The sequence below is a fragment of the Lutra lutra genome, chromosome 3 (assembly GCF_902655055.1).
Source record: "Lutra lutra chromosome 3, mLutLut1.2, whole genome shotgun sequence".
Taxonomy (NCBI): Eukaryota; Metazoa; Chordata; class Mammalia; order Carnivora; family Mustelidae; genus Lutra; species Lutra lutra.
Window position 1 is genome coordinate 18,973,831 of NC_062280.1, and position 251,147 is coordinate 19,224,977.

Genomic DNA, 251,147 nt, shown 5'->3' on the forward strand with positions numbered 1-251,147 from the left:
GGAGAAAGCTGAATCTCCACCTTCCTTCAAAGAGGTGATCGCTTATAATGCGCTGTGGGGGTAGGGGGAGACATTTGGCCAAATATTCTTCAAATACAAATGATCATTTCCTATTTCCTCTTAGAAAATTGCCACATCTCGCTCATCTTCTTCACTGGAATTCTTGGTAATTGGAAGAAATATGGACTCTGTCATTACTCTGAACACAGAGCAGTCACACAGCTCTCCTGGCCAATAGCAAGTCCTTTCATAATCCTTCGGCGGGTACTTTCCACCAGCCCTGCACAGCTAGGGTTTCACTCCTGGCACTTGTTCATCATTCCACTTTCTCAAAGTGAATGAGTGAGCAAATGGCAATCAATGTTCCCAATAAAAGTTTTAGGAGATAATTACAGTGATGGGAAATGTAGTCATTACAATAGTCATGCTGGGTTTGTTGTGATGCTACAAATCACACCAAGTCTTCTGATTTCATGTAAATTGCAGGTACCTTTACTCCTGTAGGAATCTCTATTAATAGATAATATCATTATGCTAATAGCTGCTTAAAGTATAATTTAAGAATTTCAAGTGATCTAAGCCAGATATTTTAAAACACTATAATAACCTAACAGATATGAGCCAAAAAATAAATTTTATCACATTTAAGGAAATTATTTTTAAAGAGAGACATCTGCATTTTATCCATAAAAAAATATATAAAGTTATACTACTTGAAGCTAAGTGATGGAATGTATGTGTATTTTTTTTCAATTATTCAACAAAACATGAAGTCTAAATGTTCTGCTACCTGAGCTTCCATTTATCGCTAATCTGTGATGGTTTATACACACACACTACACTTATGGAATATGCATAGTATTCTGCCATTTATTCCTTTATTCAACAAATATTTATTAAGCACTTACCTTATGCCCAACACTATGCTAGGCACTTAGCATCCAAGAAAAGAATAGAACATATTTACAGCCCAGAAGGGGCAACTTATATTCAAACATGTATGTATTGAAACAGGTGCCAAATAGAGTCAGGAACAAGGTACTGCAATGCTATAAAGATGTTCTTAACTTGATCATGGAGGGCCTCCCAGAGGAGGTGATTTTTAAGGCAGGTCTTAGAAAAGTCAAGAGTTTTGCAGACAAATTCAAACAGTAGAGGGATAATCCAAGAACAGAAGAAAAGACTGCCCAAGGATACAGAGGCCCAAAAGGGAACAGTGTGATCTGGGAGTTTTAAAGGCTAGAGTTCAAGGCCCATTAGGGAAGGGTCAAGAGAAGGCTGAAAAGGGCTTAGTGTATCATACCAGGCCACTGGAGCAAAGAAGGGTAGATAGATTATCTTTGACTTGCTCTTTAGAAAAAGAGAATCTATGCCGCTAAGACACCATTTGTGTATTTCATCTATTACAATTAACTGTATAGTGACCATGTTTTCCAAATCATGACATGGGGTAGACTATTAGAAAATTAGATTCTTCTTAGAAATTCAGGAAATTCTCCCCTCCCTCTCACCCATTCACTTTGCTAACTCAGACTCATCCTTTAGGCTTCAACTTTAGCATTATTTCATTAAGAAGTACTCCTTGACCCCTCCAATTATTCAATGACCCCACATCTGTGCCTAGCCACATTGGGAACATGTTGTAACCTGTACGGGGTCATGTGCAGGCTGCTGAAAAGTACCCTCACCTTTCCTCCACTCCTTATACACTCAAGTGAAAACATACATACACATACATACACATAAAGTGTTGAAATTCTCAACACTTCCTAGGGGCTTCGTAAGTGTTATCTGGGAGACTCAGTTAATTATCTGGCTTACAGTTTAATGGGAAATAATTTATTCAATTAACTCTAGCTTCACCGTTCTCACTTAAAATCAGGCATAGAGGAACTCTATTTGGAGTGGTGGAAGAGGGGCGTTGAGGAGGTAGGGAGAAAAGGGCTAGAAGGAAAGACTAGAGCAGAGGTCCTTAGTAGAGGAACAGTGAGAGGAAACAATGGGAGCCCCAGGAATGGAGAACTGTCCAGAGGAAAGAGGTGAAAGTTATTGAGAACTATCTATGGGATGGCCCAGAGCTTCAAGTTCTACATGTAGAAATTTCTAGAGATATCCAGTAGCCTCACAAAATAGAAGCCGCAGGAGAATTTCCTGTCTTGATCTGGTCTTCTCAGCTCATAAGGAAGTAGTACACTGTTCTAATATTATCATGTTTCTGCCACCTACATCACCCTTCAACTGTTCCACCACTACTAAAGCAGTCCACCACTACTAAAATCTGCAGCACTCCCGCTGAGCAGTTTGCAAATGTCTGAAGTCCCACTCAATCAGGACATCACCAGCCATCCATATTTAGGGATTTTAATCTTTCCACATAAATCACTCCCTCTGGCTCCTTAATCATGGGTGACAACTTGCAGTGCCTGCATCTCATGCTCTGATTTCCCTGAAAGGTCTTGCAAGCTAAGCAGGGTTAAGCTGAGTCAGTAAGTTGGGTGGAAGACGTATGAACCACACAGGAAATGCACAAAATGAGTCAACAGGCAGCACATGTCTCTCTGAACCTCCGCTTCTCACTGCCCGGAAGAGGGACTCCCCAGGTCTAGAACCCCGCTGCTTTCTGAGCGAGGAGCCAGCCCACAACCATCACAGTGCCCTCTGCTCACCTGTGGAAGCAGGAAGTTAGGCTAGGATCCCCAAAGGCCCTTTCAGCTTTAGTATGTTCTGTGCTTATGCTCCTGGCTTCCTTTAAGAGGCAGAGTGCCTGAATCAGAGTTCCATCAGAACCAACTGAGCTGGTATGGCAGGAGGACTTTCAATCACACTGGGAGGAATTTGGGGCTTTATCAAGACTCCTGGGCCATAGCTGATGCAAATGAATCTGTGTTCCAGCCCTTCATAATTTTGAATTTAACCTACTATAGCCCCATACTTCCTTATCTATTAAACAGGCTTCTTGGTGATAAACTCTGATCCTTTGCCTCTGATTGTGATGTTAAGATCCATGCAGTTCTGTGCATTTGCTTGATCTCCTGATACAAGACAAGAGAGAGGTCTCTAAGTACCAATTCTTATAATAGTAAGTAACCCTTTTCCCCTCAGTGCCTGCTCATAGCACTCTTCTGAGCACCCTATTCAGAATAACTCATTTCAAACTTCTCAACAGCTCTACAGGGAGATGAGAAATTGAGGCACAGAGAGGTTAAGGAAGTTGCCTGAGGTCACAGAGAGCAAGAGGCAATACGGGTAGTCGGATCTGAGAGCCCATGGTCACCTCACTGTTCTACCTAGACTCTTTGCTGTTATTGAAGTTTCTGCCTCTTAAAGAAAATTGGGAGGAAAAGAAAAAGAAAATTGGGAGCATAACAAGAGCTCACAAGGAAGTAATATACATACATACATACATACATGCATACATAAGACTCTGGAAGATGATAATCTCCAAAGCAGGAGCAAAAGTCACTGGATCTTCCTGAAAGGAGCATGGGGCAATGAGAATGATTCACTGGGGAGATGGAGATGAGTATTTACTAATGGATCCACCAGCCCACTTCAAGGTGTGGAGAAGACAGTTGGTTAAAACCAAAGAACACTGGGCGAATAGTGATGCCATCAAGAGCGGTTGAAGTGACGATCATGAATGTAAGCCAGTTGAGGGATGAAGTGAGAGAAGTGGCACAAAAAGAAAGCAGAGAGATCAAGGACGTGGGTGTTCCTCACCACGAATTAGTTCACTCAATCCTCACAACCATATTGGTCTTCCAAATCATTTCCTTTTCAAGATGAAGTTGAGTCTTGGGGAAATTAAGTAAATTGTCCAAGGCCGGTGAGCTGTTAATGGCAGTGCCTCGTGAATGGGCAGGTAGCCAGGCAGCTTGATCCAGAGGCTGAGCTCCTAGTCACTAGACCATTGCCTTTACCCCCCTCACCCCACCCCATCTCTTCACCCCCCAGGGAGGATGGGTAGACGGTAGAAAGACTCCAGATACAAGAAACAGCAGAGTTAACTTCGGAACAGGGCTTGGAAGGGCAGGGAGGGGCTGCAGAGCACACCAGTTTGGTTAGTCTCTAAAAAGAAAACTGGAGGTTTTTTCCCCTCGAAGATAACTGGGGGCGAGTAAAATGGAGTGAGCTTACAGGGCATTCTAGCAAGGAAGGAGAGGCTAGTTCATGTTGCTTAGGTCTCATTTTCTCAGCAAATTGGAGCAAAGGTCAGCTGCCAAGGTATCTAACCCTAGAGGTGTTGGTTTGGAGCTGTAGCTTAAGGACCTGGCATGTCTGAATTAGCTGTTCTGCTGGACCCCCTGCCAGTGAAAGCAAGCAATGCTCAGCAGCTCTGGGGGCTCTTTCTGAGCTTGTGGTGTCCTTACGTGAAACCATGTGCCCTGATTTTGTGATTTTCTCCTGCGACGGCTAGAAGTACAGGAGTAGAATTCAAGAAAGGGGTACGGGTCTTTTCCTCAGTTTGGGGGGCTGCTTGCAAACTCATGAATGCCCCGACTCTTAAAATCACCCAATTTCTTCTAAAAGGGAAAAGTCTGAAGGCTGGTAATCCACATAGTGAAAGACCAAGGCACACTAACCCTAAAGCATAGCCAGGTGGCTAATTGCGTATACACCGACATCAAGCTCGAGTTCAGCTCTCACTGGTGCTCTTGGTAGCTGGTGACCTTGGATAACTCCCTTAACTTCTCTCTGCCTCCTTTTCTTAATCTGCAAAAAAAAAAAAAAAAAAAAAAAAAAAAAGAGTATCACTTTGTAAGGTTGTTGTGATGATTAAATAATATAAAGCACTTAGGACAATATCTAAGACATCCTAAGTGCTCAATAAATGTTAACTGTTATTAAGGCTCAAACAAGGACTCCACTGATAGCTGTAGTTGCTCAGTGTCTGCACGGATCAGCATTCACTCCTAGAAGCATGGCATCTCATGCATATACATGTATGCACTAAATCATGCAAGACTAGGATCTCCCAGTCATCAGCGGTGGCTTTAAATTGTCCAGCTGTGCTGACTGGTTCTTGTTTTCAAATATGAGCAAAGTGGTGGCATAATGGACTATGAGTTTGCTCCTAGGGAAAGTCGCCAACTGTTCCCTATTTAATGCCAATAAGACCTTGACCTTTCCTGCTTTCTATGTCAGCCTTCCTCCCATAAAGCAAACCCAGACCACAAGTCTAGCCAGAGAGTCGATATTAAATTAAACTTAGAATTTTAAAACATTGCCCAGGTCTTTCTCAACAATTACAATCCTTTTTAAGCATGAGATTTTCAGTATGGGCTCTCAAAGAGTTGCAGAATAGAACTAGTATTGTTAATCCTTCTTCCAAATCTCTATAGTCTATTCAGCGTCATTCCTTTTTATATTCTCTCAGGTGTGAGTAATACTGGTTGCCTGGGATTGGGTTCTTATTCTGCATAACAAAGAGATTTTCTTGATAATGTGATCCGAATACAAATGCCTCATGCACTTAGATGTGTTAACTGACTACATTCTAAACTCCCTAAGAATTTCCTTCGCATGAAAGAGAAACAGTTTTTGCCCTTTTCTGGAAAATAGAAGGAATAAAATACAGAAGCTTGATGACTACAAATATCAGGGGCATTTCTTCCTCTGAATTTCTGACACTGACTTGTGGTCTCTCCAAGGCCTGGTCTCTCACTGCCCGACCTCCTGTTAATACTCTCTTTCACTTCATTTGGGCAGGAATACCTTGCACGTCTCCTGCCATTCCTAGCAAGTTCATAGAAATAGAGAAGTGACCCCATACAAACTCTTCGATTGACTAAAGAGACTTTTTTGCTGAATTAATCCATGCAGAGCAAAAGATGAGACAGGTAGCTGAATAAGGACATCAGCTGATGTGAGACAATAGGGAGGAAGAGAACCTGAGGTCATATGATGACTCATCCAAGGGGACAGCTGGAACTCAACTCCTGCTCATTCTTAGCCACATACTCAGGTAAGGCCCTGTGTTGCTAAATGTTCCGATTTTTAGGAGGAAGATGGATTTTTTAATGTGAAAGCTCCCAGCTTTTCCATGCTGACAACCAATTCTAAACATTATGATTCTCATACAAAACAGGCCCCATATAACCCATCTGAGGGACAGACTCAGTCCAGAACCAACAGCATGCAATATCTTAGTTAAAGAAAATTCCTGAGAAAGTATGATGAATAAGTCAGACTCCTCTTTATCCATCCTTTATACACCAGACCAACATTCAAGCAGCTGTGACCGCAACCTATAGTCCTATCCCCTGTCTCTTCCTATTGCCAGTCACAGCTGGGCTGGCTCTCATGGCAAGACTCAATTCCTAAAGTCAGTACGGAATGACACAAACCACACATTCACACAGCCCACTGGGCCTTTTGATGGTGTCCTACAAAAACTGAAATGATGGTAATTGGTAGACCAGATGTCCAGGTTAAATGTTGTGACAAACCTTTTTAAAGGCCTGAATGATTTCATGATTCTACTGTAGCCCCAGCAAAGTCGCCTAAAGAAATGACATGGGGAATCAAGTGTCATGCTTCGGATGTCAGCTGATTGTCTGCAGTGAGAGAGGCAGAAAGGGTGGGAAGGCCTATTCCATTTTTTCCCAACTCCATTATCTCCACATTAGCTGGCATACAGCAAAGATTCCCACTTTCTGATGAAGCTCAAAACATGCCCCTGAAAAGAAAAAAAAAGGGGGGGAGCTTGTTTTATTTTTAGCAGAATTGATAAATTTTCCTATGGCACAAAACTCTGTCTTCATTCACCCCACGGAGGCTAGGTAAGGCTCTGTACTCTTTCTAAAACAAAACACTACCGAATTCTCTGAAAATGGGTCTGGTGTCCTATCAACCTTTCTATCCCCAGCACCTGGCACAATGCCAGTCCCAGAACAGAGACTCAACAAATATTTATTTAATGAATTAATTAATGACGGAATGAGGGAGCTCAAACCAAGTCTCAAACGGCCTTGCTTTATAGTGATGCTGTGGGAAGGGAAGAAAAAAAAGAAAGAGGACGAAGATCAGCATCTTTAAATGCAACATGCAGTGCTTTGTCTTGGTTTTTAAAATACTTTAGAGAATTGTGTGGTAATTTATCTAATCCACCCTGTCAGGGAGAATCTGAAGACACGGTCTCTGCCTCCCTGCTAAGTCTTAGCGTGTGCTGATTTCAGGCGGCTCCAGAAGTGAAGCTAAAACAATCAATTGCACTATTAAATAAACACTTTATGTTCCCTTGAAAACCTTTAACGAGAGCCTCAGTGTCAGAGGAAAAGATGCTGAAGCATCAGAACTATGAAAGAGACATTAAATTTCTTTCCGCCTGCAGCCCTGTGGATGCCAGTGTCTGCCATCAACCCTGCAAAGTTCACAGTTCTTTAACATGACACTGAGCTTGACAGAGAAATTGCAGGTACTTGAGTATGTATCTGCATTGCAACAGATGTCAGCATCACGTTTAGAAGGAAATTGAATTACAGATGAAAAGAGCTTGAGAGATGAGAGCATCTGTTACAGGAATCTGGAATTTAGAGAATACATTTGAAAAATATGTTTCCTCCACTTCCGAAGGAACTAAAATTTTTCATGATTCTCATTGCTGTTCCCTCACTCTCTCTTTCTCTCTTTCTGTCTCTCTCCTTTGCTCCTTCCCTCTCTGCCTTTTAGAAGGAATGAAAGGAGATTGAAGTTTTTCTACACTGTCAAGATGAAGAAGAGTGTTAGAAAACACTTCAGAGGGCACCTGGGTGGCTCAGTTGGTTAAGCGACTGCCTTCAGCTCAGGTCATGATCCTGGAGTCCTGGGATCGAGTCCGGCTTCAGGCTCCCAGCTCCACGGGGAGTCTGCTTCTCCCTCTGACCTCCTCCTCACTCAAGCTCTCTCTCAAATAAACAAAATATTTTTTTAAAAGAAAACATTTCAGAGAATAACGTGTGGTTTTTATTACTAGTAGAATGCCAATTAGAAATGTTAGAATAGTCTAAAGATTCTTTTCAAATAAGCCTAATATCCTTGCCCAAATAAAAGGCATCATCCCGTCTGGGGAAATTTAGAAGTGACCTACCATGCTTGGTCAGCAGCACAAAACACTTAGAACCTGCATGTGACCATTTTTGCTGTCTTTGTCTGTGCATTTTGTTTTATTTAATGTGAAAAGTGACCATTCGATCTAGGTATTTATTATTATTTCATCCAACACAGAAGTCTTTCTTTGAGCAAAGACTTCTCAGAGGATAATTCATGGCTCTAAGTAAAACTTCTGGATAAATATGACCCTTAAACTACATCTAGGACACAGCCCAGTCCTTACCAATCATATTCTGACTATGACTTGACTCACACCTGACAGACCTGTTCCAGCTGCGTGAGCCACAGGCTCCAGGGAGATCACGGAAAGCACACCCTCATTTTCACACAGGTCTAGACAGCAGCTTCCAGGCTCTCACACCCTTCAGTTTCCCCCAGTCTCATCTCCAGCTGTGAGAGGTGGATGATTTGCAGATTCTAATCGGTGGGACAGTGATAATCTGTGACTTCTTAGGATCACCCTGGAGACCAGCTCACACCTAGACCGGGACAACTGTGTGTATGTGTCCCTCTACCTGCAGTCAGAATTTAGTCCAGGCTGCCCAACATCCCCAACCTCCTTGTGAGCCTCAGTTAACCCCTCAATGTCCTCTAAAATCTAGTTGAGATTTAAGGTCCTTCCACCTTGCCCTCAGCATAGTTCCCAAACGGTGCTGATTCAAGCTGTCCAGCAATCAAAGGTAGGTGAAAGGAGAGTAGAGGAAAGTGGAGGGCTTTACCCCAAAACAGAAAGCAAATAAGTAAGGATAGACTGTGTACCTAGGAGGCAGGACAGCCGCAGAACCAGGCATGACTGTTCAAATATGGCTGGGCAGAGAGCTTTTTAAATGACCTAATGGAGATCATTGGAAATGAGAGCTAGGATCAATTATCCATAAAAATAAAATTGATACTACCTTTTACAGGATTTTTAAAGAGCCTTCAGTATTACCCCTTGCCCCTTGAGCAGTGACTCTCCACTTGGGAGGGGCGACTCTGTGTGTCAACGGGCTGGAATCAGGATTCTGGTGGTGTTTTTGTGTGACACTTTCTACACCTTTACGCTAATCATGATGAATGCCACGGCTTGGGCACATCTGGCCAAAGTCAGGAGTGTGAGGCAGCCACATCTGGAGTCTGGCGTTATTTCATCTCTAATTTAATAGCTGACTTCCTAGTTCTGAAGCTGACAAAGGACTTGAGCGTAGAAAAATGAAAGGATGATCACTAAACTTTGTTGGCTTCCAAGCACTCGCTCTTGCCTTGGGGAAATTTATATCCTATTCCACTAAAGACACTGCTCAAGTGACAGTCATAACTCAATAATGGGTCTCACAAGATCTTCCACAGATTGACATTCTTACTGATATTCCTTTAACCTATGGTTTTGACCAAACCTACACGGCAGAAATTTCCCCGTTATGCCACAGCCCCAAGGTCATCCATTCACCAAGGAAAACAATATCCATTCCCACTTTTGAACTTCACGATTCAGTTTTATTTTCTTTGTCTTCATCAGCCTTGTTGATCCTCTCACTTCCTTGCACTGTCCTGAGATCATCATTTTTTAAAAATTTTGTTCATTTAGTGAGTTAGTTTGCATTTTTGTAATTTTTTATTAGGACCATCTCAAGGGGTCTCTGCTAAAATTTTTCTTAGAGCTGCTGCCAGTGGGAATACTTTCTCTTCACCATCTCGTTTTATTTTTGTTTTGTTTTGTTTAAGATTTTATTTATTTATTTGACAGACAGAGATCACAAGTAGGCAGAGAGGCAGGCAGAGAGAGAGGGGGAAGCAGGTTCCCTGCTGAGCAGAGAGCCCCATGCGGGGCTCAATCCCAGGACCGTGAGATCACGACTTGAGCCTAAAGCAGAGGCTTTAACTCACTGAGCCACCCAGGTGCCCCCACCATCTCATTTTTGAATAACATTATCTCTGAGGCTTATCTTTATCTTCTTCACATAGAAACCCCTCACTTTAAGACTCTATTCTCAGAGTTCACAATTTAACTTCACAATCTTGGCACAGAGCTTGAGGGACCAAAGAAATTTACTGTAAGTTGGGGCCTCTTTATTTATCTTTGAAAAATAAATGTGACTGTATTAACATAACTGATTTTGAAAATATAAAATAAAATGCTTTGTAACCTCTCCATGTACCATAATCTTAAATAAATGAATTTAGCTTGTGCTTCAATGGAGGACACCAAGGGTGATTATTCAACCATAGAAGTCGCTGGATAATAGAAGATATTCCCAGACAACCGGAGGCTCTCAAGAAATCGTATTCCACTTGGAAACATCTCATGAGCTCCTACTGTGTGCAAAGTGTGAGGCAAGGTGCCAAAGGGATGAAAGACATTCCTTGCCCTCCTTGCTGCCCGTCATCTGGGAGAAAAAGAAGACCCATGGACATCCCAATAGTAGAGCCAGGGCCAGAGGAAATTGGAGGTTAAGTACAAGGCAAGTCCTGAAAAAGCAAATTTTAGAGCAGAATATTAGTGTCCAGTTGTGTCTGCTCTAAATCTTGCCCCCAAAACCAGTAGGTTTTGGAGCTTCCTGTCCCAGCAGGTCTGCAGCCAGGAGAGGTGATCTTATGGTTGGGGAAGACCATTACAGTTGTCTATACTATTTCTAGCTGAAGAAATGCAGGTGAGTATGCTCCTACTGGCCACCTCCACACAATACAAATATAAAAGGTAAGCCTCCAAAGGGACATATTAGTCCCAGTGTCACTGGCCAAGTCAGCGAGCGTGAAGCCACAGCCAAGTTCTGAGAGCAAGTGTCGGGAGGGACGGTCCGCAGATGGCACAGCCCATTCCGGCACATCCTCTAATGTCCAGAAGCCCCGATCACCTGCTCATCGGATCCCCTTCAGTCACTCTTCAGACACAGCAACCTCTCCCGCAGCATTTCCAACAATCCACTTCCGACTACCTTTTTATGACTTTACAACACAGTTTTTCCTCGAATTTTATAGCATTTCATTAAAGCCGCCAGAAGGTGATACTGCCCCTTTTCTAGGAGTGAAATAAATTCAAGTTTTATCGCTTCTGGAAATGCCCGAGCAGCTGTCAGGACATTTGATAGATATTCTCAATTACAGGACTTGTGGAGCATTTTACACTTACATCTGCACTGAAGCCCAATATAGTAGATGCTCGGCTTGCCTCCCTCTCTTTTATCTTGTGCATCTTTTTCCTTTTAATGACCAATTTGTTATTTTTTCCCTTTCATTTCTCCTTACCTCTTTTCTTCTGCATTTTGTTTCTCTTTTTGCTGTTTGGTTTAGAGAATGATGCATTTCTTGTACAAATTTCCATTCTTCGTGGAAGAAACGGGAAGGGGGAGAAACAAAGCTCTCACCGGGATCTATAGAAGAAAAAAGTAGATTAAAATTTTAAAGCAAATCAATTCCACGGGGAATTGACTGTTAATACAAGGTACACTTTGCACATGCAGTATTTATTAATGCGACATGACGTATACCAAGTTTTGTCCAAATGGGGTAGAGGCTTCGGATTGTGTGACTTTTTGCACTAATAAGGCTGTTCAATGGTGTTTTTCTTCGATATCAGCATATAGACTATGATAGAGAAATTAACAGTGACAACTTCATGGATTATTCAAAACTGCTGAACTATGCTCCAAATGGATTCTAAATACATTTAAAAAGCCAGTGTGTAACACAGACCATCCAGTAAATGTGCAGACGGGCTGTGGCTATGGTGATAAAACTTATTTCACTGACTTTGCATGTGTCAGCTCATGGACAGAGCAGAAACCTCAAAAAGCAAATGGGTGAGCAACATGTCTTTTTTGTATATACAAATGCTTTCCCTTAAATAACATTTAAAAATATTGAGATACTTTCACCAACACTACTGAGCATAACTTCCCCAGCAATCCTGGAAGGTAGACAAGATGAGTGTTATTATCCCCACCTTAGAGATCAGGAAAGTGGAACTCACAAACGACCAGTGTTCTTTCTGCCCAAGGTCAAAAGCAGTCTAAACTCCAATCCAGCTCTTCTAAATCCCAGTGTTTTTTCTCTATTGTTGCTCTCCACACTATTTGACACTCTCAACAAGAAATAATTAATTCCTCGGTTTCTGGATAGAGCCCCCTAGTAATACCTTATAGAAGAACACATTAGCCTGTCTGAATTTTCCCTGTCATTCTTTACACCATTATCCTTTTTAATTTTTTATAGCCCAAATTATTCTCCGAAATTATATTCCTTATTTACTCACCCATTTATCTGTTTCAGTTACCAAATGCTGTATAACAAACCACCCCAAAACTTAATGGCTTAACAAAACAACAACTTATTATTTCTCACAAGTCTGTGGCTGACTGGGCTCAGTTAGGTGGTTTCTCTGCCAGAAATGATGTAGCTGAGGTCACTTATGTGGTTTCGATGAGCTGCAAGCTTGGTTAGGGCTGAAATGTCCAAGACAGACCCTCATCGTCCAGGCACTTCCTCCATGTGGCTTTTCAGTATTTAGCCATCAAGTCCAAACTTCTTTATAGCAGAGCAGCTGACTTCCAGAAAGGACCATTCCAAGAGCTGAAGCCCCAGTATGCAAGCACTTAAAGCTTCTGCCTACATCCTGCTCATGTCTCATTGGCTATAACAGATCACATGATCAAATCCAGAATGTGGAAAAGGACTACCCAAGGATGTGAGGTGTGAATGTCATGAGGTGTGAATAATCAGGGGCCAAAAATGAAACAATGTACTCTGGTATTTTGAAAGGAAGCTACTAAAATGTCAACTCTATGAAGGTGGATACTTTGTCATGTCTACTGCTATAACCCTAGCATTTGAACAGTTCCTAGCAAATAACAGATGCTCACAAGTATAAATGTTTGCTAAATAAATGACTAAATGTATGAGACAAACCCTATGAATTAGGATGGATTTTATTAATTTTATCTCTTTTTATTTTTAATGGTTATCTCCTTTTATTGAAACAAACGTTCATTGGTCTAAACCCCTTATGCCTCCTTCCAGTCATTATTCCTCTTAAACTATTAACCTGACTTTTAACACGATGAATTAGTTTTGCCTCTTTCTTAAATTTTATATAAATGGAATCGCACAGTATATATTCTTTTGTGTCTGGCATCTTTCATCACCATTGTTTGTGAGATTAATCCTTGTTGCTCTGTGAAGCTGTAGATTCTCATTCTCGTTGTCGTATACTATTCCATAGTCTGAATACCCTATCATGTATTTACCCACCTCACAGTGAATGGACATTCAATTGTTTCCAAGCTGAAGACATTATAAAGAGTGTTATGAATATTTATCTTCATGATTTGGAGTGAAAGTATGCATTTCTCCTGGGTATGTTATCTGTAACTGGAAAGACTGAATCATAGGATAAACATCTATTCAGTGTTAGAAGATACTCCCCAACCCTTTAACCAAAGGGTTGTCATACGCTCCAATATATGGGTGTTGAAGGGATTCTGCATTCTCACCAACACTGAAAATTATCCTTCTTGTTCATTTCAGCTTTCTGGAGACAAGGAGAGGTGTCGCATTGTGCTTTTAATGTACTTACCCCTGGCAATGGACAAAGGCAGTTTAGTCGTTTGCTCTGGCTATTGTAATGTATTGCCACACTCTTGGTGGCTTAAAACAACATCACTTTCTTCATTAACAGTTCTGCAGGCAAGTCTGAAATCAAGGATCAGCTCAGCTGTACTCACCCTGGAGGCTCTATGAAAAACCTGTTCCTTGATTCTTTCAACTTCTGGTGTCTGTTGGTTTTCCTTGGCTTGTGGCTCCATCAGTCCAACCTCTGCTCTGACTGATGTCACCTTTTCTGTGTGTGTATCTGTGTCAAAACCCCCCCTGTGTCCCTCTTACAAGAACACGTGTGACTGCACATAGGACTCATCCAGGTATCTTTTGCTATGCAAGGTAATATTCATAGGTTCTGGGGCTTACAGAGTAAAATATATCTTGCGGGGCCTACAGGTGGGCCTCTTTCAATTTCTATGTCCTCCTTCATGAAACACCTGTGCCTTTAGTCACTTTTCTGTTGGGTGGTCTGCCCTGTTCTTACGGACTTCTTTATTTTTCTGAAAACAAACGCTTGGTCAGAAAGCCATGTTGCGGATTTTTCCCTCACTTTGTGACTTGCCTTTTCACTCTTCTAATAGTGTCTAGTTCTTACTTTAATGTGGTCCAGTTAATCTTTTTTTTTTTTTTTTTTTTTTTTTTTTAAGAGAGAGATAGAGTGTGTGAGTGCAAACTGGGGTTGGGGGAGAGGGGAAGAGGAAAGGGGCAAAGGGAGAGAAAGAAAGAGAATCCCAAACAGACTCCATGCCCAGTGTGTAGCCCAACATAGGGCTCAGTCCCACAACCCTGAGATCATGACCTGAGCCAAAATCAAGAGTTGAACACTTAACTAACTGAGCCACTAGACACCCCATAATTAATCTTATTTTTTTAGCAGATTACTAAATAGGTTCATAGAAGCCCAGTGACTTCTTCAGGATGTGCATCTACCTAGAGCAGAAGCCTCAACCTCGTGCGATGTTACCAAAGTTCATTAATGGATGAAATGGGGTTGTTTAGTGTTATAAAATCACAGGACATTTCTAAATGTTCCCTTTGGCATTTACTATTCTTCAGTTTCTTGAAATTATAAACTTTTTATTAAACTTAAAAAATTTTAGTTTCTCAAAATTCCACCTGGCTGCTTTAGAAATATTGACAAACTGATCCTAAAATTCATGTGGGAATTCAAGAAACCCAGAATACCGAACAATTTTGCTAAAGAGAAACAGAGTAGGGCACCTGGGTAGTTCAGTGGGTAGCTCAGCTCTGGGTTTTGGCTCAGCTCATGATCTCGGGGCCATGGGATTGAGCTACATCAAGCTCCAAGGTCAGTATGGAATCTGCTTGAGATTCTCTCCCTCCCTCTCTGTCAGCCCTTCTCCCCCCTCACCACCCGCACACATACTCTCTCTCTCTCTCTCAAATAAATAAATCTTAAAAAAAAAAAAGGAAAAGAAAAGAAAAACAAAGTAGGAGGACTCATACTTCCTGATTTCAAAAACTTACTACAAAGTTACAGTGAATAAGACAGTGTGGTGTTAGCATAAGGATAAATCAACAGAATAAATTGCAGAGTCCAGAAATAAACCCACATGTCTCAGTCAATTGATTTTCAACAAAGGTACTAAGATCATTCAGTGAAGAAAGATTTAGAAAGCAGTGCTAGGACACTAAAAACCATTGAATTGTACACTTTACAAAATGGGGAGATGGACACACACATTCTTTCTTCTGTTTCTATGGTAAACCCTCTTTAACTCAAATTCTACTCATTTGTAATAAATTCAGCAAAACATTCACTGACACAAAAGTTTTATCACATAAGCGAATAGTGTAAACATAAAATTTTATGAGAAATGCTAAAGGGAATTCATTGTACTTTTTTCTTTAAATGCAACTTTTGTCTGCTTCTGTAGTTTTACTTACCAGGTTGCATTATAACTGCCTAACTATGAAGTTCTTATCTAGACCAAAGTCCCGTCATAAAGAACCCAGAGCTTCCTTATTTTTATATTTCCAGTGCCTGGTGCAGTAACTCGCATATAATATGCATTCATCCAATAAATATTTATCAAAGGTCCACTGTTTCAAAGTATAGTACTCTGTTTCTGAATCCATTTACCTAAATCAGCTAGTATGCACATCAAAAATTGTCCCTCTGAGTTGCTTTTTAAAAATAACTTTATTAGGGAAATGTTTGCTAGCTTTCTCCTACTTATGTTTTTGTAAGTTGTTAAACTTTACATCTGCACTTCTTTACAAAATGTAGTATAATTTAGATTTTTCACTAATTCAGTCCTTTTGAAAAATTAATCTGACCTAGTGAAGCTTCACTATGTTAATCCAGCATTTATGTTTTCAATGTTGAGTTTAAATATACACATTCTTAAATGCAGACTCCTCATCTCCCATAAATTCACCATGGAATTGGTCATCATAATCCAAGAAAAGTGAGGAATTGGAAGTAATTATAAATAAGCTTTTGCGTATATTCACATTAAGACTAATGTGGCATTTATTTGGGGTGGAGCATACATAGGTATTTGTTAGAATATCTTCCGTATTTCCTATACTTTTTTAAATTTTTCAAAACTGAAAAAGGAGGATGAAACATTTGGAAGCTGCCTTGAAGGCTGTTGAGTGGGAAGCTGTTCTGGACCCAGCAGTTAGGATGATCTGGCAGTAGGCAAGAAAGCCAAGGAGAACCAGGTCAAACATACAGAAAGAAAGTCAGTGTAAGATGCGGATGAGCAGGCTAGAGCAGCAAAGGCCAGCACTGGACTCATCTTTTAACTTCGTAGTAATGTCGTAGTAAGCTGGCGGTGGACCAGTGTGTTGTTTTGTTTTGTTAATGGTTGGTTGGTTTTTATATCTGTTAAATACCCAGAAAACACCCTTCAAGTCACAGTCTTACATCCATTCTCTTTAAAAGGACAGACATGCTCATAAATGATGAGCTTTCTATATCAAGCTAGGATCCAGTGCTTCCCTAGCCTTATTTGTATTTGTGCCTTCTTAAACTTCTCTGACAATGGTTTCTAAATTATCTGTCCCAAGAAAAAAACAAAGATAGATGGATAAATAGAAATTTTTACAATACCCAGGGTGACAACAAACAGAGAGAGAGAGAGAGAGAGAAAGTCCTCCCTGATGATGATTAGCTTTATTCTGTACATGAGATTGTGTTACCCTTGTCTTGGCATGCAAAGGTTACTCTTCTTCATAAGTTTTATCCCACCCATGGACCAATCTAATTATAGCAAATAATTTCGTCAATTCACAAATCTGCTTTTCTCCAACCTGCCCATTATTTTCTATATTTCAGCAATAAGCTAGCACAAAAATTGCATGTTTCATTACCAATGCAACATGTCTCTAAAAATGATGCATCCCTAAGTCAATTTCTTCCCACCGTGCATCAAGAGTGCTATATTCCTCAGTCTTCCACACCATAAAATCTCTATTCAATAAAGAGTGGTTAATTTTTGATCAGGGAAGTGGGGGGTTGTAATATTTTTACAACACTGACAATATTACAAAAACAGAGAAGCAGTATTTTATTTGTCCGTATGTGATGGTAGAAAAAGCACCAGATTGGGAGTCAGGGAATCTAGAGACCTATTAGTTGTGAGACCTTGGGCAGGTCCCTTTATCTTTCTGGGGTTCAGGTTCACCATCTATAAAAATATCACTCATCTTCTAAGGTTATTTTGGGGCTCAAATAAAATAAGTCAAGATATTTGAAAATTGTAAAGCACTATACAAACATGGAATGTGATGATGATGATGATGATTTAAAATAACACACAGCTTTTTAAAGGTTTAGCTTCTACACCATTGGCATGTGACTCTACATTCCTGAAGAAAAAGCCCAGATTGAATCTACCTGCCATATGTGCCCCCATTTTTACTATTTAGCCCCAAACAAATCTTCCTGCTATCTCCTTGTGTGGGTTGTTTTTTTGTTTTGGGGGGTTTTTTTTGGTTGGTTTTTTGTTTGTTTGTTTTGTTTTGTTTTGTTTTAGACGTTGTTTTTTTGTGGTTTGGGGTTTGTTTTGCTTTGTCTTGTTTTGTTTTGTTTTGTTTTGTTTTGCTGATATCTGAGTTATTGATTTCGTAGCTTTCTTCCATAAGGGGAAGTGAAAATTTTCATAGGTAGAAATTCATCTCCATACATGCTGTCATTCCATCACTTCACTACACTGAGGGAGACAGCTTACAGAACCCTAAACCTCTCTTTAAAGACCCCAGTGATATATGAACATTCATTTCCAAGCGCTCCCTCTAGAGTCGTTCTGATCCGGGCAGCTCTGGGACTGTTTGAACGTGGTCTATATGAAGTCGTTTCTCAGACACTTCTTCTCACTGTCATGTCGCCAACAGGCTGAATCAACCACATGCCGTAATGAAAACATCCTGTATTTATAGGAGTATTTCTCCAAGGAACATCCTTCAGCAGGGATGCCTGAAAGAGTTCTAGGAATTGAAGGACATATTTCAGACATGTCCAACCTGTCTCGAAACCCCTATAAAAATGGTCAGGATACCGAATTGTGCCTTTCCCCGCCTCGTGCTGTAAAATGAAATGAGAGAGTTGTTTGGCTTTATGGCTCTCCATGTCATTGTGTCTTTTTGCTATTACACGGGTGTAAAAAAATAAATAAAAATAAGCTATATTAAGCATTATGCCATGTTGCCATCTCACCAAGCAGCTACATAACTTCAACTATGATTTTGTTTTATCTTAAAGAATTTTTTTAAACATCAGTCTGTGCAAAGTCGTCTACAAACATATAATTTTTAGATTTCCCCCTACCTCAGACAAAGCTCTTGGCATCCAGAAATACTGGAAGGAGAGAAAAAACGATGTGAAGGATTTATACCAAACCAAAGTTTACATTTTTCCCTTCCTTAAAGTGAAAGGGAGTTAGCCTACATTTACTTTAAGATCCTTGTACTGCTTTAATTCTTGAAATACATAAACAAAAAGCAAACTAAACAGTTAATTATTGCAGGATAGAAGATAAAATAGATACTTTTCAAAAGTTTTTCCATGGATAGCCTTTATTTAAAGTGACCTAAGAGCAGAAAGGCTCCCAGAATTTCTGGGACAAGTGGTTGTTGATTATTTCCTAGGATATGGGTGGGAGAGGAGTTGGAGATGAATTCTCCCAGAGGAAGGTGTTTGCACACCAAAGGCCCTGTAATGGGTATTCATTTCAGAAAGGTAGATAAGATATCAAACCCCACTTGGAGACTGGTGAAAGTAGATCTAATCCATTGATCAGGGATCTTTTCTCAGGTGTTGGTACTGACCCAAATAGCATAATTTTCAACCATCCTCTTTTCTGTCCTAGCCAGATTTAGAGAACTGCTCATAATTCTGGAGTTCTTTGCTTGAAACACAAGTTTAAAGAGGTGAAGTAAATAAAGGTAAAAAGTATTCTTGATCACTATTTAATACCAGGAAGACTGAACATAACCACTATGCTTTGAACATCTGTGGGCAGGAACCGGAAAGATGCATGCATTTCCTTAATCCAGTGTGGCCAAAAACGGTTCTCCGTTCTTTCCATAACCCTTGTCCCTTCCTACCTGCACCCCAAGATGTGACCTCAGCAAAGTTACTCAAAGTGATATCGCTTCTTACAATGTGGTCTCTATAAGCAAAAGGATGTTCTACTCTGAGGAATTATGGCGTAGGGAACAGCTATGCCTATATTATGCAGGACCTTGAGAACCTACCATTCCAATGATCCTCCATCATTGTCCTCTAAAGGTGGAGACAGGAGCAAGAGTTTTACCAGCCTTAGCCATCCTAGTACCAGGAAAATGGAGCTAAAACAGTGATGGAATAGGGGGAGATGACTGGAAAGAATGAGAGAGAGAGAAAGGGAGAGAGAAAGGAAGGAACGAAGGAATGAAAGAAGGAAGGGAGGGAGGGAGGGGAGAAGGAAGGGAGGAAGGAAGGAAGGAAGAAAGGGAAAGGAAAGGAAGACAAGGCAAGGCAAGGCAAGGCAAGACTGCTGTTATACCCACTAAAGACTGATTCAGTAGACCTAAAAGGCAACCCACTGGAGGAAATTTTATACCTCACTTTGGACTTTGTGCGTGTTCGTGATGATCATCTTAGGCTGAGCTCTTTTAAGTAATATACCCTTTCTCAAGCCCTCTTAGATGCTGTAGGGTTATAAGATCCTTATTGCAACATACAAGTTCCAGGAGAAGAAAGCAAAACCCAGAAAAGCTATGTAATTTGCACAAGGACACAAAGCTAGCAAGCAGAAGAATTAGGATTCCAGCCCAGGGCTGCCTGACACCAAAGTCTATGTCTTAGTCACCACACAGCATACCTTCTCACTAATGGCGATCTTCTTGCTATGCCTCCTCTGACCCACTAATATACATAAGTTACATAAAAATTCTACTTTCATCACTCTCTTTAAAATAGCTATTTGTTTTGATGATATGTTTATTCACATATTTCTATGTGCACCGCAGTATTTGAAATAACTTTTTCCACTGTTCATTTCACATTTATTCAACACATAGCTCCTAAGTTCCTAAGCTAAGCCAGGCATTGTGCTGGTGCTTTAGGAAGTCACAGTCCACTGGAAGAGATCACATTAAAATGAAAATAAGTGCTTGGTTTCCCATGGTACAGTAAGGCGTCACCAAGAGATTAGAGCTTACTTATTGAGCTGCAATCCAAAACCACATTATTGGGCTATAATTTCCTATTTGATTGACAAGAAAGGACTGAGCAACTGGCCCAAGGTCAAGCAGCTAGTCAGCAGCAGTTCATTTCACTTACTTTATTGTCTCTGACATACCATGTTTTCATGATTCACCCTCGCTTAATAGCCTTATGTAATGTTCAACACATATTTTATGTTTTGCAGACATTTTTTAAATTTAAGACCAAAGAAGCAAAAGCGACAAAAGCTAACATTGGGCTGGATCACATTTTGACTGCCAGCTTTAAGGACAGCAGAGAGCTACAAGGCTTGGCTTCCCCCCAAGCATATTTCCAGGCTATGGAAGCAGTTAATTCTGCCCTAAATGCATGCTGTGTCCTCATCTCCTCAGTAGCCCTCTATCTGGGCTAAGACTTAATTGGTTTGGGTTGGGTAATTCATAGTGCCTCATTAGGGCATCAAAACACATACTAGGCTCTCTAGTAATTTTCTCCCCTGAAAGAACATTGATTGGCTCCTTCATTGGGAAAGGAATTAGCTAAAGGACTCTAGGGTTTGTGCAAAGAGATTAAGTCCACAATGGATCATTTCAAAGTGTGTTTTACAATCAGATTTCTTTGAGTCTTATCTGTGTGATCAAATTTCTCTTCTCTTGCTAAAATCTCCTGCACACCTACCCAATAACAAGTGAATGTTAGTTACCTTGAAGAAATTACTCTAAGGATTTTAAAGTTTTCACTGGCCAGTCTTCCAGTTTTCCTTTGTCTGAGTTGAACATTGTTAATGCACTGATAGGAAAACCACTGAAAGATGGCTCTTCTTACTCTGCCTCCTTCTCTCCCTATAACAGACTCAGTCAGTGCCCTGTCCATAGTCATTCACCTCTATATCAATGCTAACTGTGCATACCTACAATTCTTTACTTACATTTTCTGGCTTCAACAGATGGGTCAGCACTCCTGTGGAGCAAATCAATGCATTGGGATGTTGGTGCCCCTAGAACCAACCAAGGACAGAGGGTATTTGGTGGATAAATATCCCAGCTTCCTGGGCAGAATAAGCTCCAGTTGCCTAAAGTGATGACTGGCCTAAGAACACACCCTTATTGGCCTCTTTCCTTCCCTGTCTTACTTCCTCACTCCACTATCAGTGTTTCCTGGGATCATCTCCCCAAAATTTCACTTCCACTTGACTCCTTGCCTCAGGGTCTATTTCTGAAAAACCGAATGGAAAACACTTTGAAAGTCCAGTCTTCGAAAGTCTTTGAATTTCACCATCTGACATTTAAAACTTGAGGTTATTGAAACAACTTTCCTGCTGTGGTAGGGGCAGAGCTTTCTCAATCAGCTCTGTGTTCACCAGATAATCCAAACATATCTTGGTGGGCAAACTCCTCAGGATCCTGTCTTCATTAAGGTTCAAGAAACTTCCTGGAAAATAACTTAATCTAAAAGACGAGAGAAATGAGACCTACCAAACTGGCCCAAAACCTGAGATCACTATTGGTGGGAAGACACAATGTGGGTTGGCCAGTTTTGAGCAGCATGTGAATAAACCTTCTATGTTTCCTACTCAGGATATCCTTGCTCCAGACCCACGATCTTCTGAAGGCCCTCCAGTAGAAAATGGTAGGGGCAAGGGGGGAGAGTAATGAAAAAGAAGTAAACAGAACTAGAATAAATGAAATCGTTGCTTTCCTTAATAGTTTCTGAGGGAGATCAAAACAGAAACTTGCTCTGTTTTTTGTTATTGTATCCTATTTTTGCCCTCAGATCAGTATGTCATGGGGAAGCATTAGTAAAACTTTGATCGGCAACTCATAAATACAACTTCCCTGACAACAGCCAGCCTTGGTGCAGCCAAGACATCCAATTCCTAAAAACCTACACACTCTTCTCTCAAGATAATATTCTGGGACTTTCCTACCGGAAAACAAAGTAAAGCCATTCCCTCCCTCCAATCATACAAAATATGCATTAGGCATATTGCCATCGACAGTCTTGAGAGGGCTGACACGCTGGCTTTCTTTGTTATCCCTTGCTTTCTTATAAAATTGGTATGATCCCTAGTATCAGCATGAACAAAATTGTGAATGGGACCTACTCATGGGATTATGGATTCTGAATCCTCCGGGAGTGTCCCATAATGCCCCTGTCAGTTGGTTTTGCCCTTGGGTATCTAATTTAACTGACAAATCTGAAGAATCACGTGGAGGCAGCCACCTCCCCAGCAACTTCACAGATGGGAACCCTGCAGTGAGTAAGTTATTCCAGCAAGTTTGACATTAGCTTATGTTGAACATTCTCCTGACAGGTCTGCTCATTTCTTAACAGCATAAAACAGCTCACTGTTATTAGCCACGAGTCTCCCTTGACTTGATAAATACTATGGCCCCATTTTTGGCTCTTTTTATGGACGTCCTAAAGGCATCTGAATATGGCATTTTACATTTGGCAGACACTGATCAACAACAATTTTTTCTAATTAGTCTTGGAAGCTTCAGCCTTAAATGCACAGGGTCAAATACTCCAACAAGTGAAGGATATCAAGCTCTATGGACAAGTGCACTTTTGAGGGTGAATGGAGGTAGGGAGGGCATTTATACTGCCTGGGCACATGTGGGTACATTTTGCAAAATCAACTTAGCTGCAAATTTTACCTGAAATCAAATCATGTCTTGGCATTATGCCTAGCAGGCATTATATAGTTGTTAGCTTCAATCACAAGAACAATTACTTCAAGTTATGATGCAGACCAGTTTTAAAAGTCCTCAGGCCGGCAAAGTCTTCCCAGGATGCAGCTAGCTAAAAAAAAAAATAAATCAGTAGATGAAAGAAGTGCAGTACTTGACACTTTCAGCTTTTATTAATGTTTTGTCAGTCAATTGGCAACAGGCACAGAGCCCTGGCACTACACCAAATGCCATGTGTATAGTGCCGGGAGAGTACAAATGAATGAGGAAGACATGACCTATGGGCTCAAAAAACATGAAGTCTACACAGAGAGTCAGACCATACTGACTGAGCACTCTCATAACTGGAGAGAAAATACAGAACTATAGGTGAAGATGAGATCATGATTGCAAAGAACATAGTCCCATGCCAAGGAAGCCTGCAGTAAAGACTAAGTGAAGAGTAGCTATTATTATTATTTTACTAGAAAGCTTAATTCCATTAATACTGAGAAGGAACAAACTCAGGTTGGAGGAAAATGAATTCTGCATCAGATTATGAAGGATTGGGAAGTCAGGTTGGAGTAGAGAAAACTTGGGATCCATTCCCACCGGAGAGAGATGCTTAAACCACAAAACAGTTGCCAAAGTGGGTCAAATTCATACAAGGGGCAGAAGGTCTGAGTTACCTCAAATATTCCAACAAGGAGAGGTGAAAATGGGAAGTTAGCATTCTTTTTAGTGGGTGGGCATTCTCTTTAGTGACTTAGAAGAGTTTAGATCTAATAGAGTCAAAAAATAATGATCTTCCACAGACTTTTTAAGCAGACCAGTCACACAATTTTCAGGGCCCAATGCAAAACAAAACTTTGGCGCCCCTTGTTCAAAATTATTAAGAAATTCAAGACCATGAGGGCAGCTGGCTGGCTCAGTCAGGCCAGAACCTCTTGATTTCAGCTCAGGTCATGGTCTCTGGGTCCTGTGATCGAGCCCTGTGCCAGGCTTCATACTCAGTAGGGAGTCTGCTTGAAAATTCTCTCCATCTCCCTCTGCCTCTCCCTCACCTCTCTCTCTCTCTCAAATAAATAAATAAATCTTAAAAAGAAGAAGAGGAAGAAGAAGAATTATTTTAAGACCATGACAGAAGAGTATTAAACCAAGTACGGGAACTTTCTGAGTCAAGAGCCCCGTGTGAATACACAGGTCAAATGCCTGTGAAATCTGCCTTATCATTCAAGGTATGATGGTGAAAATACTTCCCAAAGACTACGATTCTAGCCTCTGTTCATGAGATGCTTGGAGGAGGAAAATACTTGAGGTAGAGAGCCCCACAAAGTGATTAGCAAATCACATAATTTGCCAAGAGACATTGCAGAGAAAAGTTTGGGAGAAGTTGACAACAAAAAGATGTAAGGCATAAAGGACAAGGAGAGGTTGAGGTTAAAATCACCTCAAGTTAAGTAGGAGGATTAGAATAAGGGAAAATATGGTAGGGATGCTTTTAACTGACCAACTCATTTTATTAACCTATGGTGTTATTCCCTCTGTAAAATGTGCTGACCAATGTCCCAGCACACTGCATGCTAACTCGAGATGGAAGCTCCAGAAGGGCAAAGGTTTTTGTCAGTTTTGTTCACTCCTATATTCCCAGATAACTGACATATAATAGTCAGTGCCTGGCATATAACAGACACTAAACAAATGCTGAATGAATGAATGAACCTGTGCTAGTAGATACCTAAGACATTGTGATTCTACTATGAGTTAACTCCTTTATCCTTATGCAAGGACAGTTACTTCCCCAAACCTATTAATGCCATTTGTATTTGCTATTATAATCATGCGATTTCATCAATTACAGAAAGCAGTGAAGTGTGTATGAGAAGAGAGTTGTTTTTACAAAAACAACGTTTTTAAATCCTTAGAAAGACTCAGTAAAGGCTGGCTGTTGGGAGAAATTGTATCAATTAGATGTGGAAAACAGAACCATGAAAGAAGAGGGGAAAATACATAAAATTCTAGAAATCTTGCTTCCAGTGCTTTGCAAGTGGCTCTGCATTCTCACTCCACTTTAAACAGATGAAAACAGGAAACTGTAGCCTATTATGGATATGCTAAATGCAAGAAACACCATGCAGATGTCATGTAGCAAACTCAGGCTGAAGATAAGGTCTCAGCCCTACACCGAAAGACAGGTGAAGACTGTAACATATACGCCAAAGGTTTGCACTATGTCTTTATCATTTTTTTGTAATTTCTACTTTAACTGAGGTTTTTTCGTTTGTCATTTATTGTTACCATTTATTGAGTATCTACTATGTGCTGGACATAGTAATACCTGCTCTATTCACATTATATGTGGTGCAGCCCAGGTAGTAGTACCCTTAGTCCCATTTTATAGACAAAGAATCTAACACTTAGTTGTTTTAGTTAAGTTTTTACTCACCTCAAGGCTACACAGAAAGGGCCAGAGCTGGATATAAACCCAAGATCTTCTGGCTCCAAATCCCAGCATCTTCCTACCATATCACAATTAAGTGATTTGCTCAAAGTAACTGAGATCTTCCTACTATAAACCTAATTTACTTTCCATTATATTAAGTTAACTGAATATTTTAATGAGCTGACCAACCACCAGGTCTGATTGCATCAGATAAGAATAAACCAAAATAAAATTGAATAAATAAGTGAATACATAAGCAAACTAACCTAAGGGAGATAAACTAAAATGTCAGCATATTATGCCAATGGCCTAATTATAGATTATAATTATATGTTACATAATTATAGTTACAGATAATAGATTTTATTTATAATTTAATTTCTTTATTATTTTACATTTATATTTAACATATATTTTAATTTCTACTGACCCAATTATTTGCATTCCCTATCCTGGGAAGTCCCTTCCTGATATCAAGCTACCTGGCTGGTGAATTTTAATCAGAATGCTGATTGGTGAGCCTAGAGTAAAAATTGCTTTGGGAGGATGTTTTAGGCAAACTCTAGAAAAGCCTGATGAAATATCTCTATTCCATAACCAAATACACTGCTTTGATGACCAGATAATGAAAACCCCAATTCAGTATCCTTTTACATCAAAAGTACGAGTTCCTTCGGAGTGGAGAATGTGGTATAGAACAAAATTGATAAGTTATACGTGATAGGCAAAATGTCCCCAAAGACATCCAAGCTCTCCTCCCTGGAACCTGTGAATATGTTTCTTTGCATGACAAGAAGGGCTTCACAGATGTAATTAAGGTCGTGGACAGGGATTATCCAGGTGAGCCCAATCTAATCACATAAACTCTTAGAAGCAATGAATTGTATTTTCTATCACACACCCGTTTATATTTTCCACATCTCTGCTGAACATTTATTTCTTATATAATTAGGGGAAATGTTGTGAATTCAGAAGAAAAGAAAAAAAAAAAGGGAGATAGAAAATATCTTCCCAAACTAAAGCACCTGAGAATGAATAGGCTGGTTAGAGGGAGGCGTAGGACACGTCAGAACTTTTATTTATCAAGACTATTTAGGTTGCAGGTGACAGAAGACAGATTGGGTCACATGCCCATCCCTGGACAAACTATAGTTTCAGGAGTGTGGTGCACCAACTCTGGGTGGAGAAGCCACCAAATTCACATGGGGTGTGGGAGAAGAAGACATGCAAAGAAGGAGTTAAGAAAGACTTACTCTTCAAACGGTGTCCACAACCCTAATAGAAAAAGAGGCAAGGTCAGGTGCATGGGGGGAGGGTCCTAACGAATGGTAGGAAGAGGAACAAAGGTCATGACGAGTTCAGTGTTCAACACATTCAAGTCTTCATGTCAGAAATTGTCTCCAGTGTAGACGTTCAAAAGGCAACTGGAAATGGGTTACCAGAGAAGTACTGAGATTCACAAGTCATCTGCACTGACGCTTACAGTTTTGTGAAGACCCTTTCTACATCGAGGACAAAGATCCACCTCAGATATCTTTAAACCAAGCAACTGAACAAGTCCAGGGTAAAATGCAGAGGATCCACTGGATCTGGATGGTGATAGGTTGTCTGTCTCGCTCCCTCTTCTCAGTTCTACTTTGTCTGTGCGGATGTCATTCCCAGATACGCCCTTCCCGCAGGCTGTCCGAGCAGTCTTCCACCCCATTCATGACACCGTGCAGAGCACTGCCCTCACAAGAGGCCCAGAGAAGGGCCTGGTGCTCTTTGGACTACCTTCGTGTCACATCTGGAAACAATCTCTGTAGCAAGAGAGGAAAAAACACATGGATGGGCCAGCCCTGGATCATATGTCCAAGCCTAGAGCCAACAGGAGGGGCCAGCAGAGTTATGCCGACTGAAAGTGACAGAGGAGCATAAAAAGTCCTTCTCCCTTTCCTTTTTCTTTTGACTTCATCCCTGTTTCAACCCAGTATGTCAACTGAGGTGCCCTCTACCTCCCGCTGCACACTTCATGAATGCTCACTCGCGTACTCGCCCAAATTAGATTTGTACATCCATCTCCTTGTCATCACAACATAGGGAGTTGGTTCCACGTCCTGGGCCCCAGTTTGACACCAGTTCTTCCCTGGTGAAAATCCTAATGCAGCCGGTGTTCCTCCAAATGTGGGCAAAACATATTATGTTCCTTTGATCAAAATTATGCAAAGAACCAGATGTTCACTTTTCGTTATCTTACAGATAACAGTCGGTGTTTGAATGACCTTACCTGGTCTTTCACTGTCCTTGTCCTTTGAATTCTGTTTTGGGTCATGTGTTCCCACACACAACTATGTTATTTTTCTCAGATTATTTTCTTAGATTGAACTCAAACCTATTAACATAGTGTTTCAGTTTTCTATTGCTACAGTAACAAATTGCCATTTTGTGTCTTCCATGGGTCAGAAGTCTGGCTAGAGCAGGGCTCAAGGGTTTTTCTCTGTTCCAGGTCTCACAAGACCAAATCAAGAGCTGCATTCCTTTCTGGAGATCTGAGGAAAAATCTAATTCCAAGCTTTTTCAGTTGTCAGAATTTCATTTCTTGCAGTTATAGGATTGAGGTCCTTGCTTGCTTGCTGGCTGTCAGCCAAGGGGCTGCCCTTAGCTCTTCAAGATCTCTCTTCAGTCCTTGCAGGTGGCTCCCTGTGCTCAGAGCAGGTAACAGTGCTTCAAACCCTTCTCACACTTGGACTCTCTTAGATTCCTTCTCCTACGTCTTATTCCACTGCCTGTCTTTGACTCCAACCAGAGTTCTCTGTTTCGTAGGACCCACCTGGATTATCCGCATCCATAATCCTAATTGCAGATACGAAGCATCTCTTGCCATACAAGGAAACATTCACAGGCTCCAGGGAGCTGGGTTTGGACATTTTGGAGGGCCATTTTGCCTATCACGTATAGCTTATAAATTTTGCTCCATAACACTTCTTCCACTCCAAAGGAACTCATACCTTTTGATGTAAAAGGATACTGAATGTGCGGATTCCATTATCCAGTCATCAGAGTGGTGTATTCCATTGTGAGGTAGGGATAATTCATCTGACTTTTCAGAGTTTACATGAAATATCTTCCCAAGGCAATTTTTACTCTATGCTCACCAATCAGCATTCTGATTATAATTCAGCTCCCAGGTAACTAGATATCATGAAGGAACTTCTCAAGATAGAGAATGCAAATAATTAAGTCGATAGAAATTCAAATAAATAAATATAAGTATAAAATGATATGTAAATGTAAATTAGAAATATATATATATATTAAGTTTAAATAAAAGGATGACACTCTGATATCAACTGGAATTGGTAATATCTGTCAACAACTAAAAGAACGGTCATGTCTAGGAGGACTTAAAACTCCCAGCATTCTCATTCTGATACAATGGCTTCACTGAGGCCATCCTGTGAGAGATGGGTCACCAGAGCCATACAGCAGCCTCATCATCTCTCTCTTCACCCAATCACCACTGAAGAGAGATACTAGAAAATAATTTTTACACAGATGCTGACTGACATCAGCATAGAAACTTCTTCAAGAATAAGTAGGGGTGGGGGCACCTAAATAGCTCAGTTGTTTAAGCATCTGTCTCTTGATTTTGGCTGAAGTCATGATCTTAGGGTCATGGGATAGAGCCCTGTGTGGGGCTCCACACTCAGTGCAGAGTCTGCTTGAGATTCTTTCTCTCTCCCTCTCCCTCTGCCCCTCCACCATGCTCTCTCTCTCTCAAATAAATTAGTCTTTGGTGGGGGGGGAATAGTAGGTAGGGATAAAGAGAGGGGTAATGGATGTCCCAACCACAGAGGAACGAGCCATTCTGTAAGAGGTGCTACTTTCCTAGCCTGCCTCTCTTAGCATCTTGACTGCAATTGTTAGTGAGATTCACTTGGCATCTCAGATTTCTGGAGATGTTCTTCATCAATGGCTTTGCAAACATAACTAAAGAATTCCACACAGCAGAATGGAAACCAAACCCACACACCTACATACACATGTACATGCATATACATGTATATGCATACACATACACTTGTATGTGTGTGTGCGTGTGTGTGCGTGTGTGTGTGTGTGTGTGTGTGTGATTCCATGTGGACTTGGTATAAATTTACAATCCCTCAGGTCTCCATTGCATCTCATGCTATCTGCATGGCCAAAGGGTCTGCATCAGTTCTAAACCTGGCCCCCTTTTTTATCCATATTATCTTGGTTTTCAAGCAACCATGCTTTTATATTATCATTTGACAGTACAGTGGCAAAAAGATTTTCCCTTCTTCTCTTCTAGGTTCTTTGGCTGGTGTAATAAGTAAATTGACATAAGACAAATCAATAGGAGAAAAATAAATTTAATTTCATACATACAAAATCCCCCGAAGATATGAGACTCAATGGTAGTCAGAGAACTGAGGCTTAAGAGGTCATCTTGAGCTAGGCGATGGGAAGGGGAGCGAGCCTTCCAGATGTGTGCTGGGGCTGAGGGGGCAATTCACAGAAAGATGACAAGAGCTGATATCTGCTAATCAGATGTTTGCCCTGCCATGCGAACAAGCCCTTCAGATAGAAAAAAGTTCTCTCTCTTTAGAAATAGCTCTCTTTCTGAGCCAGCCCCCCTGTCCAAGTTCATTAAGGCAGTTAAGGGATAGGTAAAAGTTTTTCCTGAGTCTGATGCCTCCGGACTGCCTTCAGCTCAAAGTAATCCAAATGCTAAAGTGGTCCATTGTGGGGGCAGCATACTCTGTTCCCCTTCAACACCAAATACGACTTTTCCTTATGGATCACAACTCGACTTACAGCATGAGTGTGCCCCACCCGCATGCTTCATCAGCTCCCATCCAAATTCTTGCGACAGGACTTTTTTTATTACTGTGTTACTCTCTTCAATATTGTTTTTTACTTTCTCTGTACTTGTGTGTTTATTGTTATTTATTACTGTATTACTTTTATCATTTGGCAAGAATTTGTGCACCCTCTGTAGACTCTTAAATCACCAGTTGAGGAAGAGAACCAGCAGGTTGAAGAGGAAAGAAGAGGCCCTCGCCAAACTCCAAATGCAGCCAGACACCATGAATATATCATAAAACAGGTTGACTGCCTAGGACTTTCATAAAGCTTGATTTTCATTAGATTCCCCTCCAACTTTTTCATAATCTAGGCTTCCTGCCCTGTGTTAATTATATCTCTGACCCAAAACCAACAAACTAAGAGGCTGCATGTTGTGATGGAAAGTGTGCTGGACCAGGCGCCAAAAACTGTGAATTTAGGGCCAATTCTGGAGCTAACCAGCTGTGTGACCTTGAACAAGTCACTTCATCTCTCAGAACTGTTGTCCCCTCACTTCTTTAAAGAATAGTAAATGAAATTATGTCTATAATTTCTTCTCAAAGTTATGTCATTCTTTGATTCCAGTTTTCTTTATTCGTACCATTAATACACTGTATAGAACAACATTGTCTACAACTCTTATACACCAGCCTAAGTTTTTATTACAATTTTTTGCCTAACATAAATTATGATTCATGAGCTATCTAACACTAAAAATGAACCCGACATGCAATTTCAAAAACAATTTTGTTAAATTTATTTGAGGTACGATTCAGTGAATGAGGTATCTGACGTGCCACAGTGAAAATAAACCTTGGTTAAAACCCAGCAAATAAAAACCAGATCTGAAAAGCCGGAGCTAATACTGGCTGGGGTCCATCATCTTTAGGAGAACAGAGGGACTTAGAACATAGCATTTGCCTAAGAACTGGGCAGAAAATCCTGAGCAAGAGGGCAGGGGGTGGTAAATTGGTGGGAAAATTAAAGATACATTTTCCCCAGCTGTTGGAATTTTCACGCTGTTGAGTTTTGAGGTTATAGTGTGTAACGCAAATATGAAACATCACTGGGAGGAAGGGAACTCATTTAATATTATGTTAGTTGTAGAATTATAACTAGGTGTAAAGCAAAGAAAGTAGTTATCTATTATTCATTCCTTCTGAATAGACATTTCCTGTCTGTGAATACAAAGCATGACTAGAATTCACTTGCTGAAACTCAGAGATGCTACAAGAGAACATTTCATTTTCATTTGATCTGACCTTGTGTATGATAATGGGGCTCCTTTAAAACACTGACGCTTGTCTGTTCTCCTTGGATTGCACCAGGGAGAATTATTCCTACCCCTGGCCTCCCAAGAGAGGAAATCAAACTTAGAGGGTGTCATGCCATTGCTGTCTGTTTAGGCAATCTGGAAGAGATCTGGCCACAAAACCCAGTCAAGTTAGTTATCCGCGTACTCTATGTGACTGCCTATATCATAAGAAGAATTTCTCTCACTGACATCTGAGCCCACCAACTGGGAACTGGCATGTCAGACTGACCAGAAATTAGCATACCTTGCTCTATCCACACATCTCTAGCTGCTGAGGGAACCTGAGAAGGTGGCTTATCTTTAGAGCGGTGGTAGAAGAGTCCCGGTGAGAGACATTGTTTAGGACACAGGTGTATGTGACAGAAACGTACTGGACATCAGTGCCCCCAGCCATAGATGGATCAGACACACCTGAGTCCCAGGTCACATGCTGAATCAAGTGTCCTGTCTCCTCCCCAAGGCCTTGAACTGAACCAAAGCCTAAACCCCAAGCTGCAAAGAACCTCAATAAACAGAGATAAGACTCCCCTTGGTTTTCTTTTTTTTTTGTTTTCTCCAATTATCTTACGCAATAAATCAACTTTAAAATTCAGTCCATTTTGACCTAGAATCTAATCTACTCATTTTCTAAAAAATTCTAAAATCAAAACATAATCTCATTGAATTGAAGTGTCATCCAGTTCAGCCCCTCCGTAAATTGACGGCTAGATGGGTGGATAGATGAGTGGGTGGGAGGATGCATGGATGGATGGGTAAATGAAATGGATGAATTACCTTTCCTGGACTCCAGTCACGGGCTCCAACCTCTAAAACTACAGAATGTACATCTTCGTGTAGATAACCCCTTGCTAAAATCCTGCACTGATTAAAAAGTGAATGTAAATTTTCTCTGATGAGCTTTTTATCATGTTCAGAAGAAGAAGTCTGATATAAAGTAGTAAAACAAGAATAAACAAACCTATAATTTGGAGTAGCAGCTCTGGGGACAATAACAAGGTTTTCCAATCTCCCAGATCATAATTAACAGTGTAAAGAATTAAAGGGAAGTTCAGGAAGGAGTGCTTAAACCTTTTTGTAAATTTAAAAACAAGTAATGATCTCCATTGCTGTTCTCCAGGTTTATTCAAATTTGGACAATTAGGACAATTAAACATAAAACAGAGACAGTTCTAAAGAAGGAGCTGCAACAAAGCAGAATAATTGCTGGTACGGGCTATCAAATTTACATAAAAAAAGATTAAAAAGCTGATTTACATTTAAAAAACAAGATCAGGCAACATCTAAAATAGATAACACAACCCACTGAGAAAAGCTCTTTTCATCAATAAAGGAGAAGCAAAGGTGATTATACATAACAAAACTAATCTTCTATATTGCTTTAATCACCTAAAACCACTTTAACTGTTTATTTGGGAACTGTTATGTGAGAAAAAAAAATATTGCATGTAAAAGTGTTTAATTTCCAGGTTGCAGTAAAACATAGACACCGTCAGAATCCTGGCCACACACCCCTGTTTATCACCTGCTCTCTTCTCTAGATCCTGTCTTCTCTTGGTTATCACAGTTTTCACCAATTACAAACCTGCCCTACCCATTGCAGGACTTGAAAATCTGCCATGTAATTGGTTTAACAGATGCTTCCAGAACAGGAGTTCTGTTTATTGTTACAATATCCCACGAACAAAGTAGATTGTAAAGCCTTTTCCTTCCTGGACTGAGCATCTACGTGGCATTTTGAACTTTTTTTCAAATCAAAGAATATAATTACCTGAATTGCAATATGTGCATGACCAGATCCTTTGTTGATATTTGTTATTATGCAGGGTTGTTTTTTTTTTTCCCCAAGAACAGTTATTTATTCATGGGTTCAGTACTTTCATGATTTGAACTTAAAGAATCAAAAACACTTCACAAAATCAGGGGCTCAACTGCCGTTAATATATAGTGATGTTCTTCCAGCTTTTCGTGAAATCTCTCTAGCAGTTAAGAAGAAAATTGCAGTTATCCCAATCCCAATTACAACTTAGGCTAGGAAAAACAGACAGAAGCTGGAAATAGGGATAAATTGATAAATTCCATTTCAGTTCCTTTATAAAGAAGTAATGAAATACTGATGATACCAGGAGATTTTAAGATATCAAATGATGGGGTTCAGGGCATATTACCCCAAAATATGGCTCCTCTGTATATTGACCATCTTGAGCTAAAGGAGTCAGAGAAACTGAAGGGTAGGAAGGACTCTCTGCCCTCCCCCTTCTACCTGCAGCAGGTTATAGGACCCTCAGTTGAGAGACGCCCTCCCTGTCCCCAGAGGAAAGGAGCAGCCTTGTCTCAAAGAAGAGCAAGCAATCTGAACAAACAACAGAGGGGCTTGCTAAGTTTCCCTCAGGCTGCTGCCTTTAGCTCACACCCCTTTGTCCTATCACATTTTCCCACAACTTTTTTTTTCAATTTATTTATGTATTTGTTTGACAGAGATCACAAGTAGGCAGAGAGGCAGGCAAAGAAAGAGTGGGGGAGGGGGAAGGAGGCTCCCCGCTGAGCAAAGAGCCCGATGTGGGGCTCTATCCCAGGACCCTGGAACCATGACCTGAGCTGAAGGCAGAGGAGGCCCCAACCCACTGAGCCACCCAGGCGCCCCTCCCCACAACTTTTAATTCCATTATCCAACCTAATATGAAAACAATCTGGCCCAACTTCTTCTGCACGTCTTCCTTTCCGTATGAAGTCTCCCATATCACATAAAACTCACATTAAAATATTAAGTGAATGTGTATGCTTTTCCCTTGTTCCTCTCTCTGCTGTTACAGAGGCCCCAGCTGAAAACCTAGAAAGGTAGGAGGAAAACCTATTTTTCCTCCCTATACAACAAACCACAGATCAAACAACAGGAATGAAAGCAAAATTGAAATTTAAGACAAGAAAGAAGATAGATTTGATTTTAATCAATTTTACAAGTTCTCCCAAAACTCTACAAAAATGCTCAAATCCCTATAGTCCCTGTAGCAAGTGCCTACTGTATGCTATCTACGATTGCATGTGTTTGTGAATCAAATAGCCAGTATTTGTATGTTATAAAAGACTTCAAATATCTAGCCATGCTGGGCATCACTTTTTTTTCTTATCAAATGAATCCGATTTCCCACGCATTTCTATTATAAATAGGAAATGAGATCCCACAGGAAACAAAGGAAGAGAGATTATGGCAAAAAGAAGAAGAAGAAGAAGAAGAAGAAGAAGAAGAAGAAGAAGAAGAAGAAGAAGAAGAAGAAGAAGAAGAAGAAGAAGAAGAAGAAGAAGAAGAAATGATAAGAAATGATAAGAAATGATATGATAAGAAGGGGGTCAGCATTATAGCCTCTTCTGAACTGTGGTCCCCAGGGTGCTGAATTCCCCCAAAACAGAAAACACCACATACTTTAATGTGGAACGGCATCAGTTAACACCTCCCCTTATCTGGTCTATATATTTGTAACTTCCTACATCTGATTTATTTAAAAATAACAACTATAAAAAGTATCACAAAAGGTAGAGGACAAAATAAAATTTAAGACAAGCGTCAATCCTCACTCATAAAGAATGAAACAGTAGCATAACAAGAACTCCCTTAATAATAGGGTTCCAAAACCTTAAACCTCTACTGATACTTGCGCTTGTACTAATGTGTTTCTTTCCCTGGGAATGGTCCTAAAGTACTTCCTAGGGATGAGAGAAACCTAGGATTGGATCCAAGAGAGAGAGTGAGCTAAAATGAGGCTATAGCTTCAGTTTTGCCACTAATGTTCTCTAGGACTTGGGGTTAGAGGCTGAAGCTCAGGGCATCTAAGCTCACCCTTCAGGAAAAGGGCCTTGCTGACCTTCCTGCCAAGCTCCAAGAGAAATGAAAAGATGAACTAGAAACTGCAAGTCACCCTGGATCCCTTGGACAGAAGTTCTATAAATATTTATTACTGTTGTCAATTCACAGTAAAACATGCTCAGCCCCGGACACGACTATTTCAACTATACACACAATGCTACCAGGAAGAGAAGACAAAAGCTTGCTTTCACTAAGTACCATATAAACAGGAATCGGTCAGCACTCACCCACGTCATATTTTTATACGTCCACGCTATGCTCAAATATGGAATATATAGAAGATACAGCCTGTACTTTAAGAAGCAGGCAAGGTAAAAAGGAAGACAGGGTGAAAACATACAGAATCATAAAACATATAACAAGAAATGCTATAAACAGAAGAACAAACAACGTGGATGGCTCTCACAGGCATAATGATGAGCGAAGGAGGCCAGATTACATACTGCATGATTCCATTTTATATGAAGTTCAAAAACGCATGCAACTAGTCTATAATTAGAGGTGAGAATTGTGGCTACCTCTTACTGGCGGGTGGATGCTAATGGACTGAGAAGGAGCATGGGGTGCTGGAAATGTTCTAAATCTTGATCCAAGTGGTGGTTTCTGGGGAAAATACAATATGTGAGAATTCATCAACCTGCACACTTAAGATGTGTGTGCCTTTTATGTATGTACATTATACCACATAATTTTTTTTTAATTTTTAAATAAAGAAGGGCTATTGGAGCCATAAGTTTGAGTCTAGCTCTGTGGAATTATTATGCATGAATGTCAGCGAGACATAAGAGTGACTGGAGTGGCCAGAGAGGGTCAGGGTCCCTCAGAGGTTGTTTTAGGTTTCTGTATGGTGAGGGGCTTGATTCGGCAAAAAAGAAGGGAGAGGCATTCCCCAAAAGAAATAGCAAGATGTTCCCAAACAGTCCAAGGCTACGAGGTTTGCAAGTCATCACAAACACCACAGACCCAGGACTATAAGCAAAGGCTCAAGGATGAGAGATCTGACAAAAACTCTCCACAGAACGAATGGCAAACAGTTTTTATGACTCAAGAATTTGGGTGACTTAAGCTGCCCGGAGACAGTTTAGGGTCAGAATATTTAAAGTCTTCTCACGCTGGTAAAAGTCAGAACTCCCACAACTCTTCCCGCCACAGACGTCTCGGATGCAGTCATCAAGATGGCGTCTGTTTATTCCAAGAGCATCCGAGAAGCAGCCACTGCCAAATCACTTCGTGCACGGAAGAGGAAGAACACCTTTCTCTCTCCGCCTCTCACACTTCCCATCCTTTCAGCAAAAAAATCAGAGGAAAGGCTAGGCTTCCTGAGGCACAGCCTGAGATGGGAATTCAGGGGTGCATGATGTACGGAGGACATATCCAAAAGTAAAGAGCTGTCAGAAGGTAAGGGGAGCCAGCTGGGGAAGGAGGCCATCAAGAGGGGAGGAAGGGAGGTGCACTGGCCACGACGCTGCCCTTAAGAGGAGGAGTTTTGCCTTCTGTGTCCTCCTGTCAATCATTTACTACAGGATGGGTGGAGAGGACAGTAGCCTCCAGTTAAAGAGGTTCCTGTTGGCCCACAGCAGTTTTCAGAGAAAGGGAATCTGGGGATAATATGCCAGCCATGTGGAAGGAGGTAGGCTGGGCAGTGGCCAGTATAGACACTACCGGAGCCCCGCGCCCATCTTTAACCGATGAGCCACCCAGGCATCCCCGTGTGCCCATCTTTAAATTAGCAAGTCATGTCAACTATCAGACCAGCCATGACACTGTCCTCGTGGCCTGCACGGTCAACTTCTCAGAAACTTGTTTGTTTTTCCTACAAAAGAAATCTCATCTTTATATCAAAGATGCAGACTGGTTTTTGCGATACTTCATATCTCCGGTGTTAACATCAGTAGTAAAACAAAGTGATGATCATTAGGACTAGGCTGTGGTAATAGGTTCAAGTTTGCTTTCAGAAATGAATTCCCTTCTGATCCCAGGAAATTTGGGAGGAAGAGAGAAACAGAATCAAAGTTCGGGAGGGGGACAGAAAGTGTCTTCTCTCAAGCTATAAATCATAGAAATTGAATTAGATCATCTCAAATTGAGGGACAAAAAGCCAGTTATAGATCCATTTCACGACACTGGCTGACATGGATTCCATTTGTGACTCACTGAGTAGCATTACTTATTCTGAGTGCTCCTCTGACAATGCAAGCACTTAGCATGAAGACATGTGCAACGTTACTGGAGGACAGCGGGAGGAGCACAATCCCACAGTTTGCCTAGAAAGCAAACTGAGCGTCAGGCATATGCATTTCTGAAGGGTACTCTCAGTGTCTCTGTGAAAATCTGCTTTTTGCATAGCTCAGAATTCATAAGATCCTATTCTCTTTCCAGACACAGTCAACACAATCAAACCATTTTAATCTCAACCCTAGGGCAATAGATCAAAACTAGAAACTAATTAAGTATACGGTAACTGGATCAGTCAGGGCTACAGCGAGGTTCCCTAAGGAGATGTTCATGAAGAGTTTATTTGTGGGTATGGGTAGGGTTAAAAGAAACCCACAGGGATAGTGAAGCATCCTGGGGTCTATCAACAACAGGGCTGCTACCAGCCCTAAGTGAGAGGGGGAGGGAGCTGCCCAGTGGGGCTGGCTCTGAGAGAGGATGGACACCTTCTAGGACAGGGCTGGCCAAATGAATACCCCAACCACTCAATTCTCCTGCCTTCTGATTACCTGTCAATGCCACACTTGTCCCAATCCATCCAGAAGCCACAGAACCCAGCCAGGTCTGCCCAATATAGTCCACAAAGGGCAAGAGCAGTTTGGAGAAAAGAGTAGAGAGCAGCTCTTGGACAGCAAGCGGATAATACACAACTCTCCTACACATGGAGCTGATACCTTTATAAACAGGTTGGAAGTTACAGTTTGAAGGAAAAAAAAAAAGTCATTCCCTTCAATGTATTCCTTCTGGGAAGTGCTTCATGTATTATTGATAATAACAACTGCCATATGCCAGGCACTGTACCAGATGCTCTACTGTTAGTTATTTTATGTTATTTAACCCTCATCATAACTCCGTGTGATGGAAAAGATTAGCTTCATTTTGCAAATGATCAACTTGAGGCTGATGGGGGCCAAGTACCCGGCTTCCCAGGGAGGAAGCACAGGAGTCCAGGAGAGACCGGGACCCCCTGATGTCCAAGCCCTCAGGCAGTCTGCTCTCCTTCCCTGTAGCAAACATGCTGCCAGGGCTGAAAACCCTTCAGAAATCCTCCTCTGAGTTGCTTTCAGAGTGCTTTTAAAGCCTTACCCCCAGACCCCGAATCAGTCCCATTACTTTATAGTCACACATTTTTAACAACAGAAGATGGTAATGACTCATCGTCATCACGTTCACCAGATGTAAGGCCAGATGATGCTTGACTATTTCTAAAAGTCAACTCAGATTCACCCTCAAAGGACAGAGGATATTAAAAGTAAGGATTGAAAAACAATTCCAAGAAAGAAGGCGCAAAAACAACATCTGTAAGGCTGGACATCCCGATTCGGAACTCGAGGCCTTTAAAACCAGCGGTGGTTTTCCCACAGAAGAATTCTAGGCCTCCAAAAGGGGCCCACTCCCTGTTTAGAGGAGCAGGGAAATTGGAAACAACCGAGATCTCCTGAAATAGGACAACAAGTAATTAAATGTGTTTGTGCACTGCCTAATCTCTCTCTGCCTCACCCCACCCTTCAGATGGAAGTCAACAAGGGACAGGAACTGGTTACCTTGTCCAACGACTCTACCCAGCTATGGGCACTGAGCCTGGCACATGGTAGACCCTCAGTAGATATCCATTGAATGAATGAATGAATGAATGAGTGAGTGAATGAATGAATGAATGAGTGAAAGAATGAATGGAATTCATCTTCCTTCCTAGAGCATGACCTTTGTGGAAATATCCCATGCCCTTTGGTGTCATTCTGGATGAAGAAAAATGGATAATGATGAACGCAAAGTGCTTTGTTCCCTTCCATACGAGATGAGCAAATCATCCTCAGAATTATCTATGGGAAAGTAAGAAACAAATAACTCCCTCCTCATCGCATCCTCGACACTACACCCCCACGCCAGCTTCCCTCTCTCCCTTACACCCTCAAGTGTCAAAACAATCACCAGTTCTGTTTGGCAGACATCAACCATCCTTTTCTTGCGAGGCTATCCAAAAAACTAATGAGTATTATTACCGTCTCCTCCACGGCCATATAATCGGCTAATACTAAAAGTGCTAAGAGAGATGGCGTTTTGCTGGTTCACATCTAAAATTTAGACAATCAACCATGAATGCCTCAGGCTGATCACATGCTGGGAGAAGCAATAATAATACGTCTGGCCAGATTTCCCTGCCAACTGGAAGGCCCAGGTTGGGGAGCAGATGTGCAGTGGAGGTGATACATTTGGTTTTCAGTGGGGAGGGTCTGTGGGTCTCATCTGTCTTCCGCACCCCTACTGGTCAGCTCAGAGCTCAGCACTAATGCCAGCTGCTTAAGGACCTGCTCTCGTGGGTATTCTCCAGCTGCAGGGAAGGAAGCACACCCTACGGAGGAGACAGCCCCACGCTGTTCTGTGACCCGAGTGGCACGCTAGATTTTGCTCAGAGGCTCCTTTCCGCTGTAGAGTCAACCCTTCCTCTCCCCACAGCCTGAGTTTGGTGGCATTCTCTTAGGCAGTTCCAGCACCCCGCCCCCCACTATGCTAAGGAAGTCTAGCTCCTGCATATGGAATCAGCCTGCGGATTCCATGTCGGCTAGAAACCACGGGTGACCAGCTGCAGAATCAATAGGCCTCTGTCACTGCCACGTGAGGGAGACCCCGAGCTTATCAGCAGCATCATGATAAGTACCTATTTGCCTGACATGTCCTCAGTCAATAACTCTGTTATTGTTTGCATTATCTGACTATAAGTTTGGTCAATAGACCCAGCTAATGGGTAACCCGAGCCAGGATTGCATTTCATTTTTTTTTTCCTTAAGTTTAACTCTCTGTGTGCAAGGTAGGAACTGCTAGCAGCTCTACTTTGCTGTCTCTGAGTTTTGCAGCATCTCGCCAAGCTAGAAGCTGTCTGAGACAAGGAAACTCACGGTGCCCAGGGTTAACCCAAATTAAATAAACCCTGTCTTTCTTTGCTAGTATTTTTATTAGGTTTTCACAAGGATTGGCAGGTGGTTTTCTGTATGTGTGTGTTTCCTTAATGCACTGGAGAGAAGAGAATAAACTTGCTAGCAGGTGGGTTAAAATGCACCATGCAAATGGTGTTCGCTGGGTGGAGAGTGGGTATGGGTCTAGAGAGGTTTTGAATCCCTCTCTAAGACATATACAGTAACACCACAAGAAAAAGAACTACTCTTGAACTGTGTCACAAGTTGGCCCCATGCAACATACTGGAAGGGCCGGGCCATTGTCCTATGAATTACTGGCAGATGGCCCAGCACGTGGCCATGGCTTTAGCTGGCCTCCTCGCCCTTCTTGGGATTGCACGCGGCTCTTGGATGAGATCAGACCCAAAAGGTATGGCTAATGATAAAAAAAGAAATAAAACAAAGTGTGCCATGCACAGAATGCTTTGATTTTCTTGTCACATTAAAAATATTTACTGGTTTCTCCAGTCCAGATTTAGTGGCAACCCCAAGTACGGAGGGAATAAACAAATTACTCACTTACCAGAATGAGTCTGGTAGTATCCTCACCTGTTTCATCATTCTGCCTTTTAGCTCCTTTTTTTTTTTTTTAAAGATTGATTCTAACTAGTCATTCATATATAACTGCATTGATAATGGGGTAGAAATCTACAGATCAGAGGCAGCTTTCTTTTTTAATAAATGAACTTTAAAAGCGTGCTCTAGGAGTTTGAAGTTGCAATCTGGGTTCCCTGGTTCGCGAGCTCCTGGCGCCCCAGAGCCAGCCCTAGAGCACATCCAGTCTGGCCCCTGAGTTTACAGCTGAGGTCAGATAGGTGGATGACTGCTCAAGTCAAACACTGCATCATCCCAGCCCTGGATCTTAACTCCTTGCCTTCAGCAACCCTGCTCCGCAGGCCTCCCACACACCTTCTGACTTTGCCAGCCTTATTTCTCCACTTCTGTTCCCTCATCTGTTCGTTTCTTTGCTGTTCATTACTGAGCACATGGAGAGAAGGGGCAGCTGCTCAGCGTGAGGCAAACCCTTGCCTTCTTTCTTCAACCCTAACTGTGTCATTCGGACCACATTTGTAGTTTGTAAGGGAGAGGAAAACAGAAGGAGGGGGCTGGAAAACAGGACAGTGCCAGAGAGTGAAGGATGACATAGGGAATGTGAGGGGGGCGGTTCCTGTCTGTCTACTCAGACATAGGAGATGTGAATAAATGCCTGCCCCAAAGCTCCCCTTCCCTCCTACTCTGACTATTAACTTAACCTAAAGTCCTAACAAGAATTGATCCAGCTAACAAATAGATCCAAAGGGGCTAACGGGGTTGATATGGGTGTACCATGGGAAATAACGAGTCATGGAAAATTATGAATGAAAAACATGCATAATCAGTGTACATGACCTAGACGTGAAGGGGTGGGTAATGATCCCAAGACACTGGCTCCTTTGTTTCACACCATGACTGATGGAGTTCTGCATATGCGATCCCAAATATACATCTCAGTCTACTGATACCTTTAAGCTCCAGGCGTTTGAGATGCAGCAGGTGTAGGAAGGACTCTCTGACCTCCTTATCCCCCTGAAGCGGGTCATACATAAGAGGCTCGTGTGAGAGGTGCCCTCCCTATAAGAGAAAGAAAGGACATCTTTATCTCCCAAGACGGAGGGACGCTGAAAGGGACCCAAACCAACAGATCTTGCTACACTTCCCCTGCTTCACTGCTTTGAGCTCCTACTCTTTGCCCTGTCATATCTTCCCATGGCTCTCCAACATCGTGTAGAAACACTCAGTGTGAACATTTCTTCAGGCCTTTGTTTCCCGATGAAGGCTCCCATGTCACATAAAATTGGTATTAAATAAATGTGTATGCTTTTCTCCCGTTTATCTGTCTTTGTCAGTTTAATCTTCAGACCCAGCAAGAGACCCTGTGAGAGGGGAGGAAGCCACTTTCCCTTCCCCTACATGACATTTGTCACCGGAACGCATATGCTTCAGACCAGGCCATGGGACCCAGACCAGGGTTCTAGCAATCCACACTGATGGGCTTGACAGAATCCGAGTTACTTCATTAACCTTCTTGTCTTTGGGGTAAAACACACGTGACACACACGTGTGTCCTGCTGTTTTTCTTTCAGGCACGTGACCCAATCTTTACACTAGGGGAGGGAGGCCTGGGGAGAGAAGGTTGTTGAGAGGTACCACATGATCCCCCATGAACCTCAGAGAGAGCTCAAGGGAAAAGGAGGGACCAGCGAGGTTTGTGTGGAACCCTCCCGCACGTGGCATGCTGAGTTGGTGACGGACTCGGTTCCCCAGCCTAAATGCAGCCTGCTCCTTCCCCGCCACATAGACATGCTTTGCTTTGCTGCCGACTCCACAGTCTACAGCCCCAAACTCTAACCAGGTGGCCCCATTCATGAACTGGTAGGTTCTAGTTCATGATTTGCCCTTTCCAACACAGAGTCCTGATATGGGACTGACTCTAGGCTTCCCAAGTCCTGGCCAGCAGGTAACGGGATGCTGTAGAATTTAAGTTCGTTTAAGGAAGCCCGTCCTCTGCACTATAAACTGAAACAGAGCCACTCAGCCTCTCCAGTCATCTTCCCACATGTGTTTCTTGCACACAGAATTACGTGGGAAGGTCAAAGTCCGAGTCGACCCGCTCTACCTCCGATCTCTTGCTTGTGTCGCTCGTAGGCGAGTGCCTGACTCTGGTGTATTTGCCTTTTCCTACTGACACGTTTCCCAGCTCTCTTGCTGCCACATTACTTGAACCAGGTCAACTCTGGGAGGAGAGGTTTGCTTTTCCTTCCTGTAACCTCCGGACTGATTTAATTAAGCATCTCTTCCAGCCCCGATTTATAGGCTGCAAAGTGTTCTCACAGCAGCCCCTCGATGTGCTGTGTTTTTCAATGAGCAGAAATGCAGTAAGTCAAATAGAAACAGCATTCTGAGTGTCTGCTGCCACCCCGAGAGCAGTTCCGACAAGCGCATTCGTCTCGAATGTTTAACAGCAAAGGCTTCGATAAACGCGCCGGGGTTTCCCTTGGTAACTTAGCACAGCTCTTCCAGTCGGCTGAGAGGGTCACTAAATCCACCCACCACCACCACCCCAGGGCTCCTGGGGAAGGCGAAGCTTTCTCCCCGCCTCCTGCTGTGAGGAAATAACCTTCATACCTTATTTTATAAATTACACAATTTTTGTCAAGGTTAAAACTAAAAATAAGAAAACCCTAACCTGTAAGGGTGGGAGGGCTGAGGAAAGTAAAGGGGCAAACAGAAAGGATGTCAACAGCGTACCTCTCCAGAGTGGGTCCCTAGTGACCTTGGGTTCTCCCAACAGACCCCAGATATCCTCCCCCAGCTGGACAATCCTGACCCCCAACCTGCCACCAGGAAAAGAAGGAAACCAAATTTCCCATAGGAAATGCCCTCTCCTAGTCTCTCAAAAGCTTCAACCTCAAAATGAAATCTGACAAAAGAAATAACTTAGGTGAACTGCAGCTCTGAGGGTTTTGCGTTGTTCAAATCGAAGGCTCTGTCTGCAGTACCATTAGGCCCCGGCGCAATGATCTTCTGAAGCCGGAGGCAGAAATAAAGTTTCCCTCCCTTCAGCTCTTCTCACTGGCTGGGCTGTATTATCTGGAGATAATGAATGGACTGTGGGAAACCGAAGGACGCAGGGACACGCAGGAGCCCTGGTGTCCACAGAAAGCAGGCCAGTAAGTAATATGCATGAATGAAGTCAGATCAGTAAGAAGTTGCATGTGATCTCTCCAAATTTTTTAATGTTAGCAGCTCATTCAATTAAACACACACACTGCTATTCCTTTGATGTTTACTGAGCACTATGTCCCAGGCATTTATAAAATCCACGATAAAGTATACCCTCACTACAGCCCTGTGAGCTAGACGCTGTCCATGGGTGGGGAAAAGGGGGTCTCTAAGAGGCAGAACCGACAGGGGCCGGTAGCTGACACCCCATTTTACCCACCACCCCAGACTGCCCCGCGAGGGTTCCCAGAGAAGCTGGGGTTCCCTGAGGTTAAAGAATGTGGCCAGGGTCATAAAAGTGCAGGGCGATTTTTTAAACAGAAATCATCAAGCTACAGAACCAGGAGAGAATGTGAAAGAGACCCACTGGAAAAGAAAAAAGAAACACAGGAAAAAAGGTATCTGCCCTTTTAAGACAAAAACAGCCTGTCTTAATGGTTGCCTAGACCAGAAGATAAAGATGTTTTATTGAAAAAATGGTGACTGTTCCAGCATAAATAATGCTGTCTCTCTTATTTATTATTCCTTGTGTTCGAAACCAAACGGTGGAAAACCCTCCAGTTATCTAGGAGGTTCAAGTTCAGGCACCATTGTGTGATTAGTGTGGGCAATGCTGCCCTCTCATGGCCAACTTCTCAATAACATGATTCTATGAATAAACTCGGGACGTTTTCTTGTTATTTTCCCACAGTACCTTGAAGAATTTTGCATCCACTTAGCATCGCATATGTGCATAGAATATATGATTTACACAACACAATACCCTCTGCACATTTTTATATCTATATCTGGAATTGTTTTATAGGGCACCAGAGGAAACGAATGGAAAATAAAATCATGGTGCTAGGTCTTCAGAATTCAGTTCCTCAGGGAGAAATGTTTTTTTCATAACAGAAAACTTAGAACTCCAGAACAGAAAATTTGTTGAATGTCTCTACTCCAAACACGATCTGATGGAAATGACTCTCCCTGTCTATGCTAAGAAGTAGGATTTGTTATATTTGAAGAAAACAAATCAGTTCATGAATATATTTTTAGAGAAAAACAACTGTTCGTGGTTGTGTGTAGAAAATAACCTTCTAGTTTCCTACAGGAACAGACCACCTGTAATTACAGAGAAACTGCAGCTCAGGAGGAGACCATCAGATTTACCACGGGTAGACACTGCAAGGTAATTTCCTTAGGCCTGAGCAACAACTCCCAGAACTACTGACCAGAAGCCTGCCTGTCCCATGAACCCCTGTCCCATGACAGGGCACCCTTACGTGGGAGCCATGGTGTGGAAAGTGAGTAGGCAGTAGCCCGAGGAGAGGAAATGTCTTTAATGGAAACAAAGTTAGGAAGTAGTTTGTAAAGAGGAAGAAATTGGGCCACCATCAGGTTCCCTCTTGAGGAATATTTCCAAGTTGAAAGGAAAATTATCACCCACCAGATCAACTGTTATTCCTGGTGGAACTATGAATCTAAAAACATTTGAGGCTAAATATTAAGTACACTAAGGATACACGGAGGCCTGCAAGGCACACATTACTTGCTAAAATAACAGTGTGGACAGCACTGCATTTGTTTTTAATCAAGATTTTTTCCATAGAAATCCCAGTTTGGGTTTTTCAGTACAATCAGAAGACCAGACACCAATGGGCCCACTTTTCCACTACAACTGAGGTGGGTTGTCCCCTTTAGAGGGGAGCATGTGTCCCATGATTTGCCACAGTCCCCACCACTCCCAAATGCATACCTAGTCCATTTTATTGATTTATAATACTTGTCTGTGCTTTGCACTCCTTCCCGTTAGAGGTACCTTTTTGCTCTAGTTCAGAGAATTGTGATGCACATGTTTATCCTCCAGCAGCCACACACCTCAGCACACTTAAGTGGCCTTCCACCTTGCAGGAGGGGAGGGCAAAGTTTATGACGTCTCATTCTAGATTGCTCTCTTTTCATTTCAGTTACACTTTCCCTCCACTGTCACCCTTTATCACAACTTCCCAGAGGGAGTTTAGGCATTATCTGAGTTACCGGTTACCCCTAAAGCACCTAAAGTTTTGGTAAAGAAAGTTTTTTATATAAATCTATATTTAAAATAATTAAAACAGGCTAATGGAAAGCACATTGGATTAGGAAGCAGAAAACCTGGGATCTTATTCAAACCTCTTCCCCTGATAAACTTGGTGGCATTAATTTATCCACTTAAACCCTCTTTATCTTTTAATACTTTATAAATAAGAGATGATAATCCTTGTTCCTCCTACCTTGCCTGGATTTTGCAACAATAACCATAAATCAGGAGACATCTGAGTCTACAGAAGAAATGCACCCTATAAAGACCAAGACGGCATGACCATGATGCAGCAGTAGATAGCAAGGAAATATTAAAGTGTTATTCGGAGTGGACTGTCTGAAAAAGGAAGCTACGTAATCATATCTTTGGAGATATACCTCAAAATGCTAATCCTCGTTCTATCTAAGTACTGGGATTTGGGATGGTTTCCCCCCTTTGGCTTATCACAACTTTTGACTGCCTTTATAATGAACATGTGTAGCTGTGTAATAAAAAAATATAACAAATAATAACAAAAAAGGGGTTGGGAGAAAGGAACTAAAACTTCTTACACTTTTAATTTTAATAGACTTGAATAATCATTGATTTCTTCTAGAACCATTTTTGAATTTCTTTTTTTACAGTTCATATATGTTTTATGTTAGAAACCTAAACATTAAAAACTCCTGGGAAGTATTCTCAAACGTACCGCCAACCAGCAAGCGGACCAGACTAGCCGAAGTGACATTTCATTAGCCTTCTATGCCTTCCCCGTCCTCGCATTCATCTGATCAGAAACATCAGGCAGACTGATTCAAGCACCACCAGAAACTTAATCTCTGATTCCCCCTTTTATTACAGACAAGGAGCATGTACACATCTGTGCCTGTCTTCTGCATCAGCAGCGTGGGCACTTTCATTTTTAATATCCTCTAATAATTTTGCCCTTTGTAGAGAAACTGACACTACACTTACAGATTAAAGAGCAGCATAAACCAGTGGTTCTTAACTGAGGGTGATAGGGCACGCTCCCTGCTCCCTCCAGCAGGGGACATCTGGCCATATCTGGACACATCCTTGAATGTCACACTGGAAGAGGCACGCTACTGGCATCTAGTGGGTAGAGACCAGGGATGCCTCCAGATATCCCACGGTGCCCAGGAAAGACCCCACAGCACAGGATTTGTGCTGGGGTTGAGAAGTCTTGCTTAAGTAAAAAAGCTTAAGTTCACTTTTAAGTGCCATGCAAGTCTTTCTGGAGTTACAAGGATGGTCATCAACCTTGTGCCTAGTAATTAAGGTGGGAGAGGCACATCTAGCCAATTTACATTACCTGGTCATTTGGTATTTCACAAACTATTTGCTAGTCCTTTTCATAATAGCAACTGCTCACCATCGAATGAGATTATTTCTTCTTAAAATACCATGTATTTGAGGGGCACCTGCGTGGCTCAGTGGGTTAAAGCCTCTGCCTTCGGCTCAGGGTCATGATCCCAGGGTCCTGGGATCGAGTCCCACATTGGGGGGGTCTCTGCTCCGCAGGGAGCCTGCTTCCTCCTCTCTCTCTGCCTGCCTCTCTGCCTACTTGTGATCTCTGTCTGTCAAATAAATAAATAAAATCTTTAAAAAAAATAACATGTATTTGAATTCCATGGACAGTGACACCACAGAAAAAAAAAAATCCGGGAAAGAGTCATAAAAAGCTTGATTTGTCACTGTTTACATTTCTCTTTGCCCAGGAAGATGAGAGAGAGAATGAGCTAAATGCTTTGCTGGAATAAAATAAAACCCACACCCACAACATCAGATAATGCTGTGACAAGACATCACTCCCTTGAAATTCAGAAAGAAACATCTCACCAAGAAATGTAGAAGCTCAGGGTTGCATAAATAAAAGGAATTTTAAAAAAAAAATCTTATTCTAAAAAACAGTGTCCTTAACAAAGGAACATCAAATCTACACAAGAGTTTTTAAAACACTCAGGTTGAAGTAGAACAAAAGCAAGAAAATATATTTAGACACAAATGCTGTAACAGTTTTCCTTTGAAAATCACTCTCCAAAAATTTCTCTAATTAGGCAAATAAAGGGGGTTAAATGCATTCTCAGATTTGTTTATTAGTGTAGATTATTGTCTCTTTTTTGTTTGCAAACAGTACAAGACAAAACAACATTTCATCAGTCGAGAATTTTATTCAGGATAAAAATTAGCAAGTTATGGGGGGGTGAAAATTTTACTCACTTTTAAAAGCACTATTACCACCTACAGATAAGTTATGAAATAAGAACTAGAAAAAGAAAGAGAGGAGACTCATGGAGACCTTGCCTTTATTGTCTTTGAGCTGAATCCTTGCTATTCATTATTAATGTGTTCTGTTCCTAATAGTCATTATAATCATTATAATTTATTTGCCTGATTATTCCCTTTTTGACCCTTAGGTCATGAAGCATCTTATTTATAATTCTGGTTCAAGAGGAAATGGAAGACAGGGAAGAACACAAAATAGCCTCATTGCTTCATTGATTAACAAGGAGTTGGACCCCCAAACCCTTGACCTCACTCTTTGGATTTGGTACAACAGAGAGAGGGAGCAGCACATTCAAGGGAGGGCCAGGCAGAATGCTAGCCAAGTATGTGGCACTGGCTCTCATGTAGCTTAGATACCAGATACCGAGAAAGAAAATAGAGATGAAGATTGATGAAAGCCTAATAAAATCTATTTCAAACCACTTCCGGGTAGATCAGAGAGACCTAGGAAGAATCCAAAAGGGGCACAAGTGACAGCTGAAGTCAGCATCTCTCTTGGCAGGTCCCATTGCTTTACTTTGATTGGCACCCAGCTCAAGAGTACCTCGCACTGGTTCAGGGCATTCAGCCTGCAGAGCTGCTTCTCCCAGTCTTCAAAGCCATCTCAGCGGCTCCCTTCGTCCCCTCTGGCCCAGGCAAAGAGGTCAAAACAGACACAGACAAAATATGCAAGGAGGAGGGGGTGAGGAAGAGGGAATGACTAGGAAGCACTCACGAAAACATGCATGGGACAAAAACAAACCCCTACTTCTAGACAGATTCTATTTTACTTCTTAATAAACAACTTGAAATATGATACAATAGTAGCTCATTTTTACTGTTTACTATGTGCCAAGTTCTTTCTAAGCACTTAGCATATAATAACTCCTTTATCTCCACATCAGCTCTCTGTAGTTTGCACACCCTCACCCACTTTACAGATTGAGAAAGTGAGGCATAGATCCCTCGTGACAAGCCAATAAATGACAAACCTGGAAAAGGAATCTGGGTAGTCTGATTTAGGAGCCCATGCCCATCCTTCACTGTCTTTCAGAGGCACTCACTCACCCATTACCTATCCTGGATGGCTATTGCTACAATCTGTATTGCACAGAGAGACTGAAAAGCAGAAAGACTATGTGAGCATCCCACAAATCATGATGCAGTGAGAATCCAAGCGTCTCATGCCCCTATTATGTTTTTCTGCAGGACTGATCATTTTAACCAAACAATTTGATGAAAACACCCCTAGCAGTAAGTCCAGGTCAAAAATACATTAACACTATAAATAAATAAAAAACAAAACATAAATGAAGCTATTATACTCTTTGCACCAGCTAGATTGTTCTCTCTTCTATGTACACGAATGCCTGAAATTGCAACTACAAGCCCCTCGAGGGTAGGAACATTTATTTTGTTTATAAACATCCTACCACTACCACGCTGATGTGAAGTGTGCTTGGTAATTACCAGGATAATGAGCCAATCAATCTATCCATCAATCAATCCGCACTTACTTGTTGAATGCCTACTCTGAGGTGCATCAGGAGATGAAAGGTCATAAGAGAATAGATCAATCCTAACTTCCATTTTATGGCAAATGGCATAAAAATGCTTTTTTTAAATATTTTATTTATTTGTTTGACAGACAGAGATCACAAGTAGGCAGAGAGGCAGGCAGAGAGAGAGGAGGAAGCAGGCTCCCTGAGGAGCAGAAAACCCAATGCGGGGCTTGATCCCAGGACCCTGGGATCATGACCTGAGCTGAAGGCAGAGGCTTTAACCCACTGAGCCACCCAGGTGCCCCAAATACTTTTAAAATCAGGAATAGAAGCATACTGCCCTTCTTCCTTATCAAAAGAACTCAACTCTACTTGGGGTGGCATAGTACCTGGTTAAAAGCCAGCGCCTCTCCTAGATTCCCTTATGGATGGAGGCAACCATGGAAATCGGAGCTGGCTAATTGTTAATGAAAACAAAAATCACAGGGCAGACCTTCTCTGCCCTTCACTTTGCACTTCCTCCTTCTTTACTTGCCTGTGAGCGCAGACATAATGTGGGGAGGGGGAGCCAAACTGAGGAGTGACAGGAAGGAGCCCAGGTCCTTCGTGATTTCATCAGACACCAGCATCTGCTCTGGACCATCCGCCCAGATTCTGTGTCATGTGAGGAAAACACCAGCATTTCTAGTCTAAGCCGGAGAAACCAGGTTTCTCCTCCATGAAGGCAAACAAAACCCTAACTAATGGGTCTGTCCTTTCTCTCCCCTTACAGGTTTTGAGGAGCAGATGTCTTCAGATTCTATCTATATGGTCACATGCAGACATACTAGAAAAAGGGAAAGAAAGGCCAAAAGAGCTACAATGAAGCATTATTTATTGCACCTTATGTAACTTTTACAGGTTTGATTATTTTTGGAAAATATTTGGAAGGAGAAACTATATGTTTGTTATAACATTTTTCCCTGCAGTGTCCCCCCATCTATTTTTTACACCTCATTTTTACGAAATCACTGTTGATGATATTCTCCTCTTAAAGTCTTTTTTTTTTTTTTTCCAGAGAGAGAAAACATGAGTATGGAGGAGGGGCAGAAGGAGAGGGAGAGAAAAGAATCTGAAGCAGACTCCCTGCGGAGCACAGAGCCCAACACAGGGCTCCGTCTTACCACCCTGAGATCATGACCAGAGCAAAAAATTAAGAGTCAGATGCTTAACTGACCAAGCCATCCAGGCACCCTCCTCTTAAAGTCTTTTTCTTTTTCTTTATTTTTTTAATATTTTATTTATTTATTTGACAGAGAGAAAGAGCACGGGCGGTGGGTGCCGGGGGTGCGGGTTGGAGTGGCAGAAGGAGAAGCAGACTCCCTGCTGAGCAGGGAGCCCAATGTGGGACTCCATCCCAGGACCTTGGGATCATGACCTGAGCTGAAGGCAGACACTTAACCCACTGAGCCCCCCAGGCTCCCCTTACTTCTTTTTAATATGAGACTTTTGAATGATCTCCTACTTAAATTTTCCATTTGATTTTAATTTCCATTTCTTGCTCCAAAACGAAACCCTAACAGGACATAGGATCTTCTAGACCATAATGAGTTTGAAACATTAGTTTATTCTTCAAGTTGAAATCTTTATCACTCCTGAATCATAGTTGTTCCACTAAAAAGTCTTCATATAACTTCTAAGGAGATTAAAATGACTGCTCAACTATGGTGAGTGCTATGAAGTGTGTAAGCCTGACAATTCACAGACTTGTACCCCTGGGGCTAATAATACATTATATGTTAATAAAAATTTTTAAAACATTAAAAAAATTAAAAACAGCATCTCGGGGCACCTGGGTGGCTCAGTGGGTTAAGCCTCTGCCTTCAGCTCAGGTCATGATCTCAGGGTCCTGGGATGGAGTCCCGAATCAGGCTCTCTGCTCAGCAGGGAGCCTGCTCCCCCCTCTCTCTCTGCCCGCCTCTCTGCCTACTTGTGATCACTCTCTCTCTGCCGAATAAATAAAGAAAATCTTAAAAAAAAAAATGACTGCTCAAAAGTATTGCTGAAGGAGTCAACATGCTCCTTCAGATGTTCAAATAGTGCTCTGGTCACTGCTTAGCCTTAGACTCCAGTCACAAAGAAAAAATATTTAAGCTCAGTAAATTTTAAAAACATTATATATACTTTTAACCGCACAGAAGTTTAAAAAAAAAATTTAGAAAGTTAAATATGGTTTAAAAAAAAAAAACTTTACAGGGGCACCTGGATGATGTAGTCATTGGGAGTCTGACTCTTGATTTCGCCTCAGGTCATGAACTCAGGGTCTCTCTCTCTCTCCCCCTCTCCCTCTGTCCCTCCCCTGCCCTCTCCCTTTCTCTCTCTTAAATAAATAAAATCTTTAATAAATAAAATTTTAGAAAACTTTACAAAGTTAATATGTCAATATATCATCAGATAGAATCTAGAGTGACAGTTGTATATCTCAAGTAAAAATACCTCTCACTGTGTTTAATTGCCTCATTGTGGAGAGAAAAATTGGCTTGGGATTAGGAATATATCCAGAATGACTGCTTTATTTACCTCAGACATCAGTCCTCTTCGCCTTTTAGTTAGTGTATAAACCTAACTTTGAACTTGGTCACAGGAAAAAAATAGCCCAAAATAAACTTACTGAATGAAGAGCCAAAGTCAGAAAAACTTACCTGGCCTTTATTCAAGTTATAAAAACTCATAAATAACTAGGAGATGAAGTTTGGGGCTGATGAATTGCTCAGTGGCATGGGAAATTTATTTTCTATGACAGTCTCTGGTTTGCAGATGCCTACATTTCGTATATCTCCTAAGTACAAATGACTGCACCAGTCAGGTGTCTGCAAACCCCCCTTTCCTCTACCCTGTGTTCTTAAGGATTTCTTTCTCCTTCTGTCTCTCCTCTCCCTTCTCCTCCCCAACTACAACCCCTGTGCTATTTTAGGACAAATCTGGGAGCAGGGGGCAGTCAAGGAGAAAACAAAGAAAATGCGAGGGAGGACAAAAAAGTAAGCCTTCATCACTCACTTCTTCTGTCCCTTATAACTTTTTACACGGCCTGCCATGGGAAGAGGAGTGGAGGGAGGGGAGAGAAGCCTCCTACCAAACATACAAGGTCCTTTGTCGTCTGGCTCTAAATTGTCTAATGTAATGTAATGTAATTGCCTAAATGGACTAATTCCTAGAGGAACCCTGCCCAGCTGAGCATCAGCATCAGCCCAGTGTGGGCTAGGAGACCCCTTGTCCTCCTAGGCTGTGCATTCTTTTTCTGTGCTCTTCCCCCATTTAATACCTTTTTACAGTGAGCAGCTTGAGAGTGGAAGACATCTTTCATCTGTATTTCCAGGACCTAGCAGGCTTGCTCAGTGACTGGCTCAAAAAACCAAGTGGTGCTTTAAAAATAGTTGTTGTAAGACACACAGACCAGTGGAACAGAGTAGAGAGCCCAGATATGGACCCTCAGTGCTATGGTCAAATAATCTTTGACAAAGCAGGAAAAAATACAAAGGTGGAAAAAAGTCTCTTCAATAAATGGTGCTGGAAAAATAAATAAATAAATAAATAAATAAATGGTGCTGGGAAAATTGGACATCTATGTATAGAAGAATGAAACTCGACCATTCTTTTACACCATACACAAATATACACTCAAAATGGATAAAAGACCTCAATGTGAGGCAGGACTCTATCAAAATCCGAGAGAAGAACAGAGGCAGTAACCTCTTTGACATTGGCCACAGCAACTTCTTTCAAGACATGTCTCCAAAGGCAAAGGAAACAAAAGCTAAAATGGACTTTTGGGACTTCATCAAGATCAGAAGGAAACAGTCAACAAAACAAAGAGGCAACCCACAGAATGGGAGAAGATATTAGCAAATGACAGTACAGGCAAAGGGCTGATATCCAAGTTCTATAAAGAACTCCTCAAACTCAACACACACAAAACAGATAATCATGTCAAAAAATAGGCAGAAGACATGAACAGACACTTCCCCAAAGAAGACCTACAAATGGCTAACAGACACATGAAAAAATGTTCATCATCACTAGCCATTGGGGAGATTCAAATCAAAACCACATTGAAATACCATCTTACACCAGTTAGAATGGCCAAAATTAACAAGACAGTAAACAATGTGTGTTGGAGAGGATGTGGAGAAGGGGAGCCCTCTTACACTGTTGGTGGGAATGCAAATTGGTGCAGCCACTGTGGAAAACAGTGTGGAGATTCCTTAAAAAATTAAAAATAGAGCTACCCTATGACCCTGAAATTGCAATACTGGGTATTTACCCCAAGATACAGATGTAGTGAAAAGAAGGGCCATCTGTACCCCAATGTTCATAGCAGCAATGGCCACAGTCGCCAAACTGTGGAAAGAACCAAAATGCCCTTCAACAGACAAATAGATAAAGAAGATATGGTCCATATATACAATGGAGTATTATGCCTCCATCAGAAAGTATGAATACCCAACTTTTGTATCAGCATGGATGGGACTGAAGGAGACTATGCTGAGTCAAATAAACCAAGCAGAGAAAGTCCATTATCATATGGTTTCACTTACTTGTGTAGCATAAGGAATAACACAGAGGATACTGGGAGCTGGAGAAGAGAAGTGAGTTGGGGGAAATCAGAGGGGAAGATGAACCATGAGAGACTGTGGACTCTGAAAAACAAACTGAGGGTTTTGGAGGGGCGTGGGGTGGTGGGTTGGGTGAGACAGGTGGTGGGTATTAAGGAGGGCATGTATTACATGGACCAGTGGGATGTGGTACATAAACAATGAATTTTGGAACACTGAAAAAAAAAATAAAATTAAATTAAGTTAAAAAAAAATAGTTGTTGCAGCCTGAATGCATGGCCCCAAGACTTTTCTAACTGCCTCATCCCAAAACCCTGTTCTGGCCTTCACCCTACTGTCCCTCCATTGAAGTAACACTTAAAAGTAACTCCTACTCACGGAAGAGGGAAGGTGAGGTGAATTGACCTGCTTTCTTGAAATGGAAATGAAGTTACTTAGGTCCTTTCACTAGGATAAGACCCAGAATTATCAATTATGTGAACCTTGGTCTCTAAATAGAAAAAAAAAAGAAGAAAAAAAAAAAGACTTTCCTTAAATGGGTGGGGTTTTTAAGAGAACAAAGGTGAAGATATGGTTATAGATAAAAACAGTCAACATGCAATTAGCCTTTATTCTTTGGGATGCTACTGTAAATATGCTACCTCTATTGTAGTCTTTAATACTTCCATTAACTCTATGAGGTCTTGATGCTCTCCCTCAGATAGAACTCAGGTACCCTTTCTCTAATCCATTAATATCCACTCAACAAAGTATTACAAGGCATTTAAAAAAAAAAAAGTGTGTGTGGGTAGCTCAGTCAGTTGAGTTGCCTTCAGCTTGGGATCCTGGGATCAAGCCCTACAGCAGTCTTCAGCAGATAGCCTGCTTCTCCCTCTCATTCTGCCACTCCCCTGCTTGTGCTCGCTGGCTCTCTCTCAAATAAATAAAGTCTTTTAAAAAATGTGTGTGTGTGTGTGTGTGTGTGTGTGTGTGTGTGTGTGTGTGTAATCTTAAAAAAAGAAAAACTCATAGAGAATAACAGATTAGTGGTCATCAGAGTCAAAGAGTAGGGGGATGGCAGAAGTAGGCAAAGGGGGTCAAAAAGTAAAAACTTCCAGTTGTAAGATACGTAAGTCCTGGGGGTATAATGTACATCGTGGGGACTACTGTACTGTATATTCGAAAGTTTCTGAGTGACTAGATCTTAAAAGTCCTCGTCACAAGAAAAGAATATTGTAACTGTGTGAGGTAATGGATGTCACCAAACATACTGTGGTGACCACTTCCCAATATACGCACATATCAAATCATCATGGTGACCACCTGAAACTTAGACAAGGTTATGTGTCAATTATATCTCAATAAAGCCTGCGGAGGGGAAGTGGAGCAGCTTCCAAAAGAAAAACAAATAAGTGTGACAGGTAGGTGGGAAAACAGAGCAATGGGAATTCATTAGTAAGAACAATAAGATCAACATTGTATGCCTCTATAACCTCCAGCCATACAAACATGTAATAAGGTCTGAAAGGGAATCCCCAAAAATGAGAGCAGTGTGACCGGAATGGTGAGTCATATCTTTTTTATATATGTTATTACTATTGACAAAAGCTTATAATATAGTTTAAAATGTACTTTTAATGAATTGGACATATGCTTCAATGCATATCAAGGCCAACACATATGGGACTCTCTTAGAGAATTTTTTTTTCCTTTCTTCGCTTGTGGTTTTTTTGTTTTTTGTTTGTTTGTTTTTTGTTTTTGTTTTTGTTTTTGTTTTTGAAAGTAGACTCCACACCCGGCATGGGGCTCAAACTCACAACCGTGAGGTTGAAAGTCAAGCACTTCACTGACTAAGCCAGCCAGGTGCTCCTCTCAGAGAATTCTTGACTTTCCTTTTGCCTTTTATTTTTAGTCTCTCCCTTTTCCCCCAAATCCCTAAGCACAGTGCTCACTTCAGACGTTGAGAAGAGTAGAGGAAGGGAAGACGGAGAATTGACTTTTGTTGAGTTGGGTAGGAAGACTGGAGGCTGGGGTGGTATTTTGGCCTCAACCTCCATCTATCTCTCCATCAGCCCCTCCCAGTTGACTAGGGACAATGGATGTTAGCTCCATTTTAGGTAAAATGGTACATAAATACAACTTCAAACCCTTTTTCCAACCAAACCAACACCCCTAAGCCTGCCTATAAGAAAATTCTGGAGTCACCAGCAGCAGAGTGTCTACTGTATAGCAGGCCTCAGGAGGCTCTTCCTTCTGGGAACAGAGAGAGAGCCTCGGGCCAAAAGCAACCAGACTGGCAGTAAGAGAGGAAATAAAAAAGATCCTGACAAAAAATCAGAGAGAGGTGACTCTAAAAATGATGAGGGTAAAGAGCTATCTCAACTCAGAGGTTTGGGCAGGCCGGTTTGGGCTGCCCCTCCCCGCCATAACTCCTGGCCCTCGAATCCCAGACCACCCGCCCATGGAAATACTCACCCTAAACTGTCCTGTCAAATAGGGATCCTACCCTGCCAATCTTTAAGGGCTCAAAAATGTGAGAATCCCCTACCCTACAACCGGGCTGGAAAGGAGGTAGAGGGCGGGTCAGGCCAAGGCTGCCAGGGGAGGTACCGTTCCCAGCTCTCTGAGCCAGAGCAAACTTTCACAGAGAGTTTTAATTGTTAGCGTCATGGCTTCGTTTTCTTGCCATATTCTCTTTCCCAGCACATAATTGCTTAAACAGGACTTTGTTTTTTTAATTCAGATTTTAAAAATAGATAAATTAAAACGTCACAGATAGAGTTAAATCCTCCCAAAACTCCTCCCCTGATTTCATTTTCTGTCCTTCGTTCTTCAGGGGTGATCACTGCCCTGAGTTTGGTGCTTCTCGTTCCATGCAGGATAATATGTATCTATCAGTTACATAGAGTTCTTTGGGGGGTTTTAAAAAGATTTTATTTATTTATCTCAGAGAGAGAACAAGTTGGGGGAGGGGCAGAGGGAGAGAGAGAAAAACAGGCTTCCCACTGAGCAGGAAGCCCAGTGCAGGGGCTGGATCCCAGGACCCTGAGATCATGATCTGCGCCAAAGGCAGACGCTCAACCAACTGAGCCATGCAGGTGCTCCAGTAACATATAGTTTTGTTTGCATATTTTCAAACTGTACATAAATGGTACCCCGGACTTGCATCTCTTTTACTCTGATCTTGCTCAACATTGTTTTTGAGATTTATTCATATTAACATGGCTATAATATATTTATTTGTAAAGATTTTATTTATTTCTTTGACAGAGATCACAAGTAGGCAGAGAGGCAGGACTGGGGTGGGGAAGCAGGCTCTCTGCTGAGCAGGGAGCCCAATGCAGGTCTCGATCCCAGGACCCCAAGATCATGACATGAGCCAAAGGCAGAGGCTTAACCCACTGAGCCACCCAGGCACCCCTGAATTTATTTTTAATAGTAGTAACTCTATGATATGAATATATCACATTACTATTATTATAGTAGAGCTGACTGTTGAATCACACAGGGGAGCTGATGTCCTGCATAGTTGAAAATCTGCATCTACATCTGACTCCTTAAAAACTTAACTGTTAATCTCCTACCATTGAGCAGAAGACTTAACCTAACATAAACAGTAGATTAACACATATTTTGTGTCTGTATTATATACTGTATTCTTACACTAAAGTAAGCTAGAGAAAAAAAATGTTACTAAGAAAATCATAAGGAAGAGAAAATATAGTTACAGTACAGTCCTGTACTGTATTAATTGAAAAAAAGTCTGCATGTAAGTGGACCTGCACTGTCCAAACCATCTTTTTCAAGGGTCAACTGTACTCTATTCCTGTTGTTATTCATTGTAGTATTTAATTGCACTATTCAATTATATAAAGATATCATAATTTGTTCCTCAGTTCTTCTCAGAGTGGAATAGCAGGGTGGTAGAGTCGAATATGGTAATGTCAATTAAAGTGGTTGAACCAGTGTATACCTCTGCTAGCTATGGTTGAGAGTTCCAGATGTGTCACGTCCTCAGACATACTTGATATTATCAAACTCTTTGAGTTTTGCCCCTGAAATGGAAATGATATGTAATCTCATTTTTGGCATGATCTTTATTCACAAATTGAAAAAGCGTTTCTGGTTTTTTGTTTTGTTTTGTTTTTTTCAAAATACTCTTTTAGGTCAATGGTTCTCAAAGTGTGTTCTGGGAACCCTGGAAGGTCCCTGGGACTCCTTCAGGCAGCCATCGAAGTTACAACTATTTCCTAAGAGCACCAAGAGGTTACCTGCCTTGCTCGTTCTCGTTCTCTGAGAAATGTGCGGTGGAATTCTCCAGAAGTTCCGCGACGTGCGAAGATGCAGCAGACTGTGGGATCACCCAGCTGTCCTCTATTAGAAAGACATTAAGGAGACTGGCAAAAGTGTAAAGCAATGCCATTCTTCCGAGTACCTTTGTCTTGAAAAAAATTATTTCTCATTTTAAAAAATAACATATAATGGGTTTGTTATCGTTTTTACATGAATTAATAAATATCTTAACTATTTTGGTTTTAATGTCCAATGTGTTAAGTATTACTAGATATACATATAAACAAAAGCTCTTTGAAGTCCTCCATAATGTCTCAGAGTAAACGGGCCCACCCCCGCCCAAGACCAAGAAGTTTGGAAGGCACTGGTAGAGAGTACACAGTTTTGTTGTCACTTCCCACTTAAACTAATGCCAGCTGACTTTTAGAGGATGCTTCCTGCCCTGGGCCATCATGCTGAGTTTTCCTTTCACCCTCTTGATACTCCTATAAAGCAGGTACTGTGGTTGGCCCAGGAAGAGAGAGTGAGCTGAGGCTGAGGGTAATGGGGGGGCGGGGGGCGCGTGCCTGAGGTCAGGCACTGGGTTGAAGCCCAGCCCTGTTTCCCCAGAGATCTCCTGCCCTTCACCAGCAGAGGCTCTGTCCTCTCGTTTCACACCCCCCCCCAGCTATCTTCTCTTAGTCATTCTCTGAGTCAGCCCCCTTGAAACTATCTATTCATCTTTGCATCATCTTCTCTTTTCCCTTGAAATGATCTGAATTCCCTTCCCAAGGCAGCAGAGGGGCAGGGCCTCTGAAGCCAGCTTCCTACAGCTGGAGCTGCATGCAGTAAGTGTGGCCAGCCCCCAAAGCAGGAGTCAAAGGACCTGCACGGGATGCAGGCCTGGAAACAGACCCTCCAAAAGGGCAGTGCAGAAAGACACAATATTTGCCAGACGGGGTCTGGAACGCAAGATTGCCAAGGTCTAGGAATAAAAAGGTAAAACCTTTTCCTCTGGATTTCTTTGCCTCAAGGACCATAGGTGGAGAGGAAGTATTAAATCAGACTTCTGCCTCTTACTCATATCCATCTCTTAATCCCTCTTCCTACTCACTGATTTTCTCCATTCAGCAAAGACAGTGGTGTGATGAGTGGGGTGTGATGGGGTAATAATGATAGCTAACATTTATTGGTGCAGAAGGACGCAGGTGCCTGGAAATGGGGCTGGAGAAGAAAATGAGAGCCAGCTCTTGAAGGGTTGAGATTTTACACAAAAGGTTTAATCAAGGGAGCAACCTGCTCAGCTTTGCTATTTACTAAGATCCTCTGACTGCAAAGTGGAGAATGGATTGCAAAAGAGCAAAGATGAGGCAGAGAATAATGGCGTCTAGAATCCACATAGAACTAGTAGGGATGGATGCAGTCAAGTGATGGAGAGGCCGGAAGCAAAGATATGAATGGCTTCAAGCAAAGATATGAATGCCATAGCCTCCTAACTGCACTGCTTATCACCAGGCTGTTTTTTCCTTGCAATTAACCCTGAACATCACCACCAGATTAACTTCCCTTAAATATCCACTTATCACATTGAGGAGTACTAGACAGCTTACTGATCAAGTGCATTTTCTCCGGAGCCAAACAACCTGGGTTCGAATCCTACCACAGCCACTTTCCTGTGCCTGGTTTCCTCATTTAGAAAAATGAGACACTGAAAAGAGTGTTTATATCACAGGTTGCTATAAGTCAGTATACACAAGAGCACTTACACCACTATCTGAATATAGTAATTGTTCAATAAAAAATGTTATAATTACTATTATAGCATTTGTATCCTCAAAAGCCTTCAACAGAAAACGTTCTATTTCCAGGTTGCCTGTGTGGTTCAGTCAGTTAAGTGTCCGGCTCTTGATTTCAGCTCAGGTCATGATCTCAGGATCATAAGGTTGAGCCCCCCTCCCCCACCCTTTGGGCTCTGCCAGTGGAGTCTCCTTGAGATTCTCTTTCCCTCTCTCTCTGCCCCTCCACCACGACCCTGGTTTGCATGCACTTACTCTCAGAAAGGAAAGAAGGAAGGAAAAGAATAGAATAGAAAGAAAGACTTCCTATTTCCATTTGCTAAAATTCCAAGCCCTGCCTCTCCAGAGCCTTCATAATCCAGGCTCACCATATTACCCAGCCCCATTAGATTCTATTCCCCAAGTATGTCCGTAAAACACCGGATACAGCACTTTTGTGCCTTGGTCACATTGTTTCCCTCATTTCAAATGCCTTTCATTTCCCCATCTACCCTCCCCAATCCTTCTGTCCCTTAAATCCTCATCACCACTTCTAGAAAAATGACTCCAAATGCAGTGATGGGTAACCACACCTGTGTAATCATTTCCCCCCAAGCAGGACAGCATGTCATTCCTCCCAGGAGGCTATCACCCCAAATAACTCACAAAGCCACTCACGCTCATACTTGTCACTGCTTTCTAAATGCTAAGTACTCACAGAAGGCCCAGAGCATAAACTTGTCTTTCCCATGCTTCGTGGAGCACTATGGATGCCCTCAGAAGCCCATAAATAAGAAATAACTTTGGTATGAGTTAAGTTTTCATCAGGACCATCAGCTATGAAATATTTAAAGGCTCTCTTGGGTTATTAAACCAAAGCAATGTTGTGTGTTAAAGAGATAAGAACAAAAATATATGAATTAATTGACCAAAATATATTTTAAGGGAAGCAAAGTCTTACCCTCAGCAGGACTTCATAAAGCACAAGTGACCTTCTATACTTCATGTCTTTCATTTTTATGCCTTTATTGAGATATGACTGACCAATAAGAAACTGCACAATATTAAAGTGCACAGTTTGATAAATCTCATGTTCTTTTAATCACAAAGCTTTGTAACAATCAGCATTTGTATTAGACTACTTAAAATTCTCTTATATTTTCAAACATGATCGTGTAATGATAAAACCCAAGTTTTATCATTGAGAAAACTTTTTGTACAGTGAGACTTTCTGCACCTGTAAGTTACTAGAAATCCCCCTCGGCTGGGAAAATGTGTTCCAGAATGAGAAACTCAAGACACCGAAAGGATTTCTTTTCCATTGACAAATTAGAGCTTTGCATTTTCAAACCAGGACATTGGAGGCACTTGATTTGTTCTTGGCTGGAAATAAAAGATTTCCTCTAAATTGGGGCCCTTGTTAACTATAATCTCTCTATAGATTGTACTCGGTTCAATAGAAGGAGTTTATTGAGAGAGAGGAGAACTTCTCTCGCTGTTCTCAGAGGGATTCAGAGTGAGAGAGTGCCAACCAGCAGACCCTGGCAAATGTTTACTTTCATTGATTCACTTATTCAACCAGCATTTACCCAGCCCTTGCTTTTTGCTGGGCTGGGTAGCCCTGCCCATCAATCCCTTAAAACTATTTTGAGACATAAGATACAAATGGTCAGTCCCTGCCGCAAGCAACTGCGAACGGCAGGAAGCCAGCATGGGAAGGAGGCTGGCAGGCAGGAACCCAGTGTACCCCATATGCACTCTCCCCGCTGCCATGACACCCTGGTTTATATGGTTTGGTTCCTGACTCAATTTCCCAGATTCTTAACTTCTGTTTTTTCCCTGGAATATTCTTTCTGGAACTAAAATACTTCCCTGAACTCTAGCCTGCTTAGGTAAACTCCAAGTGTCAAGGACTTCCTTCAAAAAAACAAAAACAAACACACACACACACACACCAAACAAAACAAAACAAAACAAAACAAAACAAAACAAAACTGGCTGGCTCTTATTTCCCGATCCCTTAGCTGCGGGTTAATGTCCAGTTGCGAATGGACTCGTCCTCCAACCTGGCCTGACCACTGAGTCACCTTGGGCACTTGTCAAAATTATAGATTCTTGGGCTCCAATCCAAACGTATTTGAATCAGAAATTCTGGGCAAAGGGAGTCTTCCCAGAGGAGGAAGACAAGGCTCAGAGAGAGTAAATTATAGACCAAAATCCATACATGTGAGGGCAGAGCCAGGATTCCCACCTTTCTTGATGTTCTAACTCGAGACAGGAGAGAGTGTGAGCCGTGTTGGCTGCAGCCCCAACCCCTGTCTTCAACCACAGCCTCCTTATTCCACTTCCTGGAGTCACACGTGTCCGTCTCTTTGGAACATAATCCTGGGTCCCAAACTCAAAAGTACGGTCGACCCGTGGGCACCGGGGAGGAGTAAAGTGGCCTGTGGCCGAGCATGCGCAGTGTCGGGGGAAGGCGGAAACGCCATTGAGTTCCTCCCACGTCCGAGGGGGCCGCCCCGCCTCACCCCTCCGCGGTCTCCGGGTGAGACTGTGGGCCCACCTTTCCTGCAAGCTCCGGATTTTCAAGTGAAATTTCAAAACGCCGCTCCCGTGACGACATTACACTCGTCCAGCACTCCACCTCTGAGACTGGAGAGAGAAAATCTGCGGTTGGCCTAGAAGAAGCAAATTGCCAGGCTGTGGACTGCGGCGGAGCGGCGGGCTGGGCCGCGTGGCAGGGAGCTACAGACCGTCTCTAGGAACGAAGGGTCTCGGCCCTATAACCAGAAGGAACTGAATTCTGCCCTCATCCAGCCATGTGAGCTCGGAAGGGGATCCCAAGTTCAGGAAAGCACGCACCCAGCCGGCATGTTGCTGTACCTTTGTGAGATCCCAGCAGAGGACCCAGCAAAGCCTCGTCCTGACTCCCAACGGCCATAAACTGGAAGATAGTAAATGTGTGCTATTTTAAGCGACTAAAGTTGCGGTCATTCTTACACAGCGATGGAAAACCAATACACCCTCCGAGGTGTGCTCCTCGCAGGCAGTGCTTCAAGCTGCAGAGCTCCTTCTCCCCATCTGCCACCAGCATTCCCATCCCTACCCAGCCTGATCTCAGCTGACTGCCAAGAGAGAAGTGAATCTGGCCAACAGATTTACCATTTACGACTTACCTCCCCCTGCTAGGGAGTCTTTGCATTTCGAAAGAGAGGGCTCGGAGTGGTGCTGGCTAAATCAACTATACGACTGACTCGAAATGATGGAATTTCAGAAAAATCACTGCAGAAAAGTAAAAGAAATTTGGTGCCTGGAGATTGTCCCAGTGGGCCTAAGGCCATACCATAGTCTTTACCTAGGAATAAGCCTGGTCAGAAACATTCTACACTTGGAACAGGAGCCAGGAGCCACATTGCCACTTATTAAGAAGACTTACTAGGGAAAGCCTTCATTTTCTTCTCTGTCAGACAGGGGTGGACCACCCCTGTCGCCTCAAAAGGTTGTTGTGAGGATCATGCCCTTTGATATGTGCATGTAAGGTAATGGAAAATATAAACCGGTCTCTGCCCCCCAGGGACTGGCACAGAGCTCCCAAACCCTTGTAATTTCCTGGGTGTTAAGAACATCTTTTGTTCTCATAAAATGAAATCTTGGTGGGCTTCTGGATGTCTCCTGGATGAAGGATGGTCACAGGGAAGACAAGCCATGATTAGAAATTTGGAATTTCAGCTCCACACTTTCACCCTCCATTCTTTGAAACTGGGAGAAGAGCAAGAAATGGAGTCAATCACGATCCTGTCTCATAAAGTTGTCCTAAAATCCCAATTTTAGGGTTTGGGGAGCTTCCAGGCTGATGAACTCATCCATGTCCTAGAGGGTGACACACCCCAACTCCCTGGGAACAGAAACCCCTGCCCTTGGGACCTTCCCGACCTCACCCTATGTATCTTTTCACCCTGCTCTTCATCTGTTTCCTTCATCACATCCTTGCATAAACTGGGAAGTGTGTTTCCCTGAGTTCTGTGAAGCGTTCTAGCAAACTAATTGAACCTGAGGAGGGGGGTCATGAGAACATGCACTTTCTAGCCAATCGGGTAGACTTTGTGGGCAGCCAGGGGACCTATGATCTTTATCTGATGTGGGGCCCTCTCCTGACTGAGCCTTGACCTGTGAGATCAGTCCCTGATTCTAGGTAGGCAACGTCAGAGAATTTCTGCTGAGATCACACATCTGGTGACCAGAAGTGTCAGAAGCGTCCAAATGGGATAGCCATGTGAGACTAAAGGAAAACACAGGGAGGAAAAGACTGTGTTTTTCTCCTCAGTGTGAGAGCACTCTGAGTAAAGAAATATAGCCACAAAAACAAAATGAAGTGATAAAGCAATCACAGGTCACTTAAGCCAAAAAGATCCCAGGGCACACGTTCTGATCTCAGCCCTGCAGCTTTAGTACTGACCTTGCCTGCGTCTGTTGTCAGACCTCTGTCTCCTTGCTACCTCTCAGTATCAGCCAGAGGCTGACATTTACTTCTCAGCTTCCATGTATCTGACAAAAGCCAGGGAGGGACCAAGATGATCCTCCTCTCACATCTCAGCATGTAATTAACCAGGGAGGAAGAGGCCTCCAGGAAGGTCACACAGATGTCTGGGGAGTCCCCTGACACCAGACCAAAAACAGCCCGTCAAAGTCCCCAGCCTCCGAAAATGAAACCACCCCTAGAGAGACCCACAGCCCGAGTCCTTCAAACCCAAGCAGTCAGGCCCCGGAGAGTTCTAGAACTCTTTCTCATCAGCAGAGATCCACTGCATCCAAGTCCACATTTCAAACGGCAGGAGCAAGCAACCACTTCTCGCATTAGGCAAAGTGTTTTATTGTACTCAAATGGATAAGAAAAAAGAGTGGGAAGGAAGGAAAGAGGATGGCTTATCCTCTTTGTAGTCAAATAAACAGAGAAAACACAGGAGAAGCAATAAGCCATTCCTGTTTTAAAGCCAGGGGTAGACGTCAAGGATCACATGACTGCTTGGAAAAGAGAAAAAACTCTCATTCCTCAACTAAATTATTAAATTATAGAATTTAATAAGGATAATAACATAATAGGAAATAAAAACGGCCGCTACAATATTAAACATTTGCTGAATTCCCCACATGCCTGCCACTGTGTGAAATGCTCTCCATGCGTGCTCTCAATCCTCGTGACAGCCCCGAAGGAAAGCTACCACTAGTGCCCCAAGTTCACCTCTGAAGAAACCAAAGCTTGGTGAACTTTGGCAATTTATACAAGGTCATACAACTAGCAATGATAGAGCTGGCCCCCCAAGCTGGCAAGGTCTGCCTCCAGGGCCTGTGCTTGTCCCCATTGTGCCATCTTGTCCCTCAAAATGGAAGTGTACAGCTGTGCTCCCACTTCCCCAGAAGAGCCAAGGATACTGACCACAAACATGCCCTTGCTTCTGCCACCATTGTTCTTCCAGGAGCCTTGTCAGATGTGCCTGAAGAAAGGATTCTCTCCCCAGTTCCTCAAACCTCACCATGACCCCCCCCTTCAGAGAAAAGATAATAAGCCCCACACAATAGCTGTTAATATTAACATTAGCATCAACACCATGGGTACTTTTCCTTCTCCAGAAATAAAGCATACCATTCTCAGAAAGTGGGAATCTTCTTTATTGGAGACAATCTAGATAATTCAATTTCCCCTGCAGCTTGGTGCCAAACAAACAAATGGATATAGTCTTGGAATCCAAGGAAGAAATTGTTGACTTTGCCCAGAATATTTTTCCCTGCATGGCCTGGACTTGACCCAAAAGAAATACCCTTTTATATTGTTGAGTTACTTTGCAAGACAAGATGGGATTTTGATTGCCATCTTCTTTAAGGACTTAAAATTAGTAAGTAAGAGAGAGACTTGGGAGCTAATATGCTTATGATAGCACTGAAGAAAGAAAAATAGGTTAAAAATTATGAAGTGTTTGCAACCTGAAATGAATAGTGCTTTTTGGAGAATGTAAAGTTTAAGCAGAAATGAGAGCAAAAGCTGTAGGAGCCATGGTGGCCTCTGCATGGCTAAGTAGATGACTATCAGATAGACATCTGGTAACTGAAAAAGGTCAGTGTTAGCTTTGATGTTGCTTTCTCAGCATTGTTCTTCCACAGGGAACAGATCTAGTCTTTCGTACTGCTGGGAGTTTCCAGGCTTACAGTGTAGAGGTCTATCTAATTATAAAGAGAAACGGAAGAAGCCAAGGAGGGAAGACCAGAAGGAAGACTGACAGAAATAGGAAGAAAGGGGAAAAAAGTGGAAAAACAAAAACGCAGACTCCAAGTTAAACCCAGCAGGTAGGAGTCAAATCTTCATAACAGCAACAAAAATTTCATGAAAGCAAGATATTAAAAAACATAAAAATGAAAAATATCCGAGAGCATAGAGGAATTCTTGGTATCAGAATCTGACTTGTAATTCAGAGGACAATAATAGTGATGTTTAAGGTCACAGGAAGGAGTAGAAGAGTAGGGTAACACAAAATATTATTTTGAATGATATTTGTACTATCTAGGTAAACTAAATAACACTTTTCCAATTTCTAGTTTTCATAGCAGTAGCTGTCATTTGTTGAGTGCCTTGTGTACCTGTCTCTGTGCTAAACACTATTTATAATACTCTATTTGACTTAATCTTCCCAACAGGTATACCAGATAACTATAATTATGCTCATTCATACATGAGAAAATTGAAAATGAGAGTAAGTTACTCAAAGATACACAGGTAGTAAGAGGAAGAGCAACTCATGAATGCCAGCCCTGTGTGGCTAGCTAGACTCTTCTCAAACCCGCCCGGTCACAAACATCACCATTGCCACCACCAGCATGCAAACACCTGTTGAGCAGTTTCTACCGAATATCACTTCTAATCCCCACCAGAACCCCTTGAGGTGGTAACTCTTGTTAATCTTGTTTTACAGAAAGGGAAACTGAGGCTCAAAGTGGTTAAAAAATGCCTAAGTTCACCTAGCTAGTAAGATGGTAGAGTTGGGATATGAACTCAGACAAGCTGACTTCATATGCCAAACCACTGCACACTTCAGTATTCCATACATTTCAGAAATATGATACTTTAAAACATTCCTGTGCAAATAACATGGAACTAGCTTTTTCAATGAATGTGAATGAACAGCTTGCTCTAGAGTGTACTCTGAACATGAGAATTCGCATCGAAGTCAGCTCAAACTCAGTTACAGGTCATTTAATGCAGAGATCTCTTGGTTGTGTTTGTTTCCACATTCAAATTTTGGTGAAAAAAATTACTGCAATGTCTTACTCATGATAAATCACACCAATAGTCTATTGGAGTAAGAAATCAAGAAAGAGCTGATGTTGAGTTTTACTATCTTCCTAAAGCAACAGTGAATTAACTAAAAGAAATATACTAAACAGAAAACAGTAAAGGAGGTACCTGGAAACCATTCCCCTACAGGCTTTGAGGTGGATATGTATTTATGGATACAAACAACCTGGGCCAGTATGTCTCACTAACTGATTGGGACTTCAGGTATATTTGTCTAGCAACAAACAGGAAAAATCACAAACTTTGAAGAGCTTAGCTGCTCTCTCCTTTTCCACTCGATTTCTGCACTTACGCTTTCATAATACGTTGGCTACATTACAGTATTTATCAAACAACCCAAAGGTCCTCTAGAAAGGCCACATTTTATGAAACATGAATTAGTCAGGATGAGCCAGGCTGTGCTACATTAAAACATGAGTCAGTGACTTACTCAACGGAGTTTAATTTCTTGTTCATGCAGAGCACCATGTCAATTGAGCAACTCCCCAGGAGCATCTGTCCTTCATTTGGAGATATCAGTCATCCTAGACAGTCACCCAGGCTGCTTCCATGGAATGGCTTCAGTATCTCAGCACCTGGCTTTCAACCTCATAACAGCAGAGGGAGGGGACGAGAGGGAGCTGGAGGATCACACCGAGGCTCTTAAATGCTTTTGTTTAGCATTGCACAATGCTACTCCACTGCCAGTTCATCAGTCAGCATGGCCCTCATGGGAAAGAGGGGCCAGAAGTACAGGGAAGCACATGCAAGCACATGTGAGGAAGAAATATCTGACACAGAGCATTATATACACATTTCCCTATTGCTACCACCACCACCACTACCATGATTACTACTCCCATTTATTTATCATAACCAAAGTTTGTTTTATTCATTTTTTTAAAGAACAAACTTTGGGTCTCATTAATCAATTCCACTGCGATTATTTTGCTTCATTGATTTTGCTTTTATATGCAATCTTCTGCAAACTCATCCACTCTTTAGGATTTATATTTGCTGTGTTTTTTGTATCTTCTTAAGTGGGGTACTTTATGTTCAAGCTTTCTTGTTTTCTAATCGCCTGTAGGCTATAAATTTCCCTCTGAATGCCACTTTGGCTGCTTTCTGTGGTTTTGATACATACTACTATCATTGTGGTTTCATTCTGAGTATATTGCATTTCACCCTGATTCCCTCTTCATCCCAAAAATGAATTATTTAGGAATGTGCTTTGTTAATTCCCAAATGTATAGATTTTGAATGACTTTCTTGTTGTTAATTTACAAATACATGACATTATAATTAAATAACATGATACTACCTATATGATAACAACAACAATGAAAAAAAAAAAAACACTTAACAAGTCATTTCTTCTGTAGCCTGTTAGTGCTACATTTATCTCGTTCTCTAAAGCAAGGTAAAGAATTACTTTGGGAGCTTTCACCAAAAAAATCGTATAGCCAAATGCTTCTTCAAACTACTACTCATTCAGAATCTCCCAGGGCAAGTCTAGGCATTGTATTTTTACCTGCCCTTTCACAAACACCACTGGTTTAAAACCTCTGCTCCTACTATTTTGTAGATCTGGAGTTTGAGGAGTTGAGAGATTAGAAAAAGATAGCAAGAGGAGCAGATTGCGTTGTAGCAGAGTGGAAGAATTCTTCTTGGTCGTAGTAAGTAACTGTTCATCACTGCATTTCCCTTATCATTGCATGCACAGCTCCTAGCACAGGAAGGGCACTAATAAATGTGGATGACTAGATTAATCAAGTTACCTACACAACTAGGAGCATTACACAATGACAGCTCAAGGTCTGTATTATAGAAATAAAGCCTTATTTCATCTTCTGAGTCATCAATCACTAGAAAGATGTGACAAGGTTTACATTACTTTTGTATATTCTCCCCATACACAAAGTTGAGGACATAGTAAACATTTCATAAATATGTCTTAAATGTGTATACCATTTTTTACTGCTGCTGGAACAAATTGTCACAAACTCAGTGGCTTAAAACAACACAAATTTATTATCTTGGAGTTCTGGAAGTCGGAAGTTCAAAATGGGTCTCATGGGGCTAAGGAAGGTGTTGGCAGGGCTGCATTCCCTCCTGGAGGCTATAGAAGAGATTCTGTTTTTCTTGCCTGTTCCAGCTGCTAGAGGCTGTACTTTCCTTAACTGTGAGTCCCTTCCATCTTCAAAGTCATCAAAGGCTGGTCTTTCTCCCAGTGCCATTTCTCTGTTTCTGATTTTTTTGCCTCTGCCTTGCTCCCTTAAGGAATCTTGTGATTACATCTGGCCTGCCAAATAATCCAGGATAATCTCATTCTTTTAAGGCCAGCTGATTAGCAACTTCAATTCCAACTGCAACCTTAAATCCTTTTGCCATGTAATATAACATATACACTGTTTCTGGTGATTAGGACATGCAAACCTTGGGGGGGGGGCATTATTTTGTCTACCACAACATGTAAAACAAAACAAACAAAAAAAAACCAGGAAGAACAAAGTAAGAAATAACAGTGAATGGACAAAATAAAGTGGTAACATTAATACCAATAATAATAGTAATTAGTAATAAGATTCTGGAACAAAGTAAAAAAAGTTCTCTATTCAATGCTATAAGCCAGTTTCAAGTGAATAAGTGCACACACATGCACACACACTCCCCAAAACACTAATATCCTGGTTAATTGATTCCACGCCATTTACTAATTAGACAAACTAAACTAGAAAGGAATGACATTTTGTTACATACAGAACTTTTGTAGAAGTTCTTGGGTGCCTGGGTGGCTCAGTCTGCTAAGTATCTGCCTTCGGCTCAGGTTATGATCCCAAGATCCTGGGCCTGAGTCCTGAATTGGGCTTCCTGCTCAGACAGGAGTCTGCTTCTCCCTCTGCCCCACCCCCTTCTGTGAGCTCGTGCGAGTGCGCTCTCTCTGTCTCTCTCTCTCTCACAAAAAGAAATAAAACCTTTTTTTTTTTTTTTTCAAATAGGCAGAGAGAGGGGTGCGGGGGGGAAGCAGGCTCCCCGTCTAGCAGAGAGCCCGATGCGGGGCTCAATCCCAGGACTCTGGGATCACGACCTGAGTGGAAGGCAGAGGCTCAACCCACTGAGCCACCCAGGCGCCCCATAAAACCTTTTTTTTTAAAAGTTCTCAAATTCCTTTCTTTCTGAAAAAAGATTATTTTCTTGTCCATTCCAGTTTATCTCTAATATTTCTGGAAAATTTCTAGGAGGATGGATAAAAGTCTCCCCTTAACCTTAACTTTAACCTTAACCCATCACTGTCCAAGGATGGTTAGTGACGGTCCCAGGGCACTCACAAAATGGAGCACCACTGGCCTGAATTAGAAGGTGAGGCTAGTTGATATCACCCCCTTATGCAGAGAGGTAGAGAAATCATTCTGTATGGTTACCAACCAGGCTGCTGGAGGAAATTTTATGGTTAAAACTCCATGGAAACCAGTTGTTTGGACAGTGATATTCCCCAGAGATTTTAGAATCAACTTTTTCATCATTTGAAACCTACATATTGGGAAATCTCTCCAAACTATTGCACAAAAAGAACAATCACACTGAATCAATACTGCATGAAAAGCTCTAAGAGCATAAAATAAATTCTTCATTGCCATGCCTTGTAAAGAGGCCTCTGAATGTGATTTTAACAATTCTTCCTGCCTGGGAACCTCTGTTATTTTCCTGTTCCATGGAGTAGGTAGAATATCAGTATTCTTTTTACATGTTTGGGAAATTTTTAAAAAGGTTTTGGGTTATTGTTTCTGCTGTTTTGTTTTCATTACTGTCAGTAGTCCCTTTTTTCATTTGAGTTGGCAGTGTGGCTTCCTTTAGCAGCTTCCTTCCCCTTCTCATTTGTGGAAATAGTAACTAGGATACCAAGCTAGTTAGAATTGTAAGTAAAATGAGGTTAAACAGGCTCCTAACAAAGCTCTCTCTTGCAAGTGCATGAGATTTCAGCGCAAACCAGAGTGACATCGCACATAGGGCGGGGGGGGGGGGGGGGGGGCGGTACGCAGTCCAGCTGGAATTTGTAACTCTTTGACATCTATTTGGCTACTCAGAAGCTATTTTTACCTCTTTTCTATTTTTGCTCTGAATAGGTTAGTGTGAAATAGTTATGTTTTGGCAAGATGAAATACTGCTATATTTTTCAGTGTGCCAAAGCCTTGAAACAGGATAAAAGTCCCTCAGTTCTGGGACAGGGAGTTGGGAGAGGGAGGCCATCCGCCTTTCAGTGTTTATGACAACTTGATATAAAACCAGGACTGCAGTCTAAATGCCCATTAATAGAATAGGCAAGCGTGACTCTTCTGTATAATGATGAAGATACAAACTGTGTATATCATAACCACATACACTGACTGGAAAGTGTGTCCATTGTCATATTGTTTAGTTAGGGGAGGAGGGAGCATGCTGATAGAAGAAAGTTTCCCTCTTTGTCCCTTAGCAGCCAGTCCTGAGGTAGATTTCATAAGGCCCCTCAGGAGATGCTAGAAGGTGGCCCTCCATACCATCCCACTCAGTAATGCTTTCTTATGTTGGCTGTCCCTCTTTCCCAGATTCACCCCCTCAGTCCTTAACCCTGCTCCCTGCCATCACCTCCCCGAGCCACTGCACAATAACCTGTGTCTCAGGTTTTGCTTTTGAGAGAAGCCAGGTTTAAAAAAAAAAAAAAAGAAAGAAATGCCTTCAAATTAGAAGGTGATGTGTAGAGCAGCTGTATTCATCTTGCAACCCTGAGGGGAAGACCAAGAGAATGGCCAAGAAGTTGATGCACACAGAAGCATGGCATCGCTGGACTATAGAACTACTGTGTACCTCTAGACATCTTGTTTCATGAAAAGAACAAATCTCTATTAAGTCACTCACAGTTGGGGTTTCTGTTATCTGCAGCTGAAGGTACTTTAAATGATATTCATGGTCAGTCAACGTCCTTCTTGGGAACGCTCTATTTAGAGTTAAAGACAAGGGAAAAGCCCTCTGTGTGGGGAAGCGTGGAGTTGGGAGCCAGGCAGCCTCTGGTGACCAGACTTCCAACTTGTGGAGAATGCTGGTCTGTGAGAAGCCGAGAGAAAGACAGAGACATTGAGTCCTGTGGTTTAAATTCTTCTGCCAGTGAATTCCTCTTTTTGCCAAAAATGGTTGATGTAGAGTTTCTATCGCTTGGAAACAGAAGTTCTACCTAATTGAAGTATGAGCTCATTCTTGTTTCACAAATAAAAGGAGGGGGGAGTGTATTCTATGAGTGTGTGTTCATCTAAGCCTGCAAAAAGGGTGTATAGATGTACTCACAGCGACCAGTAATCATTTCTCTGGGAGAGTTAGAACAGAAGTGAATAAGGGAATATGTTACCATTTTTACTTTATAAACTGCTCAGTGTTTAAACTTGCTATTACCAGATTGTATCATTTGTGCAACTTTAAAAGATTAAAAACTTCAGAAACTGTGAGCTAATAAGTATGTGTTGGTTTGCACTGTTAAATTTGTGATATAGGATAATTAGAAACTAATAGACATGATTCATTACAAACCTGAGAACCACTGCTTACAAATGACCCAGCAAACCTCAGACAGACAAACACAGATTCTAATACCACATAAAACTTGCAACAATGTGCCCAGTGAGGAACTGATGCTGGGAAGTTGTCTCCAATCCACCTGTGATCATAGCCCTCAATGCCACGCGAATACATAATTTCCATTATTTCTCCCCAAATAAGTCCACAATGTAAATCTAAAAACAACAACAACATAAAACAGCATTTTGCTAAACATGTAAGAGAAAGTTCATCTTCTCACCCCTTTCCAGCCCAAGGTATTTCTAGACAGAAAAATCTACAGCTGGGGCATCTGGGTGGCTTAGTCCATTGAGCATCTGCCTTCTGCTCAGGTCATGATCTCAGGGTCCTAGGATTGGAACCTGGAGTCGGGCTCCCTGTTCAGTGGGGAGTCTGCTTATCCCTCTGCCTGCTCATGCTTTCTCATTCATTCTCTCTCTCTCTCTCTCTCAAATAAATAAAAATTTAAAAAGAAAAATTTAGAGCTACCAACTCCATGAGTCTGTGCAAGTAGCCTGGAGTGCTACCAGAGGTGGGAAGTATGCTGGGCCAAGCTAAGCGCCCAGGCTGGTGGGATGCAGCCAGGATCAGAACGGACGGGGTCATGGGAAACCGAAACAGCTGGCTCAGCCACAAGCCACTTGGTAAATGGACCAAAGCACAGAACTGTAAGGACACGACATTCTCAGGGTGGAGATGGAGCACAGACAGCTAAGAGAAAGGCAGGGGACAGTTCTGAGCAATTCCAGCAGGACCCCAAATGTCAGCCAGAGGATGCCAGGAAGAGGACACAGGGAGAGGACCAGCAAGATCTTGTGTGAGGCCAGGGTGCTGGAGATAGCATTTGAGGAGAGGTGAGACCCAGAATTCCAGTCAGGGGGACTGAGGCAGAAATTCAGGGGTATGAATGGCAAGAGCTACACATGCGTACTTACTCTATGCTGAGTGCTCTGAACTCCTATCTCACTTAATTGTCCCAAAAATCCTGTGAGGAGGGAATGTTATTATCTCCATTTTTCAGGTGAAGAAATAAGGTAGACAGAAATTGTGATTTGCTCAAAGTCACACAGCTAGTCTACTAGTCAGCTCAGGCTACTGTAGCGAATACCACAGACTGGGTGATTTAAAAAGCAAAATTTATTTTCTCAGCATTCTGGAGGCTCAAAGACCAAGATCATGGTGCTTGGCAGGGTTGGTTTCTGGTGAAGCCTCTCTTTCTGACTTGCAGATGGCTGCCTTGCTGTCCTCACACAGCCTTTCTTTTGTGTAGAGAATGGAAGATCTCTGGCTTCCCTTTCTCTTGGTACAAGGAGACGAGTGCTATGAGATTAGGGACCACCCTTATAACCTCTCTTAACCTTAGTGACTTTCTTAAAGGCCCTATCTCCCAATGCAGTCACATGGGGAGTTAAGGCTTCAACAGATGAATTGAGAGGGGGGAAAGAGGGGACACACTCAGTCTATAAGAGCTAGTTAGTAGCAAACAGTGTGACTCCAGAGCCTAAGTCTCTTTGCATGTGTGTACTTTTACATTTTATCAAGGTACAATTTATATATTATAGTTCAGTGACTCTTGAATAAATGCATACATGCATGTGCCCCACGTTCTTAGTGAGAAAAATACAGCACTTGTGACCATCGCACTCTCCCCTATAATCCGCTGACGGGACATGCTGCCGCTGGTGGGAGTCACGGCAGCCAGGAGTCACTCCTGGCACTGCAGACGCAAGATTTGCTCCCAGTGAGACTCAATTCCGATCCCCCCATCTCTCTCTCTCTCAATCTCACACACACACACACACACACACACACACACAACCCGCTCCTTGCCTGGGCGGAGCTCCCTTTCCCAGGGGATTTCGCTCCCTCCCTCTCTGCCTAAGGCAGTGTCTCTGGCATCTTGTCTTGGGCTCCAGCTTTCAGCTGACAGACCCATAGTGGTTTCCCACCATAGGACCCTCATGCCTCCACGTCTTTAGTGAAAAAGCACCCACCCCACACACACACACCACTGACCTGCAGCTTGGAAGTAGTAGCGGTGACTTCCAGCTGTTCCCATTCTTTGGGTTATCTCACCATCCATCGTCTGGCTTCTCAGCTCTTCTGTCTCTGTATAAACACTGACCTGCATTAAATTCCCTGTTTCAAATGCTCAGCATGGTTTCTCTTTTCCTGGTTACACTTTTATAGTACAATGATCCGCTCCCGACTTGTCAGGGCCAACCCAGCCCCTGGGGTGGTTCTAGGCATTCGTGGGAGCCTGGGCTCAGAGGCTGGAGGCTGAAGGACCCCCCCCCCCACCAACACAGATTCCCCCAAGAGGTTACCAGAGGCTGAATTTACATTTGTTCTGCACCTGTTGACAATCCTCTCGGGCCACCTTGTGAGCAAATGAGCACTTTCCTCCAATTCATTCATTGCTCAGGGCTTGCCTGTTTTTCAGGTGGACCTCTGCCAGCTGTCAAGACTAGAGTGTCTTTATCACCTGGTTCTTCAGCTATCGTTGTGACACTAAGCTACTAATTGGATTTGCCTGACTGCCACTTATTTTCCCAAAAATCATGCTTGTCTGTATGAAGTGGTTGGGAAGAAAGGAGTGACTAAGGAGAGCAAGACGGGACACTGGAATGAGAGGGGTCTTCAACAGCCTGTGGGTATCCCCTGGGATGCTGTCTACCAGCTTAGGGAGTGGGAGTAGGAGCCCACACAGAGGCTTAAAGAGACCTATTCCCGGTCACTCTTGTTTCGGTTACAGCAGCCGCTGGCTGATATAAAATCCATATGGAGAAGATACCCAGGACGATAGCAGAAGGACCTCCATCTTTAGTTTGGCTGCAAAACTAAGGCTTGTCTTCCAAAAGCCTTTGGCTTTAGGAAGGAGAACCAGGAGGCAGGCTGCACCCCAGCTGGCTCACCGCCCCGTATCCCGGGACTTCTCCATAACGGTAACAACTGTGAGTCAAGTTTCCTTTGCTGGGCCCACACCACCTAAGTGACAGGCTGTGGGCCTGTCCTGATTGCAGGAGCAGAAGCCCTGCTGTCGGGGTGGGGGGGCGGTCAAAGTAAAGCAGACAGTCCCCACTTCTCCTTCACTCTGCGTGATAAATCACTTCACGCGGGAGAAACGTTGTGAAACAACCTGGCAGCTCATGGGAGAGATGTAACCCAAAAAAAGAAAGCAACGAAGAAAGAATCCTGTTAGTCACAGAGCTTTTCATCTGAACCAGGGAACAGACTCTGGCTTTCTGCGGGAATAATAAAATCACGGCTCTGCACTGTGTTAGCTCCTCCAACAAAGGCAGCTCCGGAGAATGTAACCCTTCAGGGCTTCTGAGTTAGATTAGTTTTCACTGGGTGAAGGCATACGTGAAAAGGAGAGAACCAGTGCCCTTAAGGAAATCAAAGACGGACATAAGCTTGCTATTCAAACGAGGAAAACACAGGCTGTGGGGCGGCTCCCCTCTGGTCCGTTCAACACCTGGTGAGCAAACGGCAAGGTCTCCGCCCCAGCTGGAATTTTCCCACAGTGCACCGGCAAGTTCAGAGGCTCAGGAGAACGCCAGCACTGTCTTCTGGACCCTGGAAAACAGGGTGAGAGGGGAGGCCTGCAGGAGATAGTCCATTCCAAAGGAAAATCACAGAAGTTAAAAGTTTTTATAAGAGAAAAAAAAAACCTCCAAGCAGGCGGCTGGAGCTATTTTAGGGGTAAAGAAATACTCTTTGTGGGGAAATGTTTAGAAACACACACACGTACACTTACACACACACATACACACAGAATGTATGATATCATATCTTAGGAACAAAATGCTCTCTCCACAATAAAAAAGCCGGTACAGAACTGATTCTTTTAACATCGTGTAAGCCCAATGCATGCAACGTTTGAGGTAAAGAAATTGGGGCTTGGTAACTCTATCTTAACCATTCTTCACCTTCTCATTCCTATCTGGCCAAGCTCCTGCCTTCAGGGCCCTCTTCCTCCAAAGGCATCCAGGACTCTCAGGATTCTCTGAGAAGACAGTTCCTCTAAATTATTCATAGTACAGTGCTACTTACTTCCACCCTTCCCTTCCCAGAAGTATTTGCTACATAAGAATCAGTGAAAATGAGCAATGCTTGAAAGAATAATCACTCCTGGCAAAATTTCAAGCACTCTTAGAGATTTCACTGGGGGTGGAGAGAGTAGAGTCTCTTCTCTCAGCCTAAGTAACACGATGTATAAAAATATACTATAAACTTGGCCTCTTTTAGAGCATTAATTCACATTGTATGGATGTGAGAACATTATTTTTGAAATGCTGGCTTTCAAGATTTGAGATCACAACTTTCAATCAAAATAGCCACGTAGCTAAAAAAGGTCAGCAAGTAAATATTGATGGACTTATTTCCAAATTGTGTCCTCCTCGTATTTGAACTTTTATATCTATAAAGGTATGAGAAAGCTATTTACAATAAACAAGACTTTCTAAAATCCTGTTTGATCTTGCTTCTTTTCTAGCCATGCACCAAAAAAACCTTGGAAATGCTTTCTCCAAATTCATACTCTGGTCCTGGTAAGGATAAAACACAATAAATGATCTATGTCCATAGTTACTATGATAAGGGGTTCCTACTATACAAATGACATTCTCATTCCTGACCAGGGCAGACTATATTACCAGACAGATACAATAATCCTTCTCAATCACATGCCCTTTTTTGTTGTGACTTGGCCACTCCTCCTTCCCGTCAGTAGTTGGAGTCCTCTCCCCTTGAATCTGGGCTGCTTTTGTGACTTGCTCTGACCAACAGAATCTGGTAGGAGGGACTCGGTGTGATTTCTAGGCTTAGAACTTGAGAAGACTTAGAATTTCCATTTCACCCTCTTGCAACTCCAAGCCTCCAAGTAAGGAAGTTCAGGCTGTACTGCTAGAAAGAGTCTCCTAGAGAAGCTCCAAGGTACCCAGCCCTGGATGTGTGAGTGAAGCCATGTTGCATCCTCCAGCCTTAGTCATGACTGGCCCGCATATGGAGAAGAGAGGCAAGCCTTCTGCCCTGGGTCCTGCTCGAATTGCAGACCTACAAAATCACAAGCAAATGAATGCTTTAAGCTTGCTTTTGGGCTAGCGTTTTACATAGCAGTAGATAACCAAAACACCGAACCTCTTACAAAAATGACAAAATTGTGTATACTTATCCAGATCTGACATATCAAAGATGAGATACTTGACCTCAGAAAGCATAATCTGTCTCAGTACAAACATGTAAATGATCAAAGTCCAAATTATGCTCCAAATCAGAGGCTGCTCCCCAAATATTCACACTCCCCTTTTAGGGTAGTGTTTCTCAAAGTGTGGTCCTGGACCAGCACTATCAACAACACATGGGAGCTTGCTAGAAATGCAAATTCTTGCCTCTTCCTGAATGAGAAACTTGTGCTTCAACAAGTCTTGCAGGTGATTCTGATGCATTTAGAACTGCTGTCCTATAGCAATAACACTTGTGATACGTAGCAGGTATATCAGGCCACCTGGATAAAGATTAAGTACAATGGCTGGGTAAAGCCACTAAGTTTTGGTCAATAAGAAATAAGCAAAAATGGGGAAAGGAGTATTCCCTTGTCTGTCTCTCACCTTCATGCTGGCTGGAATTCAAATGTGATGGCTGGAGCCCCTGAAACTGTCCTAGACCATGAGATGTTCCTAGGGAATGAAATCATGCACCGCAGAGCTACAAGATGGAAGGAGCCAGGGTCCTGAATCTATGGAGCCACAATAGCTCTGGACTGATGCTCTGACTTCCTCAACATGACAAGGGAATTCTTATTTCGCTTATGCCTCTGTTTCTTAAACTTTCTGTCCCTTCCAACTAATACACCATCCTAATAAAATAGTCCTTCCTCCCCTCACCTACAAGAGATATTCTTTACTATAAAAATATTTTATCTTCCTTGTTTGTGATAAGCTATCTTTCAGATTATTTCTTTAGTTGTTTATTAACTGTCTCCCTATTTTACCAGAAGTCAAATTATTCAATCCTTAACATTTAGCACACTTTTACCTTCACAATAGAGACTTGGTGAATATTTATTGAAACAAATGGACAGATGGAAGGATGGATGTAGGCAAACCAAATTTGTCCAGTTTTTCAGCACTAATAAACTGACCAAGCCTTAAAAAAGTCTTTCTTTTTTTTTTTGAATATTGAACATCCAGGGGTGTGTTGGTGACTAAGTTGATTAAGCATCTGCCTTTGGATCAGGCCATGATCCCGGGGGCTTGGGATTGAGCCCAATTCAGGCTCCACAGTCAGTGGGGAGTCTGTTTCTCCCTCTTCCTCTGACCCTCCCCCTGCTTGTGCTGTTTCTCCCTGAAATAAATATAAAATCTTTAATAATAATAATACATTAAGGAAGTAATTAATTAATAGTGAATACCCAGCAAAATGATTCCCCCAACATCCCACTTCTTTTCCACATTTTAATGCAAAGGAAATAATAATAACAGTCAACAATTTTGTAAACCCTCCAATGTGCCAAAGGCAAATTCCAATAGAGGAGCAATTTACAGTATACTTGACCAATATTCCTCAAAACTGTCAAGGTCATCAAAAACAAGAAATCCAGGGAGATTGTTACAGCAAAGAGAGCCTAAGAAGACACAAATATTGGATGTAATATAGTATCCTGCATGGATCCTAAAATAGAAAAGGACATTAGGTAAACACTATGGAAATCTGAATAAGCTACAGACTTTAGTTAATAGTAATGTATCAGTATTGGTTCATTGATTGTAACTAATGTGCCTACTAGTGTACAATGTTAATAACGGGAAACTGAGCTAGAGGTAGGGCGAGGGGAGGATATGTAAGTGTATATATTCTTGTACGGTCGGCTTGCTTTTTCTGTGAATCTAAAACTGAGCTACAAAAATAAAGCCTACTAATAAAAGAAATCTGCCAAACACTTACAAATATTAACTCCTGTTACACATACTAATTCTCATAAAGACTAAAATAGGTATTATGGTAAAACCTATTTTACAGATACAAGAGTATACTAAGTTCAGTTTCCCCCACACCTTGAGGCTTAACCTGTATGTTTCTTCTGGACCACAATTTACTTGATTTAGTCATTTTAATAATGCATATTGACTAACGTGTGTCACCCAGGGACTGAGCTTAGGTGCTTCTATGAAAAGAGTCAACATCGGGAAGGCAGAAAGGGTCTCGTTCCTGCCTACTGAAATTCAAAGGGTGCAGGTAAACTTTGTAAAGAGCATACAATTCTAGAATGTGTTATATTTACATGTTGACACCACATACACTCTTCCAACAGCTAGAAACAACTGAGCTTGTCATCTAATTATCAAGAATAATTATTTAATATGAAGCCACCAGATAGCACAGGTTAAGAACACATAAATCATACATTGTAACTTAGAAAGCTGATTTGAGAGTGGATTTGTGTCTTGTCCCAAGTATTGAAATAGCTAGGGCTCTCTCTCCAAGGACAAACCCTGGTCTGCACTGAAAGGACACCTCAAATAAGAAAAAATATCTATGTCATTGCATTCCTTTCTAAAGATAATCAATATAAACTTCCCTAATTACTATTTTGGCTAGCAGAACCTTAGAATTTCATTACTGGCTACTCTACTGACCAAAACAAAGATTGAGGCTGGTCAGATTGGAATTCCTGGCCAATGCAGTTGGACCGTGAAATGTTATCAGTGCTCACGATAATAATAGGGTACACCCAGACAGAACTAAGCTTTGTTGAAACATTTGCTTACAAAGTTCATTGCCTATGGGATTTAACTTCCTTACTCTGAACGGTAATCATAGGTAGTGTCCAATCTGAATTTCCCCCTGAAACAATACCCAGGGGAGGACTTTGCATGTGTGATTTCATTGCTTCTCACGATACCTTCAGCCACCTCAGTCTGTTTATCAGGAAACAAGTTCAGCTGAGGCATCGGCTCCTTCACAAAGTCTTTCTTGACCTGCTCAGTGCAGACCATTTCCATACACTCCAGTGGCACCTTGTGCTGATATCGGTCATGGGATCCATCACAATTCAGTGCACTTCAACAAGTGTTGAGGGGATGCCTCTCAGGCGCCGTTCCAGGCCCTTGGGAATCATCAGTGAACAAATTAAATGTGTCTGCCCTTGTGAGAAATCTAATAAACAATGCACCATAATCAATAAGTAAGTTTTATTGTACGTTATTCTGTTAAGTGCTATGGGAAAAGAAAACATCGAATGTGTTAAGGGAGGTGGGGTGGGCTGGGGTACCAAGGGAGGTTCAGGTTGCTGTATTAATTCAGGTGGCCAAAGGTAGACTTCTGTGAGAACCCGAGCAAAACCTGAAGGAGGTGAGGGGGTTAAGTCTGTGGATCCTGGAGGCAGTTTCCATGCAGAGGAAAGAGAGGGCAAAGAGAGCATGCCTGGTGAGACTAAGAACCAGCCAGGAGGCTAGTGAGTCTGAAGGAAGTGTCCAGAAGGGAGTAGGGGGAAAGTGGGGGGGTGGTGAGGCAGGGAGCATCAGTTACAGAGGGTCAGGGGAGGAGGGCACTGCAAAGACTTTGGCTTTCACTTGTGAGTGAAACTGCAGCTTATGCTTGGTTTCAGGTAGAGGAGGGACAAGAGCTGACTTAGTTTAGCATGATTCATTCAGGCCACTGTGTTGACGACAGACCTGTAACGGGGCCAAGACAAAAGCAGAAAAACCTGTTGGAGGTGATTATAGGTGAAAGATGATGATGCCTTAGGCTGGAGAAGCAGTGGTGGAGAAAGGCATGTGAGAGCCGGGTTCTGGATTTGAAATCTTGGTGGGACTGGATATGGGACGTAACAAGCAACAGACAAAGATGACTCCAGGAATTTTGTCCTGAGCAACTCCTACAATGGACTTAGCCATGAACTAGTGTGGGAAAGACTATGGAAGAAGCAAGTTAGGATATGGTGTGCAGGAATTGAAGAAAGAGTATGAATTTGGTTGTTGCCTGAGAATGCTCTGTGGACGCTTCCTGGAAAGACAGAAGAAGCTCAAGGGGAGGGTATGGCAGTGGTTTGCAAGAAAATCTGGGATTGTGCGGAGGATTCATTTCTAATTTCTAACACTTGACATCACAGAAAACGTTGTGAGAAAAAACACGGAGATCCACGTCTCTGAGTCAGAAAGTGATTCTGATGAATTAGACTCTGAGCATGCAATGGTTCCTTTGCATCTATATGGCCTGAGGATGAAATATGATTTTTTAAAGTCTGTCCAAATCACTCTAAAATTTTTCAATAAATAAAAAATAATTATGATAAATCATCATGTAATGGTTTAGTTGATGTTTTTTTTCTTTGTGACACAAAACTATCTTTTAATTGGATACAATAAATATGGTGATAAAAATATCTAATACTAGGGGCACCTGGGTGGCTCAGTGGGTTAAAGCCTCTGCCTTCGGCTCAGGTCATGATCCCAGGGTCCTGGGATCGAGCCCCGCATCAGGCTCTCTGCTCAGCGGGGAGCCTGCTTCCTGCTCTCTCTCTCTCTGCCTGCCTCTCCGCCTACTGTGATCTCTGTCTGTCAAATAAATAAATAAAATCTTTAAAAATATATATCTAATACTAATCTCTTACAGTGAGTCAGGGACACCGCTGAGATACAGGGTTGGTTTGTTTGTTTGTTTGTTTGTTTTTCCCATTCCACCTCATGACAATCCAGCAAAGTAGTTCCATCCCCCACCCTAGTCTTCATAGAGGAAGCTCCAAATGGTGAAGAAAACCAATGTGTTTCCTGCACGCCTCGTACAATCTCTGTACTCTGCCATTGTTTTGGGGTTTTTTTCCCCAAGACAAAATTCTCTGCTTCTGGTTTAATAAGTTCCTCCCCTTTAAGAATTTTAAGAATGCAATCTTTAGCCCAGGTCTTCTTGCCTACCCCCTGTGTTGAGTTTGGTTCACTCTGTTCAAGGCAATGAACAGGCACGGAAGGAGGTGCCGTAAGTAAGACTCCGTCCCGGCCCGAGGTGCTTGGAGTCGTTTGGTTAGGCAAATTAATACCTGAATGGGTACTCTACCTCCTTACACACAAGAGGCGCTCTGCCTGCGTGAGTGCAGCAAGCTCTGACGAGCCCTTGTGGAAAGAAAATGTGTTTTTAAAAATCCTTTGGCTGTGTGCTGTGTTATGGGTAATTCCGGTAAACACTCGTGAGCTGCAGCAAACCGCTTAAGGAGTGTTTTGATTATAAGTCTTTTCACACCTTGCGTCATGTAAGCCTAAAGTGCAAACACTATCTGTTTAATCTTGGACCAACAATGACAGATGAGGTTATATAAAAGTGAAACCAGGATATTGTACGTCGATTAGAGTTCAATTAAAAAAAAAAAAAGTCCTGAAAATGATTCAGGCCTGTCTTCCTGGAAGAAGCAGAAGAAACGGACACACGAGTACAAAAGTATTCTACTGGCTTGTTTCAAAACCACAGTGACAAAAACTGTTTAGTGTTGTGCCATAGAACAGATGTTGGGAATATTATAGGGTGTCACATGGTACCATATTAGACAATAACATTTACAGATCCCTTAGATGAAATCTACACAAGGTAAGTTTACTGACCGGGAGGGCCAAAAAAAAAAAAAAAAAAAAAAAAAAGGATGGGATCCATCCTGGAAGAAAATCAGTCTAAGGAGGAAGACTCCATGATCCTAGAATAAGATGTCACCCCGTCAAGAGCCAGGGCTAGGAGCATGCCAAATTCTAGTAAATTCAATTCCATATAGCCCTCCTTTGTAGTTTGAGAAGAGATTACTAAGGGACCTCTTATTTTAAGAGGATCTCAGAACTGTGAAGATGCGTTCCAACCCAATAGATTAAGATGAAACAAAGTTGTTTTTCTGATCTGCAAATGTAGGACCCTAATGATATAACATCTGCTTGTGCTGAGGAGGCACGCTTGTCTTCCTGAAAGTTCTGTTGGCAGGAAGTTATTTCCCGGAAGAAGCAATGTTGTAGTTAATGCAGCATACAGAACAATACAGTAAATTGTCATCGATAAGTCCCTTACCAAAAAAAAAAAAAAAAAAAAAGTATGTCAAATACTAAAATATAACAATCTGGCTTACAGGACCAGATTCCTTACTAAGAAAAGTCTACACGGAGAAGGGACACTGGGAATAATGACATCGACATTTTTAAGTGTTCTTAGGCTCATTTGAGCCTGGTGACATGCACAGGTAAAAAGATTTATTCTGTCCTTCCCTATCATCCTTACACACCCAAACAAGAAAACTCCTGCTAAATTCCTTGTAGAAGGGGAGAGAGTGGAGAGGGGTTTCGAGCGTGGGTGGGAGGAGCTTTTGAAAATACACAGCACTCCTCCCCCCCACTCCATCTTTGGATGTTATTGGTAGAAATGTGTTTTGTGAAAAAAAGAAAACTTGAAAACCACTCATTAAGTCCCTAATTGCACAAGTCAAATACCTTGATATGGCGAGTTTTAGGAGACACAGTGACTCCTGTCTTTGGAGCTAGCCAGGTTTTGACAGCCCTTCACCGTGCAGAGATGGGATGCTTCTCAGGGTGTGGTTAAACCTCCATATCCTGCTCCTGAATTCAGGTAGTCATAGCTCCTGTTAGGGCAGGAGTCAGCTGTGCTCTTTTCCAGTGCACCAGGACAACGTTCATGATTAAATCACAACTAGCAGATACCAGAAGCGTTTTTTCAAGATACATATGAACTTCAACGTTAAAACTGACAGAGTTACTGACTACTTCATCATTTTTGCTCATATATTGAAAAGAAATGTCACTATTCCAGGGAAGAAATGTGCTCTGGCACTTCTGAAATGCATCGTATGATAAATTGTATTTTGCTTTATCGCTGTAAAGCTCCACTTGTGAAGCCTTCAGTGACATTTAGTATGGATGTTTTTGTCTCCTTTTAATAAGCTTTGGGTAGCATGAGCATAAAGCCTGAAGGGAAAGAGGCAAGAACCTAATGAGCCAGTTAAAAAAGGCAAGAGAATCCCTATGTTTTTATATTACTATTACTAATGCCTTAAGTATTTGACTATTAACATGAGGGCCGTGCAGTCAAAAATGCAGCATTTGGACAGGACTGCAAAAAAAAGTAATCTTGTTAGCCTTAGAAAGTCAAAAGTCTTCACCTCAGGGTTGCTAATGCCGCTTTCCCATGGTTTCTTGGAAAACACAACTGTTTTCTTTGGACTCTTTCCAGGTGCTTTATCGAGGGGAAAGCTGGATGAAGAGAAGGATATTGTAAATAACTTTGCCACCTAAGGACAAGGAGCGCTGACCTCAATATGCTTCTGTTCTTTCTACATAAAATTCTCCAAGTATGAGCAGAAGGCAGCATCACTGGAGGTTAGCATGGGTCAATTGCTGATTGTCCTAGGACAATTCTCAAATGCTTTCATCCTAGAGCTTTACTTTAACACCCTAAATCAGTCCTTCTAAAACTGTGGCAAAGGACCACATTTTTTAAAACTTCCAATCCAACGCAGATGTTTGCAAAATACAGTAAAAACGAATCTCTAGGAAAAAAAATTTTTAAAAACAAAGAATACAAAATAGAACCCTCACATTTCGTACTATTGGTGTTTCAACAGACATAAAATACTCTGTTGAATTAATCGATTTTAATTAATGAATAATTAATGAATGAATTATTATTAATTAATTAACTTATTAAAGCTTATAAATGTTTGCTCTCAATTTCTGTACTGAGCTTGTGGCAGACAGGTACCAGAAATTCCCAATTACAGTTTCAGAAGAACTGCCTAACCACACACATAAGGCAAACATGGGACACACACACGTCACAGAGGCACAAGCACACAACACACCGTGTAGGTAAGCTTCTACCCACTTAAAAAATAATATAAATTTGCATTAAATTATTACATTGCATAGTGTTTGAAAGAACTCACTTTGTACCAAAAAAGCTGATGAGGAAACAGCAGTCTCTTAGCCCACCACTCCAAACCTTCTAGTGTCTACCCAGACAGGTGGTTATTTAACAGTCAGACCTGTCACCAAGCTATCACCATCCGTTCCTCCTCCTCTGCCAGACTAACCTTCCTCCTGACACTCTCTCCCTCCTTCCTCACAGTTGCTGCTATAGGGATTCCTTTTGGCTCTCTTCTCTGCAAGGGTTCCCTTTTAGATAGAGTATATTCTTGTTCAAAATCTATGCTGCTCCTGCAATGAATGGATGGATGGTACTTCTTTACCCTCCTGACAGCCCACGCCATGACTTGTGATGTTCCACCCTATGGAAGGAGTTTACATTTCTGCCACGTTAAACTCAGAAGTCACCATGTCACTTGCCAATCTGTGTGTCACCCCAAGGTAGAAGCATAAGAGACAGGTGAGATCTGTTATCTCTCTTTCTCTCTCTCTTTGCCTCTGCCACAAGGCTAGCCAATAATGTCCCGGGTAGAGAGTCACAACAGAACTACATGGTGAACACTTGGGTGAGTAAACATTAAACCTTTACTGTAAACCGTGGAAATTTTCATGTTGGTTTTGACTACATCATACCCTAAGCTGACAGATACATGCTTATTTCCTGGATCTTCGTTCTTGGTTTACTCCCTCATTTTGGTAATGCATACCTTCTCATAGTTTCCTGAGGAAACGTTCATGACAGGCAAAAATCTAGCATGTCTAAAAATAAACATGCATACTGCATTTGAAATAATTTTCCCTCACGATCAGAACGCACTAACACATTGCCTTCAAGCTTCCAGTGATGCTGTTGAGAGTTCCAGTGTCCTTCTCATTCCATGTCCTCTGTATATACCTTCAGCCCCTCCCAGAGGCATTTACTTTCTTTTTGTTTTTATACACGGTATTCTAAAATTGTATGGTCATACACTTGGACATGGGCTCTTTTCAAGAGATTTGAATATCTCCTTCAATCTTAATGCTCATGTTTTTCAAATCCAGGAAAGTATCTTTGATCATTTTTCCCTTAATACCACGGTTTATCCCCCCCTTTTTAAAAAGAAGAATCTAGTTTTATCAAAGTTATACATGTTTATAGTTTGAATACCACAGCCTTCTCACTGAATATTTACCCTACCCTACAGATAGCCACTGTGAGTTTTTTTTTGGCTGGTTCTTCAGACTGACCTCCTTATCTCTACACATGTTTTATTGTGGCCACTAGATACTTCTGCTTTAGGCATTACTTATTGACTTTGTATTATGGAAATGAGGGTTTATTTTCCTCCCTCTCTGCATGCCTACCATACACATGGTCTTTCATTATGGATCATAATTTTTTTTAAGATTTATTTATTTGAAAGAGAGAGATGTGCAGGGGGAGGGGCAGGAAAAGGGACAAGCAGACCCCATGCCCAGCACAGAGCCCAACAGGGGGCTTGATCCCATGACCCTGAGACCACGACTTAAGCCGAAATCAAGAGTCGGTTGCTCAACCATCTGAGCCACCCAGCCACCACTATCATAATTTTACTTAGGTTAATAATTGGTAGTTGCATTTTTAGAGCCTTGTATTCTACTCTATTTGAGCCATATAATAGACTATAATTAATTTTCCCCTCTTACCTAACCTTTTTTTTCTGGAGCTAATAATTGTATTGTTCTTTTCACTTATGTGATTGTCTAAGCGCATGTCACTAATTCAAAACTCTCCACCACTTTAACTCTCATCTCAATATTGTCAGACTTATCAGGCTTTCCGGTTGGTTGGTTTTAGTTGGTTGAATAGTTTGCTGGTTTCTCTCTTTCATGCTGATCAAGTACCCCCAAATGGAAGTCCCTTCTCTGCACTTCTCAAGATACAGAAGGACAGAATATACTTTAGTTAGCAGTTTGTTAGCTGGATTGATAACTTACATTTTTTTTTAATTTTTTTAAAAGATTTTATTTATTTATTTGACAGACAGAGATCACAAGTAGGCAGAGAGGCAGGCAGAGAGAGAGGAGGAAGCACCTTCCCCGCTGAGCAGAGAGCCCAATGTGGGACTCGATCCCAGGACCCTGAGATCATGACCTGAGCCGAAGGCAGCGGCTTAACCCACTGAGCCACCCAGGCACCCTATAACTTACATTTTATAATGTACATTTTAAGGCCTCCTCTTTTCCTGGGCTCTGTAGATGGGATGCATCAGGTATGACCGCCAGTTCCTGACCCCTTCTGGGTTTCTATGGGACAAGTTACTTTATTCTTGTTGCCATCCCTTCTCCCTCCTGCAGACACTCAGGTATCCGCTTCTTCCTTCTTCCGTCTGTTACTTTTCTTCCATCTATCACATCTTGTGCTGAATTTTCTGAACTGCTATGGTTTCCTTTCCTGTTCTTTTTGTCCTTAGGGAGCTGAATTAATTTCTTATTGTCAGTGTAACAAATTACCACAAACTTACTGGTTTAAAACACGAATTTATTATCTTAGAGTTCCAAAGGTCTGAAGTCTAAAATCAGTCTTGGTGGGCTAGAATCAAGGTGTTGGCAGAGCTGCACTCCTTCTGGACACTCTAGGGGAGGATCTGTTTCCTTGCCTTTTCTAGTACCTAGAGACTTCTGTATTCCTTGGCGAATGACCTCATCATCTATCTTCAAAACAGAGCATCTCTCGATATGTTTTTTTCTTTCTCTCTGACTTGAATTCTCTTGCCTTCTTTTTTGCTTTATAAGGATCTTTGTGATTACACTCAAATAATTCAAAAATAATCTCCCCATCTCAAAATCCTTAACTTTGTTACATCTGCAAAGTTCTTTTTGCCAGGTAAGCTAGCATATTCATAGGTTTTGGGAATTAGGACATGAGTGTCTGGGGGCAGGGTGGCATTATTCTGTCTGTACCATAAGGGTTCATACTTTTCTTACTCCTGTACTATGGAGAGTCGGGAAAGAATAGACCAAAAAGTGTGTATTTAATCATCTTGTTTGATCAGGAGCCCAGTAGCATGTGTCCCAGTTCATATCTCTAAAGCTCTTTTCCTATCTACTTCTGAAATAGTAAGTAAGGAGAGCATATAATAGAAATAACCAATTATCACTAAAGCCCTCAAGCTATATACAAGATTAGGACCTGCCTGAGAATGTTTTCATAAACACTGAGTGCCACTGGTTGGGAGAGGAGCCAGCAGAGTGGAAATGAGAAGAAAATGAATAAAAAGTGATAACCAGAACAAAGGGGAGGGGGGGAAAAAGGCTTGCAGAGGAGGTATGCATGTTAAGATTATGAAATATGGCTGTCACTCAGTAATACAGGTGTTACCCATGGCCTAGTAGACACAGATTTGAAATGGGAATAGGAAGATAACATTACATATGGGGGAAAAAAAAAAGGAAGCTAAATTTAGAATTGGAAGCTCTAAATTCAAATCCATCTTCAAATTTACAGTTTTATCTTGTGTCTTGTGCAAGTCAATTAGGTATCTTGAATACATGGTCAAGGAAACTGAAACCCAGAAAAGTTATCTCAGTTTTAAATTAGCACATAGATATCAAAGACCCTAGGGAGACATCACATAGCAGTTGAATAATAGTTGAATCTGAGGCAGAAAGAAGAGCCAAATGACAACTAGTGTTATGGCGTAGGCAATGATAACATGGAAACCCAACAGCTGAAATACAGACTAAAAGAAAATTATCTTTTCCATTTCAGGCTAGACAGACAACCTTGGCCATAAGAAAATACACCTTAATGCATGGATATAATAGTCTATGGAAAAAAAAACACTTTTATTCATTCACTCAAAACAATTGCTCCAATATGAAAAACATCATGCTAGGCATATCTCAGTGAATAAGGTGGGTGTAATCTCTCCCCTCATAGAGATTACAGTCTAGCAGGAGACTAGACAATTAAATCACAACCAGTAAATGTGATAGGCACTTTGATGGAAACAAAAACAGAGGCCCCTAAACTGGACCTGGGTGTTGGGGGTGGGGGTAGAACAGTTAGGGAGGGCTTAGAGCTAATGATATACCCTTCAAAGCTCAGCTGAAGAGTAGGAGCTAGTGAAGTAGGGAGGGAAGGGAATGATTTGGCAGTGTGTCAAGGAGCCTATTCCTTGCCGAGGAAGCATGGTATCTTGGAAGATAGTTGGCCTGATTCTACACACACACACACACACACACACACACACACACACACACACACACATTTTATTTACTTGACAGAGACAGAGAGCACAAATAGGGGAGCTGCAGGCAGAGGCAGAGGGAGAAGCAGGGGAGCCTGATGTGGGGCTCAACCCCAGGACCCTGGGATCATGACCTGAGCCGAAGGCAGACCCTTAACCAACTGGGCCAACCAGGCACCCCTAGTTGCCCTGATTCTTGTGTTATATAGGAAAATGTCAATAGGCAGATGACAGAAAAAAAAAAAGAGTTTGTGTTCCTATAGGGCTTTCAGAATGGTAGACTTATGCTGATGAAATCATAATTACTCTGTTTTCCTTTCAGTGCAAAGCTCCTCCTCACTGTTCCCTCTACAACCAGGCAGGGGAGCACTGTGGTTGAGAGTAAAGCTCTGGAACCTGACTTCCTGGGTTCCCTTTCTGACCTTGCCATTTCCTAGCTCTAGGACCTCAGAGACATTTCTTTGCCTTTCTGTGTTTCAGCTTACTCATCTATAAAATACTTTTTTTTTTAAAGATTTTATTTATTTATTTGACAGCAGAGATCACAAGTAGACAGAGAAGCAGGCAGAGAGAGAGAAAGGGAAGCAGGCTCTTTGCTGAGCAGAGAGCCCAATGTAGGGCTCAATCCCAGGACCCTGGGATCATGACCCAAGCTGAAGGCAGAGGCTTTTTTAACCCACTGAGCCACCCAGGCGCCCCTATAAAATGTTTTTAATGTTAATACTTCCCCCCATTGGTTTATTGTGAGGATTAAATTAATTAATACAGCAAAAGTGCTTAGAACAGTGCTTGGCAAAAAGTAAGCACTCAACAAATCACCTGTTACCACTACTGATTTCAATCATCAACCACTGGCCCTTTTGTAATTTCTAGAAGGATAAGAGGCCATCTGATTGTTTATGTAGCACTGCACTCAGTCACAGGAAGTTGAGAATATCGCAGCACTGGTAGCTTACCATTTAGTCCTCAAAATAGAAATTAAAAGTAACCAGAATCTTGCTGGCCAGTTCCTCAGTTCTGACTCTGGGACATGGGAAAATCAGAAAGCTTCAAAGGGGTCCTCACCTCCTTCAGGTTATGTAGAACCAAGACAGAGATGGCAGAGAGCATGGCCATGCTGAAATCAAGCCCCACGAGAAGGCAGTACCTGGGTGGAACCCTCACGATTCAGACTGCAGTATAGAAACTCAGTATCTTTGGATGCATCCAGAGGTGATCAGACTGAAGGGGATCTGTTCTGCTAACCAAATACCAGAAGATTAATACTGAATCTAGAATTTCAACTACATTCGGTCAACAAATATTTGAATGCCAGCTATGTACAAGACACTGTTCTAGAGGTTAAGGACACAGCAATGAAAAAAAAAGAGACAAAAGTCCCTGCCCTGGAGGGATCAGATGGGCAATAAACACAATAAGTGAGTTAAGTGTATAAGTGTATAGCATGCCACAGAATGATAGGTGTCACGGAGAAAAATTAAGTGGGAAAGGGAGATAGGGGGAGCAAAAGAGCAAAGGAAGGTGGAGTGGAAGGTGAATGATTTTCATCAGGGTAGTAAGAGAAGACCTCACAGAAATGGAGACATCTGAGCAAAAACCTGGGGAGATAAGGAAGACATGAAAATGCCTGGAAGGAGCATTTCAAGCACAAGAAACAGCAAGTGCACAATCCCCAAGGAGAAAGCAGGGCCAAGATATTTGAGGAACAGCAAGGTGGCCAACATGACCAAACAAAGAAAATTAAGAGGAAGAATAACAGGAAGTGAGAGAAAAGAGGTAATGGGAATTGTAGGCTAATTGCAAGAATCATGGCTTTCGCTCTGAGTGAGATGCGGACCTGCTGGATAGTTCCGGACAGCGATAGCATGGTTACTTCATGTTTTAAAAGGATCACTCTGGCTGCTTTGTTGAATACAGAATGAGATTAAGGATAGCTGATACAAATCCTAGTCAAAGGTGACGGTGGCGTTATCAGAGGAGATAGGGAGTGTGCTCATATATTTTGAAGGGAGAGCAACACATTTGATGACAGGTTGGACATGGGGTATAAAAGTTGCTGAGTCAACCTCTGCCGTGAGTATGACAGAGCTGCTGTTAACGGAGATAGAGAAGGTTGTAAGGAGAGAAGGTTTTTGAGGGGAGAGGAGATCCAGGGTTAAGTTTTGTTAGAATGGAAATGGAGAGCTCCATTAAACATCCAAGTAGAAATGCTCAGGTACTTGGTTGTACAAGTCTGGGTCTGAAACGAGGGAGTTGTGAGCTTACTTATATCTACCGTCATAAGACTGAAAGAGATCACTAAGGGAGAGGTTACAAGAACAGAAGTCATCCCAGGGCCCTGGATGGCTCAGTTGGTTGTGTCTGCCTTCACCTCTGGTCATGATCTCAGGGTCCTGCCATCGAGTCCTAAGTCCGGCTCCCTGCTCAGGGGGGAGCCTGCTTCTCCCTCTGCTCCTCCCAGCTGCTTGTGCTCTCCCTCTCTTGCTTTCTATCTCAAAAAATAAAATCTTTTTTAAAAAGAACAAAAGAAGTCCAAGGACAATGTCCTGAGACATTCCAACATTAAGAGGTCAGTGAGCAAAGAAAACTGAGAACAGTGACCATTAGTGTAGGACAAAAACCAGGAGAACACAGTGTCCCGGAAGCCAAGTGAAGAAAGTGTTACAGGGAGGAGGGAAGCATCAACTGTGTCAGATGCTGCTGATCAGTCAAGTGGGATGAGGACTAAAAACAGGTCATTGGATTAAGTAACATGGAGAGCAGTAGGGTGGAATGCTGGGGGTAAGAGCTAGTTGCAGCAGATTTAACAGAAAGTAAGAGAAAAGGAATTGGGACAGTGAATATAGAACTCTTTCAAGGGTATTTGCTGTAGAGAGAGCAAAAGGAAAGAAGAAAGAAAGAAAGAAAAAGAAAAATGAGACAGTAGTTGGAGAGGGAAGTGGAAATCAAGAATTGTTTTTTGTTGTTTTGTTAAGATTAATTTTAAGAAGCAATGTATTAATTTACACGGAGAACTGTTACTTATAAACAGACCGGGAATAATTGTAACAGTTCAGTGCTTTCTCTTCTCTGTTGGAAAACTATCTGGAAAGTACAATGAGAAGCACAAAATGACTTCCTGAGCATTGATAAATTTCGCTGATTCCAACTACAAAAAGCCTCAAGCATCCCTCTACACTTTGCAGGAGAGGAACTCAGTAGATCATATGCTAGCATCCACTGGGCAAGGGACCTCTCCCTTGACCAGTGCTGGAGAAATTCTAACCATGCTTTCATTATTTTATTCAAGAAATATTACTAAGCATCTATTATATGCCAGTTACTAGGGATGCAAGTTCAACAAAACAAAACTTTGCCATTAGGGAGCTCATGGTTCAATGAAGGATGAAGACAAGCAAATGAGTAGTTACAATATAATCAGTATTAAAAGAGTTACATGTACCTATAAAGGTCAAAAAATTAACTCAGTAGTTAACTATTTAGTAGTGGGGATATTGGGTCATTTATTTTTTTTTCTTTTTGGTGTTATAAATAGAGAGATGTTAATGATTTCAATTATTTCCTGATCCAGAAATATTTACTGGTACCTATTACATTAAGTTTAAGATTATAAGGTAATTATGAAATAAGAAGAAAGCCTTTTATACACCTCTTCATTTTAACTGAAAAAGCAACCAAGAAAATAAATCTGAACAGTATGAACCATCTAAGATCAAAAACAGGCAAGTTGGAAATTCAACAAATACGTATTGAGCACAGGGTATATGTTAGGGCATGGTTCTAACGCTTTACATACATCAGTGAACAAAATGAAAATATTACTTTTTAAAACTTGTATTTTAGCAGAGAAGCCAGTCAACAATGAACATAAAAAGTAGTAAAATACTATGTTTGAAGGTAATAAGTGCCACAGAAAAAAATACTAACAGGATATGGAGATTCCAGAAAAATAGGCTGGATATGGGGGTGTAGTTGAGGCAGGTGAAAAGTTGCAATTTTAAATAGTATGGTCAAAAAAAAAAAAAAAACAACCCACAAGGAGATGCCCTTTTTCATCTATAAATGAGCAATCAGAGTAAATAAAGATGGACTGAGGTGGGTACTTTGATACCTTGCTTAAAGGAATGTAAATTGCTATAACTCTTTTGATTAGCAATTTGATAATCAAAGACTAGGAATGCTCATGATCTTTGCCCCAGTAATTTTACTTCCACTCTGAGGAAGTATCTCTAAATAAAACTTCATGTATAAAGCAAAAAATAGATACATAGATAGATAGATAAAGAGAGAAAGAAAGAGAGGGAGGGAGGGATGGAGGGAGAAAAGTCAGTGAGAAACTGCTTTCTCCCTCAGCAGATTTGAAGTGAGGGAGTTAACTCTCTCCATATTTGGAAAAAGAACATTTTAGGCACTGAAACAGCCCCAAGGTGCTAAGGCAGAAGTATGGCTGGTGTATGACCAGGCAAGAAGTAAGGAAACTTCTTCAGAAGACATTGCAGTAATCTAGGCAAGAAATGAAGGTATTATAGATTTGGCTCACTCACAGTGAAGGTGGTAAGCAGTCAGATTTGGATAGATTTTGCAGGTATAGCCAATACATTTTCCTAAAGGAATAGATGTGAGGTGTGAGAGAAAGGAAAGCACTAAGAATCATGCCAAGATTTTTAACTTCAGCTATTAGGGTGGGAAAAGCAGGGAGTAAAAATGTGAAGGGGAAATTCAATTTAGATTTGGATATTTTGAGTTTGAGGTGTCTATCAACCCAGTTTAAAATAATAACCAAGTCAAGTTGTGCGTAGGCTCTTGTTTATATGAGCCTGGGGTCCCTACTGACTTGTGGGGAAGGTATAATTGTGAAAGTTGTCAGCATATACCTAGTATTTACAACCGTGAGACTGGATGAGAGCACAATGGAGTGGACAAAAAGAAATGTCAGAAAAGGAGAGGTTGAGGATTTTCGTATCCTTTAGACAGGAGCAATGTTTTATTCACTACTCTGCCCTCAGTTCCTAAGAGTGCATGGCACAAAGTAGGTGTTTAACCGATACTTTTAGAATAAATGAAATAGTTCACCATGGCCTTGGGGTTAGGTAGGAAAGCAAATTAAGTCATGAGAGGTGATGAACTAGAATAGGCAGGGTTCATGAAACGACTTTGTAGTGAGAGTGATAATTAGGTTCAACAGCAAAGGCAAGAGAGAAAAATAACAGGAAAAGGAAGCCGTGGTTAGAGAGAAGCTCTTAGATATCACTTTCTCCTTGAATCTTTTTATAATCAACTTATGAGGCCTTCGCCCTTTTCTGGAGCTGTCTCAGGGCACAAAACTTCTCCTCTTTTCCCACTATCGATCATATTTTCCAGGGGTATGATTGAGTCAAAAATAAAGGCAGCTTCCAAGTCATAGAGACACAAAAAAAAGCATGCTGAAAGTTTGACATTTCTCCTTCATTTTCGTGGTTCATAGAGATGCTAGAAAAGACTAGATGAAACTGAGAGACTCAATTTCAAGTCGGGAGTATATCCAAAATGTTTAGTAAAATAACTTGCACTTGGATGAATGGATGATTGAATGAATGAATGAATGAACAAACTTAGGTGAAAACAGGGGCCAAAAGAGCAGAACTCAAGGAGAATATAGGGTTTATAACTCTTGGTGGCCCATAGGTCTGACCACAGGGCACAAGGGAATAAGGGAAGTGGGCCTGCAGTCAGAACGCACCTAGGAAGTTAGCAAAGTAAGATATGAAGAGATAGGGCCTAACTGAAGGTCATCGTGAACAGACAGGAAGAATGTGAAGAAACTTTGAAATAAAAAATTACCAGTTTGATTGGTGATAAAAATAGGCTATGAGTAAGTAATTCCAAGAATTGGGTATTATCTATAGGGTAAGAAGAGAAAGATGATAAGCTCAATTTTGAAAACATATTTGACACAGGGTAAGATGTGCAAGTAAAAGCTAGTAATACGTAACCTTTTAATCAACTTATTTTACATGCCAAACATTGTTCCAAGAACACATTCCATCAATGGTCTCATTTAATTATCATAATAACACAAGGATGTAGGTGCTATTATCATCTCTATTTTGCAGATGGAAAAACTGAAGGACAAGAATGAACAATTTGCCCAGTGTCACATAGTTAGTAAGTGGCTGAACCAGGACTTGAACACCAAGATGTTAAGGAACTTTGCCCAGGACCAGACATATTCATTATTTATTCAATAAATAACAAGTATCGCTACATTCTAGAAATTGTTGCTGGTGCTAGGAATGGGAAAGGAGGAGGAAGAGCTGGTGGTGAACAAGACAGACATAATCACTACCAGCACAGATAAGTATGTACGGTGAGTTAGAAAAGAAAGTGAGAAGTTACAGTTTGGCATGGGGAGTGGGTAGCAAAAAAAGAATTCCAGAGGAAGGGAACAACATCATTAAGTACCTTGAGATGAGAGCCTGCAGTAGGGAAAAGAGAGAGAGAGAGAGAGAGAGAGAGAGAGAAGAGCCTCGAAAAAATAAAAAGACTAATATGGCTGGAGTGCTGAGAGCTAGGATAGTTGGGAAAGCTGGAGAGAATGAGAAGCCCATATGGTAGAGGGTCTGGTGTCCATGATAAGGACCTTAGACTGTTTTCAGTAAGCAAAGGGAAGTCATTAAGAATTCAAGTAGAGTAGTGACTTGGTCAGATTTATATTTAAAAGAAAAAAAAATTGACTCTGGCTACAGCATGGCAAATGGATTGGAATAAGCCAAAAGCAGTTCTGTTGGACCTAGATGGTAATCATTGCAGGACTTCAAACAATGAAGGTTGATTATGCTAGAGAATGAAAAGTAGCCACAGGAAAGGAGAGGTCGCAAATCAAATTTTTTTAAATTTTTAAAAGATTTTATTTATTTATTTTAGAGTGAGAGAGGGTGTGGGGGCTGTGGAGGGTGGGGCAGAGGGAGAGAAAACAAGTAGACTCAGCACTGAGCACAGAGCTTAATACGAGATTTGATTCCCATTGACTCTGAGACCATGACCTGAGCCAAAATCAAGAGTCGGATGCTTAATCGACTGAGCCACACAGGCACCCCACAAATCCAATTTTTTAAGGCAGACAAGTGTAGGTGATTCGAGTGTGTCAGAAGTATCTTTAGTTTCTGGCTTGAACTGAGTAGATGGATAGGATGCCCCTTACTGATCCAAGGGCTGTGAGACGATTTTGGAGGGAATATGATATATAGGTTGAGTCTGACATGGCCCAGTCATCCAGATGAACGTGTCACAAAGCCAGTTAGAAATATGAATTCAGAGCTCAAGAGCAAGATCCAGGCTTGAGGTATGAGTTGGACAGTCTTTGTCAGAGGTACGTACCTGAAGCTGCTGGAGGAGGGTGAGACCACAGAGAAAAGTGTACAGGAGGGCTGGGTTATCCAAATACTTGGATAAATATTGGGTTATCCAATATTTGGCTAACAGAGAAGCTGCTTGTTAAAGAACAATCAGAGAAATGAGAAGAAAACTTTGAAATACGAGCAGAAGGAAGAGAATGCTTACATGAGGGTGTGGTCAATAGTTTCCAACGCTAGAACGAGGTCTTGGAAGAGGAGGACTGAAACTTCAGAACTGCTTCAGGTGAGTGGAAGGAACAGAAGCCAGACTGGGGGGGGGGGGGGCTGAGGAATGGGACACGTGACAATGTCCAGTGGGTAAGACACAACTGCAGTCCCAGCTGGAGAAAGATTTAAGGAGAGAAATATTTTTATATAAAGGAGACACTTAAGCCTGTTCAAGTAATAGAAAAGCCAGGAGTGAAGGAAGGGTTAAAGGTAACAGAGGGAAAGAGGGATCCTCTCCAGCCCATAGTCCCTGGGAAAGCAGGAGATCTAGAGCACCAGGAAGCTTTGTGACAGGAAGCCCGTAGGGGGTGGGGCTCAGTCAGATCTGACTCGGTCCCCTCGGCTTCCTAAAGATAGATTCGCTTTAAATGACAGAAGAACTGTAAGACAGGAGAGCCCGGGGAGAGGACTGCAGAGTTCAGTAAAAAGAAGAGTCAGAAACGTGGCCTCAGTTGAGCGACCTCTGAGAGAGCAGTTTCAGAGTCAAAGGAACGTTAGTCACGCCGTCGGGTTTACCCAGCGGGTGAAGGAAAGGGCACCGTGGCTGTAAACCACTGCGGTAAGAAACGGCGGTGAAAAGACAGCGACCCGGGACGTTGCCCTGAAAAAAAAAAAAAAAAAAAGGCGGGCAGGTGGGGGGCGGGGTTCATACTTCGGAGTGTCCCAGAGCAACCTCGGTCAGGACAGGGGTCATTGCTCGGGGATCCCCAGGGACCGAACAGGTCATCACGGCCTGGCTGCTGGGCTGCGCCCCGCGAGGTGCCACAAGTCCCGGGGCCTACGTCCCCCGAGGTCGAACACTGGGACAGACGGCCGCCAGGTATCTCCGCGGACTGAGGCCGCGGGCCGGGCAAACCCTTCCCACCCGGGCGCCACAACGCCCGCGCAGCGCAGGGGCCCCGGATCCCGGCACGCGGCCCAGGCCCCAGGCTGCGGGGCGTTTGCAGAGCCTCCGCCACCCTCCCTCCCGGCTCGCCCGGCTCGGGCTCTCAGCCGCGTCCCACACCTGGCGGCGCGTCGGCCACATCCCCGCAGCGTTTTGAAAGTTCCCGGGGCCGGCAGCGCTCAGGGGCCGGGGCTCAGGCCCCCGCCGCCGCCCTAGAGCCCGCCGCTTACTGCCACAGGGGCAGACAGGCGCGGGGCTTTCCACCGAACAGTCGACACGCGTCAGGAATTCCCCACAGAGCCACACACAAGCCGTCTTCCTCCTGCAAATTGCCGCCGCCGGGTTTTATCCGCCAAAACCGCGAGGTGGGGCTCAGACCACTCCTCCCCCGCCCGTCCCTTCCCACCTTAGCCACCACCCAACTCCAGGCGGAACGCCTTCGCCTCGGCCGAAGGACCCCGAAGGCCTTCGGCAAGTTCCGCCTCCAGCGCGGGGGGCGGGGCCGCTCGAGCTCCTCCGGGCCGAGCTCGGCTGTTTCCGTGCGCGGCCGCTGCGCACTCGGCACTGGGCGGCGCTGGCTGGCTCCCTGGCTGCGGCTCCTCAGTCGGCGGCGGCTGCTGCTGCCTGTGGCCCGGGCGGCTGGGAGAAGCGGAGTGTTGGTGAGTGACGCGGCGGAGGTGTAGTTTGACGCGGTGTGTTACGTGGGGGAGAGAATAAAACTCCAGCGAGATCCGGGCCGCGAACGAAAGCAGTGACGGAGGAGCTTGTACCACCGGTAAGAGGAGCAGGAGGAGGAGGCAGGAGCCGGAGAGAGCCGGGGGGACGGAGGGGGGACGGGGAGGCGCCGGACACCCGCGCTCGGGGCCTTCCCCTCGCAGGAGGGGCCGCGGTAAAGATGGAGCCTCCGCCCGAGCCCCACAACATCGCCGCCGCTCGCAGCGAACAAAGAATAATGGCGGCGGACTGGAGCCAGCGGCGGCCGGGGCGGCGGCAGCGACTCTGCCTGCAGCCAGCGGCGGCGCTCATGGCGGGGGGCGGCGGGCGGCAGGCGGCGGGCGGGGTGGGAGCCGGCGGCCGGGGGTGTGTGCGGGCGGCCGGCCGCGGCGAGCTGGCGCCCGCGTTCCCGCCGCCGCCGCCGGGCCGGGCCGGGCGCGGAGCCGGGAGCCGGGAGCCGCCCCGGGGGAGGCCGCCCGCCGCCCGCCAGGCCCGGCGCTGCCCCCCGCGCCGCCCGTCCGCTCGCCCGGCCCCCGCCGCCCGCCTCGCCCCCGGCCTGGCCCGGCCTGGCCCGACGGTCCGCCGGGCAGCGCCGCCGGGGTGCCCGCGGGGGGTGGAGGAGGAAGAAGGCGACAGTTGAGGGCAGAGGAGGTGAAGGTGCCTGCCTTCCCGGTAGCCTCGGTGTCTGCCATGCCCGCTTCGCGAGGGGAAGCGCTGCAACGTCTGACCTACTCTTCTCTCCACTCTCTTTGTGCAATAAAGTTCGAAACCAAAGGTTTCCTCTCGTACTGTATTTTATTCGTGCCCTTTCCCCCCCGCTCCCACCCCACTGGGGAGACACTGTTTTCTGTTCTTTTCTGCTTAGTTGACGGGATGAGAGCCGTGCTTTTAAATATAATTTTTGACTCTATCCCTCACTCTTTTTAAGTCAGTAGTCATGGAAATGCATTCTTTGGGGAGGAAGGGGGGTGCTGAGAAAAACATATTTGTAAAACTTTTTAAAAAAGCTGTTGGGATCCTGTAAAAGGGAAGCTGGTGTTTGAAAACAGTTTCGGTTTTAACCCTTTTCAATAAGGTAATAATCCTTGAGAGCTATCATTCTGAAACACTTCTTTGAAACGAATCTTAGCCGACTCACTTTTGTTTTACATCACTTTTGGGGTTAGGGGTAACCGAGTTTGGGTCCTCTGGATCTCCCACCCCCTACCACGGTTCCCACGTTTCTGTCTAAACTTAAATAAGAGATTGATTAATCCTAATTCTAAAAATAGGCATTTAGAAGTATCCAGTGTTTGCCTTCCAGGCAAGAAGTAACTCCGGCGGGGACGGACAATAGTTTAAGCCACAAGGCTTATTTTTTTCTTTGCCTGTTGGGGAAAAGGAACGGCAGAGAAGTCACCGACACATTAAAGATTAAAAGACAGTTTTGAAAGGACCTGGAATATGACCTATTTAAGTTTGTGATAGCTTCCTAAGAAGTTAGAATTTTATCCTAGCCTTAGCTTGCATCAGTTCAGCCTTCTAAAGGGTTGGTGTAAAAGCTACTTTGGTTGTCAGCTATTGAAATCTTTTTACACTCACGGCTCATTTCCTGCTTTAAAAGTAAAGCCAAAACGGTTATTTTAGGTGGTGCAAAAGATGAACAAGTTATTTGTTTTAAGAATACTTGTTTTAAGAATACTCTCGTAGTAGGATAGCATCGTGTTTGATACATACAAGGTTTCTTCTTAAGAATAAATACTGATTGATAATAGAAGCCCTGTCTTTTGGTTTTTCTGTATCCAAGTCACTTTTTCAAAATCTACTTTGCTCTGTTGTAAGTCATTAAAAACAACAACAACAACAAAAAACATGTTAACAATATGTTATTGCTGAGAAAATTAAGATGCAGTTAAGAGTGTTTACATAAGGATTGGGGAGGTGATTTTATTTACCAACACTGAAGTAGTTACAGTATCGATGATGCCATAGATTACTGTTTTTCCTTTGATTTTCTGCAGGCCAGCATCAGTTGAGTAGAATGTTTTTCCCTTATACAGACTATGCCAGTGACTCTTTTTTTATGAATTTAAAGGGAAAGAAATTTTTTTCGGATGGATTTTTTCTTGTCTTATCCAAAAGGTTTTTTAAATTTTGTTTTAGTCATAGATTCATAATCTGTAATTCTTAGCAGTTCCAAGTGGAATGTTTCAGACTTTTATATTCATTAATTTTTGAATGTTCACTTGGAGCATGGTTATAAGTTATACTTATGTCACTTCTCAGGGAATCACTAAAAATTACAGTTAAATCTGTACTCTTTTTTTTTTTTAAGTGGTTACATCTATTCAGAAAGTGAATAAAAAGATCTTTGACTCAGACGGACTGAAAAATGTTAAAGGGCCACTTCTTGTGGAATTTAAAATTCTGGTGATACCCCTTTTTGAATGATTTCCCCCCCCATGTAAGAACCTAAGGAAATTTAGAAACCTGATTCATAAAATGGTACCTTCCTTTTCCTGCTTTTGAAATTAATTTTCTTGATTCTATCTGACTAATAGAAATTTTCATTTTTATAGACAAGTAGCTTTATTTTATAATCTCTCATCCTAAGACATTGGGTTTTACTTTTTGGATATAATGTGGTTATAATAAAACCAAATATGCCCCACTTCACCTTATTTTAAAAGTTTTAGTCATTTTTTTCCACAGTAGAAAAAATTGTAACATAATGGCTTTCAGTGTATCGCTGAAATTTATAATTCAGTTTATTCCATAAAATAATTTAGCAGATATGGTTATATAGACTTGTTTATAACAGCCTGTATCAGTCTTTTACAAGCACATGTTGCTTGATGTACAGTGTTGCTTCCAGTGATGGCTTCTTTATTGAATATTTTGGCCTCTAATCTGAATTTAAGAATATACTAGATAATCTAGGAATGGAAAAAATGCAAGGTTTTTTTTTTTCCTTACTCATGTGTGAACTCATCTTTACTGCAGAATCACTTGAGACAGTAGTTGGTGGTAATTCAAATATTTAGTTGCCTGCGACAGAGAATGTAGTTAGTGGAAAGAACATTGGGTTTGGACTCACAGGCCTGGGTTTCATTCCTTCTGTTGCCACTGCTATTATGCGCCTACCCTCAAGAAATTTTGTGACCTGTGGGAGTTTCTTAATCTTTCAATTTTGGTTTCCTTATCTGTTAAATTAGAATACCACCTACTTTATAGGGCTGTGAGATAATTATAAAGTACCTCCTTAGGGACTGAATGATAACTATTCATTTTAAAGCTTTTTTAACTTCCTGGCTGTGGGACCTTAAGTAAATTTCTTCTCTGTTCCTCAATTTCCTTGGTCACAAATATACTGTACCTACCTCATAGAAATGTAGGTGTTATATAAGTTAATACGTATTAAATGCCTAGCATTTCACAAGTGTTCAACAAACATTTCCTATAATTTTAAAATTATTCATTATTACTACATTTAATACACCCAGCCAGAAACTGCAACAAATCCAGAGATGAATTACACTGTTTTATCTCTACCCTCAAGGAACTTTTGGGGACACGATGACTAATGAGGCAGAATATATGTCATAAGAAAGCAATCAAAGGAGAGATACCGTTGGTGAAATAATGGAAGAAAGGAAGATTATATATTTGTATTTCCAATTTTATTTTTTTAATAAGTAATTCATTCAGGAAGTCCATAACTCAAAGCATATAAAATGTAATACAGCAGATTGTCATGTGATATACCCTCGTGCTCATTCCCATTGCCCAAGTGTTACCAATTTCTTCTTTGTCCTTTCAGAGGTAATTCTATCCATATAAAAGCAAATACTCTGTATTCCCCACCTTGTGCCCACACTTTTTTTTTGTTTTTGTTTTTGTTTTAAACAAATGATAGTATACTATATACACTGTTCTACATCTTCCCTTTTTTTCACCTAAAATGGCTTGGCCATTGGTTTATATCAGTGCATAAAGAGCTTCACTTTTTTTTAATGAGGCATCTTATTGTATGGATATACCTGTATTTAGTAACCAGTTAGTAAGTTGATTTTATTTTTAGGTCTTGTATGACCTTTTAAACTAAGGGCTTCTGTCATTATGCCTTTATTTCTTTTGAATGAGAAATACCAGTTTCTGACAGGAAATGGTTACTTGAACTGCCTTTCTACCTTTTTAGCTCTAGTTTTTAAAAGTTTTAGTGAAATGATTCAGATGTGCATAAAAAGGCAAGTGTGTAAGAGTTAATTCACAAACTGTGTTGTCTGAATTTAACTCTTTTGTTAAGATTCTTGTACCTTGAACAGACTTCCATTATTGCAGCCAAAAAAGTGTCTATCGTTTTTTTTCTAAATGAGAAAGAACATCTCATGTAGTCCAGTCTTTTTTTTTTTTTTTTTTAAGCAGACTATTCTCATGCAGTATTACTGCCCAGCAGTGCTGATTAGGATGCAGCTTTTTCCCTGTGTTTTTTTTTTTTTTCCCTTCTCATGATGATTTCCCAGTATTTCTTAGTGTAATTATCAGTGAGTTTTATATTTGATACTTAGGTAAATAGCAATAAATAATAGCTAATAATATATAAATAGCAAGAAATAAATGAGTTTCACCTATATGCTTGAGTACTTAGACTTTATTGCTTAGCTGATTGTGTGTGTGGGTGGGTGTGTGTAAGTCCCTGGTCAACCAATTGGACAAAGTAATAGTTCAACTAGAACACAAAACAAGTTTCAGTACCTTTCTCTTTCTTTTTGGCTCTTAAGTAGCATTTAACTAAAGTACATTTTACATGCAGTTAGTATATTTATCTTTAAAATACAAATTCTGTAAGTGTTTTAAGTTGATTAAACTTAGAAAATGATAACTAATAATCCAGCAGTAGGGACATACATAAGTCTCTTATCTCTCAAAAAAAAGCCATTAAATGAAACTCTTGTGGTATATTTCATTTTCTGTATGCTCAAGCTGACAGTTACATGTGTGAAAGTTCTTAGTGTAAGAATATTGCCTTACTAATATTTTCATGATTTACAGTATTTTATATAAAATATTGACATATTTGGTTTTTACCTGCTCAGGGACTAAAATGTTTACAAAGCAATCATCTTTACAGATCTGAGGGGATGGAGATCCATAATTGAAATCTGTAAAGGCAGAGGATTTTCATTCTAGAACGTATCTGTGGGAACCAGGGACTTAAATGATTTCTCACAGTATCCTGGAATCAGTAAATTGTCTTCTGTGGTAGAGGTAAAGATCATGAACTAAAGGGACAAACTGATAATGTGAAAATGACTGTTTTCCTCTGCCAATTTTATATGCTCAATCATGATAGAAGAGCTTAATCCTAGTCAGCCTCTGAAGCTATAAGAAGAAAGATGGTTTTAAACTTATTCTATATTGATAGCTATAAATATTGGTTTTTGAGACATGTTTGAAACCTGGATAAAGAGTAGCTGTTGGATTTTCTTACTCAGAATGCTTCTCTCCCCTTAATAAATATATATACTCTTTGTTTTGCATTCTTAGCTCTGCCAGATATGGCCCTATTGAGATGTATTTTGTTATATTTTACCTAGAGTCTTGCTCACCTGTCTTCTAGGTTATCAAAAAGAAGGGGGTGAGGCAAGTCTTTCGTATTCTGGTGTTTATTCCAACAGATAAGTGAAAGACACTATTTTACACCTCCAAAGCTAAAAAAAATTAGCTTTAATATATAATCAGTTCTTGGGGCTTAGTGACATGAATTTCAACTTAAAAAGTGGCACTCCTTGATAAACTTTTAATTGCCTGAGTTGCTTTTTCTTATGGTAGAGTTGAAATAATAAAGGAGTTTACTGTGAATGAGATGGGCTGTCTGAACAAAAATGAAAAGCAGTTTTCTGGGGTTTCTGGGTGGTTCAATGGGTTAAAGCCTCTGCCTTTGGCTCAGGTCATAATTCCAGAGTCCTGGGATCGAGCCCCACATTGGGCTCTCTGCTCAGCACGGAGCCGGCTTCCTCCTCTCTCTCTGTGCCTGCTTCTCTGCCTACTTGTGATCTCTGTCTGTCAAATAAATAAAATCTTAAAAAAAGAGAGAGAGAGGAAAGCAGTTTTCTTTCTGCTGTTGAATTAAATTAGAAAATTATGATCTCTGAATAATCTAATAAACAGCACGGTTTAGAGAGTAAGAGATCTGAGGGATTGATGGTGAGTTTTTTGCCAAAAGGCTAGAAGTAAAGACTGATACTTTGTTATAGAAGAGAGAATTAAGTAGAAACTTAAAATTGCTAAAAATGACCTTGGTGTAGTAGTAAAGGATAGATCTGAAAGTTGATGGTAATAGGAAATTTTTTTCCCAAAGGTTAGTGAATCTTCTCTGAAACTAAGATTTCTCTCTTCAATTTTAATAGTATTTCTAATGAGCTGGTTGTCTGGGTTTCTGGCTATAATTATATGATGGTATAGATGTAACTAAAAATGCTTGTAATTTAGCCAAAGCTGAATAACCATTATTTCTGAGGGTTGTTATCCCTGTTTCTGTATTTGATTGGCAAATAGGAGACTCAGAAATGCCTTATCACTGAAGTGAAAATTGCTATTTGTTCCGAACTATTTGTACTCCTAAAGGAGTATCATTCCCTTGGAAGTATCAGTAGCAGCTTTGTTTGCTATGACCAGTAATACTAATGCTTTGGTTTAATTTACTGTCATTTATCAGTCTAGTCATTTATTTGGTGAACATTTATTGACCAGTGACATTATACTAAGCGAAATAATTGTAAGAAAATTTATTCAGGTAAGGATTTTTATAGATATTAAACGAAGTGTTGTGCTAGTTGCTTGTAAACAGTGAAACCTGAGTATGTCGCTTCTGCCCTCAGGGAACCTACATACCTTCTAGTGGAGAGGACAAAAGGAGTGTAAGGAAGAAGGATGTATGCATGGCACAGTGTCAGTTCTTCACTACTGTCTTGAAGGGCTCTAGAGTTCAGAAGAGAAGGAATTTAGTGAGGAAGTTTTATGAGAAAGAATATAAATTGAATACTAAAGAACTTGGTTGGGTAGTGATAAAAGGGAGTATCTTCTAGATAGTAGCAAGGACAACAAAGATGAAGACATGGAAGTAGAGTGAGGTAAAGATCAAGATACAGCAACTTGCAGTGAAACATTTTAATTTGAAGTACCATATTTTGAGATTTGTTATGAACAGTTTATTATGATGTCTTTATGGGTATTACTCATAAACTCTACTACACTGGGGAATTCAAACTTAACACACTTTTGCCATTGAGGGAGTAGTAACTCCCTTCATTTTTTACATTTTACATTTTACATTTTTTACAGATGACTAAATTGAGCACTGGAGAGCTTAAATGATATATTTGCTGGTAGAGCCTTTTCTCTGAGCAAGACATAATAGTAAGCATAGTCTTCATCACTGTTTTTCTTTTCTTTTTTTTTTTTTTAAAGATTTATTTATTTATTTGACAGAGATCACAAGTAGGCAGAGAGGCAGGCAGAGAGAGAGGAAGGGAAGCAGGCTCCCTGCTGAGCAGAGAGCCCGACGCGGGACTCGATCCCAGGACCCTGAGATCATGAACTGAGCCGAAGGCAGCAGCTTAACCCACTGAGCCACCCAGGCGCCCTTCATCACTGTTTTTCTAGCATTATCTCTTCTGAAGAAAGTTTTCATGTTTCTGGCTTTATTGATGATTACTAGGATTTCTGTTCCTAAACAGTAATTGTTTAGGTTTATAAAATTTCACTTGGAAGGAGTATTCCAGCCAAGGTATTAAAAAAAATACATTGGTTTCATTATCTTACTAATTAGATCTACATCAATAGGAGAGATGCATGACTGGCTCAGTCGGTAGTTTGTTGACTCCTGATCAAAGGGTCATGAGTTCAAGCCCCACATTGGCCATGGAGCTTACAATCAATCAGTCAATAAATACATACATAAATACATACATACATTTTCTTAAAAGATCTGCTTTAGTAGATAGATTACGATAAATAGCCAGCCCATGCTTTATTTTTTCCATAATTCATTGTATATCTTTCATTTCGAACTGGGATTTTATGGTTTTAAATCATTGTTATTAAATACTTGTTTGAAGGGAATTGGTAGGCAACCTGGTTAAAATTAGTTTATACTTGCCCAGCTCTGTGTGTGTGTGTGCGTGTGTATCTTTTTATAGAACACATATTTTATCTCTTGTTAGCTTGAAAGCTCTTTGAGAGAAAATTTCTTGTCTGTTTTAAACTCTAGTCCCCGTAGTTTTTGGCAGAACACTTATTATGTAATAGGCACAGAAAATGTATTTTTTTAATGAATGATTCCTTCTTGGGAGGGTCACAGCTTTGAAAGGCAGGATTAAAAACAGTCCCCTGTAGGGATGCAACAAGTAAAGGAAGCAGACATACATGCTTTAGACAGTTAAAACTAACTGAAATTACAGATTTTTTTTTTTAATTTTATTTATTTACTTGACAGATCGAGATCATAAGTAGGCAGAGAGGCAGGCAGAGAGAGAGCAGGGAAGCAGGCTCATTGCTGAGCAGAGAGCCCGATGCGGGGCTCGATTCCAGGACCCTGGGAGCATGACCTGAGTTGAAGGCAGAGGGTTAACCCACTGAGCCACCCAGGTGCCCCCAGATTTATTTTTTAAAAGCCAAGGAAATTAGGCTCATTTTTCCATAGCTTAAAAAGAAGCTTTTCTACTTAAAGTTTTCATTAAACTCTGATGCTTTACCAATCCTTCTTGCCTCTGAGACATGAGAAATGGCATGAGAGTGTATTATTAATCAAAACGACCTTACCAGAAATCACTACCAGGTTGGGTAAAAAAAAAAAATAGTACATCACTGATTGGACTTGTTTTTGATTCTTTCAGGAATAAAGATACCTAAACTTGAAGTGAATATTTTATCAAAACTATACATAAAGTCTATGCTATTGTCTGCATGTAATTTATCAGCTTTGTAGCTTTACCGTGGCTAATTTTTAAATGTAGTCCAATATATTCTTGGTGCCTTAGGTGCTTGGGCTTTTTCTAGCAAGCAAAACATAATAAAAATGCTTAGCCAAAAAAAAAGGCTTAACATGTGGCTTAATTATCCATGCCATACCATTGCCAAATACAAAGAATTCTTCGCATTTTATAATACTGGAGGTTACGTGGTATACCTCTGCAGTCTTACAGACTCCTTGCAAATCTCTTAACATGTCTAATTCTCCATCTGTGAAGTGAGAGCTAAAACTGGGATTCCTGTTTTATAACTCCTCCTGTAACACGTGCTGTCTCACTTCAGGAAAAGTGAATTGTCACTCTTCCATGTCTAATTTGTAAATAATTCACCAAGAATAGCATTTTAAAATATAGTTCAAAACAGACCTGTCAAAATAATGAATGTTAACTTTATAAACACCCTTGGATATTCATTTTCCATTTGAATTTAGTGATTTTCACATAGTTCCTCTGGTTTTATTGAGCAAATGGAATAGTAGGCTTTAAATATTTAACTTCAAGGCATAACTTTTGTGGGTCCTTACAGTTTTAGCATTGAGCTAGTTTATGAATCAGAACTTAAAATATGAAGACAGTTTCACTCTTTAGTCAACACAGAAATTTCTTTTCTATAAGTAACTGCTCGTAGGAGGTGTATAATCCTTTTTTTTTTTTTTTTAAATCTCCAAAAAAATCGGTTTAGTAGAACTTCATATAGGAAGTTTATGTAGGATCACATCTTTGAAATGCTTAAGGTGTGAAAAGCTGTAAACATAGTATTGGATGAGAAAGAAAGGAAATTGGGAAGGAGATGGGATAAAATGTTATTATCTAAAATAATGCACAGTCATGGTTGCTGCCTTGCTAAGCAACACTCTCTTGGTGACCAGATACATGAAGGCTTGTTTGAGAGCTGTGAGTAGTCAGTCTTCCTTGAAGGCAAACAAGGCAAATACTTTTGCTAGTACTTAGAAAATAATGACTTTGATTTGAGAAAGCACTAAAGCTTTTCTCTTGAAAGTTACTATAGAATTAGTCACATGTTATAGGATGGCTGTCATCATGCAGTACATTTCTATAAATCACATAATGTTTTTCTAATTCACTTCTATAAATCACATAATATTTTTCTAATTCACTTCTGTTAAAATATTTCTTTGAGAACAGTGTCTTTTTTTCTGATTTTTTAGCTATTATTTTAATTTTTTAAATTAACATATAATGTATTCTTTGCCCCAGGGGCACAGGTCTGTGAATCATCAGATTTACACATTTCATAGCACTCACCATAGCACATACCCTCCGTAATGTCCATAACCCAGCCACCCTATCCCTACCTCCTCACCCCCCAGCAACCCTCAGTTTGTTTTGTGAGATTAAGAGTCTCTTATGGTTTGTCTCCCTCTTTCTTGTAGCACATGCTACATATTTAAAAATAATTTATTAAAAATAGCATCCAAATACTGTGGTGATTACAGAAGTGCAATAAATTATAAAATATGAATATTGAACTTAAAGTAGTTTCTCTCAGTTCAATCCAGTGAATAAGTCAGGGAATTAACTTTATTAAATGACATTGAAAAGTTTCCCTGTTACTGTATGTTGCCTTTTGTGGTAGTAGTGGTTGGGTGATACCAATATTTACTATTAATACAAAGAATTTATTAAAATATATACACAAATTTTCAGGCTTTTATTTTTCTCTTGTAAATGTTTAAATCTCATCAAGTTGAAATCACGCAATTAACTTCAAGTACAACTTTTCTTGCCTTTAATATCTAGACTAGAGGCGGAAATATGGATTTATTCTCCTAATTAAGGGAGAAAGACTTTGGTAGGAGCACAGAGTAAACTTTCTGAAAACTCTGTCAGAATTTACTTAGTTTAATAAAGACACCAGTTTATTTTAGTTTATCACATTTCCTGTCCATACTCTTTCTTAAAAATGTATTTAACTTCATTTTGATAGTGTGTGATTTATTCTAATTTAATAAAATTTTAGAATTGAAGTTGGTATCTGTGTTGTGGGGTGTGTGTGTGTAATGTACATGTACGCATACCTATATGTTATGTATGTACATGCAACATTGAATCAGCTGTTTTCCTTTCAGGTTTCAGTGAAGATATGCTAAATTTATTACCACAAGACTATTTATTATTAGCATCAGAAACCCGTAGCATTGCTAAATTTCCAGTATTGATTGCATACACCTCAGTTGCTCTAGATTAAGCATATGATAAGTGACAACTATTTCCAAGTTAACAACCCCCAAAAATGTACAGGGGTGGGGGGGGGATAGAGGGAAAAAGGCAGTGCAACATAGTTACTGATTCTTGGAAAGCCAAAGTCTGTTGTGTAATGCCTGGACATTTTGTTACTTTATTTAGTAAACTAATCATAACACTTTAGAAAATTAATCAAGTCCTGTTGGAGTTGTTGAGAATGTGTTAGCAATGTTTGGAGTCAGTTATAGTATTCTAAAAACTAAATAAGAGGTACAAAATATGTACAAGATACTCTGTACCACCCATGGCTGTTTCTAGGTATACTTCTGTAAAATATTTTTAGTACAGTATTTGACTATGACAACAACATAGTCATATAGTTTTAAAATCATGTGCCCAAATGTTCCTTTTGCTATGGTTACCCTAGAGACCTTAGATTTCTGCTTATGTGATTTCCTTAAATCCCTGGACTTTTGAGTTTAGGAGGAGTCAGCCACTTGCTAGGGTGCAGGGGGAGGTTTTTTTCTCATTAATAATGAAGGTCATTTACATTTTTAACAATCACAGTATTCATATGTTCCATTAGTTATGGATGCATTATTATTCAGTCAAAATTCATAGTTCATTTCTCTGAATATGGTAGTTATCCATCTCATCCTAAACTGGATTGAATTGGTTATAGATTTTAAGGGATTAAAAAGTAAACTGGGTTGGGGGGGTAGATGGGTTTATTTTTTATAAACTTGAATAGAATGCTTAGGATCCTATGGACTGGGGCACTTCCTAAAAGTTAGAATATTTCAGGAGGAAAGAACAAGGTAAAGATCTACAGCATTCGTTTCTTTTGTTTAATGATTTCTAGAGAAAGTGAGAATATGGGCTTGCTTTCTTGTTGATGAGCTTTGGTTAACTTGGTAGAGGCAGGTAGGTATGGAAATAGTACTTCCAGAAATTGTCCATGATTTGGTATAGTTCTGTATAGGTGTTGAGTAGGTGAATTAAAATGCTACTTTAGCAACGAGATTTTCACTTGTTAGCTTTAAAAATATTGAAAATCCCTCCAGCATCCTTCTCAGCTTGCTTTTTATTTATTTATATGTATGTTTGTTTATTTTAGAGAGTGAGAGAGGGGGAGGAGGGGTAGAGGGAGAGAGAATTTTTATTTTTTTATTTTATTTAATTTATTTATTTATTTTTTGACAGACAGAGACCTCAAGTAGGCAGAGAGGCGGGCAGAGAGAGAGGGGAAAGCAGGCTCCCTGCTGAGCAGACAGCCCAATTCGGGGCTCAATCCCAGGACCCTCAGATCATGACCTGAGCTGAAGGCAGAGGCTTTAACCCACTGAGCCACCCAGGCGCCCCGCGAGAGAGAATCTTATGCAGGCTCCACACCCCACATGGTGCCTATTGTGGGGCTTGATCTCACAACCCTGAGATCATGACCTAAGCCAAAGTCAAGTCAGACACATAATTGACTATGCCACCCAGGTGCCCTTCAGCTTTATTTTTTACGTAATACCTCTCACCATCTGATTTATTACATACTTTACCTACTTTCTCTTCCCTGCTCCACACATGAGAATGTAAGTTGCACAAAGTTTTAAAAATTTATATTGTATATTTCTTTTTCCCCAGTAATTTGACAGTGCCTGAAATATAAGTCCTCAGATATGATAACCTAATACAAGTATTAGGTTAAAACTGAAGATATTGTTGGTTTTATTTAAAGTTACTAATGGTGAATTCTCTCAGGATATGTTGCTATATAGAGTAAAAGTAAAATTCATTGCTATATGAAAGTTCTAAACACAGTTACTTTAAAGAGACATTATTTTCAATTTTCATTTTGTCCTAGTAGGCAGTTGCTGATTGCTTTTTGAGTGACTTTTCTGTTATCATTTGTCCTCTCTCCTTCCTTCTATATAGAATCTGGCACTAGCCACTGAATCACTCATTTCTGTAAAGGCATACTAATGTAAGCCTTTGCTCATACCATTTTTCTTATCAGAGAAGTTACCCTCCTTCCCCAGATTTATGGTGCTGTGACCATTCGCAGTGCTTCTTTGGAATTCCCCCATTCTCTTAACTATTGCAGAACCTTTTCTATTCTTTTAAATGTCATGGAAGCACTCATTTGACACTTTACTGAGAGGTTTATCTAAACTACATGCTAAGGTTTTAAATACTGGCTTTACTGTGTAAAGGATACTAAAGTGGTACAGTCTTAGGTAAGTTTCTTGAAGCTTTCTAAGATGGGAAGGAAAAACTTTGTCCTTTTTGTAAATTAACAAAAGGAGACTGTAAAACTATTTAATAACGAACAATAGTTGTGACCAGATCAATGTAATGAGTAAAAGAGTTGCTCTCCAACATGTGAGAGAATCTTTATTGACTAGTAGTCTGGTCTTGCAGCATTTTTTAAAGGTACTGCTAATTATGTCAAGTTGTATTGCATTCTCATGATTTTATAAATCAGTGAGTGGTGATAGCTCTGTATTAATCCAAGATCAAGAGGCTAGATGACCTATTCTTAGTGAATCTGTCCTCTTTTACTGTCTACATATATTACTATAGAGTAAAAGGAAATACTTCATTTATTATATATACTATTTTATTAAGTGGCCTGTATAATTATGTTTGTGTACATACATCTTGTGTCATTTCCTAGGATCAGAGCATTTAAAATTGGATGAGCTCTTTAATTCATCTTCCTAGTTTTTACAGATGAGGAAATCAAAAGCACAAGAAGTTTAATTTTTCCAATGATCACTTGGTGACAGATCCAGCTTTCTACCAAGTGTTAGGCTCTCTTTCCCACTACTCACAGCAGCATTGTTTATTTCTCTCAATAACACTAAGAACCACTTCACTTTTTATTTTTCATATTACGAGGGACAACTCTAAAGAGCATTACATAGCAAAATGACACATATCTTTGTGAATTGGTTTAAACATTTTTGTTTCCTTTACACATGATACTGTTTTGAAATTTATTATAAATGTATGGTTTCCAGAAGATTATGTTAATTTTTAGGGGATAAATCTTGAAAATTCCCAAATCTTAAATATCCCAAATTTTGTAACTCTGAATTATTGGAAAAACAAGAATCCCCAAACTCAAGCTAATACTAGATTTTCAGTGATTTCTAAGTTCCGATCTGTTTCTAATATTCCAGGCCCAGTATTTATAGAACATTCTTTCTGAGTTTTTATGTACCTGATCTTTTACTTATTTTATAGTAGTATTCAGTCTTTTTTAATTTTTGTATTCCTGAAAAGCATTCATGTGTGTAATGAATTACGAATCTCCTTTCTTGCGACACCCGGGTGGGTCAGTCGGTTAGGCATCTGCCTTAGACTTGGGTTGTGATCCCAGGGTCCTGGGATCAAGTTCTGCATCCATCTCATTACTAGGCATGAGCTTGCTTCTCTGTCTGCCTGCTGCTCCCCTTGCTTGTGCTGTCTCTCTCTGACAAATAAAATAAATCTTAAAAAAGAAAAAAAAAACCTCCTTTCTTCAGACAACTTTGGAAATCCACATATTGGCTGTAGTAATTGATCGTGTGTCTGGATACTATACTTCTGGCTAGACTGCTCCTTGGTTGATAGAAAAATTGAAGACTGTAGATGTGATACTGTAGTATCTCTTCCCTCACCACCTGAAGATAGAAAAGAACAAAAGTTTTCGAGGTCCAAAAAGAATACACCCACTTTAAATATCAGTTTAGTCTAGTTGTGAGGCCATTTCAGTACCTTTGTGGTAAAGGCCAAAAGAATAATGTCTATGTTAGTTCAGTCAGTGAGTTGTTTATCTGAAACAAATTTTTATTCCTTAAATATATCTCACCTGCACTTTGAGAATTTTCTGATGAGAGACAGTATTTGTACTGTTGCTTTGGATGTTGATACCTATTTGAGCTAAGAGTTATAAAAATTAAGAATGCTGTACCCTTCTCTAAAAAAAGATTAATAGTCTGCCTGAATGAAAGAAATGATAATAATACCCTGGCAGTTTATATGAGAGAATCATATCCGTTGGGAATATCACTCTTTTTGTTTTGGGTTTGTTTTTTGTTTTTGTTTTTTTTTTTTTTTAAAGAAATTTTACCAAGTTGGGGAGTGAAGAAGAATGCAAATCACATTCCTGTTTTGAATGTGTCCTTGTAGCTATAATTATTTATGTTAACTAGTGGTTTTGTGTCTTTATTATAATAACGTCACATTTATTTTCTGCAACAAAAAATTATAATGATGTCCTATACCTTAAGTGTCAGGAAAAAAGTTAGTCCTAATTCTTGTATAATAAACAAAAACAAAAGAAATATGATCTGTGCCATAGATTGCTTTTAATCAAATGGGGAAGTTAAAAATATATGGATGACAGCACAGGTTTAAAAAAAAAAAAAAAACAAAACATGGCCTGAAATAGTCTTTCAAAAATGGTTGGTGCATACTCTCTACAAAGGATATATTATGATGATAAATTTGTATTTGTCTTCATTCTCATTAAAATCATGGCATAAGGAGAGGATGAAAAAAAGTTTATGGAATTCTGACCTTATTTAGCTTGACTCAGTTCAAGCTTGACTCTTGTCCTCAAATGGATTCACTGCTTGTTCCTGAGATTAGGTTTTAATGTTTTCACATGCCATTTTCTTGCAGACCAAAAGCATGAACAACATTTAGGATACATAAACCATTTTGTTGTTGATGTTGTTTTGTTATTTTGATGTCTTTCTTAAATTTTTTAGTTTAAAAGAGCACAGATTATAAGTATATAATTCCAGTTATCACAATTAAAATTATTTGATAATTTTTTATCTTTGGAATTGTGGCGTATTTTGGATATTTTTTATTCTTTGGAAATGTGGGGTAAACAATTTAGGCAAGATAAAAATAAAAATTGTTTCATATAAAAATATCTAGGATTTAAAATTTTTTTTTCAACAGGTATCTCAAAATCATGATTGAAATACAGTTTTTGGTTCATAGTTTTCAAAATGTTATTCATGACTTCTGGTATTAAAATCTTAAATTGTACAAGTAATCCTGAAACGATGCTGATGGAAAGAAAATAAAGACTAAAATATGTAAAAAGTAAAAGGTGAAAGTCATCATCCTTTCCAATTCTACAACATCTTCCTCTCCTCAGAGCTATCACTTACAATTTAGTATATAACTTACAATACCTTTTTTGATGCACATACATGGGAAGCGTTTTATAACAATTTGTTTTTACTTTTTTTCTTTTAACATAAATAGAATTCTCTTTTTTACAGTATGCTCTGTGACTTGCCCTTCTCAGTTTGTCTTGGAAAACTTTATATGTTATTACATTACAGCTAGATTTTTCTCTCTTTCATTGCTATGACTTCTTGGAAGGTCCTTCGAATGATGGATACTTGTTTCCAGTTTTTCACTATTATAAAAAAATTCTACAATGAATATCCTTGCATACATCTTTGTGAACTAGTCAGTAATGGAGTTTCTTATTGACTAGTAGTTTCTCTGTATTCTAGGTGTTACTGTGTCGATTATACGTGGCAGGTATTTTCTCCCTGTGCACTTGTCTTGGTGTCTTTTGTCATTTGAATGTTTTAAATAATTATGTAGTCAGGTCTGTTGATCTTTTCATTTGTCATTTCTTTTATGGATTCTGTATTTCTAAATTATTTATACTTCTTTCCACAGAGATATTTTTACTTTCATTTTTACCTGTCACTTGTAAAACTTTTTATAGAACCCTGTGAATGATGGAAAATATATTAGTATGTGATATGTTCGATGGCGTGTAGTAATGATATAAGGATCAGTTGCAATTTTGATGATCAGTTTTAGAGTTATAAAATAAATGTAATAAATTCTGGAAAAGTATTGGGGTTTTGTGTTATTTATGGAATTGCTATAGGTAGTCATCACTATTAATAAATTCATTTTTGACAGGTAATATGCCAGGCACTAAATGATAACAGTAGAACACAAGTGAGAAGTAATCCCTTTTTCTTGTGACTCCTTTAGACATGATTATCACCAGAAGTTTATTTATTTCTATTATCAGAAATATCTGCAGGTAGCTGCTGCTGCTTTGAATTGTTCTCCGCTAACTCTTGCAGCCATTCAGTGCCAGATTACCCAACAAATATACTTACCAAAGCAGGGTCCCAAAGGAAAAGAGAGCAGCATTGATTAACTTGCTCAAAATTTTATTTCATGTTTGTGTGCATGTGTAGTGTTGCACACGGTATATAGGTGAGGAGTCGGAATGCTAAGATCTGCAGTGTTTGGGGTCTCTGATTTGGCTTTGTGTCTTTTTATCTCACCTTTCTGTCTTCATACCCCACAACCTGGGCTGCTTTTGTCCCACCACCAGTAATTATCTTGGAAGTAGCTTATACTTTTATGTTTCTGCCCTATAATAGAAGGGAATGCCCTCATATGAAGTACCATGAAGCCAGTATCTCATAGACCCTGATAGCAGCTCACTTCTACTCTCTACCTTCTCTCCATACCTGATGAGTACAATTTGAAAAAAAAAAAAGAATTTTACTGGCACCCTCTTCTCCTTGTTAATAGGGGAGATTCATGAAAGGGAGGAATTCCTTCTTTCTAGATGGAATAACAAGGGAAAAGAGAGGGGTTTTTTGGGGGGGGTTTGAAGGGGTTAGAATTTTACAGCTCAGCAGACTTGGATAAGTTTACAGTAATTGAGCTAGATTATTTTTTAACTAGATTTCTGAGTGCATTTTCTAACCTGACCACACATATACCTATTTATAACCTGAAATTTGCCTTTAAAGTCACAAAAGCACAAAGCACTGTAGTGCTTGTAACACTCTTCCATATTATTGTAGGTAACTAAATGACCATGGAATCTGGAGCAGAGAACCAGCAGAGTGGAGATGCAGCTGTAACAGAAGCTGAAAGCCAGCAAATGACAGTTCAAGCCCAGCCACAGATTGCCACATTAGCCCAGGTATAAAATACATGGAGAGATTCCAAGTTATGTCTCTTCCAAGAGAAATATGTTTTAGACAAGAGGATTTAGTTTTTATTGCAGAGATAGACATAGAACTGAGCAGAGACATTCTTAGAATACTGAAGTTCCTATTTACTAAGTATTAGCGTAATTTTAGAAATGATTCAGTAACGGAACAGAAAAATGTATTGTTAAAACATTATTGGTAGTGACCTGATTCAGAATAATGACATTTTAACTAATGGGTAGAGATTGTCTCTCCTAAACGAGGGAAGAAAACCTGATATGGTAACTGCTTTTTTTTTTATCACACAGATTTATTTTGAGGCATGGGAATTAAGATAATCTGAGAGGCTAAGTTTTCTATGTGCTTAAACTAAAAAATAGGGTAAGCAGATAAATTGACACACAAGTAAATTTCAAGGGTGATAAGTTTTGTTTCCTATATCTTTTAAATATAATTTGTGATTCCTTTATTTTGTCTTTGTCTTAAACATTCTACCTCTAGAGTTATATTCTTTCATTCTTATTTTTTAATCTGATTTATTTTTCCTCAAATATTTTATTAACCATTAATTGCATACATAAGAAATAAGTTAATATAAGAACATTATGTAACCTTATGCCTTATATAAGAAAGGTAGTTATAGATATATAGATAAATAACAGACATAAACCTGCTAGGTAAAGGAGTATGATACTGTCTCTTTCTGGTAAAGGCTCCCAGGAGAAAATAATCCTAGCAGAGGCTCTACAGTGTTGAGCTTCAGCTTCCTGAAGAATTTAAAAGCCCTCCTAAGGAAGTCCCTGAGCAAAAATGAGTCTTGGCTAATAGGGGGCTAACCACAAATGGTTACTACACTGAATTAAATTATGGCCCAAATACTGGATCTCCAGCAGGAATATAGTCAGAAGAAGTGGGCTGCTCTGTGTTTTCTTCTGAGAGTATTAGGGTCTACCTCCAACCCTCAGGAGTAAGGCAAAGCAGAAAATATCTGGGGATAAAGTAAATACTTGGATAAGGCAGATGGAGGAATGAAGGAGAAAGAGCCAGGACTTCCTCAGTACATGGTCAAGGCAAACATGCACAGATCAGAATCTGGGCTCACCCAAGCATTTGACCCTGCGGTAAAAATAAGGTACAATCCCAGAAAGGATCTTGGTGATGACAGCCCTCCAAATAACTGTCTCTTGGGGAGCACTTTTCTGTCTGATCCGGTTGTCCTCTTAAGTCTGCTATACAATACAGCCCTGGAAATTCCTTTCCCCCTGCTCTCTATTATTGAATTTGTGTTCTTGGTATAATAAAGCATGTTTTCCAGTAGTTTCTTGAGCAAGTTTGGGTAAAAAATTCTTGGTAAGAATATCATTTTTCTTGGGGCATCTGGGTGGCTCAGTTAAGCATCCAACTCTTGGTTTCTGCTCAGGTCATGATCTCCCAATCCTGGGATGGAGTCCCATGACAGGCTACATGCTCAGTGAGGAGTCTGCTTCAGATTCTTTCTCCTTCTCCCTCCACCCCTCTCCACCTGCGTGCACTCTCTCTCAAATCAATAAATAAAATATTTTTTAAAAAATGATTTTTCTTCCAAAGTTTGAAAGTTTCTTTCAAAGTTTGAACAGTCACCATGTGGTGTTGCTCTTGGAAAAGACTAAGTCCATTTATTTTCCCTCTCTGGTATCTTATTTCTCTTTGTTCACAGTGCTTCACTATTTCATTATTAGGGTCTTGGTTTGAATAGTTTTTATCCATTGTGCCGTATATTTTCATTGGACCCTTTTTAGTGGAAGCTCATGTCTTCAATTTTGGGCAATTTCTTTAAATTATTTGGTTGAAGATTTTTCTCTTTCTCCTTTTTTCCTTGTGGTCTATACCTATAGGACTGTTTCTCTGATTTTCTCATCTTTTCTCTATTGCTTTCTCTTTGTCTTTTTGCTCTGCTTTCTGGGAGACTTTTTCAGTTTGATGTTCCAACCCATTTGTTGAACGTTTTATTTCTGCTGTCATGTTTCCAAGAGTTCCTTTTGTTCTCTGAATAGTCTTTTTGTGTTTTAATAGCATCCTGTTTATGTTTAACAAAGGGAATATTTTCTATCGTCTCTGAGAATATTAATTAGGTTTTAAGTTTTCTTCTCCCACATAGATTTTCCTCTGTATAGCTTTTTGCCCTTCAATTTGTTTTGGTCTCCATCTTTCATATTAGAAGCTTTCCTCAAATATTTTATAATTGTGGTTGTCTGCTCAAGTTTAAAGTAGGGGACCAGAAAGACTATCGGAAGCTCTAAGTGTGTTGGGGGCCTAACAATTATGAGTTGTTGTGAGCTTCACTATAGAGTGTTTATGGCCTTCCCAATGTCAGTATCTTTTAAGTCTTTGTTCAGCCCCTTGTCACTAATTAGGTTCCTCCGGGAAGGCTTTATTGATCCCTTGCTTATAGGGTAAAGACCAGGGAGCTAAGAGAAAGTAGACTGGAGGTTAGTAACCCAACCTTCAGCAGTGTCTGTTGTAGGCAGTCAGGAGATCCACTACCCAGAAATTCTCCATTTTTCTGTCAGCATGGGGTAGATTAATTACTCTTCCACAGAGAGTGTGGGGAGGGGATCCAGTTGCTTCTCAAAGAGCTTTCAATCAGCTTTCCTTATTTTCAGCTTCTCCCTTTACTCCACCTTCCAGGATGACTTAGATCCTGAGCCTCGTAAGGATTTTATGGTTCAAATCAGGCTTTCCCTGTTTCTACGTCATGAGTTGGCCTTCTGAGGTCTCCCAAGTTCATTACCATTCATCCATCTTCTTTCCAGCCTCCAAAACTCTTACTGTTATCTCCTATCCCATTCTTTGCTCATGTAATTGTGCCTGTAAAAACAAAATCAATTTTATGAAGTTTAACTGAAGATTCAGGAAGGAACAAAATAATATACACATGTTTAATTTATCATCCTTATCAGGCAGTCCTTTAGCATTTACTTTGAAGAGCAGAATGACATGATATTTGAGGTTTAAAAAAGCTGGTTTTCTATTCCTATTTGTGTAGTTTTTGTTCTTTTTATTCCTAATTACAGAGTTTTTTCACTTGGTCATCCTAGTCCTTAACACATACATGATGCATTTTTGTCATAATTTCCTTTCATAATTCTGATACCTGGTATTTTTTTGTTGTCAGTATTTAGTAATAGAAAAAGATAATAAAATTGCCAAATCCAAGACTGTAGTGATTTGAACAGTGAACAGGAAAAAATTCAGCCCAGCTTGCAAAGGAAGAAAACCAATCTAAAACAATAATGAGATGCTTTATTTTACTTTTGGAATTTACACAGTTTTGTTTTGTTTTGTTTTTTTAAGTGTGGGGCTTGAACTCTCGACCCTGAGATCAACACCTGAACTGAGATTAAGAATCAGATGCTTAACCAACTAAGCCACCCAGGCACCCCTACAGAGATTTTTTTTTTAAGTAGGAAGAAAAAAGAACAATATTGGTTTTGACTATGAGAATGTAAACTTCTATGGATTTAACTAAGGAGTTGGGTAAAAGGATGATCATTGCGGCTTCCTTGTAACAGGCAAATTTGAAAACCTAAATATCCAATAATAAGGAATTTATTAAACAAAGTTATTTTTATTGTACAGCCCTAAAACCACTAAATAAAATTATTAATGGTATGAAAAGATATTTATAATGGATTTGAAAGATTAAATTAGGTTCCATGATTGTGTGTTATAAAAATTGAATGTGTGTACACACTTTTAAAAGCACCTACATCTTCAGCAAAAATATTAACAGCGGGCGCCTGGGTGGCTCAGTGGGTTAAGCCGCTGCCTTCGGCTCAGGTCATGATCTCAGGGTCCTGGGATCAAGGCCCGCATCGGGCTCTCTGCTCAGCAGGGAGCCTGCTTCCCTCTCTCTCTCTCTCTGCCTGCCTCTCCATCTACTTGTGATCTCTCTCTGTCAAATAAATAAATAAAATCTTAAAAAAAAAAATATTAACAGCAATTAGCTCTGAGTGGTAGGAACATAAGGGATTTTTATCTTGTATATCTGTATTGTTTACGAAGTTATAATGAGAAGAACTGTTCTGTAGAGTGATCCGGGTAGAGAAGAGATCTTAACTAGCTCCTTGAGTTAGCTTGTTATATTTATTCTGTAAAATAGAGAAGAGGATATAATAATTGCTCCAGATATCATAAGAGCCTTTGTTTGGAACTAAGAAGAAATATTCTGAGTAACTTCGAGTTGTGGTTCTCAAATTTCAGTATAGGGGGAAGTGTCCTTAGGTCCTCCAAGAGTCTGACTTTATAAATAGGCACATGTTGTAACTCTGTTGGAGGTAGTCCATGGACCACATTTTGAGAACCAGGTAAAACCAAACAAAATTTATAGTGGCCAGAGAGAAAATGATTATATTAAGGAGGGACGTCCTAACTGCCCAAAGATGGATACTCATAGTTTTAACTTCTCATTTCATTAGGGATCTTTCCTGCCCAAGCTTCTCCTTACTTCTTATGTTCTCTGTTTCAGTTGATAGCATAGTTTATCAATTCTTACCCAAGCATGATATATGTGGGTCATCCTGGATTCCTCTCTCACCTCCTTCAAGCAGTCATTCATGAAGCTCTTTCTAGTCTGCCTCCTGAATTTTCCTTAAATCAGTTCTCTTATTCTCCTCTGTACCACAGCTAGTACTTTACTTCTGGCTTTATCATCTCACCTAACTACTATATAACCTTTCTCAATCTCCTCCCCTCCACTTTGTTCTTTCTCTGAAATAAATGTTTTTCATACTGCCACTGAAGTGATATATCTAAATTTCAATCCTCACCATGTGATATTCCAGAGTTTGAAAGCTGTTCAGTGCCTTTCCCAATCTCCTCAAGATATAGTGCAACTTTTTTAATGGAATATATATGGTTTTTCATGACGAGCTCATTTAGCCCCTGCCTGTTTGTGTTACAATTTTATCTTGCCCTGGTTCCTACATTCATACAGTAACGTACTTACACGGTCCAGTAGTACTAACTGTCATTTATCCCTTCTTCCTCAAAATTCTGTGCCTCTCCCCTGGGAGTCAAAATATGCCTAATTTGTAATCTTTATTTCAAATTTGCATTCTTCCCTTTTTAGGGGAGGTGGGATAGCTTTCCTCAGTGTGTGTATTTTTCTCTTGGCAAGCCTCATTACTTCACTGGATTTTATTTATTTGTGTTCTTTTCCCCCTGCCTTCATACATGTACCCCAGTAATTTCCTTCATGTTTGTAGTTTCAGTTTTAACATTGCTGTTAGCACATGGGTCCACAATTACTGTTTACCAAATGAGCAAAAATTATTGAACCTCTGAATGTGTTCAAGCATAGGAACAAGAAATACTATCTGATAGATATAGATATGACATAAGAGCTCTTTGGACCTGGATATTGATTCATTAAAATTGCTTTCTTTGTGCCTCAGGAGAAAATTAATATCTCTTTTTTTTTTTTTTTTTTTAAAGATTTTATTTATTTATTTGACAGAGAGAGATCACAAGCAGGCAGAGAGGCAGGTAGAGAGAGAGGAGGAAGCAGGCTCCCTGCTGAGCAGAGAGCCCGATGTGGGGCTCGATCCCAGGACCAGAGATCATGACCTGAGCCGAAGGCAGCGGCTTAACCCACTGAGCCACCCAGGCGCCCCGAAAATTAATATCTCTTAAATTCACTCAGTTCTGTTCTTTTATTCCTTTAAGAGGAAAATAAATCCTTAAAATATCAACTATCATATCAGTTTGATTTAGGAAGGGTAGAAATTTTCAGTTTATAATACATATTAATACTTTCTCACTAATAAAAGGCATACTTGCAGTTAGTTTAAAGGAGAAGACTATGCTGTACATTTTTAGATGTATATTTGTTCTAGACTTCGCTAAGTTTTGCCCAAGTCTGAGAGCAGTTGTATTTTAGAATATGAGTTATTTAACACAAAATATTCTGAAGACTTTTATGTTTCTTCAAAGCTAGCATAGCTCTTGACCTTGGGTAAGTTACTTAATCTCTTGAGTAGTTGATATTTCTGGCTCTAAAATGGAGATAATCCTTATTATCCAGTCATGATTTCTTCGAAGAGCAAAATGAGAAACTGGACATGAAAGCAGGTAGGAAAATTTAAAGCACCATACAATTAAAGTGTATTTAGTATTCAGAGGAAGTCTGTTTTACAAATTTTAAATATTACCAAAAAAACCTAAATTGTAAATATTACATTAAAATAGTTTTTTGTCATGTGGAAGCATTTGGAAGGGAGGGGGCATGTACAGTTGTGTTTTTTGTTTTTTTGTTTTTTTAATATTAAATGTAATCAGTTTCTTTCACACCAGTGAAATACTTGGCTAGCAGAAGTCATCTTTTTCCTGCTAAAAAAGTTGCTTCATACTGAACGTGACTACTCTCAAGGAGGTATCTGTGATGATAATTTTTTTCCATGTTCAACACCATAGGTATCTATGCCAGCAGCTCATGCAACATCATCTGCTCCCACCGTAACTTTAGTACAACTGCCCAATGGGCAGACAGTTCAAGTCCATGGCGTTATTCAGGCGGCCCAGCCATCAGTTATTCAGTCTCCACAAGTCCAGACAGTTCAGGTATGTGTATAAAAAAGTTCTGCATCTACTTTCATAACTGTCGTTTATAGCCATATCTCTCTCCTTTCATTAGTTATGGAAATAGGAACATACCTAGTTCAGAGCTTATTTTATTTACGGTAAAGGAATATGCTGCGTCTGTATAGTCACCTTATGTATAGGAACATATATACGCACAAGAACAGACATAAAAAAAGACTTTTTCTTAAGCTACAGAAGAAAAAGACTTGATTGGGGAAAATTTTAAAGTATGTGGGGTAAAGTGGAAACGTTTGGGAAAGACCAAGGCTGATATACCTTAGTTCAGGAAAATTGAGATAACAAAAATAACTTTGTATTTATTTTCTAAACATGCAATTGGAAAAAATAAGCCCTTGTCAAAATTAATAACCTTACCTAAGATACTAACTTGAATTTAGAGATCATAGAAAGCATTATAAAACCAGCTATGTCTTGGGGTGTAAGTTAGAGTATATAATTTTGAAATAATGATATATTCAGGGATTACACTGCGCATGTTATCTAATTCTTTGGAGAGATTGTTCCTTTGGATTGAATCCAGGGGGAATAAAAGCACACAGAGCTCTGAATGAAGGTGACTACTCTACTGAACTGTAGGAAACCTCGAGTAGTAGACATCTTTGCAGTGAGCTTATTGAAAGAAAAAAAAAGACTTGAACGTTCATTCAAGTAGGCCATAACCCCAGCCTCCCATTTCATATTTTTTGCTTCACAGTCTTCCTGTAAGGACTTAAAAAGACTTTTCTCCGGAACTCAGGTGAGTCCTAGGTCCTAGATTTGGAAAGAACTATTTTTAGAAAGGAAGGTGAGAAATTATTCTTTATGTTGTTATCCTTCTATAAACATGCAATTTAAGGTTTGCATAAAGATCTTAGAGATCATCTAGGTTTAGGCCGGACTTGTTACCTGCCCAGCCCTTAGTGTATGCTTACTTTCCCTGTCTGTCTTTTCTCCTCTCCTCCAAATGGTAGTCCAGCATTACTTGAACACTAGGGAAATGGAACCCCTGTCTCCCGAGGTAACCAATTTATAAAGAGGGGTAATTGCTGAACTGTTCTTCCCTGTGGTGAGCCAGAATATACCTTTCTAAAACTTCTACCTAGTGGTCCCAGTTCCATACTCAGAAACTAATTAAGCAAATTTAATTCTTTCTCTTTTGGACCACTTCTTTTCCCTTGTCTCTTATACCCTTCCTACTTTAAAAAAACAAAATGTCCAGACTAAACAAATGGCTATTTTTCCTCAGTCATTTATTATACGGTGTAGCTTTTATTGCTCTTTACTGTCCTTGCTGTCGTCCTGTGGATGAGAGCTGTTGTGTTTTCCTCGAGTATGGTAGCCAGACTGATTGGTATTTGTAGATGGGACAAGCGCTTCCTTTGCCCTGGAAGCATTGTTAATGTCCTCAAACAGTATATTCGATTTAGTCAGCCGTATTATATTATTGAGTCCTTGAGCCACCATTACCCACCTCTACTTATGCTTTTGGTTCTCTTGGACACTTACATGGAAGAAAAAAAAAAAGAATGTTTTCATGTAAAAATATCAGCATGTGTGAATTTACATACTGAAAGATACTTGGAATGGAATTTGTTACCAAGATGGAGACAGTGTCGTCCCGGTGGAAACTAAAGAATTAGACATTTCTGTGAAATCACACTAACTGACCAGTAGTCTCCGATCCTTTGCTTCAGTTTTTATTTCATTGAGTGCTACATTAGTATTCTCCCTACGATGCCCTTACTAATTCCCCACTCATTTTCTTCTTGGTAATAGTGGAAAGAACCTGACCTGCTAATCAGGAGACCTAGATTCCAGATCACATTAATCCTTCCTTTCTCTTTTTCACTTATGAGTAGGAGGCCTTTCTATAAAGAACACACCAAAATTTTCAAAGCTTGTTAAGATTATAATTTTACATCATAATATGTGATATTTGTCAATTATATTTTTAATTTTAATCTTTACTTTGTGACAATAATAATTTGGACCTGGGGAGTGTATGGCTATTAACTTTGTAGAAATATTTATTCATCTTCTCAAGAGCACATTTTTCCATCAAGGTGAGCTATATTTATAACTGAAAGCCTGAATTCTACAAATAGAGACACAATTTTTTTTACTTTATTTTTTTCTTTAAAGGGCCTAAATCATGAAGAATATATTAAACTTTATGGGTCATTTCAGCTGGTTAACAGGGATTAGTATTTTGGTAACTAGGAAGTAGTTTACATCTCAGAAGAGATGTGTTTAAACAAAGAGAGAAATGACCCTGCGAACTTCTACATGGGAAAATATGAGTATTCTAGAAAATCATTTTCAAAAAATACAAGACACATTTCTCTTGATGTGAGAATAAGATATAAGGATCTGTTTCTGTTTTTAATCTAAGAATATTAGAAATTACACTGTACTAGTATTTCATATATGGCTTGACATTAGTGCCCTAACTTTATCCTTATGTGTATCAAGTCTCACAGATTATATGAGAATCCCTGTAAAAATAGTGGGAGTTACATGAATGTATAGAAGTTAACAGTGGCATCTTCACTTTTAATTTGTTAGCTTTAAATGCATTTTTAATAAAGTGCAGTTTAAACGTGTCAGGATTATGGATTATGTTACCTTAAATTATTACAGTCATTCCTTCAACGAATTTTTATTGATCACATGCTATGTGCCAGTCACTGTTCTAGGTGCTATGAAAGACAGCAGTGAACAAATAATACTTCTCTATTCTCATGAAGATCACATTTGAGCGAAGAGAAACAATGAAAAAATAAAATATGTCAGGTGAGGATAAGTGCTGGGAAGATGATGAAAGCAGGGGAAGGGATAGAGAATGTGGAGGGAAGGGGGTTCTGTTTTATGTAGGGTGGTCAGGGAACACAGTGAACAAAAACCAGAAGGCAGTGCAGGAGGCTAAGCCATGCAAACAGTAAAGCAAGTCCCAAAGGCTTAGAAGTAAGAATATGCTTCATATATCAAGGTATAGTAAAGGGATGTGGTTCAAATAGAATGAGCAAGAGGGAGAGTGGTTGGATGAAACGTTTGATAGAATCTTTATAATACTTTTTAATATAATGGGAACAATAATAACTTTTTGTGCAAAAATAGGATCAGTGGTTATTATTGCAGCAAAGTATTTAAGAGTGGTCTAACATGAGGCTGAGTTACTTGTTTGTGTTTTACATGAAACAAGTGTTCCAAAGTTTCTGGTCTTTTTAATGATCGTGAGTAAGGATTTGGATGGGATATGTTATCTAACAGATACTTTTGAAAGAAGAAATCCCTTTCAACTATCCTGGGAAAAAGTGACATTTTAACAATGCAAGAGGATAACTAACTGCTTTTTGAAAGAAAGTTGTGCTGTAGAGAGAGCATTTTGAAAGAAGTTCGGAAATGTTTTCATACCTTTTTTTTTTTAAACTGCAGTTAGTATAAATTTGTCAGCTCAAAACTCAAATATATATATAAGAAACTCTAGAAATAGAATTCTTTAAACTATTTGTAAGTCTTCTAGAATTTCAGTAGGTTTTGTACTTGTTAAAATATAAAACTGTAACACCTATTATTATTAGCATACAATTATTAAAAGCCAGGGAGATGAAAATACACTAGGTAAATCTCATCAAAAGTTTGTATAATTGGTAGATGAGAATGAAAAACGATGTATTTCGTAAGCTCAGTCAAAAATGCACTTACTTTTATGTCTACTTCTCGTGAGTTCCCTTTTTCAACAATAGCAAATGCTAAATCAGGTTTTAAAAAGCCCAAGCTTAGAAGCAGAGGCACTGTTATAAAATATTAAGTGATTTTTTAATGAAGCATATTAAATCACATCGTTCTTGCTCTATAAAAATGGGATGATTTACGTTTTAAGAAATTTACAAATGTTTTGATACTTATACTCCTCTCTTTAAAAACTGTTTTATTATAAAAATAACAGTTAAAATTTACAGAGGGAATATATATGTTTATGTAATGTTTTCCTGTTTATAAGGAAGATCTGCAGGTGAAAAGAATTTGGAAATCATTATTCTAGATGTTTATTAAAGTGTTCTTGATCCAGGGAGTAAATAACTATACCTAAACCATAAGTCTGAGTTTCAGAGGGACCGTGTGTAACTTAAGAAAGCATCTAATTTGGTTTTAGTCACTGTATATTTAATTTTGAAATTTCAAATAACTTCAAAATGGGAAGATTGTCCTCCTTACAAATAGGAGGTACGGGTTTTTAACAAACTAAAAGTTGAGAAATAAAGATCTAAAACTTTACATCTACAAGTTGTGATTTGGCTTTTGAAAATGTCTCAACTTCTAAGTGGTAAGGTTAAAGACCTATTCAAGGAGCTAAGGAGAGGGTTAATGAAAGAGGTGACAGGAGGTAAGGGACCAGAGGAAGGGCCTCTACCAGTGGAATGTGGTGGTAGTTTGTGATACCTATGGTTGGGATATCCATTTTTATATGGGCATTTCTAATAACTGTTAATTATATTTTAAATTATAATTAATAGTTATTTATAAAAAGGATTTTTTTTTTTTAAGATTTTATTTATTTGACAGACAGAGATCACAAGTAGGCAGAGAGACGGGCGGAGAGAGAGAGAGGAGGAAGCAGGCTCCCTGCTGAGCAGAGAGGCCGATGCGGGGCTCTATCCCAGGACACTGGGATCATGTCCTGAGCCGAAGACAGAGGCTTTAACCCACTGAGCCACCCAGGCGCCCCTATAAAAAGGATTTTTTGACATGATTTTTATTAGTCTCAGAAATGTGGATACAGTGTGTGCTTTGGATTTTGTTTTTGTTTTTGTTTGTTTTGGTAGGCAGTCCATAGGAAGTAGCTTCATAGCTTGTAAATTCTCTCTGGATAATATTCCCAAAGAGGAAGTGTTATATTTGTTATGTGTTACTGAATAATTCTGAATTCCCTTTACATGAAAATAGATGTAATTACTACATAGTGACAAGTTAATTCCTTCTATCTGAAATCACAAAATCTTTTAGATGAGAGAAAAGGAGGCTTTTTTCCTGCTAAGAGCAATAGATCCACTGAGTTTGGAAAAAGAAACAATCAAAGGCCATATATTAAAATGCAACTTTAACTTATTTCATTTCAAAACTTCCCTGTGGGTAGTTTATATAGAATGTTTTAAAATTATTATTTTAATGACTTTCAACTTGGGAGATTATGCCTACATCACTATCTGTCCTTAAAAAAAGGTTGTAAGAATGAGGGTCATGCAAAGAAGGCAGAAAACAGTAGAGGAACTGAGGTTCTGAGATGTACTATGAAGGTAGACACTTGTCACAGTACTGTCCACTTTGTTCAGTCTTGTTATTCCTTGAAATTCTGACACTCTTCTAAGGTCTTCATAGCTCCTCATCTGCTGTACCTCGGAGATTAGTGGGAATTGTTCTCTGTGCTCCTTTGGCAGTAAGGGTAGCATTATTACTCCGCACAGAATCACAGACTAAATTCAGACTCACACATCTTTTTATCTGTCTTTCCTGGATTCATTAAGTGTTGCCTGTTAATGTGTAGGTCGTTAAGAGTGTAGTTCTTAAACTTTAAAGTGTTTGGGTGGGGCACGTTACTTGATTGTAGGTAAATTCTGTGAGGCATGACTAGATTTACCAATTTCATTTTAAAGTGAGTGCCTTTTTACAAAGTGCCCTGTCAAAATGAGTCCTTACTCTCCAGAACTCATAAACTCAGACCACATATGAGTCCGTGTGGGATTCCTCAGGTTCCTCTGAATATGTTTTTTCTTGTTACCATTGCCCTAAATTTTGACACAGAGCTGAACCACACAGACTCTTTAGCCTTCACTAAATCTAATTATTCTCTCTGTGACGGCATCATGCACATCTAGTTAGAAAAGAGCAGAAGACTCCTGCTGATTAGACTAGAGAAGCTTCATGGTATATATTCTGATATATATGCCTGGGTGAGTGAACTTCTAGTCTAAAACATCTCTGGATTGTTGCTTCTGACAAAACTGGTTTGAGATTGGAACCAACAGGATTTTGGTACTGGTAAGGATATCTAAAATTGAGATGCCAACTATTGACAGTGGCTCCACTACTTCCTAGCTTTGTGACTTGGGTGAGTTACTTAACCTCTTTGTGCCTTAGTTCTTCCCATCTACAAAATGGATATAGTAATTGTACTTGTTTAGTACCTGATATTACTGTATTAGTATCAAATAATGTAATGTGTGTATGTGCTTTAGCATAGTATCTGGCACATAGTAAGTTCTCAATAAATGCTAGTTGCTATTATTAATATTATCCCATGTAAAATCTTTGTTCAGCTTATCTTTTACTTTTCAGTCCAGGGATACTTTTCCAGAAATGCAGTTCTTTACCTTGAGTTTTTGCTTAATAAAAATTGTCGAATGCCAATTTTGAAAATCTATATGTAAGCTAACTTGCTAGGGACAGCCATCTGGAACATGGTGGGGGATCACCAATCCTTATTTATACAGTTGTAAGTATATTCATAAGTGTTTAAAGGAAAATATTTGTATAGTCACTATGTAGACTTATGATTAAATATTTGCTCATTTATTCCTCCATCATGTCAGAAACCTTATTTTACTTGGTAGTTTTGTTCTAACAATTTTAAGAAAACAACTGACAGTAATATTGATGCATTCAAGATTGGTTACATGAGGTTCTGAAAGAGGTGAAACTGAACTTGGATAGCACAACAGCTTGGTTTTGACAAAAAAAATTTAGGCACTGTGACTTCTGTAGTATAAGTAAAGGGGAAAGGAATGTGACAGCTATGGTTGTCTCCCATAAAAATTGACTTTTTTCTACTGGCATGTGTAAGGTGTATATATGTCCTTTTATATTTAACTTTTTCTTAGAATTCATAAAAATTTTATGGGAACTAAACTCGATTATCAAGATAAAGTTCTTCTTTATTTTCAGATTTCAACTATTGCAGAAAGCGAAGATTCACAGGAGTCAGTGGATAGTGTAACTGATTCCCAAAAACGAAGAGAAATTCTTTCAAGGAGGCCTTCCTACAGGTATGGAATTTGATTGTTTAAAGAATTTAGAATCAAAGATGTCAGTAAGCCTTAGGTACTTTCAGGTGAAAAGATGTTAGAAGATCGGGCCACCTGGGTGGCTTTGTTGGTTAAGCCTCTGCCTTCGGCTCAGGTCATGATCCCAGGGTCCTGGGATTGAGCCCCACGTCAGGCTCCCTGCTTAGCCGGGAGCCGGCTTCTCCTTCTGCCTGCCACTCCCCCTGCTTGTGCGCTCTAGCGCGCTCGCTCTCACTCACTCGCTCGCGCTCTCTTGACAAATTCTAAAAAGAAAAAAATAGAAAAGATGTCAGAAGACCAATTAGGTGCTCAATTCGGGACCACAGAATTTACTTCTCTTCATCTTGAGGTATTTCTCTCTCTCAAGTTGAAGTTTATTGTACAGAATAAGAGAACTTTTTATTCTGAACAGTCCTGGATCAACAGTGATTTTTTTTTCTGCTGTTTTTATAGACTATGCCAGCCACTGCTTTTTTGTTTAAAAATTTGGAATATATTTCATTAAGTTACAGCATTTCTAGTTATTTGTCAGTTCTGACACGATACTATTTATCTGTTTGACAGCACATTTGCACACCATTTCTTGTGCCATGGTACTTAGTAGCTGTTTATTAATTTAATATTTGTTTCAGGATGATGCTTTGCTGATACCCCCTAATTTTAGGGGCACCCTACTATAGTTTTTGTGTTTAATTTTGGAGGTTGTCTAGTCTATGACCTGCCTCGAAGATGAACCAAAATCATTTTTTTAATATGTAGAAATTGGCTACATGCTAAATACCTCCAGGAAGAGCAATTCCATAAATACTCGTAAGCTTATTTCAAAGTTCAACAAATAACAAACTTCTAGTATTTCCTCTTGTTATTAGCCTAAGTTATTTTTGTTTTCAAAGGGATGGTTAAAATTTTTTTTTCCACTCAACTACTAAGCTAACCCTTTTCTCTTTTAAAATGAAGGCTCCTAAACGAGTATCAATAAACTGATTTTGAGTTCTTAAGAAATTTTGATACCAAGTATATGTTGTATGCATTTATGCTCATAATTTTTTTTAATATAGCAAATTTTAGATTTGAACTTGGAAATCTATCTCATGTTAGTTTTTAACACTTTTAATCTTGAAGCAAATCCAACCAGTTTTGGAGACATAAGGCTTCTCTGTATATAAATTTCAGGCAAATAGTTGTAAATAAGTTCTGTAAATTCTAGTTGTAGACCTTATAAGAGCTTTAGGACGCCTGGGTGGCTCAGTTAGTTAGGTATCTGACTCTTGATTTCATCTCATCAAGAGATCAAGCTCCGAGTCAGACTCCTGCTCAATGTGAAGTCTGCTAGAGATTCTCTCTCTCTCCCCTTCCCTCTGCCCCTTTATCCACTTGTGCTCTTTTTCTCTCTAAATAAATGAAGTCTTAAAAACATAAAGTAAAATAAAATAAGAGCTTTATGCTGAAAAAGATCTTTTGTTATAACCTGTATCTTAGCAAAGATCATTTAAATAGTAACACCTTAATTCATAATCAGATAGAAGATGCCTGAGACCACACATACATAGAGAGTTCTGTTCATGGAAGATAATACATCTTCCCTTAAAATCATTATGTATCATTGTTTTGTTTTAGGCTTACAAATTCTTGATACCTAGCTTTTATGTCTTGACTATAACAACATCTTTAATAGAATCCTTATGGTACACTTGTAAGGTTGGAGAAATAGGGATTAATTGATACACCCAGCTTTATAGTGATTAAATTATACAGAGAAATTTCTTGAAGGGCTCTCACTTCATCTCCCCTGGCTTGGTATTTTTACCAGCAGTTCAGCTGAAAAACACAGAAGCCATGCTTATCAGATTGCATATGACAGAACTTTAAAGGAGAGTGCCCTAACGGATATGAGAATAAGTGCTTTGAAAGATCATAGCCAAGGAAAATTCTGTCAGTTGTTGGTGATAATTATAAAATTTCTGAAATTGAGTCTAAAATAAAACCAGTTATTTAAGTATAAGATTCTGGATTAAGAATTTGTTTTTGAAAGATAATTATGCTCTTTAATTATCATTAAGATATACATATATAGTCTACATTAAGGGAGGGAATTAATCTCACTGCTCAGACCACATCTGGAATATACTGTGAGAGAAAGTGAAATGTATGTCCAAGATACAAGAATGACCAAAATGGTCTAGGATAACAATATTAGATACTAGAAAGAGAAGACAAGATGTGATTACTGGCTTCATGCAAAAGATAAGATTTATTTGTGAGTCTAGAGTACTAGCTTTCAAACTTTCATTTTGACCACAATACACAATAAGAGATGTTATCTTTACATTTTTCTCTGTATATACATACAGTTATCTGTATTCATTTATGGTTACACACACACACAGATACATATTTCGGCCTATATACAGGCATCTGAAGCAAAATATACAGCAGTACTCACCTTTATCATGTATGATGTCCAGCTGTTTTTTTGTTTCACGTTGATTGCAACATACATAACTCTTTTCATGGCAATGTATGTGTTGTGACCCATACATAGTTTGGGATAGGTTTGAAAAACATTGCACTGAGGACCAGTACTATTCAAAATGTGGTCCAGAGACCACACTGGCAATCAGAATCTGGTTAGAAATACAACTTCTTGTGCCCTTACCACATACTCTAATGAATTAGAATCTGTGGAGTGAGGACCAGGGCATCTGTTTTGACATGCTCTTCAAGTGCTTCAGTGCTAAAGTTTGAAATGATGTTCTAGAGCATTGATGCCCAGAGTATGATCCCCCCTCCAAAAAAAAGATTTATTTATTTATTTATTTGAGAAAAAAGTGCACACATGGGAGAAGGGGCAGAGGAAAAGAATTAAGCAGAGCCCCAATGCAGGCCTCCCATGATCCATGAGATCGAAACCTGGGCCAAAACCCAGAGTTGGACACTCAACCAACTGAGTCACCCAGGTGCCCCCCAGAGTTGATCTTTTGCCCAGCTGTCAGTCTGTAAGCTGTTGAAAATAGTTGTGTTTCTCATTCTCAAAGAGATAGGGAGAGAAAACCATCCTTATGGTAAGAATAGGAGTTTGCTAAATGAAAACAAACGGATGTGGAAAAGAAATGATTAACAAGTCTGAGAAATGAGATATACAATTAGTGGAATTAAGAAAATTAACAGCCAATTAGTGGGATAAACAAGATATGAGTAGCTGATGAGAGAATTGGTAAACCAGAAGGGAACTAAAAAAATAACTGAGAATAGAGAACAGAAATAGGGAGAAAATGGGAAAGACAGGTGAAAAGTCATGGGGAATAGAGTGAGGCGCTCCGGTAGAAGAGGCATTTACAGAATTTTCAGAGGGGAAATAGGGCCAAAAGAAATACTAGAAGAGATAATAGTAGAATACTTTCTACAATTCCAGTAAAGGTAATTAACATAGGTAAATATAAAAGCCAATATTATAATTCTTTGCTTTGAAACGCTTTTTTTCCTGTGTGATTGGAAAGAGAAATGCATAAAATAATAATTATGACTTTGTTAATGCACACACAGTGTATGAAAATGTAATTGTGACTATAGCAGCATAAAGCAGTGGGGTTTGGGTAGACTGTTGAAACTAAATTATTAATTCATACTGGTTTGTTAGAAGTTTAAGATATCAGAAGTTACTTGGGTGGGGTTTTCCCCCCCTCTTCTGTGATTATGTCACTCACTTGGAATACAGTAAGGTTCATTATTTTTATTTGTATTCCATTTTAGAATTTTTCCTCCATCCTCCTTGGTTTTTTTTTAATATGTGAAACATGAACATGGTTCTTTGAAAAGTCAGAATTATACCAAAAAATGCACATGCTCAGAAGTATCCCCTCCCAATTTTTCCTGTCTTTTTTTAAACTTCTTTCTTACCAATCCCAGTGGATTAAGCAATCTCATTAACTTTTTCTGGTTTATTCTTTCTGAGTTTCTTCTTCAATAGAAGACAAATGCATGTATATTATTTCACTTTCTTTCTTATAAAAAAGGTACCATGCTATACCCATTATCTGGATGAACTGTAGTTTATTCAGCCGCTCTCCTATGTAAACTGTTTTCAGTATTTTGCAGCTACAAACAGTGCTACCATGAATAACCTTATGTATGTATTTTTGTACTGTAGTAATTTTATCTTAAGGATATATTCCTGGAAGTAAGATTGCTGTGTAAAGATGTAGTTTTGTTACAAGTCACCAAATTCATTCCATTAAGGGTTTGCCAATTTTATACTCAAAACAGTGAGAGTGTCTGTTTTCTCACAGTTTTGCTAAGAGAATGTATTGTTAAGCTTTTTTTTTTTTTTTTTTTTAACCAGTCTGAGAGTTGAAAAGCTTAAAATCAGGTTTTTGGTATTTATTTATTTACTCATCCACTCATTCATTCATTTTATTTATTTTTGCCTAAATTTTTACAAGTTCTTTATATATCAAGGCTATTGACCCTTTATCTGTAATATATGTAAACATTTTCTCCTAGTATTGTTAATCATTTTTAACTTTTTTTTTGGTGTTCTTTGCCCTGCAGAAGGATTTTTTTACTGTAGTCAGTGTTAATAATCTCTGCTTACACCTGTATTTCCAATCACAGCCTTCCTTTTCATTCAGATTAAAGAGAAATTCATTTCTTTTTTTTTTAGTCCTTGTATGATTTCATTTTGACATTTAGATCTCTCATGCATGTATGATCTGTTCTTGTTCTTACATTTTAAGCTGCTGTCCTGGGCACCTGGGTGGCTCAGTCGGTTAAGACTCCAACTCTTGATTTTGGCTAAGGTCATGATCTCAGGGATCTCGAGATTGAGCCCTGCAGTGGGGCTCCACACTCAGCACTGGGCGTGCTCGTCTCTCTCTCTCTCTCTCTCTCTCTCTCTCTAATGAATAAATAAATACAGTCTTTTTTAACTGCTGCTCTAAGTATTAGCAGCTTTCTGCCCATTTTCTCTTGCTATTATGTATATTTAGCCAGTAATGTCATTTTCGTTTTGATTAATATAGATTTCTATTTTTCTAGGAAAATTTTGAATGACTTATCTTCAGATGCACCAGGAGTGCCAAGGATTGAAGAAGAGAAGTCTGAAGAGGAGACTTCAGCACCTGCCATCACCACTGTAACGGTGCCAACTCCAATTTACCAAACTAGCAGCGGACAGTATAGTGAGTAAAAGATATTTCTGCTTTGGAAAATGAGATTAAAAAAAAAAAAAACTAATGGCTGCATTCTCCTTAAAGGAATCCTACAAGTGCCAACCTTTTCTCAGTTTTGGATGCCATTATTTTATTTCCTTTACTGTTCATTATGCAAAATTCTGTAACAGAAGTATTTTCTTTTCTTCAGGGTTTTTGTTAGTACTGCTCAAGCATGTCAGCCCTTTAGGTGGTCCTTTGTTTTGCGCAGATGCCAGGAGAGTCTTGGAAGTTTTTTGCACCACTGCTTGAAACTCTAGATTTTAGTCCTTGTGTAATATATGATGCTAATAAAGGAAATACTTCTTCAGATAAGATAGATAACCATTCTATGGTTATGTTTAAGGACAAAAATGGTCTCACTATTCATCTATTTATTCACCTTCCCTTCTAAAAGTAGCATTTTAAAGTCATATTTAATGTTTTCTGGCGGGGGTTGAGAGGCTTGGTCACAGTCTACCAGCACATTCAGTTATTCTTTTTTAATATAAAATGTAATGTAGTGAATTATGGTACCATAGACAAGGACTGCTGAAATTGGCTCACACAAAGTAAAGGTTTTATTGTGTGTGTGCAAAATTAATCAAAGTCTCTGTTTCTGTCTGACACTTAGGTCTCTCTTATCTTTCACCCAAATCTGTTAACTGTCTTTCCAGTTCTGCTTTTGCTTGATCAGAGGCATTTGTGCGAATGGTATGTTTTTCTATTTGTTCCCAATACCTTTTGACTCCCAGAGTGCCTCTTGCATAGATTTCTTCATTTTGATTTATCCATTAAATCCAGTACTTCCCATTATGTAGTTTTCCCCCTTTTTCCTCCTTACTACAAATTAAATGTACACATTGACACTCCTTTGTTGCATTAATTTTCTAATACCCTGGGGTGGTCTGTGTCAGGAATATGTGTAAAAGTTTGACTCCCAAGTTAATAGTTTTCACAGTATAGCTCAACCTTGGTTTAACCATAACTAATTTGCTTTCTAACTGTATTAAAAACAGATTCCCAAGTACCAGACTTTTTAGTTCTTCCAAAGCTGAGACTTTGGAAAGTGAGCAGAAGGATGGCATTTTTGACTAACCTTCCTGTCCACTCTGTGCTTACTGGAGTTCAGTCCCCTTTTTCCTTCTTGAGTTCTTTGTTGACAAAGATAAACAGGTACTATCTATGGACACGGATGTGTGTATTTTTAGCTCTATATCCAGATAATTTGAGTTACTCCAGATGTATGCATGCTGAGACATTGATACATGAACTTTACTTTTTCCCTGCCTCAAGAGAAACCTGAGGAATACAGCATAGTTGTTAGTGACCGTGACTCAGTGATTGCCCGGATTCTTGCTTGCAGGAAAAAACATGCTCTTTTGGAAGTAGGCGAAGTAGGCATATCAGAATCTCAAATAGGGAAATGAAATTAGAAATGTGTATATTTAATTTGACACACCACTCTCTTCCAGGAACTAAAAATTGCTGGTTTTAAAGGTTCATACTTCAGATTTTTAAAGCTTTATTACATTATCTATATCCCTTATTTTCATAGAGCCTTGACAGAATTGATGTAGCATGTTCTTGATTGTCATTAAGAATCATTCTAATAAAAAAAAGTCAATCTAATGACTACTTAAATATATACATCATTATACATTCCCTTTTTTTTTTTTTTTAAGATTTGTATTTTAGAGAGAGACACAGCAAGAGGGGGAACATAAGCAGGGGGAGGGGGAGAGGGAAAAGCAGGCTCCCTGCTGGGCGGGGAACCCGACGCAGGGCTTGATCCCAGGAGACTGGGATCATGACCTGAGCCGAAGGCAGACGCTTAATGACTGAGCCCCCAGGCGCCCTTATATAGTTCTTAACTTATAATCCTTTTCATCTCTTCCTGGTAGTTAAAAGTTTAGTATATATCCATTCTTTTTCATTCTATTTATACATAAATATATTACCATGTATTTTGATACAAGTGAGACCTACATTATTTATATACTACAGACAAATGTATATATACAGATATATACAATTTAACAGCTATATTGTGTTTCGCTGTATAAATATAACTTTCAGAAATGAAATCTTGCCATTTGCAACAACGTGGATGGAACTAGAGGGTATTATGCTTAGCGAAATAAGTCAATCAGAGAAAGACAATATCATGTGATCTCCCTGATTTGAGGAAGTTGAGAGGCAACGTGGGGGGTTTGGGGGTAGGAAAAGAATAAATGAAACAAGATGGGATTGGGAGGGAGACAAACCATACGAGACTCTTTTTTTTTTTTTTTTTTTTAAAGATTTTATTTATTTATTTGACAGAGAGAAATCACAAGTAAGCAGAGAGGCAGGCAGAGAGAGAGGAGGAAGCAGGCTCCCTGCTGAGCAGAAAGCCCAATGTGGGGCTCGAACCCAGGACCTGGGATCATGACCTGAGCCACCCAGGCGCCCCACCATAAGAGACTCTTAATCTCACAAAACAAACTGAGGGTTGCCGGGGGGAGGGGTATAGGGAGAGGGAGGTGGGGTTATGGGCATTGGGGAGGGTATGTGCTATGGTGAGTGCTGTGAAGTGTGTAAACCTGGCGATTCACAGACCTGTACCCCTGGGGCTAATAATACATTATATGTTAATAAAAAATTAAAAATTAATAAAAATAAAATAAATATAACTTTTATTTAAACATTCCCCCCCCTTTAATATTCCCTTCACACACCCCCACACACTGATGAACATTTAAGCCATTTCTGCTGTTTCAAGCACTGTGACAGGAACATTCTTATATATGTAGTAGGGTCTCAGTTGGATAGGATCCAAAGAGTGGAATTGTTGAATCAAAGCACATCCTGTCCAATTTCCCTTCCCCGTGTCTGCACCAGTTTGTATTCCTTCATAAACTGGTTATTTTTTTACATTTTAAATGCTGTCAGTAGTTTTATCTATTACTTGGTTTACTATTCCTGATAAAATCTTATTTGAGAAATTCTATTCTAAGGTAGAAACACATGTGTCTATCATTTTGAACTTGAATTTTTTGTTTCACTAAATACAAGTGTAACCCATGTTGTTTTCCTCTTTACCTTGGCTATTCAGAATCTTGGCTAAGTTCATGTTTAATTGTATTCTCTTCTAGTTTTTCTGGTAGAATCTCTGTGGTTAGAGACATCAGTTACTTGACTTCTAGCTTCCTCTTCTTGTTTTAATGAATTTAGTTTTATTGAAAGACCTCTCAAATCCTTTTGGAATAATCAAGTATATAAATATGTATTATAGGGAAAAACACATCTGATAGGATCAGACTTCCTTTTTCAGAATACTTTCACCTACATGATCTCATTTAATTTTTATAGTTGTATTTAGTGCCTAAAACCAGGTATTTTTATTTTTATAGAAGAGATAACAGATTCAAATAACAATTTAGTGATAGAATCTGGACTAGAACCCAGGTCTGATACCTAGTTTCCTACTTCTTTTCTCCCTTCAGTTTATTGTTAAATAACCAAGAAGAAAGCTATGTATGTTAAATGCAGTAGAATTTGCTTATTAACTCTATATGAGAAATTGTGTTTTAATTCTGTTAATCTTCTGATTCCTTCAAGTTACCTGCAATATTAATCTCAGAATAGTTCTTATATATTCCTTTTTAGTTGTCAAAGATAACTAAAACTTATGGGAATGGCTAAAGTGAATAGATTGTATATGCCAGTATCTTAATTTCCATAGGTATCATTTGTCATTTATAAACCAAATCATACTTATTTATTGTTACTATTTCTTGACCAAACAGTAGATAATCAATTTTCTTTATGTAGGCGACTCAGGATATTAGTTGCCTAGAGCTGGCTAACAAGTGATCCCAAATAATTCCCTTCTAACAGACCAAAAAAAAAAAAGGAACTTGAGTAAGTCACATGTTTGTTGACTTATTTAGTTAAAATCCATTATGCAATTTTATATGTAATATTGTGATTTTTAGGCCTCTTTCCAGAAAAATTTTAATAGGGAGAGTGTCTAGAGAGGATCCAACTGCCTTTCTTGATGGTAGTATCTGAAGGACTGCTTTATTCAAATAAAATAATAACCTACTTCTTTCTGTTAACTTTTTCCATGTACTGTAGCATAAAGGTGAATTCATTTCTTTAATAAAGTGAAATATCTTTTAGTGTGAGCCAAAGTAGATTACTTCATAACAGATGAATGATGTATGGTTAATTAGTGAATAATCAAAGGATCCTATATGAGAATGCATGGATATGTAATTTACAGTTTATGCATTGCTAGCCGAGTTAGAGAACAGAATGCACTACTGAACTGTTTTTATTTAATTATGCATTAAAATAACCATTTATTGGGTGCCTATTACTGCCCATTTCTGTGCTATAAGTATGTGAAAGTAGAGAAGAAAAATCACATTTCCTGCATTCAAGAAATGTATTTGCTAATGGAACAGCAAATATCAAACAATTAAAATATGGCCTAAGTAAGACTAGGATAAAGGAAGTATGGATCACAGTGTGGTACCTCTTCTGAACCAAACAACTTTGAAAGGAATTTAACATCTTCTCATTTATTTTTTTTTAATTGTTAATGGGTATTACTGTAAATTATAATACAGTTCATAGGGGGCATTTGTATTATAGCAATTGGATGTGGGTTTCCCGAGGAGAAAGTTACCTGAGTATACGAAATCTTTCTTGCCAGTGTTATTTGTTATAATAATTTCTCCTTGATTATTTCTTACACATTATTCTACTTTGAATTTAGTGTGTTGTAAGTCTTACATGGCATTAATTAAACTGATAACAATAAAATCCATTGGGTTTTAGTTGCCATTACCCAGGGAGGAGCAATACAACTGGCTAACAATGGTACCGATGGGGTACAGGGCCTGCAAACATTAACCATGACCAATGCAGCCGCCACTCAGCCGGGTACTACCATCCTACAGTACGCACAGACCACTGATGGACAGCAGATCTTAGTGCCCAGCAACCAAGTCGTCGTTCAAGGTAAGAGAATTCAGAATTCACAAGTGTGGTAAATTCTTTGAAAGGTTAAAATTTTTATAAACTCAGAAAAAGTAAGTATGATACTGCCAAGCACTATGAAAATGTAGTTAATTTTTTTAATTATAGATAATGTTCTCCGTGAACTCTTCCATTATTCCATTTGGACCCAAATGTCATGGCATAAAAACAACTGTTTTCTCTTTTAAAAATATAACATCTTTAACACTGAGCATTTGGGGATAGGAAAAACAGAGTAGGTTACAGGGCAAGACAGTGAAATCAGGAGTTATGAAAGCTAGATTCTGGATCTAACTGCATAGATTTGCTATGTGATCTTGAGTAAGAATCACCTCTCTCTGCCTCTTTTTTTTTTAAATGTGTCAAATATGAGTTATACTAAATCACTGGTGAGAATCTCTGGAGGTTCTGGCCGCCTGACTGGCTCAGTTGGTGCATGCAACTCTTGATCTTGGGGCTGAATTCAAGCCTTACATTAGAAAGAAATCTTTGAAGGTTCAAAATTCTGTTTTTCTGATTTTTTGCTCAGAAAATTTACATCCTCATTTCTAAGATCATCATTTTATTTCAAATGAAAACAGTATGTTCTGAAAAATCTTATACCAGTATGCATGTCTACTGGTCTATGGAGAAAATGTAGTAGTTAAATCCTTGATGAACTATAGAAATAGCTTTTTTCTGTTTGTTTTTTTTAATATATAATTTTCTTGCCTTAGGATTCTTTATGGATAGGAGTTGACCATTTTTCTTTGAATCCATTTGAATATTTTTTTCCATTTGAATATTTTAAGAATATAATTTATGCCAGATTGAAATTTGCATATTGAGGAAATAATGTTAAAATCTGTATCTAAAAATATTTTTATTAATAATAATATATTTTGCCTCTGTTAAATAATGACCATTGTACCCCTTCAGCATGGATGATAATTTTTGAATAATCCTAAAACACCAACTAGAGAGTCATCGTTTATTTTTAAAGGCCCTAATGTATTTACAGAACATATTCTGTTACTAAACAAATAATATTTGAAGAAGATAATATTTTGTTTATTAATGGGAGTAAAACACCTTTTCACTTTACATGCAGGTACTCAAAAATTGTAAAGCAGGATGTCAGTGAATTTGAATTCTGAACGTCAGTTTGAAGATGGTAACATGTTTAGTATATAAATCTTTTCCACTCAAAACACATTTTAATTGATATTAATAACAAATATGGATAATTTTATAAAGACCTTCAAGTTCTCTCAGATAATTTTAGGTTCTTTATTCTTAGTAGGGCATATTACTAAGCTGTTTTTAGAAGCAGTTTGACAGATAATGATTGTGTTTCTTTTTACAAGTGATGGATCACTTAGAAAAAAACTTCAATTTATTTAGCAATTAGCATTTACATTAAAACAAGTAATATAATTGACATCAAGTGGTACATTTTTTCATACTTTCAGTTTTGTTTCAATTAGAAATTTATAATAGTTGACCATAATGCTTTATTTTCTCTCCCATTTTGCTATTTTATGAAAAATCATGGTCGTTTTTATGTCGTGGCAAGAGTCTACTTGAAATTTTTTAATATGAATTTACCAATATCAAAGGAAGACATTGAGGAGTATACTCTATCTAGGAAGATCATCCAAGCTGTGCCCTACTTACCTTTTAGACTTAAGGTTGGTAAGCATGTTAACAACAGAATAGAACTACATTCCAATGAAAGATAAATACAAGACCCAGCAGACCTAGGTTAAGGCTCTTTCACCCAAGTGTCTATCCTAATAAATATATTAAATTGAAAATTATTTGTCAGTAATGACCCAAAGAGTGCTGATTCTTTCAGTGTTTTAGTTAGAATCATGTTCCTTTTTTACCCTTTCAATCCAAAATATATGTTTAAATTGATGATTGACACACGTAGTTTTACTGAGTCCTCTGCTTCTCTGTCTTATGCCATGTTCACTGTTTTTCTTTTCAGCTGCCTCTGGAGATGTACAGACATACCAGATCCGCACAGCGCCCACTAGCACCATCGCCCCTGGAGTTGTTATGGCATCCTCCCCAGCACTTCCTACACAGCCTGCTGAAGAAGCAGCACGAAAGAGAGAGGTTCGCCTAATGAAGAACAGGTACATACATTGCATTTACTTAGATTGTGGTAGGTCATGTCATCTTCAGATTCTGTCAGACATGAATTTGATAATTGGATCTTTGCAATGAATTTTTTTCTGGTAGAATTGATGGATTTGTTAAAACTTTTTTAATAAGCTGCACTTATGAAATGCTAATGGGATTATGGGTCAAATCTTTATTTTTTTAAGATTTTACTTATCTATTTGACAGCACAAGCAGGGGGAGAGGGAGAGGGAGAAGCAGCCACACCCCCTCGCTAAGCAGAGAACCCGATGTGGGGCTCAGTCCCAGAACCCCAGGATCATGACCTGAGCCGAAGGCAGATGCTTAACTCACGGATCCACCCAGGAGCCCCATGGGTTGATCTGTAATCATAGTTTGCTTTTGTGTAATTTTTCCATGAAAGATTTAATACACAACTCTTCTATTTTCACTATGCTCTAACCAGCAGCCTAGGTTATTTAAATACTGTTTCTTTTCATGAATAATCTTGTTCAAGAAGATCAAGAGTTTCAGGTGTGTATATTAATATCAAATGTTTCATTTATGTTAAGTTTATTTAAAAGAAAGGAAATATGATGGCCAGTCCATGTTTTAATGAATATTATCTTCACTCAAAATTGACAATTTAGTACCTAAAGAGTCTTCAAAAATAGATTAAATCTAAGATTACCTTGTCCTTAGACAAAATCTTAAAATAGAGTTAGTCTTCAACAATGAAAATGCTACACAACAAAATCTATAAAGTGTGGATAAAGTAATTCTCATAAAGTAAATTTACAGCTGTAAATGGTTTTGTCATCTAAAAAAACAGTAAGGGGCGCCTGGATGGGTGAGTAGGTTAAACATCCGACTCTTCTCTTGGCTCAGGTCATGAGCTCAGGGTTGTGAGATCGAGCCCCAGGTTGGGCTTCTAAAACTGCGTGTGGAGCCTGCTTAAGATTTTCTCTTTCTCTCTTTCTTTCCACTCTCTGCCCCTCCCCCCCAAAAAACAATAAAATATTTTCATTGTATTTACTTTAGTATTTTTATTTAGTTTAGGATTTAAATATTTAGCTGAGGATTTAAAATGGAAATGACCTAAGACAGGGGCGCCTGGGTGGCTCAGTGGGTTAAGCCGCTGCCTTCGGCTCAGGTCATGATCTCAGGGTCCTGGGATCGAGCCCCACATCGGGCTCTCTGCTCAGCAGGGAGCCTGCTTCCCCCTCTCTCTCTGCCTGCCTCTCTGCCTGCTTGTGATCTCTCTCTGTCAAATAAATAATAAATAAAATCTAAAAAAAAAAAAAAATGTTTAAAAAAAAGAAATTACCTAAGACAAACCATAGAAAATGAAAATAAAGTTTTATAAAGATAAAATTTGAAATTGGTGAAACTATTCTTCTGGTTTTTTTTTTTTTTTAAAGATTGTATTTATTTATTTGACAGGCAGTGATCACAAGGAGGCAGAGAGGCAGGCAGGGGGATGAGGGGAAGCAGGCACCCCGCTGAGCAGAGAGCCCAAATGTGGGGCTCTTTCCCAGGATCCTGAGGTCATGACCTGAGCCAAAGGCAGAGGCTTCACCCACAGAGCCACCCTGGCGCCCCTCCTCTGTTCTTGACCCCAAGATTTTTCAAACACTGCCATAAAGTAAAAGAAACATAGGGATTGAATTTAGACAGTCTGGATTCAAGTCCTGGATCTACTCTTCTTGCTGTGACTTTGGAAGAACATACTAACCCCCTCTAAACCTTCTTTTCTTCTTTGAAGAAAAGATTCTGCCACCTATCTAAATGGCTGTTCTATGGGACAAATATCATTCCTCTCAAAGCACTTTAACTGTAGTGCTCTATTGAAGTGTTTGTTTTTATGAAGTTTCATATTTCCACTCAGCTCAACCTCTTTTGTCCCTAAAATACCTAGCTGTTACAGAGTATCAGTAAATGACATCTAAGCTATGGGAAGTGGCAGCACTTTTTCTGGAATATTAGGAAAAGAGTTGGAAATACGCCAAGTGCTCTATCAATCCAAGATTTTCCTTAGGTGTAGTAATAATAATAAACAAAAGCATCAAAAGCTGCATTCATTTAAATGTATTCTAAAATATACATTAAATTTTGTATTTAAATCTTTTCAGCTTTAAAATGTTTATAAAGAAATGTTTAACCCTTTCTAAAATTAGAAGCAAGTCCGATTAAGAAGTCTTAAGTAAAGGCCAGGTTTTAAAACTTAAGACAGTAGCACTTACTAAATAAAGCAGTTCTAAGCAAGACACAGCAAAGCAATCAGATGAAAAATAAAAAACCTTCTTGATTATAAAAACAGCAGGAAGAATTTATGTTGTGTCCTTGTAGTCACCTCTGTGGGGCAGAAACATCCCCCCTGCACCTTTTTAAAGATTATCTAGCCATTTCAGAGAGTGAGTGCGAGTGGGAGAAGGGGCAGATGGAGAAGATCTTCAAGCAGACTTCCCATGACACGAGATTGTGACCTGAGCTGAAACCTAGAGTTGGTCACTCAACCACACACAAGTGCCCTAGAGACGTTTCCCCTTATACAAAAAAGACCAAGAGGTGGTGTAATTAGTGGGTGGGTGAGGAGGTGGCACTATGGCTTCTTGTCAGCTCTGTTGTATGGAGCAGAGAGCTGCCCATTTATGAACACTTGTTCATTTGTCTAGCAAACCAAATTTCCTTTTTTCTTTATTTTTTTAGTTTATGTATCCCCCCCCACCCTCTATGTACATATATTCCAGGTTAGGGACAGGGCTCACAAAGAAAGCTACAGTTCCTAACAACCTTTGCTGGTCTGAAATCTTTAGCATGGTCTCTTTAATAAAATACTTTTGCTTGGATTTAGTTTTAAGGAAACTTCCCGTTGACTCTGCTATAGTTCCCTTTTCCCTTTATTCCCATGTTACTACTGCTTCCTCTTTTCCAACTTCCATTCATTAGAATCTGGCTTCTATGCTCACCTTAGTACTCTTAATATCTTTTAAAAATACAGATTCCCTCGCACTTGGCAATCTGGCATTCTCTTTTCATTTAATTTTACTTTTGTGGAATATTTTACACTTTTTTTTTTTTTTAAGATTTTATGTATTTATTTGACAGAGAGACACAGCGAGAGAGGGAACACAAGCAGTGGGAATGGGAGAGGGAGAAGCAGGCCTCCCATGGAGCAAGGAGCCTGATGTGGGGCTCGATCCCAGGACCCTGGGATCATGACCTGAGCCAAAGGCAGATGCTTAATGACTGAGCCACCCAGGTGCCCCATCTTTGACACTTTTGACTTATTCTCCTGAACTCTGGTTTATTCATCTGGTTTTCCGACTACTTTTGAAGTTTTCCCTTAGAATGTTCATTCCTAACCATGTATTTCAGGCATCAGCTATATGCTGACACCTTCTAATTCTCAATGCTGGCTTTGACCTTTTTCCTGAGATACTATTTACTAAGGGCCAGTTCATGCTAGACATCACACGTAGTTTCTTTACATATTTTATATTGCCTACAATGAGGGAGAAGCCTATATCTCCCTTTTACAGAGGCGCTATAGTTCAGAATGAAGTTAAGTATCTTGCCAAAGGTCACACCTTTAAAGAATTAGGTACAGGGCTGCCTGGCTGGCTCAGGCAGTAGAACCTATGACTCTTGATCTTGGGGTTATGAGTTTGAGCCCCACATTGTAGATGCTACATAAAAATAAAATCTTTCAAATTTTCGTTTAAATTGGTAGACCTGAGGCTTGAGCCTATGTCTGGGGCCAAAGCCCGGTCTACATGTTAATTCTGAGATCTCAGTATACAGCTCTCTCCTGCTGTACTTCTCAAACCAGAGCTTATGATAGAATGCTGGAGATAATGTAGCCCCAAGAGGTAAACATGGAATGCTCTCCTCGAATATTTATCTTGCTCAAAAATTAGAAATATTTTTAAGGTAAGAGACTTAAAAGAAGTTCGCACCAGCAGTGGTTGCTTTGGACTGTGTCCCCAGAATCCCCATTTTCGTTTCCTCTGCCATTAGGGGTACACTTCAGTAGAAAAATTAGGGGATCACTCTCCTCCTGAACATACTCACTAGGATGAATGTCCCTTATATGTACCTCAAACACAGCCTATCTTAAACTGAAATTTGATGAAAAAAGTTATGATCCCCAAATTCTACTTCAAATTACCATTTACTCAGAAATGAAGTGATAAGTGGTCTAAAAGAAAGGATAGATGGTTGTTATTTTAATTTTTGTTGCTGTAGTAACAACAGAAACCTCAAAATCTGTGTCTTAGAAAACAAAATTTCTTCCTCACGTTACATTTGACAGCTGCAAGCCAGCTGCCCTGTCTGTCTTCCACATGCTCCCAGCTACAGGAGGAGCACCTTTTTTGAGACATGTCATTTTTGTAGCAAAGGAAAAAAGGCAGTGTTTCTTTAAATCCTCTGCTTGATGGTGATGAACATCATGTCCACTTATGTACCACTGGCCAAAGTACAGACAAGGAGAAGCCCACTCTCAGTGGAGTGGGAACGTGTGTTCTTCCCATTGGAAAGGTGGAATAAAAAATTACGGAATTAATGCAGTCTACATCCTTATCTTACAATTTTAGAATGCAGTATTTTAATAGATTTGCTAAAGGCAAAATAATAGATGTAAATGTTAGGTGGGTTTGATGTATGAATATATAAAACCTCTGTTTAGCCAAGAAAAAGATAAAGTAGTAAAGCAAACGACAAGCTAGAAACATTTAACAAGTCAGAAGACTAATAATGAGTTAAGGATATGAATAGACAGATTCATAGATACTTGGCTTCCCATTAAGTATAGTTTATTTACATATATGTTTAACTCTAGTATACATTTAAAATAGTTACAAAATTGCTAACTTGTATACCTGTGAGAAACAAATTTACCAAATACAATACAGTATTTATGTATGGTTCTTTTTTGTTTTTTAGCCTTAAAGTACCAGTGAAAGTACTATTTTCCAAGCTGTTTAGGTCTGTTCCTCCGCCCCCCCCCCCAGAAGATTAAGATTATATCACACACTTGTAGTATGAGATATTCATCGCATCTTCATTCAATTCTGGGATTGCATGTAGTTTACTATAAAAAGTATAAAAGTTCTATAGTTCTTTTGGTATTGACAGATGTATGGTGCCATGTTTCTACCCTCACAGTGCCTTACAAAACAGTACCACCACCCTAGAATGAATCTCTTTGATACCCCATGGGTAGTCTGTTTCTGCCCCCTTTCCCGGACTCTGGAAGCACTGAACTGTTTTCTGTCCTTAAGATTTTGCCTTTTCCAGAATCTCATATAATCAGAAACATACAGTATATGTAGCCTTTAGGGTTTGGCTTCTTTAACTTAGCAAAATGCATACATGATTTATTGATAGTGTTACATGGATCAGTATTTGGTTTTATCCCTAGTATTCCATTGTACACATATCCTGTAGTTTATTTGTCTGTTAACCTTGATGTTCATCATAGTTTCCAGTTTGGGAGGATTATGAATGAAGTTACTATAAACATACACAGGAGTTAGTATGAACTTTCAGTTCACTTGAATAAATATGTAGGAGTGGGCTGGCCAGGTAGAATGGTAAGCGTATATTTAACTTTATAAGAAATGGCCAAATTGTTTTCCAGAGTGGCTGGTGTTACAATTTATGTTTTACATTTAGGTCTGTGATCCCTTTTGAGTTAACTTTTATATAAGATGTGAGGTGTGTCATGGTTCATATTTTTTGTGTATGGATATATATTTGCTTCAGCATATTTGTTAAAAAGATTATCCTTTATTGAATTGCCATTGCACTTTTGTCGAAAATCATTGAACCGTATTTGTGTGCGTATGTTTCTGGCTAGCTTGTTTCATGGGTCTTTGTGTTTATCCTTTAGCCAATCCTATGCTGTCTTGATTACGGTAGCATCTTAGTAAGCTTTAAATTTGATAGTGTGAGTCCTCCAACTTTGCTCTTTTGCAAAATTGTTTTGGCTGTTCTGGTTCCTTTGCATTTTCATATGAATTTTAGAATTGGTTTGTTGATGTTTATAAGAAAGTTTTCTGGGATTTTGATTAGGGTTTTGTTGAGTTTATAAATCAAATTGAGGAGAATTAATATCTTAAAAGAATATTGAGTATCCCATTCTGGAAACACAATGTTCTTTCCATTTTTTAGCATATAGATTGCGTACATTTTTTTGTTAGATTTATATCTAAACACTTGGGCTTTTGGTTGTGGTTTTCTTGGGTGGTGGGGGGACTATTTAATAGGGATTTCATTCCTAATATTGAGAATTTGTGGCCTTTCTCTCACTTAGTCTGGCTAGAAGTTTAAAAATTATTTAAAACAGACTGTGTGGATTTGACCCATGGGTCATAGATGGCTAAACCTTGTCTAACCCACGTAAAAGACCAAACAAAAAACCAAGACCTAACTATATGCTATTTATAAGAATCTCATTTCAAATATCAAGCATAGATAAATTAGAAGGAAGGGAGTAGAAAAGGATAGAGCATGCAGATAGCAATCAAAAGGAAGCTGGAACGTTGTCGGGGATTAAAAAAAAAAGGACAATATGTAAAGATAAAAGGATTGTTTCTCTAAAAAAACATAGTAATTTTACATGTATATGCTCCTAACAGAGCTTTTACATAAATGAGGCCAAATATGATGAAACTAAACAGAGAATTGAATAGTTGAAAACTTCAGGGCAACCCTCGCAGGTCCCCTCCCTCTTCGGGAGCTTTGTACTATCATTTCACCATTGCTCAGTAAACCTTGCTTTGCTGCCCACCAAAAAGAGAAAACTTCATTCTTGTCTGAATGATGAAAGAAGATAAAGACAACCTGAATGACAATCAACCAACTCTACCTATTTGGCATTTTAATGACACTTGTTAATTTAAGAGAATAGAAATACTAGAATATGCTCTTGGCCCATAAGGCATCCAGGAAAATCCCCAATTGTGTGGAAATTAAGAATCAAACAAACATTTCTAAGTCTATAGGTCAAAAAGGATGTTTCAAAGGAAGTATCTTTAACTAAGTGCAAATTGAAATACGACAGAAATTTGTGGGAGTTCAATCAGTGCTTAGAGGGAAATTTATACCATTAAATACTTAATGTTAGAAACAAAGTCTTAAATCAGTCATCTATGTCAGGGGTTAGCAAACTATACCTCATTGTCTGTTTTTTTTATAAATAAAGTTTTACTGGAACATAGCCGTGCTCATTCAGTTATGTGTTATCTAAGGCTGCTTTCATGCTACAATAGCAGTAGTTGAGACAGAGCCCATTTGGCCTGAGAAGCCAAAAATATTTACCAAAAACAAGTTTGCCAACCTAACTTCCATCTTAAGAAACTAGAAAAAGAAGAGCAAATTAAAATTAATGAAACTGTGGGAGTGTGGGGGCTCAGTTGGTTGAGTGTCTGCCTTCAGCTCGGGTCATAATCCCAGGGTTCTGGGGTCAGGTCCCACATCGGGCTCCCTAGTCAGTGGGGAGCCTGCTGCTCCCTTGCCCTCTGCCTGCCACTCCCCCACCTTTTCTCTCTGTCAAATAAATAAAATCTTTTAAAAATAAATAAAATCAATAAAACTGAAAAGAGAAAATTAATAGAGGAAAATCAGTGTAACAAAAGCCTGTTGTTTTTTGTTTGTTTCTTAAAGTATAATTGATAAACTTTGAAGGTAAAAGAGAAAAAAATCAGGTAGTTTAGAATTATGGAGGTTGCTGAAAATGAGAGAATAAGAATCATATAGAGGCAAAGAACTAGTTCAGTGAATGGAGGAGGATGTTGGGACACATTATGTGAAAGAACTTTTTTCTAAAAATATGCCTATCACATCAAGTGCAGAATTTATAAGCCATCTGTTTGCATGAATGCTTAAAATCATAAAATCCTATTTCTGTACTGGAAGAAACATCAGTGGTCAATTTAATCTTCACACCATGTTGTCAGACCGATCCGCTGGGAGAATCCTTTCATTTTCTTCTTCTTTTTTAATATATATCTAAAAATTTTTGAGAAGCTTTAAGTAGCATTCTCCAAGCTAAGGATTTCTTTAAAATTTTTATTTAAAGTTCATTTGTATTCTGTATTCCACTCCAAAATATAATAATGCTTTTTTAAATATGAAAATGCTTGCCACCCCTCTGACCCATTAATCAGAATTGGTGCTTTAGAATGACATGGCAGGTTTATTCCCTGATTTTGCATACTCCTTAATACAAACCTAACGGTCCTAGTTGGAGACATCTTGATTAGTCCTTTAAAAAAAAAATAAATAAATAAATAAATAAACAGATAAAGAAATAGTTCTTCCCTGGTACCTGTTGGAAACTATACAACTAGTTAGTTTCATAGCCAGGATCTGAACCCAAGATTTCTGATCCTCAGTTTAGAAAGAAGTCTTGCTATTCTATCAAGAATAGCAAGATATCTATCAAGATATCTATTAATATCTACTATATTAAATTTGTATCCAAGTTGTTTATTTTAAACTGTGAGCATCATTCTGCAAGACAGTATTTGAAATTTATTTGGTGTTCCTCCAAAAAGGTATTGTATACCCATAATGAGCTTGGCATTTGCTAGTTGGAATTCCTCTTTGGAGAGAGTCTCAATTTACATTAAGTATACTGAAAGGATCAAAGGTGTTAACATTAAAGAAATAATTATCTTAATCCAGTGTTCCTTTTTTTTTTTCCTTTTTGCTTTTGAGAAACCTAAGCTTTAGCAACACTATAGTATACTAACTTTGCTAGAGCAAAATTAGAAGATACTAACCTATGGGATCATATTAGTTTAACTTTTTGGAAACTAGCATATAGTTAGATAGATACTGCATTCATATGAGCACTTGTGAACTCTAAATTCTCAACTGATGGGGGAGAAAGCAAGGAAAACAAGATAACAGCCCTGGATAGAAGTAGATTTGTCAGTGTATACATACATCCTACAGACTCTCTGTATTGTTAGATTTCACCACATACAGAACATCCAGATTAACCTCAGAATCATTCCCACCTGTGATCCTTTACATCACTCGTGGCCTTATCGCACTTCTGGGCTTGTTGTCTTCACTGTGCATGAGAATGTTTGGCCATTTTAAGTCCTCCCCCCCCCCCCCCCAAATTTTCACCAGTGGTACAGTGATGCAGTGGATCCTATATCGTCCATATATGTCATGGATGATACAACATTAGGTGCAGCTTTTTTTTATTCCAAAAGTCAGCTTGCTCCTTTTTTCTGACTCAGAAGGCTGTATGGGGATGAAGACATTAATGAAGGTATTAGAGTTATCTAGAAATAATTACAGCAGACACATACATAGCATTTACAAAATGCCAGCCACTATTTCATACACTTTTTATATATTAATTCCTTTAATCCTCATAAAATTTTTAAGGTAGATAGTATTTTCTCTATTTTACAGTCAGGAAACTAAGGTCATGTAATTGCCTTAATTTGCCTATGGTCATATAATTGGTAGGAGGTAACCATTTAAACCTAAGAACCTGACACTGAAGTTACTACTCCTAGTGCTGGGCTGTATTGCCACTATTGTAAATGAGTGATTGTAAGTTGCTGCTTTTTTCTATTTTTTAAAGACTTAGAACCTTTTTCTTTCAACTCTTATGTCCACTCAGGAATAAGGACCTACCTTATGCCAGGCCCTTGGCTAGTGACTGAGGATATAATATGCAATCCTTATTCCATAGAGCTTAAAAAATTTACCAGTTTGGACTTCCTGGCTCACTAAAAATATTTTTTATTCTTAATCTGCTAGATTTTTAATAATAGTTTAATAGTTTTTAATTGTGGTATAAAACTTAAAATTTGTCATCTTAACCAGTTTTAAATATACAGTTCAGTAGTGTGAAGTATATTCATACTGTTGTGCAACAGATCTCCAGAACTTTTTTTTACCTAGCGAACCTGAAACTCTATTAAAAACAAATTCCCTCATTTTCCTCTTCTGTGAGTCCTTGGCAATCACCATTCTCCTTTCTGTTCTTATGAGTTTGACTACTTTGGATACTTCATATAAGTGAAATCATACAATTGTCTTTTTGTGGCAGGCTTATTTTGCTTATTAGCATTTTGTTCTCAAGGTTCATCTATGTTGTAGCATTTGGTGGGATTTCCTTCTTTTTTAAGGCTGAATAATATTCCATTGTATTGTTGGCTATTGTGGATAATGCTATTATGAACATAGGCATGCCCATATCTCTTCAATATCCATTCTGTGTTGTTTGGCTATATATCTAAAGGTTGGATTGCTGGATTATAGGGTAATTCTGTTTTTAATTTTTTAAGGAATTGCTATAGTGTTTTCTGTAGTGGCTGGGCCATTTTACAACCCACGGACAGTGCACAGGGTTCACATTTCTTCACGTCCTGGTCAACACTTATTTTCTCTCTGGGTTTGGAGAGGGGTTGTTTTTTGTTTTATTTTGTGTAAATATAGTAGCCATCCTAAAGGGTGTGAAGTGATACCTCGTCGTGGCTTTGATTTGCATTTCTCTAGTAATTAGATTGGTGTTGAGCATCTTTTTATATGCTTGTTAGCTATTTGTACATCTTTGGAGAGATGTCTGTTCAGGTCCTTTCTCATTCTTTAATCAAGTTATTTTGTTAAGTTGTAAAAGTTCTTTATATGTCCTAGATATTAAGTCCCTATTAGATAGATGATTTGCAGGTATTTTCTCCCATTTCATGGGTTGCCTTTTCACCCTATCGATTATGTCTCCTTTCATGCACAGAAGTTTTTAAGTTTGATGTCCCCCATTTGTTTATTTTTGTTTGTTGTCTGCTTTTGGTGGCATAGCAAGAAATCACTGCCAACCCAATGTCTTGAAGCTTTTCCCCTGTTTTCTTCTGAAGTTTTATAGTTTTAGGTCTTATATTTAGTTCTTTAATCTATTTTCAATTAGTTTTTGTATATGGTATAAGGTAAGGATCCAACTTCATTCTTTTTGTATGTGGATATACAGTTTTCTCAACATCACTTGTGGAAGAGACCCATGTTAGGCTTTTTTTTAATACCCTGAAATGATGAGTTTATGAGATTTTTGTATTTGACTTAGGATGTTTTTCACACTGACATTTAGCCTTAATATTTTCTTAGTTATTGATAGAACTTCAAGTTTTATAGGTGTGATACAGAACATATCAATAAACAGTGATATACTTTTAAATTTTAAGTGATCATTCAGCCCTTTGTGTTGTTCATGGGGTTTTCACATTTGGATTTTTTTTTTTTTTTAATTTATTTTTTTCAGTGTTCCAAAATTCATTGTTTATGCACCACACCCAATGCTCCATGCAATACATGATCTCCGTAATACCCACCACCCTCTTCCCCTCCAAAACCCTCAGTTTGTTTCTCAGAGTCCACAGTCTCTCATGGTTTGTCTCCCCCACCGATTTCCCCAACTCACTTCTCCTCTCCATCTCCCAGTGTCCTCTGTGTCAGACTTATATGGTATGTTTAATTAAAATTTTATATGAGGACATCTCCAAAGCATTCTGTATAGTTTTTTCAAATGCTTAATCTTTAATATATTAAAATACGTGTTGCTTTGAACTAAATATTTGAAAGTACTCTAGCCCAAAATAAATGATATATAAATAAATGTTGCATAATTTCTCCTGTCCTTTTTTGCTCATAGGGAAGCAGCACGAGAGTGTCGTAGAAAGAAGAAAGAATATGTGAAATGTTTAGAAAACAGAGTGGCAGTGCTTGAAAACCAAAATAAGACACTCATTGAGGAGCTAAAAGCACTTAAGGACCTTTACTGCCACAAATCAGATTAATTTGGGATTTAAATTTCACCTGTTACGGTGGAAAAGGACTGGCTTGGCCACAACCAGAAAGACGAAATAAACATTTTATTTTCTAAACATTTCTTTTTTTCTATTCGCAAAACTGCCTGAAAGCAACTACAGAATTTCATTCATTTGTGCTTTTGCATTAAACTGTGAATGTTCCAACACCTGCCTCCACTTCTCCCCTCAAGAAATTTTCAGCACCAGGAATCATGAAGAGACTTCTGCTTTTCATCCCCCTCCCTCTTCAAGAAGTAATAATTTGTTTACTTGTAAATTGATGGGGGAAATGAGGAAAAGAAAACCTTTTTTAAAATGATTTCAAGGTTTGTGCTGAGCTCCTTGATTGCCTTAGGGACAGAATTACCCCAGCCTCTTGAGCTGAAGTAATGTGTGGGCCGCATGCATAAAGTAAGTAAGGTGCAATGAAGAAGTGTTGATTGCCAAATTGACATGTTTTCACATTTTCATTGTGAATTATGTAAAATTGTTAAGAGATATACCCTCTAAAAAAGAATTTTAGTATGGTGTTGAAGAAATTAATGAATTCGGAGTGCTTTCTATGTACATTCTCTTCTTCAATACTGAAAACTTGTCCTTGGTTCTTAAAAACATTGTGTATTAATGACAGCTCTTCCATAGGACAGTTGTTGCTTCTTAATTCAGTTCTGTGTGTGTTCAGCATTTTTGAATACATTAAAAGAAGTAACCAACTGAATGAAAAAGCATGGTATTTGAATTTTAAATTGAAGTAAAAGTACAAAGCTTGTTTTAGTTAGTACCAAATTCTTATTAGTAAAAAGATGCTCATTAGTAAACCAGCCCCTTGAGTTATATAACAAGGTTTTTAAATAAATGTTTTTGTCATCGCCTTAAAAAAATATTTATGTCACTCATTTACTTAAAGATACTTCTAATTAAACTGTTCCCATTTGCACTTACAGTATACCACCAACAGGAAAGCCTTCAAGATGTTAAATAAAACAAAATGATATATTTGTTTATAAAATGCTATGTGTTGTAGAAAAATACTGATTTGAAATCTTTTCCATTATTAACATACTTTAACAGAGTATCTCTAGTGAATTTTTTAATGAAAGGAGTTGTAAGGTATAGTTATAAAAAGTACAGGATTAGATGTACACAAGGAAAGTTATTTTCTTCAGAGATATTTGAATGACTGCTGTACTACAATATTTGGATTGTCACTCTTGCAAAACATTTTTTTGGTTTGTTTTCTCCTAAAAAGGACAGTTTTGCTTTAGTTTTCCAATATGCTATATAGCCTTTGTCGTTCTACAAAGGAGCTACCTGTTTGAACCCCTGACTATAACAGTCTGTATTTATATGTATCATACATTGTTTCCAGTACTACTTCTAATTATTAATTACTCATCTTATTCACTAAGCTTGATAAATCTAAGTTACCCTTTAAGAGAAAGATAGGACTAAGGTGGATTTTAAAAATTGGAGACTGACATAATGTTAGATATAATTTCTCATTTAAGAAGGTTATTCCTTTTAAAAGAAGAGTATAGAAAATTGATGTTTTATATTTAGTCGTGAGGGTTTTTTTTAAACATTAAGTTTATTAATATGTTAACAAAATATGCATTTGGGTGTTAATCGGGTCCATTTTGAAAAATAAGGCTTTTAATTAATACTTATATATGGTATATTTTTGTTTGTAACAAACCATTGTCTTTTTTCAAGGATGAACAGAGTTTATGAAGGAGCATCATTCTAAGAATTGAGTGATGTAGTCTTATATTTGGACAATTCACCAGATTCTCAAGAAGGCTTTCAAACGACTGTAAAGTTTGATGTTTATCCTGCTGAGCTAATGGGGAAAGTTGTAGCATAAAAATTATTTGTATATCAGCATAGATCTCTCATTTTCCAAAACTTCAACAGAAAGTAAGCAAAATCACAAATCTGTTCACAAACTAGAATTCTTAATGAGTCGAAATGTTTTGAATGTCATAAACTTTATAAATGAAAATTGCCTAGGATTTAGCAAGTTGTTATTCTCTAAACCGTTTTCCAAAAGTTGAGGCATTCTGTTTAATTAGAAATTTGGTGGTCCTCTTAGTCCCTGATAAATCAAGGCAGTCACATCCGTATGAGCTGGTTGAATTTATAAGTTTTTATAAATACCAGGTCCTTTGTACCTTGAGGATGATTGCACTGGTTTGAAGTCAGTTACTTCATGGTGAGGTAAGAAATGTATTCTGTTGCTAAATCTGTTTTAGACCCTTAAAGAGACTTGAAGATATTTCAGTTTATACAGATAAGCATCTTTTATGCAACTTTTTTTTTAACAAGAATTGGAAAAAAGGTGTTTGTTTTTAAGCATGCAACGTTGAGAATCTTTATTAAGAAAATGACATAATAAAAAAAAAATCTTGTAGCCGAGAACATATATGGGCCACATTACCAGTAATGTTTTTTCATATTGGCCAAAAGGGAATGAAAACATCATAGGAATCTGTACATACGCTACTGATTTGCCTAGAAAATAGCAAGTTTGATATCGCTTACTTTGCAAATATAGGGCCATGTGGCACTTTTATCTATAGGACAGATTAACTCTAATAAAAATGAAGTGGGAGGGGTTTATTTTTGATATATTACTCTCATGAGTTTTCAAGCTTTGATAGTGTTTAACTGAAAAGTGGTTTAGAAAGGGCTAGATCCAATGTGTTCACATTATTAAAAAATTGATATCAGATATAATTTTAATTTCATTCTTTTCAAACTCAAGTACCATATTGGCAACCATCATATTGTCATAGGTGCTCTGTTCATTTAGATACTATTGGGGGGGGGTGGCATTTGTATAATATATGTGTAAATATATATAAATACATACAGTATATAATCTGAAGCTCTGAGAGCTCTTAAGTCAGGAATGCTGAGTATTATAGTATATTGAGGTCAGATGAAATTTTACATTTTTGTGTGTTCTGTTGCATCCCTTTTGGTAGTTTCTTGGACTGCATTACTTCAGCACTCATGATTGATTTTTGTCTTCTAATTTTCTTCCAAGTTTTTCCTTTTTTTTTTTTTTTATTGTTTTCTTTGGCTGGATACTTTTACATATGTTACTAGTCACTTGAAAACTCCCCTGCCCCCCTCCAAGTATTTGATTTTTATGCTTTGTCTCTGGCAGCTATAACAGTGGTAACAACATTTTGAAGATAGCTTCTGAAAGGTACCACTGATTTTTCAAAACTCATCCTGGGGGAGGAATTTTGTTATTTTCATTTGAGCAGGGATTTTGTCAGAAAATGTGTTTTTGATGGTAGGTCAGCAGCAGCGCTAGTGTCTGAAAGCACACACCAGTGGGGCAGGCTGTGTGATCAGAGGTCATCTGGCTGAAGTTTCTCTCGGTCTCTCAGGCCTCATCCCTACTGTCATTTTGACCATGTGGGGTGACATGTGGAATCATACAAAGGCTTAGGAAGAAACAAGTTTGTTTAAACCAGGATGCTTTTACTTACTTGAAGTGACTTCAATCTAGATTTCTTTACATTTTTTTAAAATGTACTTAATTTTGTGATCTGCTACAGTCAGCTACTAGCATAAATTGGTCTCTTTATTTTGAAGATCAAAAAGGCTGCTTCATTTTGCAGGATTAAATAAGGCTAATATGGTAAAGTTAATTAAAGTGGGTTTTAAGAACAGTAGTTACACGCCTTTTCAGTTATTTCAGGAGGCTTTATTTTGTTGCCTTTGTGGCTCTGAAAACTTTTGGTATATTGTTTCCCATTGACCTAATACAAAACTTGTATATTTATTTGGATTATATTTACATTGTATTCTTTGTAAATGTTTGGTGTAACTTGCACTTTTAAAAATGACCCAGTTGGGTATTAGCAACTTGAGAAGTTCCCTCATCAATTAATTGTCAACTGACTTATGTCTTTCTCCTCTTTTCAAATCATGTGACTTTTTAAAATGGAAACTTTTCATTAAAATATTTTAGCACCTAAAGGCTAGTCTTATAAATAGCTATAAAGGAAAAATAACAGGAAATTAGATTTGCCTGGCCCAGTTAGTTAAAAGATGATTTTGGATCCAATGTTGCGCTTTTTCATCATGGATAAAGATAGAAGGAAAAGCAACTCGATTGAATAGATGGTAATTTCCAATATTGATGTTGTCTATAGGATGCCAAGATATCCATGAATTTGTCCAGAACAGTAAAATATTTTTCAAGGTAATTACTATCATGATGGAGACCATGTGTAATCATTTGACAAAGGTTTTTTCACTTTAAATTGGCTTTCTTAACATCAAAGAAATGCTGCCTAAATTTGACTGATGTCAGGTGAGACAGGAGAAAGTGCTGTGTGCTTTAGCAAGCCTGTAGGTGAAGAGTTGGGGGATATGTTTGCTCACTCAATCGTACAAAGCACAACTAGAACTTTTGTTGAATGGTTTGCATACATCTTGAATACTTTTAATATTGATATGTTGACTTTTTTAAGTTGACTGCACAGTCACTGTATGTACTGGGAACTGGTTTCCTTGACTTTCTCAAATCCATGGCTAGGAGAGGCACTAATCCCTGAGGGGTTGAACATATCATGAAGCTGAGTCAGTATGGAAGAATTTCAAATAAATCAAACAGGGTGCTGAAGTTCCATCTGTCTCATATGCTTCTGATAAGTTCTTACTGATTAGTGAATGTAGCTTAAGCCTTTGTATGTGTCCTCAGGGGGCAGACAAACTTTAAGAGGGACCAGATAACGTCTGAATGGAGGGATTATATTTCAGGTGTTTTAGCTTGAAATTTATTTTTTAAAAAAATAAAAATAGAAAAAAAAAATAGAACAAAGCCTGTGAAGCAAGATGATATTATAAACAGGCAGAGTTGTTTAGCACAGAGGGAAGATATCGACCTGTCTGCATTCTGGTACTGTGGGTGCAGGTCCTAGCTGGGCATAACATGATCCATTTTTAATTATTCTCACCAGCAAGTAAAAGAAAAATGAACAATCTGTGGGAAATGTCTTTGAAAAGGGTCAAAGAGTAGGAAATTTAGATTTACCTACTTTACACAGGCATTATATGATACTTGCCTACACAAGTATGGCATTTCCAAGCTTCTGTCTGAGGAGCATCTCAGAAATGTGAGAGTAAATCTGAGATAGTTTAAAAATTGGTAGGGAAGGAAGAAAATCCCTGCAGGTAATAATCTTATGTTAGTTGGCCAAGTGAAATGCTCTATCATTGTGTTTGGGAGGTTTTATTTTCTTATGTTTTTAAAATTGAATTGGTAAATGCTTTATAGACGTATTTTTATCCAGGTGCCACTCCAATTTGTGTATGTAATAAAATTATTTATATTAAAAGTGGGAAATAATTGTCAACATTGTTCTGTGAGTATGGATTTATTAGGGGTGGCAAAGAAGAGTGCTAGTTAGCAGTTTTCCATGTAGAGTTGTCCCTAACTGATTTGTCCACATGTCAGTTGTCATCCCCACCCACAGAAGGAATGATTTCTAACCTAGATGTATCACTTGAAACTTTTTAGAAACAAAATAATCAGGGAAGTTTCTAGAGAGAAAGATGCTTTTTGTTTTTGTTTTAATTTTTCCTTGAGGATTGGGGTAAAGAATACCTCCCCCACAAAACTATCAGCACAAAACAGGGTATTGATTTTTAACTCTGATGTTGCTATTGGAGTTGAATACTAAATAAATAACTACAATGAGGGAAATACATTTCTAATAAAATTCCCTACATTCTAGAAACATCCCTGTTTTAATTTTTTTAACCTAAATCTTTTTGTGCTCTGTGTAAAGAGAGAAAATGTACTGAGTTATAATGCATTTTATTAACACTATGTACATATTAGCTGCTTTGTGTTCAGAATGGTAGCAATTGCTTTGTATATTAAAGTGATCCTTGTGAATTTGTGAAATATTGTCATAAAGTGCTTTTTTCTTACTGTAATCTTTGTGGTATCAACTGTCATAATGCCCTTTTTACACACATTTATGTGCAGTCACATAAACATGCTTTTAAAAACTCTGTAAGTCTCTTTTTTGGGGATGGGATCTCTATATTTTATTTTTTGTCAGTAGTGTTAAGTTATATTTTCTTGAACTTAGGTTTATTACTTTTGTTAAGTGAGCAAATTTTATGTTGGAATATTTCACAAGCTTGTTGCACAGCAACAAAACTAATGTGAGCAACAAGAACATATCTTCAGTTATTTACTTTTACTGTATTCCTCATTTTTATCACAAGATTTCTTTGTTCAGTAAGATTGAACAGGTGCCTATTTGAAGATTTGGAGATATTACCACCCTATTGAGAAAACCAGTGGGAGACAAACGAGGAGCTGTCTCCAGTGTCATAAAATACATGTTTGCATTGGAAGAAAAATAAGAATAGATAACTTCTCAGGTCCCTTTGTAATTCTAAAGTTCTGTGATCATATAAAATGGAAGGAAATGGGAGAGGGTGTGGTTAATCTGCTCTTTGCTTAAAGCATAATAAAAGATTCTCCTATTGATTCAATTTCTGAAAATAAGCAGTTGCCTTTATTCTAAACTTTTTTTTAAAAAATTACCATGACGTGTTTATGAAGCTTGTTATATAAATTTTATTCTTTTTCTACAGAGCGTGACCATGTAAGTTATTCTGCAGACATTTTTAAGAGTAAAAGGGTGATACTAATTAATAGGGACAAAAGGGGTAAACCAGGATTGTGCTGAGTAAATCAGGACATATGGTCATCCTACTTGTAACCCATGTTGTTCAGGTGCTTGGGCCTCCAATAAAACCATACAGTACCTTAGAATACCCATCTTCTCTTTATCCATACCTTTGTTGTCTTTTATTTCACAAATACTTGAAGACACACTTCTGGGCAATAAGAAGTCCCTGTCCTCAAGAAGCTGAGACCAGCCAAAGAAACCTTTCTAAAACATTTATACAGTTTCAACTCTGTGCTACAGACTCCGATTTGTCATCTCTACTCAGATTGCAAAACTGAGGTCCAAAACAGAACTTCTGATTTCTCCTCTAAATCTGTTCATTCTTCAGCTGGTTTTTTCCATCTTATTAAAGATGCCACTGTTCCACTCAACTGCTTAAGGCAAAAGCCCAGAATCCCCATTAGCCTTCCATTCTCCACATCGTTCTTGGGCACACTGACCAAATTTGGGGCTTAGAATTCTCATGAAGGCCTAACAAGTGAAGAGGAGAGGTCTATCTAGGCGCTTGAATGCTACTTTTGTTTTTAATTGAGCTGCAATTCATGTAACAAAATGGACCATTTTTTTAAGTTAACAGTTCAGTGGTATTTAGTGCCTTCGCAATGTGCTACCGCCCCTGTATATCCAGTTCCAACACATCACTGCCAAAATCCTGTACCTATTAAAGAGTTACTCCATTTTCCTCTTCCTCAAGCCCCTGGCAGCCACCAATCTGCTGTTTCTATAGTTACCTGTTCTGAATATTTCATGTAAATAGAACCATATGTGACCTTTTGTGTCTGGCTTCTTTCACTTAGCATGTTTTTTAATTTCCTCCACACTAGTTCTTACCATTACTTCATTCCTCTTTATGGCTGAGTAATAATCCATTATGTGAGCCACAGTTTATCCAGTCATCCATTGATGGACACTGGGTATTTTCATTTTTTGGCTATTGTGTATAGTGCTGCTACTAACACTCATGTGCAAGTATTTGAGTCCCGTTTTCAGTTCTGTTGGAGAGCTACCTAGGAGTGGAATTGCTGGGCCATATGGCAACTCTGTGTTTACTTTCTGAGGAACTGCCAGATTTCTCCTGAGCTGCCGCACCACTTCACACTCCTCCGAGAGATGTACGAGGGTCCCAATTTCTCCATGCCCTGGCCAACGTTTGTTCTTTGTTTTTGTTTTAATTATGCCTATCCTTATGGGTGTGAAGAGGTATCTCGTGGTTTTGATTTGCAGCTCTTTAATGATGTGGGGAATCATTTCATGGGTCTGTTGGTTATTTGTAAATCTTACTTGGAGAAATGTCTGTTCAAGTCTTTTGCTCATTTTTTAATGGTGTTTTTTGTTGTTGAGTTTTAGGAGTTCCTTACATATTTTTGGATACTAGACTCTTATCAGGTAATGTGATTTGCAGTTATTTCTCCCATTTTCTTAAGTTTCCTTTTCACTTTCTTGATAATGTTCTCATTTTTTTTCACTTCACATTTGGAAGAAACTACAAATGGGGAAGCAGTACAAAGCAGTTTCTTGTGTATCCTTTTAGTGACAATCTGTGCGTGCACATGCAAATGCAATGTCTATTCTCTCCTCCTCTCCCTTTTACATAAATGGTACTTGTTCACTGAATGTGTCTTGTCAGTTCTATTTCAGTATGTGTACATCTGCCTCAGTCTTGCTAATTGGTGTGCACTGTCCTACTGTACAGATATCTCATAGTTTATTTAGTAAGGACCCTCTTGTGCACACTTGGGTTGTGACTTTTGACTGTTACAGATACACACAAGTTAGTATAAATACAAGCTAGTTTATCTTTAGGATAGATATCAAGAAGTGGAAATTGTCATTTATTAAGTATGGTTTTATTCATATTTGGAGGTTGCTTCCGAAGCATTAAGAATCTGCTAAATTAATAAAAAATATGTTGGTTAGTATTTTTTTTTAAAGATTTTATTTATTTATTTGACAGACAGAGATAACAAGTAGGCAGAGAGGCAGGCAGAGAGAGAGGAGGAAGCAGGCTCCCTGCCGAGCAGAGAGCCCGATGCAGGGCTCGATCCCAGGACCCTGGGATCATGACCTGAACCGAAGGCAGAGGCCTTAACCCACTGAGCCATCCAGGCACCCCTGGTTAGTATTTTTTAATGTCAAACTTTATATATAGTGTATGTGATTTTCTTTTTTTTTTTTTTAGGAGTTAAGAATAGCAGAACCAGCCTTAACACAAGGCTCTGTAGTGGGTAGGCCTTTTCACGCCTCTTTCACAGGGTTTTCCCTTCTAATCTTCCTCAGAAGCAGTTGTTCTTAGCTAGAAAAGAGTTTCTCATCATGCTGGCTTTTCTAGTGTTAAATTTTAACACTTTGCTGGTTGTGGAAAGAAAAGCATAACATGACTTAGGAGTGGAAAGAAACTTCTGAGCTAACAAATCCTGTTTTTAAAGTGACAAAAAAGAACTGAGAAGAAATCTGCCCTGATTTCATGCAGTGCTTGTCTGTCCAGAGAAACAAAGCCTCTTGTTTCCCAGAACAAGGTTCTCCATGCTCACAACAGTGTCTTGCCTCATTCTTGTTAAAGACCTTGAAAATGCCACTACATCTGCCTAGGTAGTGGTTCTGGGGTAGCAGCAGAACTGTGACCACATCTCTGACGCTAAAATAAATCACATGACTATTTCACCAACTACGATGTCAAGCCCTATGTCTAGGGCCTCTTACCAATATGTGTTAATTAAAATTTTGTTTTCTTGATTTAAAAATTGATAAATCCTATCAACCACCATAAACTAAAAGCATAGAGAGTAAGTGGATTTGATATTAGAGGTGAATCTTTTTCTCTAAGTTGATAATAACTTTACGAGAGTAGGCTTTATTTTTTGATCTCTCTGATTACCCCTACACCTTGGGCAAGGGAAAGTAAAGCACAGAAATTAAGCAATAAGGTAACTCATCTGTAAAGGAATCTGTTGTGGTTTTTTTTGAATCTGTATTTTTCATGAGTAAACATTTATTTACCCCTTTGAAAACACCTGCCCTTTATGAAGAGGGTACCACGTTAACACTTGAAAGAGGTATTGTCTTCTAGGAGCATAAGTTGTATTTGGTAAGATAAAACGTTCCAGACACGGTTGTTATTCTGCCCTGAGTTTTCAATTTAATGTTCAGTTAATTTAGATAAAGTATTTTAATTAGAATTCTGATCCTTCTGTATGAAGGAATACATATTCCACTAGAAACTAACCAAAGATGGTACCAGAGCTTCGGATACATCTATCATGAACTTAAAGCAAGATACCATCAAGAAGTAATCCACTTAGGGACGCCTGGGTGGCTCAGTGGGTTAAGCCGCTGCCTTCGGCTCAGGTCATGATCTCAGGGTCCTGGGATTGAGTCCCGCATCGGGCTCTCTGCTCAGCGGGGAGCCTGCTTCCCTCTCTCTCTCTCTGCCTGCCTCTTCGTCTACTTGTGATCTCTCTCTGTCAAATAAATAAATAAAATCTTTAAAAAAAATAAAATAAAAAAAAATAAAAAAGAAGTAATCCACTTAGAAGATGACAGCGTACTTTATAGTAGTGGTAGTTCTAAGAACCTAATGTCATATATACATATATTTTAACATAGCATCTTGGCACCAGTATTTGGCTTTAGTTCTGGGAAAAGTCACTGATAGCCACTGGATAACTGTCCTAAGAGTTCTAAGAAACTGAGCAATGTGAGAATCAAGGCTTAGTGTATAGGAAGTCTGGACTGGGTTTCTATCCTTGAGGGTAAAATGAGCACACTTAGAATGCACACTTTGGCGATCAATTAAATCCCTAAACATAAGAGAAAAATGTCACAACTTTACTGACATTTATAGTGGACACTGTGGCATGCTATCCAGGGATATCCTCTCTCCCCCACCCCTCACCCCCATGAAGTAGTCACTTCCCCAGCTTCTGGGAATGTTGGCTGATGGCCCTGAGCTGAGATCCCCTACAGTTATTTTCTTTCCCCTAAAGTTAGGCCCCTCAGGTCACAGGACTAATCTCCTCTACTGGGATATAAAGTCCCACCCCCTTGCCTTAATAGGCCCAAATGCAGGGCCATTCTAGCTCTCAGTTCTCAGAGGACTTTAATTCATAACTGCATCCCAGCCCAACTTCCCCCTCCTTCCCAGTCTTGCTACTTTTTACCTCCTCAGAGATGTCGATCTGAAAGCATTCCCATTTAAACTTTGCACCCTAACCTCCACCTCTATTTCCGCAGGGAACTTAGCCTGGGACAACATTTGAAACCCAAAGCCCCCTCCCCCCCCCCAAAAAAAAAAAATCACTTGATTTTTCACTGAAACCACCCAACTATTCCAGATGAATTTTTCTTGCCTTTTATTTTCTTCTATTAAAACAACAACAAAAAATTACCTTCAACCTTTTCTGATTCTTATTATGAACATGTAAAACCACCAATTTATGCTTGCTTCACTTCACTGGTAGCGCATCCAGGCATCTTGAAGCTCCCTATCCCCACCCCATCCCACCTGTCTCCATCTATACCAACAATCATTTTAATATCTGTCCTCCAAAGTCAAGGATATTAAAGTAAAGGAGCTGAACTCAATTAAAATACTTCTAAAAGGCGGGCGCCTGGGTGGCTCTGTGGGTTAAAGCCTCTGCCTTCAGCTCAGGTCATGATCCCAGGCCTCTCTGCTCAGCAGGGAGCCTGTTTCTCTTCCTCTCTGCCTACTTGTGATCTCTGTCAAATAAATAAATAAATAATCTTAAAAAAAAAAAATACTTCTAAAAGGGACCCCTGGGTGACTCAGCCATTAAGCGTCTGCCTTCAGCTCAGGTCATGATCTCAGCATTCTGGGATGGAGACCCACATGCGGTTCCCTACTCCCTGGGAAGCCTGCTTCTCCCTTTCCCACTCCCCTTGCTTGTGTTCCCTCTCTCGCTGTGTCTCTGTCAAATAAATAAAGAAAAAAAAAAAAAAAAAAAAACTAACAACATACCTGACCGGGACTGGCCTTTCATTACAGCGTTGATGATACTGCACGGCTCCTCCTTCACTTGTTTTCAAAGACCTTCCATGTTCATGGCACACTACTGGTATTTTACGGATTTTCTAAGTTATGGGTATTTCTCTTTCGTGTGCACATACAAGAACTGTGTTGAACCAGTACATCACAGAATGCTCAGAACTTTTAATTCGTAATTCACCTTTATTAAAGTAAAACCTCTAAAATATATGCAGAAAATAACGTATTGGGTATTTTCACATCCAAGATAGTCATTGAAAGGTTAAGAGGAAAGAGGTCTTGTTTCTAATGTTTTACAAAGGAAATCTATCTCTAGTACCAAATACCATACTGAGATTATAATATTCTTCTTATCTAAATTTGTTGAAGCTGTTAAGCTTGTACCTTGTTAAAAAAAAAAATGTGTGTGACTTCATTCATAAGGTCTGTCAAAGGTAATCATAAAACAACGAAGCAATCATTTACCCCAAAGACCAGTCCTCTCTAAATGGAATGTATCTTTTTCATTCAACACTACTGGGAGGCAGCCAGGGAAGAGGCACGGAACAGTCCTGGTTCTCCAGCGGGTTCCCCCTGCCCCGGTCTTCTGGAGAATCCAGTATAGAAGGAGCTTCTCCTCAGGAAGCTAACCTCCCATGAAGGGGTGAGATTTAAAACCGATTTCATTGTCACCCTATGCATTACAAAGAGGAGGGGAAAGTCTAAGCAAGAAACACTAGAACAACATTTGAAAAAGGGGAGTGCTAAGGGAAAACCTATAGCTTTTGAGGAAGATAGCCTGTGCACAGCACGTGGAGAGCCAAGATTTTAGTTTTCAAAAAGTAGCTAAAATTTTATTTGTATTTAATCCTTTGTTTATATACCTAAATCAGAAATTAAGCCAAAAAGCATGAAATGAGAACCTCCAGGAACTCATATCCTACTCTCAAATAACCAAAACTACTTAGCCCTAAATGGGGCAGACAAAAAGTTCTCAAGAGCATTAACAGCTCAGGGGATATACATCAAGCCTCTTGCTTTACATTCACAAAATTAGAAAACTGGGCTAAACCTACATCTCAAATGCGTGTCAAATAATTTGCATGGGTTAACCTCCCAAAACAAGCTCACTGCTTTAAAGACACGCTTATACCAACCCTTCATTACATCATCAGGGAAACTGAATCAAGAGGGAACAGCATGGGACACAAATATCTTATATAATCCTTTAATGGTAGCTGAATTTTTCAGAGTCAAATAGGACTGATATGTCACAGCAATGGAACAAAATTCTGCTTTGTTTTAATCGTGTGCTTTGGCCCTTGAGAACCGTTGGTTAGACTTTTCGTTCAGTAATCCATTTCATTAAATATGGTTCAATTCCCAAAGACCTTCACTGGCACTCAATAACAACATTCTTATAAATTAAAGCCAACTATAAGTCCTCCCTCTGGTTTCTCTTCTGTGCTTTGTATATATGTACATCTTTTTCAGGATCATAGTGAACCTTACTCACAGTAAATTGCCTCTCCAACATCGCTAAGAAGTTGTTGTCCCGTTCATAGCGAATTCGGCAAGCTAAAAGAACCACAGAGCGCTTGCTACTGAGATGTTCCAAAGTCTGAAGAAGATCTGCGAATGTTTCTTCTAAATATATGATATCAGCTCCAAGTATCAGGTCAAATTCTCCAGATGAATAACTCCCCAAATTTTGTCCCCAGGTCAGCTCCTTAACAACAGCTTTGGGTTGGATATGGGGAGGTAAGTTGGCTTGAACATTTGACTTAAGAAATTCTAATGCTACTTTTCGGTCCGTGATAGTCACATGAGCACCTAGAATGTGGGACAGAAAGACAGTCATGTGCACATCAATACAACTAATAGCTTGGCTGGGCGTGGAGGGGGGGGTAGTTAAACAGCAGAGTGAGTGTCCCCAGTATTCTACTGCATAGCCAGAAGATCATGGCCTTCAGGGATGGCTGCAGAAGAGCAGAACAACGACCAGTAGCTCCTTCCGCATTGCCTACTGGCAAAGGTGAATCTTTGATTTGCCTCTCTGACACACCTGCAGGCGGAGCTGGCCCACCCTACACAGGTGTCTACCACTACTTTCATTCATTCATTAGGTCATGATCTTCAAGTCAACAGACCTGAGGGTAAAATGGAATCCACAGAAGAAAAATTTAGGAGCAAATGATTATGAAGATGACAAGATACCAAAAACAGGGAAAGGCTACTTTCTGGAGTCTAAGCTTTAAAAGAAATCAAGGGAGAGATTAACTGGCTATTATGAAATCCCAGTCCACATCTCTTGCTGTTAGGAAGAAGCATTATGTATTTTATGCATTTATGTATATATAAATTATATATTATATCATATATTTATATCATTTAATTATGTGCTTATCAATTAAATTATGTATTTATCAATTTAAATTACATACTTATATCATTTCTGAAAAATGGTATACTTAGAGGAGTATATACAAACACTAGATTGTATCAAAGCACTATAGGTTAAAATGTGAGATCATGTTTCCTAAATGCTAAGTTTCTACGTGCGGTGTATACAGTTAATAAGGCAGTATTCTGTTCATGCTTCTTGTGAGTTATTTACCATGACCCAGTGCAGCTGGAGAAGACTGAGCTGGCAGTTCACTCTCATGGTGAAACAAGCATGTGAGGTCAGCCCTGAAACAGATCATCTGCGCGGCAGTAACAATACAGCATGCGTAGTCCTGTTCGGTTTGGGCCTAGTGAATTCTGAACACTGTAACACTAGGCTTCTTCTTTCACGAGATGACCTCTCCTCTGCACCCTTCTGTAGCTGGCATCGTCATGGGTAATTCCCCACGGGGCTCCAGACCAGCTACAGCAAACACCATTTCAGTGGCAGCTCGGACTGATGTTTCTTATCTTGGCCTGTGATGTTAGGACGGTGTGTAATTCGATCTGACATTGACGGTCCCAGGTGTGACACTGAAGACAGTGCTCAAGCTGCTGGGTTTTACAAGCGCTGCCACCCCTTGGACCATTCAGTGCAACCCAGCGTGCTGCCTGATGAGCAGAATCCAGAGATACTGCTCATCTCTCCTGATGATAAGAAAATCACAGACAGCCTTTTCCTGGTTTAACTCAAAACTTTATCTCTGGCTTTCTTAATAGTCTGCATTTACAGGCAATCCTGGAGTGATCTAGTCTCCTGCATATCACCTCAGTGTTCATTTCAGTGCTTCTTACAGGCAGACCTTTTCAGTGCCTGTCTCAAGAGGTTTCTGAGGCTACGGCTAACCTAACCAGCTGGGGCTTCCAGGAGTTTTGGCAGGACCTTAATGTGAGTTGGCCACTCTCTCCTGTAACATCTGTCAACTGTACAAAGAGCCAAGTAGCTACCATCAGCCAGGAGACAAAAACCCCTGCCCTTGTGGAACTTACATTCAAGTGAGGAGCCAGGCAGTAAGAGGGGTTTTTAAAATGAGAATAGCCAGTACGTCATTTGGAGATAGGTACTAGGGGGAAAATAGAGCAGGAAAGAGAGGTGTGAAATGTCCGCAAGTCAGGGAGGTGGGGCTGACATTTCAGATTGAACAAAAAGGAAAGGCCGTGTGTCGCAGCGGGACAGTCCTCCTGGCAGGCCGAAGACCATGTGCCAAGGCCTCCATAGGGGCAGGTGAGGAGACTGCTGTGGCAGGAATGATTGAAGGAGGAATGACTAGATGATGAGGTCAAACAAGTAACAGGCAGGAGGCAGAGGGCCTCGCAGGTCACGTTTCTGAGATGGGAAGCCGGTGGAGAGTGCTGAGCAGAAGTGCCAATGATTTCAGGCTTTAACAGAATTTCTAGAAGTAGGTCAAGACCAGAAACAAGGAGTTGCGTGAAGAGGTCACCACAATGACCCAGGTGAAGGAGGCGGATAGTTTGCTCCTTGCTATAACCACCCCAGGCCCCCACACGAGGCCAGCTCCCAGTACACCTGCCCAGGAGCAGCCTCTCTCCCTGCACAGGGCAGCTCTGCCTGTGGTTTCCTTCTGGGTGTGTGTTTAGAGGGAGGGGCATGGAAGAGGTCTTAGATTTCTTTGAATCTACCAGTTTCCTTTGAATCTTTCTTCCCCTTGCAATTTAGGGAAGATATAGATCATTTGCCCTGTAGTTTCCCACAATCTGGATTTTGCTGATTGTACCATTATATAATTCAGCATGTCCCTGGCTCCTCTGTGTCTCCCATAAATTTGAGTTTAATGTTTTGAGCAAGACTATTTCAGAGGTGGTGGTGTGTTCTTCATCAAGAGGTATGTAGTAGGGGCGCCTGGGTGTCTCAGTGGGTTAAAGCCTCTGCCTTCGGCTCCGGTCATGATCTCAGGGTCCTGGGATCGAGCCCCACATTGGGTTCTCTGCTCAGCAGGGAGCCTGCTTCCTCCCTCTCTCTGCCTGCTTCTCCGCCTACTTGTGATCTCCGTCTCAAATAAGTAAAAAAAAATCTTAAAAAAAAAAAAAAAAAAGAGGTATGTAGCCCTGGGTAGGCTCCATTTTTGTGATGTGAGCAGGCACAAATACTCAATGCCCAGATCTTTCATTCACTAAGTTCCTTTTGCATTTGTGTGTTGAGAAATTTCTATAAAGGGAGGTTTCTTTCAACTACTATTTGATTACTCATTTTGTATAGAACCTGAATAGGAAAGGCAGGATAAACTATGCTCCTCCCTCCCCTTTTATTTTATTTTTTAAAGACTTAATTTATTTATTTATTTGACAGAGAGCACAAGTAAGCAGAGCAGCAGGCAGAAGGAGAGAGAGAAGCAGGCTCTCCGCTGAGCAGGGAGCCCGATGTGGGGCTCGATCCCAGGACCCTGGAATCATGACCTGAGCCAAAGACAGCCGTTTGACCAACTGAGCCACCCAGGTGCCCCTCCCTCCCCTTTTATACACCAGATTCCAAAGATCTGGTTTCGGAGCATCTTTGAAAGATGACTAATTGGGTTTACTTTGTTGGTGTTGTATCATGAACTCATGGATTAAACATTTGATATGTTTAAATCCAGTGCCACTATGAATATTGATGTTCAACTTGTCCTATCTTTTGCCAGTGGACTTTTGACACAACCCCATGTCATCCTTATTAGCTTCCTTGCTAACAAGATATACCGGGGTCATCTTGCCCATTTCCTGCTGCAGAAAATACATTTCCATTACACATTCCCATTACACATTCATTACACATGGTCAGGTGGAAAGAGAGAAGAAAAGTGAGGATGCAGGAGAGGGAAGAAGGAAGAGCGGGTTGGCCCATGCAGGGCAGACAGCGCATGTGAGGATGTCCCACGGAGGGCAAAGGCGGGGACACTGGGCCCAGACACGGGAGGGTTAGAGCGGCAGGGAGGCCACAGAAGCTCTCGTCTGCCTGCAGCAATCTCCTCGGTGAAAGAAGAAGAAATGTCACCAGCTGGGAGTGTGGGCGGAGGACGGGGGAGATCAGCAGAGTAAGAGAGGAAGCAGAACGGAGCCGCTCAGTGGCATCACCCGCCCCCTGAGGTTCCTGACCCCCTCTGCAAAGTGAGGCCCAGCAGCGGCGTGTTCCTGCAGCCTGGCTATATGCAGCAGGCTATAGGGACACTGGCCCGGAATCAGCCGAGGGCTACCCTCTACCTGCTATTCAAGTGAGGAGAAGCAAGGGCAGGCAGAGTGCCTGTGGACGTGAAGATGGTGAAGAAATTACCCCCCCGAGGATCGTGCTGTGTGTGGAGGGCACAGCAACACTTAGCTCATGACGGACTCATGAGAGCTGACCCAGCACGATCACATGTCCCACGGCCACTCACTCGGTAACGGAGAAAGAACACATAAACACCTACCATCACTTTAGCTGGTACTTTTATAAGCAACACCTTATTTATTCGAACATGGGAGCACATGCTACGTACCAGAGACACAGAGATGAGCAAAACCACCCTTGGCCGCTAGGAGCTCAGGTTCAGGAGGAAGGGAAACACAGAGACACGACTGTGATGATGCGAGGTGGGGAGTAAAATATGGAAACGGGTTGCCAGGAAATGATGTGGTCACAACGGAGACCCTCTTCAAGAGAGGCAGAGGTCAGAGAAGAACTCGGAAGGAAGGCATCTGAACTTACACTGGGAAGATGTGACATTAACCAGGGGAAAGGGGTGATGAAAGGGCACTCAGGGCAGAAGGGACAGCCCAGAAGCCACGGGTGTGTCCCTGGAACCAGAGACAATGCAGCCGCTCTGTAATAGGAGCCCAAATGGTCAGGCAAAATGGGGTAGAGCCTCATGAGTTTCAGGCCTTGGGGAGGCACAGGGCTTTCTTTTTGTTTTTTAACTAGGCTCCACACTCACTGTGGGGCTTGCACTCCCAACCCTGGGATCGAGGAATGCTTCACCGACTGAGCCAGCCAGGTGCCCCAAGGCACAGGGGTGTTTAAGTCTGGGCTACCCCAGCACTTCTGCATGGAGAATGGGCCGCTCTAGCCTACTGGGAGGTGGGCCTGAGAAGACAAAGTGAGGCAGGGAGGTCAGCTGTGGGGATGCACCTGGCATCACAGGGGAAAAAGGTGCTGAGAGCTCAGGCCAGGCTGGGGGGTGGGGGGGGGGTATAAAAAGGGAGACCTGGAATCAGGAAATTAGACAATAGATCAACAACAGAGCTCGGAGAGGGAGGAGGGGCTGGGGGAGGGGGTCAAGCAGCTCGCTTGGGAGAGGACTTTGATGGCCACGCTAACTCAGAACGAAAGAAAAAGATGCATTTGCAAAGAGAAGCAGAGCTCAAGTGTAAACACATGTTCTGTTCGAGATGCTGAGAAATAGTCAGGTAGAGACACCCATCCTTCAGTTAAACACACGAGTGCAAAGCTTAGTGGAGACTTACACCAGAAGTACAGAAAACTAAAAGACAATGCTCTTCCCTGAGCATTATATTTTAAGACTGTTCCCCAGACTTGGTGGGCATCAAATCACCTCAAAAGCTTTTAAAATCCAGATTCCCTGACCCCACCCCAATTTACAGAACCCTATCTTTAAAATGGGATACTTTTTTCTAAGAATAGTTTCTAGGCAGTACAAAGAGATTTTCAAAGCAAGAACCAGGGTTTAAGAGTCAGAACTAGATTCCAATTCTAACTCCACAATCCATGAGCTTCGTGACCTTGGCAAGTTACCTAACCTCTACCAAGCCTTCATTTCACCACTGAAGAGAGCTCCAACTGGACCCACCTACCACACAGGGGCACGCTGAGAAGGACGGACTAAAGACCTGGCACCTGGGAACTGCCTAGTAATTAACAGGTGTTTTTATTCTTTTAACAGGAAAATCTCATCACTCATTATTAAAGTTCTGCAGAAAACTCACCAGGGCTTTTTTGGGTGTTCCCTGAATTCAGGAATAAATGACTCAGGATACGAAAAACAAAAATACTTTAAAAAGGGGAATGATTGGGGCACCTGGGTGGCTCAGTGGGTTAAAGCCTCTGCCTTCGGCTCAGGTCATGATCCCAGGGTCCTGGGATCGAGCCCTACATCGGGCTCTCTGCTCAGCAGGGAGCCTGCTTCCTCTCTCTCTGCCTGCCTCTCTGCCTACTTGAGATCTCTTTCTGTCAAATAAATAAATAAAATCTTTTTAAAATAAATAAATAAATAAAAGGGGAATGATCAACCTCTTACATTTCAAAATCACTACCTATTCTGTTCTCACTGCTTCCTTTCTAAAGAGACTTTTTCTTTAGTCTCAGGTTTCAACCTCAAAACTAACACCTAATACTTTGCAGCCACAACAAATAAAGGGTATGCAAATCACATAGCACAGAGAGGTATGCACGACGTAATGTTAAATGAGACGTGTGTGTGTATATACATATGTATGTGTACACACACATACACACACACTCTGTAACCGTGAATTACAGCTATGATTAAAAATACAGGTGGAGGTGGAGGCACCTGGATGGCTCAGTCAGTTAAGCATATGCCTTAGGCTCATGATCCAGGGGTTCTAGGATGGAACCCTGCATCAGGCTCCCTGCTCAGTGGGGAGTCTGCTTCTCCCTCTCCTCCCTGCTCATGCTCTCTCTCTCAAATAAATAAAATCTTAAAAAAAAAAAAAAGATACAGGGGGAGGAAAAGGAATGGAAGGAAATATACCAAAATGGCAACAGTATGTATGTTGCAGAGTCATGAATAATTAGGACGTTTGAGGAGTTCGTCATTCCCTTTCTGTATTCTGCTTCTAGGGCTACTTTTGAAATAGAGTGACATCACTTTTGTAAAAGAAACATGACTTTTCATGATGTCCTAGTTTGTCCAACTCTGATTCCAGAGCTATTGGAGTATCTACTGTGTGGCAAGTGGTGTGTGGGGCCAAGGACACACAGAGTAAGGTGCAGTCCCGAGTCTCAGGAACCTCAGCCAGCCAGGACAGACAGACACAAGGACAAACCGCCTGTTACAAAATGTGACACAGTGGGAACATAGGTGGTGAGCCGACCAAGCGCTATGGGGAGAAGAAATAAGGCAGCAATGAATTCTGCTATGGGGCAGGAAAGGATTCCAATAGGTGACAGTGAAACCCGGCCAGGAAGCACACGTCCCCCATCAGGAGCACACAGTCTGCGGCTCCCTTCCAGCCACTCCCGGAGCTGTCCATCTTGTGAGGCAGCAACTAACCATCCCTCGCTCTGCCCTAGTCTTTGAAGAAGCTCATCCGGTTTTCCCCACCCCACAGATCCAGATTTCTAGATCACAAACAGAAATACTCAGAGGGGCAATCAACATTTATTTGAGCATTTGCTTTGTGCCAGTTAAGGAGCTAACCACTTCCTGTGCCTGATCTCACTGGATCCTCAGGCATGAACTAATTATTATCCCCAGTTTACAGGGAAACTGAAGCTGAGAGATTAAGCAATTTGCCAAAGGTCACAGAGCTGGTAAGAGTTAAAGGAGGTGTCAAAACCAAGTATACTCTAAACCTATGCACTTGGCCAACTAACCTGTTTGTATGCCAGCTGCTGCAGAAACAGAAAAAACCTCATCTCCCTTCCAGGTAACTCCTCTCACAGCAGCAAAGTTAGCATCAAGGAAAGATGACAAGGGACCGCAGTGTCAGGAGCCTGGTTTGACTCTCAGGTCTCCACTGACCAGGACTTCACAAAGGGCTTCATCTCCCAGAACCCCAGTTTCACTGGAAAATAAGAAGTTCAAAATAATACCTAACACCCATGCGGATGTTACAAGGCTAACAAAAGGCAGTGTACGAGCTAGGGCTTCATCAGCGTCTGCAAGGGCTGTGGTGTGCGGCGACGGAAACCTAGCTCCCCACCACCCTGCCCCACTCTCCGTCACATTTGGAAAGGCAAGAGCTAAACAGAGAAAGGAAGACTGAAAAAAGAAAGAAGTTACCAGAAAGAGAACACAATAAAGGACGGGCTTTTGTGGGTCCTTGAGTACCTATACATAATGGGATGGAATTCTAGCTCCTGACCACCAAAGTGTAGTCTACCTGCCAATAGTGTTGGCATCATCACCCCCTGGGAGCTTGTCAGAACGGAGGCTCTCGGGCCTGACCGCAGACCTACAGAAGCTGAAACATTTTAACAAGAGCCCCGGGTGACAGTACTGAAATGAATGTTCTATCTCATTGGATAGTTTGAACTGCATGAGTCAGAAGCTGTAGAAAGGACTCAACAAAGGATTTTTTTAAATTATAAAATAAAAACAAAGCTTAAGGGTGCCAGAGTGGCTCAGTCCGCTGAGCGTCCATCTTTGGTTTAGGTGCTGATCTCAGGGTCCTGGGATCGAGTCCTGAGTGGGCTCCCTGCTCAGCGCAGAGTCTGTTTCTCCCCCTCGCCCCCCCCCACCCCTCCCCACTGTTCAGTGCTCTTTCTCTTTCTTAAATAAATAAATAAAATCTTTAAGGAAAAAAAAAAGCTTAAAAATGCTCTAGGCCTAAGTTAATGTATGTACACCAAACAAAAAATGGCAAACCCTGATATCAATTCAGGACTGCATACTGTGAATACAATTTTTAAATAAGTCAGTACAATCTATAACAGGGCCGACCCTTCTTAGAAGAGAAAAACCAGCAAAGTTTTCTCAGCAAGGAAACTGTAAGAATGAGACTACCTGCTCAACCTGCGTCACAGGGTTAAATCCAACAGAGTATGGGAAGGACCCTAAACTGGAAAAAAAAGCTGTGTGCATGAATATGAGAATTCTCTTTGAACTGAAAGTTCCCTTCAGATCATATTACTGGCATAAAACTGAAGGAGGGGCAGAAACCTAATTCAGACAACCTAATAGTCTCCCCAATTGCAATTCTAATTGCCCAAATAAATGTGCTTGCTTAAAAAACAAATTTTTTAAAAAACTGAAGAAGGCAAAGCAATCTTTTATGAGAAGTATAAATAACAGGATGAGAGCAAGAACAAGAGAGAAGAAACCAGGCTTACTGGAGTTAAGGGCACCAGCAGTTGACTCATAAGCACAGGGCACAGAAAAATCCAGCAAGGGGAAAACTAGTATGGGTCTGTCTCAAGGAAACAGCAATCACACCACGCAATGAGTTCCACTCACAGAGAAGTGAGCCATACACGTATGGCACTCACCCAGCAGGGCCGCCACTATGCCCACCAGCCCGGTGCCGGCACCCAGCTCCACAGCAGAGCAGCCCTGGAGCTCCACAGCTCCCATCTCCAGATACGTGCAAAGAACGACAGCCTGAGTCAAAGCACAGCGGGATGATTCAAGTCAACAAGTGGTTTAGGAGCCCATTTCAGGTAGACTTCCCACTAGCAGGAAGACATCACACACCCCCCTCCCCCCTGCAAGGTTCCAGTCCCAGTTTAGCAACAACAGGCAGAAACTCAGCTGCTGCTGGGAGGTGACCCCCTAAATCAGGCACAGACACTGAGGCCTCAGGCCCCACAAGATCCCCCCTGAGGACAGCAGGGGTCAAGGACACTGCCCACACAACACAGGGTGCTGCTGCGTGTGGCAAGTTTAATTACTGTCTGGTATATGAATTGTATCTCACTATAAAGCTGTTATTAAAAATAAGTAAATAAAGTGCAGTCATATCATCAGTTGCAGTGGTCTTCAGAGGCCCAGGGGTGTACTTACGGCGTCCCACACCACGGCTGCGACTCCCAGCTGTCTCCAGTCCTGCCGGATCTGGATGGTGTGGTTGGCAAAGGAGAAGGTGGCTAGAGGCTTGTGGAATTTCTGCAAGCCCACTCCCGCTGTCTCCTCATAGGGCACCAGGGCCATTTCGCCTGCACTCCGCTCTCTGCTCCCTCAAAGCTGTTGGGCAAAAGAAGCCTGCGTGACGCTCTGGCCAGAAAAAAATGCACTCTCCTAAGTAGCCCCAAATGCTTTTAAGGCCATTTTTTTTACAGGTTCAAAAGAAGACAACAAAGGGGGCGGGGCGGGCGGGGGGCTTTGTCTAATTCCTTTCTGCATGGCTCTTCCTCTTCTGGGAACGGAGATTCCGTTCTGAAGCACGCCGGACGAGGTCTTTGGGCAAAAGCACGCACACCCGTACCACTCCCGCAGGATGCCCTAGGCACTCCGCGGTCACCACCCGGTGAACTGGGGCCGCGGTAAGAGCGAGCGCAGCGGGGCTGCAGGCCTCGGCCTCGGTGAAAGTAGTGCTTCCTACACTGTCCGGGCCCGTCTGGACCGCGGCTGCCACTCGCGGCGGTCGGCAGGACAGTGTTCGCTGCTTCGTTTCGGTCTTCCCTCCACCCCCTCTAAATTCAGCGCGTTCAACAGCGACAGCCCCGGGCCCGAGGCTGCACTTGGACTGAGTGTTAACGGTTTGGTCATCCGGCTTTCTGATACGGTCGCAGTTCCATCTCGCCCGGACTGGAAGTGAAAGACACTCGTGAGCCCCGAGTCGCGGACGGGGAGAGCAGGAGCCCGGGTCCGGGGCGGGCTCGGGCGTCCGCGGCTCAGAGGCCTGCCCTGAGTCCCCAGAACCCGCCCAGCCCCCTCCAAAGCGTCCAGGTACGCACTCGCTTCCGCCGGGCCCCAGAACTCCGGGAACCCACGGGGTGGGCGTGGGGGGTTGGGGAGGGACACCCCCCCCAGCCGCGCCGGACGCGCCCCGCCCCGGGAGTGCCGCCCACTTCCCCAGCCCAGGCCGCCCCGAAGCGGGGCCAGCGACGCGGCGGGGCCCGAGGTGGGCCTCGCTTCTACTTACTGCCGGGGAGCCGGCCCCGCGTGGCGCGCCTCGCTTTCCCCGCCCCGAGCGCGGCCGCCGCCGCCGCAGCCACCCGCCTTAAAAGGCCGGAAGCCGGGAGCCGGGAGCCGGCGGGGCGCGGGCTGCGCGGGCAGGCGGCGGGGGTGGGCGGCGCGCGCGCCGGGAGACACGCGTTTCCGGTCCCTCCTACCCCGGACAGGTGCCCCGCGGCGCACAGGGTCGCAGGTGTGCGGGGCGCGCGCTGGAGGAGGACGCTGAGGGAGAGGACATCCGGCCTCCCTCCGGGGGGTCCCCGAGGTTCCCGGTCCGCCCAATCAGTTTCCGGGACTCGGAAGGCAGCGTGGGCGAGGAGCCAGAGGCGACCGAGGTGCGGAGTCGCGGGTAGGTGCGCGGAGAGGGCGCGGGGGTGCCCTGGCGGGGTGAGAGGGAGCCCACCAGGCTGGCGGGGGAGGCGTTCTCCTGCTGGTTCCACTTTTCTGTCCGTGAGCTGGTTCTCAACCCTCCCCGGCCCCGCCCCGTGTGTGTGTGTGTGGTTTTTTTCTAGTTTGTACGCTGGCCTGTTTTTAGTGTTGAAGGTCACGAATTAGCAGGTGTAGACAAAAGTTTGCTCCGAAGTAGAAATGGTCACCTATTCGTCCTCTCGTCACCAGGGGAAGTCCGAATTGGTGTAATCGCCACTTGGTGGCAATAGAGTAGGAAAAGTGACAAAGCCCTTGTCAGCTATAGCGCGAACTCGGAGCCACACCCTGCGCCCGGGACTCGATCGTGAAAAGCGTCCCGCGGCAGCGGCGGGGCCGGGGGCGCGGGATGTGGCCCCACACCTAGTGCCGGGAGGTTGCCGCAGACCCAAGGCCATAGAGTCCCTCCAGGAGGGCCGACGGTTGGTTCACCTGCCTCGGGACCCCCGTGCTTGACGCCAGAGCCACTGACCCAAGCTGCCGGCCCTTAGAAGGCGCGGCTGGAGTGAGCAGCCCACCGCACGACCCCGCGGGGAGCGGCGTCCGCCTCTCTGGGAAAGTTTCCTTTGCTTCCTGACCCCCAGTTCCTCCCCCACGTGCCGCCGCTCGGTCCCGGGAATTCTCAGCCCTGGCTGCGTGTTAGAATGCACGCGAGCTATTTTCAACTCCCCCGGCCTGGACTCTGCCCCTGGGAAGTCTCCGTTGGTGTGAGGCGACCCGAGCATTGGTATTTTTCAGCGCTTCCTGGTAATTCCCTTTTGCCACCTGCTGTCGGGGCCGGAGGCCAAGCCTGAACCCCGCCGCTACTCGCCTCTTCCCGCCTGCAGGGGGCGTGCCGTCCTCTCTGCACACCTCAGCCTTCCAGAGGAAGGGGGTGCTGCGAAGGAGACTTGATCAACTTAATAGATCAGCAGCGAAGTTCTTTTACTTTTTTTTTTTTTTTTGCTCGGTTCATTTATTTTTAAAAATTTGTGTAATAGAATTTATTTTTAGAGCAGTTTTAAATTCACACCAAAATTGGGAAGAAGGTACAGAGATTTCACATTCACTTCCCGCTCCAACACCCGCATAGCCTCCCCCCATGATCAGTAACCCCCCACCAGAGTGGGACATTTGTTACAACCGATGAACCTACACTGACACATCATTATCACCCCAGGTTTATCTTGAGATTCATTCTTGGTATTGAGCATTTTATGACTTTGGACCAATCTATAATGGCATATACCCACCACAATAGCATCATACAGAGATGGGTCCCCTCCCTAAAAATCCCCTGTGATCCACCTAGTCCTCTCCCTCCCTCTGCCATAACCACTCATCTTTTTACTCAGACCCTTTGGGTCCATACCAAAGACTGTGATTACTGAATCTTACGGCAAAAGTATATTGAGTTTTGTAAGAAACCACCAGACTGTCTTCCAAAGTGGCTGTACCATTTTTTGAATTTCCACCAGCAATGAATGAGAGTTTCTGTTGCTCCACATCCTTGTCCATATTGGGTGTTGTGAGTGTTTTTAAGTTTTAGCCATTATGGTAGGTGTGTATTAGTTGTTTTAATTTGCAGTTCCCTAGTGACATATGATGTGGAGCATCTTTTCATATGCTTATTTGCCATCTATATATCTTCTTTAATGAAGTGTCTGCTAAGTCTTTGGCACATTTTTTTATTTTATTTTGTTTTTTTAAAGATTTTATTTATTTGACAGACAGAGATCACAAGTAGGCAGAGAGGCAGGCAGAAAGAGAGAGAAGGAAGCAGGGTCCCCGCTGAGCAGAGAGCCCGACGCGGGACTCGATCCCAGGACCGTGGGATCATGACCTGAGCCGAAGGCAGAGGCTTTAATCCACTGAGCCACCCAGGCACCCTGGCACATTTTTTTAGATCTTTATTTAAATTCAATTAACATATAATGTATTATTAGTTTCAGAGATAGAGGTCGATGATTCATCAGTCTTATCTAACACCCGGTGCTCCTTAATGTCCATCACCCGGTCACCCCATTCCCTCCACCCCCTCCCCTCTAGCAACCCTCAAGTTTCCTATGATTAAGAGTCTCTAATGGTTTCTCTCCCTCTCTGATTGCTTCTTTATTTTTTCCTCTTTTCCACTATGATCCTCTATTTTGCTTCTTAAATTGTACATATGACTGAGATCATATAATTGTCTTTCTCTGATTTACTTATTTCACTTAACATAATACCCTCTATTCCATCCATGTCATTGCAAATGGCAGGATTTCATTTTTTGATGACTGCATAATATTCCATTGTGTCCCTATACCACATTTTCTTTATCCATTCATCTGTCGATGGACTTCTGGGCTCTTTCCATAGTTTGACTATTGTGGATATTGCTGCTATAAACACTGGGGTGCAGGTGCCCCTTAAAATCACTACATTTGTATATTTGTGGTAAATACCCAGTAGTGAGATTGCTGGGTCATAGGGTAGCTCTATTTTCAACATTTTGAGGAACCTCCATATTATTTTCCAGAGCACCTGCACCAGCTTACATTCCTACCAACAGTGTAGGACGGTTCCCCTTTCCCCGAATCCTCGCCAACCTGTTATTTCCTGACTTGTTCATTTTAGCCATTCTGACTAACGTGAGGTGGTATCTCATTGTGGTTTTGATTTGTATTTCCCTGATGCTGAATGATGTTGAGCACTTTTTCATGTGTCTGTTGGGCATCTGGATGTCTTCCTTGAAGAAATGTCTGTTCCTGTTTTCTGCCCGTTCCTTGATTGAATTATTTGTTCTTTGGGTATTGAGTTTGATAAGTTCTTTATAGATTTTGGATACTAGCCCTTTATCTGATAAGACATTTGCAAATATCTTCTCCCATTCTGTTGGTTGTCTTTTGATTTTGTTGATTGTTTCCTTTGCTGTGAGTAAAAGCTTTTTATCTTGATGAAGTCCCAATAGTTCATTTTTGCTTTTGTTTCCCTTGCCTTTGGAGACGTATCTAGCAAGAAGTTGTGCCGAGGTTACAGAGGTTGCTGCCTATGTTCTCCTCTAGGATTTTGATGGCTTCCTCTCTCACATGTAGGTCCTTCATTGATTTTGAGTCTATTTTTGTTTATGATATATGGTATAGATATTCCTCTCCATGTGGCTGTCCGATTTTCCCAACACCATTTGTTAAAGAGACAGTCTTTTTTCCAGTGGACATTCTCTCCTGCTTTGTTGAAGATTAGTTGACCATAGAGTTGAGGGTCCATCTCTGGGCTCTCTATTCTCTTCCATTGATCTGGAACACCTAGTCTATTTTTGTGCCAGTACCATACTGTCTTGATGATTACAGCTTTGTAATAGAGCTTGAAGTCTGGAATTGTGATGCCGCCAGCTCTGGTTTTCTTTTTCAGCCTTTCTTTAGCTACTCGGAGACTTCTCTGGTTCCATGCAAATCTTAGGATTATTTATTCCAGCTCTGTGAAAAAAGTTGATGGTATTTTGATAGGGATTGCATTGTATATATAAATTGCTCTAGATAGCATAGACATTTTAACAATATTTGTTCTTCTAATTTATGAGCATGTAATGTTTTTCCATTTCTTTATGTCTTCCTCAATTTCTTTCATGAGTGTTCACCATTTTTCTGAGGACAGATCCTTTGCTTCTTTGATTAGGTTTATTCCTAAGTATCTTATGATTTTTGGTGGCCCCTTTTTTTGGGTCCTATTTTAATTTCCAGCTGTATTGAGATATAATTGACATATTTAAGTTTAAGGTATATAATGTCATGATTTGGTTCATGTATATATTGCAAAATTGTTATAATAAAGTTAGTTATCACATCTATCATCTCACATAATTATAATTTGTATGTGTATGCATGTGTGTAGTAAGAATATTTAAGGTCTACTTTCTTAACAACTATCAAGTATATGATATGGTACTGTTAACTATAATCACCATGCTGAATATTAGATTCCTAGAACTTATACATCTTATAACTGTAAGTTGTACCCTCTGAACAACATCTTGTCATTCCCCCACCCCCACCTCCTGGCAACCACCATTCTATTCTGTTTCTATGAATTTATTTTTTTTAAAGATTTTATTTATTTAATTGACAGAGATCACAATTAGGCAGAGAGGCAGGCAGAGAGAGAAGGGGAAGCAGGCTCCCCGCTGAGCAGAGAGCCTGATGTGGGGCTCAATTCCAGGACCCTGAGATCATGACCTGAGCCGAAGGCAGAGGCTTAACCCACTGAGCCACCCAGGTGCCCCTCTATGAATTTAGCTTTTTTAAAAATAGATTCCACATAGGGGTGCCTGAGTGGCCCAGTAGGTTAAGCATCCAACTCTTGGTTTCAGGTCAGGTCTGCTCTCAGGATAGTGAGATTGAGCCCAGCATCAGACTCTCCACTGGGTGTGGAGCCTGCTTAAGTTCTCTCTCTCCCTCTCTCCCTCTCCTCATCCCGTGCCTGCTCCTTCACTCTCTCTAAAATTATAGATAGATTCCACATATAAGTAAGATCATATAATATTTGTTTAGCTTCTTTTGCTTAGCATAGGACCCTTGGGATCCAACTACGTTGTTGCCAATAGCAAGATTGCCTTCTTTTTAATGGCTTAATAACATTCCAACGTATATTTGTATGTCTATGATATGTATTATATGATATATTATATATGAGCTATATCACCCCACACACCACATTTTCTTTATCCATTCATCTGTCAATGGGACTAGGTTGTTTCCTTGTCTTGGGCATTGTAAATAATGCTTTAGTCAAAGATCATGAGGGTATAGGTATCTTTTTGAGATAATGATTTCATTTCCTTCAGATATAAACTCAGAAGTGGGATTACTGGATCATATGGTAGCTCTATGTTTACTTTTTTGAGGAATTTCTATAATGTTCATACTGTTTTCCATAGTGGCTATACCAAATTTTATCCCACCAACAGTGTGCTAGCATCCCCTTTTCTCCATATCCTCTCCAACACTTGTTATCTCTTATCTTTTTGATAGTTGCCACTCTCACGGATGTGAGGTAATATCTTATTGTGGTTTTGAGTTACATTTCCCGTAAGAGTAGTGATGCTGAGCATTTTCTCATGTACCTGTTGTTGGTCTTATTTTTAATCTGATTATTTTCTTATTGTTGAGGTGTTTTTTTTTTTAAGATTCATTCATTTATTTTAGAGGTAGAGCCTGACAGTGCCAGCGGTGGGGAGGGCTGTGGGGAGGGAGCAATGGGAAAGAGAATCCTTAAGGTAGCTCCCCACTGAGCGCAGAGCCAGACTCGGGGCTCTGGGGCTCAATCCCAGGATCCTGAGATCATGACCTGAGCTGAAATCAAGAGCCAGCTGCTTCACTGAGACACCCAGGCGCCCCTTATTGTTGACTTTTAAGAGTTCTTTGTATATCTTGGATAACAGTCTTCTATCAGATAGCTCTTTTGCAAATATTTTCTCCAAGTCTGTGGCTGGTCTTTTCCTTCTCTTGACAGCATTTTTTGCAGACCAGAAATTTTTTATTGTAAGAAGTCACCTTATCAATTATTTCTCCCATGGATATTGCCTTTGGCCTCCCACTGAAAAAAATCATTGCCAAACCCAAGGTTGCCTGCATGTTCTGCTGTGTTATCTTGTCGGAGTTTCACTGCTTTGCATTTTAATTTAGGTCTGTGGTCATTTCCAGTTAATTTTTGTGAAGGGTGTAAGGTCTGTGTTTAGATTCATGTTTTTGCATGTGGATGTCCCGGGTGTTCCAGCACCATTTTTTAAAAAGGCTGCCTTCTCCCCACTGTATTGCCTTTGCCACCTTGTCCGGGATCAGCTGACTGTACTTCCGTGGGTGTTTTTGTGAGCGCGCCGCTCCACTGATCGTTCACCTGTTCTCTCACCAGCCCCACGCGGTGTCCATTATTGCCGCTTGTACTAAATCTGACGTCAGGTAGGGCGGTCCTCCAACTGTATCCTGCTCCTTCAGTGTTATTTTTCCTTCTCTGGGCTTCTCTCCTCCTTTTCCCTCTCCCAGGGTCTCCTTTCTCTCTTACCTCCTCTCTGTCTCTGTGTGGCTACTGCCTCTCAGCTTTCCTCTCATCCCATTTTCTTCTTCCCTCTCTTGGTCCCTTTCCTTTGGGAAGGTAGGATTGGGCGCAAGAAAAAGGACAGGCTTTGGGGCCAGAGAGACCATGAAAGTAGAAATTCTGCCTCTGACCCTTTCATCAGGATGACCCTGAGTAATGTGTAAAGCTCCCTAGATCCCCAGCTCCTCATGTGTGAAGGCTGGCACAGAGATCCCGACCCCCTCCTCCCTCCTCTGCACTCTCCATTGTTTTTGCTGAAATCATGCACAGAACTTTATGAGACAGAACCTTCCGGACCTCTCCAGCACTCCACTAACAGGACACTCGTCTTACTATATTTACTTACATTTCACCTCGAAATGTATGTCCCATCGCCCTCTCAAGGTTCTCATTGGTGTCACTTGGCTCCAGAAGCACCAGAAAGAACATTTAGGGCGCATGCAACTTGTATAGCAGTGTAGACATGAAGTGGAGCTCTTGTTTTTATAAAAATAAACCAAACAGCCGCTGGTTCTCTGTGAATACTTGAAAATAAATGTTTAATCCTCAAAAAATACTGGGTATGTAGTAGATGATAATTATTTTAAATATCCAGTCCGCCTTCCCCAGGCCTGTCCTTGGTGTCCTTTCTGGAGGATGTGATGTCTCTCCACCCACCCTGGGCCAGGACAGGATCAGGCTTGGCTGTGGGACTTGCTCTGGCCAGTGGAGCATGGGTGGAAATGACACTGTCCACTTGCAGGCAGGAGCACGAGGTGCCTTGCACAACTGTGTCATTGCTTCTCCCCTGCTTAAGAACTGTGTGTCTCAGAGCAGGACACAGCCTCACTGCGGGTCCCGTGGAGCAGAACCACAGCTGCCCTGTGCGATACGGGAAACGGGAGTGAGGAATAACCCTTGCGGAGACAGCCACTAAGATCTGGGGTTGTTACTACAGCGCAGCAGCAGCAGCTGACAGAACAAGGTGTGAAAGAGACAGGAACCTCAAGCACTAGGTACAAGTTTTTAGCGAATGGCTCAGTTTAGCTTTCCAGTAAAGTGGATCCTGTTTTGGAGCTCTGGCCGTCTCATAATGTCTCCTGGGCCCCCAGCGACAACGTCAGCCAAGACCACTGACCACCTTTCTCCAGCTGGGATGCTAAGACTCAAAGGCAGTTCTCCTACTGACAGTCTTGCTGGAGGTATGCAAAAAAATAGATCCCATTTTTGCATTACCCACATCTCAAAGTACAGTTCAACCATAATGTAGCAATCCAAAAATGATAGGCTTTTTCCTAATAGCAAGGGGAGCTTGCTAACTAATGAGGGAATGTGCTCGGGCATCTCCCCAGCCCAGCAGGTTCCCTCTGCATCTTCATGGTGCCCTGTTGAACTTCTCTGTGCATCACTGAACTCTTCATGCCCACGCAGCCTCTTGCAGGAAAGCAGAACTTAGGAAGAGTTAAAATATAAGTAAGTCCACCCAGAGGCCTATGGCTGATAGCTTTTTATTTTTATCCACATGATTAATTGCCTTTCCCCAACCCCCTCCCCAGAGAATAATGGTGGAAGGGTGCTTATCCTTTTGTCACTCCTATGTTTTGGAGCTAGTGCATGTACTAGGTCATGGACTGTAGAAGCAGCCATCTTGGAACAACATGATCCCACCCTGGGTCATGGTGGGTACCCCACCCAGGCTGGATCCGTAATTCTCTCCACAGAGTGAAAACTCAGAGTGGCTGTTGGACAGCTGTTCTTATTGTTATTAGCCCAGCATCCGTGTCGCATTTTGCTGGTGGCAGATCCCTTGTGCTAGCTGTCAAGAGCCCAGCTTTTGCGGCCTGACAGTTTAGGTCAAATCCCAGCTCTTGAAGGTTACAGCTGTGTGGCCTTAGCTGAGACACATTCATCTGTGCCTCAATTTCCCCACCTACAAAAGGGGACAATATGCTGATTAAATTAGCAAACAAAGAAGATAAGGTTAAAACGATTTAACTTATCTAACCACCTAAAATTGTACCCGACAGTCGACTTCATGTACCATTTGCTCTTATGTGTTTGGGGGAAAGCCAGCCTTGGCCCTGGCTCCAGACCTGGCAGTGAGCATTTCCTTCTATCTGCCCACGGGTGGTCCAGAAGCAGGCACGTGACCAAGGCTGCGCTTACTTGCAGGCCTTCCCAAGACTGGCTGAGACTCTCAGAAAAGCAGAGTGTTGGCAAAGGGTAGAAGTCTAGAGTTCCTTTTGGTCATCTGGTCCCACGAGGGCTGAGCCAGCCGGGAGTGGAGCCGGCAGTGGTGCTAGAGGAGGGAGAGTCTGCTGCTTAGGGTGCCCTGTGACCACCTGGATCCAGCTGACTGAGAAGTTTGAATTATTTGAGCTGCGAAATTCCCCATTCACTTACGCCAGGTTGAAGGGCTTTCTTTGTCCCCTGCAGGAGCCAAACACTCCTGACACGTTCAGTATGGGCTGGTCCCTTGAATAAAGGAGATATAAAGCACACCAGTGCAGGGCATCCTCGGTTTGGATAGTATATGTATGGAGAGGCTGGTCGCGGGGAGCAGCGGGGGGCTCCCCGGCCACAGCCTTTCCTGGCTGCACCTGGCTTCTCAGAGCCTACGGGACATCAGCATAACTTGAGAATACATTTCCTTTTCTTGCTTAAGCTGGCTTGAGTGCCCGATGCACACCTCGAGAATTATGGGAGTCCTAACGAGTGCTGTGTTTTCCGTTGTTTTTAGGAAGAAGTACACAGAATACAAACATTCTATAAGTCCCTGGCATATAACTCAGAGGTAGCTAGCTTACTGTCCTATTTGCCAAATTACAAATATGATCCTAACAGATGAACATGTGTTTGAAAAACAAAAGTCTGACTCCTCTCCACACTTGTGGTCAACAGATGACCTGAGTTAGCCCAGACCGTGATAAATGTTGGTGGAAAGGAAGCCTGATCTCTGGTGACATCTTTCTGCCCATTCTAAGCTAAAGAGGTGCCCCCCCCCCATACCAAATGTACCACCTCCGGGACACCTTGGTGGCTCTATCGAGGGAGCATCAGACTCTTGGTTTGGGCTCAGGTCATGATCTCAGGGTCATGGAATCAAGCCCTGCATTAGGCTCAGCGTTCAGTGCAGAGTCAACGAAAAATAAAAAAAGGTACCAGCTCCCTCGCTGTGCAGTGCAAGAGTTGGGGATGGGGGGGGTGGTTAGAGTTGCCGGGACTTGAATGCTAACTCTCCTCTCGCTAGTGCCTAATCATGCAGCCTTAGGCAAGGTACTGCCACTCTCCTGGTTTCCATTTTCTTACCTGTAAACGGGGTTGATGATAATGCCCACCTCACTCAAGGCTTGCTGTGTGCCCCAGAGGAGGGGAAGTCCGTAAAAGTGAATTAGCATCTCTGGGCCTCATTCTCCTGCTCTGCAAAAGGAGGATCTTCCCACAAGGCCGAGGCTGCCACCTTGATGTGAGGAGGAAGTCCCCTCATGCTCAGGGCTGACCACAGTGCCTGACCTGCAGTGAGCACTCACCAAATCCTGGTTGTTACCAGTTCCTTCACTGTGGTCCCAGCTTCTTCCTGCCTAGCAGGGTGGTGACCTTCCTGCCTTTCAGTGCCCACTTAAAATTTCTGTTCAATCGCTGTCCATATAAGCCCAGGCGGTTGCAGTAACTAGAGTGTCCTCCTGGGGCCTGTCTTGCCACAGGACCCCGCTGCCTCTCCGGCTGATAGCCCGCCGCCGTCACTTGGCCTGCACACCGTCTTTAGAGTTGCATTTCAGTGGCTCCCCATTGCCTACAAGTTCATGGCATCCAGTTCAAAGACCTAATTTTTTCTTTATATCCTGCCTTGTTCCAGAAGATAATTCAAATATCTGGCAGTATCTCATTTTTGTTGAAGATGCTCCATGATCTCTCACTACAAAACTAGGCCTTCAAAATAGTCTTTGGACCCAGACCCCATTGTCAGTTCAATTTGGTCCTGTCATCCATTGGTTTGATGGGGATCTGTCCAGTGGGCATCTGTGCGGTGCCAGGCACAGGAGTGCTGTCATGGAGGCCTCGCTCTTGGGCGTCCAGCTGGGCCTCCAGCCCATGAAGTTGGTGTGTTAGTTGCCAAGAGCTGCCGTAACAAAGTACCACAGACTGGCTGGCTTATAGAAAACAGAAATATTTTCTCCTAGTTCAGGAGGCTAAGGGTCTGAAACCAAGGTGTTGGCTGGACCATAACTTCTCCAAAGGCTCTAAGGAAAGAATCCTTCCTTGCCTCTTCCATCTTCTGGTGGCCCCTGGCCTTCCTTGTCTGGTGGCAGCCTTACCCCTGTCTCTGCCTCCATCTTCATGTGGCAGTCTTCTCCCTGGGTGTCTTTGTCTCCAAATCTCCCCCTCGTCATAAGGACACCAGTCAGTGGACGGAAGGCCCATCCTAATCCAGGAAGACCTCATCTTTATTTGATTACATCTGCAAAGAACCCTTTCCAAATAAAGTCGCATTCATGGGTGCTAGATGTTAAGACTTCAGTGTATCTTTTGAGAAGACACAATTCAACCCATTATAGCAGCCAAAGCAGCAAGAAACAAATAAATGAGGGCAAAATTTAAATGAAAATACCTTTTTTAGGGACACCTGGGGTGCTCAGTCAGTTAAGTGTCTGCCTTCAGCTTAGGTCATACTCCTGGGGTCCTGGGATTAAGCCCCATGTCAGGCTCCCTGCTCAGTGAGGAGTCTACCTCTCCCTCTGACCCTCTCCCCTGCTCATGCTCTCACTTGTGCTTTCTCTCTCTCTCTCTCTCTCTCAATAAATTTTTTAAAAAGAAAATAACTAAAATTCACAATTTTATAGTGGAAAATGGTATAGGACAGTGTTTGAGTGTGGGAAAAGTAGAATAATAGTAATAATGCCCACATCTTTGGACTGTTTGGAGGAGGAGGTGGGCAGTGAGTTAACACATGTCAGTTACCACATGTAACACCATAACACCTGCACATAGTAATCTCTTAATAAGATCATCTATTCTTCACTTTTTCATTTCTTATTTAGAATCTTAAAATCTGCAAATATGAGAACACTTTAAATAAATCCACTGTTATTAAGCCTTAAATCAAACATCATTGTGCACTTATGAAGGTCTTATCTGTCATCTTGTAAATGGGCTACTCTGTGCTCGCACAGCTTACCTCCTATTAAAGTAACCGGGATTATAATATCAAGTTATCAGACATTGTATTCTGTCGCAGTGAATGTGCTGCCCACATGGCTAACCCTTTGAAGGTAAAATGGATTATAAAGACCAAGTGCTTGGGGCATCGCATACCACTGCAGTGAACGGGAGAGAGTGGCTACTTGGTTTCTTTAAATTGAAATTTACCATAGTGACAGCAGCATGAGAAAACACACCAAGCCGTCATCCACACTCAGGAGCCGTTTCTTTACACAGTATGCAGTTAAGATGAATTTTGTTACCATGAAATTTCATCTGTAGTGACTATTTTCGTTAATGTGGGCCAAGGCAAATTGATTAGACTACTGATCTCCAAAAAGTAGAAGAATTCATGGACGGAATGTTGTGCTAAAAGCAAATTGGACCCATTTTCCTACTATTCTTGAGAAAGAATGGAGGTGAGAAAAGGAACAGAAAGTTGAGGAAATTTCTTTTGATTTATTGTTAATGCTCCTCTCTTAGTTTTTCTTTAGACTACTTAGTTCTCATCCAAGCTACTATGGTTAATGTTTTTAGCTTATATTAAAATTTAATGTTGTAATAGAGATTAGTATTATAGTTGTGCTATAACCTCATTTTAAAGACATAGAAATTGAGACATAGGCATTTTTAAAATATATTTTTTAAACTGAGACTCCTAATTGCTATACACTAGAGTTTAAAGTGTTATCAGAAAACACATTGCCTTGAACTTCTAACCCAATAGCACTTCTCAAATTTTATGGTCTCAGGATTGGTGTTTTTTTAAGATTTTATTTATTTATCAGAGAGAGAGCACAATGCAGGGGGGAGGGCAGGCAGAGGGAGAAGCAGTCTCCCCACTGAGCAAGGAACCCAATGCAAGACTCAGTCCCAGGACCCTGGGATCATGACCTGAGCTGAAGGCAGAGGCTTGGCCTACTCAGCCACCCAGACATCCTGGTCTCAGGATCCTTTACACTGTAAAATTACCGAGGACCCCAAAGAACTTTTGTTTGTGTGGGTTTTATCTATTGATACATACCATATTAGAAATTTTAAGAAGTTAAAACCTAAAACAATCATTTGTTAATTCATTTTCTTTTTTTTTTTTTTTTTAAGAATTTATTTATTTATTTGACAGACAGAGATCACAAGTAGGCAGAGAGTCAGGCAGAGAGAGAGAGGAGGAAGCAGGCTTCCTGCCAAGCAGAGAGCCCGATGCGGGACTCGATCCCAGGACTCTGGGATCATGACCTGAGCCGAAGGCAGAGGCTTTAACCCACTGAGCCACCCAGGCGCCCCTGTTAATTCATTTTCAAGTAACAATCATACTTCTATTACATATTGGCATCACAGCAATGACATCATCATATGTAGGGAGCTTCTGGAAAACTCCATAGTACACTCGTGAGAGAATGAGAGCGAAAAAGACAAATGACAAACATCTTAGTATTATTATGAAAAGAGTTCTGGTCTTGTGGATTCCCTAGGTAGGTCTCAGTGTTCCCCAGGAGCTCCAGGACAGACTTTGAGAACCATTTGCCTAGGTGGTTCCCATGCCTTCATAGCAAAACTGTATTTTTTGTCTAAACTATGACTATTCAAGGAAAAGGAACAAGCATACTTGTAAGACTCGGCTTTGCTAACACTGAATGAAATATATAGTTGATACGTTATCAATCTTCTTGTTGTCTTTAACATGGAAGCAATATGGGCAGTACAGAGTACGTGCTCTGAGAGGACTCTGGGTTCTAATCCCAGCACCGCCACGTAAGCCTTGTGGCCTTAACACTTAGCGTCTTAACCTCAGCTTCCCATCTGGAAAATGAACAGGCCGCTCCTACGGACCTCAGAGGCTTGCTGCGAGCATTAACTGGAATAATCTCTGTAAGGGAAGAGGACTTTCCCAGCCCCCTCCCAGGGAACCTGGGGCCTTGTGCTTGGTTCTGGGCCATATAGCCCCTGCCTGAGAGCCCTCTCTTGGATCTCACACCCTCAGCAGCGGACAAACTAGAGGAACTGGATTTCTGAGTCCCTGGAATGTGACGTGAGCAAGAAGTAAGCCTTTGTGGTGGCAAACGGCGGAGGGGGTTTCAGTTGACACCCTCCTGCCTGGTAGCCTGGCCTCTTCACTAACACACAGGGGAGGGGAGGACGCGAACGGGGTGACATTTAAATGGAAACTTAGAAGAATAGAACCTTCAAAAATTAAAAGATTTTAAGAAAGGAGCTACCTAAAGGTGGGGGCAGGGAGGCCTTCCCAGCAGGGAACTAGAAAACGCAAAAGCCCCCAGGCAGACGCCAGAAACTTTCCAGAGACCCGCCTGGCCCCAAACAAGGGGGAAGTGGCAAGAGATAAGTGTGGAGAGTAAGTCCCAGGGATACTAAGACCTTTGCAGTCCCCAAACCCCACAAACAACGCGCAGCCTGTTGGGGAGGCATCTCTGCGTCTTCTATCCGGGCCCCTGGGTGGGAGTCACAGAGTCAAAGAGGTGCAGGCCTCACGCTATGCAAGACTGCAGAAGGAATAAAGCTTCAGTTGGTGCCACTGAAACATAAGCTTGTAGAGAGAGTCCCGGCATAACTACAGTCCTAAGTTCTGCAGCTTCTCCCTGTCCGAGTGCTCACAGGCCCTCCCTGGCACCGGGAAGAGGAGAGCTGCAGCCGGTGTACACGGAGGGCATGAGCAACCTCAGTGGCGACACTGGGGTTTTTCTTTTTTTTTTTTTTTAAAGTTACAGTCATATTATTCTTTTTTTTTTTTTAAGATTTTTATTTATTTATTTGACAGACACAGATTACAGGTAGGCAGAGAGGCAGGCAGAGAGAGAGGAAGGGAAGCAGGCTCCCTACTGAGCAGAGAGCCTGATGTGGGGCTCCATCCCAGGACCCTGGGATCAAGATCTGAGCCGAAGGCAGAGGCTTAACCCACTGAGCCACCCAGGTGCCCCTGGGGTTTTTCATTTTGCCGGGGAAATAGTGCCTGTTCCCAGCAGCGGGGGCCCAGGAGTCCCCACGTTCTCCTTCAACAACACAATAGAAGCTGCACCTGGGGGAGGTGTTTCCAGAATTGCCTCCTGGTGGGCACGGCCATCACAGGGGCGGTTTTCAGAGACCTGGGCGGAGGAAATACCTGACAACGGATGGAATGAAAGTTACAGTTGAGAACTATCCTACCCAACAATTGCCTGCCTTACTTCCAGGGTTTTAAGTTCAAATTCCACTTCTTAGATACTTCTGAGTCAATGATCAAGAGTTTGTAGAGGTTGTCATCTTCTGTGTGTGTTTTCTCAACCTGGGGTTCGGTGGTACCCACAGGTATGGTGCCTCCTTGGATAAGGCATGGTGGACTCTTTATCTTTTGATGATTCCAAGGAAAGGGATGGAACCATTTGCCTGTCCTTTGCCTGTGCTTATTAATTCGTGTGTGACTCTCAAAGTGGATGCATTTCACGTGGCATCAAAAGGAGAATGGTGTATTATCAAATAAAAATGCTAGCTTGCAATTCCAAACTAACTCACAACCTTACAACAGTGCCCCTCCCCGGAAGACACGGGGCCTGAGTATCCTGATGAAATCTAAGGACATTTTTCCAGCTGGATGATGGAATTAGAATTACCTGCACCAGGGACCAGGAGGATGGCACCCTGGGGGTCCAGGACCGGGTGCAGGCGGCTGGCTCAGACTGGCAGTGTGTTTTGTTCATCCCACACCACAGGGTTTTGTTTTTTAGTTTCACTGTCAACATTGAGGAGTAGGGAAGTAGCAGATAGAAACCAAGATCTCTGGTTTTCTATAAAAGTTTGAAATATCTGGGCACCTGGGTGGCTCAGTTGGTTAGGTGACTGCTCAGGTCATGATCCTGGAGTCCTGGGATCAAGTCCCACATCGGGCTCCCTGCTCAGCAGGGAGTCTGCTTCTCCCTCTGCCCTTTCTCCTCTCATACTCTCTCTCTTTCTTTCTCTCTGAAATAAATAGGTGAAATCTTTAAAAAAAAAAAAAAAAAAAAAAGGTTTGAACTATCTGGCCACAGTGGGTCCGAATGCCCACAAGATAGCAACGAGCTGGCTCTACCCTCTGGACCGCACCTTCTCCTCAGTGTCCCACATTCCCCTCTACTGCCTTTCTCCTAGCCAGCTTCATTCATTGACAGTACCAATGGGGTCTTGGAACCCCAAGAAATAGAATCTCTCCTGTTCTTCTCTGGGTTCTAAACAAGCTGAGAAGTAAGACAGTGCATAAAGCTGAAGGCAAAAAAGATCTCTGTTTACAGAGAGAGAAGAGGTTGGAAGGCATGGCTTCCAGCTGCGGGTAAAACCACGCTGGTTTAGCCAGCAGGGTTTCGGGGATTGTGGTTCAGGGTAGGCCGCCCAGTCCTTCCTACAGCAGAGGAGCAGGAGAGTGTGGGTTCCGGGTGCAGGCGTGCTCTCAGAAGAAGGAGCACAGAACGGCCGCATGTCAGGACTTCAGGCTTCCCAAAGTGTGTCAAAGGGCACAGAGGCCTGGCGTGATAGTCGTGGGAACTCCCAGGGAGGGGAAGGAGCACCAGGCGCTTGGAGCCACTGGGGCTGGTGAAGGCTGGAAGAAGGTTAATTCTTTAGCAAGCCGAGCAAAGAACACCCATGCTCTCCCAGGCGTACAGTGAAATCACCCGGGTCCTTAGCTCAAGGTCAGTAGATGTAGTGACCTTTAGCAACCATGGAAACCAAATTTCTAGAAAAAAAGAAGCAGAACTCACTCTCTACTGGGGTAAATCAACCGGAATGAAAAGCGTGAAAAACAAAAGCAACAGAACAAAAAGACAAAGCACTAAAGGGCAACCCAAGATGTATTTTATGACACAGGAGCTAAATTCAGGAAAGCAAGAGTGAGACCTGGCATAGATGGGTGAACAGCAGAGTCCGGGGCCGGCCACTGAGGCATAGTCTTGTTCAGTGAGCACTAATGAGTGCCACACACATTCACTACCATGCAAAGCACGTAACATGAACTCCTTTACAGATGAGGAAACTGGGACCCCGAATGACTGATTCGAGGTGGCTGGTAGAGGGATCCCAGGGCCAGGCTCACCAGCTCTGAAACCCTTCCCCTCTCCTTGCCTGTCCTTTTGGGCCACGTGTAAGTTGTTTCCCGAGAACAGGAACAGCTCCTTCGGAGAACTGCTGGTCTGCAGTCAGAGACCTGGCCCAAGCTAGGCAGGCACTCCAGCCTGCCCTGTCCCTGGACCAGTTGGCATCCTGGCTTCTCCCAACCAGTAAGCTGGTTACCTCTGGTCTGTGAGGCCGTGACCTGACCTTTCCCATCCTCAGGCTGCCCACTCCCCACAGAGCAGAGATGGCAAAAGGGGCATGAATTTGGCCTCCACACCCACCGTGTTAAACCCTCCTGGTCCATTAGCAGCAAGTTTTGCAGAAAAGATGGGGTGCCGCCAGGCACAACTGTGTTGGAGGGGCTTCCTTCCCTCCTGGTTTAGTTGTGATGCCACCGACACACACACCTTGGTCATGCCTGCCTGGGGTCGTGTTCACTCAGTAGTTCTCCACGAGATCAACTAGTGAAAATCCCTTAATAGGGAATGTTTTTAGAAGGAGCATATGGGAAATCAAAAAAGGGCTAAATATAAACCTGTATTTACAGAACTGAATAAGGAGCAAAGAAAAGCTGAGCAGAGAGCCGGATGGAGAAGCCTTCTCCTAAGACAGGTTTTTTCCAGTGGGTGTGAGTGCGCATTTTGCTGTATATGTGAATTCGTGGAACACTGGAGTTGCCTATAATTAAACAAAGAAAAAAAGCAGCTCATGAAGCCAAAAACAGTTCTGGTACCAATCATATTATGGAAGCACCTGAGGCTATACCCACTGACTTTATCAGAGTTATCATTTGGTTGCATTTCAGACTTAGAAACGATCAAATGGAGCATAAACTTCTAAAATAGAAGTTTCATATTGAAGGCATTTTTTAGGTAGCTAAGGCAACTCTGAGAAATTATCTACATCATGAATGCTAAGAGAAAAAAGAGGCCAACTCTGAAATCAGGGCATAAACCGGCATGAAAGAAATCCCCATTGCCCAAAGAGCATGAGAAGGAATAAACACATATTTATTGAGCAACTACCATAGGCAGGATGGTTGGTAAGCATTCTCGTTTGACCCTCTTGATGTTGCTAAGTTAAAAGGATTATTTTTCTCCCCTCTGTATACTGAAGATCGCAGTGTCAGAGGTTACACTGCTAGCCCACAGCAGGCTTGGGATCCAAAGCTAGTTCAAATCCAGTTGTCTGGGGCGCCTGGCGTCCATTAAGCTGAGCCTTGGGCTCAGGTCATGGTCCCAAAGTCCTGAGGTCGAGCCCCGTGTCAGGCTCCCTGCTCAGCGGGAGTCTGCTTCTCCTTCTCCCTCTGCTGCTCACCCTACTTGTGCTTGTTCTCTCTTTCTCTCTCTCAAATAAATGAATAAAATCTTTAAAACAAAAAACCTAGTTGTCTGGCTCCAGAGACACTTGCCCTTTCAAATACAGCTGACCCTCTGGAGTGGCATCAGCAAGTCCTGCTCCGGAGGTTTCTCATTCTCTCCTTGTCAAAGTTTTTAAATCTCTTTGAGAAGTTTTCTTCTCTCTTTAGGGAAAGGTATTTCCTTGAAAGCACTCGGTGGTAAATTTTACCGTTAAGACATCCCCGCCGTAACTTTTGTGTGTCGTGTCTTTCGTTACGTCAGTTAGATTTTACGTTATTTTGTGTGTTTCTCTGTCCAGAGACCTTACATGTTGACACAATATGGTGTGAACCAAATACTTGACTCACTTGGGTCACTGTGACGCAAAATCTACGGAAACAGCCAAGGGTGGGACCTGACCAGGATCCTGCTTCACCTGCTTTACTCAAATGTCAAGGCCATCTTTGAACAAGCAGATTAGCCACAGATGGTGAGAGAGCGGAGAGCAAGCAGAGTGAGAAAGGTTCCCAGTCCTCACACAAGGTGTGCATTGGAGGACGCAGCCTGCGTTTTGCTGAACAGCCTGTCCCGGTGTCAGCTGCCCTTCAACAGCACCCATAGAAAGTGCTGGTTTATACAGCCCACTGGCTGTGGTGGAGGTGGTGGAGGTCTGGCTCCCTAAGAAATGTGTCAACAGCCCACCTGCTCAGACGGGAGACAACCCGCTTTCATGCAGCTACCCTAGAGCGGGGACTCCCAACATGCAGAGTCCAAAAGGCAGCATCACTGAGCAGCAGGAAGGAATGGAGCTGCCAGCTATGTATGTTTTTAATGTCACCCTTTAAAATTTTGGCTTTCAGGGGCTCCTGGGTGGCTCCATCAGTTAAGCGTCTGACTCTTGATTTCAGCTCAAGTCATGATCGCAGGGTCGAGATCCCAGCCTCGGGCTCAGTGGGAGGTCAGTTCGGAATTCTCTCTCCCTCTCCCTGTGCCCCCCTCCGCCCCTGCACGTGAGCTTTTGCACGTGTGTGCTCTCTCAAGTAAATAAATGAAATCTTTAAAATTTTGAGTTTCATGTAATGGATTTATATGTACTTAATACATTAAAATTTATACTACATGCATAGATTTTATTAGTTAATAGATGTAACCTAGAAAGACATGCTTGGAAATGGTTTGCCAGCATGGGGGCAAAAACAAAAAAGCTTGGAAACTCTCTGCCTAGGGGAAGGTGAGTATCAGTGGAAGTGTGACCAAAGCCCGCTGCTAAATTCCTAAAATCCAAAAGATAAACCCAAATTGCCTGGGTCACGGCGCAGGGAGAGGCAAACTGCCAGGAGCAAGGTACACTGGACTCTCCTTGCTTCTCTTTTTTGCCAATAAAGATGACACCCTGAGAAATTGCCTAAGAAGCAGGTGTCATATGAGTCACAAGACAGCCCTTTCATTCCCTGAGTAGCCCCAGGCTATGGTCCCCAAGAGTCCGAGAGACCAGCTCTCCCCAAACCAATGAGTTCTGCTGGTCAAAGGAGCAAATAGTAAAAGATACATAAAAATTTCAATATCATTTGCCCTACAAGAAATGTACATTAAAAATAGTAAGAATACCCTATTCTCTGACCATCAATTACATAGATTTCAACAAGACAGTATTTGGCTGGGGTGGAGAAGCAGGCGTTCCCATATACACCCAGTGGGTGTGTAAATTGGCAAAAACTTTCTGTAGGCAATTTGAAAATTCTGACCAAGAGTTTAAAAAACATACACATCTGCCTACCCATCAATTTCCTCTCTGGGTATTTTTTGAAGAAAATAATCAAATTTAGAATTAAAGGTTTAAATACCTTTTAAAGTTTGTTATTCAATCACTTATTCATTCTACACACACTTACTGGAGTCTTTTTCGAGGCAGATTCTATGCTAGGGGCTGCCACACAACAAAAAATAAAATAAGCTTCTGCTCGCCTAAAGATTATTAATAATCATTTCAGTGTTATTTATAACAGGGAAAAATAGAAACAGCACGACCAAAATCAGTGTTGTTATTGTTGTTCTGCAGTTACTAATTCCTATGCAGCCATTATAAATTGTATCGAAGAAGACACTGGAGGGACGCCTGGCTCAATCAGTTGGAAGAGCTGCCACTCTTGATCTCGGGGTCGTGAGTTTGAGTCCCACCCTAGGTGTAGAGCTCACTTACATAAATAAGCTTAAAAATAATAATAAGACGATGACAACATTGGAAAATGTTCACATCAGGTAGTTTGAGTGGAAAAAAACAGTTAACAAAACAGACATTGTATGTCTCCCCACAGTCTTGAGTGCCCAGAGAAGGGTCACAGTTGACCCTATCATTTGAGACAGAGGTAATTTAGAATGAACAGACTTCTCTTTAGTGAGAAACAAAACAGAATAGAACAAAAAAGCGTTGGGAAATGTGCCCATCATTTCTTCCTACTTCATGAATATTTTCTGAGGGTAATTCTAGGAGATGCTAACAGAGCAGGTAACAACATCGTTGGAAGATTCTGAGAGGCAGTAAGACTCCTCTCAGGAACTATGGCCCAACTGAAAATAGGTTACCTCATCCAATATTTAAAAAGAATCTCCAACATAATCAATAAAAAGCACCTAAGAGAAATGGGCTTGCTCTGTGAGTATGAGGCCTGTTATAAACATTTGAGAAGGCAATTAGCCATATTTATCAAAACTTGTAATGTCACTGTCATAACCTAGCGATTTTATCTGTAGGAATAAATCTATAGGAGTACTTATGCCTGCATAAAAAAATTTAATAAGGAAATGGAAATTAACCAACTAATGCATATTGGGAGTCTGTAAGAAGACCAGAGAAAAAGAGGCAGCAAGAATACTTGAAGAAATAATGGCCAAAATTCCCCAAATTTGATGGAAAAGATTAATCTGCACATCCTAGAAACTCAACAAACTCAATCAACCCAAAGAGAGGCATGCTGAAATATACCATAGACGGACTGTCCAACTGCCTAAAGCCAGAGATGGGGGGAGAATCTTGAAAACAGCAAGAGAGAAATCCAGTGTCATGTATAATTGATCGTTAGTATATAAACAGTTGACTGTTCTCACCGGAAACTGTGGAGGCCAGCCATGAGGGGGATGATCTATTCAAAGTGCTGAAACAAAAGCAGAATTGTTCATCCAGCAAACTATCCATCAAAAATACATCATTGAGGAGTGCTTGGGTGGTTCAGCTGGTTGAGTGTCCAACTTGATTTTGGCTCAGGTCATGATCTCAGAGTGGTGGGACTGACCCCTCTGTCGGGTTCTGTGCTCATGGGGAGTCTGCTGAAGATTCTCCCTCCCTCTCCCTCCACCCTTCTTCCCACACCTCCCCCCACCCCCATTTCACACACACACACTCTCTCTCTCTCTCTCTAAAATGAATGGATAAATCTTTTTGTAAAATGTGTCATTGAAAGTTATTCAAATAAACAAATATAAACAAAACCTGAAAGAATTTGTCAGTAGTTGACCTATCCTGCAAGAAATACTCGAGGGAGTTCTTCAGGCTGTATGAGGGGACACTGGACTACACTTGAATCCACATGGTGAGATAAAGATCTCACCCTTGATTAAGTGCTAGGAATGTGGAGGGAAAGACCAGACATAGCACATTTCTGGTTACCTTGTCATCTTCTTCTTACTCTTCAAGCTTTACACTCTTGAGGTTTTTAATGCAATATCTACCAAATACCCAGTCATATTGAATCAGCCTGATGTTTGATTTGGAGGGCTGATGACCCATGCTTGTTTTGATTTGATGAAATTTGGAGCTTGGAGCTAAGAGATATCTCCCTTTTGTATGACTGAGCACAACCTAAGAAAACACCACCAATAATAGCATCATCATTTTATAATGTAAGTCTAATTGGAGGGTGAATGGAAGTGTTATTGGCCAAGGGCCCCTATCCACTAGTTACATCGTATTAGAAAATCTGACCCAAGAATCTGACAATCAAAAAGGATTATCTTTCATTTCACCATTATTTGTTCACAGTTATGCCATCTGGCTCATATAACCAGAGGAAACTTGGCACCCACATTCAACTGGAATGACCGTCAATTCACAAAACATCCTATTTTCTCTTTGCCAAGAACAAAGTGACAACTGATCTCAATGTGTAAGTACTTATAATGTAAGACAAATGACTTGAGCAAGAAATATTTTTTAAGAAGTTAGGGTTAAAAGAACATTTTAGTGTCATCAGATATCTCCAACTATGTTCTAATAGTATAACCTGATTTATCTTTCTTTGTGTTTGTCTCTGAATTTTCCCTTTGTTTTAACAAATACTTTTGGACCACCTGCTTTATAAAATGGAATGAGCCAAACACTGAAAGAATACCAAGCTATATTAGGCAGGAAATGGGTCTAGCTCTATAAGAAAGAAAACATCAGATTTCAGTGGCTTAACCCAATGGAACTTAATTTCATGCCCACTCAGCAGCTCAGTGATGCTGTCCTAGGTCATCAGGCAACTCTCTTCCTCCTGATCCAGGGATTTGGGCTCCTTTTGTCTTGAGTTCTTGCCATCTTCTCGGACATCAGAATCTTGGTTCAAGCTGCCTAAGCATTCGAAGAGTAAAGAAGGCATGCACACTTCTTAAGACGCCCAGCCCATAAGTGACACTTGTCACTGCCACTTGCATCCACCTGTAAGAACAAGTCCCTTGGGCACACCCGGATGTCAGAGATTGGCCAATGTGGTCCCTGGCTGGGTAGTCATTTCCCTGCAACAACTTGATACTCGGGAATGAGGGGGAATAAGCTAGAGGTCTATTATTCCTGTTGTGTGAGATGTAGCTTCTATCTTCAAAGAACCTCTGTCAGAGTAGAGAAAGTTCACAGGAGAGAAACATCATGGAGGAGGTAGCATTTGAGTTGATCCTGGATTGTCAGAACTGCCAGACCATGTGTTGGTGAAAGGGGCATTCTAGACGGAGTGACTGCCACTAAGGAAGCAGGGAGGTGGGAAGAGAATGTTGAGTAACTAGTTTTCCTGGAACAAAGATTTGCACAGGGAAGAGATGGAGCTGAGAAGTTTTGTTAGTTCACTGTTATGTAAGGCCCTGAAAGTCAGGACAAAGAGCTGGAATTCCATGCTTCCTTTATGATGATTATCCTGCATTTTTAACACAAAGTTTCCAGAACAGTGGTAGCATTAATCATTAACAAGTATCAGTCACAGAACAGACAATACATTCACTATGAAGGGATTTCATTTTTCAGATGGTAATGCTAGTAACAGCATCATATGACATTCACAGGCTGTAATCGATTGCAAAAGTTTGCATCTGTTCTCACGTGTCTTGATACTTACAAAATACAATCCAAACACTTTAATTTCTCTCTTGCTCCTTCTCCCAGGATTATCTCACATAGTTCTCTAGAGACGTGGAGGGTAGCTTTACACACTGACATCACAAACCAGCAGGGCCTCCCCTTGGGCGGGGCAGAAGACCTTTTTAGGGCTGTGAACTCTGAATACTGTTGAGCCGCAAAATGAGCAAACCCTTTAGAATCTCTAAAAGTAAGAAAGAGTTTTATTCAAGCCCAAGTTAAGACAGCGGCTCAGGAAGCACACTCTTCACAGGAAAAAAAAGAGCTCCGGAGAATGAACAATTTTTACAGGGTTACACACTTTTTACATCTTTTAGAAGCTCAAAAGATTATAGATTAACAGAGGCAGCAATCATGAGGTTTTTTTTGTTTTGTTTTGTTTTTTTAAGAATTCCAGTAAGAGACAAGTCACATAGCTTTTTTTTACTCCTTTTTAAAAAAAAAAAAAAAAGATTTTATTTATTTATTTGAGAGAGAGAGAGAGAGCAGAAGCAGGGAAAGGCTCAGAGGAAGACGGAGAAGCAGGCTCCCTGCTGAGCAGGGAGCCCCACATGACACAGAACTCCATCCCAGGACTCTGAGATCATGACCTGAGCCAAAGGCAAACACCCAACCAACTGAGCCCCAGGAATCACAAGTTTCAACGTCAAGGAATGCAGGGAGTAAGAACATTGACTGATAGCTTTAGGACAAGATGGTTTTTCTTTAGGCCACTCATTTATAAAGTAGGTTCACAATGTATGCTTGGTGGGCCATAAATCAGGCTTTCACTTTGAACAAAGTTTATGTACAGCCATACTGACTTACAAAGAAATCTAAAATGGCTTTCCTCATACATCAGGCCTTTAGAGAGCTTTCCTCTCTTCAATACCAATACCAATCACTGCAAACCCATAAACATAATTCCCTTCACCTTCATCAGACAGCATCCTCACAGCATCAGGGTCATTGTTGGCATGTAAATCGTACTGGAAATTTAACAGGAATAAATATTTGTTTAAAAAACATTCACATACAAAAGGACAGGAGGGGCACATAGAGCAACATTGGGGAGCCTTAGCAAAGTAGTAACTGGACTAGAAATTGAACTTTTTCTGAAGGCATTTAGGTTTCTAACAGTAGCATTTTGTGGATTGTGACTTTGATGTATATCTCTCCAAGCTGGCAGTGGCTTTAAAGTAGACAAGTAGAGCACCTGGGTAGCTCAGTGGGTTAAGGCCTCTGCCTTCAGCTTGGGTCATGATCTCAGGGTCCTGGGATCGAGTCCCACATCGGGCTCTCTGCTCAGCAGGGAGCCTTCTCCCCCCACCCTGCCTGCCTCTCTGCCTACTTGTGATCTGTCTGTCAAATAAATAAATAAATAATCTTAAAAAAATAATAATAATAATAAACACTTGGCTAGCATCCTGGCTGAGTCTCATTTCCCTCAGTAGAGAAGTGAGGGTAACAATTCTTCTCAAAGGATTGAAAAGGGGTTGAAATATGATAACAAATCCAAAGGCCTTCACATGCTGTCTGGCTTGGATTAGAGGCTCTGTAAATGATACTTCCCTCACTAATCCAAGACCTGTTAGGATATTGGCCAGATTGCCCTGGACCTCAGTTTGCAGTCCCTGGATCTAAACTCCCATTTTGAACCCTGCAGCAGGAAGCAGAGGGTAACCTTTATGAGGACTAAGCCATTTCAGCCTGGGGAAGTTGAGATGAGTTCAGGTGGCACCTGAGTGTGGCACGCCTCGTCCCCAGGTCTTCAGGGTTGTTGTCCTTTGGGAAGAGAAGTAGGAGGCACAGGGAATTGAAGTGGGGCACAGAGGAGAAGCCTGGTTGTGTGTTTTCCTTTGTGCTGGCTTGTTCGCCTGCCTGCCAGACTTTCTTCCTTCTCCCCTCCCTTCCTTCAGAAAATATTTAATGGTACAGATGATGTAGCAGTCTCCATGCATGGCATGGAGTTTGAATATTAAATAAGATACTGGTTCTGATCCGTAACTAGCTTCTACTCTAGTAGGAGAGACCGATGATAATAAAAATCACAGACTCATGTGATCAGCCCTGCACACACGGCGGGTTGATGGTCCAGAAGCCAGAGAACTCCGTGCTTGGGGGAATAGCGGACTTCAGGACTGGTGATAGAAGGCCTCCCAAGGACAGTTCCTTCAAGGTCATTTTTCCTTCCGTCGGAAGTAGATGTTGCTCCAGTGGTTTGCACCCTGTCAGGAACAACATGTGAAAAGATCAGTAAAATGGCTCTTCCATTAGGGAACCTCATAGAAATGAGCTGCCCCAAAGAAGCGTGTGATGTACAGAGAGGAGGAAAGTGAGGCTTTACAGCCAGACCATGAAGGATGTAGACCACGCTTAGGAACTAGGAATAACAGCTCAACAACCGGAAAACCAAAAACCCAGTTAAAGAATGAACAAAGGAGTCAAGTAGACATTTCTCCAAAGAAGACACACAAATGAGCAACAAACATGAAAAGATCCTCAATTTCAGTAATAACAAGGCGAAAAAAATAATAACAAGGGGATGACCATTATAATGATGATGATGTTGATAATAGTAATAGAAGTGTTGGTGAAAATGTGGAAAAATTAAAACCTCTGTGCACAGCCACTAAGGAAAACAGTCTGGTAATTCCTCAAAAAATTAAAATGGAGGGACGCCTGGGTGGCTCAGTTGGTTAAGCAGCTGCCTTCGGCTCAGGTCATGATCCCAGCGTCCTGGGATCGAGTCCCACATCGGGCTCCTTGCTTGGCGGGGAGCCTGCTTCTCCCTCTGCCTCTGCCTGCCATTCTGTCCTCCTGTGCTCGCTCTCTCTCCCTCTCTCTCTGACAAATAAATAAAAAATTTAAAAAAAAAAATTTAAAATGGAATTACCATATGATCCAGCAACCCCACGTCTTGGTATTTATCCACAGGAATTGAAAGCAGAATCTTGAAGAGGTATTTGTACACCTATTCTCACAGCAGCAATACTCACAACAGCCCAGAAGGGAGAACAACGCAAAGGTCCATCCATGGATGATGAACAGCTAGACAACATGCGGTAAACACACACAACGGAGTATTATTCGGCCTTAAAAGGAAGGAGATTTGGACAGGCGCTACCGCATGGATGAATGTTGAGGACATTCTGCTAAGTGAAATAATGCCAGTAGCCAGGGGACAGATACTGCATGATTCCACTTCTGTGAGGTATCTAAAGTTGTCAGACTCCTAGAAATAGAAAGTAGAGCGGTGGTTGCCAGGGCTAGGGGGAGGTGGAAGAGAAGAGCTGTTTTGTGGGTATGGTTTCAATTTTGCAAGGTGAAAAAGTTCTCGAGATCCACTGCACGACAATGTGCATATAGTTAACACTACACTATTGTACACCTGAAAATGACGAGGATGGCAAACCTCGTGTTAGGTGTTCTTTACCACAATGAAAAAGGAAGAGTTGGGACTAGTCCTTTGAAGGCAGCTGACCGTTCCCTGAAGCATTTTAAAGCTGGGAGAGACATGGTCACACCCTTTTCTGGGAGTACCCTCCGGGAAAAGCGTTTCATGGATTAGTGATGGAACAGACTGGAGCCCTGGGGAGACCAGCTGGAGGGCCTTCGAGGAGGGTCCAGACACGGCCTGATGAGGGTGTGACATGCTCAGAGAGAAAGAGGAAGGAGACGTGACAGCAGGAAGGAATGCAGGCGTGGCTGGGAACCACCGTCATTATGCCTGAGGTGTGTGACTGTGGACACTGTCTGCCTGTGCAATTCTGGGCATTGTCCAGCTTGGCGTGTTGTTACTCTTGCCCAGAGAGACATCTGATTCAAGAGGACTCCCTGTCAGGAATTCCATGAACTGCTTGCTCTGTAGGATTCTGAAACTGGGTCCTTTCCCCATCCTGCTCCTCTAGCTTCTTTTTTTTTTTTCCTATCTTTTTTTTTTTTTTTTTTTTTTTTAACAGTAACACCAATTCCCTTGAATAGCAAAGTTGCAATTCTCCTAAAGCCAAGTAAGGAGAGTCCTGATTCAGGCAACATCTCTAGAAATTTGGTAACTTTCCATTTATCTTTCTTTTATCTGCATTCTATGGAATTTCCCAGCAACTCTTATCATCCTCCAGAAATGCATCCTAGGTGAAACCTTTTTGAATCTTCACATTTAAGAAAAACCATTGTAGTGAATGTTTTCCTTCTCACAAATGCATTAACATGTGATTTCTGGAGATGGAGTATGTCACCATCAGTAGGTGAGAAGGATTAGGTCACCCCAAAAGTCAGGTGCGGTGGGGGGTGGTCAGTGAGGGACTCTGAGGGACTCTATCAAGCACACCATGCTCTCAGCACAATTCACATTTTGACTCAACAAAATAACGTAGTTCTTTATACCACTAGCTTTTGGAATTACTTATGAAATGTGGACACCACTGAATGCCAAAAGCCAAAAATAGTTTCTTCTAAATTAATCATGTGTGGCCTTTGTTAAAGTAATGTTGCTTGTTAAAATCATATTTAATAGTACAATTTACGAATCATCAAATCTCTTATTTTTGTCCTTTGATATTTCATTTACTGCTTCCAAGCTTAGAGAATTTATAATTCCTCTAAAGATATAAATATTTGTTCCTGTTTTCTGCTACTTTACTATGACTCGATTTATATATTGAATTGTCAATCCTATCTAAAGTGTTTTGGGTTTTTTTGGTATAATGTAAATTAAATCATATTTCAATATTGCTAGCACCAAGAAGTAAATCCAAAAGGGGTTTTCCTCCTCTATAAAGCCAATCATTTGCATGTTTTGTAAAATGCTTAGCACAGTATGAACGTGAGGTAATTTAACCCATAGGGGAAAAATGTTTTCACTCCACAGCTCCCTTGGAAAATATTTAAAACACAGCAGTCATAAATCTAATTTTCTTTGAAGGTACTTTTGGATAGAATCCAGGAAAACTACCCTTTGTAAAACAGATGAATATTTCATCTGAAAACTTGGTCCACTTAAAAAAATTAACTACCAACCATGTTTAAGTGTCTATGTTAGTTACTGTGGTACAAATTATAGTCAATAGAAGTTTCATGCTGAGAAAAACCATGAAGTACATAAGATGAATGCCATTCACTGTGATTATTCTCTTCAGGAGCTAGAAAATAACTACTTAGATTATGCATGAGGGTAATTGCTGTTTAATGGAGAAAAACTAGGGGAAATAATTATAAGAGTGAAGAAGATATTTCCTAACCATCTGTCATTGAAAAATAAGAAACAAAAAAGGAAACGTAGTACATTTTCCAGAAAGTCTTGGACATGATGCCAAAAGGCAACAATCTGAGGCTCCACACACAAAAGAACTTCCCATGAAGAAATCTGAGATTGTTGTATGTAAAGTTCCTTCTAGAGCCATCGCCAAGATGTGTTTTACTGTTACAGTCACTCACCTTTATTTGACATTTTTACACAGCCAAGGTGGAAAAACACGCCCACCTGAGACGTCAGTAATTGGAAGGAGACGCCAATAGAAAGACATTTCTTCCTTCCGGGAAAATAAAAGTAGGGGGCAGTGGCTAAAAGCAACCTTTGAATTTCTTATTTGTTTATGGATCTATATGTATGGCCTATAAAGGTCTATATTTATGGCCCCATGTAGGCTTTATTCAGATAATAGTTCATCGGTGATGTCTTCTGTTGAAACTGGTCTTCTATAAGTCTATAGATATTTGCCCCTGCCATATGCCTACCTGGGCTTCAGCCCTGCCTCAGAGGAGCTAATGCTCTGGAGGCAGAGGAGGGAGCAACTCCGTGAATTATTCCACGGGACTGCTTTGCTGTTGTTCAATAATATAGGCTGTAATAATGAGACAAGACAGCAGTACAAGAGTTGTGGTGAGGCAGTATGTGATTAAGGGTGCAGCTGGAAGTAATCTCTCTCTCTCAGAATTTCCAGAGCTCTTTATCTATGCCTCTTAAGGCATTTTCCCCTTTCTTCTCTGATGGTACTGTTATTTCTCTCTCTTCCCCCTCTTAGAGAGTGAATGACTCGGGGACAAGTTCCAGGTCTGACTCATTTTGGATCCCCCATAGACCCTAGCCTACACCTGCCTAGCATTGCTGCAGATAGACATTTGTTATTTATTTTTTTAAAGCTTTTAGTTACTTATTTCACACGCGCACGCACGCACACACACATACACGCAGAGCAAGAGGCAGGCAAGCACAGGGAGAGGGAAAAGCAGGCTCCCCGCTGAGCAGAGATCCCTGTGGACCACAGGCTGGATCCCAGGACCCTGGGACCATGACCTGAGACAAAGGCAGACTCTCAACCAATTGAGCCACCCAGACACCCCAAGACCTTTGTTATTTAAATAAAATTAGGGACACAGAGAATATGTATGAGTGTGAGGGGGATGGAGGAGGGGCATGAGTTTGTGTGAAGATTCTCACATTGGACAAAAATATATTTAAAACAAACAATAAATACCTGAAGCGAACATTGTTTTTACCCCTGTATCATCCATTCATCCTGTTTGTGGTGAGAACACCTTGATTTTCTTTTGAGGAACTACCACTTCATTATTGTGTGCCCTTGGTTAGACTGTGATCAAGGGGGCTTGCCCTCCCTTGGCCTGGATAATCACACTCTCATGGAGATAGAACTCAGGCAGAACAAGGACAGAAATTGCCAGTGACTCATCCCAGCGGTAACCTATCCACTAGGATAATGAATTGTCCATTTGGATGCCATTCTTTGGCAAATTAAAGATGGCTGCTCATTCTTTGTCAGCCCTCCCATCAGGAGGCAGAGTCTATGCCCCTTTCCTTCAATCTGGACAATATGTCCCTTCCATGATTAAAAGAATCAATGGAAGTGACCGGGTCAGTTTCAGTGCCTAGGTCTTCATAGTTTGGCCACTTCCACTTCTTGTCTCTTGGAAGGTGCCCTCTTAGAGACCTGAGCCACCATTTAAGTCCAGCTACCCTGACCCACCATGCTGTGAGGAAGCTGAAGCTCACCTCGTGGAGAGATGCTGTGGAGAAACATGCCCAACCATCACGCAGCACCCTGACCCAAGCAGCTGACCTGTGAGTGAAGAATCCTTTCCATGACTCTAATCTCAGAAGCCATCCGACTACAGCTGCATGAGTGATCCCTGTAAGAACTCTCCAGATGAGTCCATGAACCAGGAGAGAGAACAGTAAAATGTTTTAATCCGCTAAATTTTGAGGTGATTTGTTACACAACACAATAACCGGAACACATGGAGACTCTTCAGAATACCGTTGTTTGGCTTTCCCCTCAGACGCTTCAAGAGTCCTCTTCTCCCCCATTAGGATTGTAGGACTTCCTCGTGTTCCTGTAACGCAGTCTGCTGTCCGGAGTATGCTAATGTCTCTCATCTCCTCTTTCTTTTCTATACCTCAACTTCCTGTGTGTGAAATGGGGGTTACAAGGTACTTTCATCATAGCATTGCTGTGAGGAAGAAATGAATACTGTAAAGCACTTCAAACATTGCCTAGCACAAAGTAAGCACTTACTGAATATAGCTTTTGTTAAGTATTAATCCATATAATAATGCCATGATTTAGATGAGACTGTTAAGCTTAAACAAGTGAAATCAGAAACTGCAAACTGGCCATTCACTATTGGCCTTCCCAGGTTAAATATTTGAATTAGTTGCAGCCATTTCCAAATCTGGTAGAGTTCGTATGAATATCTAGAATTCTGGCTTATTACACAAATGGGATGATCTCCGCAAGATGCCTGGTGGCTCTTGCTGACCAGTGACTTCCCACTTCACACGGAGCCTGTCCTCTCTGGTTCACCACTGCCTACCCCCAACTCCCTACCATGGTATCCACCACCTTCGTTCCTTTGCATTACTTGCCTGCCTTTATGGACATTTGAGTTTGTAATTCAAGGAAGTGAGCAAAGATGGGAAAGAAGAGAGGAAGGAAGAGAGGCAGAGAGGAAGGCTGAATTCAGCACGTGGACGTGTTCTTTCTGACTATAACTCTTTTGGCAAACACTGTAATAATTAAAACATGCTTCATCTGGTAGGAGGATCAAATCCACCTTTATAAAACAAGAACCTATTTCAATCATTAAGATAAAACCAATGTTTGATTTGGACAAGTGTTCTCATTCAAATGCTTGCAAAATATAATTTCTTGTCTGGGAGACGCTCTCTTTAGGAAAAACCTTGGGGGTCTGTGAATGTGTTAGTAAGAGAGCGTAGACAGAATATTTTATGTATGTATGTATTTATTTATTTTTAAAGATTTTATTTATTTGTGAGAGAGAGAGAGAGCACACAAGCATGTGGGGTGGGGTGGGGGAGAAGGAGACTCCCTGCTGTGCAGGGACTCCCCTACCAACTCGGGGCTTGATCCAAGGAGCCTGGGATCATGACCTGAGCTGAAGGCAGATGCTTAATCAACAGAGCCACCCACGCACCAGTCTTGGAATAACTAAAATCCTTTCCAGACCCTTCCACTTGCTGCTTTGTTCTAAATTATTTGAACTATTTACTTTCCCATTTCCTCACAGGGGAGCCTGTCTGTACAGTGTGAGTTTAAAGATTCCCTAACTGTCTTCACCTGAATGCATTTGCAGGTCTGTCTCCCCTGTCCTATACCAGTTCAGAAGTGGGGAGATCATGTCCATTGCAAACCGAGGGCGGAGGCTCTGGCTGTCTCAGGCAGCCAGTCGAGCAGCTCAGTCTCTCTCTGGGCCAGGGCCTGGATGCGGTTCGCTAACACGAGAGCACTGGGAGACCAAAGGAGACTTTGTTGGGTTAAGGTTCCAGTGGGCACCTCCCAGGGGAGAAGTGCACAGTTTATATTATATTTAACAATCTGTCAATCAAGGAAAAACGCAGACATTAAAGCAGCCTTTGTAAAGGTTATTATTAAAGTAATATAAAGAGGGGCGCCTGGGTGGCTCAGTGGATTAAGCCACTGCCTTCGGCTCGGGTCATGATCCCAAGGTCCTGGGATCGAGCCCCGAATTGGGCTCTCTGCTCAGCGGGGAGCTTGCTTCCCTTCCTCTCCCTCTGCCTGCCTCTCTGCCTACTTCTGATCTCTGTCTGTCAAATAAATAAATAAATAAATCTTTAAAAAAAATAAAGTAATATAAACACAAAGAACAATAGAAAAATAGGAATAATAGAAGAAAAGGTGACCCATCATCCAAAAAATAATCAGGTTTACCATAAAGATGTAGTTTCTGCCAAGCTTTTTTCTTACAAATCTTAATAATCATAAGGAATAGTTTTGAATATGGTCTTTTCACTTGACCTGCTGTTATAAGCATTTCCTCTGATATTATTACCTGACCTTTGTAGGCAAAACCGTAGTGGCTACAAAATATCTCTGGAGGATATGTCATAATTTGTTGGATTACTTTCCTGATATTTGTATATATAATTTGTTTCTAATTCTTATAAATAATATGGCTCTGAACATCATCATATATCAAGTTTTTAATATATCTGGGATGAGGTCCCTATGCCAGATCTTCAGAAATGGAGTTATGGAGTTAAAAAAAACATGGAAAGGGTGCCTGGGTGACTCAGTCAGTTAGGTGTTAAACTCTTGGTTTCATCTCAGGTCATGATCTTATCATGAACTTTGCATTCATCAGGGAGTCAGCTTGAAAATTCTCTTACTCTACCTCTCGCCCCACTTCCATGCTCGCGCTCTCTCTCTCTCTCAAATAAATAAATAAATAAACCTTCTTTAAAAATGGCAACTATCACAGCTCTTGTTACGTAATTACTTTTCTGAAAAACATGTATTTATTTGAGAGAGAGGGAACACACACGTACAAGGCAATTGGGGCAGAGGGAGACAGAGAATCTCAAGCAGACTCCCTGCTGAGCACAGAGCTGGCACGGGGCTTGAGATCAAGCCCCTGAGATCATTATCTGAGCTGAAATCAAGAGTCCAGTTCTTATAGGGCACCTGGGTGGCTCAGTCATTAAGCATCTGTCTTTGGCTCAGGTCATTATCCCAGGGTCCTGGGATTGAGCCCTGCATCCGGCTCCCTGCTTGGTGGGAAGCCTGCTTTTCCCTCTCCCACTCCCCCTGCTGTGTTCCCTCTCTCACTGCATCTCTCTCTGTCAAATAAATAAATAAACCTTAAAAAAAAAAAGTGCTTAACCAACTGAGCCCTCCAGGCACCCCACTTGTTGCATATTATTAAATTGTTTTCCAAAATGTTTTAACCAAGTTAGACAGCCACCTCAAATGAATGAGAGGTGATGTGTTGTCACTTCCTTTTCAACAGTTTGTATGATCTGTTTTTTTTTTTAATCTTAAATTGGTTAGCCTGGCATTTCACAATCTTGATTTCAATTTCCTTGACTCTGTTCAGAATGAACCTTCTTCCATGTGTGGAGTACTTGTTTTTTCTTCATGTTGAATGTTATTCAGTGTCTTTTATGCACTTACATATGAACTTTTTAGAGGTTTTCTTATCTTTTTGTAAGCTCTTTATATAAAGGGTTATTAACGTGCTGTTGTATTTGTTGGAAACATACTCCTCTAGTGGTTTGAATTTTTTTAATATTTTATTCATATGTTGGAAACATATAGAGGTTAATACAGCAAATACCGATGAAACTACACCCAACTTAACCAAATAATATTTTGCCATAACTTCAAAAATGTTTCAAGAATAAAAAATTACAAACAAGCATATGTAATCTGTATGGTACTGATTTTCGGAAATTTGTTGAGACTAACTCTGTGACCTTGTATGTTGTCAGTTTTTTTTGTTTTGTTTTGTTTTTTTTTTTTTGACAGGGAGAGATCATAAGTAAGCAGAGAGGCAGGCAGAGAGAGAGAGGAGGAAGCAGGCTCCCCACCGAGCAGAGAACCCGATGTGGGGCTCGATCCTAGGACCCTGAGATCATGACCTGAGCCGAAGGCAGAGGCTTTAACCCACTTAGCCACCCAGGCGCCCTGTTGTCAGTTTTTATAACTGTTTCGACTGTTTGGGAAAAGAAGAAACAGTCTCTGTTTACCACCTGCAGGATTCTCTCAATCCAAACTTGATAAAGCTTGTTAGTTTTACTTTGTAAATACTCCTTATCCTTGCTAAAGTTTTTTGTCTTCTTGACGTAATAGTTTCTGAAGAAGGTGTTAAACATTTCCCACCATGATATTAGATTTGTAACTGTATCCTATCATTCTGTCAGTTTCTGCTTGGCATATGGAGTAACTGTGTTGTTGGGCATTTACCACTCATGATGGTCCCTGACTCTCCCCCTTGATCCTGATGTGGCATCCCAGATTACCTAAGGTTTTTGCTTCATGTTCTATTTTATCTAATATAACTACTCTACTGGCTTTTAAAAATAATATTTCCTCTATTTCTCTATTTGTCTTTTATGTCGTCATTCTCCTGTTCTCTTTTTTTCTTTCAAACTTCGTATGGTTTTGTTTTAGTATAATTCAGCAGTTTTTACCTTAGCAGGACATTAAGAATCACCTGGGAAGTTTTTAAAAATACCCACTGCCTACCCTTCCCACCCTCCGCCTGTACCCACGGACATACTATGTTAGAATTGCTTTGTTGTGTTTTTTATTGTAGTAAAAGACACAAAAAATTTACGATCTTAACCATTTTTAAGTAGAGTTCAGTAGCGTGAAGTACATTCACTTTGTCATGTGACTGCATCTCCAGAACTTTTTCATCTTGCAAAACTGAAACTCTGTTAAACAACAGCTCGCCTTTTCCCCCTCCCCTCCAGCCCCTTGCAACCACCGTTTCACTGTTTTTATGAGTTTGACTCATAAAAATGGAATCTTAATCTCATATAAGTGGTATCATACAATATTTGTCTTTTGTGATTGGCTTATTTCACTTAGCACGATGTCCTCAGAGTTGACCCATGTTGTAGCACATGACAGGATTTCCTTTTGGGGGGTCATTGTGCAGAGAGGGGCAGAGGGAGAGGGAGATGGAGAATCCTAAGTAGGGCATGGAGCCCACTGTGGGGATCAATCTTACAACCCTAAGATCATGACCTGAGCAGAAATCAAGAGTCAGATGCTTAACCGACTGAGTCATCCAGGCATTCCCAGGATTTTTTTCTTCTCTAAGGCTAAATACCATTCCACATGGAAATATATACAACATTCCACTTAGCCATTTATTCATCCATGAATGGATGGACATTTGGGTTGCTTCCATTTCTTGGCTCTTGTGAATAATGCTGCTATGAACATGGGTGTACAGATATCTCTTCAAGATCCTGCTTCAGTTCTTTTGGATATACACCAAAAAGTGGGATTGCTGGATCATATGGTAATTCTATTTTTAATTTTTTGAGAAACTGCAAATAGTGTTTTTTAAAGCAACTGCACCATTTTACATTCTCACCAACAGTACACAGGGGTTCCAATAAACATGGATATTTTGAAAAGGTCTCCTTGCAGGAACTACTTACTTTCCTTCTTTTACTTTCCTTTTACTTTCCTTCTTTCTTCCCCACTACTGCTTTAACACAACCTAATCTTTTTTACAATCGGTTGGGTAAATAAATTTTCTGTCTTATCAGTTCATTTGCTAAAATCTATTTTCTGTTTACAGACTTCTACTTGGGACACTTTTCCTCTTGGCAAAGTATATACCTTATTAGCTTTTGTAGAGGACTTGTTGCAAAGATATTGTCCAAAATATTTAACAACCAAGATTCTGTAGTCAAAATGAATTGACCGATCAGAATGAGCTCTTCCCACAGGGCAGAAGCAGGATTTTGGGAGAATCCTTACAGTGACACCCATTAACTCTTTAGTTATAAAATATGGATCAATCTGGGCAGGGTTCCCAGGGAAGGTTAAGATGGCAGGAGCACACCTGAGTGTTTGGGGCAAAGGTATTTACTAACCAGTAAGTAAGCACTCAAGAGTGATATTAAAGATATTATGTCCTAGGGACACCTGGGTGCCTCAGTGGGTTAAGCCTCTGCCTTCCGCTCAGGTCATGATCTCAGGGTCCTGGGATCGAGCCCCACATCGGGCTCTCTGCTCAGCGGGGAGCCTGCCTCCCCCCTCTACCTGCCTGCCTCTCTGCCTAGTTGTGATCTCTGTCTGTCAAAGAAGTAAATAAATAATCAAAAAACAAAATATGACATCCTACCATAGCATGGGTAGTAGTCACCCAGAACAGACACTGACCAGAAGCAGCCTCTGCTCTTGGCAGTACCATTTTGGATATCAGCCCCAGTGTGCAGGCGGCTAAATTCGTGGTCTTATGCTTTACCACTTGAAAATGGTTTCATTTTTGCATATATATGGCAAGAGTTTAGCTGTGTACACATCTATGTTCCCTCAATTCCTTGAAGATACTTCTTCACCGGCTTTTTTGTGTCATCTGATGGGAAGACTTGCCTAATTGCATGTAATCTGTCTTTTATCACTGATAGTCCTTAAGATGTTCTCATTCTTGATGTTTTGAACTCACCCTGCAGTGATTTGATTTTTTCAATTTTTTTTGGTGTGTACAATACAGTTTCAGTGTGAAGGTTTCGGCTCTTTCTCTTCATTTTCTTCTTCGCAAGTCCTTGCATTATATCCTCAGCACCCCTTAATTGTTCTCTCCTATTTTTCTTTTCTTTGATCAGGAACTGGGTGAGTTCTTTTTTTCCAATTCAGTGATTCTCTCTTTGAAACTTTCTACCCTAACATTCATTCTTTCTATTAATTTTTTAAATTTTAATGTCTGTATTTTATGTTTCTATTTGTTTCTCTTTCAGATGCATTTGTTTCTTGTTTCATTAGTGATTTTTTTGCTTTATACTCTTTTGTTCTTTTTTTTTCTAAAGATTTTTTTTTTTTCTTTATTTTACAGAGAGAGAGAGCACAGCAGGGGAATTGGCAGGCAGAGGGACAGGGAGAAGCAGGCTTTCCATTGATCAGGGAGCCCAATGTGGGGCTCGATCCCAAGACCCTGGGATCATGACCTGAGCCCAAGGCAGATGCTTAACCGACTGAGCCACCCAGCCTCCCCTTGCTGCTCTTTCTTTCTTTCTTTTTTTTTTTTTTTAAGATTTTATTTATTTATTTGACACAGAGAGAGTAACAGAGAGAGCACAAGCAGGGGGACAGGGAGAGGAAGAAGCAGGCTCCCCACAGAGCAGAGAGCAGGACTCCAGCCTCTATCCCAGGACACTGTGATTATGACCCAAGCCAAAGGCAGACACCAAACAACTGAGCCACCCAGGAGCCCCTGTGGGGTTTCTTTTTCTTTTTTTTTTTTTAAAGATTTTATTTATTTATTTGAGAGAGAGACAGTGAGAGAGAGCGTGAGCGAGGAGAAGGTCAGAGGGAGAAGCAGACTCCCCATGGAGCTGGGAGCCCGATGTGGGACTCGATCCTGGAACCCCGGGATCATGACCTGAGCCGAAGACAGTCATCCAACCAACTGAGCCACCCAGGTGTCCCTTCTTTTTCTTTTTTAAACATTTTATTTATTTGACAAAGAGAGACACAGCGAGAGAGGGAACACAAGCAGGGGGAGTGGGAGATGAAGAAGCAGGCTTCCTGCTGAGCAGGGAGCCCAATGCATAGCTCAGTCCCAGGATCCTGGGATCATGACCTGAGCTGAGGCAAATGCTTAACAATTGAGCCCCCCAGGTGCCCCCTTCCCCCGTGTTCTTTTTTAATAGAAAAGTTATCTTCATATATCTCTTTGATATATGAAGCAGCACATTTATATTCAATTCCTTGTCAAATAATTCCTTAAAATTAGTTTTATCTAGAAAGGGGAAGTGGGACTCATACTCTTTCTTATGTTAGATATTTTAATATGGTTTTGGAATTTTGTTTTGCCGGAGGCTCATTTTTAATAAAAAACTGTTTCATCTTTTATTTATTTCCTCTTCCTCTTCTTCTCTCCATGCTCACCTCCCCCTGTCTGACTAAATTGCTTTCACCACCCAGCACCCCGGGGCCCCCATCCAGAACGGATGCACAGTGGTATTTTAGTATTCCTGACTTAACTTGGATATTATAGATGCCACCATTTCTTCTCGTCATCAGGCTTGTCTGAATTCCTACTTCCCAACATCTGTAGCTCCCTATGAATGCGGACCTCTAAGCAATGTGTGAACAAACTTTTTTTTTAGTCTCTGTGACAAGCGGGAACACCAGCCGTGATCTGTGTCCTCCAAGATCTGTTTTGAGTCTGTACACTTAGTCTTCACGAACCTTCAGCAGCTGAAGCCTTGGGCGTGGGGATGGAAGGCCACTTGATATCCAGCAGCAATTCTGCTTTCTTCGTGGTGGGATTTTTTTGTTTCTATTCCATGAAGGTATTTATTTTTATGCCTTTCAAACCCAATTTTATCATTTCTATTTTCCCTTTTTATATTGTATTTATTACTGCTGTGTGTTTATAATGGGTGTGGGGAGTGCAGGTGGGAGGGGACGTTCTATCAGAGCATGAGGCTACCGTATCACTGGACTGGACGTGGGTTGTTAACTTCACTTATATTTAGTTTGCAAGGTGATCAGATACTACCTCATTCCTCTTTTGATCCCTCTTCATGCTTCTGACCTTCAAGAATGCTCCCTTCCTGATGTTGGATTAAATACTCTCTTTGTCCACTTTGTCTGAAGATTTTTCTATTTTATTTGACTCTTTAGTATGTAAGTATATATGTATGTATGTATATATGTAACTGTTTATTTGTAAGTAGGCTCCACCCCAGCGTGGAGCCCAACTTGGGCTTGAACTCACAGCTCTGAGATCAAGACCTGAGCTGAGATCAAGAGTTGGACACTTAACAACCCAGGCGCCCCTGAATCTAGTTTTTAAATTCCACTTGGAACACATTTGAGTATAAAGCATGAGATGGGGAATTTCCTCTTAAAGAGCTAAGATTTTCTCAACACCATTTATTGAAAAACCCTTTCTTTTCTCATTATTATTCCCTAAAGTATTTTTATATAATAGGATTTATTTCTGAGCTATCTGTTCTGTTCTATTAATTTATTTCTCTAGTCACCTTCTAATAGCATTCTGCTTTAATTACTGAAGACTTTATATATATGTATATATATTTTAAGATTTTATGTTATTTATTTGACAGAGCGCACAAGCAGAGGGAGTGACAGGCAGAGGGAGAAGGAGAAAGAGGCTCCCCACTGAGCAGGGGGTCCAATGTGAGTCTGGATCCCAGGACCCTGGGATCATGACCTGAGCCAAAGGCAGACGCTCAACCAACTGAGCCACTGAGGTGCCCTGCTTTTATTTATTTTAATATCAGGCAGAACTAGTCACAGTGCATTTATTTTTTCTTTTCTCAAAATGTGTTTTAACTCTTACCTATTTAGTTTTTCTCAATAAACTTTAACTAATTAAAAAAATCTCATGGGAATTTTAATAAGTATTTGTACTAAACAAATAAAAATTTGTATTAAATTTGAGGATAATTTATAGGAGTATGACATGCATTAATAGGTCATTCTCTAAATCTCCCATTAAAATGATTTTGAGGGGCGACTGAGTGGCTCAGTGGGTTAAAGCCTCTGCCTTCAGCTCAGGTCATGATCCCAGGGTCCTGGGATAGAGCCCCACATCGAGCTCTCTGCTCAGCGGGGAGCCTGCTTCCCTCTCTCTCTCTCTCTGCCTGCCTCTCTGCCTACTTGTGATCTCTGTCTCTCAAGTAAATAAATAAAATCTTTTAAAAAAATGGTTTTGATTTTCTTCTTCTAAGTTATATTTATTTTTAAAGGTAATTCTAGCTTCTTACTGCTTTTTTTTCCTTTTTCCATTGTTTTTTAGAAATAATTACTTGTGGCCCATGGGACAACTCTATCTGGTTAAATGTTTCTTATGCTGCTTGGAATTTCCATCTCTTTTTTTCTTATTAGTGAAAATATTTAAAGAACCTCTTTGGTTCTTAAAGAACTCCTTGCCTTTTTCGAAAAATTCTGTTCAAGTTTTAGTTCAAAACTTTTAAGTAAAAAAAAAGAAGAGGGGCGCGCGCCTGGGTGGCTCAGTGGGTTAAAGCCTCTGCCTTCAGCTCAGGTCATGATCTCAGAGTCCTGGGATCGAGCCCCGCGTCAGGTTCTCTGCTCAGCAGGGAGCCTGCTTCCTCCTCTCTCTCTGCCTGCCTCTCTGCCTACTTGTAATCTCTGTCTGTCAAATAAATAAATAAAATCTTTAAAAAATTAAAAAAAAAAAAGAAGAAAAGCTATTAAGTAATTTTTAGTTTTTACTTTCGAATGAGAGCATTATGGGATTCCTGAAGTAAGGAGGACACGCGCAGGAGGCTGGAAGTGAGTTGGGATGAGATGTTGGAGATCTTAGAATGTTTGGGCTCAAGAATTTGGCATTTCTGCAGTACAGGAAGTGACAATCCAAGTTCCACATTTGTCCTTAAAAACTTAACTTCCGGAACACATGAAATTCCTGTAAAGCTCGTTTTGTGCTACAGCACATAGAAGCACAATGTTATATTTGAGAATCACTATTTGTTCATTTCCTGTAAGGCATGTTTGAATGTAAAATGGGAGGAAAAGCCTTGTATTTCAGTTCCTTCCTGGTTTTTTTTTCCTTAAAGGGAGGGGAAAGCATGCAGTTATACCCCTCAGTTGAACACAAGCAAAACTCCGCATCTATGCGCCACTGTTAAACATAGTCACAGAAACAGCACTGTAACGATAAACACAGAAAACATTTTTTATTGCTAGAAAAGCAAAGTTGCAAATGGTAAAGACTCTGTAATGTTATTTAAAACCTGAGAAATCTGTAGTTTGGGTTGTTTTCCCACCAAGCTGAAAGGACTTCTTCCCCTACCCCCTGCCCTTAAATCTTGGATTTAATTTTTCTTGGTCGAAGGCCCAATGCACCAACAGTGGTGAGTCAGAAGGGATGCCTGAAATAGTTCACGTACAAGTTATCTGTGTTCGTGTCTTATCTTTCTTGGATGACCAGGACTGTCTCTTATTCATCTATTTATTCCACAAAAGCCCAGCCAAGTTCCTATATTAAATGTTTGCTGAATTATATTAAAAAGGTTTCAACTCATCTGTCAAAACTGTGAGACAACAAATAGCATTTTGTGATGTGTATGTTGATGTGAACTTAAGGTTTTTAGCTAGAATCATAAGGCCAAAAGTAACCCAGAAATTTCCTTATCCCTTTCCTCGACTGGAAGAATTGCCCAATGAGTGCTATCAGCTGCTGATGAAAAATCTCTGGTGAAGATATTCTTCTCAAAATATGAATAACAAAGTAAAAATATTTCCTTATAGAAAGTGATCATCATTATCTAGGAAAAAACTGAATTACACATGAAATAGTGATATCCATCTTTCAGGGGTGAGATAGAATAAAAGATGCAGGATCACTAAGCCCCCTCTACAAAACTCTTTAAAAAAAATTAAAAAATAGGTTGGCCAGTAAATAATATCCTAGCAATGTGCAAAACTAAGGAAAGCCACACATTTTGAAGAATGTCATCCTGCCGTAGATTGAGGGGATTTTAGGAGTCTTGTCACTTCTCTCTTCTACCCTACCCTCCACAGTCCTTGGTGGCCTCCAGAGCACTTTTCAGAGCTGCTACAAGTACCCCTGTTATAGCTTCTATTGGCCATACACATGGGTATCCAGTCCAGAGAGTGTAAGAGGTTGGGTAGGAAGGGTTGAGGCAAAATCGTTACCAAAGTTTGTCATTGACACCAACCAAAAGAGAAGAAAGATATGCCCTAGGTATGTTTTGGCAAGGGGTGACTTGGTGTTGCTCCAAACTAAAGAAACAGAGGGGATTCTGAGAACTCTTCCTCCCTGGGGCTCCTAGACATTCTTCATCCTTTCATCATCACCACGTACCTCCCATCAACCACTCTCCAGTGCTGGATTGGAAAGTAGTCTAAGATATGATTCTTAAAAATAGATTGGTGGTGGGGTGCCTGGGTGGCTCAGTGGGTTAAGCCTCTGCCTTCGGCTCAGGTCATGATCTCAGAGTCCTGGGATCGAGCCCCGCATTGGGCTCTCTGCTCGGCAGGGAGCCTGCTTCCTCCTCTCTCTCTCTGCCTGCCTCTCTGCCTACTTGTGATCTCTGTCTGTCAAATAAAAAAAAAATAAATAAAATAAAATAAAATAAATTGGTGGTTGCCAGGGGCTTGGGGTTAGGGGGATGGGAAGATGCTCATCAGAGAAGACAAATTTCCAGTCATAAAATGAATAAATTCTGGGGATCTAATGTATGACATAGTGATTATAGTTAAGACTGTATTGTGTACTTGAAAATTGATAAAGAGCAAATCTTAAATATTCTCACTTAAATATTCTCATATACACGCACACTGATGATAATTATGGGAGGCGATGGATATGTTAGTTAACCTTATTATGAGGATCATTCTGAAATATATACCTATGTCATATTATACCATTGTTCACCTTAAACTAATACAATGTTATATGTCAATTATATCTCAATAAACCCGGGGGGAAAAAGACATGGCTCTCAATGTGCTTATGGGTCTGGTGGTGGAGATTCATTTAATCCTTCAACATTTTTGCAGCACCTATGAGCCACAAATATATGACAGAAGACAGAGGGTTTGCCAAAGGAATCGTGCAGCTACTCCATGCAGTGAGATATAGAAAATGATACTCATACGTTGGGTGGCCTGAAGGCATTGACAAAGCACTTATAATTAGATGGGACTCATGGAATGGGTAGGACTTGGATTGGAAGAGAGAGAGATGGTGATGGCTGGAAGTGAGAAGGCATGAGTAGGAGATCCAAGAGAACTCAAGCTAGAAAGGGAGATCTGGGCCTGTTTGGGGAACACATGGAGGTTTGGAAATGTGGGAGGGAAGGGAAAGTGTAGTAGGCAGAATAACGTGTCCCCCCAAAAGATGTGTCCACGTTCTAGTCCCCGATTCTGTGAATATGTCACCTTAAATGGCAGATGGAGCTTCACATATGTGAGAAGGTTGAGGATCTTGAGATGGAGAGATTTTCCTGGATTATCAGGATGGACCCAATGCAATCACAAGAGTCCTTATATACAAGAGGGAGGCAAGAGGGTCAAAGAAGATGTGACCGTGGAAGCAGAGCTTGGAGGGATGGGAGGCAAAGAAACGGATTGTTTCCTAGAGCCTCCAAAAGGAACACAGCCCTGCCAACCTTGTCTGATCACTTTCCTTTCCAAATGTTAAAATCTGAATTTACTTTTCTTTAAGAAAATCTGTATAATGACTTTAAAAGGAGATTTATCTTTGTTCTGTAGATCTTTTGTGCCATGTTAAACTCATCATTAAAACCAAATTTATACCCTAAAAGGGTGCATTTTTTCCTATGTGAATTATATCTCAACTTAAAAACAAATTCAGGGGCACCTGGGTGGCTCTGTGGGTTAAAGCCGCTGCCTTCGGCTCAGGTCATGATCTCAGGGTCCTGGGATCGAGCCCCGCATGGGACTCTCTGCTCAGCAAGGAGCCTGCTTCCTCCTCTCTCTCTCTCTCTGCCTGCCTCTCTGCCTACTTGTAATCTCTGCCTGCCAAATAAATAAATAAAATTTAAAAAAAAAATTCAGACTCTTTAGTTCTAAGATCTTTAGATCTTAAAGATCTAAAGACTCTTTAATTCTAAGATCCCTGGAAGGAATTAAAGTAAATGTTAAATTTTACCCTAAAATCAAGACTAAAGTCACTGTTTAAACAAAGGTTATGTTTTACACAGCATGTCAAATGAAAATTATGCCTACTCTGTGACAATTACCCTGGAAAATCCCTTGAATTGCCCAGGGTATAGTAATAGTCAGAATTAGTATATTCTTTACCATTGCTTAAATCCAGCACAGCCGGCCTGTCTTCCAGGAGTCCGGCACTGTTTCTGTTGTAAGGCAACAGATGAAGTTGTTGGCCTGCATGTCAGGCCTAGGCTGTGTGAAAAATGCAATTTGAATGTGCATTCTTGACTTGTCAGAAATTACAGCAGCGCCTGGGTGGCTCAGTGGGTTAAGCCTCTGCCTTCGGCTCAGGTCATGATCTCAGGGTCCTGGGATCGAGCCCCGCGTCAGGCTCTCTGCTCAGCGGGGAGCCTGCTTCCTCCTCTCTCTCTGCCTGCCTCTCTGCCTACTTGTGATTTCTCTCTCTGTCGAATAAATGAATAAAATCTTTAAAAAAAAAAGAAATTAAAGCCGTACATGATGCAATTTCATTGTATCAAATTCTTCTGTATACCTCAGATTCTTTCATCTAGTCACTGTCCTCACTTCTGTTCAGCTTATGATTAAATTCAACTATCTAGCCCTAGTGAACCTTACCATTCTTTCTGTATATCATGGGTACCCCTGCAAAAAAACAGGAGCCATAGTCCTTCCAAATAGATACACGTAGTCTTAACATGTTCATATTTCTCTTTTTCTTTATTTTTAAAATACTTTTTTTAAAAAGATCTCATTTATTTGAGAGAGAGAACACACGTGCAAGTGCGAGAGGGGAAGTAGAAGAGGGAGAGGATCTCAAGCAGACTCCACACTGAGCCAGGAGCCCAATGTGGGGCTTGATGTCACAGCCCTGAGATTGTGATCTGAGCCGAAACCAAGAGTCGAACACTTCACCAACTGAGCCACCCAGGCACCCCTCATGTATTATTTCTTTCTAACCCTTTTTTTTAAACTTTTTAAAATTTTTTAAAAGATTTTATTTATTTATTAGAGAGAGAGATCACAAGTAGGCAGAGAGGCAGGCAGAGAGAGAGGAGGAAGCAGGCTCCCCGCTGAGCCTGACGCCGGCTCGATCCCAGGACCCTGGGATCAGGACCTGAGCCGAAGGCAGAGGCTTTAACCCACGGAGTGACCCAGGCGCCCCTAACCCTTTTCTTTTTTTAAAGAGAGGGAGTGTGAGTGGGGGTTGGGGAGGGCAGAATGGGGGAGGTGTGGGGTAGAGGGAGGACGAGAGAGAGAATCCTAAGCAGGCTCCATGCCCACTGCAGAGCCCAACACAGGGCTGGATCTCACAACCCTGAGATCATGACCTGAGCCAAAATCAATCAGACACTTAACCAAATAAGCCACCCACATGCCCCTCTTTTTTTCTATTTTTTAAACACAGTTGAGATCAGCCTGTATAAATTGTCACTCGTTTTCATTTTTCTGGTATTATAAATAATGCTGCAGTGGACATATATGAACGTAATTCTTGACCTGTCCAACTATACCTTTTCACTTTTGAAATTTTGCAGTAACAATAGATTTAAACAAACAGTTACAGGAAAGTTGGAAGCGCAGTTCAAAGAATTTTGTTTTCCCTAATCATTTGAGAGTACGTTATCAGCCTGATACTACATCACCCCTAAATATTTGTTTCCCTAAGAACAGTCTCCTACATGACCCTAAAATAACAACCCAAACCTAGAAAGTCACACTGATATACCACTACCGCTTAATAACACTTAGTGCTCATTCAACTCTGCCCAAATCTGCCAGTGCTGCCGTGAGAGCAGAAGCATCCAGTTCAGAATCAGGTCTTACCTTGGGTGATACCTGCATCTCTTTAGCGGCTACACACTGGAACACTGGCTCAGCCTTTTTTTAATCTCCTGGACTCGATAGTCTAGAAGAACACAACCCGTTATTTTGTAGAATGACCCTCAGTTTGGGTTTGATTGATGTTTCCTCATGATTAAACTCAAGTTTATCTTGGATTCTTGGCAAGAAGAACCCAGGACTGAGGCTGAGTTCTCACTGGATCCCCCCAGGTGGTGCATAATTTAACTTTGTCTCGTTACTGCTGACGTCCACTAGGATCATTTCATTAAGTATTGTCTGCCAGGCTTCCTCACTGTAAAACTACTCTTTTCCTCTTTGTAGGTGCGAAATATTTTGTGGGATTGTCCTTTAAAAATATACAAAGATCCCATTTCTTATTAAACTTTCCATTTATTTATTCATCCTTGTACCTTGGTGTGGATTTGCAGATTCTTGTTGTATTCATTGGGTTATAATCCACTGATATTATCATTCATGCTCAAATTGTCCTTGATTTGGCAGTTGGGGAGCCCTTTCAGCTGGCTTTCGTGTCCTTTGGCATATCCTCTTTATTCTTTGAGTATCTTTTTGTTTTCTGGTATAGCAAAATATTGTAGGCTTTCCTTGTACTTTCCTTGTACCAACCCTGGAATCAACTACTTCTCCAAGGAAATCTGACCCCCTTTAGTGGGAAATGGTATTTAAAAGCCAAGATGTACTCTTTGCTATTGGCATATCACTGGCCAACAGACAGCACAAACACACACAGGCAGACATTTACATCTAGAATTATTTCTATCCTCATCTATAAAACCATCAGTTAACCCTGATCCACCTAATTCCAATTCAATGTCTTTTCATACTGTTCTCCTGTAGAAAAAACCAGGCTTGCATGATCTTTAAAATATTTGCTAATTTGATCAGTTCCCTAAATGTTACTGTCCTGGGTTAAATGGTAGGCACCACCCTCCCCCAAAAGATTTGTTCACATCCTAAGCCCTGGAGACTGTGGATGTGACTTTATTTGGAAAACGGGGCTCTGCAGATGAGATCATGTTGGATTATGAGTAAGCCCTAAATCCAAGGACCACTGTCTTTATAAAAGACACACACACGGGAAGACACACAGGGAGAAGAGGGAAGGGCCACCTAGAGACAGAGGCAAAGACTGGAGTACTGCAGCCGTAAGCCTAGAGATGCTGGTAATGGACTGAAGCTGGAAGAGGCAAGGAGGATTCTCCCCTAGAGGCTTCGAAGGTGACCAGGCTCTGCAGACATCTCATTTTCAGACTTCTGTCCTTCGGATCTGGGGGAGAATAGATTTCTCTCCTTTCAAGCTACCAAATATGTGGTCATGTGAACCTCACAGTCCCTCTGCTGCCCCATCTCCCAGGCAAAGGCTCTCCTTTCTTGGCTTCGGCTCCAAGCCCCCCATTTTGGGCCACTTCCCACCTCCCTCCTGGATGCCCTCTTCACCCCCCACTTGAGCTAACACACCCCACTCCAGACCACCTTCTGTGTTGATGTCCTCCTCACAATGTGGCCAGATAAAATACAGGATTGTCCAGTTAAATTTGAATTTCAGATAAACTACAAATAATTCATACAAGATTTGAGACACATTTTTTTCTTTGCAGATTATTTTTTTTTCAGCATAACAGTATTCCTTGTTTTTGCACCACACCCAGTGCTCCATACAATCCGTGCCCTCTCCAATACCCACCACCTGGTTCCCCCAACCTCCCACCCCCCGCTGCTTCAAACCCATCAGATTGTTTTTCAGAGTCCATAGTCTCTCATGGTTCACCTCCCCTTCCAATTTCCCCCAACTTCCTTCTCCTCTCTAACTCCCCTTGTCCTCCATGTTATTTGTTATGCTCCACAAATAAGTGAAACCATATGATAATTGACTCTCTCTGCTTGACTTATTTCACTCATCATCATCTCCTCCAGTCCCGTCCATGTTGCTACAAAAGTTGGGTATTCATCCTTTCTGATGGAGGCATAATACTCCATAGTGTATATGGACCACATCTTCCTTATCCATTCGTCCGTTGAAGGGCATCTTGGTTCTTTCCACAGTTTGGCAACCGTGGCCATTGCTGCTATAAACATTGGGGTACAGATGGCCCTTCTTTTCACTACATCTGTATCTTTGGGGTAAATACCCAGTAGTGCAATGGCAGGGTCATAGGGAAGCTCTATTTTTAATTTCTTGAGGAATCTCCACACTGTTTTCCAAAGTGGCTGCACCAACTTGCATTCCCACCAACAGTGTAAGAGGGTTCCCCTTTCTCCACATCCTCTCCAACACATGTTGGTAATTTTGACCATTCTAACCTGGTGTAAGGTGATATCTCAATGTGGTTTTAATTTGAATCTCCCTGATGGCTAGTGATGATGAACATTTTTTCATGTGTCTGATAGCCATTTGTATGTCTTCATTGGAGAAGTGTCTGTTCATATCTTCTGCCCATTTTTTGATATGATTATCTGTTTTGTGTGTGTTGAGTTTGAGGAGTTCTTTATAGATCCTGGATATCAACCTTTTGTCTGTACTGTCATTTGCAAATATCTTCTCCCATTCCGTGGGTTGCCTCTTTGTTTTCTTGACTGTTTCCTTTTCTGTGCAGAAGCTTTTGATTTTGATGAAGTCCCAAAAGTTTATTTTCGCTTTTGTTTCCTTTGCCTTTGGAGACATATCTTGAAAGAAGTTGCTGTGGCTGATATCGAAGAGGTTACTGCCTATGTTCTCCTCTAGGATTCTGATGGATTCCTGTCTCACGTTGAGGTCTTTTATCCATTTTGAGTTTATCTTTGTGTACGGTGTAAGAGAATGGTCAAGTTTCATTCTTCTACATATAGCTATCCAGTTTTCCCAGCACCATTTATTGAAGAGACTGTCTTTTTTCCACTGTATATTTTTTCCTGTTTTGTCGAAGATTATTTGACCGTAGAGTTGAGTGGGCTCTCTACTCTGTTCCACTGGTCTATGTGTCTGTTTTTATGCCAGTACCATGCTGTCTTGGTGATCACAGCTTTGTAGTAAAGCTTGAAATCAGGTAACGTGATGCCCCCAGTTTTATTTTTGTTTTTCAACATTTCCTTAGCGATTTGGGGTCTTTTCTGGTTCCATACAAATTTCTGGATTATTTGCTCCAGCTCTTTGAAAAATACTGGTGGAATTTTGATCGGAATGGCATTAAAAGTATAGATTGCTCTAGACAGTATAGACATTTTAACAATGTTTATTCTTCCGATCCAAGAGCATGGAATTGTCTTCCATCTTTTTGTGTCTTCTTCAATTTCTTTCATGAGTGTTCTGTAGTTCCTCGAGTACAGATCCTTTACCTCTTTGGTTAGATTTGAGACACATTTATACTAACAAAATATTCATTGTTTATCTGAAATTCAAACTTAACTGGGTGTCATGTTTTGCTTTGCTAACTTTTTTTTTTTTTTTTTCCTAAATCTGGTAACCCTATCTCCTCACCCTACTCAGGCCAGGACCTTCACCCCTGATCTCCCAGGCCACCTCTCTCTGGGCAGGCTCAGCACTCCAGGGCATCTCTGACATTTGCACCAGGCTTCCCCTCTGGTGGGCTACCCGTTCTCTCTGCTCAGACTCTAGTACCCCTCACTGGACCACTGTAGCTCCCCACGCAACCTCCTACCACTGCAGACACATACCTTATTTTGCTCTACTTCATGGCTTCAAGACCGAATTATTTAGGAAGAGAATTCTGAGAAAGGAAGGAAGAGAAATAGAAGAAGAGTGATTATTCTTTTTAAGTGTGGCTTCCATTCTCCCTAGAGTAGATTTTTATGGGAGGAAATGACCCGCATTAGAGTTCTCCAGAGAAACAGAACCAATAGGATGTAACGTGTGTGTATGTGTGTGTGTATCATAATATACATACATTGTATGCGCATATATCACAGTGTATACATTGTAGGAATTTTAGGAATTATAGCAATTGGCTCACATGACTACGGAGGTTAAGAAGTCCCACAATCTGACCTCTGCAAGCCGGAGAATCAGGAAAACCAGTGGTATAATTCAGTCTGTCTAAAGTGTGTGCGGTGGGTAGTGGTGGGCCTAGTGTAAGTCCTGCGGTCCAAAGGCCCAAGAACCAAGAGCTCTGATGTCCAAGGGAAGGTAGCCATCCCAGCTCGAGAAGAAAAGGCCAAGAATTTGTCTTTCCTTCACCTTTTTCTGCTCCAGTTAGTCCCTCAGCAGACTGGATGCTGCCCACCCACCCCAATGAGGGTGGGTCTCCTTTACCCAGTCTACTGAGTCAGATACTTATCTCTTCCAGAGACACCCTTGTGGACAACACCCATAAATAATAGTTTACCAGCTACCTGGGCATTCTCTAGCCCAGTCATGTCGACACATAAAATTAACTATCACGCGATCTGTGTGGGAAATTGATGGCCCTTTGTCAGCCATTAAGTAGAAAATGAATTATGTTTTTGAGGATTACCTGAGGATAGTGAGATTTTTGAAAAGTTCAAATGCTGGGAGAAATATCATTTGAAGAGACTTCAGTGTCTTCTCTTTTGACCTCCTCCCCCTTTTTCCGCTTCTATCTTGTTACTGCCTCTCATGTTTCAGCCTTGTGTCTACTCGGGATTTTTATGAGTTTTCTGAATAAGGACCCATGAGCGCCAACTTAGAATTTCCCACCTATTCCCAAAAGTCATTGTCTCAGCTTCAACCAATCCTTGAACTGAAAGAGAAAAAAGGGGGTGGGGGAATATTTAAAACCAGATCCAGTATATCCACTAAATATTGCAAAGAAACCAATAATCAGTAATCCCTCTCAGAGTGGTTTTCCTGCCAGGTTCAGTTGCTCTCCTCTGGGATCATCAGGTGACCCCAGACCATTTCTCCAACATACACACTAGCCATCCCTTGACACCATGACCTTGCAGATCTGCGTTTTTCGTGTGCTCTTGGCCCATGCTACATCGTCATCCTGTGCCCGGGCATGGGCCAAACCTGGAGGCCTGGTTTGCTCACTTTCTCTGCTCACTTTCTGTCACCGGCACAGCTCCGTTCCTCTTTGTACCATAGACTTGGTGCTCATGGCCCCTTCCCTTTCCACTCCCTGCTGTTTCCTGCTCGGCACCCATGGAACTGTGACCCTGGACAGGTCCTTCTCTTCAGGCTGAAGCCATATGAAGAGCCTTCCCGGGCTCTAACTTATCTACTTAGCTTTTTTGACTCGTCCATATAACTTTTACAAAATTATAGGGCCAAAATCAAAACTCAAGCAGTGTTTGGGGCTGAAATAACAAGCAAATCAGAAACTCTAATTTAGGGAAGCAGCCCCATTTCCTACGTGCTCTCTAGTTATGTTTTTTAATTTACAGTCCAGCCAATCACCACCATAAATTAAAAGGCTATGGTTCAAGCACCCATTTCTGATCCAATATATCACAAATCCAAGTCAGCCAGTCAAGGCTTAATATGCTCGTTCCAGTGTTTATAGCCCTAGGAAGCAATAAATGACAAGGGCTCTCATGCAATAAAGCTGTTACCACACTGTGAGAAAACCCCCATCTATTAGTAGCTACACTGTAGCTACGCCAGCCTCATAAATTCAGATGCCTTTTCTATGTCGGAATAGTTTTCCATCACAAGTGAGGTACCCAGTAATGTTTGTCTTTCCGAAGATTTGTCACAGTCATTTCTACCATTCCTGCATGAATCACGCCGGTTCATCTGTTATGACTTAGAACATTGTGGCCAATGGTCCACGGAAGCCAAAGTGACAAATGCACAGTTGGCTCGTGTGAAAACCCCTGTGGACTCATTTCAGGAATAACAGGGGGAAGATTTACAGTGGTAAGGCAGTGACATCTGTGGGAATTCTAGCCGTGGTGGAGCTGGGACTCGGAGCAATTAGGAGAAGGTTAGATCCACCGACCGAGCTAAGAGAAAGTCTGGAGAGAAGCACTGAGTGGAAATCATGGTTGCAAAGGAAAACTGCGGCAGATGAAGGCTTCAGGTCAGGTCTGACTTGGATGCCCCAGGTTTGCCGGGGAAACACCTGGGGTCCTTCAGCACTGAGCAGCTTCTGCCGTGAAGTGTGTAGTAATGAGCCACTGAGGTGACAGGTGACAAAAATAGCTTACCAAAATCTTGATAATGTCCTACCCAGCAAGAAACAAATTTTATGTCTTTTTTTTTAATCATTACCCTTTCTTTAGGTGTCACATATTTGAGTAAATTGAGTATAAAAATGGGCCCTGAGGGGCCCTGGGTGGCTCAGTGGGTTAAGCCTCTGCCTTCGGCTCAGGTCATGATCTCAGGGTCCTGGGATCGAGGTCCGCATCAGTCTCTCTGCTCAGCAGCGAGCCTGCTTCCTCCTCTCTCTCTGCCTCCCTCTCTACTTGTGATCTCTCTCTCTCTCCATCAAATAAATAAATAAAATCTTAAAAAAAAAAAGGGGGGGCCCTGAAAGGGATGGAGTCCCAGAGAGCCATTGCTGAAGCAAATGCAAAATCTCTCTTTGAGGGCACTTTTTTAACTCAAGGCCCATGGAACATTTAAAGAAACAATGCACCTCGCTAAAGATATGCTCACAATGAAAAATTATAGACCACATGAGGAAAGGATCCAACGGGAGGGAGTTAGGAGATAGTAAGTGGGAGAATGAGCACCCCAAGAACTTGAGATAATAGAATGATACAATAAAACAATCCAGAGATCATAAAACAAGAAAACAGAGGAAGAGATGGTATGGTAGGTTGTTAGCAAAAGAAAGATGTTAGAATACGACAGCACACATATTCCCGTAAGTCACCAATTCATGATGGATTGAAACTGAAACCAAAACATTTGAAGGTAAGCTTGAAATTTTTTGATCACTCAACTTGGGAATAGATTACCTGCAGGAATTATGGAAACTCGATTATGTGATTCTCAGAAGATTATAGTTAAAACTCCCCGATGGGTTTAGCTTATATCATAAATGTAGAATGTTTTCACTGATTTTGAGCTGCTGTATGGATAAATTTTGTCCATAGGAATGTCTTCTAGTTTTTAATTTTTTTCTAATTATCAAAATAATACATCTTCATTATTTGAGACAAATTGTGAAATATGATAAGCAGAAATAAAGTGTCTCACTGAAACACTGTTCACATTTTAGCATATTCCTTTCCAGTTTGCTTCTATTCTGTGTACCCTTATGGAGCTCAACTTTTACTGAAATAAAATTGTTATTCCTTTTATTTTGTAAATTCTACATTATGTCATAGGCATTTTTCCATGTTCTAAAACATGCTATTAGTATAGTTTACATGGTTGCATATTATTTTCTTCTGGATAGAGTTGCCTGGGTGGCTCAGTCGGTTAAGCATCCATCTCTTGGTTTCTGCTCAGGTCATGATCTCAGGGTTGTGAAATCGAGCCCTGTGTCAGGCTCCGTACTCATCGTGGAGACTGCTTGAGATTCTCTCTCTGCCCCTCTCCCTGCTTGCTCTCTCTTTCTCTGTCAAATAAATAAAATCTTTTTTAAAAATTTCCTCATGGATATGCCATTTGTTTCATAATTCTCTTATAATTATTTATTTATGTTGCCTCTGTGTTTTCATTGTTCTAACTCTGCAATAAATACCTGTGCATAGATCTTGGCTTATGGGATTGACTATGTCCTGAGGCTATATCTATGTTCTTAAACCAAGGGACAATTTGGAGCACCTGGCTGGCTCAGTTGGAAGAGCACACAATACTTGATCTCAGGGTTGTAAGTTCAAGTCCCATGTTGGGTATAGAGATAATTTTTTAAAAAGAGGGAGGGACAGCCTTGATGTTTTACAATTTATGTTTTCAAATGTGTTTTATTTCACTTCAACAAAATTCATTAAGTACCTGCTATGTGCCATATAACTTTTCTGTATATACCTATTATTGTGTTTCTTTTTCTTCTGATTGTCAGAATCATCATATGCCCTGTAGAAAATCTGACATGCATTCATGAATACTTGTGTGTTTCTGTGTGTGTGTGTGTGTGTGTGTGTGTGTGTGTGTGTGTGTGTCTAAAAAGGCAAGAGTAGGAAAAAGGAAGCATGAGGAAATTCAGCTACCTTCTATGTTCAGCTTTTAGGATCCAAGGCAACCAAGAGAAAACTCTAGAAGAATTTTTGTGGGGCACTTAAAAATTTTACAAAACAAACTTCCTGATTAGATGGAAAGGTGAGTGTTGTTTTAATCTATTTGAGCCTTAGAATAGGCCTGCGTTGGGGCGCCTGGGTGGCTCAGTGGGTTAAAGCCTCTGCCTTCGGTTCAGATCATGATCCCAGGGTCCTGGGATCAAGCCCCACATTGGGCTCTCTGCTCAGCAGGGAGCCTGCTTCCCTTTCTCTCTCTCTCTGCCTGCCTCTCTATCTACTTGTGATCTCTGTCAAATAAATAAATAAATAAATAAATAGAATAGGCCTGCGTTAAATCAGCAATGTGCATCACATGACCCCTTCCCAGACTTTCTTCCTATTACAATACTAGGATTTGATGACAACTTTTGTAGCTGCTTTCAAAAACTATGTTAACTTTACAAAATGTCTATTCAACCAAAACATAATACCTCTCAGGACCAAGTTTGCAAACTCCAGCACTTCATGACCTATCTCCAATAAGAGAAGCAACAGTAACCCTTGGCAAATGAACCAAATTTACTCCACAGCAATAATCTCCCAGAAAACCTTAATTAAATAATACTAATAAATGGAACCTATTTCAAATAAGCCAAAAACTGATTCTGTCTTGGGCACATAAGTAGATATACTATTTTGTTTGTCTCTTCAGGTTCTGCAATAGCAGAGAAAGAATTTAGAAGTTACAATGCTAAAATCTAGAAATAAGGGAAGGGGTTGTGGATAAAGCAGAGGAGAAATAAGGAAAGGAAATTTCTGTTGTTGTGTTCATTGCTCCAGTGCTTGGTTCTTCTAGTACAGAGCTATGGGGGTGAGAGGGCGGTGGGTATTGTTATGCACTTGCATATGGAATAATCCTAGGGGCCATCATTCACAGTGAGTCCCGGCTGAGGCCTCAAGAATTGTAAGTCAATTTTTTGTGATTATGTAAATGTCTATACATATATGTAAACTACAATAAACTGAGATAACTTCAGAAAGAAGAAATGAGGGGTGCCTGGGTGGCTCAAGTCAGTTAAGCATCTGCCTTCGGCTCAGGTCATGGTGCTGAGATCAAGCCCCACATCGGGCTCCCTACTCACTGGGGAGCCTGTTTCTCTCTCCTGCCTTGCCCTGCTTGCGTTCCCTCTCTCTGTGTGTCTCTCTCTGTGTCAAATAAAAAAATAAAATCTTTAAGAAAAAAAAGAAGAAGAAAGAAGAAATGACGTGGATGATTGTGTGAAAAGACTCATTGCTGAAGAGAAAAGAAAAGGGACAGTGGTGTATATACAGTTCGGGAAAATGCAACGTCTCTTTTTCAGGGGCGATACTCTTTTGCGCAGTGCACACATCTGGGCTGGCACCATTGCCAAATTTTTGAAAGGTTGCTGTCAAAAGCTGAGGCTAAGAATGTATGTCAAGAAGTAATTTAAGAAAATAGAAGTGACTGCAGCTTAGCACTTAAGTAAGTCCTCAAACAATGTTCAATGGTAAGGAAGAGGAAACCCAAAATGAATAACAGGAAAGCTACAGGCTGGTTTTCATTCTGCAGAAATGGTTTCTCTGGTGCTTCCTACGGCTGGCCTGTCACTTGGACCTTTCCAAGTACTGGCCTACACAAATGACTTAAAAACATGTGGAGTTGGGACCCGTGAGGATGGATTCTGACCATATGTAGTCCAACCTCGGCAAGCCCGGAATGAGTCGGACTTGCCACAAGGCTGTTGGAGGCCTGTGAGGGCTGGTTTCTGGAGACTGCAGCCTCACGTGCTCATCCTGGAAGGGACAGGGTGACACAAGGAGAGGGTGTCATCCAGTTCTCCGCTCCTGTGTGTCTAACGGACAGCATGCTTTGTTTAGGCAGTGTTTCTCCTACTTCAGGACCTGATTAATTGGGTTCCCACTAGGTGTTTACTTTTCCCTTGGAGTCACCATCCACCTTTAGAAACCATACCAACTTTTTCTGTGCAATAAAATGGAAAGAGAATGAGCTTGGGAGTCAGGCCAGACCAGGCTTTGAACCCTGAGCAAATGGCCTGTGCCTGACTTTTCTCATCTGAAAAATGGGAAAACAATGAGCTCTTCCAGGAAGAATAATGACCACATGAAGATCATTTGATACAGAGCCTGGCACGTAAAAGGCTCAAAGAAAATGTAACTCGTGTTGAACAGCTGTTTAATAAGGAAGAGGTAAAGCTTGGAGCCAGAGTTAAGGGTTCATCATGTGACTTACAGCTTTGTGGCCTTTGGCAGGTCGCTTCAACTCTGTGCCTTAGTCTTCTCATCCCTAAAATGGGAAGAATGAGAGCACCTACTTTGTGGAGAGTCATGAGGAATGAATGAGTTATTATCTGTACAGCGCCTGGCACATCGTAAGTTCTCGATAAAAATCTCAGCCATCACTAGAATAAGAATTAACAAATTACTTTTCCTAGCCCATGAAATTGTTGGGAGGCTTATGTAAAATAACCCATGGGAGCGCTTAACTAGCAAACCTTTAGCAAATCATATTAAGTACTCGATTAGAGTTACTTACTACGTTGGTGATTATTACTACTACGATTATTGGTATCTCACTATATTGTATAGTTCTGCAATAGAAGGCAAACTTCTGCATTTCTAACAACAATGATGTGTTACAGAGTAATTAATTAGATGCTCTCATGAGTTGGTAAAAATAGCATTTTCACATGTGGAATTGAAAAGGGTTGCAATAATAGAACTAAAGAAAATACAAAATTTATTAGCCTTTATGGAAATGTCTTATTTTACTACTTTCCAAGTCCCTATAACACAGATTTTCTGAGTTTTCAATGTTTTGCCATCTGAGTTAAAGATACATTTTTTTTTTCCTTCAACGTAATTTGAGTCAGTCCCCTGGTATTTAGCTAAATTGAACTCCGGTATTTTGGAACGGTGTTTGTTGACACAAATATATTTGGCATCACTGGGGAACCTAAAACTACATACAGCCAGTGTCATGATCCCTCAAACTCAAGATGACAGCAATATTATGAAGTACAAGCATGGCTAAAAAGTTTTATGCTGTCATTTCTCTCCTGAACACAGAGGCACATTAGTGTCTGGGATAGCAATGGCAGTTACAAAGATCAAACTATAATTTTATGAACATTCTTCACAGAGTACACGAGGTATTTTGCCATTTTGCTCAAGCAAAGAAGAATGAGAATCTGGTAATATACAGCAAAACCTGTGTAACTTTCTACTCACCTTACCTGATTGTGAGATGACCACGTAGGGTGAAAATCAGCTGCCTTGCTCTCACTTCACCCCAGGGGCTTATCTGATTCTCCCTCAACCTGGAGGATGTGCATTCACACTTGAGGTTTTGTTTTGGTCTCGCTTAGATATTTCTAGTCTAGAAAATTCCCTGACAGCTCAGTGAAATGAAAAATCTAAGAATTCAGAAACTGGCTGGCCTGGGCAGAAAATTTGCGACTCTGGATCTTCTGCAACAACACTCTATTTTTCTAAGTAAAGAAGTAACATGAGGAGGCCCGTCTGGTGAATGACCAGACTTTGTCACCTTGCCTCGGTTTCAGGTTTTCATACGGCCTTTCAGAGGTCAAGAGAGGCACAGGCCACTTCCATATTAAAGCAAACCAAACCAATGCCAAACAAAAGGAAGAAGAAAAAGAAATGCCAAAATAGGGTTACAACGTTTGTGGTGTATTTTAAATGTATCTAAGAAGTAAACAATTTCGACCCACGTGTACCCACCCCACACACATTCAGTTCAATGCAGTTATGTTATTCCCAAAATGATTAAGGGAATTATTAGAGGATTTATTAAAACTACTGTTTCATCATTCATGACAGATATAGCCCAGTAATGAGACACAGAGTTAAGTTGGGAGGAAATCATCTTCCTTCTTCAAATCCACCAATACTTCTCTGTACATATAGGTATAACCTGGAGGCACTGAGGTCCTTTGTGACCGTGAGGACCCCAGCCAGTGACCCTCCTGGTGTTCCCCTTCTTTAAGCGTGGGGTGTTTGCCCTTGGCACTATTCAGCTGCCTGTCTTTATAACGTCAGCTGTCATCTGTGCTCAGGTGAACGGATCAGCCCAAGAGTCTGGGCTGAACTGGGACCCTTACTAATGGCATTCATTTTTTTTTTCCCCCAGTTCTGTGTTTATTGCACTGGAGAAAGAGAATCAGATTGATCTCTTAGTTTCATGAAGCAAGTAACAGTCAAAACGCAGCCTAGAACAGATTAAGTATAGGTTGATAGAGGCAGTTGGCCTTGGGGGGAGGACAGTACTGACCTTCAGCAGGAGGCAAACGTATGCACATCGTTCAAGGAAGCTACTGATGAGGGCTCCTGCCAAGACAGAAAACCCCTCAGGAGCCTAAGAAGAGTCTGGAAACTAACAAAAATTTCTTTAGAGGGGTGCACAGATCGAAGTTTGGTCCAACCCTGAGGTAGTTACTGCCCCTGTGGCCATTACGTCTGATTTGACAGAAGGCATGAGGCTTCAAATTGGGCAGAGTGGCCATGACTTCAGTCCCCTGACTGACTGATGGACATGGTCTACTTCCCTGAAATTTCACTTGCAGATCTGGGATAAGACTTCCATTTCTCCATTCCCTAGCGGAAGCCAGGCGTGAGGGAATGGGAGGCAGAGAGGGGGAGAGAAGAGTAAGATGGAATTCTGGCTGGTGGCAGTTGGTGCTGGTGAGCTAGGAAGGCTTGAGTTGGGGCAGAGGGAGTTTGAGGATTGGGAACCTGGGTGTAAGCTCCAGAAAGAGGGAAAAGAAATAAGCCAGAGGAAGGGTTAACACCTTAACAGGGCGGAAGAGACTCGGTGAATGACCCTATGGAAAAGGACTCATGGAAAAAAGTCTGAGGCTGGTTTAAAATGATGGTTTATCCAGTTTATCCGATGGGGGATGGGATGGCCCAGTGGGATGGTGGAGGAACAGCGAGGGCATAGGACTCGGGGCCAGTGTCCCTGAAGCCCCGCCCCCTGCCTCTCCCTATAAACCTTTACCAGGCTCTGCTACATAATTTCACTGATTGGTAAGAGGGTTACACACTTTCTGATACATCTAGACCGGACTCCTCACAGAGCCAAGGCCCTTCGTTAAAATATGTCAGGTCCAGGGGTTCTCCAGCAGTTTCCTATTTCCCAGAATACACTCTTAAGTCCTTTGTGAGGCTGGCAGGCTGCTTTAGGACCTAGTGGTACCTGCTTCTTCCTCTAACCTCATCTCCTTCCATTCTTCCCTCAGTGACCCTTCCAGAATACCTGGCTCCCTTGCTTTCCTCTAATGCGAAGCAAGCAAACTCCACTCTAGGGCCTGGGCACTCACCATTCCCTGGATCCTGCAGGATTTGAACCCTCTCGCTGCGCTCAGACCACTCTCTGCCCCTGTTAGTCTGCTAGGGCTACCCTAACAAAGCCCCCAGACTAGCGACTTAAACAACAGGAATGAATTTGCTCACAGTTCCAGAGACTGGAAGTCCAAGACAGTGAGACAGGTCTGGTTTTCTCTGAGGCACATGTGAGAAAAATCTGTTCTAGGTCCCTCTCCTTGGTTTATAGATGACTGTCCTCTCCCCGTGTCTTCACATGATCTTCCCTCGATGTATGTCTGTGTCCAAACTTCTTCAAAGGGCACCAGTTTTGGATTAAGGCTCACCCTAATGATCTAATTTTAACTTATTACCTCTCTAAGGACATTATCTCCAAATACAGTCATAAGGACACTATAGTCATAAGGACACTATCTCCAAATACACTCCACATACAGTGGAGGTCACAACTTCAACATATGAATGGGGTGGGGGAGGATACAGTTCAGCCCCAAACAGCTTCTAATCACAGAAGACTCCCTTACAACATCCAAAATAGTGTCCCTATTAACTGACACACATTCCTGTAAAAAGATTTTATTTATTTATTTATTTGTCATAGAGCAAGCACAAGCAGGGGGAGCAGCAGGCAGAGGTAGAAGAAGGCTCCCTGTTGAGTAAGGATCTCAATGCAGGGCTTGATCCCAAGACCCTGGGATCATGACCTGAGCCCTGAGCTGAAGGCAGACACTCAACCGACTGAGCCACCCAGGTCCCCCAACTGACACACATTATTCATTCATTTGTCAAAGGTCTTCCTCCATTTAAAGGTCAACCCTTGAGGGACAAATTCTTTATTTTGTTAACTGATGCATCTCTAGTGCCTGCCTAGTCACTGCATGCAGAGTAGTAGGCCCTCAATAAATATTCATGAACGGGTGAATGCATATTATGAATCTATTGCAAATTACTCTGCAAAAAATCAACGACAGGAACAGATACTCACGGATACTGTTAAGAAAGTATGTTAAAAACAACTGCGTGTGTATCATCATTTTATTTTTAAATCGTATGCATATAATTTATCTTTATTAAAATAAAACTTGGAGATGTAACAAAATGCTAATGGTAGTTCTTGGTATAGAATTTTGATTCATTTTGATTTCTCTCACTTCTGTGTATTTTCTTATTTCTCTTCAATGAATATATATTACTTTTGTGCCAGGAAAAAAGTTGTTAAAATTATCAGAAGATATTTTTGTTGTGACGTTTAGCTGGCCTGATTGATGTTCAGAGAAAAAAATACATCATTAATTATTTTTGTGGGGACACAGTGAATGGGCAGTCTCTCGGAGCACAGACTTCCAGAGTCGACCTGGTATGGAATCAAGTCCTCACTTTCCACTTTCTGGATCTCTCTTCTTAGGCATGTCAGTCACATGCACTGACCCCCTGTTTCTCATCTGTATAATGTGGTAACAGTGGTCCACGGAAGACCTGGGCTGTCTTATATCCCTGACTAGAATTGGATTATTCTCATCTCAGTGATTTGGAAATTTCAAGACACCAAGGATCAGAGAGAACAGTCCAAGGGTTTGACTCTCCCTCTTTTCCCTGTCCAGAGCAGGCCAAGCAGTATCCAGATACCCCCTCCTATTGTTTCTGGGCTTAAGACCTGGCCTGAGGAGAGGTAAGTGAGGCACTTGCCATAGGATCCCTATGTAAGGGGGCACAAACACTCAGTAATTAAGATAATAAATAAATAACATGTTTTGAAAAATAAAATTATTTTAAAAATCTATATTGAACAAAATACCAACAATTTTAGTAAAGATGGGATAAGTATTGCCAATTTCCCCTTTGCCTCAGGCTCCATTATGGCTCAGTGTGTTGCTGCTTCCAACCCACAGCCTGAAGGTAGGGAACCTGCAATTATTCAAATCATTATTAATTACTGCTTAATTATAATTAATTATCCAAACGGCCCTAAGCCTCAGAATTGCCATTGTTCACTCTGATTGTTTGGCCTCTAGTCAAGCTCCTATAGGGATACCCACAGGGAAAGGTGTATTTTTCTGACCATTTCTTTCTTTCTCCTCTGAAGAGACCTAATCACAACTGCCAACTAATTAGCCTTCTTACCTCACCATAGACTCTGAGGGGCAAGCATCTCCCTATTCTTTTATAGAAAAAAAGTGCCAGCAAAGCATGATCTCTACCCCAAAAGAGAGCTAAGCAGAGTTTGCAGATGTGGCAGGCTCCTCCCCTGATATTCCTGGGGAAGAGCACACAGACCTTGGCATACTTTGCTTCAAAAATAGGCGGTAGGGGCGCCTGGGTGGCTCAGTGGGTTGAGCTTCTGCCTTCAGATCATGATGTCAGGGTCCTGGGATCGAGCCCCGAACTGGGCTCTCTGCTCAGCGGGGAACCTGCTACCTGCTCTCTCTCTCTGCCTGCCTCTCTGCCTATTTGTGATCTCTGTTAGTCAAATAAATAAAATCTTTTTTTTTTTTTAATAGGCAATAGCAAACAGCATGCCCCTTCCACCTACTTCCCAGGAGAAGGGAAAATCCTTACGTAATGGGATCAGATGGGTCAGTGGTGCCAGGTGGAGAGTTGCCCTGAGGGGCTTTCATATCACCACATCCCGAGATTTTTGTGGCTATATTATTATATATGCATGTAAAGAACTTCCCAGTGCATGTTCGCAGGGAAATTACTAGTTAAGTGTAGCAATGACAGTAACACTTAAAGTCTTCTTTTCACACGATGGTTTCATTTTACACTGGACACTTCATTTGCTGAAACCACAGATTCTAAGTTGCTCTACCGAAGTAATCACTAGAAAAATGTGATGTTTTCAGCATGTAAATTTTAGGAGATTTCTCTGACTGCTCCTGAATTTAATTTAATGTGAATGTTATTTTCAAATGTTCAATTCAAAACATCACAAAATGCACATAACCAATAGCAAATTTGTTTCTGAAAGCACCTGCAGAAATCCATGTTCTTTCTAACATGGATTTCTAACAAGCGGGGGTAGTGGGGGGTGGGCTGCCTCGAAGCCAGGTAGTGCAGAAGACTGAGATTTGGCTACAGTAAATTTACCACGATCCGCGGTAAGGTGATGATCTCCACCAACTTCATAAAGTGAAGGAGCTGGCTTTGGGGGTGGGGAGAAGAAATGTTGCTCACCATACCTCTCCCTTCCTTCCCCACATTTTAATTTTAATCGTGTTTACCAGAAAAGTGAAACCCACTGTGATTTTATATTTGTGTCCAATAAGAAGACTGAGCACTCTGAGGCCATCACACCCCGAGGGATACACTACCTGTCCCAGATGTTCAGGCCTCAGAAGTCACGACCTGCGGAAACCTGGAGGAGTCCGGCTGACAGCCAGAACTGCGGGTCCAGACCTACACCCCCAGGTGAGCCGCCCTCCGCCGGCTCCAGTGGCCAGACTCGCTCCGGCTGAGGCCTCGGTGGTGCTGGGGCGCATGAACAGTTCTCACCACGTCCTGCCTGCTTTCCTCGCCTACACACACTCGAGAGCATTAGAAAATAGCTGTTGTTGGAAAAAGTGCTATCGGGCAGCAGAAACTAGGAGCAGAGGCACAAAAGAGAATAGAGAATACCGAAAAATAAGGAATGGGTATAATCGCTCTTGAATTGTGATTGTTGGTCTTCTCAGATGCAACTTTTTCATTCATGTATCCATTCATTCAAGAAAAGTGTCTGAGACGGCTGCCAACCAGGCATTGTACTTAGCCTGGGGTTGCAAAACCTGAATAAAATAGCTCTGCCCTGGGGGGATCAAACAAGGAAGCAGTTTTCATACAATGTGATATAAGGCTGCATCACGCAGAAGCGAACGACTGCACCGAAGATGCAGAATTTTCCAGGCTTAAGGGAGTCAGAGAAGCTTGGCAGCAGGCTCTGCTGGATACCAGCCTCAGAGCATGAGTAGAGGTTGACCGAATGGCCCAGCTGGGGCAGCTCCCGCACTCTGACAGGCAGACTGGGTGTGGGCACTGGATTCGGCGGTTACCACTTCTCTCGTCAGTTTTTCTTTGCCTCTTCTCGGCCAAGCATTGACTCTATAACCAGACTACTTGTTTTTCAGAAGAGTATTCTATGTTATCTGTATAGTAAGTACAACAGAGAAGACATAGCTCGTGGGATGTGGGGCATCACTCAAAGGAGCACCTTAAAGAAGCCGGGCCTGCTCAACAGAGGGGCCAAGACCCTAGCTCCTCCACTCCCCTCCCCACATGCAATCTAAGTTGTACGTTTTGTTGTTGTCATTGGTTTAAGTTCACTTTCTCTACAAACGTGTCCCTTAAGACAAATTTCTTGGTCCCTGCATCTGTCCAGTCTGCCATCCTAATCCCTTCTAATGGAAAATTCTAGAGGTAGTGCAGGGTGCTCTCCATGCTGTGAGGATAAAAATCGATTTGTCTCCACAATAGGGCAATAGAGTCATCATGAGGAAAAGACTGTGCCCTAAAATCTATGAGCTCTGTTTCTAGGGGACAAACTTGGTTAAGAAGACTTCTTTAAACTTTTCCCTGCTGTCAAGTTTAATGAGACTGCTCCTCCTACAGTGTTTCTAATATCAGCTTGACTTCAGGAGGCTGCTGTCAAAAAGGCTACCAGAAGACACTGAGGGGAACACACTAAATCATTACAAGAAAAAGAATTCTAACTTCAGTAAGCCAACTTGGCCAAAAATTCCATTTTAAGAGTAAAACTGGCACATCAAACACTGACACATCTTAAAAGCAACAAGATATCACACAGTGAAACAAGTAGAAATAGTGAAGTTTGGTGGGGGTAAGGGGTTAGCATCGGCAAGATTGGGAAAAAAACAACTGCAAGCATTATTTAGTTATACTCTACCTTGCTTTTTTTTTTTTTAAGAGTGTATTTATTTATTTTTTATTTATTTAAGAGAGAGAGAGAGGGAGGGAGAGAGCACGAGCAGAGTGAGGGGCAAAGGGAGAAGCAGAATCGTTTCTGAGTAGGGAGCCTGATGTGGTGTTTGATCCTGGGACTCTGCGATCATGACCTGAGACAAAGGCAGACATTTAACTGACTGAACCATCACAGGTGCCCCATCTACTTTGCCTTGTTCTAAAGTGGATTTGGCAGTGAGTTTATTTCCAGGGAAAGTGTGCTGGGCAGCTCTTTCCGGAAACTGGTTGAGTGTAGATCACATGCCTTTATAACCTTTGGATCTGGGTTGAAAGCTGGCATCTGCTTTAGAAAACCAGGAGCCCAAACAGCTGTGGTCTAAGATTTTAGATTTCCTATAGCTCTTAGACAAAGGCAACAGGAAGCAAACAAGCCTTTTAAGGCAAAGAAGAGAAAAGCCTCCAGGAAAGGAAAAAAAGAAAATCCAAGGTTCTTAAAACTGTAGGCCCTTCCTAGCAACTTGTCCTAGAAAGTGCCCTGATGTTTGGAGTTGTAATCACAATGGACATTCAGGGCCAGACCTGACCTGTCCAATGAACATTAACTACCCTAGTGGTATGGCAAACTAACACCTTTTAAAAATTTTTTCAGAGCATCATTTCAAATAAATTAACATTCTCATCTCAACTGACTTCAGTGGGCAGAAAGAAACCTTCATACAACAAGAGAGAAGGTAGGAGAACAGTTCAGAAGGTGTGGAAAGAGACAGATGGAAAAGGCATTGGATAGTTTTCTTAAATACGAATGCCAGGACTATCAAATGCCCCACTTACTAAAAAGTACCAATTATAATTTTCTAAAGTTGGGAATGAGAAAAGTCAAGTTCCACATCAAATCAGATATAGTAATAATTCTTAATGTTTTTATTCACATATGTCATAGAGAATATGGTGATAAGGGTAGACTCTCTCCCCAGAAAAAGAAAATGTACATATTACTTACACACAAAATCCTATTCTATAATACTCGTCATCATAGTCAAGATGGAATCCAGTTAGTCACATGTAATTGTGTAATACAACATGTAATACATATGTATTACATATGTACTATACATATGTAATACAATATTACATGTATTACATGTAATACATAATACATGTAATACATGTGTAATACAACACACATGTAATACATAGTCCTAATCACCTGCCTGTCATAAAATCTTTCGTGCATCTAAGCTAGTTTTATTCTATAGTTTAAGCCTCTCACCACTTTTTCTGTCCTCTTAAGATCATTACAGAACTCCCTGTTTAAGTTTTCATATATGCTTGCAAAAGGATATGAAATTTTATCATGATCTCTTTTGCTTTAAGCTGAAACTTCTCTAAACATCACTTGTAGATGATAGCATAGAGTCTTAGTTACCGTGCATATCCTGTTATCCCTTCTTCAGTAGTTACTCAACCGTTTGATTACATTTTCTGAGCCTTCATTGCAGCCATGTGTGGCCGTATGACCACGCTTTAAGTCAGTGATATGTAAGTTCTGGGCTATGCGCATCTTAATAATCTCCATTCCTTTCCTCTGCTCTGATGTCTGGAATGAAGATTCTATAGTCATTCTGGACCTTGATTTTGAGGTGTGATGGACAACACTGGCTGTTGACTCACTTATTGAAAGATAAATTTCATGAGAACAGGGACTTGTTTATTTTGATCAGAACATCTTCAGCACTTAAAAAGTGGGTGGTATGTGGTAAAGGCTTAAGTATTGAACAGGTATTGAATGGATGAAATATGAGTTTATTCCAGACCCATATAAAACACTAATCACAAAGTCCTCCCCAGGGCTCCTGGGTGGCTCAGTCACTTAAGCATCTGCCTTGGGATCTGGTCATGATCTCGGGGTCTTTGGATTAAGTCCCACATGCGGGTTCCTTCTCAGCTGGGAGACTCCTTCTCTTTCTCCCTCTGCCACTCCCCCTGCTTGTGCTCTCTCTCTCTCAAATAAATAAATAAAATTTTTAAAAAAATTCTCCCCAGGGGATATTCAGGCATCAGTAGGCACATGCAGGTTCTCAGTTTCCATCACAGAATCAAACTCTTGCTTAATTCAAATTACATTGCTACTCTTTGTTTCCCTTTGCTCTGTCATTGAAGGATAGAGTTGTTTTTTTTTCTCACCACAGCACATACACTCCCCAATGTCTATCACCCAGCCGCCCCATCCCTCTCACCCCCTTCCCCTCCAGGAACCCTCAGTTTGTTTCCTGAGATTAAGAGTCTCTTGTGGTTTGTCTCCCTCTCTGGTTTCATCTTGTTTCATTTTCCCCTCCCTTCCCCTTTGATCCTCTGTCTTGTCTTGTTTCTTAAATTCCTCCTATCAGTGAGATCATATGATAATTGTAATAGAGTCTTTTCTTAATGCTCTTCAATGTCTTTTTCAAACAAAATATTTTAAAATCTACTTTTATAACAATGCTTTCCAATGTTTTCCTTTTTAAAAGATTTTATTTTTATTTATTTGACAGAGAGAGACACAGTGAGAGAGGGAACACAAACTGGGGGAGTGGGAGAGGGATAAGCAGGCTTCCCACTGAGTGAAGAGCTCGTCATAGGGCTTGATTCCAGGACCCTGAGATCACAACCTGAGCTGAAGACAGATGCTTAACGACTGAGCCACCCACGTGCTTTCCAATGTTTTCTTAGCAAGTGTTAAGATTCTTTAATTTTCAAAATCATGCATATCTATTTTGATGTGTGTCTATTTCTTTTTTTAAGATTTTATTTATTTGACACAGAGATAGAGAGATCACAAGCAGGCAGAGAGGCAGGCAGAGAGAGAGGGGAAACAGGCTCTCTGCCCAACAGAGAGCCGGATGCAGGGCTCGATCCCAGGACCCTGAGATCATGACATGAGCCAAAGGCAGAGGCTCAACCCACTGAGCCACCCAGGCACCTTTGATGTGTGTCTATTGTTAAGTGCAAGCACTATTTTATAACATAATCTTGGGCATTGTCTCAAGTCTATAGGAATCATCCAAAATGGCATTTGAAGGGGTCCCAGTGTGGTGCAGTTGATTAAGCGAACAACTCTTGGTTTTGGCTGGAGTTGTGATTTCAGGATTGTGGGATCGAGCATGCGTTGTGCTCTACAATCAGCACAGAGTCTGCTTGGGATTCTCTCCACCTATCCCAATCATGTGCTCATGCGCTGTCTCTAAAATGAATAAATCTTTGGGGAGCCTGGGTGGTGGCTAAGTCGGTTAAGCATCTGCCTTCAGCTCAGATCATGATCCTGGGGTCTGGGATCAAGTCCTACATCTGACTCCCTGCTCAGTGGGGAGTCTGCTTCTCCCTCTGCCCCTCCTCATGCTCTCTCTTTCTCGCTCTCTCTCTCTCTCCCTCTCTCTCAAATAAGTAAAATCTTTTTAAAGAAATAAATCTTTTTTTTTTAAGATTTTATTTATTTATTTGAGAGAGAGACAGTGAGAGAGAGCATGAGCGAGGAGAAGGTCAGAGAGAGAAGCAGACTCCCCGTGGAGCTGGGAGCCCGATGCGGGACTCGATCCCGGGACTCCAGGACCATGACCTGAGCGGAAGGCAGTCGTCCAACCAACTGAGCCACCCAGGCGTCCCTTTAAAGAAATAAATCTTAAAAAAGAATGGCATCTCATGACATTCCTAGAACTTCAGACAATATTATTATTGTTATTATTTTAGATTTTATTTATTTATTTGACAGAGAGAGAGAGAGAGATCACAAGTAGGCAGAGAGGCAGGCAGGGGGTGGGGGAAAGGCTCCCCACTGAGCAGAGAGTCCGATGTGGGGGTTGATCCCAGGATCCTGAGACCATGATCCAAGCCAAAGGCAGAGGCTTAACCTGCTGAGCCACCCAGGTGCCCCTCAGACAATATTATTATTATCATGGAATGTAGTCACTGAGGATTTAACAATATGTTGCTCATAAACCTAAACTTTACAGAATCTTTACAATTCTACTGTGGTTTCCCACGTTTCAATTTATTGTCAATTTTTGTCCCCAAACCGTATTTTACATCTTTTAAACAATTAAATTAAGTATTAATTATCTCTGCTTCTCTGATATTTAGGTTTTTCTCTATTTTTTTCTTTTGAGTATAGTTGACACATAAAAGTTACATTAGTTTCAGGCGTGCCTGCTTCTCTGATTTTTGAGGTTACCTTTTCTTTCTGCCATCCTAATAAAGGAGGACTTCCTCCCTTTGGTCCTTTTTTGGGTACCTCATGTGGTTAAAGTGTTTGTAAATGTTCACATTTTTTGCAATTACGTGTCATTTTCTTCTTAATTTTGTTTTTACTTGCACCCCAGAGTTGTTGTAATTTCTTTTAACTATTTGGGGGAAATAATTAGCCCCATCTACTTTTGCGGCATACCTGCTTATACTAGAGCTCCTTGATTTGTGGTCAAGTGTCTCTTCAATTTACCCACCTTTGAGGGAAGATATTTACTTTTTGTAGATAAGTATACTGAGCTTTTATGAAGTGTGGACTTCTCTACACATCTTTCTCTCTTCCCCGGAGGAGATTTCCAAATAGAAGCTCATTAAAATAGAGAAACATAGAGGTCACCAGATGAGCTCTTCCTAAGCCTCTCCTTTATTAGAAATGTCTATGTGGCCATACAGGTCCTTCCCTCTTCCTTGCTTTCCTATCAGTCCAAAGCTAATCTATCCTAACTCTGGAGTACCTCACTTCTGCCTTCTCGGAGACCTTGCTCCTTTAATTCTCTCATCTTCTGTAACTTCAAACATTTTTTCTCCATTGACTCTTACCTTTAACAAATAAATAAACTCACTTTTTTTTTTAACCTTTACCTTTAACAAATAAATAGACTCACTTTTTTTTTTTCATCTTAAAAAAAAATCCTTAATCATACACCTCCCTCTAAATATTGCTGCATTTCTCAGTCAAATGTTTGGGAAGAGATGCCCTTAGTCCTGGTGTTCCCTGTCCCACCTCCGATTCACTTCTTTACTCACTACCTGCCATCTGCCTCACACACATCCCCAGTCTCCCAGTTGTCATAGCCATTGGCATTTGTAGCTTTCCCATCCTTGACTCCACAGGGAATTGCTTATTGCCTGCCTACGTGCCAGGTACTGTTCTAGGTGTAGCCCTGTAATGAGAGGCAGATGTGGCCCCTCCCTCACGGGACTCACTTGATCCATCAGCCATTCCTGATTAATACTCAGGTCCTTTGAATTCACCGCTCACCTTTTCAGGCTTTACTTAAATGCCTCTTAAATCTCTCTATTCTCCAGTCTTTCTTTTTTAAAAAATCTTTTTAATAACACACATCTTCTTAAGACAGTCATTTCTGTACCCATGGCTTAAATTACTTTCTATATATTCTAATGAAAACACAATTTTACATGTTTTTTTCATTTAACAGTTTTATTTTACATAAAATGCTTCATTCGCTAAAACCATAGTGTTCTATGAACAACCAAGTTGTTCTATGAAAGTAATCATTAACAAATGTTATATTCTTAGCATGTCAGCTTTAGGAAGTTTCCCCGATTACGTTTCTTTTTTTCTTTTTTGGTTTAATATATGTGTTATTTTTGAAAATATAAGTTGGGATATTACAAAACAGATTAGTCAAAAGAGGTATATATCCAACTTTCCACCAGACAGCTCCTTTTGCATGTCCCACTTAACAGGCAAATATTATCTTCCTCCTCAAACCTGTTCCTCTTCCTGTATTCTCTAAGAAAGAGTCACTGCTGTCTACCCAGTCCGCCAAGCCAGGACCCTGGTAGCCATTTTTGCCGCCTCCCTCTTCACTTGTCTCTCCATATCTAGTCATTAAGCCCTTCGATTCCATCTCCCTAAACATGGGAAGTCCTTTCCCTCCACTTCAGTCACTGCCACTGCCTTCTGTCCTAGTTGAACACAAAGTCTCTGAATTGGTCTTTTTGCTTCCTTCAGTCCTTATTTGTCTCGCTACAAACCATCTGAAAGTGACTCCTTGACTTTATGTTATTCAATTGTCTCCTGTTTGCAGGATAAAATCTATCCTCTGTCCCCCAGCATCTACTTTGGGGTCAGTTAGTTCTAGGTTTGAATCCCAGACTCAAGCCCTTTCCAGCAGTCTGACCTCAGACAGTAGGATTCTCTAAGCCTTTGTTTTGTCATCTGTGTGAGCTCACTGAGGGCAGGAGGCTTTCTCACATACAGTGCCTAGCATGTGGGAGAGAATGTTAAATGAAGGGAAAACTTTAAAAATCTACATTAAAAAATTGTCCTTCCTTAAAAAAAAAAAAAAAAAAAATCCGGGGCACCTGGGTGGCTCAGTGGGTTAAAGCCTCTGCCTTCGGCTCAGGTCCTGATCCCAGAGTCCTGGGATCGAGCCCCGCATCAGGCTCTCTGCTCCACGGGGAGCCTGCTTCCCCCTTCTCTCTCTGCCTGCCTCTCTGCCTACTTGTGATCTCTGTCTGTCAAATGAATAAATAAAATCTTAAAAAAAAAATCCTGATGTACAATGTCACTTCCTCTCAAGTTTTACTTCTGTCTTTATTTTCTGGCAATCACGATAAGATGGTGCCTGTGATGATCTGCACTATTTGGGATCAAATCCCGGCCCCACACCTGAGCAATCACGTGTCCTTAGGAATGTTATTTCGTCTCAATTTCTTCTTTACTATCTGTAAAAGGATTGTGTTTGAGGGTTAAATGAGTGCCTCACTTGGAACGGGGTTGGGCACGCAGTTAAGT

General features: G+C 40.9%; 3 protein-coding genes and 1 long non-coding RNA gene across 14 annotated transcripts; 2 read left to right on the forward strand and 2 right to left on the reverse strand.

The window, feature by feature from the left end:
* Positions 1-18,713: 18,713 nt before the first annotated feature.
* On the reverse strand, positions 18,714-23,143 carry LOC125094669 (uncharacterized). The gene is made up of 3 exons (XR_007125649.1): positions 23,005-23,143; positions 21,273-21,559; positions 18,714-19,043 (listed from the first exon to the last, which is right to left on the reverse strand). It is a non-coding gene; the product is annotated as an uncharacterized LOC125094669 (long non-coding RNA).
* A 76,723-nt stretch (positions 23,144-99,866) lies between these two features.
* Positions 99,867-162,171, forward strand: CREB1 (cAMP responsive element binding protein 1). Of its 6 annotated transcripts, XR_007125773.1 has the most exons (10): positions 99,878-100,146; positions 118,153-118,274; positions 124,738-124,884; positions 125,621-125,662; positions 131,848-131,948; positions 137,001-137,143; positions 141,983-142,165; positions 144,156-144,306; positions 155,973-156,540; positions 157,843-162,171. XR_007125773.1 is itself a non-coding variant. In XM_047720877.1 (9 exons), exons 2-8 carry the CDS (start codon positions 118,161-118,163, stop codon positions 143,288-143,290), a joined length of 747 nt encoding a protein of 248 aa, XP_047576833.1. In that variant the 5' UTR covers positions 99,867-100,146; positions 118,153-118,160; the 3' UTR covers positions 143,291-143,336; positions 143,739-143,832. The 6 variants fall into 6 exon arrangements, 5 of the variants coding, with proteins under 5 accessions (XP_047576833.1, XP_047576832.1, XP_047576830.1 ...); XM_047720877.1 differs by lacking the exons at positions 144,156-144,306; positions 155,973-156,540; positions 157,843-162,171 and adding exons at positions 143,274-143,336; positions 143,739-143,832 and having other exon boundaries at positions 99,867-100,146; XM_047720874.1 differs by having other exon boundaries at positions 99,872-100,030; positions 155,973-162,171.
* Positions 162,172-168,028: 5,857 nt separating this feature from the next.
* METTL21A (methyltransferase 21A, HSPA lysine) lies at positions 168,029-180,188 on the reverse strand. Of its 6 annotated transcripts, none has more exons than XM_047720881.1 (4): positions 180,049-180,188; positions 178,968-179,147; positions 178,454-178,565; positions 168,029-169,677 (listed from the first exon to the last, which is right to left on the reverse strand). In XM_047720881.1, the coding sequence occupies exons 2-4, from the start codon at positions 179,112-179,114 to the stop codon at positions 169,280-169,282; spliced, it is 657 nt and encodes a 218-aa protein (XP_047576837.1). In that variant the 5' UTR covers positions 179,115-179,147; positions 180,049-180,188; the 3' UTR covers positions 168,029-169,279. The 6 variants fall into 6 exon arrangements, with proteins under 6 accessions (XP_047576837.1, XP_047576836.1, XP_047576838.1 ...); XM_047720880.1 differs by having other exon boundaries at positions 178,968-179,177; positions 180,049-180,177; XM_047720882.1 differs by lacking the exon at positions 180,049-180,188 and adding an exon at positions 179,425-179,559.
* On the forward strand, positions 179,192-243,280 carry LOC125095514 (translation initiation factor IF-2-like). The gene is made up of 5 exons (XM_047722010.1): positions 179,192-179,205; positions 179,696-180,415; positions 241,093-241,160; positions 241,338-241,387; positions 242,716-243,280. Exons 1-5 carry the CDS (start codon positions 179,192-179,194, stop codon positions 242,944-242,946), a joined length of 1,083 nt encoding a protein of 360 aa, XP_047577966.1. The 3' UTR covers positions 242,947-243,280.
* The last annotated feature ends 7,867 nt before the right edge of the window (positions 243,281-251,147 follow it).

Excerpts from the sequence above, each read along its gene's own strand:
- CREB1 (XM_047720874.1), top strand. The coding sequence starts at position 118,161 with ATGACCATGGAATCTGGAGCAGAGAACCAGCAGAGTGGAGATGCAGCT. Across the intron at positions 124,885-125,620 it reads CACAAGTCCAGACAGTTCAG|TCTTCCTGTAAGGACTTAAA; the intron begins GTATGTGTATAA and ends TTTGCTTCACAG. Across the intron at positions 142,166-144,155 it reads CAACCAAGTCGTCGTTCAAG|CTGCCTCTGGAGATGTACAG; the intron begins GTAAGAGAATTC and ends TTTTCTTTTCAG.
- METTL21A (XM_047720881.1), bottom strand. The coding sequence starts at position 179,114 with ATGGCCCTGGTGCCCTATGAGGAGACAGCGGGAGTGGGCTTGCAGAAA. Across the intron at positions 178,566-178,967 it reads CAGCCGTGGTGTGGGACGCC|GCTGTCGTTCTTTGCACGTA; the intron begins GTAAGTACACCC and ends GCTTTGACTCAG. Across the intron at positions 169,678-178,453 it reads CATAGTGGCGGCCCTGCTGG|GTGCTCATGTGACTATCACG; the intron begins GTGAGTGCCATA and ends CCCACATTCTAG.
- LOC125095514 (XM_047722010.1), top strand. Across the intron at positions 180,416-241,092 it reads AGGAGCCAGAGGCGACCGAG|AGCAGGCCAAGCAGTATCCA; the intron begins GTGCGGAGTCGC and ends TTCCCTGTCCAG. Across the intron at positions 241,161-241,337 it reads AAGACCTGGCCTGAGGAGAG|AGGCTCCATTATGGCTCAGT; the intron begins GTAAGTGAGGCA and ends CCCCTTTGCCTC.